Source organism: Conger conger, chromosome 5 (genome assembly GCF_963514075.1).
Source record: "Conger conger chromosome 5, fConCon1.1, whole genome shotgun sequence".
Classification (NCBI taxonomy): domain Eukaryota; kingdom Metazoa; phylum Chordata; class Actinopteri; order Anguilliformes; family Congridae; genus Conger; species Conger conger.
In genome coordinates, this window is record NC_083764.1 from 14369086 (window position 1) to 14618854 (window position 249769).

The 249769-nt window shown below is 40.6% G+C and overlaps 32 protein-coding genes across 34 annotated transcripts; 25 read left to right on the plus strand and 7 right to left on the minus strand.

The window, feature by feature from the left end:
* Positions 1-506: 506 nt before the first annotated feature.
* LOC133128261 (trace amine-associated receptor 1-like) lies at positions 507-1517 on the plus strand. The gene is made up of 2 exons (XM_061241643.1): positions 507-801; positions 874-1517. The coding sequence occupies exons 1-2, from the start codon at positions 507-509 to the stop codon at positions 1515-1517; spliced, it is 939 nt and encodes a 312-aa protein (XP_061097627.1).
* A 7682-nt stretch (positions 1518-9199) lies between these two features.
* LOC133128709 (trace amine-associated receptor 1-like) lies at positions 9200-10234 on the plus strand. Its single transcript, XM_061242428.1, has one exon. It carries the CDS (start codon positions 9200-9202, stop codon positions 10232-10234), a length of 1035 nt encoding a protein of 344 aa, XP_061098412.1.
* A 6796-nt stretch (positions 10235-17030) lies between these two features.
* On the plus strand, positions 17031-18065 carry LOC133129334 (trace amine-associated receptor 1-like). The gene has a single exon (XM_061243340.1). It carries the CDS (start codon positions 17031-17033, stop codon positions 18063-18065), a length of 1035 nt encoding a protein of 344 aa, XP_061099324.1.
* A 5022-nt stretch (positions 18066-23087) lies between these two features.
* On the plus strand, positions 23088-24122 carry LOC133129241 (trace amine-associated receptor 1-like). The gene has a single exon (XM_061243193.1). It carries the CDS (start codon positions 23088-23090, stop codon positions 24120-24122), a length of 1035 nt encoding a protein of 344 aa, XP_061099177.1.
* Positions 24123-32919: 8797 nt separating this feature from the next.
* LOC133128809 (trace amine-associated receptor 1-like) lies at positions 32920-33957 on the plus strand. The gene has a single exon (XM_061242618.1). It carries the CDS (start codon positions 32923-32925, stop codon positions 33955-33957), a length of 1035 nt encoding a protein of 344 aa, XP_061098602.1. The 5' UTR covers positions 32920-32922.
* A 9093-nt stretch (positions 33958-43050) lies between these two features.
* LOC133128262 (trace amine-associated receptor 1-like) lies at positions 43051-58114 on the minus strand. Its single transcript, XM_061241644.1, has 2 exons — positions 57292-58114; positions 43051-43262 (listed from the first exon to the last, which is right to left on the minus strand). Exons 1-2 carry the CDS (start codon positions 58112-58114, stop codon positions 43051-43053), a joined length of 1035 nt encoding a protein of 344 aa, XP_061097628.1.
* A 3899-nt stretch (positions 58115-62013) lies between these two features.
* Positions 62014-63048, plus strand: LOC133129400 (trace amine-associated receptor 1-like). Its single transcript, XM_061243464.1, has one exon. It carries the CDS (start codon positions 62014-62016, stop codon positions 63046-63048), a length of 1035 nt encoding a protein of 344 aa, XP_061099448.1.
* A 4658-nt stretch (positions 63049-67706) lies between these two features.
* Positions 67707-68747, plus strand: LOC133129434 (trace amine-associated receptor 1-like). Its single transcript, XM_061243528.1, has one exon. It carries the CDS (start codon positions 67713-67715, stop codon positions 68745-68747), a length of 1035 nt encoding a protein of 344 aa, XP_061099512.1. The 5' UTR covers positions 67707-67712.
* Positions 68748-71978: 3231 nt separating this feature from the next.
* LOC133128263 (trace amine-associated receptor 1-like) lies at positions 71979-73013 on the plus strand. The gene is made up of 2 exons (XM_061241645.1): positions 71979-72294; positions 72367-73013. The coding sequence occupies exons 1-2, from the start codon at positions 71979-71981 to the stop codon at positions 73011-73013; spliced, it is 963 nt and encodes a 320-aa protein (XP_061097629.1).
* A 3305-nt stretch (positions 73014-76318) lies between these two features.
* Positions 76319-77341, plus strand: LOC133129302 (trace amine-associated receptor 1-like). Its single transcript, XM_061243281.1, has one exon. It carries the CDS (start codon positions 76319-76321, stop codon positions 77339-77341), a length of 1023 nt encoding a protein of 340 aa, XP_061099265.1.
* A 2776-nt stretch (positions 77342-80117) lies between these two features.
* On the minus strand, positions 80118-81140 carry LOC133129287 (trace amine-associated receptor 1-like). The gene has a single exon (XM_061243255.1). The coding sequence runs from the start codon at positions 81138-81140 to the stop codon at positions 80118-80120; it is 1023 nt and encodes a 340-aa protein (XP_061099239.1).
* A 7174-nt stretch (positions 81141-88314) lies between these two features.
* LOC133129431 (trace amine-associated receptor 1-like) lies at positions 88315-89349 on the minus strand. The gene has a single exon (XM_061243525.1). It carries the CDS (start codon positions 89347-89349, stop codon positions 88315-88317), a length of 1035 nt encoding a protein of 344 aa, XP_061099509.1.
* A 4489-nt stretch (positions 89350-93838) lies between these two features.
* LOC133129416 (trace amine-associated receptor 1-like) lies at positions 93839-94873 on the minus strand. The gene has a single exon (XM_061243487.1). It carries the CDS (start codon positions 94871-94873, stop codon positions 93839-93841), a length of 1035 nt encoding a protein of 344 aa, XP_061099471.1.
* Positions 94874-97524: 2651 nt separating this feature from the next.
* LOC133129256 (trace amine-associated receptor 1-like) lies at positions 97525-105792 on the minus strand. The gene is made up of 3 exons (XM_061243217.1): positions 105401-105792; positions 100474-100584; positions 97525-98008 (listed from the first exon to the last, which is right to left on the minus strand). Exons 1-3 carry the CDS (start codon positions 105790-105792, stop codon positions 97525-97527), a joined length of 987 nt encoding a protein of 328 aa, XP_061099201.1.
* Positions 105793-112967: 7175 nt separating this feature from the next.
* LOC133129258 (trace amine-associated receptor 1-like) lies at positions 112968-114002 on the minus strand. Its single transcript, XM_061243219.1, has one exon. It carries the CDS (start codon positions 114000-114002, stop codon positions 112968-112970), a length of 1035 nt encoding a protein of 344 aa, XP_061099203.1.
* A 3161-nt stretch (positions 114003-117163) lies between these two features.
* On the minus strand, positions 117164-118186 carry LOC133129264 (trace amine-associated receptor 1-like). Its single transcript, XM_061243227.1, has one exon. It carries the CDS (start codon positions 118184-118186, stop codon positions 117164-117166), a length of 1023 nt encoding a protein of 340 aa, XP_061099211.1.
* A 3090-nt stretch (positions 118187-121276) lies between these two features.
* LOC133129279 (trace amine-associated receptor 1-like) lies at positions 121277-122299 on the plus strand. Its single transcript, XM_061243247.1, has one exon. The coding sequence runs from the start codon at positions 121277-121279 to the stop codon at positions 122297-122299; it is 1023 nt and encodes a 340-aa protein (XP_061099231.1).
* Positions 122300-130673: 8374 nt separating this feature from the next.
* On the plus strand, positions 130674-131696 carry LOC133128602 (trace amine-associated receptor 1-like). The gene has a single exon (XM_061242253.1). It carries the CDS (start codon positions 130674-130676, stop codon positions 131694-131696), a length of 1023 nt encoding a protein of 340 aa, XP_061098237.1.
* A 7335-nt stretch (positions 131697-139031) lies between these two features.
* LOC133128623 (trace amine-associated receptor 1-like) lies at positions 139032-140054 on the plus strand. The gene has a single exon (XM_061242298.1). It carries the CDS (start codon positions 139032-139034, stop codon positions 140052-140054), a length of 1023 nt encoding a protein of 340 aa, XP_061098282.1.
* An 11914-nt stretch (positions 140055-151968) lies between these two features.
* On the plus strand, positions 151969-152991 carry LOC133128239 (trace amine-associated receptor 1-like). Its single transcript, XM_061241617.1, has one exon. It carries the CDS (start codon positions 151969-151971, stop codon positions 152989-152991), a length of 1023 nt encoding a protein of 340 aa, XP_061097601.1.
* A 1673-nt stretch (positions 152992-154664) lies between these two features.
* Positions 154665-155687, plus strand: LOC133128238 (trace amine-associated receptor 1-like). Its single transcript, XM_061241616.1, has one exon. The coding sequence runs from the start codon at positions 154665-154667 to the stop codon at positions 155685-155687; it is 1023 nt and encodes a 340-aa protein (XP_061097600.1).
* A 12156-nt stretch (positions 155688-167843) lies between these two features.
* LOC133128264 (trace amine-associated receptor 1-like) lies at positions 167844-168743 on the plus strand. The gene is made up of 2 exons (XM_061241646.1): positions 167844-168240; positions 168280-168743. The coding sequence occupies exons 1-2, from the start codon at positions 167844-167846 to the stop codon at positions 168741-168743; spliced, it is 861 nt and encodes a 286-aa protein (XP_061097630.1).
* A 3838-nt stretch (positions 168744-172581) lies between these two features.
* On the plus strand, positions 172582-173628 carry LOC133129558 (trace amine-associated receptor 1-like). The gene has a single exon (XM_061243730.1). It carries the CDS (start codon positions 172582-172584, stop codon positions 173626-173628), a length of 1047 nt encoding a protein of 348 aa, XP_061099714.1.
* Positions 173629-178389: 4761 nt separating this feature from the next.
* Positions 178390-179421, plus strand: LOC133128265 (trace amine-associated receptor 4-like). Its single transcript, XM_061241647.1, has one exon. The coding sequence runs from the start codon at positions 178390-178392 to the stop codon at positions 179419-179421; it is 1032 nt and encodes a 343-aa protein (XP_061097631.1).
* Positions 179422-186857: 7436 nt separating this feature from the next.
* Positions 186858-187907, plus strand: LOC133128266 (trace amine-associated receptor 4-like). Its single transcript, XM_061241648.1, has one exon. It carries the CDS (start codon positions 186858-186860, stop codon positions 187905-187907), a length of 1050 nt encoding a protein of 349 aa, XP_061097632.1.
* A 3405-nt stretch (positions 187908-191312) lies between these two features.
* Positions 191313-192362, plus strand: LOC133128267 (trace amine-associated receptor 1-like). The gene has a single exon (XM_061241649.1). It carries the CDS (start codon positions 191313-191315, stop codon positions 192360-192362), a length of 1050 nt encoding a protein of 349 aa, XP_061097633.1.
* Positions 192363-203211: 10849 nt separating this feature from the next.
* LOC133129053 (trace amine-associated receptor 4-like) lies at positions 203212-204210 on the plus strand. Its single transcript, XM_061242873.1, has one exon. It carries the CDS (start codon positions 203278-203280, stop codon positions 204208-204210), a length of 933 nt encoding a protein of 310 aa, XP_061098857.1. The 5' UTR covers positions 203212-203277.
* A 2576-nt stretch (positions 204211-206786) lies between these two features.
* Positions 206787-207809, plus strand: LOC133129318 (trace amine-associated receptor 1-like). The gene has a single exon (XM_061243307.1). The coding sequence runs from the start codon at positions 206874-206876 to the stop codon at positions 207807-207809; it is 936 nt and encodes a 311-aa protein (XP_061099291.1). The 5' UTR covers positions 206787-206873.
* A 5142-nt stretch (positions 207810-212951) lies between these two features.
* On the plus strand, positions 212952-218488 carry LOC133129536 (trace amine-associated receptor 1-like). Of its 3 annotated transcripts, none has more exons than XM_061243698.1 (3): positions 212952-213085; positions 217169-217241; positions 217414-218488. In XM_061243698.1, exon 3 carries the CDS (start codon positions 217427-217429, stop codon positions 218486-218488), a length of 1062 nt encoding a protein of 353 aa, XP_061099682.1. In that variant the 5' UTR covers positions 212952-213085; positions 217169-217241; positions 217414-217426. The 3 variants fall into 3 exon arrangements, with proteins under 3 accessions (XP_061099682.1, XP_061099681.1, XP_061099683.1); XM_061243697.1 differs by lacking the exon at positions 212952-213085 and adding an exon at positions 213172-213200; XM_061243699.1 differs by lacking the exon at positions 212952-213085 and adding an exon at positions 213738-213814.
* A 7568-nt stretch (positions 218489-226056) lies between these two features.
* LOC133128268 (trace amine-associated receptor 2-like) lies at positions 226057-227043 on the plus strand. The gene has a single exon (XM_061241650.1). It carries the CDS (start codon positions 226120-226122, stop codon positions 227041-227043), a length of 924 nt encoding a protein of 307 aa, XP_061097634.1. The 5' UTR covers positions 226057-226119.
* A 4619-nt stretch (positions 227044-231662) lies between these two features.
* Positions 231663-232685, plus strand: LOC133129291 (trace amine-associated receptor 1-like). Its single transcript, XM_061243260.1, has one exon. It carries the CDS (start codon positions 231747-231749, stop codon positions 232683-232685), a length of 939 nt encoding a protein of 312 aa, XP_061099244.1. The 5' UTR covers positions 231663-231746.
* Positions 232686-244040: 11355 nt separating this feature from the next.
* Positions 244041-245033, plus strand: LOC133129459 (trace amine-associated receptor 1-like). The gene has a single exon (XM_061243575.1). The coding sequence runs from the start codon at positions 244104-244106 to the stop codon at positions 245031-245033; it is 930 nt and encodes a 309-aa protein (XP_061099559.1). The 5' UTR covers positions 244041-244103.
* The last annotated feature ends 4736 nt before the right edge of the window (positions 245034-249769 follow it).

Below are 249769 nucleotides of genomic sequence, written 5' to 3' on the forward strand. Positions count from 1 at the left end.
GCTTCACTTTGGGAGGCTTGTGGTTGGTGCATGGAGCTGGGGGTGTAAGAGCATGGTCACACAAAAGTTTTAGCAGACAGTATATATCAGATCCATCCCCACTGATGCTGCACATTGCAACAAGACATCAGACTGAGGGAAGTCTTGGGAAACCCTTAATATATTTCAGACAAGTGGCTCAATATTTAAATTTTATTCATTTTAATCAACATCAAACTGAAATTATTCAAATTGAAAAGAGAAATGTACTATTGACTTGGAATGCAGGGTCCTAATGGACACGCCATTATTATTATAATTGAATGGTGAGGTGTGAGGCGGAAATAATCATAATCAATACATTCATGAGGAGAAACCTGCGATGCCACTGACATTTGATTTTGCTGTAGCATTGGTCGATATCATGCATATGATGTGAATCGTGGCCTGCTCAAAGGTAGCTACATTTTTCTTTAGCAAACCATCATATTTGAAATGATAAAACAATGAATTTCAGTCAAACTGCAATGAGCGAAGATTTATACTTCTGTTATGAGTCTCTGAATAAGTCTTGCCCGAAGATCATCTATCCAACAGTGATACGGGTTCTGCTGCATATTTTCTATATGGTCGTTATTGTTATAACTTTGTGTGGAAACCTCCTTGTCATCATATCCATTGCTCACTTCAGACAGCTGCACACTCCAACCAACTACCTCATCCTCTCTCTGGCAGTGACTGACTTCCTTATGGGAGGCTTCATCATGCCTCCTTATATGGTACATATTATTGAATCATGCTGGTATTTTGGAGATGTGTTCTGTAAAATCCACATAAGTACTGATCTCATGCTGTGCACTGCATCAATTTTAAATCTTTCTTTCATTTCCATTGATCGATATTATGCAGTTTGTCAACCCCTCCACTACCAAACCAAGATCACCACTTGTGCCGCAGTGATCATGATCTTAGTCTGCTGGAGTGTTTCTGTCTGTGTTGGGTTTGGGATGATATTTCTTGAACTCAACATTTTGGGCATTGAAGATTTTTATTATGAAAATGTTGCTTGTGTAGGAGGCTGTATTCTATTCCAGTCTCAGGCATCAAGTTCAATATCTTCCATTCTCTCTTTTTACATCCCTGGGTTCATTATGATGGTCATATATCAGAAGATTTTCCATGTTGCACAGAAGCAAGCCCAGTCTATTCACATTGCCTGTAACAATGTGCACTCTGAAAACAGCACACCATCAAGCAACAAGGAGCGAAAGGCTACAAAGACCCTGGCAATTGTAATGGGGATATTCTTGTCATTCTATGCACCCTTTTTTATGTGTAACCTAATTAATCCATTCATTAATTATTCCATTCCAGTTGTGTTACTTGAAATACTTTTCTGTATTACCTATTTAAATTCAACATGTAATCCTGTTATTTATGGTTTCTACTATAGTTGGTTTAGGAAAGCATTCAAAATTATTATTTTTGGTAAAGTATTTCAAGCTGATTCCTCAAGTGCAAATTTGTCCACAGAGTAAAATTTCTGTATTTTGAAAGATTTCTTGTTTTGATCTCATCAAGACTGACAAAAAGTCATTTCAAATATAAAAATCATAAAGCTACAGTTTAGTCCGTCTACATTTTCTCAAAGAAAAGATATTGTTTTTGACTGGATACAAATGGGTGGCACGGATGGTGCAGTGGGTAGCACTGCCGCCTCACAGCAAGGAGGTCCTGGGTTCGAATCCCCGTCGGCCGGGGCCTCTCTGTGCGGAGTTTGCATGTTCTCCCCGTGTCTGCGTGGGTTTCCTCCGGGTACTCCGGTTTCCTCCCACAGTCCAAAGACATGCACGTTAGGCTGATTGGAGAGTCTAAATTGCCCGTAGGTATGAGTGTGTGAGTGAATGGTGTGTGTGCCCTGCGATGGACTGGCGACCTGTCCAGGGTGTATTCCTGCCTTTCGCCCAATGTATGCTGGGATAGGCTCCAGCCCCCCTGCGACCCTGATCAGGATAAGCGGGTTCAGATAATGGATGGATGGATGGATGGATACAAATGATTGTAGCCGTGGCTGGTGCGATTTGAAACATAATGGAGCCACGTCACAATACACAAATCCCCTTTAGAATTTGAGGACATCACCACAAATGAGCATTCTGCATTGTTTTTCTAATCTATATCTATGCTTTTTCCAAAGAGGACATTTGGAGACTCCAAAAGTGCACATGGAAACTAAATGATATCATGGATATAATGAAGTGTGAAATACTGCATTTTGCTTACTAAACTATACAACACATTTTATGCTGAAAAGAAGTGTTCCCCCACCTGTCCCCCTCCTGTACTTCTCTATCCTAAACTCCCTTTCCTTGCAGCTATCCTCTGACAGCAACAGGTTGAGAAGATCATAAAAAATAAATACAATAATCATAATGACACCATCTTTTATGCGAATACATTCATTACGGTCCATTTGCACAATGCTTTGTAAAACTGATTTGTAACCGGTTACAAAAAATTGATAACCGGTATTTTTTTTCTGAAGGTCAAATGGTAAGCTCTGTTTAAAATAAATGCATGTTCATCACTTGGCATATTATTGCGGTTCTAAATTATTCTAAACTGGCAATCGACCAAGCTTCAGTAGTTTGAGCAAGCAATCTGACCATTTCAGGGGGTTTAAAATGCAAACACCACAGGGAAATGAATGCTACAGTATTAGAGTTATCAAATAATTTCTGTAGCTGTTGGTTGATTTATGGCTTATTGTAACATTATGTCGTTTCTTAAGGTTTACAGAAGATCTGTGTTTATTCGTTGACACGCTAATTCAAACTACCCGCAAACTGAATGTAGCTGTCCACTATGCTGTATCTACAAATAAACAAAGCAATATATTATTGGACAAATGTTTCACTAAATATTACAATACGCTGTCCACAAGCAATCGGCGGCCATTTCAGAGGGTTAAGAATGCAAGCACCGCATGGAATTGAATGCTAGAGTACTATAGTTCGTTGACATTGGCTATTCAAACTAATGGCAAACTGAACTTTGCTTATCTACCTACGGGTATCTACATAAAAATAAAGCAATACATTATCATTAAGCTATTTATCCATCAGATATTGAAAGCAAAAATTCCTCACTTTCAACTAAAAATGGACACGTTAATCTCACCACCACGATTGTTCCACACCATATAAAATGAATTGGAAGTTTACCATTATGTTAAAAAAAAATCTAATTGTACAGAGACCTGTATTGGCAGAAAAGTAAAATCATTAGACCAGTCGCCTATGGTAAAATAGACCCAGAGTTATATTCTATCAGCCAAATAATGCATGACCACAGAATTTTGAGTGCACAAAGTTGTTCACAGCAGCATATTTACAGATTGCATGCCAATCAAGTCTATCAGACGGAAGCCATAGGGATGAAAACATGAAGAATTATCATTTTAACCGATGCATTTAAAAAAACGATTGACCAGTGGACGTAAACTACAGGGATTTCTGCAACTGTGAGGTTACACTGCACAATGTCAATGCAAATGTAAATATTCCTGAACAGGGTCTATCAGGAGCCTATCCCAGCTTACATTGGGTGAAAGGCAGGAATACACCCTGGACAGGTCGGCTGTCCATCGCAGGGCATACACACCATTCACTCACACACTCATACCTATGGGCAATTTAGACTCTCCAATCAGCCTAACCTGCATGTCTTTGGACTGTGGGAGGAAACCGGAGTACCCGGAGGAAACCCGCGCAAACACGGGGAGAACATGCAAACTGTGCATAGAGAGGCCCCGGCCGACCGGGATTCGAACCCAGGACCTTCTTGCTGTGAGGCGACAGTGCTAACCACTGCACCATCCGTGCCACCCAATGTAAATATTTACATAATAATAATTAATAATAATAATTTGGAAATTAGATGATGTCACATCCCTAGGTACAACATGCATTTAGGAGTGTGAAATAATGCACCTGCAGTGTCTGACAGGGGATGTACCCATGTCGTCTGAAAATGTTTGATTTACTTGATATGGTAAAAATTTAATTAAAAGTAAATATTTTAACTATTTGATGCACAACATATTCAAACCCTGTTAAATGCACAACGTCTCAAAAATGACTTGGCTTTTCACACAAGGTAACATCTAGGTTTTATGTACTTTTAAAGAATGTAACTAGCTAGTTAAGCTTCTTCGCTTTTTCGGAAACTGACAAGTAACATTAGGTGTATTCAGAACAGGCGGGGAAATCTGAAGGAAAGAAACACTAATGTCCTTGTGTGTGCAGAAATTTTCAGTAATGTAGGGATCATGTCAGTCATGTAGCCTACACAGTAATTATGTGGGCTGGTGGACTAGGTCCACAGTGTGGTGTGATGTGCCTAGTCGAGCCCGCCTGAGTAGCATAGTTGCATGCTTGCGTAGTGGTTTGCCTGTGTGCTTGCTTGCTTCTCGCTTCCAGATGCTGCTGCTGACCAGCTCAACTGAGTTGTGGAAAAGCAGAGTGTGTAAGTCTTTCCATGTCAGTACGTAGCCTCTCCACCACCCAGACTTCTGCTGTGCCTCCTTGTGGCAGCCCGTGGTGCCCATGTGCTTTGCAGCCTTAGGCCAAACAGCAGGGAGCTGCAGAGGACCCCAGAAGTAGGCAGCACAAGCCCACCTCAATCTGCTGCCCCAACGCCTAATGGGTGCACTCACATGCGCTATGGCTACGGCAGTAACCCCCCTAACGAAAACTCGGCAGAGAAAACCCGCATTAGGCAGTAGCCAACAGACCAGTGCTCTGGCAGTCTTCTGCAACTCCCCTCTACAGTTTTTTGTTGTGAAAAATATCCTACCCCACTCCCACCCCACCACAACCGCCACCTCTTTCCATCATGTTGGTACATGTTAATCCTCATTTCACCTGGGCGACATGGCTCAGGCAGTAAGAGCAGTCGTCTGGCAGTCGGAGGGTTGCCGGTTCGATTCCGCGCCCGGGCTGTGTCGAAGTGTCCCTGAGCATGACACCTAACCCCCAAATGCTCCTGACGAGCTGGTCGGTACCTTGCATGGCAGCCAATCGCCATTGGTGTGTGAGTGTGTGGGTGAATGAGAAGCATCAGTTGTACAGCGCTTTGGATAAAGGCGCTATATAAATGCCTACCATTTTACCATTTACCTGTTCATAAAAATTTGTTCAAGAGCTCTACATAGAGTTCAGAGTTCATTCTGCTTCTGCTGTCGGTAGTTACATTATCAAAGACAAGAGAGCCAGCACCAGAGACAGCCATACATACCAAAGCTATAACACAGCACCACCACCATATTCATGTTCCAATATAAGAACAAAAATATAGAATGCAGAAGTTGCATTAAGAAATACACACAGTTTGTTTTTTTCTGAGCTCACTTTTATTCCACTTCAGGTCGTCATATTTCCGGTTTGGCAAATATGTCGGAAAAATAAAAAATAATGATAGAAAAATAGAAAATGCATTGTAATAATCAAAAACACGTTTTTTGTAAAATCCATCAGGTTATATTCATCAGTGGTTTGTTTGGCCAAAGCAAATCCATGGATACTGCAGGTGCATCATGGGAGAGGCACAGCTGAGCTTTGTGGGACTCTGTAAACTGTATATAACAGAACCATCCCTATAGTGATGCTGTACAAGACACCTGTCGGAGGGATGTTCTGGGAGAACCTTAATCAAACCACCAGCACATAATATTTGTATGAATTTGTGAAAAAAACTTTTATCACTGAATTATAGAACGTGCAATGAAGATTTTTATTGAACAACAACTAACTTCTGAGGTGAGAGAAAGACTTTTAAAACTAAGAAATATGTTTCAGAAGTAAACTTCCGTTCTGGTAACCCTGGCATGAATGTAGTCGTGTACTCATCAACAAATATTTAAGCTAAGTCATTTTAACTTGCAATGCAGATATAATATCCTTGATACTGTATATCATAACATATTCTTTTTTTATAGTTTGCTTGCCTGCTCAGTGGTAATCTTTTTTATTTTTTACTGTAGCACTTTTTAATGAAATCAAACACAATTGAGATAATATACAAAAAATTATAATATAATATGATACTTGAGAAAATATTTTTTGCTCTTTGCTCCAGTACTTTATATTTGAAATGAAGCTGTGAGTATGTAGCTATGTCCAAAGGTGTGTCTCCCAAACAACGACAAAACTAACAATGTACCACTGCAGTTCTTATGAAAATAGCTTGAACAATGTCATTAATGATGCCGTTCAGCGTGTTAAAATTTCTCCCAAGACAAGGCAGAACATTCCTACATTCCTACCCGAAAGAAGATGAAAAATAAAATGGACTGTGAAGAGTCTTATATCCTACTAAAATACTATTTGTGAATTTAGGATAAGACGATTGTGAGTAGGCAGTTTGTTAAAGGGCAGTTTGGTGGCTCAGAATGCTGAGGTTCATGTCAGATACTTTTGCTACCTGTACTGTCACAGGTTCAAGTCGACTCAAGCATTTGATGCCCGTTATTCTCCACCGCATAATAAAGCAGCATTGAAAATAATAGTAGAATAATATAGTTATCTATCTATTCATGAAGGATACAGTTAGTTCTAACAACTTATTTGTTTTGAATTCTTCAAAACCTTGTTGGCACTTCAAGTCCAGAAAATAACTTACTTATAACTGCATTTCCAATCTGTTTCAGGGAGATTATAAAACAGGGGCTTTTTAATACAGTTTTTCTCAATCGCTTTGGCCCATTTTTTATGTTCTCATAACTGTAGGTGCATTTGCCAAAACATTGTATGCATACAGCACAGCATTATGGTTTGCCTTTAAAAGCACATAGCTCACTGAAAATCTTTAACTTTTTCAAAATCAAATAATTGTTCCAATGAATGGCATCAAAATGAAAAGTCTCTTTATGATTGTTTGAAATCAAGACAAAATGGTTAGGCATATTGACATTATGACAGTGCACCCTGGCGAAACATTTTTTACAGTAACTTCAAATCAGTCTCTTTCACACATTGCTCGTCAGGTGAATCTTAGATTTTACTTAGAAAGGGAAATTTTACAAATTATTGTAGGGAACAGAGGCAACACAATTGCAGTACTACACATTCTGAACATGGTGGAACATTCTTAAGCAAACAGAGGCGAGTGCCTGCTCATCCAAGAGGAAGAGGAGTAAGGATGCGTGGTGGTATGGTTAGGAGAAGACCACAAAACAGAGGAAGAGGCAATAGTCTTACAATGGAAGAGGCTAGTCAACCGAATGTGGAATGATCTACAATGTCATCAATCATACAAACATTCTGAAGGGGAAAACAGGTGGACAATTGTGCAGTATTGTAATTCTTCATGCTATTTCGGTTCACAATAAATGCATGTTCGAAGTTCATAGAGAATACATGAACTGTACTGTGATGTATTGGTTATTTTGTACTATATTGTAATATAGAAAGAGAGACTGATTTGAAGTTACTGTAACCAACATTCTTCCAGGTTTTGTCATAATGGCAATATGTCTGTCTTGATTTCAAACAATGATAAAAGGATTTTATTATGATGACACTGACTAACTCATTGAAACAATTATACAACTCAGATAAAAAGTTTTAAACATGGATTTAGGGGTGCAATTTCTGTCTCTTTCTCAGAATGAAGACAACCCTGTTGGAAAATCCAGCTATGACCAGTTTGAAATGATAAACTACCCTCTGTTTCAAAATATAGCTTTAGCTGTTGAGTATGGAGCTGGGGGTGTACTATGAAATGAGATTACAGAGCTAATCCTCGGTTTTCTATACTACGAAGCTCACTTTAAATTACTTTAAATTGTCGTAAATCGCCAGGGCAATGTTTGCTGCACAGGTAACCTGGTCCAGGGCAGTCACCTGGTTTATGTAGGCTTCAAATAGTTTCCAAAAAAGCCTGGTGGGCCACTGAATGCATGTATTTCTATTAGCAATGTCGATTTATGGTGATTGTATGCATTGATGTGCCATATAAACATTACGTACGTATATACAGGGAAACATTTGCTACAAGCTTAAATTCTCCCTATGTTTATCTACTGAGCATAACCGAATGTGAATGAGACTGAATGGAGCGCATCTCTGCTGTGTAGTTGTTTTTAACAATTTTGCAAATCAATACGTAAAACACCTGATTTTTTTTGTCATACTGTTGGTTACCTACTGTGCTACCATGTATAAATTCATAATAATTTCACTGAAAACAAGGTATTTCAGGCCTAGGCAAATTAAGTCCATCAGGCCGGCAAGGGTGGGCTCAAAACAGCTGTGGAGTAGAGTGCTCACATTTGCCACCTAGTGGTGGTTGTGTGAAAAGCAAACCCTAAACCACTATAAATTTTGGGAAATATTGCTACAAACAAGCCAAAATGCTGCTCCTACTGTCGGAACCACTCAAGTATTTTTTCCCAATGGACAAAATTCAAATTGCAAAAGAAAACCCCCAAAAGAAATTAACCCACTGTATTAAGTGATACATATAAATTACAGTGATACATATTTTATACATAGTCTCCCCATTTTGGTGGAGCAAGACTAATTATGGTGTCATTTTAACTTGGTTACGGAAAAACAGTAAAATTCAAATAGAAAGTAGAATACCTCCTTTGCATTTTAATTTTCAAAGTCAAAAGACCTGACCTTTATAGGGTATTTATTACTTTTTGGTCTTCTGCTGCTGTAGCCTATCCACTTAGAGGTTTTATCCGTTGTGTGTTCAGAGATGCTCTTCTGCATATCACTGTTTTAAAGTGTGGTTCTTTGCGTTACTGTCACCTTCCTGTCAGCTTCGATCAGTCTGCTCATTCACCTCTGACCTCGCTCATTAACAAGGCATTTTTACCTGCAGAACTACTCCTCACAGGATGTTTTTGTGTTTTTTGCACCATTCTCTGCAAACTCTAGAGATTGTTGTACCTGAAATCCAAGGAGATCAGCAGTTTCTGAGATTATTCCACAATCAAAGTCACTTAGATCACATTCCTTCCCCATTCTGACATTTGGTGTAAACAACAGATGAAACTCTTGACCATGTCTGCATGGTTTTATGCATTTATTTCCTCACTGAGTGTATATACCTGATGCTCAAAGGTGTATTTTTTATTTTGCTCCTTTTTTTTCTTCCAACAGGTGTAACCACAATAAGGATTTATATCTTGTCACTTGCCACTGAAATAATGAATTTCAGTCAATCTGGGATGATTGAACATTCATACTTCTGTTATGAGTCTGTGAATAGATCTTGCCCAAAGATCATCTACCCAACAGTGATACGGATTCCACTGTATATTTTCTTCATGACCATCATTGTTCTAACCATGTGTGGAAACCTCCTTGTCATCATTTCCATTACTCATTTCAAACAGCTACAGACTCCAACCAACTACCTCATCCTCTCTCTGGCAGTGACGGACTTTCTTCTGGCAATAGTCATCATGCCCCCTAGCATGGTGCGCACGATTGAGACATGCTGGTACTTGGGAGACACGCTCTGTAAAATCCATTCAAGCACAGATGTAATGCTATCCAAGGTTTCCATTTTAAATCTTACTTTCATTTCCATTGATCGCTATTACGCAGTTTGTCAGCCACTACATTACCGGACCAAGATCACCACTTGTACTGCATTGATCATGATCCTGATCAGTTGGAACCTGTTGTTCATCATTGGGTTTGGAGTGATATTTATGAAACTGAACATTTTGGGTATTGAAGATTTTTACTACAATAACTTTCATTGTTTTGGAGGCTGTTTTATTTTCCATAGCAAGACATCTGCTATTATAGGTTCAATCCTATCTTTTTACATACCAGGGTTCATTATGGTTACCATGTATCAGAAAATCTTACACATTGCACTGAAGCAAGCCCGCTCAATTCACAGCACTGCATGTCAGCACGTACAACCTGGAAACAGCACATCTTCAAGCAAAATGGAGCGAAAGGCGACAAAGACCCTGGCCATTGTTATGGGGGTTTTCCTGGCATGCTGGTTACCGTTTTTTGTGTGTAACATAATTGACCCACTGATCAATTATTCTATTCCACCTGTTTTGTTTGATACACTTGTCTGGATTGGCTATTTAAATTCAACAAGTAATCCTATTGTTTATGCTTTCTTTTACAGTTGGTTTAGAAAAGCTTTCAAAATGATCATTTTTGGCAAAATATTTCAAGCCCATTCCTCAAGAGCAAAACTGTCCACAGAATGAAAATGGAAAGCTCCGGCTTTGACATTAACTTAAATGTCTTGACATCTATAAAATTCATTAAACTAAAATGCAAAGAGTATGACATATTTTATAGATACATTAAAAATGAAAGCAAATGAGTACATAACAAATAAAACAACAAACATCATTATAAGCCAATGATTTAACTTTTGTCATTCCCACCACTGATTTGGCTGTGATGCTAATGACAGGGTGCGGTGGAAATGATTAGATCTATTATCTATGATATATCTAATATAATAGGTACATGTTCACTGCAAACCTCCACTAGCCTCTCATCACTGCTCCTTATCCTCTACACCAGGGGTGTCGAACCAGGAGTACAGCCTATTTACAGATCTTTACAGACCCCACACACATTCTCATTGCGGCCTTTGAAATGCTGCCTTCGGGTCGGCACTTACACTGCCTGCACTGCAGAATGAATAGGAGAAGGGCAGCCTTCATGCCAGAAGCCACCCTACTAAACTCCAGCCCTGCCTGTGTTCTGCCTTCCCACAATGGATCATTCAAGGCAGAAGCAGAATTAGCCATGGGTGCACCTATATGAGCTGCCATTTGGCTTAATTCATGAAACACATTGTTGAATTAATTGACAAGTAACATTATCTATTGTTTGCGTTAAAAAACAATATATCTCGAATCATTTATGTTAAATGTAGCCTTTTGTTGTTATGTTCCTGAGTTCTGTCAGTTAGTTTATATTGTTATTCCTTTATATTTATTATTTTTCATTATTCATGTCTGATCCTCAGTTTATTTTTCATATTTCATTGCATTCGTCTTCGCCTGTGATGTCTGTGTCTTTCTGACTATCTGGATTTTCACCTGGACTGAATAAACAATGTTTTCTGAATATCCCCTGGTCTGTGCTTGGGTCTTCTGAATGGTACCTAACAGTACGTTCTAACCAAGATGGACCCAGCGGACCGGAGATGAGCAGTTTCAGGGGGATGCTAGTGTGGGTGATGTTAGCCAATCTTTGGCCATTGAGTGAGTTGGCCACTAGCGGGCGTGGTATTACATCACCGTCAAGAACTGTTATCCTCTCCTTCTCATGGCCTCAGCTTTTGAACAATTGCAGGAGGCCAGTATATTCACCAAGCTGGACTTACCCAATGCTGTCAGGGTGGGAGGTAGTATCGGTCGTGACCACCAGGGGGCTTTATTATTTTCACCTGGTCCTCGTTAGTGGACCAGGTAATCGCATCTTGCAGGCAAGCCATTCACGACAGCCCCTTTTCCTCATTCACCAGGATCCCACCCTCCAGTTTATTGTGGAAGTGGATGCCTCGAACATTGGCAATAGGGAACTGCTAGCAGTCAAATTGGCCATCAAGGAATCGAGGCATTGGCTGGAGGGGGCACAAGTCCCTTCTCTGGTGTGGTTTCACCCTTCTTCCCTCCATTGGAATTACATGGTACTGCATTTGGTGAAACTTATGTAGGAATACATTTGAAATATGGCGGGTGGACTTTTTTTTATATATATGAAAAATTCTACAGGTCCAGGAGCACCTGTTCAGATAGTTGTGATCATGAACACCAATACATACCAAGATATTTAAATAACAAAACGATGTCACCCCCGCCTTGATTTGTTGTTATGCACTCTCATACATGTTGAATGTATTCTCAAAAGTGTACGAATATAAAATGTTGCACATTATGTGGCTTTCATTGCCTTAATGTAGACCTACTGTGTAATGACAAATCATACAGGCCACTGCAAAATGTAGAAAAATAGCTTAATGTGCAATGCCACAGCAAAATGTTGAGCCACCAAATTGGCTTGTCACACAAGGTAACATCTAGGTTTTATGTACTTTTAGAGAATGTAACTAGCTAGTTAACCAAGCTTCTTCGCTTTTTCGCTGAGGGAAACTGACAAGTAACATTAGGTGTATTCAGAACAAGTGGGGAAATCTGAGGGAAAGAAACACTAATGTCCTTGTGTGTGCAGAAACTTTCAGTGTTGTAGGGATCATGTCAGTCATGTAGCCTACACAGTAATTATGTGGGCTGGTGGACTAGGTCCACAGTGTGGTGTGATGTGCCTAGTGGAGCCCGCCTGAGTAGCATAGTTGCATGCTTGCGTAGTGGTATACCTGTCTGCTTGCTTGCTTCTCGCTTCCCGATGCTGCTGCTGACCAGCTCAACTGAGTTGTGGAAAAGCAGAGTGTGTAAGTCTTTCCATGTCAGTATGTAGCCTCTCCACCACCCAGACTTCTGCTGTGCCTCCTTGTGGCAGCCCGCGGTGACCATGTGCTTGAAGCCTTTGGCCAAACAGCAGGGAGCTGCAGAGGACCCCAGAAGTAGGCAGCACAAGCCCACCTCAATCTGCTGCCCCAATGCCTAATGGGTGCACTCACATGCGCTATGGCTACGGCAGTAACCCCCCTAACGAAAACTCGGCGGAGAAAACCCGCATTAGGCAGTAGCCAACAGACCAGTGCTCTGGCAGTCTTCTGCAACTCCCCTCTACAGTTTTTTGTTGTGAAAAATATCCTACCCCACTCCCACCCCACCCCAACCGCCACCTCTTTCCATCATGTTGGTACATGTTAATCCTCATTTCACCTGGGCGACATGGCTCAGGCAGTAAGAGCAGTCGTCTGGCAGTCGGAGGGTTGCCGGTTCGATTCCCTGCCCGGGCTGTGTCGAAGTGTCCCTGAGCAAGACACCTAACCCCCAAATGCTCCTGACGAGCTAGTCGATAAATTGCATTGGTGTGTGAGTGTGTGAGTGTGTGGGTGAATGAGAAGCATCAATTGTACAGAGCTTTGGATAAAGGCGCTATATAAATGCCTACCATTTTACCATTTACCTGTTCATAAGAATTTGTTCAAGAACTCTACATAGAGTTCAGAGTTCATTCTGCTTCTGCTGTCGGTAGTTACATTATCAAAGACAAGAGAGCCAGCACCAGAGACAGCCATACATACCAAAGCTATAACACAGCACCACCACCATATTCATGTTCCAATATAAGAACAAAAATATACAATTCAGAAGTTGCATGAAGAAATACACACAGTTTGTTTTTTTCTTAGCTCACTTTTATTCCACTTCAGGTCGTCATATTTCCGGTTTGGCAAATATGTCGGAAAAATAAAAAAATAATGATAGAAAAATAGAAAATGCATTGTAATAATCAAAAATAAGTTATTTGTAAAATCCATCAGGTTATATTCATCAGTGGTTTGTTGGGCCAAAGCAAATCCATGGATACTGCAGGTGCATCATGGGAGAGGCACAGCTGAGCTTTGTGGGACTCTGTAAACTGTATATAACAGAACTATCTCTATAGTGATGCTGTACAAGACACCTGTCAGAGGGATGTCCTGGGAGAACCTTAATCAAACCACCAGCACATAATATTTGTACGAATTTGTGAAAAAAACTTTTACCACTGAATTATAGAACGTGCAATGAAGATTTTTATTTAACAACAACTAACTTCTGAGGTGAGAGAAAGACTTTTAAAACTAAGAAATATGTTTCAGAAGTAAACTTCTGTTCTGGTAACCCTGGAATGAATGTAGTCATGTACTCATCAACACATATTTAAGCTAAGTCATTTTAACTTGCAATGCAGATATAATATCCTTGATACTATATATCATAACATATTCTTTTTTTATAGTTTGCTTGCCTGCTCAGTGGTAATCCTTTTTATTTTTTACTGTAGCACTTTTTAATGAAATCAAACACAATTGAGATAATATACAAAAAAATATAATATGATACTTGAGAAAATATTTTTTGCTCTTTGCTCCAGTACTTTATATTTGAAATGAAGCTCTGAATATGTAGCTATGTCCAAGGGTGTGTCTCCCAAACAACGGCCAAACTAACAATGTACCACTGCAGTTCTTATGAAAATAGCTTGAACAATGTCGTTAATGATGCCGTGCAGAGTGTTAAAATTTCTCCCAAGACAAGGCAGAACATTCCTACATTCCTACCCGAAAGAAGATGAAAATTAAAATGGACTGTGAAGAGTCTTATATCCTACTAAAATACTATTTGTAAATTTAGGATAAGATGATTGTGAGTAGGCAGTTTGTTAAAGGGCAGTTTGGTGGCTCAGAATGCTGAGGTTCATGTCAGATACTTCTGCTACCTGTACTGTCACAGGTTCAAGTCGACTCAAGCATTTGATGCCCGTTATTCTCCACCGCATAATAAAGCTGCATTGAAAATAATAGTAGAATAATATAGCTATCTATCTATTCATGAAGGATACAGTTATTTCTAACAACTTATTTGTTTTCAATTCTTCAAAACCTTGTTGGCACTTTAAGTCCAGAAAATAACTTACTTATAACTGCATTTCCAATCTGTTTCAGGGAGATTATAAAACAGGGGCTTTTTAATACAGTTTTTCTCAATCGGTTTGGCCCATTTTTTATGTTCTCTTAACTGTAGGTGCATTTGCCAAAACATTTTATGCATACAGCACAGCATTATGGTTTGCCTTTACAAGCACATAGCACACTGAAAATCTTTAACTTTTTCAAAATCAAATAATTGTTTCAATGAATGGCATCAAAATGAAAAGTCTCTTTATCATTGTTTGAAATCAAGACAAAATGGTTAGACATATTGACATTATGACAGTGCACCCTGGCAAAACATTTGTTACAGTAACTTCAGTCTCTTTCACACATTGCTCGTCAGGTGAATCTTAGATTTTACTTAGAAAGGGAAATTTTACAAATTATTGTAGGGAACAGAGGCAACACAATTACAGTACTACACTTTCTGAACATGGTGGAACCTTCTTAGGCAAACAGAGGTGAGTGCCTGCTCATCCAAGAGGAAGAGGAGTAAGGATGCGTGGTGGTATGGTTAGGAGAAGACCACAAAACAGAGGAAGAGGCAATAGTCTTACAATGGAAGAGGCTAGTCAACCGAATGTGGAATGATCTACAATGTCATCAATCATACAAACATTCTGAAGGGGAAAACAGGTGGACAATTGTGCAGTATTGTAATTCTTCATGCTATTTCGGTTCACAATAAATGCATGTTCGAAGTTCATAGAGAATACATGAACTGTACTGTGATGTATTGGTTATTTTGTACTATATTGTACTATAGAAAGAGAGACTGATTTGAAGTTACTGTAACCAACATTCTTCCAGGTTTTGTCATAATGGCAATATGTCTGTCTTGATTTCAAACAATGATAAAAGGATTTTATTATGATGACACTGACTAACTCATTGAAACAATTATACAACTCAGATAAAAAGTTTTAAACATGGATTTATGGGTGCAATTTCTGTATCTTTCTCAGAATGCAGACAACCCTGTTGGAAAATCCAGCTATGACCAGTTTGAAATGATGAACTACCCTCTGTTTCAAAATATAGCTTTAGCTGTTGAGTATGGAGCTGGGGGTGTACTATGAAATGAGATTACAGAGCTAACCCTGGGTTTTCTATACTACGAAGCTCAGTTACTTTAAATTGCCGTAAATCACCAGGGCAATGTTTGCTGCACAGCTAACCTGGTCCAGGGCAGTCACCTGGTTTATGTAGGCTTCAAATAGTTTCCAAAAAAGCCTGGTGGGCCACTGAATGCATGTATTCCTATTAGCAATGTCGATTTATGGTGATTGTATGCATTGATGTGCCATATAAACATTACGTACGTATATACAGGGAGACATTTGCTACATGCTTAAATTCTCCCTGTGTTTAACTACTGAGCATAACCGAATGTGAATGAGACTGAATGGAGCGCATCTCTGCTGTGTAGTTGTTTTTAACAATTTTGCAAATCAATACGTAAAACACATGATTTTTTTTGTCATACTGTTGGTTACCTACTGTGCTACCATGTATAAATTCATAATAATTTCACTGAAAACAAGGTATTTCAGGCCTAGGCAAATTAAGTCCATCAGGCTGGCAAGGGTGGGCTCAAAACAGCTGTGGAGTAGAGTGCTCACATTTGCCACCTAGTGGTGGTTGTGTGAAAAGCAAACCCTAAACCACTATGGATTTTGGGAAATCTTGCTACAAACGAGCCAAAATGCTGCTCCTACTGTCGGAACCACTCAAGTATTTTGGACAAAATTCAACCTGCAGAAGAAAACCCCCAAAAGAAATTAACCCACTGTATTAAATGAAATTACAGTGATACATATTTTATACATAGTCTCCCCATTTTGGTGGAGCAAGACTTATTATGGTGTCATTTTAACTTGGTTATGGAAAAACAGTAAAATTCAAATAGAAAGTAGAATACCTTCTTTGCATTTTAATTTTCAAAGTCAAAAGACCTGACCTTTATAAGGTATTTATTACTTATTTTTTGACTTTTTGGTCTTCTGCTGCTGTAGCCTATCCACTTAGAGGTTTTATCCGTTGTGTGTTCAGAGATGCTCTTCTGCATATCACTGTTTTAATGTGTGGTTCTGTCACGTTACTGTCACCTTCCTGTCAGCTTCGATCAGTCTGCTCATTCACCTTTGACCTCGCTCATTAACAAGGCATTTTTACCCGCAGAACTACTCCTCACAGGATGTTTTTGTGTTTTTTGCACCATTCTCTGCAAACTCTAGAGATTGTTGTGCCTGAAATCCAAGGAGATCAGCAGTTTCTGAGATTATTCCACAATCAAAGTCACTTAGATCACATTTCTTCCCCATTCTGACATGTCCATGTCTGCATGGTTTTATGAATTTATTTTGCTCCTTTTTTTTCTTCCAACAGGTGTAACCACTATAAGGATTTATATCTTGTCACTTGCCACTGAAATAATGAATTTCAGTCAATCTGGGATGATTGAACATTCAAACTTCTGTTATGAGTCTGTGAATAGATCTTGCCCAAAGATCACCTACCCAACAGTGATACGGATTCCACTGTATATTTTCTTCATGACCATCATTGTTCTAACCATGTGTGGAAACCTCCTTGTCGTCATTTCCATTACTCATTTCAAACAGCTACAGACTCCAACCAACTACCTCATCCTCTCTCTGGCAGTGACGGACTTTCTTCTGGCAATAGTCATCATGCCCCCTAGCATGGTGCGCACGATTGAGACATGCTGGTACTTGGGAGACACGCTGTGTAAAATCCATTCAAGCACAGATGTAATGCTATCCAAGGTTTCCATTTTAAATCTTACTTTCATTTCCATTGATCGCTATTATGCAGTTTGTCAGCCACTACATTACCGGACCAAGATCACCACTTGTACTGCATTGATCATGATCCTGATCAGTTGGAACCTATTTTTCATCATTGGGTTTGGAATGATATTTATGAAACTGAACATTTTGGGTATTGAAGATTTTTACGACAATAACTTTCATTGTTTTGGAGGCTGTTTTATTTTCCATAGCAAGACATCTGCTATTATAGGTTCAGTCCTATCTTTTTACATACCAGGGTTCATTATGGTTACCATATATCAGAAAATCTTACACATTGCACTGAAGCAAGCCCGATCAATTCACAGCACTGCATGTCAGCACGTACAACCTGGAAACAGCACATCTTCAAGCAAAATGGAGCGAAAGGCGACAAAGACCCTGGCCATTGTTATGGGGGTATTCCTGACATGCTGGTTACCGTTTTTTGTGTGTAACATAATCGACCCACTGATCAATTATTCTATTCCACCTGTTTTGTTTGATACACTTGTCTGGATTGGCTATTTAAATTCAACAAGTAATCCTATTGTTTATGCTTTCTTTTACAGTTGGTTTAGAAAAGCTTTCAAAATGATCATTTTTGGCAAAATATTTCAAGCCCATTCCTCAAGAGCAAAACTGTCCACAGAATGAAAATGGAAAGCTCCTGCTTTGACATTAACTTAAATGTCTTGACATCTATAAAATCATGGAACTAAAATGCAAAGAGTATGACACATTTTATAGATACATTAAAAATGAAAGCAAATGAGTACATAATAAATAAAACAACAAACATCATTATAAGCCAATGATTTAACTTTTGTCATTCCCACCACTGATTTGGCTGTGATGCTAATGAAAGGGTGTGGTGGAAATGATTAGATCTATTATCTATAGTATATCTAATATAATAGGTACATGTTCACTGCAAACCTCCACTAGCCTCTCACCACTGCTCCTTATCCTCTACACCAGGGGTGTCGAACCAGGAGTGCAGCCTATTTACAGATCCTTACAGACCCCACACACATTCTCATTGCGGCCTTTGAAATGCTGCCTTCGGGTCGGCACTTACACTGCCTGCACTGCAGAATGAATAGGAGAAGGGCAGCCTTCATGCCAGAAGCCACCCTACTAAACTCCAGCCCCGCCTGTGTTCTGCCTTCCCACAATGGATCATTCAAGGCAGAAGCAGAATTAGCCATGGGTGCACCTATATGAGCTGCCATTTGGCTTAATTCATGAAACACATTGTTGAATTAATTGACAAGTAACGTTATCTATTATTTGCATTAAAAAACAATATATCTTGAATCATTTACGTTGAAATGTAGCCTTTTGTTGTTATGTTCCTGAGTTCTGTCAGTTAGTTTATATTGGTATTCTTGTATATTTATTATTTTTCATTATTCATGTCTGACCCCCAAATGCTCCTGACGAGCTGGTCGGTAACTTGCATGGCAGCCAATTGCCATTGGTGTGTGAGTGTGTGGGTGAATGAGAAGCATCAATTGTACAGCGCTTTGGATAAAGGCGCTATATAAATGCCTACCATTTTACCATTTACCTGTTCATAAGAATTTGTTCCAGAACTCTACATATAGAGTTCAGAGTTCATTCTGCTTCTGCTGTTGGTAGTTACATTATCAAAGACAAGAGAGCCAGCACCAGAGACAGCCATACATACCAAAGCTATAACACAGCACCACCACCATATTCATGTTCCAATATAAGAACAAAAATATACAATTCAGAAGTTGCATGAAGAAATACACACAGTTTGTTTTTTTCTTAGCTCACTTTTATTCCACTTCAGGTCGTCATATTTCCGGTTTGGCAAATATGTCGGAAAAATAAATAATAATTATAGAAAAATAGAAAATGCATTGTTATGATCAAAAATAAGTTTTTTGTAAAATCCATCAGGTTATATTCATCAGTGGTTTGTTGGGCCAAAGCAAATCCATGGATACTGCAGGTGCATCATGGGAGAGGCACAGCTGAGCTTTGTGGGACTCTGTAAACTGTATATAACAGAACCATCCCTATAGTGATGCTGTACAAGACACCAGTCTGAGGGATGTCCTGGGAGAACCTTAATCAAACCACCAGCACATAATATTTGTATGAATTTGTGAAAAAAACTTTTATCACTGAATTATAGAACGTGCAATGAAGATTTCTATTGAGCAACAACTAACTTCTGAGGTGAGAGAAAGACTTTTAAAACTAAGAAATATGTTTCAGAAGTAAACTTCCGTTCTGGTAACCCTGGCATGAATGTAGTCGTGTACTCATCAACAAATATTTAAGCTAAGTCATTTTAACTTGCAATGCAGATAAAATATCCTTGATACTGTATATCATAACATATTCTTTTTTTATAGTTTGCTCTCCTGCTCAGTGGTAATCCTTTTTATTTTTTACTGTAGCACTTTTTAATGAAATCAAACACAATTGAGATAATGTACAAACAAATATAATATAATATGATACTTGAGAAAATATTTTTTCCTCTTTGCTCCAGTACTTTATATTTGAAAGAAGCTGTGATTATGTAGCTATGTCCAAGGGTGCGTCTCCCAAACAACGACGAAACTAACAATGTCGTCACTATTGTTACCCAAAACCATAATGACTAGGTCGCAAATCAGCACCACTGCAGTTCTTATGAAAATAGCTTGAACAATGTCGTTAATGATGCCGTGCAAAATTTCTCCCAAGACAAGGCAGAACATTCCTACATTCCTACCCGAAAGAAGATGAAAATTAAAATGGACTGTGAGGAGTCTTATATCCTACTAAAATACTATTTGTGAATTTAGGATAAGACGATTGTGAGTAGGCAGTTTGTTAAAGGGCAGTTTGGTGGCTCAGAATGCTGAGGTTCATGTCAGATACTTTTGCTATCTGTACTGTCACAGGTTCAAGTCGACTCAAGCATTTGATGCCTGTTATTCTCCCCTGCATAATAAAGCAGCATTGAAAATAATAGTAGAATAATATAGCTATCTATCTATTCATGAAGAATACAGTTATTTCTAACAACTTATTTGTTTTCAATTCTTCAAAACCTTGTTGGCACTTTAAGTCCAGAAAATAACTTACTTATAACTGCATTTCCAATCTTTTTCAGGGAGATTATAAAACAGGGGCTTTTTAATAGTTTTTCTCAATCGTTTTGGCCCATTTTTTATGTTCTCATAACTGTAGGTGCATTTGCAAGAACATTTTATGCATACAGCACAGCATTATGGTTCGCCTTTAAAAGCACAAAGCTCACTGAAACTCTTTAACTTTTTCAAAATCAAATAATTTTTTCAATGAATGGCATCAAAATGAAAAGTCTCTTTATCATTGTTTGAAATCAAGACAAAATGGTTAGACATATTGACATTATGACAGTGCACCCTGGCAAAACATTTGTTACAGTAACTCTCTCTTTCACACATTGCTCGTCAGGTGAATCTTAGATTTTACTTAGAAAGGGAAATTTTACAAATTATTGTAGGGCACAGAGGCAACACAATTACAGTACTACACTTTCTGAACATGGTGGAACCTTCTTAGGCAAACAGAGGTGAGTGCCTGCTCATCCAAGAGGAAGAGGAGTAAGGATGCGTGGTGGTATGGTTAGGAGAAGACCACAAAACAGAGGAAGAGGCAATAGTCTTACAATGGAAGAGGCTAGTCAACCGAATGTGGAATGATCTACAATGTCATCAATCATACACACATTCTGAAGGGGAAAACAGGTGGACAATTGTGCAGTATTCTAATTCTTCATGCTATTTCGGTTCACAATAAATGCATGTTCGAAGTTCATAAAGAATACATGATCTGTACTGTGATGTATTGGTTATTTCTACCTGTTTCCCCTGCATTGTTGTGTTTTCTTTTTACTGTATTGCACTGTGTCATAGTGTCAATAAAATTGATTCTCAACAAGTAAGAGTGTAGTCCTCTTGAAAGTGGTCTTTTTTCACAATACAATGTGAAATGTTGTACTATAGAACGAGAGACTGATTTGAAGTTACTGTAACCAACATTCTTCCAGGTTTTGTCATAATGGCAATATGTCTGTCTTGATTTCAAACAATGATAAAAGGATTTTATTATGATGACACTGACTAACTCATTGAAACAATTATACAACTCAGATAAAAAGTTTTAAACATGGATTTAGGGGTGCAATTTCTGTCTCTTTCTCAGAATGCAGACAACCCTGTTGGAAAATCCAGCTATGACCAGTTTGAAATGATAAACAACCCTCTGTTTCAAAATATAGCTTTAGCTGTTGAGTATGGAGCTGGGGGTGTACTATGAAATGAGATTACAGAGCTAACCCTGGGTTTTCTATACTACGAAACTCAGTTACTGTAAATTGCCGTAAATCGCCAGGGCAATGTTTGCTGCACAGCTAACCTGGTCCAGGGCAGTCACCTGGTTTATGTAGGCTTCAAATAGTTTCCAAAAAAGCCTGGTGGGCCACTGAATGCATGTATTCCTTTTAGCAATGTCGATTTATGGTGATTGTATGCATTGATGTGCCATAAAAACATTACGTACGTATATACAGGGAGACATTTCCGACAAGCTTAAATTCTCCCTATGTTTAACTACTGAGCATAACCGAATGTGAATGAGACTGAATGGAGCACATCTCTGCTGTGTAGTTGTTTTTAACAATTGTGCAAATCAATACGTAAAACACCTGATTTTGTTTGGTTACCTACTGTGCTACCATGTATAAATTCACAATAATTTAACTGAAAACAAGGTATTTCAGGCCTAGGCAAATGAAGTCCATCAGGCCGGCAAGGGTGGGCTCAAAACAGCTGTGGAGTAGAGTGCTCACATTTGCCACCTAGTGGTGGTTGTGTGAAAAGCAAACCCTAAACCACTATGGATTTTGGGAAATCTTGCGACAAACGAGCCAAAATGCTGCTCCTACTGTCGGAACCACTCAAGTATTTTGGACAAAATTCAAACTGCAGAAGAAAACCCCCAAAAGAAATTAACCCACTGTATTAAGTGATACATATAAATTACAGTGATACATATTTTATACATAGTCTCCCCATTTTGGTGGAGCAAGACTAATTCTGGTGTCATTTTAACTTGGTTATGGAAAAACAGTAAAATTCAAATAGAAAGTAGAATACCTCCTTTGCATTTTAATTTTCAAAGTCAAAAGACCTGACCTTTATAAGGTATTTATTACTTATTTTTTGACTTTTTGGTCTTCTGCTGCTGTAGCCTATCCACTTAGAGGTTTTATCCGTTGTGTGTTTAGAGATGCTCTTCTGCATATCACTGTTTTTATGTGTGGTTCTTTGCGTTACTGTCACCTTCCTGTCAGCTTCGATCAGTCTGCTCATTCACCTCTGACCTCGCTCATTAACAAGGCATTTTTACCTGCAGAACTACTCCTCACAGGATGTTTTTGTGTTTTTTGCACCATTCTCTGCAAACTCTAGAGATTTCTGAGATTATTCCACAATCAAAGTCACTTAGATCACATTTCTTCCCCATTCTGACATTTGGTGAAAACAACAGATGAAACTCTTGACCATGTCTGCATGGTTTTATGAATTTATTTTGCTCCTTTTTTTTCTTCCAACAGGTGTAACCACTATAAGGATTTATATCTTGTCACTTGCCACTGAAATAATGAATTTCAGTCAATCCGGGATGATTGAACATCCATACTTCTGTTATGAGTCTGTGAATAGATCTTGCCCAAAGATCACCTACCCAACAGTGATACAGATTCCACTGTATATTTTCTTCATGACCATCATTGTTCTAACCATGTGTGGAAACCTCCTTGTCATCATTTCCATTACTCATTTCAAACAGCTACAGACTCCAACCAACTACCTCATCCTCTCTCTGGCAGTGACGGACTTTCTTCTGGCAATAGTCATCATGCCCCCTAGCATGGTGCGCACGATTGAGACATGCTGGTACTTGGGAGACACGCTGTGTAAAATCCATTCAAGTACAGATGTAATGCTATCCAATGTTTCCATTTTAAATCTTTCTTTCATTTCCATTGATCGCTATTATGCAGTTTGTCAGCCACTACATTACCGGACCAAGATCACCACTTGTACTGCATTGATCATGATCCTGATCAGTTGGAACCTATCATTCATCATTGGGTTTGGAATGATATTTATGAAACTGAACATTTTGGGTATTGAAGATTTTTACGACAATAACTTTCATTGTTTTGGAGGCTGTTTTATTTTCCATAGCAAGACATCTGCTATTATAGGTTCAGTCCTATCTTTTTACATACCAGGGTTCATTATGGTTACCATATATCAGAAAATCTTACACATTGCACTGAAGCAAGCCCGATCAATTCACAGCACTGCATGTCAGCACGTACAACCTGGAAACAGCACATCTTCAAGCAAAATGGAGCGAAAGGCGACAAAGACCCTGGCCATTGTTATGGGGGTATTCCTGACATGCTGGTTACCGTTTTTTGTGTGTAACATAATCGACCCACTGATCAATTATTCTATTCCACCTGTTTTGTTTGATACACTTGTCTGGATTGGCTATTTAAATTCAACAAGTAATCCTATTGTTTATGCTTTCTTTTACAGTTGGTTTAGAAAAGCTTTCAAAATGATCATTTTTGGCAAAATATTTCAAGCCCATTCCTCAAGAGCAAAACTGTCCACAGAATGAAAATGGAAAGCTCCTGCTTTGACATTAACTTAAATGTCTTGACATCTATAAAAAATTTTAGATACATTAAAAATGAAAGCAAATGAGTACATAATAAATAAAACAACAAACATCATTATAAGCCAATGATTTAACTTTTGTCATTCTCACCACTGATTTGGCTGTGATGCTAATGACAGGGTGTGGTGGAAATGATTAGATATATTATCTATAGTATATCTAATATAATAGGTACATGTTCACTGCAAACCTCCACTAGCCTCTCACCACTGCTCCTTATCCTCTACACCAGGGGTGTCGAACCAGGAGTGCAGCCTATTTACAGATCCTTACAGACCCCACACACATTCTCATTGCGGCCTTTGAAATGCTGCCTTCGGGTCGGCACTTACACTGCCTGCACTGCAGAATGAATAGGAGAAGGGCAGCCTTCATGCCAGAAGCCACCCTACTAAACCCCAGCCCCGCCTGTGTTCTGCCTTCCCACAATGGATCATTCAAGGCAGAAGCAGAATTAGCCATGGGTGCACCTATATGAGCTGCCATTTGGCTTAATTCATGAAACACATTGTTGAATTAATTGACAAGTAACATTATCTATTGTTTGCATTAAAAAACAATATATCTTGAATCATTTATGTTAAATGTAGCCTTTTGTTGTTATGTTCCTGAGTTCTGTCAGTTTGTTTATATTGTTATTCCTGTATATTTATTATTTTTCATTGTCTGATCCTCAGTTTATTTTTCATATTTCATTGCATTCGTCTTCGCCTGTGATGTCTGTGTCTTTCTGACTATCTGGATTTTCACCTGGGCTGAATAAACAATGTTTTCTGAATATCCCCTGGTCTGTGTTTGGGTCTTCTGAATGGTACCTAACAGTACGTTCTGACCAAGATGGACCCAGCGGACCGGAGATGAGCAGTTTCAGGGGGATGCTAGTGTTGGTGATGTCAGCCAATCTTTGGCCATTGAGTGAGTTGGCCACTAGCAGGCGTGGTATTACATCACCGTCAAGAACTGTTATCCTCTTCTTCTCATGGCCTCAGCTTTTGAACAATTGCAGGAGGCCAGTATATTCACCAAGCTGGACTTACCCAAAGCCTACCATCTTGTGCGCATTCGAGAGGTGGATGAATGGAAGATGGCATTCAATACTCCTACTGGCCGCTGGGAATAGCCATCTTGCAGAACTTTGTCAATGACATTCTGGGGGATATGATTAATACATTTGTTTTTGTTTACCTGGACGACATATTGATACATTCTAGAACAAAGGAGGAACACATTACCCATGTCCGCAAGGTCCTCCATCGCCTTCTTGAGAACCGCCTATTTGTTAAAGCAGAGAAGTGCGAGTTCCACTGTTCCACTTCCTCATTCTTGGGGTATATTGTCTCTGCGGGCAGCATCTGCATGGACCCCAAGGAGATCACAGGAAGTGGAATGGTCTCCACCTGAGATCCGTAAGGACCTGCAGCGCTTCTTGAGATTTGCCATCTTTTACAGCAGATTAATTCGCAACTACAGCACCATCGCCGCTCCTCTAACTATCCTCACCTCCATCAAGAGGAAGTCAACCAGGTGTTCCTTGCCTGCATGATGCGATTCACGACAGCCCCTTTTCCTCATTCACCAGGATCCCACCCTCCAGTTTATTGTGGAAGTGGATGCCTCGAACATTGACAATAGGGAACTGCTGGCAGTCAAATTGGCCATCAAGGAAATTGGCATTGGCTGGAGGGGGCACAAGTCCCTTCTCTGGTGTGGTTTCACCCTTCTTCCCTCCATTGGAATTACATGGTACTGCATTTGGTGAAACTTATGTAGGAATAGATTTGAAATATGGCGGGTGGACTTTTTTTTATATATATATGAAATTATAGAAATGAAATTCTACAGGTCCAGGAGCACCTGTTCAGATAGTTGTGATCATGAACCCCAATATGTACCAAGATATTTTAATAACGAAACAATGCCACCCTCGCCTTGATTTGTTGTTATGCACTGAATGTATTCTCAAAAGTGCATGAATATAAAATGTTTCACATTATGTAGCTTTCATTGCCTTAATGTAGGCCTACTGTGTAATGACAAATCATACAGGCCACTGCAAAATGTAGAAAAATAGCTTAATGTGCAATGCCACAGCAAAATGTTGCGCCATCAAATTGGCTTGTCACACAAGGTTTTATGTACTTTTAGAGAATGTAACTAGCTAGTTAACCTAGCTTCTTTGCTTTTTCACTGAGGGACTGACAAGTAACATTAGGTGTATTCAGAACAAGCGGGGAAATAAACACTAATGTCCTTGTGTGTGCAGAAACTTTCAGTGATGTAGCCTACACAGTAATTATGTGGGCTGGTGGACTAGGTCCACAGTGTGGTGTGATGTGCCTAGTGGAGCCCGCCTGAGTAGCATAGTTGCATGCTTGCGTAGTGGTATACCTGTCTGCTTGCTTGCTTCTCGCTTCCCGATGCTGCTGCTGACCAGCTCAACTGAGTTGAGGAAAAGCAGAGTGTGTAAGTCTTTCCATGTCAGTACGTAGCCTCTCCACGACCCAGACTTCTGCTGTGCCTCCTTGTGGCAGCCCGCAGTGACCATGTGCTTTGCAGCCTTAGGCCAAACAGCAGCTCTGGCAGTCTTCGGCAACTCCCCTCTACAGTTTTTCCTTGTGAAAAATATCCTACCCCACTCTCACCCCACCCCAACCGCCACCTCTTTCCATCATGTTGGTACATGTTAATCCTCATCTCACTTGTTCATAAGAATTTGTTCCAGAACTCCAGAGTTCATTCTGCTTCTGCTGTCGGTAGTTACATTATCAAACACAAGAGAGCCAGCACCAGAGACAGCCATACATACCAAAGCTATAACACAGCACCACCACCATATTCATGTTCCAATATAAGAACAAAAATTATAATATATTATTATATTATTATATTATATTATTATAAAATATTCATTATAAATAATTCAGAAGTTTCATGAAGAAATACACACAGTTTGTTTTTTTCTTTATAGAAAAATAGAAAATTCATTGTAATAATCAAAAATAAGTTATTTGTAAAATCCATCATGTTATATTCATTAGTGGTTTGTTCGGCCAAAGTGAATCCATGGACACTGCAGGTGCATCATGGGAGAGGCACAGCTGAGCTTTGTGGGACTGTAAACTGTATATAACCGAACCATCCCTATAGTGATGCTGTACAAGACATCTGTCTGAGGGATGTCCTGGGAGAACCTTAATCAAAGATTGAAGATTGAAGATTGAAGATTTTTATTTAACAACAACTAACTTCTGAGGTGAGAGAGAGACTTTTAAAACTAAGAAATATCTAAGAAATATGTTTCAGAAGTAAACTTCCGTTCAGGTAACCCTGGCATGAATGTAGTCGTGTACTCATCAACACATATTTAAGCTAAGTCATTTTAACTTGCAATGCAGATATAATATCCTTGATACTGTATATCATAACATATTCTTTTTTTATAGTTTGCTTGCCTGCTCAGTGGTAATCCTTTTTATTTTTTACTGTAGCACTTTTTGATGAAATCAAGCACAATTGAGATAATATACAAACAAATATAATATGATACCTGAGAAAATATTTTTTGCTCCTTGCTCCAGTACTTTGTATTTGAAATGAAGCTGTGAATATGTAGCTATGTCCAAGGGTGCGTCTCCCAAACAACGACAAAACTAACAATGTAGTCACTACTGTCACCCAAAACCATAATGACTAGGTCGCAAATCAGCACCACTGCAGTTCTTATGAAAATAACTTGAACAATGTCGTTAATGATGCCATGCAGCGGGTGGAGTGTTAAAATTTATCCCAAGACAAGGCAGAACATTCCTACATTCCTACCCGAAAGAAGATGAAAATTAAAATGGACTGTGAAGAGTCTTATATCCTATTAAAATACTATTTGTGAATTTAGGATAAGACGATTGTGAGTAGGCAGTTTGTTAAAGGGCAGTTTGGTGGCTCAGAATGCTGAGGTTCATGTCAGATACTTTTGCTACCTGTACTGTCACAGGTTCAAGTCGACTCAAGCATTTGATGCCCGTTATTCTCCACCGCATAATAAAGCAGCGTTGAAAATAATAGCAGCATAATATAGCTATCTATTCATGAAGGATACAGTCAGTTCTAACAACATTTTTGTTTTTCTTCAAAACCTTGTTGGCTGTTTAAGTCCAGAAAATAACTTACCTTAAACTGCATTTCCAATCTGTTTCAGGGAGATTATAAAACAGGGGCTTTTTAATACAGTTTTTCTCAATCGCTTTGGCCAATTTTTAATGTTCTCATAACTGTAGGTGCATTTGTCAAAACATTTTATGCATACAGCACAGCATTATGGTTCGCCTTTAAAAGCACATAGCTCACTGAAAATCTTTAACTTTTTCAAAATCAAATAATTGTTTCAATGAATGGCATCAAAATGAAAAGTCTCTTTTCTTTGTTTGAAATCAAGACAACATGGTTAGACATATTGACATTATGACAGTGCACCCTGGCAAAACATTTGTTGCAGTAACTTCAAATCAGTCTCTCTTTCCGCAGTAAGTAAAAGACAACTTGAAAACGGAAAACAATGTTACTTTTTTGAGAATCAGTTCTGTAGATACAGCAAACAGAAAACACAACAACTGAACACAAAAGGTTACCTTGCAGTGTATAAATGAAATATGCCAATGCAACAAAATCAAAATGTTTGAACCAAGTAACTCTAAGGAAAAGGTAAACATACAGTGCTCTCATGTGGATTTACATTTAATCTACTTCACAGGATATTCTGCCATTCTTGTGCATCTAGCCATTGTCTACAATTGGCCCCATTATCAATTGCATAAGTCTTGCTGATCAGAATAGATTGTTTTCTGTTGAATAATTTTACTTACAAAGACATCTGTGCAACTACTCTTTGTGTATGTCATAATAGGCAAAATGGTAGATCTAATCTTCATAATATGTCAAGTAGATTTTAATTTTAGTGACATGGTATTGATGTAACGTCAGCTAAATTGACACATTGCTCATCAGGTGAATCTTAGATTTTACTTAGAAAGGGAAATTTCAATTATAATTCAAATTATTGTAGGGCACAGAGGCAACACAATTACAGTACTACACTTTCTGAACATGGTGGAACCTTCTTAGGCAAACAGAGGCGAGTGCCTGCTCATCCAAGAGCAAGAGGAGTAAGGATGCGTGGTGGTATGGTTAGGAGAAGACCGCAAAACAGAGGAAGAGGCAGAAGAGGACAAAGTCACATGGTTGACTCGGATGAAATGAGGGCCACCATTGTGGTCCTTGTAATCAACAATGGTCTTACAATGGAAGAGGCTTGTAAACAGAATGTGGAATGATCTACAATGTCATCAATCATACAAACATTCTGAAGGGGAAACAGGTGGACAAATGTGTAGTATTGTAATTTCTCATGCTATTTCAGTTCACAATAAATGCATGTTCGCAGTTCATAAAGAATATATTAACTATACTGTGATGTATTGGTTATTTCTACCTGTTTCCACTGCATTGTTATGTTTTCTTTTTACTGTATTGCACTGTGTCACAGTGTCAATAAAATTGATTCTCAACAAGTAAGAGTGTTGTCCATCTCTTGCAAGTGGTCTTTTATACAATACAATGTGAAATGTTGTACTATAGACTGATTTGAAGTTACTCTAACCAACATTCTCCCAGGTTTGTCTTGATTTCAAACAATGATAAAAGGACTTTATTTTAATGAGACTGACTAACTAATTGAAACAATTCTACAACTCAGATAAAAATGGGATTTATTTGTAAGGGGTCTCTTTTTCTCAATGCAGACAGCCCTGGTGGAAAATCCAGCTATGACCTGTTTGATGATAAACTACCCTCTGTTTCAAAATATAGCTTTAGCTGTTGAGTATGGAGTTTGGGGTGTACTATGAAGTGAGTTTACAGACTTTGCGAGCTAATCTAAGAGCTAACCCTGGGTAAAGCTCAGTTACTTTAAATTGCCATAAATCGCCAGGGCAATGTTAGCTGCACAGCTATGTCGGGAGCGGGAAAAGCACCAGCTCCCGCCCCCTCCACGGGTTCCTATTGTTCTTATGCAGAACCCACCCACCACAAGGAGCTCAGGACGAAGCAGGTAAAGTGCAAAAAGCTTTATTTTAAATATTTCAAAAAACACAGAGCACGCCACAACTCGCACCAACCCCACCCCCCTTCGACTTCCCCACTACTCCTACACCAACACTCCCCCCCCCTCCCGTACCCAGAGCCCGGCACAGGTAGAGCATAAACCAGTCACACAATACACAAAGGCAATCACGGCTAAACTCCCCAGTGACCAAACAGCACTCCAGTGTCCCCCACACAGGTCCCCCCTGCCACCCAGCCAACGCCCAGGAGGGGGGGGAAGAAACCCCACTCAAAGGGGAAGTCAACCAACACGGGCGGGGTCTCACACACGCACTCACACCTTTCACTTCCACACACACCAACAACACAACAAATAATCTTTAAAGAAGGGATGTAGTTGGCCCCCACCGCTGTGCTGGGCCTCCGCTGTCTTCCGCTGCGCATTAAAGTCTCTGGGCCGCTGGACTTGGCCCCGAACCACTCTGTCCACTACACGCTGGAACTGCCGCACTGTCCGCCCTCAGCGTCCTCGCTGTTCCTCCAATGGGGAGTGAGCTTGTGCTGGCTCTGGTCCTGGTCCGCCCGTTGCTTTTCCGCCGCGTGGAAGACTCACAGTTTCCTCCGCCCTCATCAGGGTGAGTGTAGTCCCACTGCGTCTTTCCTCCAAGTTGCGCTGTCTTTGCCGCGGCACCAGTCCGGCTCCACACCGCGCTGCTCCACCGGAATCGCCCAGCGCTGGTCCCACTTGCGAACAGTATCGCCTGTGTAGCGTCCACAATTTCCCGGGGCTGTCAGCCAGCTAACCACCGCCAATGCGGGAGACAGCCTCAACAAAAAAAGAAACCAAAACAGAAAACAGAAAAAGAAAAAGAAAACCAAACACAACAAACTGAAATGCACTCGATCAGTTAAAATTCTGTTCGCGGAACCCAACATTCAACCCCGGCGTCTCTCTCGTGTCTGCCCTTTACCTGCTTCTTTTAAACCTGACTAATTAGTCAAGCAGGAAACAGCTGCGTCACGCCCCCAAACCCGACAGCCGGCACGTCATATGCGTGGATCCATGTGCACACCGAGCCCCACCCAACTCTGGCAAATCCAGCCCAGCCACCAGGCTCCTGACAGCTAACCTGGTCCAGGGCAGTCAGCTGGTTTATGTAGGCTTCAAATAGTTCCCAACAAAGCTTGGCGGGCCACTGAATGCATGTATTCCTATTAGCAATAGCGATTTATGGTGACTAGTAAACAATATGTATGCATTGATGTGCCGTGTAAACATTATGTACATATATACAGGGAGACATTTGCTACAAGCTTAAATTCTCCCTATTGTTAAGTAATGAGCATAACCAAATGTGAATGAGACTGAATGGAGCCAATCTCTACTGTGTAGTTGTTTTTACAATTGCGCAAATCGATGCGTAAAACACATGATTAACACTTTTGTCATACTGTTGGTTAACTACTGTGCTGCCATGTATAAATTCACAATAATTTAACTGAAAACAAGGTATTTCAGGCCTAGGCAAATTAAGTCCATCAGGCCGGCAAGGGTGGGCTCAAAACAGCTGTGGAGTAGAGTGTTCACATTTTCCACCGTTTGTGTGAAAAGCAAACCCTAAACCACTATGGATTTTGGGAAATCTTGCTACAAACGACTTCTTCGCCTGTTACAGGCCGAAATGCTGCTCCTACTGTCGAAACCACTCTAGTATTTTTTCCCAGTGGACAAAATTCTAACTGCAGAAGAAAACCCCCAAAATAAATTAACCCACTGTATTTAGTGATACATGTATAAATGACAGCCCTTTTATACATAGTCTCCCCATTTTGGTCAGAAAATTACCAAAATCTGAAATACAGTTGGCATATTTGGTAATTGGTTGCAATTCCTTTGCTTTTAATGACTGTCTGTATTGAAGCATATTTCTGTGAGAATCATTTTTAAATGAATCTATGCACTTTATCTGACAATTTAAAAATGCAAAGTCATTTCACATTCATCAAAAAACACAAAAATGTAATGATAATTCAATTGGCCATTTATCAATTCATTTTTTTTTTTTGTGGCACGAGGGATACATGAATCAAAGTCAATAGCATTACCATTTATGTTATCATTTTGACTTGGTTACGGAAAAACACTGGCAAAATTCAAATTGGAAGTAGAATACCTCCTTTGCTTTTTCATTTTCAAAGTCAAAAGACCTGACCTCTATTCGGTATTTATTACTTATTTTAGGCGTATTAGTCTTTTGTCCACTTTTGGTTTGATGCCTTGTGTGTTCAGAAATGCTCTTATGCATACCACTGTTATAATGTGTAGTTCTTTGCGTTATCGTCACCTTCCTGACAGCTTCGACCACACTGACCACGCTCATTAACAAGGCATTTTTGCCCGCAGAACTACTGCTCAATGGATGTTTTTTGTTTTTCACACCATTCTCTGCAAACAATTTTTCCACAATCAAAGTCACTTAGATCACATTTGGTCTGAACAGCAGATGAAACTCTTGACCATGTTTGCTTGGTTTATGCATATATTTGCTCACTGAGTGTATATACCTTATTTTGCTCCTTTTTTTTCTTCCAACAGGTGTAACCACTATAAGGATTTATATCTTGTCACTTGCCACTTGAAATAATGAATTTCAGTCAATCTGGGATGATTGAACATTCATACTTCTGTTATGAGTCTGTGAATATATCTTGTCCAAAGATCACCTACCCAACAGCGATACGGATTCCACTATATATTTTCTTCATGACCGTCATTGTTCTCACCATGTGTGGAAACCTCCTTGTCATCATTTCCATTACTCATTTCAAACAGCTACAGACTCCAACCAACTACCTCATCCTCTCTCTGGCAGTGACAGACTTTCTTCTGGCAATAGTCATCATGCCCCCTAGCATGGTGCGCACGATTGAGACATGCTGGTACTTGGGAGACACACTCTGTAAAATCCATTCAAGTACAGATGTAATGCTATCCAATGTTTCCATTTTAAATCTTTCTTTCATTTCCATTGATCGATATTATGCAGTTTGTCAGCCACTACATTACCGGACCAAGATCACCACTTGTACTGCATTGATCATGATCCTGATTAGTTGGAACCTATCATTCATCATTGGGTTTGGAATGATATTTATGAAACTGAACATTTTGGGTATTGAAGATTTTTACTACAATAACTTTCATTGTTTTGGAGGCTGTTTCATTTTCCAGAGCAAGACATCTGCTATTATAGCTTCAGTCCTATCTTTTTACATACCAGGGTTCATTATGGTTACCATATATCAGAAAATCTTACACATTGCACTGAAGCAAGCCCGCTCAATTCACAGCACTGCATGTCAGCACGTAGAACCTGGAAACACCATGTCTTCAAGCAAAATGGAGCGAAAGGCTACAAAGACCCTGGCCATTGTTATGGGGGTATTCCTGTCATGCTGGTTACCGTTTTTTGTGTGTAACATAATCGACCCACTGATCAATTATTCTATTCCACCTGTTTTGTTTGATACACTTGTCTGGATTGGCTATTTAAATTCAACAAGTAATCCTATTGTTTATGCTTTCTTTTACAGTTGGTTTAGAAAAGCTTTCAAAATGATCATTTTTGGCAAAATATTTCAAGCCCATTCCTCAAGAGCAAAACTGTCCACAGAATGAAAATGGAAAGCGCTTTGACATTAACTTAAATGTCTTGACATCTTTGACATCTATAAAATTCACGAAACTGAAATGCAAAGATTATGACACATTAAAAATGAAAGCACATGAGTACAAATAAAACAAATATCATTATAAGCCAATGATTTTACTTTTGTAATTTCCTACTTCTGCCTACTGTGCAGAAGTCTTAGGCACCCTAGACTTATATATATATATATATATATATATATATATAAGTGTTTTTTGTTATATATGTGTGGTTTTTGTTATATATGTTATATATATGTGTGTTTTGTGTGGTGACCTGCTGGTTGAGAGAGAGTGAGAGTGAGAGTGAGAGTGAGAGTGAGAGTGAGAGTGAGAGTGAGAGAGAGAGAGAGAGAGAGAGAGAGAGTGAGAGTGAGAGTGAGAGTGAGAGTGAGAGAGAGAGAGAGAGAGAGAGAAAAATGGGTATTTTTATTTTCCGTAAGTGCCTTCAGGGCACATCTCAATTGTCCAGAGCAGAAAAGTGATTCCTAGAGTGGCCAAAAAATTAGGAACCCCAAAAAGGGAGAAAAAACAAAAAGAGCCGGAATTCACGCGGCCGCATTCATCCGTCTTTGTCCGTTGGGGGGCCGTCCAATCCTAGTGGTTCCCCGGCCTCGGAAGTCCTCCTTCCTAGCCTAGTCGCCTGTCTTGGGTGATCCCGTCTAGGGTTAGAGAGGGAGAGGTTAGCTGGCTTATAGCGGGAATGATATGTTCACGTGATTCCGGGATTTTTATGTTTCTTCCGCAAGCATGGGGCTCTCCCGTGGTCCTCCCCGAAATTGTTCCACGTCTTTCTCGAGTAGAGTTCAGTCATCGCTCGGTAGTGGCTTTCGTCCACACTGGCTCCGGGTATCTCCTCCTCCGTCATGAGCCCCGCTCTGCGCTCGAGTTCTGCCTTTTGTAGGGCGCCGCTCTCTTCCTCGAATTCGGCCCAGCTGCGCCTGTTTAATCAGAAATTGTTAGTGGAGTGTGGTCGCATTCCACACGCGCCTCGCCCCGGTGGTGCTGGCCTTGGTGCTGATTCTCCCCCCGGGCTCTCTCCAAGATGCCGCTCTATTAAATACGACATAGGGAAATATTCGTCGTAAATTAGTTTCCCCAGCTCCTGGCGCCGGCGCACTGGCCATTCCACTCCTGTGGTGTACTGATCCCAGATCGGCCCACCACATTTGTTGTATATGTTATATATATGTGTGTTTTGTCTTCCCACAACAGGAGCTTTTGACCTTAACCCTTCCATAACCTTATATTCATCCTTATTTTTATTCTAACAGTGAATTACTCATTTTTAAATGTATTCCGAATCACTGATTAATGATGCAGCATTTTATTCTTGTGCATGTCATGTCCCTGCTGTATATACACTCAGTGAGCACTACTAATATTATATATTTATAAGACTTATTTGTCTTCAGCTGCTGTAGCCTATCCACTTAGAGGTTTGACGCGTTGTGTGTTCAGAGATCCGAAAACATGGAACTGGACATGGGTCTGAAAAATGTTTGTGGCAGTTTGTGTGAGTAGTAGACTATTAGTAGTTATTGCTGGTCTATGTGCTTTGGAAGCCTTAAATGAACAGTGTACCAGAGTTCTGACATTGATGCATTAGGAAATGACCACTGTAGGGGTCCTCGCACGGGACTCCAAATTATGTAGGGTCCTCGCACGGGCCGCCAAATAACGCAGGGATTTTACTCTCTACGAAACCGGGGCGCCAGTTAAACGTTGTGTAGCAGTATAACTGCAAAAAGTAATCAGTCTCATAAAATTACTATTATCAGGAATATCTAACCACAAATTTAGTATTTTAATTAATAATTAAAATAACCAATACTAATGATTAAACATACCGATAACCTGAAGGTTGGAAGTTCTTCGAAAGACTGCTTTAACTCGGCTCTCATGTCTATGCGATTCCAAAACGGACACCGGGGTTTAATAAAATATATTTATTAAACAAACATACAAACACATAACAGATAAACTAACGGGAAGTTAGTAAGGAAATTTAGTTTGGTATGTGTGTGTGCGTGTGTGTGCGTGTGTGTGGCGCGCGCAAGCGCGCGTGTCGCTAGAGTTCTGGGTGTGGTAATGAGTTAGAGTTAGCTGTGAGAAGGGACTACTTGCGTAGTTTTACTCTATATATGCGCAAAAGACGGCGAATCAATTCACGTACATATATATGTAGCTAACCAAACACATTACAATGGTTGGATGGTAAATATTGAAACACAGATTCACAAAAACAGTTAAGACTAAACTAAACACTGGCTATGCCTGAATGTTTGTTTTCTTACTGAGTCCATACGCATTGCTGGATCCAAAAGACATGCTGTCCTTGTAGAAGCGGCGATGGTGCTGTGAATGGTGTCCGGGAGAGATGCGCAGGCTGGGGTGTTCCCGTCTTAGCAGCGCGTTGTCGTCTGATCCGCTGGTCCTTTTCCAGGTGTAAAAGTTCGTTGCTGTTTCGTTGTTGAGCTTTATTGGGGTAAACTGATGTAGCGTTCCGCGTACAACAATTTCCACTCACTATAGGCCACGTAGTTACCGCGAGGTAACTGGGTGTGTCCGTAGGCCTGGTAGTGCGCTGTGCAGCATTCAGCCTCTGTCCGAGTCTCGGAGCAGATGAGCTGAAGCGACTGGCCAAAAAGGGTGCGTCGAAGAGAAGAAGCAGAAGAAGAAGCAGAAGAGCCAGAAGAGAAGTCCCAAGAACGTGTCTTGCTCTTATACGGGACCGTTTATTGCTCCCGCCATTACGGGATTGGCTGAACCAAGTTAGACGTCATTCGTGGTGGACGTCGCAGAATTTTCCTGTGGGAATGTGGAAGTTGTAGTCCCTACATCCCCCCTGTGGTCTCAGGATGCGGCTGAAGCCAGTGTTCCTCGAGAGCACAAAAGTCAGTTCACAGTCCACAGGTCAAGTACATTGGGTCGGTAACACAGTTCACAATTGACTGACAAACATCCAGGCATTTATCAACAATTAACTAAACTGGTCTAAAACACATGATACAAACAATGTGAAACACTAAGGTCGAACAGTGAATACATTGTCACAAAACATGAGAAACCTTGGTGAAAGGGTTAGTCGTTTTGTTAGTTCAGGTGTTTTGTTAGTTATTGGATGGTGTCCAGCCAACCTTATGGCTGTGTAATCAGGAAGGAAATGGAGAGGTGGTCTCATTTCTAAATGATGTGGTAAGCTCACAAGTGGTCTTGTCTTGCTTGGGGAAGAGGTGGAGTAAGGCACACTGGGGTGTGGCAATATACTTGTAAAGATTACACTGTAGCTTCTACATGCAATACTTTACGATGGTGCAGTAGGTGTAGAATGAAGCAATGAACGTTTACGAGTTATAACAGGTGTCGGATTTAACTCTACAGTACCTACTTACGATCTGCGTTTGCTGCTGCTACATGCAAATCTAAGTGGCTGCTATAAACTACCAGTTTATTTTGCCACCCCCCTTTGGTAGGAAAGGTGTGCAAAAGAAAGTGGTCAAAGCTTCAGCTGGGAGTCTGCCTGTGAGTAGACCACGGCTATAGATCAGTCTTATTCAACGTCTTTTGATGGAGGTTGAACAAGACCAGATAGCTCTTTGGAGTGGTTACTCAAGGCATACACACTACTGAACAAAGGTCAGAGGCTTTAGTTGTCCTCAGAGGAACTGAAGAAGCTCTCTTCAGACAAGGTATCTTCCCTATCAGAGTCATGCTGGTGACTCTGAGGCTTGGGCCTACCGGGTCGGTCTTCTCTCCAATTCCGGCTGGAATCAGAGTGTGAGAAGCGACCACGGTGGCTCTTAACCGGGAACTTACTCACATGCCGTTGTTTTGAGCCATTAGATTTTAATGGGGCAACTTGGGAAGTGCCGGCGGGCTTGGTTGGAACAACGTGCTTAGCTGTTTCCAATACCTCGTTCCTGGGCACAATCCTTAAAGTGTCCCAGACCATTTGGGCTTCATTTCTTAATTCAAGGGCTGAGTGTTGGCCCCTTGAAAACATTGAAACATGAGTTCGGACGCAGGGGTGCAGGTTGTGCACAAAAAGGGATTTGAAGGCTTGATCTTCATCAAAGCCTGGTCCGTTTCTGCCCTGGAAAAATGCATGTTTAAGTCGTTGGTAAAAGTATTTTGGTCGTTCTGTACGGCTATGTTTAACCTCCACAGATTTGATCATGGCTGTGGCCTGATCAAACCATGGCAGGTACTCAGCTACCAACGCTTCACAAACCTTGGGATAGCTGGAACGAACCTGTGGTGGAAGTTGTTCCATAAATGTATGGATCTCTCTGGTAGAGGTTTTCCATACAAGTCGGACCTTTTCTCGATCGGTTGCCCTGGGCAGATCCGAGAGACAGTTGTCAACTTCTCTCAAGTAACTCTGAATGTTAAATTTGGAGTCCTTGGGGTCAAATGTGTGGACATACTTCGCCATGGCCTCTAGCTCCTCAAAGCGAAGACCCTGTGAAGTTGCACTCGTCTGCCTGTTTGGAGAAGGAGAGACTGAAATCACATTTGAATGTGAATGCGTTTCATGCGGAGCTCGACGTCCTCGGTTTGGTTTAGGGGGTGGAGCTACAAAACAGTCATTCTCACAATGGTTGGCAGAAGATGAATTGTCGCTGTCAGTGTACTGAACAGAGCTGTCACCTATCCTCTCAGTTATAAAGGGAAAGCTAGCGGGATTAGCGTTGCTTTTTGTGTGCCCAATTAATAACGTTAGATCTCCTCTACCGTGTCCACGGGAGGGTTCCCTGACCTCCTCACGAGAGGGGTGGGCATGGAAGGTGCAGTCCTGTACTTGCCTGACTGTTTCTCCCTTGCGGAGATGGACCACCGTTGGGATGGAGTCCCCCCTTTCCCTCTCCAGGGAAGAGGTGGGCAAACCATTACATGGGTGGTCAACAGCACTGCAATCTGAGGAGACTGACGAGTGTCCATCAGAGCAAGTTGTGGAACCGGGATCTGACAAACCCGAATCAATTTGTGACCCCCCTTCCCCTGCCTTGTGGTGTAAGGAGGAAGCAGGAGATGGGCAAGCCTGAGAAAGCAGGCTTACAGAAGAGAGTGGATGTGGTAGCTTGTGGCATCCACTCTTCAACTGAAATAATTCCTCTCTGTAGGAACAAAGATCTGATTCGGCTGAATGCAGATCACGCAAGTATTGTACTGCTTTCTTGCCAACAGTTTGAAGCTCAAGTAAAACACTGGTGTGTTGTCCTTTGAGGTATGCCATCTCTGATTCTAAGTTTTTGTTGCTCTGAAGAGCAAGACTAATCTGTCTGGCAAAATTCAAGACCAGACAACTTAGAATTGGGTCTTTTGACTGGGTGGGGGAGTGACCTTTCTCGTTGATTAAGGAGAACATTTCTTTCCTACAATCAGTGAGGTTCATCTGATTCAGGAAAGCTACGTAGCCAGGTGCTAAACCTTGGGCTAAAAAGGAAAGGTACTCATCAATAGATATGGGTTCCATATCTCACGCCAAATAAAGCTAAAAGCTGAATCAGTAACTTAAGAGGGTACTCTTGAAGTTAACTATTTCACAAGGGCCTTGAGCTCCTAAAAGTTGGCAATGAATTGTTCACCAAAATCACAATCCAACATACAAGTTGTGATGAAGGATAAAGAATTTAAAACGCTCTTTGAATATTCTCTAACTATAGTGCAAGGTAGCTATAGCATCACACAGGGACTCGAGTTGCACTAGCGGTACTGCAATGCAACAACAGCAAAATGACCGAACATATGGCGGATATTCAGACCGTAAAATAGGAACTGTGATGCTGATCACATTAATCCTAAATACCAGAATGTGATTGGTTGAAATTACAATTAAATTTGGATTTAAATGTAAAATTCAATTAATTATTAAAATTACTTTGACAAAGTAATTATAATTAATAATACAGTGCGGCTAATAATACTATTATTGATAATACGTATTATACCGGAAGGTAAATGCCAATCAACAAACTACCGTGTAAGATTACGGATGTAATGCCACAATGTTACACGAGGGGGCAGTATATTGAGAAAGCGGCTCATGCAGGCTTTCAAAAATGGTACAAGGGTGACATCTAGCGGTATTTTCAAAAAATTGCACTGGTGGCAATTTAGCTGAGAAAGAATGCCGAGAATTCGTTCTGGAGTCACGTGACATGAGCCAAAGCTCGTCTTTCTCACGCAGAGCTCCAAATTAGGAAGGGGAATTCGTTATGAAGTCACAAGACATGAAATTTGAGCCAAAGCTAGTCTTCCTCACACGGGGCGCCAAAATATGTAGGGGTCCTCGCACGGGACTCCAAATTATGTAGGGTCCTCGCACGGGCCGCCAAATAACGCAGGGATTTTACTCTCTACGAAACCGGGGCGCCAGTTAAACGTTGTGTAGCAGTATAACTGCAAAAAGTAATCAGTCTCATAAAATTACTATTATCAGGAATATCTAACCACAAATTTAGTATTTTAATTAATAATTAAAATAACCAATACTAATGATTAAACATACCGATAACCTGAAGGTTGGAAGTTCTTCGAAAGACTGCTTTAACTCGGCTCTCATGTCTATGCGACAAACATACAAACACATAACAGATAAACTAACGGGAAGTTAGTAAGGAAATTTAGTTTGGTATGTGTGTGTGCGTGTGTGTGCGTGTGTGTGGCGCGCGCAAGCGCGCGTGTCGCTAGAGTTCTGGGTGTGGTAATGAGTTAGAGTTAGCTGTGAGAAGGGACTACTTGCGTAGTTTTACTCTATATATGCGCAAAAGACGGCGAATCAATTCACGTACATATATATGTAGCTAACCAAACACATTACAATGGTTGGATGGTAAATATTGAAACACAGATTCACAAAAACAGTTAAGACTAAACTAAACACTGGCTATGCCTGAATGTTTGTTTTCTTACTGAGTCCATACGCATTGCTGGATCCAAAAGACATGCTGTCCTTGTAGAAGCGGCGATGGTGCTGTGAATGGTGTCCGGGAGAGATGCGCAGGCTGGGGTGTTCCCGTCTTAGCAGCGCGTTGTCGTCTGATCCGCTGGTCCTTTTCCAGGTGTAAAAGTTTGTTGCTGTTTCGTTGTTGAGCTTTATTGGGGTAAACTGATGTAGCGTTCCGCGTACAACAATTTCCACTCACTATAGGCCACGTAGTTACCGCGAGGTAACTGGGTGTGTCCGTAGGCCTGGTAGTGCGCTGTGCAGCATTCAGCCTCTGTCCGAGTCTCGGAGCAGATGAGCTGAAGCGACTGGCCAAAAAGGGTGCGTCGAAGAGAAGAAGCAGAAGAAGAAGCAGAAGAGCCAGAAGAGAAGTCCCAAGAACGTGTCTTGCTCTTATACGGGACCGTTTATTGCTCCCGCCATTACGGGATTGGCTGAACCAAGTTAGACGTCATTCGTGGTGGACGTCGCAGAATTTTCCTGTGGGAATGTGGAAGTTGTAGTCCCTACACCACACTATCTGAAGGAAAGGCAGCATTAAGATCATTTAGTTGTTATAGGCTACTCTTTTCTGCTTTTGATTTCTGCATTAGTGCGACATGGATCATTCTTGGCAGAAGCAGAATTAGCCGTGGGTGCATCTATATGTGCTGCCAATGGGCTTAATTCATGAAACACATTGTTGAATTAATTGACAAGTAATATTATCTATTTTTTGCATTAAATAATAATATATCATTTACGTTTAAATGTAGGCTATAGTTTTTGTTCTGTGGCCACCAAAAACATGCGTGAGACAAGTCTTGTTGTCTTGTTGTGTCTGCTCATTTCTGGCTATTTACCAAAACACTTTCTAAGTGGACACTTCCAATTCCAGAGTTCCACTGCAGACACTGAAATGCTGTTCAAATGTGGCTTATAACTGACAAGACAGAGCAGCCTCCTATCAGCCTAGGACCACTGATGCAACATGTTCAGGATTTATGTTGCAGTTTTTACAATGATAATTTTCCACTTGTTTTGGCACGTTTGAATTATGATGATTATTATTAAATGCGCCCTTTATTATGTCATTTGTCGACATGTGTAAATTGCCAGTATACTGTATGTTGTTACTGGTCAGCCCATGGTTTCTTGAAGAACATTCATCAAGTGATAGCTAAATACTGTATTGTTAGTGTACTGTAATGATAAATAAGTGACTTAGTTGCCTGCTGATAGCCTACTGCAAGTGATATATTTTATTATTATCAAAAGGAGAAGTCTCCTATTAGAACATGAGGTTTTCAGACCACGAGTGTTGTACAAGCAATTTGAATGCTTTGAATGGGTGTTATATTTTATGAAATAAATAATAATAATTTTGAAACTTTTGGTCAAATGTATTTTTTATTAAATGAATGTATGATTTTTGTTTTGTTGAAACATTAATAAAGTACCATATTTTTCACATATTTGCATTTTGAGTTTATCAATTATATAGTTTATTTTTGTGCATTGCCAGTCAAGAGTACCAAAAAAATCTGTCGCCCACTGAAGACTGCATGATGTATAAATGACATTTAAAAAAATGTAAATTAACTTGAACTGGAACGTGAACATGCTTTATAATTACTTATAATTAATCTTGTGAATTCAGCCAATAATGCACTCTTCATCCCCAAAACTTATTATCAATTCAATGTTATTTCGAAAGTCTGAACACAGCGCACTTGGGAAATTTACATGAAGCCCACAAACGTTCTGGACCTCCATATAACCAGTAGGTAATTACCTCATCTAGTATAACATTTATACATAGGTACAATCATATACATGGCAAAGTGGGATTCTATAAATATGTATTTAGTCACGGTCTTCTGTTTAATCCACTATTCAAGATACAATTTGATTGCAAGACAATTTCGTAAAATAGGCTGCTCTTGCAGAACTGTACTAGTATAAATGCACTTAGGCAACAACATATTTTTCACTGTTTAATGTTTCTGCATATTTGTAAAATGTAAGTGTTGTTCTTGTGTAAAATTATTATGTAAATTCTGCATCTCATTTAGTTTCTATAATTTCAGTTGTACAAATCATACTCAATTTAAAGTCAAAGCAGGAACTTTTCATTCCGTGTAGAGTTTTGTTCTTGAGGAATGAGCTTGAAATATTTTGCCAAAAATGATCATTTTGAAGGCTTTCCGAAACCAACCATAAAAGAAAGCATAAACAATAGGATTACTTGTAGAATTGAAATAGCCAATCCAGACAAATGCGTCAAACAAAACAGGTGGAACAGAGTAATTAATGATTGGATCAATTAAGTTACACAAAAAAATGATAACCAGCATGTCAGGAATACCCCCATAACAATGGCCAGGGTCTTTGTAGCCTTTCGCTCCATTTTGCTTGAAGACATTCTGTTTCCAGGTTGTACGTGCTGACATGCAGTGCTGTGAATTGAGCGGGCTTGCTTCAGTGCAATGTGTAATATTTTCTGATAGATGGTTTTTGCTGGTGTGTTTTGGATCATTGTCCTGCTGCAGAACCCAAGTTCGTTTCAGCTTCACAGGTCACGAACAGATGGCCGGACATTCTCCTTCAGGATTTTTTTGGTAGACAGCAGAATTCATGGTTCCATTTATCACAGCAAGTCTTCCAGGTCCTGAAGCAGAAACCAGCCCCAGACCATCACACTACCACCACCATATTTTACTGTTGGTATGATGTTCTTTTTCCGAAATCCGGTGTTACTTTTACGCCAGATGTAATGGGACACACACCTTCCAAAAAGTTCAACTTTTGTCTCGTCAGACCACAGAGTATTTTCCCAAAAGTCTTGGGGATCATCAAGATGTTTTCTGGCAAAGTTGAGATGAACCTTAATGTTCTTTTTGCTCAGCAGTGGTTTTCGTCTTGGAACTCTGCCATGCAGGCCATTTTTGCCCAGTCTCTTTCTTATGGTGGAGTCATGAACACTGACCTTAACTGAGGCAAGTGAGGCCTGCAGTTCTTTGGATGTTGTTGTGGGGTCTTTTGTGACCTCTTGGATGAGTCGTCGCTGCGCTCTTGGGGTAATTTTGGTCGGCCGGCCACTCCTGGGAAGGTTCACCACTGTTCCATGTTTCCGCCATTTGTGGATAATGGCTCTCACTGTGGTTCGCTGGAGTCCCAAAGCTTTAGAAATGGCTTTATAACCTTTTCCAGACTGATAGATCTCAATTACTTTCTTTCTTATTTGTTCCTGAATTTCTTTAGCTCTTGGCATGATGTCTAGCTTTTGAAGATCATTTGGTCTACTTCACTTTGTCAGGCAGGTCCTATTTAAGTGATTTCTTGATTGAGAACAGGTGTGGCAGTAATCAGGCCTGGGTGTGGCTAGAGAAATTGAACTCAGGTTTGATAAACCACAGTTATGTTTTAACAGGGGGGGCAATCACTTTTTCACACAGGGCCATGTAGGTTTGGATTTTTTTTCTCCCTTAATAATAAAAACCTTCATTTAAAAACTGCATTTTGTGTTTACTTGTGTTGTCTTTGACTAATATTTAAATTTGTTTGATGATCTGAAACATTTAAGTGTGACAAACATAAGAAATCAGGAAGGGGGCAAACAGTTTTTCACACCACTGTATAAATATATATATATATATATATATATATATATATATATATATATATATATATATATTGCTCAGCAGGAATCCCCATCTCATTTACATGGTAAGAAAATGATAATTACTTGATGGCAAGGTAGGGGCAAAGTCATCTAGGAAGCATAGGCAAATTAACCTCTGAGGTAAACCTTTCATTTAGTTTCAGAAAATGGCATGAATAACTGGAATTGAAGTACTTTATTCCTTGTGGGAGACAGAAAACTACTAATCATATCCTGGCAGTGGAGACGACACGGAAGAGCTGTGCCATTTCAAACAGAGAATTGATCCAGCTGAGATGATCAATTTCACACATTCATATTGGTAAATATGTAGTATGTGTACTGTAGTGCAACTTCTCTGTGTTTGAGGGAATATTCTGTAATGCGCGGGATCATAAATTCCAACACTCTTTTCTGAATTTAGAAACCAAAGCTACGATTCTAATGAAAGCCTGCCTTGTATTATTAGTAGGGAGAGACGTGTTCTGTGTTTGTACATATTGTAAATGTCACATTTCATAACAATTTTGTTTTCATTTACAGAGATGACCAAAAATTGTAGGCTGTACTGTATTTTCTACGATAGTATTGGTACATATTCCTGCTGGGTAATGCGATATCCATGATTCCTAAACTGTGGGTGTCCTCACACAATTGATATTAGCATAATGTAGGCTATGTGTGTTTCAAATAAAGCATAAAAATAACCACTGAACTCAATATACCTACTCCAAATTAAGGCATTAGTTGAGTTGGGATTTAGTTCAGCTAAAGTGGTTTCAGTATCATTGACCACTTGCAATATTTGTAAATATCTGGCTGGATGGACCATTCCTTGTGTTAGCTGTAGATAATAGTCTATAAATAAATTTTGATTTGATGTCACATTTCCGAATATTTTTGTTTTTTAAAAGTGCATCATTATTCTTTGGGATTTCTTTGTCTTCTCATTTTCAAATGATTTAAATCAGAAAAATCAAGAGCTTTAGCATTTAGAGTGGATTGTCAACAGTATCGTACGTTACCTGTTTCAAAACAATGGATTTTCATTTTTTTTATAACAACATGATGCTAGGGAACCAACAGAGAATGAGCATGACTACATATTATTTAATATCATGTCACATATTCCCGTCTCATTGTTGATTTGTGTGTACTCACCCTGTTCTCTGTATCTGCGTTGTCTAATGTTCTGTTTCATGTTTTCCTTTCACACTCTGTGCCCCTGTCTTAGTTCATTTCAGCACACAGTGACACGGTAATGGTGATCCACTGTAACATTGTGATGGGGAAGCTGTTGCTTACGAGAGACTACCAACCAAATAAAATAATTTGCTACACATCAGTATAGGCTGCTAAAAATAATGGTATATTTCAATAAACATAGGCTAATGTAGACTCACCGCCGTAGCCGTTGTACAGTTATTCATGGACAACAAGCTGACAATGCAATATTGCACAAAAGCGTCACGTAAAATCAACGTGTTCCGAACACTACTCATTGTGTTCTGAGCAGTGCAACTTTTGGTGAGTTTACGCTATGCTTATACAAATAACCCGCAGCACGGGTTCGACATGTGACTGCGGGGCTTCAGACAGTTGTGGGGCCTCAGACGGACTCAGGGCCTCAGACGGACGTGGGGCTTGAGACGACTGTGGAGCTTCAGATGGACGTGACACTGGTGCTGAAGACGGGTCCTGGAGTGGAGCAGGAATAGGAGCAGGATCCTGGGACAGGGTCAGTGCAGATGCTGAAGGCGAGACCAGGCACCAGGCCGGTGCGGTGGCTGGAGACAGGTCCTGGGACAGATCTGGAGACCGGGCCTGGAGCGACGCAGGAGCAGGGGCCTGGGACAGACCCAAAAACAGACCCTGGGATGGCATTGAGGTCAGAGCGACAGATGAGGACTGGGCCAGGTATGAAACTGTAGGCTGAGCCCGGGGAAGCATTGGAAATTGGACCTGGGGTGGCCCAGGGAAGAGAGTCCTATTAGGTGTGAGACAAGGAGCCTGGGGCAGAGCTGGACCTTGGATCTGGAGCACTACTGGAGGTGGAGCCTGCGGTGGTGCTGAAGAATGGGTTCTGATGTGAGCCCAGAAAGTGGAACTGGGGCGAAACCGCCAACTGGGCCCAAGGTGTCCAAGGAGGCGCTGGAGAAGGAACTTGGGGCAGAGCTGGACCTTGGGTCTGGGGTGGCACTGGAAGTGGAACCTGGGGAGGCACTGGAGCTGGGTCTCATTCTTGTCGTGTTTGTGTCCTCATGCTTTCCAGAATTTATTCCTGCCTGTTTCCCAAGTTCCTATCTCTGAGTCTTGTCATCCCGTCCTGCTCCAGTTCTCCGGCTGCCTTACCCATCTCCGTCCAAGCCCTGGTCCTGTACTCGTCTCCAGGCCTTCGGCCGTCCTTTTCTCCAACCAACCTTGATCTCCCGACTTCAGCCCCTGCCAGTCTTTGGACTTCACTCTGCCTTCTCCTAATTGCTCTGGTTGCTTGGACTTTGACCCCTTGCCTGGACTTTACCACCTTATTGTTTATCCTATATTGTCCTGTTTGCTGAACATTGACCTGCCTTCTGTGTACCTTGATTAAATCATGTTATGCATTACATCTCCGAACAGAAAGATCTGGCTGCAATGGAACCAGCAGACCCATGACAGGCTTCCAGGGCCCTTCAGTTCCAGGGCGTTCAGTTGGGACTGCACGACACTGAGCTGTGGTCGCTCCAACAGTCAATATAGACCATGTCTGAGTAGATGATTCCCCTGACTCTGCTAGCCTGAGACTTCACGACTGCAGCCTAAGCCACCAGCCTGCCATGCTCCAGGTCCAGTCCATGGCTGCTCCCCGACTGTTTCTGGTATCACGACTGCCTGCCCCCATCTGTATTCAGGGGAACCTGGTTCCTGCCATGCCTGGTTTTCAAGCTCCAACCCTCTTCATTCCCCTCTAAGTTCACCTACGTTATTACCCTGCTTGCTGGGAAGGTTTGTGCCTGGGGAATGTCCTTCTGTGAGTCAAGGGACCCCGCCACTGTCACCTTCTTGTTCTTCATTACCAAGATGAAGAAGGTTTTTGACCTCAGTTGGTCACTCAGCGGCATGATAACTCCTGTGCCTCCGTCAAGAACAGCACTCGGCCTCTGAGTTCTCCATCGAGTTCCAGACATTGATGTTTCCTGTTTCCTGTCCAAGTCCTTACTTACTTCCTTGATCCATCATTTGGGCATTCACACCTCCCGGATGAAGACACCTCTGAACACTCTTACTAGTACACTCCTAGCAGAGATCCAAGAGGTGACTCTAGGCTCCAGTGATTATTGCTTTTTTGTCTTGAAGTCTCCACTTGTTCCTATTGTGCTTGGAATCACCATGGCTCACCAAGCACAATCCACAGATAGACTCGAAATATAACAGGCTGGAGTCCTCAATGCCATGCCTCCTGCCTCATTTCCGCTGCCAGTCCCGTGAGTACCCAGCCACCTCAGAACGAGGAAGTGATCAATCTCACTAAGGTGCTGAGTGAATATCACGGCCTCCGCCAGATGTTCAGTCACTCCCGAACCTGCTCTCTTCCTCCCCACCATGCCTACGACTGCTGAATCATTGGCCTCCATAATCATTCGCCCACCCTCATCCCCAGCTGGGGCTGGATTCTTCTTTGTGGGCAAGAAGGACAGCGCAATAGCCCCCAGCACTGTGGTCTCAATGACATCACCATCAATAACCGCTAACCCCTACCGCTAACCACTAACCCCTAACATTGACGTTCCCCTGGTCCTAGTCCCAATTACATTGGTTCCACCTTGCCCACTGTTACATTGTCTACTGGGCTCGGACCTAACGGCATGCCCGTCTGCCTCGGCAGAAATCTTACACAAATCCATATTCAGCCGTTGATAGGATTTTAACAGTCTCATCTGTAGTGCTAACACCAGTAGCCTTTCAAACACATAAATGTGGATTGGGAATACTGTGTCTTAATGTTTAAAGTCTTTATCAAAAATAGATTTTATTTGGGCTTTGGTGCTACGAAGCAATCCTGACGTATTTCTTGCTACTGCATCTTGGTTAAATATTTCTGTGTCGGACAATTAAATAATAATGGATGGTTATTGTGTTTTTAGATGTGACAGGAAAAAGAGAGGAGGAGAGGGGTAGTGATGTTTGTTAAATCCACACTCACTGTAAATGTTTTTTTTTTATCCTCCTCTATTCCTGAACAGTTTCAGTGTCTAGTTATTAAAATAGACATGGGTTGTACAAGTATTACACTAGCAGGTGTGTATCGCCCACCGAGCGCTCCTTCCTCCTCTATAATCAATTTGTCCAATATCCTGTCCACTCATGCCCACACTGAATTAGTTGTCGCGGGCGATTTTAACATAGACTGGCTATCACCATACTCAAACAATTTTAAAGAGGTCTGCGATGGCTTATTTTTGACGCAACTTATATCAGAGCCTATGCTACCAAATTTTAAAGATTTAACTTGGTCGACTTTGATTGATCTAATTAACAAATAAACCACACAAGTACACTCTGAGTGGTCCCTTCAAGTCCCTGAATTCCAGTCCTTTGTCATCAATACCGCACTCTATCCACACGGATTCCGGACCTATTACTGATAGACACAAGATCTGTGATTTTTTTTTTAACCAACATTTCATAGCGGCTGGAAATCGTTTTGAAAATTTTGAAACTCCATCCTCTACAGGAGACACGACTGACCTCAGCTCTAGGTCTTTCAAAAATTCAAATTCAAAACCTAGAATATTGTTTACATTTAAGGAATTTACAGTGAAAGAGGTCCTATTAGAATTAAAATGCATAGATGTGAATAAATCTGCTGGAGAGGATAATTTAGTCCCAAATCTTTTGCGTTTCGCTGCCCCACTGATTGCACAATCGGTAACTAATATTTTTAATTTGTCATTATCAACCGGGACTATTCCCAGTGTATGTTCGTGTTCTTCCATTATTCAAGGGTGATGATGCCAGTTCAGTAAACAGCGGCCCATCTCAAAATTGTCTTGCCTGGCTAAGATCTTGGAATCAGTTGTTAAGCAACAACTATGTAGCTTTTTAACTTTCAACAATATTTTAAATCCACAGCAATCTGGCTTCAGGCCTGGTCATAGCACCATTATAGCAGCTTCATTGGTTATAAATGATATAGTAACAGCGTTGGATAATTAACAAAAATGTGCTTTTGATACTGTAGACAATACAATCTTAATAAAAAAGTTGTCCTTTCAAATAGAACTTAAAGTAAAGAAAGGAGTACCCCGTGATTCCATACTTGGACCAATTTTATTTACAGTCTATATAAATGATATTGCTAGCAAGATAGCACATTGTAAGGCTTATTTTTACACTGATGACACAGTGCTTTACTCCTCAGCACCAACGGGCACCCAGGCCCTTACTTATAATCAGCTTTTAATGCTATACAGCATGCTCTAGCTGGTCTTAAACATTTGAATACTGAAAAAAACTGAAAAAACTAAGTACATGATCTTTTCTACACAGAATACAACTACAGTGGGAGAAATAATTATTTGATCCCTTGCTGATTTTGTAGGTTTGCCCACTTACAAAGAATGGAACTGTGTAGAATTTTAATCATAGGTACATTTTGACATTGAGAGACAGAATATCACAAAATAATCCACAATAACAACATCATATACATTTTATAAAAATCATATGTTCACATGAAATAAGTATTTGATCCATAGAACAATAGGACTTAATACTTGGTGGAGAAACCTTTGTTGGCAAGCACAGAGGTCAGATGTTTGTTGTAGTTTTTCACCAGGTTTGCACAGACTTTGGTTCACTCCTCTTTGCAGATCCTCTCCAAATCCTTAAGGTTCCGAGGCTGTTGCTTGGCAACTCAAAGCTTCAGCTCCCTCCACAGATTTTCGATGGGATTTAGGTCTGGAGGTCTGGCTAGGCCACTCCAGGACCTTAATATGCTTCTTTCTGAGCCACTCCTTTGTTGCCTTGGCCGTATGTTTTGGGTCATTGTCATGTTGGAAGACCCATCCACGAGCCATTTTCAGTGCTCTCACTGAGGGAAGGAGGTTGTTGCCCCAAATTGGTACATGGCCCCATTCATCCTCCCCTCGATACGGTGAAGTCGTCCTGAACCCTTAGCTGAGAAACACCGCCTAAGCATAAGGTTTCCACCTCCATGCTTCACAGTGGGGATGGTCTTCTCAGCATTTCTCTTCCTCCAAACATGGCGAGTTGAGTTGATGCCAAATAGCTCTATTTCGGTCTCATCTGACCACATCACCTTCTCCCAAGCCTCCTCTGGATCATCCAGGTGTTCTTTGGCAAACTTCAGACGGGCCTGTACATGTGCCTTCTTCAGCAGAGGAACCTTAATCCTTCACGGTGTAGTGTCTTACTGATGGTTCTCTTCGTGACTGTGGTCCCAGCTACCTTAACAGGCATTGGCATTAACAAGCTCCTCCTGTGTAGTACTGGGCTGATCCCTGACCTTTCTCATGATCATTGATGTCCCACAAGGCGAGATCTTGCGTGGAGCCCCAGACCGAGGGAGATTGGCGGTGCTTGCTGCTTGCTTATTTTCTTGTAGCCCATCCTAGCCTTGTGCAGGTCTACAATTTTGTCCCTGATGTCCTTAGACAGCTCCTTTGTCTTGCCCATGGTGGAAACATTGGAATCTGATTGATTGTGTGGACAGGTGTCTTTTATACAGCTACATAATGATGTGACGAGTTGACACAGGTGTTTTGGGTAATGAGTTGAGATTAGCGGTGCTTCTTAATGGAAAACTAACTGGTCTGTGGGAGCCAGAATTATTGCTGATTGGTAGGGGATCAAATACTTATTTCATGCAAAAATACGATAATACATTTATAAAATTGATATGATGTTGTTATTGTGGATTATTTAGTGATATTCTGTCTCTCAATGTTAAAATGTACCGATGATTAAAATTCTACACAGTTCCATTCTTTGTAAGTGGGCAAACCTACAAAATCAGCAAGGGATCAAATAATTATTGCTCCCACTGTATGCCAAATATTGCCATTGTCCTCACTGACTGGTTCAGTACTACAAATATTTAGGTATCTCGCTGGATATGATTTCTCTTTTAAAATGTTTGTGGCCAACTTGTCCAAAAAAATTAAGACCAATCAGGTTTCTTTACAGAAATAGATCCTGTTCTTCATTGGACAACAGGAAGAAGATTGTGCAGGTTACAATCTTGCCCTTATTTGACTACGGAGATATCCTGTACAGGCATACCTCCTTCATTACAGGAGATTGTTTCCGAACACATCACTGTGCTTTATATAATTCAGTAGGATGGAAGCAAAATAGAATGCTATTTATTTGTGAACCCTTGCTCAGCAAACTTCCTCTTTGCCTGACCAGGCTTCTGTCCATCAAAATCGCAAGTCATCATATCATAGATTTTTTGATGTAGAGAAATGGTATCAAGTATTCTTAGAATCTGTCTTTTATTGTCTAAGTCTGTGGTGAGGTGAGGGTGTAAACCCTGAGTATGGCAAGGGGGAGGTCTGAGTTGTATTGCCTTGCTTTGCAAATAAGAGGCTGGTAGGCATCTTAACTGCTGAATCTGAGTAACAATATGGCATAACTGTTTTGCGGTTTTATTATGTCCCAGTTTCTTGTATGTATAAATATGAATGCAACAATAATTGAGGTATTCAACCACTACTCAACCACCAGGGTGCAAAGTGGATAGGGTTTAAGCCATCAGTGGTTTGAGTAGCCAAAATGATCCATGGAGAATCCAGGGATACTGCAGGTGCATCATGGGAGAGGCACAGCTGAGCTGGGGACTGTGTTAACTGTATATAACAGAAATATCCCTACTGTTCCTGAACATTGCCATAAGACATCCTACCAACTCACCAACCAACTCATAATATTTGTGCGCTTTCTTTCTTGGCACAACTGAGGTGAGAGGAAGAACTTAAATCTTTGAATCTAAATTAATACCTTTCAAAGAAAATGTTCAGGTGACATTAAATTTGGCATGAATGAAGCAATTTTTTTTTCATCAATAGATATTCATTAAGGCCCATTTTTCAGTGCAACATAGAAAACGTGAATTATTAATTTGTTTGTCTGCCTCGTAATTCTGCTTATTTTTTATTCTTTGCTCATCCAAGAAGTGCCATGCTATGAATACTTGCTACAAAGATGCTGTATTTTTTATGGAGCTAATTTTTTCATCCAATAGGTGTATCCGTAAAGAATCTGGCCACTTGAAATAATGAATTTCAGTCAATCTGGGACGATTGACCATTCAGACTTGTGTTACGAGTCTGTGAATAGATCTTGCCTGAAGATCACCTACCCAACAGCGATCCGGATTTCACTGTATATTTTCTGCATCACCATCATTGTTCTAACCATGTGTGGAAACCTCCTTGTCATCATTTCCATTACTCACTTCAAACAGCTGCAGACTCCAACCAACTACCTCATCCTCTCTCTGGCAGTGACTGACTTCCTTCTGGCAATAGCCATCATGCCTCCTAGCATGGTGCGCACAATTGAGACATGCTGGTATTTTGGAGAGGTAGTCTGTAAAATGCATTCAAGTATAGATGTAATGCTATGCAATGTTTCGATTTTAAATCTTTCTTTAATTTCCATTGATCGATATTATGCAGTTTGCCAGCCGCTCCACTACCAGACCAAGATCACCACTTGTACTGCAGTGATCATGATCATGATCAGTTGGAACCTGTCGTTTATCATTGGGTTTGGAATGATATTTATGGAACTGGACATTCCGGATGCCAAAGATTTTAACTCCAATAACCTTCTTTGTTTTGGAAACTGTGTTCTTATCCAGTCCAAGACATCTGCTATTATAGGTTCAGTTCTATCGTTTTACGTACCAGGGTTCATTATGGTTACCATCTATCAGAAAATCTTACACATTGCACTGAAGCAAGCCCGCTCAATTCACAGCACTGCATGTCAGCACGTACAAACTGGACACAGCACATCTTCAAGCAAAATGGAGCGAAAGGCTACAAAGACCCTGGCCATTGTTATGGGGGTATTTCTGACATGTTGGTTCCCATATTTTATGTGTAACATACTTGACCCAATGATCAATTATTCGGTTCCACCTGTTTTGTTTGAAACACTCGGCTGGATTGCCTATTTAAATTCAACAAGTAATCCAATTGTTTATGCTTTCTTTTACAGTTGGTTTAGAAAAGCTTTCAAAATGATCATTTTTGGCAAAATATTTCACACCCATTCCTCAAGAGCAAAACTGTCCACAGAATGAAAATGGAAAGCTCCTGCTCTGTCTTGACATCTATACAATCCATGAAACTAAAATGCTAAGAAAATCATAAAAGGGTAAGTGTAATCTTAGTGTCATAAAACATTTTTTTAAACGTATGGCACATTTTATAGAAATGTTATAAATTGCTTTGCTGAATTGCTTTAATGAGCACTACTTAGTGCCTCTGGCTCTATGTTCAATTATGTATCTCCCTCTCCTGAGCATCCTATAAGTTGGGTTGACAGACTGAATGTATATATGGGTGATTATGCAAATACAGGAACTTTTATATCCTTTGTGTATATTTCCCCCCAAAAAATTATTCTCCTTCATATGTTAACATTAAAATCATGTTAGAATCTTTTGAACAGCTTTCTACACTGAATTTTCTTTTTATTTAAATTTTGCCCTTTATTCTCAGTTTTGTTTTTGTCCAAATAATTAAAAATAAATAATCTATTTAAGTAGTTGGGGATACATTGCTTTGGAACCCCATCCCTTTGTGGCCCGGGGAGATCTGGTGATCCAGAGAATGGTGCGCCTTCTTCAAGCCGTATTGTCTCAGAACCCGTGACCGTGATTCCGAGGCACGGGGGGGCGGTTGTATGCGGCAATCCTACTAACCCCTGCCGAGGCCCTCCCTCGGAGTGGTGAACCAATTATGCCGCTCCACCTGAGTCGGCCAACCTCAGCTTGACACAAGCCCCGGTCCTCGGTGTGCAAGAAACTGATGCCAGATACTTCAGCCGTGCGCCACTGCAACATGATCAAAGCCTAGACATTATGACAAAGTGAATGCCGTATAATACTTGTGACCACATTGTAATCTTATGTTTTTCTTTTTGGGTAGGCGAAGGGGGGTCCTCTCATTATGCCTCGCACCCATATGTTTGATAGGCTAGCACCACCTTTGAGGGTTATGACAAAATCAGGCTAAAATTGTGCCTGTGTTTTGTAAGTTCCTTGTTCAGTTAAAGATCAATTCATTTATGACTTATGTCAATATTTGCATTACAGATATCGAGATTTGGCACTGAAATTTTTAATAGTTTTACGGGTAAAAATAAAATAAAATCAATAGTGATATTTTCTAAAAAGAACCTTTTTAGAGTGTTATAAAGTGTTTTTGTAATGAAATGCACTTTATTTAATTAGCAATTCAATTAGATGTTAAATGGTGTGATGGGAATGACATGCCATATTACTTCCAGTGAAAAATGGCAAAAATACAGTTAATAGTACAGTTAATAATCAGCCATTATTAGATTATGTATGCAGACAAATGTAGGATCATGAAACCAATAGACAGAAAATTTTATTTGCCAGTCATTTCAGGACCTCTATTAATGTGTACCCTGAATATGAACATCTCTCAGACAAACTTTTTATACTATGCCAATATATTGTTATTTCTAGTTCCACAATATAAATAGACTTGTTCCGATTACATCTCTTTAGATCCAGTTACATCTGGTTACTAATATATGCTATTAAACATAATACTTTAAATAATATTTTCAGTCTTTACATATTATGTTTAGCACATCAAATGTTAAAGTTCCTTAAGGCTGCTGCCATGTACATAAAAAATAAGTCACTTCAAATGATGGAAATCATTAATTAGCAAAAAAACAAAAAAACACCAAACGTGATGTCATGTGGGGTTAATTCCTTCTTTCATTTCCATTGACTGGTATTATTGCCAGCCCCTCCACTACAGGACAAAGATTACCATTTCTACTGCAGTGATTAGGGGTAAACCGAATACTCTGTGCAAATGAATGTAATGAATTTCAGAGCACATGTGTTGTCCAAGCAATTTGATCAATATCCTTGACAATCAAAGAATGTTGTTAAAATATTATGTTTTTATGAACACAATTTACTGGACAGAAAATCGTCATTGCTCACTATTCACTATTATTACTATTCACTATATATACTATTAACATCATTCACTAGCTACTATCACATCATTATAAGTTGGGCTAGTCCTCATACTAGGGATGCTCTTGTATTATCACAGAACTGTATCAGAACAGTTCTCTGGGTCTTATAATTTTTTTGTTGCTATTGAATTGTGTTATAACACTGTTGATATTTGAAGGGGCACATGGGATTTGCAGGGTACAATTCCACTGTAATTCCCACTTACCAATGCAAATGAACCAAAAAAAGTGTAGCAAGAAGTGAAGTTTTTGGTTCATATTTACCATGACTTGTCGGTTTTCACCTACAACTTCCACCCTTTAATTTTGTTCTATTACATGTTCTTCACAGACTAAAAAAATAATGTTGAATATAATTTCCTTTTAGTAAAGATTTAAAACTGATATGAGGGTTAACCCAAAACCCACATGAGGGTTAACCTTGTCAGCCATCATAGGAAAATACTCTATGCTGTTATCCTTGCCAGAAGTGGATGTACTAAACCGGCATGCCAATAATGATCAAACCATAATTTTGGTCAAATGTATTTTTTATTAAATTAATGTATCGTTTTCATTGGTTCCACTGAAACATTAATAAAGTACCGTATTTTTCACATTCACATTTTTCACACATGTATTTCAGTTTATCTCAAGAATTATATTGTTTCTTTTTGTTATTACCAGTCAGGAGTGCCAAACATTCTGGAGCCTACTGTAGACTGTATGATGTATAAGTCTGAAATGAACTTGAACTGGAACGTGAACATGCTTCGTAATTATCCCGTCCAGCCAATAATGCACTTCATACCTAGAACTGATTATAAATGGTATTTTTAAAGAGTGAACAGAGCATTCTTGGGGAATTCAAATGCAGCCCACAAACATGCAGGACCTCCATATAACCAGTAGGTAATTAACTCATCTTGTATAAAATTCATGTATAGGTACGATCATATGCATGGCAAAGAGGGATTCTAGTACTTAGTCATGGTCTTCTGTTTAAGCCACTATTCAAGATACAATTAGATTGTGAGACAATTTCATAAAATACGCTGCTACAAATGCAGTTAGGCTATACATTTTTTTTCTACTCATGAAGTAATTTTACTGTTTGATGTTTTGGCATATAAAATATTAGTGTTCTTTTGTCAAATGAATATGTAAATTCTGCATGTTATTCAGTTTGTATAATTACATTTACATTTCAATTGTGCAAATTATACTGAAGTTAAAGTCAAAGCAGGAACTTTTCATTCTGTGGAGAGTTTTGTTCTGGAGGAATGAGCTTGAAATATTTTGCCTAAAATCATCATTTTGAAGGCTTTCCGAAACCAACCATAAAAGAAAGCATAAACAATAGGATTGCTCGCTGAATTGAAATAGCCAATCCAAGAACCTACATCAAAAAAAACTGATGGAACAGAATAATTAATGATTGGATCAATTAGATGACACAAAAAAAAGGGTAACCAGCATGACAGGAATACCCCCATAACAATGGCCAGGGTCTTTGTAGCCTTTCGCTCCATGTTGCTCGAGGATGTGCTATTTCTTGATTGCACATGATGCCATGCAGTACTATGAATTGAGCGGGCTTGCTTCAGTGCAATGTGTAAGATTTTCTGATAGATGGTAACCATAATGAACCCTGGTACGTAAAACGATAGAACTGAACCTATAATAGCAGATGTCTTGGACTGGATAAGAACACAGTTTCCAAAACAAAGAAGGTTATTGGAGTTAAAATCTTTGGCATCCGGAATGTCCAGTTCCATAAATATCATTCCAAACCCAATGATAAACGACAGGTTCCAACTGATCAGGATCATGATAACTATAGTACAAGTGGTAATCTTGGTCCGGTAGTGTAGGGGCTGACAAACTGCATAATATCGATCAACGGAAATAAGAGAAAGAGTTAAAATGGACACATTTGATAGCATTATATCTATACTTGAATGTATTTTACAGACCACATCTCCCAAATACCAGCATGTTTCAATTGTGCGCACCATGCTAGGAGGCATGATGGCTATTGCCAGAAGGAAATCAGTCACTGCCAGAGACAGGATGAGGTAGTTGGTTGGAGTCTGCAGCTGTTTGAAGTGAGCAATGGAGATGATGACAATGAGGTTTCCACACATGGTTAGAACAATGATGGTGATGAAGAAAATATACAGTGAAATCCGCATCGCTGTTGGGTAGGTGATCTTTGGGCAAGATCTATTCACAGACTCATAACAGAAGTCTGAACGTTCAATCATTCCATGTTGAGTAAAATTCATTGTATTATGGGGAGAGGTATAATGGTTCTCAACTGGTACACCTGTTGGAAGAACAAAGAAACATTTACCATACCAAGCATTTATTGCAGAAACATGATATACAGATAAGCATCATACTTACATACTTATCGCCTTACCAGCAATAGTCTTTAAAATGTATTTTATACAGTTACAATTCTGTGTCTCAAGAAATTAATCGTGGTATAAACAAAATAAAATATATATATTTATAAACTGAAATACATTTATTTGAATGCAGATAAATATACATTCAATAAAAACTCTGAGCCACTAAAATCAATGAAGGCTTTCTCAAGACGCAAGAAGAACAAAACATTTACCATACATTGCATTCATTACAGAAACATGATATTCAAGTATGCATCATACTTACAGTAACGTTGCCTGACCAGCATTCAATAAATATTCTGAGCCACTGAAGTAAATTAAGCCCTTCTCAAGTCCTGTGGTAATGTGTAGCATCATTAGAGGTGCTTCTATTATATATTTTTTTCTCACATTCCCACAGAGCTTTAAGGTGACTCACTCAATGTGCTGTTATCCCCTAAGCACCAACAGCAGCCACCTTGTTTCTGATTGGCTGGAGGGGTGTGCTTTATTTCCCAGTAAATGTATAATGTACAGTGGTGTGAAAAAGTGTTTGCCCCCTTCCTGATTTCTTATTTTTTTGCATGTTTGTCACACTTAAATGTTTCAGATCAAACAAATTTAAATATTAGTCAAAGACAACACAAGTAAACACAAAATGCAGTTTTTAAATGAAGGTTTTTATTATTAAGGGAGAAAAGAAATCCAAACCTACATGGCCCTGTGTGAAAAAGTGATTGTCCCCTAAACTGGTTGGGCCACCCTTAGCAGCAACAACTGCAATCAAGCGTTTGCGATAACTTGCAATGAGTCTGATTTCTTGATTGAGAACAGGAGTGGCAGTAATCAGGCCTGGGTGTGGCTAGAGAAATTGAACTCAGATTTGATAAACCACAGTTAAGTTATGTTTTAACAGGGGGGGCTGAAGAAAAACTAAATGAAGACTTTGGAGTGGCCTAGTCAAAATTCCTGACCTGAATCCTATTGAGATGCTGTGGCATGACCATAAAAAGGCGGTTCATGCTCGAAAACCCTCCAATGTGGCTGAATTACAACAATTCTGCAAAGATGAGTGGGCCAAAATTCCTCCGCAGCACTGTAAGAGACTCATTGCAAGTTATCGCAAATGCTTGATTGCAGTTGTTGCTGCTAAGGGTGGCCCAACCAGTTATTAGGTTTAGGGGGCAATCACTTTTTCACACAGGGCCATGTAGGTTTGGATTTTTTTTTCTCCCTTAATAATAAAAACCTTCATTTAAAAACTGCATTTTGTGTTTACTTGTGTTGTCTTTGACTAATATTTAAATTTGTTTGATCTGAAACATTTAAGTGTGACAAACATGCAAAAAAATAAGAAATCAGGAAGGGGGCAAACACTTTTTCACACCACTGTATATGTGGGTGTAATCTGGTCACAAGTATACTAAGAATGAACCATGCAGAGCAAAGTTTGGAAGTATCAAAATATAATTTATTATATTTTGCTCCTGGTCCAAGCGATGGTTCTGTCCCGCCTGGACTACTGCAATTCCCTCTTGGCTGGCCTCCCAGCGTCCGCCATCAGACCCCTCCAACTTATCCAGAATGCAGCAGCTCGTCTGGTCTTCAACCTTCCCAAATACTCACACGTCACCCCCCTGCTTACTTCCTTCCACTGGCTGCCTGTCACGGCTCGCATCACATTCAAAACATTGGTGCTAGCCTTCCAAGCAGTTAAGGGGTCTTCCCCAGCTTACCTACAAAAAATCATCAGACCCTACACCCCTGCCAGGTTTCCATGTATTTACACAGCACACGTTCAATGAATGAATGAAAGCGGCTGGGTGGAAATCCCGACACTTTCAACTACATAAAACTTAACAGTGAACCATCAAATACCCCACAGATTTCAGTGCCCATCAGTCCAAACATTTAGCAATAGAATCAAACAGTCCAAAAGTCAATTAAATCCTAAACCAAAGCGAAAATCTTTTGATAGTATGCTGCTCCAAACGAAACGCATGTCTCACAATAAAACGCACTTTCGGGAAAAAAAAGATCCTTAACTTGCTGTTATCTACGCTAATTTGTTATTGTTCATGAAGGCGTATCTGGCAAGTAGTTATTTTATGGATTCTGGACTTGCATGTGATTTATTGTGTTTGAGAATATTTGCAATAAACTAATCTGTTAAGACTGACACTATGACTTACCAAATGGTGTTTCCTGATTAGCCTACACTAATTGATTTCTGAACGGTTACAGGAAGTGTTGAACAGTGTTGGCCCGCTTTAAGTGTAGCCTTTTACTTTATTTCTAAGAATAAAATTCTACACCAGAAGCCTAATAAGAAATAAAGGCCTGCCTCGAATACAAGCCTGCCCCAAATAAAGGCCTGTGCTTTGTGCAGCCTAAGTAAATAAAAGACCCCGGACACAATTTGAGGATTTACGGTATATATATATATATATATATATATATATATATATATATATATATGCCAATGAGCGCATTTGAAAGTCACGATTATAAGGTTTGTCAATAGATTTGCTGAGTCTGTATGATGATATGGTGTGTCTGGATTTTGTGGAGGATGGAAGTTTACTGCCCTGACACCGAGGCAGTAACGCTTCACTTGGTGTTGGTAGATGTGCTGGGCTTGACAGTGGAGGCAGCATGCACTGGGGTTGAGGGTGATTGTTTTTAATGAACCACCTATCCATGCTGAATGATTTACTGAGCTAGCTAAATAAAACAAAGTGTGTTAGCCTTCTGTAAAAAAAAATATATTTTACCCAACAAGCCAACTTCAGTGACTAGCAACAAATCAGCTATAGCTAGCCTGGACCTGGCTAGCTAGGTGGCTAATTACTAAACTAATGGCCACCAAATGAGCTGGTAACTTGCAAACTCAACTGTGAACCTATACAAGACTACTAGTGTAACTCATAAGAACCTGAGAAAAGAATGAAGAATCATAGGTACTAACAGTTTTAACTGGATTCCTGAGAGCAACTATCTACAAACAGGTTTTGCAGTTCACTTAACCGCATGTGTGAAGAAGCGTTGTGGTATGACGATAATGTAAAGGAGGAGCACTGACTAAGCACACCCACACCTTCAAAAAGTGTGTTTTTTGACAACCAAAGACAAAATTACATAAGACTATGAAAGCTCAAAAAAGAGTTATAACGGTGACCTTTTCAGAGTTTTCATTGAATGGACAGATGATTTCTTTGGGTGGGCTTCACATCATTAAATTCAGACATTTTCGACATGTTTTTTCTGAACATTCTAATGAGGACGCATTTAAGCAATCAGTGGTTTGACTCGTAAAAAGAATTGGGAAAATCCATGCTGTTGGTGCTTAGGGGATAGCAGCATATTGAGTGAGTCACTTTAAAGCTCTGTGGGAATGTGAGACAAATATACAAAACAGAACCACCTCCAATTATGCCACACATTGCCTCAGGACATCTGCCAGAGGTCTTGAGTCTTGAGAAGGCCTTCATTTATTTCAGTGGCTCAGAGTATTTATTGAATGTATATTTATCTACATTCAAATAAGTGTATTTTAGTTTACAAATATATATTTTTTATTTTATTTATACCACAACTAATTTCTTGAGACACAGACTTGTAACTGTATAAAATACATTTTAAAGACTACTGCTGGTCAGGCGACGTTACTGTAAGTGTGACGCATACCTGTATATCATGTTTCTGCAATTCATGCTATGTTAATGTGTAAATGTTTTTTGTTCTTCCAACAGGTGTACCATTTGTGAACTTATACCTCTCCACAAAATACAATGAATTTTAGTCAACCTGGAATGTTTGAACATTCTGACTTCTGTTATGAATCTGTGAATAGATCTTGCCCAAAGATCACCTACCCAACAGCGATGCGAATTTCACTGTATATTTTCTTCATCACCATCATTGTTCTAACCATGTGTGGAAACCTCTTTGTCATCATTTCCATCGCTCACTTCAAACAGCTGCAGACTCCAACCAACTACCTCATCCTCTCTCTGGCAGTGACTGACTTCCTCCTGGCAGTAGTCATCATGCCTCCTAGCATGGTGCGCACGATTGAAACATGCTGGTATTTGGGAGAGGTAGTCTGTAAAATCCATTCAAGTACTGATGTAATGCTATCAAATGTGTCAATTTTAAGTCTTTCTCTTATTTCCATTGATCGATATTATGCAGTTTGTCAGCCCCTCCACTACCGGACCAAGATTACCACTTGTACTATAGTTATCATGATCCTGATCAGTTGGAACCTGTCGTTTATCATTGGGTTTGGAATGATATTTCTGAAACTGAACATTTGGGGTTTCGAAGATTTTTACTACAATAACTTTCATTGTTTTGGAGGCTGTTTCCTTTTCCTGAGCAAAACAGCTGCTATTATAGGTTCAGTCCTATCATTTTACATACCAGGATTCATTATGGTTACCATCTATCAGAAAATCTTACACATTGCACTGAAGCAAGCCCGCACAATTCACAGTACTGCATGTCATCATGTGCAATCTGGGAACAGCACATCGTTAAGCAAAATGGAGAGAAAGGCTACAAAGACCCTGGCCATTGTTATGGGGGTATTCCTGTCATGCTGGTTACCGTTTTCTGTGTGTACTGTAATTGATCCAATCATTAATTATTCTGTTCCACCTGTTTTGTTTGACACATGTGTCTGGATTGGCTATTTCAATTCAACGAGTAATCCTATTGTTTATGCTTTCTTTTACGGTTGGTTTCGGAAAGCCTTCAAAATGATCATTTTTGGTAAAATATTTCAAGCTCATTCCTCAAGAACAAAACTCTCCACAGAATGAGAAGTTCCTGCTTTCACTTTAACTGGAGTATAATTTGTACAACTGAAATATAAATGAAATTATACAAACTGTATGAGATGCCGAATTTACATAATCATTTTGTAAACAAACAACAATTACATTTTATATGCAAAAACATTAAACAGTGAAAAATTAGGTCATGAGTAGAAATGAAAAAAGACCAGCAGCCTATTTTATGAAATTGTCTCACAATCTAATTGTATCTTGAATAGTGGCTTAAACAGAAGGCTGTGACTCAGTACTTATTTATAGAATCCCACTTTGCCATGTATATGATTTTACCTATACATAAATGTTATACTAGATGAGGTCAATACCTACTGGTTATATGGAGGTCCAGAACGTTTGTGGGCTTCATGTGAATTCCCCAAGTGCGCTGTGTTCACACTTTCAAAATAACATTTCATTGATTATCACTTTTAGGCATGAAGAGTGCATTATTGGCTGAATTCACAAGACGGGGTAATTATAAAACATGTTCACATTCCAGTTTAATTTTATTTGAGACTTATTTAGACTTCTACTGCTGTAGCCTATCCACTTAGAATTATGACGCCTTGTGTGTTCAGAGATGCTCTTCTGCATACCACTGTAATGTGTTGTTATTTGCGTTACTGTCACCTTCCTGTCAGCCTTGACCAGTCTGGCCATTCTTCTCTGACGTCTCTCATTAACAAGGCATTTCTGTCTGCACAACTGCTGCTCACTGGATTTTTTTTGTGTTTTTCACCATTATTTACTAACACTAGAGTGCGTGAAAATACCAGGAGATCAACCGTTTCTGAGATACACAAACCACCCTCCTGCCACCAACAATCATTCCATGGTCAAAGTCACTTAGATATTTTTTTCCCCCAATTCTGATGGTTGATGTGAACATTAGGTGTAATAAACTAAAAATGTTCCTAATACAGTCCTCAGTGAGTGTACATCATACAGTACACAGTGGGCTACAGAATGTTTGGCACTCCAGACTGGCAATGACAAAAATAAACAATATAATTATTGAGATTAACTCAAAATGCCAATATGTGAAAAATACTTTGTGAATGGTACTTTCTTAATGTTTCAATGGAATCAACCAAAATTATATATTCATTTAATAAAAAATACATTTGACAAAATTGTGGTTTGACAATTATTGGCTTGCTGATTTAGTACTTGGTGTATCTGGCATGGATAACAGTATTTTCCTGTGATGCTTGACAAGGTTAACCCTCATGTGGGTTTTGGGTTAACCCTAATATCAGTTTTAAATCTTTACTAAAAGAAAATTATATTCAAGATTATTTATTTAGTCTGTGAAGAACATGTAATGGAACAAAATGAAAGGGTGGACATTTTAGGTGAAAACCGACAGGTCATGGTAAATATGATAATAATTTGCTCTCACATCTCAGCACACACATGTATGCTTATAAAATCAGATATTATAAAATGCTGCATATTTCATGGAATGGACACACAGATCTCTCCACCCTCTTTTAGACATATTGTCAATTTGACTTGGCGAACAGTACCAGTATATAAACTTGATAGCTGCACAGAATTTGTAAAGATTTTTTTGTTGTGTGGGATGATTACTACAAGTGATTCAAATTAAAGTAGAACCTGCACACCTGATGAAGTATGGGTTGAAAGGTTATTTGATTCTAATAAAGAATTATGTTGAGTTTCGGTGTGAAGGTACTACATTAACCTTAATGGGTACGACGCTATATTGCCTTGCACCCTGGTTGATGTGTGTATCTCTGTACTATTTTAATTTTAATGATTACTACACATAATCTCGGTATCTGTAATGCAAATATTGACACAAGTCATCATTTAATTAATCTTTAACTGAGCAGTAAGGAACTTACAAAACACTGGCACAATTGTAGCTGGCACATAATTGGTTCACCACTCCAAGGGAGGGCCTCGGCAGGGGTTAGTAGGACCGCCTCATACAGCAGCGCCCGCCCCCCCCGTTGCCTTGGAATCACATTCATGGGCTCTGAGATGATACGGCTTGAAGAAGGCATGTCGTTCTCTGGATCACCAGATCTCTCCGGTTCGCCGAGGGATGGGGTCATAAGTGGTGTATCCCAAGCTACTTAAATAGATGACCTGTTTTTTCTTAGTTGGACAACAACAAAACTGAGAATAAATGGCTAAATGTGTTATGTTCCAGTGTTCTGTCCTGTGTTAGTTTATCATTGTTTACTATCATATTCTTATAATTTATTATTTTTCATATTTCATGTCTGGTGTTCTGTTTATATTCATTAATCCTTACACTCGTCTTCCCCTGTGATGTCTGAGTCTGAATGTTTACTAGCCCAGTCACTCCCCTGTCTGCGTGCCCCACTATTCGGGTGTTTACGGTAGTTCCGGGGTTCAACCTTCCTTCCAATCTTGCATTCCTTACTTCCTGCTTTCTCTCCATTTCATGTTTGTACATAACACTAATATACTAATCCCAACTAACATAGAAGTTACTACAGTAATAATTATACTGACACACTAATATGTTTGTCAAACTAACAAACTAACATTCACTAGTTTTGGGTATTTGTAATTTAAATCACTTAACTAACTTACTAACGCATCTCAAGTTTCAATTCTGTTCTGTAACTCCGCCTCCCTATACCTGTCTCTCCATATCTCTGCATCTTCTGATTCTCTTTAATTGTCTACTCCCTAGTCTGGAGCCGTTTGTATTACATGTGTGTCTTTGTGAATCCAGTCCGCGTTTTCGTTTCCCCCTCGTTATTGTGCTATTACCCATTCATGTGTCTGACCTGATGTTTATTTGTTAGACCGCCCTCACTCCCATGCCTCGCCTAGTTTGTCTCATTCCCCTGTGTATTTCTACCTGTCCTTTTCAGTTGCACCCTGCTAGTTCATCTTGTCCTGTTTTCTAAGTCTCAAGCCCTTTATTCCTTCCCCCAGTTCTAGCCTCCTTGTTTCCTTGCCCTTGCCCTTGCCCTTGCCCTTGTTCCTGAGTCCTTGCCCTTATATATCTGGATTTCCTGTTTTGACCACTGCCTGCTTCCCTGGATATCTGTACCTCTGCCTTGTTGGACTGACCCCCTGGTTTTTGACCTTGGCCTTTTGGTTCCTCTGTTCCCCCCAGCATAACAAAATAAGAATAAATAGGATAGAAAATTCAGTATAGAAAGCTGTTCGAAAGATTCAAACATGATTTTAATGTTAACATACGAGGGAGAATTAAATTTAACTTTTCTTGGGAAATCTACATGTATTTACATAATCACCAATATATACAGCTGCATCTCCAAAAATGTGAATATCATGGAAAAGTTCATTTTTTTCTTAATTTCATTCCAAAAGTGAAACTTTCATATATTCTCGATTCATTACACATAAAGTGAAATATTTCAAGCCTTTTTTGTTTGAAACCGAGGCGGTACCGTTTGACACCAAGGCAGTAACACTTTGCTTGGTGTTAGTAGATGTGCTGGGCTCAACAGCAGAGACCGCATGCACTAGGGTTGCGGGTGCCTGTTTTTAATGAGCCACCTATCCACACTGAAACATTTACCTAGCTAGCTATATAAAACTAATTGTGTTAGGCTTCTGTAAAATAATTTTTACCCAGCAAGCCAACTCCAGTGACTAGCAACAAATCAGCTTTAGCTAGCCTGGAGCTGGCTAGCTAGCTGGCTTATCACCAAGTGAGCTGGTTACTTAAAAGAAACAAACAAAATGTGGAAACTCAACTGTGAAACTATACACGACTACTAAAATAACTTATAAGACCCAGGGAAAATAATGAAGAAGAATCAAAGATATTAATAGTTTTAATTGGATTCCTGAGAGCAACTAGCTACAAACAGGTTTTGCAGTTCACTTAACCATGTCTGTACTGCATGTGTGAAGGACTGTCGTGGTTTGGTAATAATGTAAAGGAGGAGCACTGACTAAGCACTCCCACACTTTCAAAATGGGTGATAGGAAAGCAGTGCATTTCTTGAGAAACAAAGGCAAAATTACAGAAAACTATGTGCGCTAAAAAAAATAGCATTTTCTTTGGTTGGGTAGATGATTTTTGGGTAGATGATTCTCTGCCCCCCCACAGACACTCCCTTGCTTTATATCATGTAGTACACACAGTCTGCATTTTGATATGAACAATCAAATGCTGAAGCATTTAGGCAATCAGTGGTTTGACAACTAAAAACAATAGGGAAAATCCATGCTGTTGGGGTTTAGGGGATTGCAGCACATTGAGTGAGTCATTTTAAAGCTCTGTGGGAATGTGAGAAAAATATATATAACAGAACCACCTCCAATGATGCTACACATTGCCACAGGACATCTGCCAGAGGTCTTGAGAAGGCCTTCAGTGGCTCAGAGTATTTATTGAATGTATATTTATCTACATTGAAATACACGTATTTCAGTTTATTAATATATATTTTTTATTTTGTTAATTTCTTGAGACACAGAATTTTAACTGTATAAAATACATTTTAAAGACTACTGCTGGCCAGGCGACGTTACTGTAAGTATGATGCATACCTGTATATCATGTTTCTGCAATGAATGCTCAGTATGGTAAAAATCTTTTATTTTGGTTCTTTGTTCTTTCAACAGGTGTACTGGTTGGGAACCATCATACCTCTCTACATAATACAATGAATTTTAGTCAAACTGGAATGATTGAACATTCAGACTTCTGTTATGAGTCTGTGAATAGATCTTGCCCAAAGATCACCTACCCGATAGCTATGCGGATTTCACTGTATATTTTCTTCATCATCATCATTGTTCTAACCATGTGTGGAAACCTCCTTGTCATTATTTCCATCGCTCACTTCAAACAGTTACACACTCCAACCAACTACCTCATCCTCTCTCTGGCAGTGACTGACTTCCTTCTGGCAATAGTCATCATGCCGCCTACCATGGTGCGCACAATTGAAACATGCTGGTATTTTGGTGATGTGGTCTGTAAAATCCATATAAGTACAGATATAATGCTATCAAATGTGTCCATTTTAACTCTTTCTCTTATTTCCGTTGATCGATATTATGCAGTTTGCCAGCCACTCCACTACCGGACCAAGATCACCACTTGCACTGCAGTGATCATGATCCTGATCAGTTGGAACCTGTCGTTTATCATTGGGTTTGGAATGATATTTCTGAAACTAAACATTTGGGGTATTGAAGATTTTTACTACAATAACTTTCATTGTTTTGGAGGCTGTTTCCTTTTCATGAGCAAAACAGCTGCTATTATAGGTTCAGTCCTATCATTTTACATACCAGGATTCATTATGGTTACCATCTATCAGAAAATCTTACACATTGCACTGAAGCAAGCCCGCTCAATTCACAGCACTGCATGTCAGCACATACAAACTGGACACAGCACATCTTCAAGCAAAATGGAGCAAAAGGCTACAAAGACTCTGGCCATCGTAATGGGGGTATTCTTGACATGCTGGTTACCCATTTTTGTGTGTAACATAATTGATCCAATCATTAATTATTCTGTACCACCTGTTTTGTATGATGTATTCTTCTGGATTGGCTATTTCAATTCTACAAGTAATCCTATGGTTTATGCTTTCTTTTACAGTCGGTTTAGGAAAGCCTTCAAAATTATCATTTCTGGCAGAATATTCCAAGCTCATTCCTCAAGATCAAAACTATCCACAGAATGAAAAGCTGCTGCTTTGATTTCAACTTGAATATTTTGACTTCTTGTAATTCGACTTCTGTCATATTAATTAAACTAAAATGCTAATTAAATCATGGAAGCTGAAGGAGATGATCGTGATTAAATGACCATTAAAATGATAAATTTAAAAAAGTATAGCATGTTATACATATTAACCCTCTATGGTACACATCATGAAATAAAATAAATGTTAAAAATAAAATGAATTATTGTGTTTTTTGTAGTTCTATTTGACCTTAAAATCTATTCTAGAATGCATTTCTTCAAGTTTAACCTTTTTATTAGGTAATTGTCATTTATAAAAGGAAAGTGAATGCATTTAATTGTCTATTAACCCTCAAACAACCAACATATTGTGCACACACTAATGGCCAACTGGGGTCAGATATGAAAAAGAAGGCCCAATCAACAAAAAAGCAATTTTTTAAAATTTATTAAATGTCATCAAACATGTAAAAGATCTTTTATTTGCCATTTTCTGGCAAAGTTACTCTGATGAAGGCCTAGTGCCGAAACGTCAGCAAGTCTGCCAATAAAGTGGTGACTCTGTAAAGTAGCAGTGTTGCGCTTTTTCCTTACTTTTTCAAAAATTTTCATAGAAAACAAAAGTATATCTACTGTATATTATTGCAATTGCAGTACATTTAGTAATCATTAAAGGAGTAATACGGTGTTTGAATGTGAAATTTCCTAGTTGTCTTTAGGCAACAACAAAACAAATGTGCAACAAGGTTTTAAAATTGTGAAAGAAAAAATATCATGAAAAGCTGTAATATCGACTTATAGAATCGTGATACTTCCAGAATCGCATCGAATCCGCACCTCACCCTGTATTCACACTATGAGCGATTTGGTCGACTAGTTGCCGGAAGTGCTTTCATTTTCTATGAAACGGCCAATAACATGAGCCACTGGGCAACTGAACGACTAAGTTGCCCATGGCTTAACTTTCCGCAGGTAACACCCATCAACAACCAATCATAATCTTGGGTTTCATATTTGTCCAACCAATATGATACCATATTGTAGATAATTGTTCCACCTAGATTCTGTGCCAAAAAATTGAGGAACAAGGTGAAGGTACAATCCAAAAATTCTTTTTAAAACACCTTAAAAATGCTTGTTATGCAATGACTGTTGCCAAGTTCAATATCTTGTTATTAATTGCCCATAGGTTGAAAAAATATCAACATTGCTGAGTGCTTACAGCTATTAATATCTTGAAGTAACATTATTGAACTTCACCAAACCATTTTACAATTTTTAAATGCAAGTCACTTTATTGGCATGACAAAGTCGTGGTCAATACAAATATATTTTAATTCATATCACACTGATGGCTTTGGCTCTCAAAGTTGCAGCAAGTTGCAGGCAGCGTATGAATTTAGAACGGTGATCAGGCTTGATCAGTACTACCTGCCAAATGTTAAAATGATTATATGAACTGAATCACCACCTAGCATCCAATAGAAAATAGATGGGCTTAAGCACAAACCTGCAAAAACATAGGTTTAAGGTTAGGTTAGGAGGATAACATGTACATAGCATATATAAACCACCTGGTGAATATATCACAATCCAAGAACTTTTAATGTTATCTTTATGATCACCTCTGATTTAGTCGTGAGGGAATCATTTATCTCCAGCGAATAATACAATAAACTCTATTTGTTCTCTCGCTTCATAAATAAATGCAGCATAGGCTACAGTGCATAATCACAAACAAATAAATATTTCCATAGCATACCCAAATGTCCTGTGAAGCTAAACACTTGCCCATTACAGCGTGCAAGTAAATGGTACGAATTTACTATTTTATTCATAAGTATACTTTGATTTACTTGCTTTTTCGATACTAGCATTATTAGAAAGCAAGTAATCCAAGTATTGTAATGAATCCATTTATCTCTCAAAAAAAACTGTCCTGACAGTTTCTCTCTCATTTTGGCCGCTTAGGCTATGTTTGATTTGCCAGTAAGAGACAACATAGGTTAAACTATGAGAATTTAAAATACATTGCTTCATATTGAGCCCCCAAAGTAAAAACAAAATTGAGCAGTAATCCAAAATTATTCAGGAACTACCTAAACAAGTTCACTTGATAAAAAAAATTTTGGAACACTTTGATAGAAAATCCTAAAAAGATGTGCATATAATTTAGAGTGAGACACAAGACTGTTGCCGTTTTAAGCACTCAAGGGTGGTTTATTCACAAAACAGAGGCCTTATCCATTCAGAAAAGTGCTCTCTTTTTGGCCACTCTGAGTTGTATGTTGTATATTGGGTGGTTTTTTGTTGGTTTTTGGGGGGGTTTTTTTGCTGCTGGTTGCTTGTCTGATTTTGTTCTCTCGTCCTCCTCGTCCATCTCTCCCCCCATTTTAGAAAACCGACAAAATACAAAATAAAACAGAAGTATTAGGCGATTACCTCTAGGCTAGTAGCTAGCTGAACTTTCCGACGATGGGGTTGTTGAAGTGAATGCACGCGCCAGACTGACAGCCCTTGCAGCAGTTGCTAGGTGATAAGGTAAACTTTCATTTCTGCTACCAGTTAAAAAGAAGTATAGGCATATGGTCAATAGTCGCTGTCTTTTACTCATTTTTACCTGTTTACAGACACGGGATTGGATGTCTAAACATAAAGAGGAAAAAACAGAATAGCAGTAGAAGAATCCGGTTTATTTGGAACTACAAAAAACCGGGACAATTTGTGTCCCGGGAAAGGATAGTAATTTTCTGAGACAGTCGCTCAAAAAAGATAACAATCCCAGGAAAACCAGAACGTGTGGCAACACTAGCTTAGTCTAATCAACTGTACGTCACTCTGGATAAGAGTCTCCGCCAAACGGCATTAATGTAATGTAATGTACACAAATGTTCGGCTTTTTAAATTAAGCTTCTAATCATGGAGAAATTAAGCAATTGGTGATTCGAGTTATAAAAACTGTGGAAATCCCATGGCTACAGTCAGTGCTCAGGGGATAACAGCACCTTCAGTGAGTAACCTGAAAGCTCTGTATGACTGTGAGCAAACTGTATTTAACAGAACCATCTCCACTGATGCTACACATGCCACAGGACATCTTCCAGAGTTCTGGAGAAACCACATGTCATGTTTCTGCTATGATAGCTTGGTATGGTAAATGTTTTTTGTATGCTTCTTTGTCCTTCCAACAGGAGTACCAGTGCCCTATTATAGCTGACAACATAGTACAATGAATTTCAGCCAACCTGGAATGATTGAACATTCAGACTTCTGTCACGAGTCTGTGAATAGATCTTGCCCAAAGATCACATACCCAACAGCGATACGGATTTCACTGTATATTTTCTGCATCACCATCATTGTTCTAACCATGTGTGGAAACCTCCTTGTCATCATTTCCATCACTCATTTCAAACAGCTCCACACTCCAACCAACTACCTCATCCTCTCTCTGGCAGTGACTGACTTTCTTCTGGCAATAGCCATCATGCCTGCTGGCATGGTGCGTATGATTGAGACATGCTGGTACTTTGGAGACATGCTCTGTAAAATCCATTCAAGTACAGATGTAATGCTATGCAATGTGTCCATTTTAAATCTTTCTTTCATTTCCATTGATCGATATTATGCAGTTTGCCAGCCACTCCACTACCGGACCAAGATCACCACTTGTACTGCAGTGACCATGATCCTGATCAGTTGGAACCTATCGTTCATAATTGGGTTTGGAATGATATTTATGAAACTAAACATTTGGGGTATTGAAGATTTTTACTACAATAATTTTCACTGTTTTGGAGGCTGTTTTATTTTCATGAGCAAGACAGCTGCTATTATAGGGTCACTTCTCTCTTTTTACATACCAGGGTTCATTATGGTTACCATCTATCAGAAAATCTTACACATTGCACTGAAGCAAGCCCGCTCAATTCACAGCACTGCATGTCAGCACATACAAACTGGACACAGCACATCTTCAAGCAAAATGGAGCAAAAGGCTACAAAGACTCTGGCCATCGTAATGGGGGTATTCTTGACATGCTGGTTACCCATTTTTGTGTGTAACATAATTGATCCAATTATTAATTATTCTGTTCCACCTGTTTTGTATGATGTATTCTTCTGGATTGGCTATTTCAATTCTACAAGTAATCCTATGGTTTATGCTTTCTTTTACAGTCGGTTTAGGAAAGCCTTCAAAATGATAATTTCTGGCAAAATATTCCAAGCTCATTCCTCAAGATCAAAACTATCCACAGAATGAAAAGCTTTGATTTCAACTTGAATATTTTGACTTCTTGTAATTTGACTTCTATTGTATTAATTGATATAAAATGCTAATTAAATCATGGAAGCTGAAGGAGATGATCATGATTAAATGACCATTCAAATGATAAATAAATAAAGTATGGCATGTTATACATATTAACCCTCTATGGTACACATTATGAAATAAAATAAATGTAAAAAATTAAATGAATTATTCCATTTTTTTAGTTCTATTTGACCATAACATCAATTCTAGAATGCATTATTTCAAGTTTAACCTTTTTTTAAGCAATTATAAATAACTTTGTCCCAACAGGGCTAACTTTTTTCCCCAAAAAAGCCCCAATACATAAGGAAAGTGAATGCATTTAATCGCCTCAAACCCTCAAACAACCAACATATTTTGTACACACGAATGACCAACTGGGGTCAACTTAAAATCATGAAAAAGAAATGTCATTAAACATGTTAAATATATTTTCTTTTCATAGAAAACAAATGTATATATCTACTGTATATTATGGCAATTGCAGTACATTTAGTAATCATTAAAGGAGTAATATGGTGGTTGAATGTGATATTTGCTAGTTGGCAACAACAAAAGAAATGTGTAAAATGAGTACCCCTTCCATGCCAAATTGACCAAGCGGTGTATACCAGTGACGAGTGTTGCTGCTGAACGTGTGTTCTCAACTACAGGGAATATAATTACTACCGAGAGCAATCTTACACCATGTTGGCTAGCTGTAGTTTTTGCAGAAAATCTTATCCATACCTGAACCCAAGCTTGATGTACTATGCCATGGCAGCAGCAAATGTAGCTTTTTTGTTCACTTCTAATTTCAAGTTCAATTGTATACTGTTGTATTTGAAGCAATATTTTCTATTGCGTAAGCGCTGCATTTAGTTTTTGAGGAAAAAAAAGACGTTCAGCATCATCAGAATCTCGGGTTTCATACCAATATGATACCATGTCATATATAATTGTTCTGCCAAGTTCTGCTGCAGAAATCTTTTTTAAGAGTAAAGGGCAAGCACCTTAAAAATGTTTGTTATGCAATGACTGTTGCCAAGTTCAATATCTTGTTATTATTTGCCCATAGGTTGAAAAATATCAACATTGCCAGGTAAAATCGGCTTAGCAGGACTAACATTAGCTCGTATAATTGCACATACATGATAATCACATATTGTCAGTGTCGTAACCCAAGGGTTGGGTATGGCAAATATACAGGTGCATCACAAAGAATTAGAATTTTGTGGAAACTTTCATATGTTCTAGATTCATTAGACATAAAGTGAAATATTTCAAGCCTTTTTTTGTTTTAATCTTGATGATTACAGCTTACAGCTCATGAAAAATATTAGAATATTACATGAGACCAATCAGAAAAAGCATTTTTTTTGTTATATTATGTTATATTCTATAACAAAGCAACCGAGAAAAATATATCGCTAACTAGCGAAAGCAAAAAGTCTCATTGCGCAACCACTGTTATATTGTGTATTGCCGTTTTTCACTTCAACAGAAAATGTGTGGCTGCACGAGGAAACAAGGCCCTCCCTGAGCCTAGTACACTTGAGCGACCCATCAACAAAGCCACTCATAATGTGAACACGGGGTAGGTATTGTGATAATATCGTATTGGGTGGTCCCTGGTGATTCCCATCCCTAACCAGAAATAAAAACTTTTTTTTTCTCAGAGCTATTTACGTTATATTTCTCCCTGGCTCCATAAAAATATAAATGTTGAAGACAATATAGCCTTCTGTAACTGTTCAGAGGACCAGCAAAAAGGGTGCTTGTATCCAGTACAATGCCAGTGAGTCTTTCCACACACAGCAAGCTCTCACATGGTGTAAATTCACCCTTAGTCCAATGACTATCGATACAGAAAGCAGTATTAACCCCACCCACTTTGCCCCATTTTGATTGAGTCATCAACGTCTTTTGTTGCATTCATATTTATATCATACAAAAATTGCAACCTAATAAAAACGCAGAACAGCAGTTCTGATACTTATCAGCCTCTTATTTGCAAAGCAGGGCCCCCCCCCCCCCCCCCCCGACTGCATCAGGGTTCACTTCACTTCTCCACAGACCTAGATAACTTTTATTCCAAGTCCCGCCGACATATTTCCACTTTGGTAGAAATATAAGTAAGAAATAATCCACGATTATTGTTACACAGATAATACTACCTTGGGGTGGAAAATTCTGCTTAAACCATGATCTTTTACCGAAGATAAAAATATAAGCAGGGGTCGTCAATATCTAACGATAGCAAACTAGCAAAAGAATAGATGCTTACAGCTATTCATATCTGGAAGTAACATTACGGTTCTTCACAAAACCATTTTATAATGTTTAAATGCAAGTTACTTTATAAAAACTTACTCTCATATATGTGAATAAAACACATGTGAAGGTTAATTTTATAACCTACTAATACATAAATAAAATAAATAATCAAAGCAAATAATCATTTTCCCAGCGCATGGGAAGTCATGAAAATTTTTATATTTCATTATGCTGGCATTATTAGAAAGCAAGTAATCCAAGTATTATTATGAATTTAATTTATCAAATACTGTCCTCTCATTTTGGCCGCTGAGGCTATGTTTTATTTGCCAGTAAGAGACAACATAGGTTAAACTATGAGAAATGATTTAATGCTAGATTCACTAAATACCTAATCGAGTTCACTCGATACTACATTTTTAGGAACATTTTGATAGAAAATTGTTTGTCCATTTGGTCTGTTATGCAGTCCACTTCTTGCATGGGGTTAAATTCAGCATGATCCAACCCATTTGCCCCCAACGCTGCTCACTTTGCGCTTCTCGCCTCTTGTCTGGAAAATGACAACATTCAGGAGGCACGGCCCATGCAAGTAACTGTGCCAATTTGCCATGCAAGGTTGATTACAGAAGATAGGGCCCTCTATATCATCTAGTACAGAAATGTTCACCTTTTTAAATTGAGCTTCTAATAAGGGAGAATTTAAGCAATTGGTGATTTGAGTTGTAAAACTATGGAAATCCCATGCCTGCAGTCAGTGCTCAGGGGATAACAGCACCTTCAGTGAGTAAACTGAAAGCTCTGTATGACTGTGAGCAAACTGTATTTAACAGAACCATCTCCACTGATGCTACACATTGCCACAGGACATCTTCCAGAGTTCTGGAGAAACCATATGTCATGTTTCTGCTATGATTGCTTGGTAAATGTTTTTTGTATGCTTCTTTGTCCTTCCAACAGGAGTACCAGTGCCCTATTTTGGCTGACAACATAGTACAATGAATTTCAGCCAACCTGGAACAATTAAACATTCAGACTTCTGTTACGAGTCTGTGAATAGATCTTGCCAAAAGATCACCTACCCAACAGCGATGCGGATTTCACTGTATATTTTTTTCATCACCATCATTGTTCTAACCATGTGTGGAAACCTCCTTATCATAATTTCTATCGCTCACTTCAAACAGCTGCACACTCCAAGCAACTACCTCATCCTCTCTCTGGCAGTGACTGACTTTCTTCTGGCAATAGTCATCATGCCTCCTAGCATGGTGTGCACGATTGAAACATGCTGGTATTTTGGAGATGTGTTTTGCAAAATCCATTCAAGTAGTAATGTCATGCTGTGCACTTCATCAATTTTAAATCTTTCTTTCATTTCCATTGATCGATATTATGCAGTTTGTCAGCCCCTACACTACCAGACCAAGATCACCAATTGTGGAACAGTGATCATGATAATGGTCAGCTGGAGTGTTTCTGCCTGTGTTGGGTTTGCAGTGATATTTCTGGAACTGAACATTTTGGGCATTGAAGATTTTTATTATAATAATGTTGCTTGTGTAGGACTCTGTATTGTGTTCCAGACTAAGGCATCAAGTTTGCTATCTTCCATTCTCTCATTTTACTTCCCTGGGATCATTATGCTGGTCATATATCAGAAAATCTTCCATGTTGCACAGAAGCAAGCCCGGTCTATTCACAGCATTGCCTGTAACAATATGCACTCTGAAAACAGCAAAAACGAGCGAAAGGCTACAAAGACCCTGACCATTGTTATGGGTGTATTTCTGTCATGCTGGACACCATTTTTTCTGTGTAACGTAATTGATCCAATCATTAATTATTCAATTTCACCTGCTTTATTTCAGGTGTTTATCTGGATTGGCTATTGCAATTCAACTTTTAATCCTTTTGTTTATTCTTTCTTTTACAGTTGGTTTAGGAAAGCTGTCAAAATGATAATTTGTGGTAATATATTTCAAGCGCATTCCTCAATAACAAAATTGTCCACAGAATGAAATACTCCAGTTTTGACTGTACTCCAAATAAAATGCATGCATTGAAATGCAAATTAAATAATAAAAACTGAATTCACAGCATCATTTTTATAAATTAGAGCAAATTTTAAAACTATGCAAAAAGAAATTACTCATGAGTACAAATAGAATTTAAAATCTAAATTAGTGTTCAAATATTACATTTTATTACAGGGAATTTACTCTTTGGGCAATAAACCAGTGGTTTGACAGTAATTCACACCCTCCCTGGAAACAGATGCTAAAATACTCTATATTTTCAGGCATCCCATACAAAAATAATGCAACTAAATGCATAGAAGCATACACACATGGTCAAGAGGTTCAGCTGTTTTTCAGACCAAATGTCAGAATTGGGAAGAAATGTGATCCAGTGAGCAACAGGTCTGTGGGGAAAAACACCTTGTATTTTATTAATTTTTTGGCTTAGATTTGGCTTTTTAGCTTTATTTTTTCTGCATTCGAAAAACATAACCTTAACCCTCGAATGGGGTCAAATTGAGCCCACCAGTTTAAATAAACACAAAATTATTGTAATAGAAACATTTTGACACGTTGTGTGTCGCCTCTTCATTGTCTCCCAAATGACGAGCCTTTTATCCATGAATGAAAATCTGAGAATCATCTAATGGTACATGAGCCTATGGTACAGTAATTGAAAGTTTGGCACCTGTAAAGGAATGTGCCGCCAGAATCATTCACAAAGAAATCTGAGATAAAAATAAAAATGGTTGTATATTTTCTTTTTACAGTTCCAGAGGGTCAACATAATCCCACACAATGCATGTATAGGCCAAGTTGGTACAGGATTTAGCATAGTATGATGTTTATTGCATGTTTAACGACCAAATTAGAAAATAAGAAAAATCATACAGTATAATTATGATAAAAGCTTAACTGGTTTTTAAGATATGTCAAACACTGAATGGGGTCAAATTGACCCAAACCTAATACAAAGGTTAAATGGGACCATGATTTAACCATCCTGTTGTGTTCCGGTCAAATTTGACCAATTTACAACTTTTCTGTATCGCAATTGTGGTTTCCTTCATCCAACGGTCACAAGGATTCATAGATTTAACAATACCAAGCAAAAGTAAGCAAAGTATCCCTGAGCAAGTCACCTAACCCCCAAATGCTCCCAGCATGGCAGCCAATCGCTGTTGGTGTATGAATGGGTGAATGAGAGGCATCAATTGTGCGCTATCATTATATAGCGCCTTGGATAAAGGCGCTACATAAATGCCAACCATTTACCATATGAAAGTAATGATTAAGTTTTACACATACAAAGACACATGCATGAACACACACATATCCATAACCATGTCTTCCTATAATCTGCTTTGAGATTTAATTTGTTTACATAAATGTGACCCAACTTTGGCTTGAGATACATGTCTCACACTCCACCATTTCACAGGAGAGGCAAGAAACATTGCAAAATCACAAAGACTGATAAAGCATGAGCTCCATCGTTAGACCATACAGATTACAAATGCACTTGAACATGGGACTCCAGGATTACAGTGATTCTAATGCCTGATGCACACCACAGGATAATTGGGCCTACTGAGCACTTTATTAGGTATTTATTAGACTTATTTGTTTTACTTCTACTGCTGTAGCCTATCCACTTAGAGTTATGATGCATTGTGTGTTCTGACATGCTCTTCTGTATACCACTGTTGTATGTGTGGTTATTTGCGTTACTGTCACCTTCCTGTCGGCTTTGACCAGTCTGGCCCTTCTCCCTTGACCTCTCTCATTAACTACGCATTTCTGCCCACAGAACTGCTGCTCACTAAATCTTTTTTGTTTTTCACAACATTCTTTGAGTGAAATGAGTGAAAATCCCAGGAGATCAGCAGTTTCTGAGATGCTCAAACCACCCTGTCTGGCACCAACACTCATTCCTTGGTCAAAATCACTTTGATCACATTTTTCCCCATTATGATGGTTGATATGAACATTAACTTACGCTCCTGACCCATATCTACATGATAGGCTGATTAGGTAATTGCATGAATAAACAGGTGTACAGGTGTTCCTAATAAAGTACTCAGTGAGTGTATGTTGTCTTTTGTGCAACCGTGAATTCATTTTTTGCCAAGTTTTTCCTAAAATGACACTCCTGTTGTACAATAACATATCTAATTAAGTACAGTACTCCTAAAACGATAATTATGGTACTGATACAGAGTATTTAAGCACTGTATTGGCAGAGTAACAATACCTGGAGTTATCTGCGCACCCTTATTTTCAGCTGCAACTTTTTCACATTTTATTTATTTCTTCTGTATGACAGCAGAAGAATTAGAGGGACGTTTTGTAGATAACAGCACCTAAGCAGATCAGGAATCTGGATCTGATGTTTCTGTCCTGTCCGTGGAGTCAGATTCTTCAGAAAGTGCTGGAGAAGACGAAGAAAACCGGTCCGCCAATATCAACCTTGTGAGTGTTCAGCTATTTCTCCAGAATTGCGGCCCACTGATATCATCCCACAAAACAGCAGTGCTGGTGATATCTTTGGATTTTCTCATCCAAAGCCAAAAAACCTTGCCATTTGGGTGAAGCCACTTCAGACTGGGCCTGAGACTGAAAGGGTTCATTTTAATACTTAGCATATTTATAAAATGTAAGTGTTGTTCATTTGAAAAATTATTCTATAAATTCCTCATCTCATTAATTTTGTATAATTCAATTTACACTCTAGTTGTTCAAATGATATACAAGTTGAAGTCAAAGCATGAGCTTTTCAGTCTGAGGACAGTTTTGTTCTTGAGGAATGAGCTTGAAATATTTTGCCAAAAATTATAATTTTGAAGGCTTTCCGAAACCAATTGTAAAACAAAGCATAAACAATAGGGTTACTCGTTGAATTGAAATAGCCAAGCCAGAAAAATGTGTCAAACAAAACAGGTGGAACAGAATAACTGATCATTGGATCTATTATGTTACAGATAAAAAAAGGTAACCAGCATGACAGGAAAACCCCCATAACAATGGCCAGGGTCTTTGTAGCCTTTCGCTCCATTTTTCTGTTTTCAGATTGCACATTGTTACAGGCAATGCTGTGAATAGAACGGGCTTGCTTCTGTGCAACATGGAAGATTTTCTGATATATGACCAGCATAATGAACCCAGGGATGTAAAAAGAGAGAATGGAAGATATTGCACTTGATGCCTGGGTCTGAAACAGAACACAGCCTCCTACACAAGCAACATTATTGTAATAAAACTCTTCAGTGCCCAAAATGTTCAGTTCCAGAAACACCATCCCAAAGCCAACACAGGCAGAAACACTCCAGCTGACCATTATCATGATCACTGTGGCACAAGTAGTGATCTTGGTCTGGTAGTGTAGGGGCTGACAAACTGCATAATATCGATCAATGGAAATGAAAGAAAGATTTAAAATGGATACAGTGCAGAGCATTACCTCTGTACTTGAATGGATCTTACAGAACATGTCACCAAAGTACCAGCATGTCTCAATTGTGCGCACCATGCTAGGAGGCATGTTGACTACTGCCAGGAGGAAGTCGGTCACTGCCAGAGAGAGGATGAGGTAGTTGGTTGGAGTTTGCAGCTGTTTGAAGTGAGTGATGGAGATTATGACAAGGATGTTGCCACAGATAGTTAAAACAATGATTGTGATGAGGAAAATATACAGTGAAATCCGTATCACTATTGGGTAGGTGATCTTCAGGCAAGATCTATTCACAGCCTCGTAACAGAAGTCTGAATGTTCAATCATTCCAGGTTGACTGAAATTCATTGTATTATATTGCCACATTTAACGGTTAGCAACTGGTATACCTGTTTGAAAAACAAAGAAACAAAAATACATTTACCATACCGAACATTCATAGCAAAAACATACGTGCTGTCGGTAAGTATTTGGACAGCGGGAAATTTTCTGTTCTTTTGACTTGAAATAGCACATTTGAAATAATAAGTAATAATGAATTTGAGTTGAAAGTCGAAGGGTATTTACATCCATATAGGGTGATCCATGTATGAAGCTATAGAAATTGCATCCCTTTCAAAACATAGTCCCCCCAAAAGTAATTGGACCGTTGGTTTCTCAGCTGGTATATTCAGAGTTCAGGAAAAAGATCTTGTGGACAGATGACACCAAGATTGACTTGTATCAGAGTGATGGCAAGGGCAAATCTAGAGTCGAAAAGGAACTGCCCAATAATCAAAGCACTCCCTCTTACCAGTGAAACATGGTGGTGAGGGTGTTATAGTTCGGGAATTCATAGCTGCCACAGATGGTGGCCTCCTCCATGACCTTTGGACGGTGCTTCATCCCACAGCAGGGCAATGATCCCAGACATATCCCTCTATTTCTTCTTAATGATGTTCCAGTTTGTTTCTGTAAACCTACTTTTTGGCCAATGTCTCTGACTGCTTTTTTCCCCCCATTGCTCAGCCTCATAACAGATTCCTTGACTTTCATTGGCACAATGCTGGTCCTCATGTTAACAAATACCGATAACAGACTCCAAAGGCAATCAAAAGCATTGAATCAAGACTATATACTGTAAGCTTTTGTATACCTGCACTTAAGAAGCGATTGAATGTACCAGACTAATCCGAAACAGATGAGTAGCCAAGTGTCCAATTAGTTTTGATCCCCAAAAATGTATGTATATTTATGTATAAATAGGGATGTAATTCTTGCATGGATCACCCAATATAGATGTCGATACCCTGAAATTTAAGCTAACAATCTGCACTTTAACCCATATTCATTGTTTCATTTCAAATTCAATGTGTTGGAGTATAGAGGCAAAATAAATGGTACTACTGTCCAAATTCTTGCGGACTGCATTGTATGCATCGCACTTAACATCTCCTGAATAGCACTATTAATTGAAATGTATTTTATACAGTTACACATTTACAATTCTCACTCTCACCTCAGAAGTCACTTGTGGTATTAAAAAAAACTAAAATATGTATTTCTTTTTATGTTGATAAATATGCATTCAATAAGTATTCTGAGTAACTGAAATAAAGGCTTTCTCAAGACTCAAGATCCGCAGGTCGTGTGGAAAGGTGTAGCATCAGTACAGATGGCTCTGTTATATGCAGTTTTCTCAGTCTCACAGAACTTAAGGGTGACTCACTTAGAGTGTTGTTATTCCCTAAGCACTGACAGCAACCATGAATTTTCCCTATTGATTTTGCTACTCAAACCACTGTTTGCTTAAATGATTCCTCATTAGGCAGAAATTGTGTGTTCTTGATATAAAGACTCAACTTTCATGACAAATCTACATAGATAAAATGTTGAACTCTCTTCAGACCATCCTACTACATGGTAAAGAATTAATCACTCTTCTGTGACATTGCCAACTATTATGGTATTTTTTTATTCAGTGTTAAACTGACTTCTAGTAGCAGCACGGTCCTGTAAGAACTGCATTCATAAATTCCATTCATGATTTTAAAATTTTTAAAATTTTATCTTCATTTAACCAGCTTAGTCCTTTTGAGATCTGAAAATCTTATTTGCAAGGGAAACCTGGCCAAGAAGACAGAAGCATACATATGGTGTATTTGTATAGTCTTTCTTCTGAGCATTACAATACAATGACAAACAAAATATACAAGCAAACAAAAACAACAAAATAAATGAAAACAAAAAAACAGAAAAAGAAGACCAGGCGAGTCTGATTTAGCCAGACCCTGAAGTAGCCAGGGAGGGAGTATGTGTGCTGGAAACTATATGGGATGACAAACACCTGTTAGCGTAGAAGTGTAACTCTCTCACTTTGTTGGTTGGTTGCAGACATACTTGCTGCATTGGACCATTTCCATCTCAATAGGCTACTTGCACACTGCTCAAAAAAATTAAGGGAACACTTAATCACCACAGTGTAACACCAAGTCAGTTAAACTTAAGGGATATCAATCTGTCCATTTAGGAAGCACAAGTGATTGTGGATCAATTTCACCTGCTTTGGTGCAAATGAAAGTGACAACAGGTGCAATGGAGATGCAAAAGCAAGACAACCCCAAAAAAGTTAATGGTTTTGCATGTGGTGGCCACAGACAATTGCTCTCTCCTTATCCTTCCTGACTGATTCTTCTCTAGTTTTGTGTTCTGCTAGTGTCCTTCTCACTACTGGTAGCATGAGGCGGTACCTGCAGCCCAATCAGGTTGCACTTGTAGTCCAGCTCCTACAGGATGGTACATCCATGCGTGTGGTCGCAAGAGGGTTTGCTGTGTCTCCCAGCACAGTCTCAAAAGCATGGAGGAGATACCAGGAGACTGGCTGTTACACAAGGAGAGCTGGACAGGGCCATAGAAGGGCATCAACCCAGCAGCAGGACCGGTATCGGCTCCTTTGTGCAAGAAGGAACAGGAGGAGCAATGCCAAAATTACCTCCAGCAGGCTACTGGTGTGCATATTTCGGACAAAACTCTCAGAAACAGACTCCATGAGGGTGGCATGAGGGCCTGGCGTCCTCTAGTGGGACCAGTGCTCACAGCCCAGCACCGTGCAGCTCGATTGCCATTCGCGAGAGACCACCAGAGTTGGTAGGTCCACTATTGGCACCCTGTTCTCTTCACAGATGAGAGCAGGTTCACACTGAGCACATGTGACAGGCGTGAAAGAGTCTGGAGATGCCGTGGTGAATGTTATGCTGCCTGTAACATCATCCAGCATGACCGGTTTGGCAGTGGGTCAGTGTGATGGTCTGGGGAGGCATATCCTTGGAGGGTCGCACAGACCTCCATGTCATAGCCAACGGTACCCTGAATGCTGCTAGGTACCAGGATGAAATCCTCAGACCGATTGTCAGACCTTACGCTGGTGCAGTGGGCCCTGGGTTCCTCCTGGTGCAGGACAATGCCCGGCCTATCTACCGTCCTCCAGGGCCCCTGGGAAACTTCCTTGATGAGCTAGACACCCTTCTCAGCTCCTTCCCTGAGGATGGCACCCCACTGATTCTCCTTGGAGACTTCAACATCCACCTAGAAGATTCCCAGGCTGCGGCCTTCCTACCGCCAATCCACTCCTTCGGCCTCTCCCTCCAACACTCTCCTCCAACCCACAAGGCGGGCAATGGGGGCGACATGGCTCAGGCAGTAAGAGCAGTCGTCTGGCAGTCGGAGGGTTGCCGGTTCGATCCCCCGCCCGGGCTGTGTCGAAGTGTCCCTGAGCAAGACACCTAACCCCCAAATGCTCCTGACGAGCTGGTCGGGGCCTTGCATGGCAGCCAATCGCCGTCGGTGTGTGAGTGTGTGTATGAATGGGTGAATGGAGAAGCATCAATTGTACAGCGCTTTGGATAAAGGCGCTATATAAATGCCTGCCATTTACCATTTTACCATTTACCTTGTCTTTGTGAGGAACTGCTCATGCTCCGATTTCACGGTTACCCATCTGCATACATCTGATCACCACTTCATCTCATTCTCCCTCCCTCTTCCTCCCCATCCTCCTCCCCCTCCTCCCACCCACCTTTGCCTGCCGTAACCTCCACTCCCTCTCACCCTCTTCCTTTGCCAGCACCGTCATCGCCTCACTCCCCCCTCTTGAATCCTTCTTCAAACTCCCCACTAACTCTGCATCTGCCACCCTCCATTCATCTCTCTCCTCCGCCTTTGACTCTCTCTGTCCGCCTGTCTCAAAGCCACCTCGCACATCCCCTCCCAGTCCTTGGATATCTGACACCCTCCGTACCTCCAGGGCCAGCCTCCGCACAGCGGAGAGGAAGTGGGGGAAATCCAGAGACGCTTCAGACCTCACGACTTACCAGTCTCTCCTGGCGGCATTCTCTTCCGCTGTCACTGCCGCCAAAGCAAAATACTTTCAAACACAAATTCAGAACTCCGGTTCTAACCCCCGGAAACTTTTCTCTATTTTCTCCTCTCTCCTCAATGCACCACCTCCTCCTCCTCAGTCCTCCTTTGCTGCTGATGACTTTGCTGATTTCTTCGATGAGAAGGTCACAGTCATCCGTAGATCCTTTACAACCACCGCCCCCATCACTGTGCCCTTCCCCCCCTCTAGGCCTATCCCTTCCTTTTCCACTTTCTCCCCCCTTACAGACTCTGATGTTTCTCAACTCTTGCTCTGCCACCGCCCTACAACCTGTGCCCTTGACCCTATCCCCTCTTCTCTTCTCCAAACTATCACACCTGACATTCTCCCATTTGTCACCTCCCTTGTCAACTCCTCCCTGTCATCCGGCTGTTTTCCGGCATCCTCCAAGAGGGCCCACATCACTCCGCTGCTAAAAAAGCCTACTCTGGATCCCTCCATCATCCAGAACTACCGCCCGGTATCTCTTCTTCCTTTCCTTTCTAAAACTATTGAACGAGCCACTTCTACTCAACTTTCTTCTTTCTTTTCTAGCAACAACCTGCTAGACCCCCATCAGTCTGGCTTCAGATCGGGCCACTCGACAGAGACTGCGCTCCTCTCCGTCAGTGAGTCACTCCATGCCGCACGAGCAGCCTCCCTCTCCTCTGTCCTCATTCTTCTAGATCTCTCTGCTGCCTTTGACACTGTGGATCACTCCATCCTCCTGTCTGCCCTGTCAGCAACGGGCATCTGTGGCACAGCCCTGGATTGGATTGAGTCCTACCTCTCTGGTCGCTCCTTCCAGGTTGCCTGGGCTGGTTTGGTATCGACACCTCGGCCCCTCGCCACAGGAGTTCCCCAGGGCTCAGTCCTAGGCCCGCTTCTTTTTTCTCTTTACACTCGCTCCCTTAGCCCTGTGATCACTGCACATGAGATATCCTACCACTGCTACGCGGACGATACCCAACTCTTCGTCCCGTTCCCGCAGGTCTGATACGCAGGTTTCAGCCCATATCGCTGCTTGCCTGAGGGACATCCAGAGCTGGATGGACAACCACCATCTAAAGCTCAACCCAGGCAAGACTGAAATGATATTCATCCCTGCTAAAGCCTCTCCCCATCCGGATCTCTCCATTTCCCTCAGGGATACCACACTCACGCCGTCACCCAGTGCAAGGAACCTCGGCGTGGTGATGGACTGCAGACTGTCCCTCTCCGAGAACATTGCGGCGGTGACCCGGTCATGCAGGTTCTTCCTATACAACATACGGAGAATCCGCCCCTTTCTCAACCCCTACTCGACCCAGCTCCTGGTCCAAGCGATGGTTCTGTCCCGCCTGGACTACTGCAATTCCCTTTTGGCTGGCCTCCCAGCGTCCGCCATCAGACCCCTCCAACTCATCCAGAATGCAGCAGCTCGTCTGGTCTTCAACCTTCCCAAATACTCACACGTCACCCCCCTGCTTACTTCCCTCCACTGGCTGCCTGTCATGGCTCGCATCAAATTCAAAACATTGGTGCTAGCCTTCCAAGCAGTTAAAGGGTCTTCCCCAGCTTATCTACAAAAAATCATCAGACCCTACACCCCTGCCAGACCTCTTCGTTCAGCCTCCACAGGCCGCTTGGCACCTCCCCCTCTCCGAACCTCCACCTCACGCTCACGACTACTGTCTGTTCTGGCTCCACGGTGGTGGAACGAACTCCCCGTTGAGGTCAGAACTGTAGAATCTCTCCCCACCTTCAAGCGCAAGCTGAAGACACACCTCTTCAAGCAGCACCTCTCCCCATCCCTCCCTACCTCCCTGTGAACCTTAATTGTTGTCTCTGTGACTTGCTCTGTGTATCGGTATTTTTAGTTGGCTAGGTAAGCAGTGTTTGGATAGTTAACTTTGGTCACTTTTGCTCTATTTGTTTGTTTCTTTGTTCTCTTATTATTCACTATGCTTATGAATAAGGAATCAGCCTGTTTTTGGATGTGAAATTAAGGAATGTGTTTAACTTGTTGATGGGGTTTGGGTATTTGACAAAAACTCAATGAGTATATTAGTATAAAAGATGGTATGTATTATTGCGATTCTTGCACTTATTTTCTTATTTTCTCAACCTGCTTTTGAAAAATAAATAGGATGTGAAATTATGGAATGTGTTTGACTTGTTTATGGGGTTTGGGTATTTGACAAAAACTTCAATCAGTGGAACTCAATGAGTATATTAGTATACAAGATGGTATTATTGCGATTCTTGTACCTATTTTCTTATTTTCTCGACCTGTTGCTATCTGATGATAGCTGCAAGGAGAGGGAGTTTGGGACTTTTTTAGTTTAGTAAGCAAAATGCAGTATTTTAGATCTCATAAGACCCATAATATCATGTAGTTTCCATGTGTCCTTTTGGAGTCTCCAAACGTCCTTTTTGGAAAGCATTGATTGCCTAGATGTTGCCGAGACATTGAGCAGATGCTAATTTTTTGTGAAAATGTCCTCAAATTTGAAATGGCTTTTCCAAGACATGGCTCCATAGTGATTCTAAGCGCACCAGCCAGAGCTATAACAATTCAGTGAGATAAAAAGCTTCCTCAGCTTTATTTGAGTTTATCTGGAGTAATTCTGAAAACAAACCCCAAAGGGTTACCTTTCATAGGACCAGGAGTATGCCTGTAGTCAAAACGCGTGAAGACCTACCCTGGTTAAATAAAGGTTTTGAAAAGAAAGGACACTTTAGCTCTCAGAGCAAAAAGGGCACGGGTGGCCCTGAAGGCATAGCCAAATTGTAATCACACACCACAACTGCCAATGATTCTGGAGCCCACTGTAGTTATGGTTGTCTGTGCAAGCCAGTACTATTTCATTGAGAGACCATTTTATAAATGAGGCTGCTGGTCTCTTGCAGAACTCTACTTTTGCAAATGCAGTTGGCTGCAAAATTTTCAAGTGAAACTTTTATACATTTTATTTCTTCTCATGACTCAATTTTTATTCAAATTTTTTGCATATTTATAAAATGTAAGGTTTGTCTGATTTGTAAAATGATTCTGGAAATTCTGCATCTCAGTCAGTTTGTATAATTTCACTTCCACTTCACTTATACAAATGACATGTGAGTTGAAGCCAAAGCAGGAGCTTTTCAGTCTGTGGACAATTTTATTCTTGAAGAATGGACTTGAAATATTTTAGCAAAAATGATCATTTTGAAGGCTTTCCGAAACCAACTGTAAAAGAAAGCATAAACAATAGGATTACTTGTTGAATTGAAATAGGCAAACCAGAAAAATGTGTCAAACAAAACAGGTGGAATAGAATAATTGATCATTGGATCAATTAGGTTACAGATAAAAAATGGTAACCAGCATGTCAGGAATACCCCCATAACAACTGCCAGAGTCTTTGTAGCCTTTCGCTCCATGTTGCTTGAAGATGGGCTGTTTCCAGGTTGTACGTGCTGACATGCAGTGCTGTGAATTGAGCGGGCTTGCTTCAGTGCAATGTGGAAGATTTTTTGATATATGGTAACCATAATGAACCCTGGAATGTAAAAAGATAGAAGTGACCCTATAATAGCAGATGTCTTGGTCTGGATAAGAAAACAGCCTCCAAAACAATACAAATTATTGTAGTAAAAATCTTCGATACCACGAATGTTCAGTTTCAGAAATATTGCTCCAAACGCAATGATGAACGATAGGTTCCAACTGATCAGGATCATGATCACTGCAGTACAAGTGGTGAACTTGGTCTGGTAGTGGAGCGGCCGGCAAACTGCATAATATCGATCAATGGAAATAAAAGAAAGATTTAAAATGGATACAGTGCACAGCATTAACTCTGTACTTGAATGGATTTTACAGAACATGTCACCAAAGTACCAGCATGTCTCAATTGTGCGCACCATGCTAGGAGGCATGTTGACTACTGCCAGGAGGAAGTCAGTCACTGCCAGAGAGAGGATGAGGTAGTTGGTTGGAGTCTGCAGCTGTTTGAAGTGAGTGATTGAAATTATGACAAGGAGGTTTCCACACATGGTGAAAACAATAATGGTAATGAAGAAAATATACAGTGTAATCCGTATCGCTGTTGGGTAGGTGATCTTTGGGCAAGATCTATTCACAGACTTATAACAGAAGTCTGAATATTCAATCATTCCAGGTTGACTGAAATTCATTGTATTATGTTGTCAGCTATAACGATTTACAACTAAACAAAGAAGCAAAAGAAAAGCATTTACCACACCAAGCATTAATTGCAGAAACAAATTTCTCACAGTTAACATCTCCTGAACAGCAGTATAATTTAAAATCCAGTTACAATTCTAACTCTCACCTCAGAATTCAGTTGTGGCATGAAACTAATTTAAATACATTCATTTTTATGTTGATGAAAAAGCATTCAATAAATATTCTGAGTCACTGAAGTAAATTATGTCTTCCTCAAGACTCAAGACCTCTGGCAGATGTCCTGTGACAATGTCTAACACCATTGGAGATGGTTCTGTTATATACATACAGTTTGCTCACAGTCCCACAGCTTAAAAGTTACTCACGTGGGGAGCTGTTAACCCTCAGCACTGACAGCAACCATGTATTTTCCCTATTGTTATTGCAACTCAAACCACGGTTTGCTTAAATGCTTCCACATTAGAAGTTTCATGAAAAGGCAGAACATTTGTGTTCCAGATATAAGGACTGAACTTCCATGACAAACCTACACATATAAAATGTTGAACACCCTTCAGACTGCCCTACTACACGTTAAAGAAATTTATTCAGGGTCATTGCCAACTATTATGGTTTTTTCTTATTCAGTGTTAAACCTACTTATAGTAGCACCACGGTCCTGTAAGAAGTGCATTCATAAATTACATTAATGTTTTTCAAATTGTATTTATTTTACCTTATTAGATTAGACAATCGAATTTGCAAGGGAGACCTGGCCAAGAAGACAGAAGCATACATATGGATTCAATTCAATCCAAATGTATTTCTATAGTCTTTTTTTCTGAGCAATACAATGCAATGACGTGAACAATACAGACACAATACAGTACAAGGTATGCAGCAGTGCACATTGCACCTCAATTTGTGTTAGGTTTCGTGTTTTTCATGTTCTGTATTCTGCCTATGTTGTTCGCGTTTTCGTGTTTTTGTTACCTCCGTGCACACTGTAGTCTCCCTTTCACTTCATTCATTCGTTTCACTTCCTGATTGTTTCCCCACCTGATTCCCATTCCCTCTCGTCACCTGTGTATAAAGACCCCTCTGTTTGTGCAGTTAGTTGCCAGATTGTTATGTGTCTATTCCATATTCTTGTTTTCGTATTGATACCTGTTTTGACCTGTTTCGTCCCCGACCAAGAACTTTAATTGTGGTCTCGCTATTGCATCCCCCGTTCTGAGTGCCTGATAATTGGTCACACATACAGGCTAGTTATATAAAAATACATATACAAGCAAACAAAAACACCAAAACAAATTGAAATAAACGAAGACCAGGCAAGCCTGGTTTAGCCAGACCCTGATGTGGCCAGGGAGGGAGTATGTGTGGTGGAAACTATATGGGATGACAAATTCCTGTTAGCGTAGAAGTGGAACTCTCTCACTTTGTTGGCTGGTTGTAGACATACTTCCGGCATTGAACCATTTCCATCTATTACTATTACTTGTATTAATATAGAAGGTGTAGGAACGTGTCACACCCATGCCTAGCGTGAGGATCCATATGCCCCAATTCTAAATATTCAACAGATGGCACAGCCTCAGGGTAGCACTTCAGTACAATGATGCTTAGTGTGATTACCCACGGGAAACAGACAACCAAACTTACATGTAACAAAACTAACAGATACAAAGTAGATTGGTGCAGACACACCACCACCTACTCCATGGCTCTCTTGAATCCACTCTCTCTAATTTGAAGCAAGGAACTTGTGCAAATTAGTTCTCATGTGTACAAGTTAGTATTTTGTGGGCACAAGATACTTTATGTTTTTTGTTTTTTTCAATGTCCCTTTGGGGGCTCTGTAAAATAGAGGACTTCCTTTGGAGGATTTCCACGGAATCTCTTGTCTTGAGTAAATATTTCTGAGGAAGACAGTAGAAACACTGTTGACAACACAGTAGAGGGTATTTTCAGTGACGTGACCTCATTTAATATCTGTGAGTATCTAAATACATACTCAAAATATTTTATTATTATTCATTATGCTTATAAATAAGGAATCAGCCTGCTTTTGGATGTGAAATTATGGAATGTGTTTGACTTGTTGATGGGGTTTGGGTATTTGACAAAAACTCAATGAGTATATTAGTATACAAGATGGTATTATTGCGATTATTGCATTTATTTTCTTATTTTCTCAAGCTGTTGCTGTCTGAGGATAGCTGCACGGAAAGGGAGATTGGGACAGAGAGGTAGGGGAGGGTGACAGGTGGGGGGAAGTGGAAACACTTTTTGAAATAAAAGCTATAGTTTAGTAAGCAAGATGCAGTATTTTAGATCTCATAAGACCCATAATATCATGTCGTTTCCATGTGTCCTTCTGGAGTCTCCAAATGTCCTTTTTGGAAAACATTGATTGCCTAGATGTTGTCTAGACATTGAGTCAAAATCACTATACAGAATGCTCATTTCTGGTGATATTGTCCTCAAATTTGAAAGGGTTTTTCCCAGACTTGGTCCATTGTGTTTCTAAGTGCACCAGCCACAGCTACAATAATCTGTATCCAGTCAAAAACAGAAAATCTTTTCAGTGAGAAAAAAAGCTTCTGCAACTTTATTTGAGTAATATTTGGAGTAATTCTGAAAACAAACTCCAAAGGGTTACCTTTCATTGGACCAGGAGTATGCCTGTAGTCAAAACACCTCAAGAATAGCAGCCATTATATTTTGGGGATGCCATTTTCAAGCTTGTATCAGGAAATGTGTTGATATTTAAGGGGTTAAACCTACATATCGAAGCAGCACTGGTCCTGGAAAGTTTAATTTAAAGTTACTGAGACAGGTCAGAGGAGAATGGTCAGACTTGTCAAAGCTGACAGGAAGCTAATGTAAATATTCACACATTACAACAGTGCTATGCAGAAGAGCATCTCTAAACACACCACATCAAACCTCTAAGTGGATCGGATACAGGAGCAGAAGACTGAATAAGTTTAAAAAAATGAGTCTAATAAATACCTAACAAAGTGTTCACTGATTGTACATTCACCGAGCACTATACTAGGAACATTTTTACTTTATTACACCTACTTATTAATGTGATTATCTAATTAGCCAAGTGTGTGGCAGCAGTGGAATGCATGGAATCATGTAGATACGGGTCAGGAACTTCAGTTAATGTTCACATCAACCATCAGAATGGGGAAAAAATTGGATCTAAGTGACTTTGACCGTGGAATGATTAGTGGTGGCAGACAGGGTGGTTTGAGTATCTCAGAAACTGCTGATCTCCTGGGATTTGTATGCACACTAGTCTCTAGAGATTGCAAAGACTGGTGAACAAAAAAAGAATGCAGTGAGCAGCAGTTCTGCAGACAGAAACGCCTTGTTAAGGATAGATGTCAGAGGAGAATGGCCAGACTGGTCAAAGCTAACAGGAAGGTGACAGTAACGCAAATAACCACACATTTCAACAGTGGTATGCAGAAGAGCATCTCTGAACACACAACACATCATAACTCTTAAGTGGATAGGCTACAGCAGTAGAAGTCTCAAGAATGAGTCTAATAAATGTCTAATAAAGTGCTCGGTGAGTTTATATGACATGACAAATGCCTGCTGGCAAAGAATTTTAACTCTCTCACTTTGTTTTTTGGTTGCTGAGTACTTCCTTTATTGAAGCATTTCTATCGTGAGAAAACAGTTTTTGCACCAAGTTCCTAGTGACTATAATGTAGAATCTAAGCAGAAGAGACACAGGGGAATTCGAATAGGACATTTACATGTTTAATTTTTGCCCTATAAAGTGCCAGAAGTGTCCCTCTGGTGCCCCTATGATAGAGAAAACACAGTTTCATGTGACCTTAGCACAAAAATAAAGCTAGGAGATGTCCTATTAGGATGCCCCTTTGGATAGAAAACTGAAGGTCCCATGCTACAAGGGTGCCCGGAATTGAAGCATGATTAATTTTTACCCCTAGGACACACTAGAAGGTTTTGTCAGCAGCTGAAATGCCCTCTGGTGTGACATTATGGCAAAAAAGTCACAAGCTGGGGATGAATTGGCTCAGAGCCAGGCATGGAATGAGGGCAGAAATGAAGGTTCCTTATTGGCACAGACCTACCCTGGATAAATAAAGGTTTAGAAAAGAAAGGGCACTTTGGCTCTCAGAGCAAAAAGGGCACAGGTGGCCCTGAGGCCATAGCCAAATTGTATAGTAACCTGTAGGCTGTTGTCTGTGAAAGCAAATACTACTTGATTGGGAGACCATTTTATAAATGAGGCTGCGGGTCTCTTGCAGAACTCTACTTTTGCAAATGCAGTAGGCTACAAAATTTCCAAGTGCAAATTTTTATTCAAATGTTTTGCATATTTATAGAATGTAAGGTTTGTCTGATTTGTCAAATTATTCTGTAAATTCTGCATCTCAGTCAGTTTGTATGATTTCAGTTCCACTAGATAAATGACATGCATGTTGAAGCCAAAGCAGGAGCTTTTCAGTCTGTGGAGAATTTTATTCTTGAAGAATGGGCTTGAAATATTTTACCAAAAATGATCATTTTGAAGGCTTTCCGAAACCAACTGTAAAAGAAAGCATAAACAATAGGATTAGTTGTTGAATTGAAATAGGCAATCCAGCCGAGTGTTTCAAACAAAACAGGTGGAACCGAATAATTGATCATTGGGTCAAGTATGTGACACATAAAATATGGGAACCAACATGTCAGAAATACGCCCATAACAATGGCCAGGGTCTTTGTAGCCTTTCGCTCCATTTTGCTTGAAGATGTGCTGTTTCCAGTTTGTACGTGCTGACATGCAGTGCTGTGAATTGAGCGGGCTTGCTTCAGTGCAATGTGTAAGATTTTCTGATAGATGGTAACCATAATGAATCCTGGTATGTAAAATGATAGGACTGAACCTATAATAGCAGCTGTTTTGCTCAGGAAAAGGAAACAGCCTCCAAAACAATGAAAGTTATTGTAGTAAAAATCTTCCATACCACGAATGTTCAGTTTCAGAAATATTGCTCCAAACGCAATGATGAAGGACAAGTTCCAACTGATCAGTATCATGATCACTGCTGTACAAGTGGTGATCTTGGTCCGGTAGCGGAGTGGCTGGCAAACTGCATAATATCGATCAATGGAAATAAAAGAAAGATTTAAAATGGACACATTGCATAGCATTACATCTGTACTTGAATGGATTTTACAGAGCATGTCTCCAAAGTACCAGCATGTCTCAATTGTGTGCACCATGCTAGGAGGCATGTTGACTACTGCCAGGAGGAAGTCAGTCACTGCCAGAGAAAGGATGAGGTAGTTGGTTGGAGTCTGCAGCTGTTTGAAGTGAGTGATTGAAATGATGACAAGGAGGTTTCCACATATGGTTAGAACCATAATGGTAATGAAGAAAATATAGAGTGTAATCCGTATCGCTGTTGGGTAGGTGATCTTTGGGCAAGATCTATTCACAGACTTGTAACAGAAGTCTGAATATTCAGTCATTCCAGGTTGACTGGAATTCATTGTATTATGTTGTCAGCTATAATGGTTTACAACTGAACAAAGAAGCAAAAGAAAAGCATTTACCACACCAAGCATTCATTGTAGAAACATATACATCACACTTAACATCTCCTGAACAGCAGTATTATTTGAAATGCAGTTACAATTCTAACTCTCACTTCAGTTGCGGCATGAAACCAATTTAAATACATTCATTGTTCTGTTGATAAATAAGCATTCAATAAATATTCTAAGTCACTGAAGTAAATTATGTCTTTCTCAAGACTCAAGATCTCCGGCAGATGTCCTGTGACAATGTGTAGCATCAGTGGAGATGGTTCTGTTATATACAGTTTTCTCACATTCCCACAGCTTAAAAGTTACTCACGTGAGGTGCTGGTATCCCCTAAGCACTGACAGCAACCATGTATTTCCCCTGTTATTGCTAGTCAAACCACTGTTTGCTTAAATGCTTCCTCATTAGAAGTTTCATGAAAAAGCAGAACATTTGTGTTCGTGATATAAAGACTCAACTTCCATGACAAATCTACACACATAAAATGCTGTTCCAATGAATTATTTTGAAGTGTTATCTACAGATTTATTTCCCTTCCATTGCATTGCAGTATGACAAACTGAGTTTAAGCAAAATACATAAGTAGTGAGTGACAGCAGCAAATTTAAATGTATTTCTTAATTCATTACAAGTAGATTTAATTCCTCCTTTTTCTGGCCAAATGTCTTTGGCGGAAAGTAGCGTTCGATCACTTATTATAGGACAGGTTCCTTCAACAACAACAAAACGTAAACATATTTTCAGCTGTATATAGAAATATTGGCAAAAATATGTACCTACTTAAGTAGAAAAAACATGATTATTATCTTCTGGTAGTTATTTTTTTAATTTCCTGTGCTGGCAAATGGCAGTGTCCATTGATAGCATTAGCCGCTAAGGGGACATATTATCGGACACCCTGGGGCATGTACTAGACACCAGTAGTGGTCTTTTTTTCTGTAATTTTTCTGTAAGTGGAGCTACCCTAAGCCGTAAAGCTAGCATGCATTCAACCATTGAACTGTAATATTACAGTTCAATGCAATCAACTGTATGGTATTTCATCTTCCCAATGAGATTTGAATTCCAATTTAAATATTGTCCCTCCTTTCAAATTTTAATTGCCCATTCATGTCACAGAAGACGTTAATAAAATAGCTTGAATTGCTACCTGCAAGTTTCACATTTAATTGAAGGGAAAACTGGCACTAAAGCTGGTTAGCTTGATCTGATCGATATGAACAGCAGCGTTGCTATGCTGTCACAAATCGCCACAAGTCTGAGGTTAAACAGAAGGATACCAGCAAAAAAGCTGGCTGGCTGACCTGTTCTGATCAATAGGCTTTGAATGGTAACATGTTGCTACACTGCACCAGTCACCACATGCTTCTGAAAAAAATCAATACAAACAATAATAAAAACAATGCTATGTGATGTCCTTATAATTATCAAAAACTAAGAGAGAATGGACGTAGTTAATATAAAAATGGCAAAGCCTCTTTCGATGAAAAACTGAAGGACTCATGCTACTAGGATGCCCCTATGAAATAAAAAAATTACACTTTCATTTTTACACCAAGGTCACACCAGATGGGTATTTGAGCTGCTGATGCTGACATTAGGGCAACAAATGTCACAAACTGGGGATAAATTGGGTTGAGCCAGCCATGACATGAGGGGAAAAATAAAGTGTTCCTTATTGGCACAGACATTGTCTGGTTTACCCCTCAAGTATCACTGGCCCAGAGCTGGCCTGGTGAGGGGTTTTTTGCATTCATTATTTTTCCAGGATGCAATTTTCAATCACTATGGTAAAAGGATATACCATTTGAAAGCATTAACTCACGTTTCTATCTGTATAAACTATTTTAAGATGCCATTGTTTTAGTGTAAACAGTTCCTTATTTTGTAACATGTGGGTGGTGTGGGAGGAACTCACATTCTCTAAATTTTGGAAATCCACATACAGCAATAAATAAGTTGTTGTATAGTTTAGTACGCAAAATGCAGTATTTTACACCTTATAAATACCCATAATATCATTTAGTGTCCTTTTAGAGTCTAGACATTGATTAGAAAAAACAATGCAGAATGCACATTTTTGGGGATATTGTCCTCAAATTTGAAAGGGGATTTATACAGAGTTGTGACTTGGCTCCAATGTGTTGCTAAGCACACCAGCCACAGCTACAATAATCTGTATCCAGTCAAATACAGAAAATATTTTCAGTGAGAAAAAAAGCTTCCACTTTCATTGTGTTTGACCTTCTGTAACTTTGTAATATTTTGAGTAATTCTGACTCTTAGAAAACACAACAGGGTTACCTTTCAGAACAGACCAGAATTATGTCTGTAGTCAAAAGTGTTCAAGAATAAAAAAGGGCACTTTGGCTCTCAGAGCAAAAAGGGCAGGGGTAGCCTTTTTTACATTCTATTTCTATTAATTTTGAACTTTATTTGCAAAATATTTGAAGTGTTGTTCATTTGTAAAATGATTTCTAAAATTCTGCATCTCATTCAGTTTGTATGATTTAATTTACAGTTGTACACATGGCATGCGAGTTGAAGCTTTTCAGTCTGTGGACAGTTTTGTTCTTGAAGAATGAGCTTCAAATATTTAGCCTGAAATGATCATTTTGAAGGCTTTCTGAAACCAACTGTAATAGAAAGCATAAACAATAGGATTACTTGTTGAATTGAAATAGCCAAGCCAGAAAAATATCTCAAACAAAACAGGTGGAACAGAATAATTGATTATTGGATCTATTAGGTTGCACATGAAAAATGGTAACCAGCATGACAGGAATACCCCCATAACAATTGCCAGAGTCTTTGTAGCCTTTCGCTCCATGCTGCTTGAGGATGTGCTGTTTCCAGGTTGTACATGCTGACATGCAGTGCTTTGAATTGAGCAGGCTTGCTTCAATGCAATGTGGAAGATTTTCTGATAGATGGTAATCATAATGAGCCCTGGTATGTAAAAAGCTAAGACTGAAGATATAATAGCAGATGTCTTGCTATGGAAAATATAACAGCCTCCAAAACAAAAGTTCTTGTTGTAAAAGTCTTCGATACCACGAATGTTCAGTTTCAGAAATATTTACATTTTACATTTTACATTTTAGTCATTTGGCAGACGCTTTTAATCCAAAGCGACTTACAAGTGCATAGGTTCTACCACAAGTCAAAGCATCCCATCCAGAACTAGAAAAATACACCTGGACTGCTGTTCTAAACATATAGTCGTCATCATAAGTGCAATTTTTTTTTTTTTTTTTTTTTTTTTTTTTTTGGGGGGGGGGGGGGGGGTTAGACAGGGATAGGGGTATCAGAAGGGGGGGGCGGGGTAAATCAGGAGGGGGGGCTAAGGTAGAGTTTGAAGAGGTGTGTTTTGAGTCTGCGTCGAAATAGGGGGAGGGATTCTGCTGTCCTGACAGTGGTAGGCAAGTCATTCCACCACTGAGGAACCAGAACGGAAAACAGGCGTGAACGTGCAGCTCGACCGCCAGGTGCCCGTAGAGAGGGAATCGTAAGGCGACCAGAGCTGGCAGACCGGAGTGGTCTAGCTGGGGAGTAGGGAGTGATCAGGGATTGTATGTAATGTGGGGCAGTCCCCTTAGCAGCCTGAAATGCCAACACTAGGGCCTTGAATCGGATGCGTGCGGCAATAGGAAGCCAGTGGAGGCCAATGAGAAGCGGGGTGACATGAGCCGACCTGGGCTGACTGGTGATCAAGCGGGCTGCAGCATTCTGGACCAGCTGGAGGGGCTTGATGGCGCACGCAGGGAGACCGGCTAGGAGGGAGTTGCAGTAATCCAGGCGGGAAATGACGAGCGCCTGGACTAGGAGCTGGGTGGCTTTCTCCGTCAGGAGATGACGGATGCGGCGTATATTAAACAGAGAGAACCTGCAGGTTCTGGCAGTGGAGGATACTTGTGGAGCCAGGGAGAGGCAGTTATCAAGAGTCACCCCAAGATTCTTTGCCGTACGGGAGGAGGAAACTACAAAGTCCTCCACAGTCAGTGAGAGGTCGATTGACGGAGAGGACTTAGCAGGGATGTAGAGAAGCTCAGTTTTGGCAAGGTTGAGCTTCAGGTGATGGGAAGTCATCCATGCAGAGATATCAGCCAAGCAGGCAGAGATCTGTGTGGTGATTTGGGTGTCAGGGGGGAAGGAAATGAAGAGTTGGGTGTCATCAGCGTAGGAGTGATAAGAGAAGCCGTGGGAAGAGATAACAGAACCAAGAGACATGGTGTATAGCGAGAAGAGGAGAGGCCCAAGAACCGAGCCCTGCGGGACTCCAGTTCGTAGGGGTTGAGGGTCGGAGAGTGCGCCCCTCCAAGTCACCTGGTAGGAGCGACCAGAGAGGTAGGAGGAAAACCAAGCGAGTGCAGAACCTGTGACACCCATCCCAGACAGCGATGAGAGCAGAATCTCATGGTTGACTGTATCGAAGGCGGCCGACAGGTCGAGGAAGATGAGGACAGAGGAGAGGGATTTTGCTTTAGCAGAGTGGAGTGCCTCAGTGACCGCGAGCAGGGCGGTTTCAGTGGAGTGGCCACTCTTGAAGCCAGACTGGTTGGGGTCATGGAGATTGTTGTGGAGAAGATAAGTGGACAGTTGGGAGCAGACCGCCCGTTCCAGGGTTTTAGCAAAAAAGGGAAGAAGAGAGACAGGCCGGTAGTTGTTCAGGGCAGAGGGATCGAGAGTAGGTTTTTTGAGGAGGGGAGTGACTCTGGCCCTCTTCAGGGAAGAGGGCATGGTGCCGGAAGAGAGGGAGGTGTTGATTAGAGAGGAGAGAAAAGGGAGAATGTCCTCAGATATAGATTGTAGGAGGGGAGAGGGGATGGGGTCAAGAGGACAGGTGGTTGGGCGGTGGGAAGTAAGGAGTTTCAGCGTGTCGGCGTCAGCGAGGGGAGAAAAGGAGGTTAGGGAGTTGGGGAGGGTAGGAGGGTCAGCAGGGGTGGAGGGTTGGGAGAAGGAATTGCGAATAGCATCGACCTTCTTTTCAAAGAAGGAGACAAAGTCATCAGGTGTGAGTGATGAGGGGGGTGGGGGGGGAGGGGGGGCCAGAAGAGAGGAGAAAGTTGAAAACAGTTTGCGGGGATTAGAGGCGGCCGCGTTAATTTTCGAGTGAAAGAAGGAAGATTTAGTTAGAGAGACAGAGGAATGGAAAGATGATAAGAGGGCATGGAAGGAAGCTATATCACTGGGGAGACAGGACCTTTTCCATTTTCTCTCCGCCGCCCGCAGTTCGGTTCGGACAGCTCGTAGAGCATCAGAAAGCCAGGGACTGGGGGGGGAGGCCCGAGCTAGTTTGGTGGTGAGGGGACACAGAGAGTCAAAGGAAGATGAGAGGGAGGACATGAGAGTTGTAGCCGCATCATCGGTAGACAGTCGAGAGAAAGACTCCGCAGATGGTAGGGAGGAGAGGATTGTAGATGAGAGGGTGGAGGAAGACAGGTGGCGTAGGTTCCGTCGACAGGTGACAGTGGATGGTGGGAGAGATGGATGGGTGTTAGAGGAGAGTGGAAGAGAGAAAGAGATGAAGGAGTGGTCAAATATAATTCCGAAACCAATGATGAAGGACAAGTTCCAACTGATCAGGATCATGATAACTATAGTAGAAGAGGTGATTTTGGTCTGATAGTGGAGAGGCTGGCAAACTGCATAATATTACATTATTGGCATTTGGCAGACGCTCTTATCCAGAGCGACGTACAACAAAGTGCATACCCATAACCAGGGATAAGTTCGCTGAAAGACCCTAGAGGTAAGTACAATTTCAACTGCTACCTGTACAAGAAAGATAAGGACAAGGGCCAATTTTTTTTTTTTTTTTTTTTTTTTTTTTTTTTGAACAAACAAACAAACAAACAGAGCAAAAGTCACCAAAGTTAACTATCCAAACACTGCTTACCTAGCCAACTAAAATACTGATACACAAGTCACAGAGACAACAATTAAGGTTCACAGGGAGGTAGGGAGGGATGGGGAGAGGTGCTGTTTGAAGAGGTGTGTCTTCAGCTTGCGCTTGAAGGTGGGGAGGGATTCTATAGTTCTGACCTCAACGGGGAGTTCGTTCCACCACCGTGGAGCCAGAACAGACAGTAGTCGTGAGCGTGAGGTGGAGGTTCTGAGAGGGGGAGGTGCCAAGCGGCCTGTGGAGGCTGAACGAAGAGGTCTGGCAGGGGTGTAGGGTCTGATGATTTTTTGCAGATAAGCTGGGGAAGACCCTTTAACTGCTTGGAAGGCTAGCACCAATGTTTTGAATTTGATGCGAGCCATGACAGGCAGCCAGTGGAGGGAAGTAAGCAGGGGGGTGACGTGTGAGTATTTGGGAAGGTTGAAGACCAGACGAGCTGCTGCATTCTGGATGAGTTGGAGGGGTCTGATGGCAGACGCTGGGAGGCCAGCCAAGAGGGAATTGCAGTAATCCAGGCGGGACAGAACCATCGCTTGGACCAGGAGCTGGGTCGAGTAGGGGGTGAGAAAGGGGCGGATTCTCCGTATGTTGTATAGGAAGAACCTGCAAGACCGGGTCACCGCCGCAATGATCTCGGAAAGGGACAGTCTGCTGTCCATCACCACGCCGAGGTTCCTTGCACTGGGTGACGGCGTGAGTGTGGTATCCCCGAGGGAAATGGAGAGATCCAGATGGGGAGAGGTATTAGCAGGGATGAATATCATTTCAGTTTTACCTGGGTTGAGCTTTAGATGGTGGTTGTCCATCCAGCTCTGGATGTCCCTCAGGCAAGCAGAGATACGGGCTGAAACCTGCGTATCAGACGGCGGGAACGAGACGAAGAGTTGGGTATCGTCCGCATAGCAGTGGTAGGATAGCCCATGTGCAGTGATCACAGGGCCAAGGGAGCGAGTGTAGAGAGAAAAAAGAAGCGGGCCAAGGACTGAGCCCTGGGGAACTCCTGTGGCGAGGGGCCGAGGTGTCGATACCGAACCAGCCCAGGCAACCTGGAAGGAGCGACCAGAGAGGTAGGACTCAATCCAGTCCAGGGCTGTGCCACAGATGCCCGTTGCTGACAGGGCAGACAGGAGGATGGAGTGATCCACAGTGTCGAAGGCAGCAGAGAGATCTAGAAGAATGAGGACAGAGGAGAGGGAGGCTGCTCGTGCGGCATGAAGTGACTCACTGACGGAGAGGAGCGCAGTCTCTGTCGAGTGGCCCGATCTGAAGCCAGACTGATGGGGGTCTAGCAGGTTGTTGTTAGAAAAGAAGGAAGAAAGTTGAGTAGAAGCGGCTCGTTCTATAGTTTTAGAAAGGAAAGGAAGAAGAGATACCGGGCGGTAGTTCTGGATGATGGAGGGATCCAGGGTAGGCTTTTTTAGCAGCGGAGTGATGTGGGCCCTCTTGGAGGATGCCGGAAAACAGCCGGAAGACAGGGAGGAGTTGACAAGGGAGGTGACAAATGGGAGAATGTCAGGTGTGATAGTTTGGAGAAGAGAAGAGGGGATAGGGTCAAGGGCACAGGTTGTAGGGCGGTGGCAGAGCAGGAGTTGAGAAACATCAGAGTCTGTAAGGGGGGAGAAAGTGGAAAAGGAAGGGATGGGCCTAGAGGGGGGGGAAGGGCACAGTGAGGGGGGCGGCGGTTGTAAAGGATCTGCGGATGACTGCAACCTTCTCATCGAAGAAATCAGCAAAGTCATCAGCAGCGAAGGAGGACTGAGGAGGAGGAGGCGGTGCGTTGAGGAGAGAGGAGAAAATGGAGAAAAGTTTCCGGGGGTTAGAAGCAGAGTTCTGAATTTGCGTTTGATAGTATTTTGCTTTGGCGGCAGTGACATCGGAAGAGAATGCCGCCAGGAGAGACTGGTAAGTCATGAGGTCGGAAGCGTCTCTGGATTTCCCCCACTTCCTCTCCGCTGCGCGGAGGCTGGCCCTGGAGGTACGGAGGGTGTCAGATATCCAAGGACTGGGAGGGGATGTGCGAGGTGGCTTTGAGACAGGGGGACAGAGAAAGTCAAAGGCGGAGGAGAGAGATGAAAGGAGGGTGGCAGATGCAGAGTCAGCGGGGAGTTTGGAGAAGGATTCGAGAGGGGGGAGTGAGGCGGTGACGGTGCTGGCAAAGGAAGAGGGTGAGAGGGAGCGGAGGTTACGGCGGGCTGAGGAAGTGTGGGAGGGAGGAGGGGGAGGAGGATGGGGAGGAAGAGGGAGGGAGAATGAGATGAAGTGGTGATCAGATGTATGCAGAGGGGTAACCGTGAAATTGGAGCATGAGCAGTTCCTTACAAAGACAAGGTCTAGGACATTGCCCGCCTTGTGGGTTGGAGGAGAGTGTTGCAGGGAGAGGCCGAAGGAGTGGATTAGCGGTAGGAAGGCAGCAGACTGGGAGGCTTCTAGGTGGATGTTGAAGTCTCCAAGGAGAATCAGTGGGGTGCCATCCTCAGGGAAGGAGCTGAGAAGGGTGTCTAGCTCATCAAGGAAGTTTCCCAGGGGCCCTGGAGGACGGTAGATAACTGCAATGAAAAGGTTAGTAGGGTAGGATACTGCAACAGAATGGAATTCAAAAGTGGATATGGACAGGTCAGAGAGGGGGAGAACAGAGAATTTCCACGAGGGGGAAATTAAAAGACCAGTACCACCGCCACGGCCAGAAGGCCGGGGAGTGTGCGAGAAGGAGAAAAAGGATGAGAGGGCAGCGGGAGTGGCGGTGTTGTCAGGTGTGATCCAGGTCTCAGTTAGGGCAAGGAATTGTAGGGACTGGAGGGAGGCATACGCAGGGATGAAGTCAGCCTTCCGAGTGGCAGACTGGCAGTTCCATAGTCCCCCTGTGACAGCAAAGTCCTCACAGGGGGTCAGCGGGGGATAGCTGAGGTTTGAGGGGTTCCGACGCCGTGGAGGCCCACGTCGCAGGGGGGGGTCTTCGAGGGAGAGAGCAGACTGGGATGGGGAGAAACACGCCTATTTAAATGGCCTACAATTGCTCACAAGCAATACCAAATCAAAGCTAATCTACTGATAAATTCCACAGCTATTTAAGTTACTTAAGACAAATGTTCAATCACTCTACAGGTATGCAACCAGTAGAAGTGATTAACAGGTAATAGACAAACAACCTGGCTCAAGCCCTAACCCTTGCTGTTCAAATGAGCAATTTAAAAAAATCTACGTTACCGCGTCAAGAGGAAAACCCGCAGCGATACTAAACACCTGGTCAGAATGATGCACTTACTGACTAAGGACAACTTTCGCCAGTCTAATATACGCTAGCGTCGCTCTGACACGCCTATTTAAATGGCCTACAATTGCTCACAAGCAATACCAAATCAAAGCTAATCTACTGATAAATTCCACAGCTATTTAAGTTACTTAAGACAAATGTTCAATCACTCTACAGGTATGCAACCAGTAGAAGTGATTAACAGGTAATAGACAAACAACCTGGCTCAAGCCCTAACCCTTGCTGTTCAAATGAGCAATTTAAAAAAATCTACCTTACCGCGTCAAGAGGAAAACCCGCAGCGATACTAAACACCTGGTCAGAATGATGCACTTACTGACTAAGGACAACTTTCGCCAGTCTAATATACGCTAGCGTCGCTCTGACACGCCTATTTAAATGGCCTACAATTGCTCACAAGCAATACCAAATCAAAGCTAATCTACTGATAAATTCCACAGCTATTTAAGTTACTTAAGACAAATGTTCAATCACTCTACAGGTATGCAACCAGTAGAAGTGATTAACAGGTAATAGACAAACAACCTGGCTCAAGCCCTAACCCTTGCTGTTCAAATGAGCAATTTAAAAAAATCTACGTTACCGCGTCAAGAGGAAAACCCGCAGCGATACTAAACACCTGGTCAGAATGATGCACTTACTGACTAAGGACAACTTTCGCCAGTCTAATATACGCTAGCGTCGCTCTGACACGCCTATTTAAATGGCCTACAATTGCTCACAAGCAATACCAAATCAAAGCTAATCTACTGATAAATTCCACAGCTATTTAAGTTACTTAAGACAAATGTTCAATCACTCTACAGGTATGCAACCAGTAGAAGTGATTAACAGGTAATAGACAAACAACCTGGCTCAAGCCCTAACCCTTGCTGTTCAAATGAGCAATTTAAAAAAATCTACGTTACCGCGTCAAGAGGAAAACCCGCAGCGATACTAAACACCTGGTCAGAATGATGCACTTACTGACTAAGGACAACTTTCGCCAGTCTAATATACGCTAGCGTCGCTCTGACACGCCTATTTAAATGGCCTACAATTGCTCACAAGCAATACCAAATCAAAGCTAATCTACTGATAAATTCCACAGCTATTTAAGTTACTTAAGACAAATGTTCAATCACTCTACAGGTATGCAACCAGTAGAAGTGATTAACAGGTAATAGACAAACAACCTGGCTCAAGCCCTAACCCTTGCTGTTCAAATGAGCAATTTAAAAAAATCTACGTTACCGCGTCAAGAGGAAAACCCGCAGCGATACTAAACACCTGGTCAGAATGATGCACTTACTGCATCGATCAATGGAAATGAAAGAAAGATTTAAAATGGATACAGTGCACAGCATTACTTCTGTACTTGTATGGATTTTACAGAACATGTCTCCAAAGTACCAGCATGTCTCAATCGTACGCACCATGCTAGGAGGCATGTTGATTACTGCCAGAAGAAAGTCAGTCACTGCCAGAGAAAGGATGAGGTAGTTGGTTGGAGTCTGCAGCTGTTTGAAGTGAGCGATAGAAATAATGACAAGTAGGTTTCCACATATGGTTAGAACAATGATGATGATGAAAAAAATATAGAGTGGAATCCGTATCGCTGTTGGGTAGGTGATCTTTGGGCAAGATCTATTCACAGACTCGTAACAGAAGTCTGAATGTTCACTCACTCCAGGTTTTGTGAAAATCATTTTGTCAGGTATAAAGGTTCACACCTCAAGTTAAGTTAGTTAGTTTTCGTATAAGAAAATTAAAATATATATTTTGAAAATAAATACATTTAATTGAATGGAGATGAATATGCATTAATTCAATCTTCACTGAATAGTCACTACAAGGTTTTCTCAAGACTCAAGACCTCTGGCAGAGGTCCTGTGGAAATGTGTTGCATTACTGGAGACGGCTCTATTATATACAGTTTGCTCACAGTCCCAAAGCTTTAAGGCGGCTCACTTAAGGTGTTTTCCCTATTGTTATTGCAACTCAAACCACTGTTTGCTTAAATGCTTCCACATCAGAAGTTTCATGAAAAGGCAGTACATTTTTGTTCCAGACGTAAGGACTCAACTTCCATGACAAACCTACACACATAAAATGTTGAACACTCTTCACTCCTCCTACTACATGTTAAAGAAATAGTCACTCTTCAGGGTCATTGCCAACTATTATGGTCTTTTCTTATTAAGTGTTAAACCTACTTATAGTAGCCCAACGGTCCTGTAAGAAGTGCATTCATAAATTACATTAATGTTTTTCAAATTGTATTTATTTTACCTTCATTTAACCAGGTTAGTCCTTTTGAGATTAGAAAATCGAATTTGCAAGGGAGACCTGGCCAAGAAGACAGAAGCATACATATGGAGCAGTGGAGGCTGGTGACTTCCAGAATTGAGGAGGCCATTTTTTTCCGCTTGCTCACTTCACTCGTGATGGAATGTTCCCTGTTCTCTTATCTGTCTTTGTGCTGGCCAAAGGCATACTATTTGGAGTGTAAGCTACAGTCAGAAAGTTCTGGCTGATGAAATTCATTGTGCAGAGCTTAGCCTTGTGCCTTCCTGAAGAAATTACATTGCTGTAAGTCTATGAGCCTGCCTGATCATTAAGCTGAGAAATGACATTTGGATGTAATATAAATGCCAAGTGAACATGTGTAAAAGGCAGGAATTTTAATTATGTAGTGTGGTGGCCCGATCAGGAATCGGTACACCACTGGAGTGGAACGGCCCGTGCGCCGGCGCCAAGCACTGGGAAAGGTCTTTAACCACGTGTATTTCCCCTGTTCATATCTAGCAGAGCCGCACCGAGGAGAGAGAGCCGGCGGGGAGAATCAGCACCATGGCCAGCGACACGGAGAAAAGACGCGTGAGAAATGCGAGCTAGGAATGAATTAACATTTCTAATTGGACAGGCGCAGCCGGACTGACTCCAAGGAGGAACCAGAGGCCGTACAAAAGACGGGGCGCAACCACAGAGCGGGGCTGAGTACGGAGGGAGACGGAGGCGAAGCCCAGTGAGTTGGAAAACAGCAATTAGAAACAAGCAACGACACCACGGTGGAACCGCGGGTCTGCGGAGGCCCTACAGAAAGGCGAAAGCGGAACGGACCACCCACAGTCACCGACGGACCGGTGTACCTAATTTTTTGGCCGGTTATTTTTTTTCCCCGTTTTTTGAGAAAACTGTTTTGTTGGAACTTTGTGAAAGTGCCCTGAAGGCACGTGGGAAATAATTAAAATATTATTTTTGATCTACTCTTGCTCTCTCGGTCTCTCTCTCCCCACGGGGTGCCACAGTAGTTAAAAACAATTTTGTTTAGCTTACATTTTTCATTCTTCTACAGCTTCAACATGTAATCACCAATTTAATCAAGTTTAGCATATAAAAAAGATAAGATAACACTTTCTTTATCATATGTAGTTTAAATAAATAAATAAATAATAATAATAAATAAATAAATAAAATAAATACATTTTGCCTGGCTAATCTAGGCTTACTCGAACACACACAGCTAACTGGATGGAAAACAATGAGCTAAACTTCAACTGTAAAAATGTCCAAACTACAGATATTCAGAGATAAATGTCAACGAGCGATTAGCAGCAGCAGCTTTTGCTTTCGAAATCTGTCTCAGAGATGTTGTCAACTCAAGGAGAAATGCCTAGAGTGAAGGGTTTAACGTTAACGTTATCCACTAGAGGGCAGCACTCTATTCGTATTTAGAGTGAATTTCCTCACAGAGCAACAATTCAGTAATTTGATATGGAAGATTATTAAATTGACTTGTAATAAAACGAAATGGACTACATTAAAAATAAAACTGTTCAATAAATCCCAAATGGTGTCTAACATGACCTATTGAATGTCATTCTCACTCCCTAGTATCTGGAATCTGCATATCTCCAGCCCAAGATCTCAAATTGCGCCAGAATCTCGCCGACTTCCGAGGTCGTTTTAAGCAAAAATTTGGCCAAATGAGCTATAAACTTCAGGATGATAGCCAGGGGTGTTCTCTAAATTTCCTGAAAAGCACAAGTTGATAGGACACTCGTAGCCACTATGGCGAGTGTTTGTTTGACTGAAGTGACTGGCGAATTCTCAAAATGGCTTCTGTGTTGAATAGGAAAGGAAAGGATAGTTGATTCCAAATGAACCAGTAGCATGTGATTGGACGAACAAAATGTCAATCTTTCAGCCCTGGACACAATGCATGGTGAGGCCAGGCCTCCGTTGCCCACCCATTTTCAGTGATCTGGCCAATCACATATTGGCATGAAAAAAAATGCATTACATTGACTTCTATGAGAAGCTAATTTCCTAGGGGAGGCCTGGCCTCCCTTAATACAAACTGATAGGGAAATCTGGCCTGTTGCTTTACAATTGCAATATTGGGTTTTAGCCATGGGAAAATTTAGATTTATGAACAAAACTAAAATAATATGAATATAAAAAATAAAAAATATGTTTTTTGTTAAAATAAATAAATAAAATAAATATATTTATTGTTTTTTTTAAATCTCTCTCTTCTCTCAAATTATTGGGGAGGCCAGGCCTCCTCCACCTCTATGGAGGAGCCTCCACTGATATGGAGGCAATTCAGTCCTAATGTATTTGTATAGTCTTTTTTTCTGAGCAATACAATGCAATGACGTGAACAATACAGACACAATACAGTACAAGGTATGCAGCAGTGCACATTGCAGCTCAATTGGACTGAACCGGAGGGGTCACACAGACAGGCTAATTACAGTCTATACTAGCAAACAAAAACAACAAAACAAATGAAAACAAAAGAAGACCAGGCGAGCCTGGTTTAGCCAGACCCTGATGTGGCCAGGGAGGGAGTATGTGTGGTGGAAACTATATGGGATGACAAACGCTTGTTAGCGTAGAAGTGGAACTCTCTCACTTTGTTGGTTGGTTGCAGAAATACTTCCTGCATTGAGCCATTTCCATCTATTACTATTACTTGAATTACTAGAGAAGATGTTAGGTTTCGTGTTTCTCATGTTCTGTGTTCTGCCTATGTTGTTTGCGTTTTCGTGTTTTTGTTACCTCCGTGCACACTGTAGTCTCCCTTTCACTTCATTCATTCGTTTCACCTGTTTCACTTCCTGATCGTTTCCCCACCTGATTCCCATTCCCTCATGTCACCTGTGTATAAAAACCCCTCTGTTTGTGCAGTTAGTTGCCAGATTGTTATGTGTCTATTCCATATTCTCGTTTTCCTATTGATACCTGTTTTGACCTGTTTCGTCCCCGACCATCGAGTTCAGCTTATTCCTTCTGTCTTGTTCTGACCCGTACTTTTTCGACCTGTTTCTGTTAATCGACTTTCATTTCTGGATTGTGTTTCAAAACAAATGAAAATAAAAGAAGACCAGGCAAGCCTGGTTTAGCCAGACCCTGATGTGGCCAGGGCGGGAGTATGTGTGGTGGAAACTATATGGGATGACAAATGCCTGTTAGCATAGAAGTGGAACTCTCTCACTTTGTTGGCTGGTTGTAGACATACTTCCGACATTGAACCATTTCCATCTATTACTATTATTGTATTACTATAGAAGATGTAGGAACGTGTCACACCCATGCCTAGCATGAGGATCCGTAGGCCCCAATTCTAAATATTAAACAGATGGCGCAGCCTCAGGGTAGCACTTCAGTACAATGATGCTTAGTGTGATTACCCACGGGAAACAGACAACAAAACTTACATGTAACAAAACTAACAGATACAAAGTAGATTGGTGCAGGCACACCACCACCTACTCCATGGGTCTGTCGAATCCACTCTCTCTAATTTGGAAAACCTAAGCTCCTCTTGAGTTGTTAGTTCCACCCCCAAAAGGCAAAGCTAATTTCACATCCTGTAACCTTTTTGCCGTTATGTCCACATATTAGCAGCTGAAATGCCCCTCTGGTTCATATTCTTTGCAACAAGTTCCTATAAGCAAGGAACTTGTACAAATTAGTTCTCGTACGTACAAGTTAGTATATTGTGGGCACGGGTTAGTATCTTGTGGGCACAAGATACTTAACGTTCCGCCGTCTCTTTTTTGTAATGCAATGTAATGTAAATGTAAATGTATTGTCCCTTTAGGGGCTCCATAAAATAGAGGACTTTGGAGGATTTCCACAGAATCTCTCATCTGATTAAATATTTCTGAGGAAGACAGTGGAAACACTGTTGACAACACAGTAGAGGGTATTTTCAGTGACGTGACCTCATTTAATATCCGTGAGCATCTATATACATACTCAAAATATTTTATTGCTATTCACTATACTTATCAGTGGAGGCTCCTCCATAGAGGTGGAGGAGGCCTGGCCTCCCCAATAATTTGAGAGAAGAGAGAGATTTAAAAAAAACAATAAATATATTTATTTTATTTATTTATTTTAACAAAAAACATATTTTTTATTTTTTATATTCATATTATTTTAGTTTTGTTCATAAATCTAAATTTTCCCATGGCTAAAACCCAATATTGCAATTGTAAAGCAACAGGCCAGATTTCCCTATCAGTTTGTATTAAGGGAGGCCTGGCCTCACCATGCATTGTGTCCAGGGCAAAGATTGACATTTTGTTCGTCCAATCACATGCTACTGGTTCATTTGGAATCAACTATCCTTTCCTTTCTATTCAACACAGAAGCCATTTTGAGAATTCGCTAGTCACTTCAGTCAAACAAACACTCGCCATAGTGGCTACGAGTGTCCTATCAACTTGTGCTTTTCAGGAAATTTAGAGAACACCCCTGGCTATCATCCCTGGAGTTTATAGCTCATTTGGCCAAACACTTTTGCTTAAAACTACCTCGGAAGTCGGCGAGATTCTAGCGCAATTTGAGATCTTGGGCTGGAGATATGCAGATTCCAGATACTAGGGAGTGAGAATGACATTCAATAGGTCATGTTAGACACCATTTGGGATTTATTGAACAGTTTTATTTTTAATGTAGTCCATTTCGTTTTATTACAAGTCAATTTAATAATCTTCCATATCAAATTACCGAATTGTTGCTCTGTGAGGAAATTCACTCTAAATACGAATAGAGTGCTGCCCTCTAGTGGATAACGTTAACGTTAGATAAAGCCAACTGGAACCATATTTTTACATATTTTATATTAAATATATTGAATAAAACTACATATGATAAAGAAAGTGTTATCTTATCTTTTTTATATGCTAAACTTGATTAAATTGGTGATTACATGTTGAAGCTGTAGAAGAATGAAAAATGTAAGCTAAACAAAATTGTTTTTAACTACATAATTAAAATTCCTGCCTTTTACACATGTTCACTTGGCATTTATATTACATCCAAATGTCATTTCTCAGCTTAATTATCAGGCAGGCTCATAGACTTACAGCAATGTCATTTCTTCAGGAAGTTACAAGGCTAAGCTCTGCACAATGAATTTCATCAGCCAGAACTTTCTGACTGTAGCTTACACTCCAAATAGTATGCCTTTGGCCAGCACAAAGACAGATAAGAGAACAGGGAACATTCCATCGCGAGTGAAGTGAGCAAGCGGAAAAAAATGGCCTCCTCAATTCTGGAAGTCACCAGCCTCCACTGATACTTATAAATAAGGAATCAGCCTGCTTTTGAAAAATAAATATAGAATGTGTTTGACTTGTTGATGGGGTTTGGGAATTTGACAAAAACTTCAATCAATGGAACTCAATGAGTATATTAGTATACAAGATGGTATTATTGCGATTCTTGCACTTATTTTCTTATTTTCTCAACCTGTTGCTGTCTGAGGATAGCTGAGGTAGGGGAGGGTGACAGGCGGGGGAGAAGTACAAACATTTAAAAAATAAAATAAAAGCTGTTGGATAGTTTAGTAAGCAAAATGCAGTATTTTAGATCTCATGAGACCCATAATATCATGTCGTTTCCATGTGTCATTTTGGAGTCTCCAAATGTCTTTTTTGGACAACATTGATTGCCTAGACAGAGAATGCTCATTTTTGGTGATATTGTGCTCAAATTTGAAAGGGTTTTTCCCAGACTTGAATCGACTGTTTCGAAGTGAACCAGCCACAGCTCCAATAATCTGTATTTCGTCAAAAACTGAAAATCTTTTCAGTGAGAAAAAAAGGTTCTGCAACTTTATTTGAGTAACATTTGGAGTAATTCTGAAAACAAACCCCAAACAGTTACCTTTCATAGGACCAGGAGTATGCCTGTAGTCAAAATGTCTCAAGAATAGTAGCCATTATATTTCGGGTATGTCATTTTCAAGCTTGTGTCAGGAAACGTGTTGATATTTAAGGGGTTAAACCTACATATCGAAGCAGTACTGGTCCTGGAAAATTTAATTTAAAGTTACAGATCAGAGGAGAATGCTCAGAATGGTCAAAGCTGACAGGAAGCTAATGCAAATAACCACACATTACAACAGTGCTATGCAGAAGAACACACAACGCATCATATCTCTTAAGTGGATAGGCGACAGCAGTAGAAGTCTTAAGAATAAGTCTAATAAATGCCTGATAAAGTGCACGGTGAGTGTATATGGCATGACAATATCACACACCACTTCTCTGAGTGATTCTGGAGCCCACTGTAGTTATGGTTTTCTGTGAAACTAATACAATTTTATTGTGAAACCATTTTATGAATGAGGATGGTAGTATCTTGCTGAACTCTGCTTGGCTACAAAATTTTCAAGTGTAACTTTTTTTTGTTCTCATGACTTCATTTTCAACTTAAATTTTTTGCATATTTATAAAATGTAAGGTTTTCTGATTTGTAAAACGATTCTGCAAATTCTGCATCTCAGTTAGTTTGTATTATTTCAGTTACACTTCAGTTATACAAATGACATGCAAGTTGAAGCCAAAGCAGGAGCTTTTCAGTCTGTGGACAATTTTATTCTTGAAGAATGGGCTTGAAATATTTTACCAAAAATTATCATTTTGAAGGCTTTCCGAAACCAACTGTAAAAGAAAGCATAAACAATAGGATTACTTGTTGAATTGAAATACCCAAGCCAGAAAAATGCATCATACAGAACAGGTGGAATAGAATAATTGATCATTGGATCAATTAGGTTACACATAAAAAATGGTAACCAGCATGACAAGAATACCCCCATAACAATGGCCAGAGTCTTTGTCGCCTTTCGTTCCATGTTGCTTGAAGATGTGCTGTTTCCAGGTTGTACGTGCTGACATGCAGTGCTTTGAATTGAGCGAGCTTGCTTCAGTGCAATGTGTAAGATTTTCTGATATATGGTAACCATAATGAACCCTGGTATGTAAAAAGATAGAAGTGACCCTATAATAGCAGATGTCTTGGTCTGGAAAAGAGAACAGCTTCCAAAACAATAAAAGTTATTGTAGTAAAAATCTTCGACACCAAGAATGTTCAGTTTAAGAAATATTGTTCCAAACCCAATGATGAAGGACAAGTTCCAACTGATCAGGATCATGATCACTGCAGTACAAGTGGTGATCTTGGTCTGGTAGCGGAGCGGCTGGCAAACTGCATAATATCGATCAATGGAAATGAAAGAAAGATTTAAAATGGATACAGTGCACAGCATTACCTCTGTACTTGAATGGATTTTACAGAACATGTCTCCAAAGTACCAGCATGTCTCAATTGTGCGCACCATGCTAGGGGGCATGTTGACTACTGCCAGGAGGAAGTCAGTCACTGCCAGAGAGAGGATGAGGCAGTTGGTTGGAGTTTGCAGCTGTTTGAAGTGAGTGATGGAAATTATGACAAGGAGGTTTCCACACATGGTTAGAACAATGATGGCCATGAAGAAAATATATAGTGTAATCCGTATCGCCGTTGGGTAGGTGATCTTTGGGCAAGATCTATTCACAGACTTATAACAGAAGTCTGAATATTCAATCATTCCAGGTTGACTGAAATTCATTGTATTATGTTGTCAGATATAACAGTTTACAACTTTAAAAGAAACCAAAGAAAAACATTTACCATACCAAGCATTCATAGCAGAAACACACGCATCACACTTAACATCAGTATTATTTGATTTGAAATGCTTTTTATACAGTTACAATTCTAATTCTCACCTCAGAAGTCAAATGTGGCATGAAACTAATTTAAATACATTTATTTTTATGTTGATTAATCAGCATTCAATACACTGAAGTCACTGAAGTAAAAGACTCAAGACCTCTGGCAGATGTCTTATGGCAATGTGTAGCATCTGTGGAGATGGTTCTGTTATATACAGTTTTCTCACAGTCCCACAGCTTAAAGGTGACTCACATAGGGTGCTGGTATCCCCTAAGCACTGACAGCAACCATGTATTTTCCCTGTTATTGCTAGTCAAATCACTGTTTGCTTAAATGCTTCCTCATTAGAAGTTTCATGAAAAGGCAGAACATTTGTTTTCGTGATATAAAGACTCAACTTCCATGACAAATCTACACACATAAAATGCTGTTCCAATGAATTATTTTGAAGTGTTATCTACAGATTTATTTCCCTTCCATTGCAGTGCAGTATGAGAAACTGAGTTTAAGCAAAAGACATAAGTAGTGAGTGACAGCAGCAAATTTAAATGTATTTGTTAATTCATTACAAGTAGATTTAATTCCTCCTTTTTCTGGTCAAATGTCTTTGGCGGAAAGTAGCGTTCGATCACCTATTATACAACAACAACAAAACATAAACATATTTTCAGCTGTATATAGAAATATTGGTAAAAATATGTACCTAGTTAAGTAGAAAAAACATGATTATTATCTTCTGGTAGTTATTTTTTTAATTTCCTGTGCTGGCAAATGGCAGTGTCCGTTGATAGCATTAGCCGCTAAGGGGACATATTATCGGACACCCCGGGGCATGTACTAGACACCAGTAGTGGTCTTTCTTTTTCTGTAATTTTTCTGTAAGTGGAGCTATCCTAAGCCATAAAGCTAGCATGCATTCAACCATTGAACTGTAATATTACATTTCAATGCAATCAACTGTATGGTATTTCATCTTCCCAATGAGATTTGAATTCCAATTTAAACATTGTCCCTCCTTTCAAATTTTAGTTCCCCATTCATGTCACAGAAGACGTTAATAAAATAGCTTGAATTGCTACCTGCAAGTTTCACATTTCATTTAAGGGAAAACTGGCACTAAAGCTGGTTAGCTTGATCTGATCGATATGAACAGCAGCGTTGCTATGCTGTCACAAATCGCCACAAGTCTGAGGTTAAACAGAAGGATACCAGCAAAAAAGCTGGCTGGCCGGCTGACCTGTTCTGATCAATAGGCTTTGAACAGTAACATGTTGCTAACTGCACCAGTCACCACGTGCTTCTGAAAAAAATCAATACAGACAATAATAAAAACAATGCTATGTGATGTCCTTATAATGATCAAAAACTAAGAGAGAATGGAACGTAGTTGATATAAAAATGGCAAAGCCTCTTTCAATGAAAAACTGAAGGACTCATGCTACTAGGATGCCCCTATGGAATAAAAAAAATTACACTTTCATTTTTACACCAAGGTCACACCAGAGGGGTATTTGAGCTGCTGATGCTGACATTAGGGCAACAAATGTCACAAACTGGGGATAAATTGGGTTGAGCCAGCCATGACATGAGGGGAAAAATAAAGTGTTCCTTATTGGCACAGACATTGTCTGGTTTACCCCTCAAGTATCACTGGCCCAGAGCTAGCCTGGTGAGGGGTTTTTTGCATTCATTATTTTTCCAGGATGCAATTTTCAATCACTATGGTAAAAGGATATATCATTTGAAAACATTAACTCAAGTTTGTATCTGTATAACATATTTTAAGATGCCATTGTTTTAGTGTAAACAGTTCCTTATTTTGTAACATGTGGGTGGTAAAACAAGTGTGGGAGGAACTCACATTCTCTGGATTTTGGAAATCCACATACTGCAATAAATAAGTTTACATCAGTGTAGTTTTCATGACAAGTTTACAGTGGACCAAATGTATAATAGTTTCTCATTATAAAAATGGGCTAACGTCAACTGTTTACTTAGAATTTCTCTGGAGGAATTATCATTGTTGTCAATTTCCCTGTTTTCTACAAAAGTACTTTTACATACAGATGCTATTATCAACATTTTGTATAGGTTCTCTCGAAAAACAATGAACATTTAGCAAATTAAATGACATTTCCAAAGGTGTACAATTTGTTAGGCTTGCATAAAACAACACTGCATTTTTTTCACCTACATAACCGTCACAGTTTCAATATGCACTCAGAGTCTGGCAAAATAGTTATTCAGATTTCATGCCAAAAAAGGTTGACGATTTTCAACATTTTTATTTCTTTTTTTTCCGATGCCTACTTCTTAATATAGGACTTCCTTTGGAGGATTTCCAAGGAATTTCTCGTCTGAGTAAATATTTTTGAGGAGTGGAAACACTGTTGAACAGAGACTAAGGAACAGAGAGTTAGGGGAGGGTGACAGGAGGGGGGAAGTGCAAACACTTTTTTTCAGGATAAGAGGTGTTGTATAGTTTAGTAAGCAAAATGCTGTATTTTGCACCTTATAAATACCCATAATATCATTTTGTGTCCTTTTAGAGTCTAGACATTGATTAGAAAAAACAATGCAGAATGCACATTTTTGGGGATATTGTCCTCAAATTTGAAAGGGGATTTATACAGAGTTGTGACTTGGCTCCAATGTGTTGCTAAGCACACCAGCCACAGCTACAATAATCTGTATCCAGTCAAATACAGAAAATATTTTCAGTGAGAAAAAAAGCTTCCAATTTCATTGTGTTTGATCTTCTGTAACTTTGTAATATTTGGAGTAATTCTGACTCTTAGAAAACACAACAGGGTTACCTTTCAGAACAGACCAGAATTATGTCTGGAGTCAAAAGTGTTCAAGAATAAAAAAGGGCACTTTGGCTCTCGGAGCAAAAAGGGCAGGGGCAGCATTTTTTACATTCTATTTCGATTAATTTTGAACTTTATTCCCAAAATATTTGAAGTGTTGTTAATTTGTGAAATGATTTCTAAAATTCCGCATCTTCAGTTTGTATAATTACAGTTGTACACATGGCATGCGAGTTGAAGCTTTTCAGTCTGTGGACAGTTTTGTTCTTGAAGAATGAGCTTCAAATATTTTGCCTGAAATGATCATTTTGAAGGCTTTCCGAAACCAACTGTAAAAGAAAGCATAAACAATAGGATTACTTGTTGAATTGAAATAGCCGAGCCAGAAAAATATCTCAAACAAAACAGGTGGAACAGAATAATTGATTATTGGATCTATTAGGTTGCACATGAAAAATGGTAACCAGCATGACAGGAATACCCCCATAACAATTGCCAGAGTCTTTGTAGCCTTTCGCTCCATGTTGCTTGAAGATGTGCTGTTTCCAGGTTGTACGTGCTGACATGCAGTGCTTTGAATTGAGCGGGCTTGCTTCAGTGCAATGTGGAAGATTTTCTGATAGATGGTAATCATAATGAGCCCTGGTATGTAAAAAGCTAAGACTGAAGATATAATAGCAGATGCCTTGCTATGGAAAATATAACAGCCTCCAAAACAAAAGTTATTGTTGTAAAAGTCTTCGATACCACGAATGTTCAGTTTCAGAAATATCATTCCAAAACCAATGATGAAGGACAACTTCCAACTGATCAGGATCATGATAACTATAGTAGAAGAGGTGATTTTGGTCTGATAGTGGAGAGGCTGGCAAACTGCATAATATCGATCAATGGAAATGAAAGAAAGATTTAAAATGGATACAGTGCACAGCATTACTTCTGTACTTGTATGGATTTTACAGAACATGTCTCCAAAGTACCAGCATGTCTCAATCGTACGCACCATGCTAGGAGGCATGTTGATTACTGCCAGAAGGAAGTCAGTCACTGCCAGAGAAAGGATGAGGTAGTTGGTTGGAGTCTGCAGCTGTTTGAAGTGAGCGATAGAAATAATGACAAGGAGGTTTCCACACATGGTTAGAACAATGATGATGATGAAAAAAATATAGAGTGGAATCCGTATCGCTGTTGGGTAGGTGATCTTCGGGCAAGATCTATTCACAGACTCGTAACAGAAGTCTGAATGTTCAGGTTTTGTGAAATTCATTGTATAATCTTGTCAGGTATAAAGGTCCACACCTCACGTTAAGTTAGTCAGTTTTCGTATAAGAAAATTAAAATATATATTTTCAAATTAAATTCATTTAGTTGAATGGAGACAAATGCATTAATTCAATCTTCAGTGAATAGTCACCTCTGGCAGAGGTCCTGTGGAAATTACTGGAGACGGCTCTATTATATACAGTTTGCTCACAGTCCCAAAGCTTTAAGGCGGCTTAAAGGTGCTGTTATCCCCTAAGCACCAACAGCAGCCATGGATTTTTCCAATCGTTTTGGCTACTCAAACCATTGTGTGCTATGGCAAACCATTATGTTCAGGCCAATGGCTCCCCTTCTACACTTTGTGGGTATTGAGAGAATTACAGCATATTAAGGATAATATTCTCAAAGAACTATTCTAAAGAGTATTGAGAGAATAAATCCAATACATTTCTATTAGCCCTGATGGTCTGAATAAAGACTTTAGTTGAGTTTTTTATCGTGGATTTTTGCATATCAAGGTTGGGTTTTCTTATTGATGATGGCTGATCCCCTTGATATTTTCTATACTATTCGCCATTCAATATCTGAATATATTTTCTGATAATATTTTTAGCAATTCATTGATTTACTGACAGGCGCTTATTGAACAGGTAGGACTACTGCAGCTGCACACAGTGTGTTGTATAATCAATATATAAACTTTGATCAGGCCTTATCAGAGATGGGGACTTGAGTCAGCGACTTGGACTCGACTCGGGCTTGTCCAAAAATAACTTGAGACTCGTGTCATATACAAAATATGTCTTTGACACTTCTGGTTTCTATATCTTCAATTAGGCTAGGAATCGTGATTAATTTCTATAGCCAAACTGTTTTTTAGGCTGGAGACTTGTGACTTGACTTGGACTCTAACTCAGAGACTTGAGACTTGATTTTGACTCTAGCTCAGATACTTGAGACTTGACTTGACAAGGTTTGCTTGTTTCAGCCGAAACGTGTTAGCATTTTGATAGGTGTGGGCCGACAATAAATGGTGAAATAGTGATCTGTCTGATTTTTATTTCTGGATGTGTGATCTTCTCTTTCTTGAGATAATTGTACAGTAGAATATTTACTTTTTGTATTAGCACTTTGTCAGGATGTTGTTGATGGCAGGTTGGTTTTCTCAAGAATGTCATGTGTTAACAAAGCCTGTTCTGACTGTTTTAAAATTGGCTTGAAAATAGATACTTTTAATGGGAGCTCGATAGCTACATTACACCATACAAGTTATCCACCATTGTTCTCTCCTCCTCGCACATGTAATATGCACAATGCAGGGTTCTTATATCATTAGGTAACATGCAATTATACGTCAACGTGACCATTATATTTTACTTATATCAACCAGTCACATGCAATACACCTCATCATGCTCGTCACAGTGCGTTTATTTACAATCATACCAGAAACCAATTACTCCCAACTGCATTGGGAGTAATCAAAGCACAACGGGATTACACAGGTAATTCCACATATGGTCAAAGACACGTTCCGTGCCTGCCGTCCATACACATTATACAATACAGGGTATACTATCAAAAACGATTTTCCTCCACTGTACTGATCCACCTGTTACTCTTGCCTAAATTAGCACTGCCAACAAATTATGTATCAATAAAGATCACAGTTAATTGGTCATGCATATAATGAAAGCAATTTTTGGGAGATTTGAGGGAGAATTCTGCCCCGCTCGCTGGCACTAGGGAGCAGGTACAGAATTATGGGAATTCCGGGAGAGGTGAGATGTCTGACATTATCAATCTGTCCTATATTGTCCCACAAAATCATACTGCTTGTCCTGCATTTGGACTGTTTGCATGTGGTCACCCAACCTACACCCCCAAGATGAAGCTTAGCCACTAATAAAACAACAAGATATTTTATTCTGGCTAGCTTTCAGTAGCTTTGTAACTACTGAAACGTACACGTTGCTTTCAAAAATACAGCTCCCTTGTGTTAGATAAGCAGGTATACTCACAAACACTGTTCAATGTCTATTGCAGCAAATGTCTAAATCACTGCTTAGGTAATGTAGCTAGTAGTGATGCGGGGGTCGACCTGAAACCGACGGGTACCTGAAAAGAAAATTCTCAGGCGAGTCAGGTCGATTTATGTGACAAAAGTCCAAGTGAAAGAACGGCAAAGCCTGTTTTAGGAAGCTAATGAAATCCATTAATGAATTTAGAAGCTTAAAGAATTTAGTGCTTTAATGAAGTTGCACACAATTTGTTAGATGGTAGCTACAAAATTTTACATTCCACCACGACCACTCAAGTCTCAAGTCTCATACAGTCCACTTGCCTGCTCCACACCTGGTGTACTTCTGTATGTGTAATGTGGATGTTTGTGCTTAATCGTGGGATTATAAGAGTTGCTGCAATTACGTTTTTCTGAATGTACATTTCTGGCTCTTTGAGGACATGGAAGGTTATGGAACCGTTATGGAACCGTTTGGTCTATTTTACCACAGTGAACTAGAGCAAATATTTAGAAAACATATTTAAGAAAAACTATCTGGATGAACAAATGCTACTCTGGTAAGTGGAAACATTTTGGGTGACACCCCCTTTAGGCAATCAGTTGTTTGAGTTGCAAAAACAATAGGGAAAACCCAAGGCTGCTGTCAGTGCTTAGGGGATAACAGCACCTTCAGTGAGTAACCTTAATGTTCTGGGAGACTGTGCAAACTGCATATAACAGAGCCATCTCCACTGATGCTACACATTGCCACAGGACATCTGTCAGAAGTCTAAAGTCTTGAGAAAGACAGACATAATTTACTTCAGTGATTATTGAAGGTATTGTCTACATTCAAATGGATTAATTTAATTTAATTTATTTTATTTTTTACACTAAATCTGATTTGGGGGAGATAGAATTGTAATTCTATAAAATAAATTACAAAGAATAGTGATATTCAGTTGATGTTAAGTGTGATGCATATATCATGTTTCTGCAGTGACTGGTTGGTAAAGTAAATGGTTTTCTTATGCTACTTTGTTCTTCCAACAGGTGTACCAGTTTGAACCATTATACCTGACAACATAATATAATGAATTTCAGTCAACCTGGAATGATTGAACATTCAGCCTTCTGTTATGAGTCTGTGAATAGATCATGCCCGAAGAGCACCTATCCAACAGCGATACGGATTTCACTGTATATTTTATTCATCACCATCATTGTTCTAACCATGTGTGGAAACCTCCTTGTTATAATTTCCATCACTCACTTCAAACAGTTACACACTCCAACCAACTACCTCATCCTCTCTCTGGCAGTAACTGACTTTCTTCTGGCAATAGTCATCATGCCTCCTAACATGGTGCTCACAATTGAAACATGCTGGTATTTTGGAGAGGTGGTCTGTAAAATCCATTTAAGTAATGATATCATGCTGTGTACTGCATCCGTTTTACATCTTTCTTTCATTTCCATTGATCGATATTATGCTGTTTGCCAGCCCCTCCACTACCAGACCAAGATTACCGCTTATACCACGGTGATCATGATAATGGTCAGCTGGAGTGTTTCTGCCTGTGTTGGGTTTGGGATGGTATTTCTGGAACTGAACATTTTGGGCATTGACGATTTTTATTATAATAATGTTGCTTGTGTAGGAGGCTGCATTCTGTTCCAGACTCAGGCGTCAAGTTCAATATCTTCCCTTTTCTCGTTTTACATCCCTGGGTTCATTATGCTGGTCATATATCAGAAAATCTTCCATGTTGCACAGAAGCAAGCCCGTTCTATTCACAGCATTGCCTGTAACAATATACACTCTGAAAACAGCAAAAACGAGCGAAAGGCTACAAAGACCCTGGCCATTGTTATGGGGGTTTTCCTGTCATGCTGGACACCCTTTTTTGTGTGTAACATAATCGATCCAATCATTAATTATTCCATTCCACCTGCTATATTTGAAATGCTTGTCTGGATTTGCTATTTAAATTCAACATTGAATCCTTTTGTCTATGCTTTCTTTTACAGTTGGTTTAGGAAAGCCTTCACAATGATCATTTGTGGCAACATATTTCAAGCGCATTCCTCAATAACAAAATTGTCCACAGAATGAAAAGCTCCTGCTTTGACTCTGACTTCGACTTCAACAAGCAAATGGGTAAACATGTTGTCTCCCTCCAATGATGAAGTGTCAGCACCTCCAAATTAATTGGCTGTGGGACCATTACTTAAGGCCTGACATTCATTTCTATTTTAAATATGTGCAGATCATGTTCTCTGTCTTGACCCTCTGCATTTTTACCCTTTTTTATATTTTAGAATGAGAAATGAGAGGGAGGGAAATAAAAAGCAAACATACAAATGGAACATTTGGCGAAGAAATATGACAGATAGGGTGGGTTGAGTATCTCATAATCTGCTGCTCTCCTGGGATTTTCATGCCCAACAGTCTCTAGAGTTTGCAGAGAATGATGCTAAAAACAAAAAACATCCAGTAAGTAGCGGTTCTGCAGGCAAAAACGTTGTTGTTAATGAGAGCAGTCAGAGGAGAAGGGCCAGACTGGTCAAAGCTGACAGCAAGGTGACAGTTACGCAAATAACTACACATTAGAACAGTGGTATGCAGCAGAGCATCTCTGAACACACTACGCATCATAACTTTAAGTGGATAGGCTACAGACTCTGAAGACCAGTAAGTCTAAATCCAAGTGAAATGAATACATAATAACATGCTCACTGAGTGAATAAGCATATTAGAGTAAATGTTTTTCACCTACAAACAAGATACATGTATTTGCTATGATTATAGACCATCTGTACAGTTCTAGGGCATTCCTGGCAATTGCCTTTAAACCAAAATTGGGGAAGTACACTTGTTATGACTTGCCCTGACTGTTATAATATTGAACATAATAATATAACGCTCTGATGAAGTCTTGTTTCAGCCAAAATTCATTAGCGTTTTAATAGGTGTCGACCTACAAAAAATGGTGAAATAGTGATAGTCTGACATTTTATTATTGGATTCTTTACATTTTATTTATTATTCTCTTAATTGGAGATAATTTAATACTTGATATTAATAATATGAATTGGCATGCAAAATAATTGTGTATACATGACAAAAAATATTGGGTCTGCACAAATGGGAAATGGTAAGGCTCAGGGACACTTCAACACACCCAGGGTAGGATCGAACTGGCAACTCTCTGACTGCTAGACGACTGCTCTCACCTCCTGAGCCAGTGTTGCCCCAAAACTAAATATTACCATTTACGGTACAGTGTAAGGCAATTTTGAATGCCATCATGAGCTTCAAGGGAATGTTACCTTTAACACTATTAACATCTTAATTTTTCACTGTGCAACCATGAATTATTGACACCCTTAATAAAAATGGAAAAAAAGGCTGCATATAATAAACAACATGGATAATGATCTATATTTTATGTTCAAACATACAGGAAAACGATATACTTTTATTTCAATACATTTACTCTCATGTTCCAATGTTTTTATTTTTTTTAACCACAGGTGCCAAAATGATTGGCACTCCGAGCAATTATTGCAGATAAACTTAAACAAAGTCAAATTGGCAATACAATTTTACTTTAATCTAGTTAATCTCAGTCTAAATTATCAATATTGTGTTATTCCATCATGTCCTGTTTCACTAGAGCAGGGATCTTCAAATCACAGTCCTCGAGGTCAGAGAATTGCTGGTTTTCCACCTTCCCTTTACCTGGTCTGAAGACAGTCTGCCCAATCAGTAGCAGTAATTGCTCAGCTAATTGCCTGGGAGAAAAGAAAACCAGGGCCATATTTAGATTCGAGGTCCGGATTTGATGATCGCAGCAAGAGTATAAAAAATGAGGTAACAAGCATGCAAAATCCCTTTGTCAACCATCATGATGGGAGAAGCCAAATAACTGTCAATTCAGAATACACAGATGTTAATTGAACATGACAAGTTGGGCAATGTCTCACAAACACTTTGTGAGATTTTTCCATACAGATGCAACAAACATATTGATAGAAACTTAGAATCTTGACTTCACAATGCACCTATTGACAAATAATATTAATAGTTTAAAATGTTTTAAATTAGATGAATAAAACCACTGCGATTTCTTAATCTTTACTTAACATGTGAGTGTCGCTCAGCGCAAATTCCAGCCCATCTCAATCAAGGTTGTAGGCTTGAAACAAGGTTATATAATAATTATTCTCTGGCAGGGGAGGGGCGATGCCATGTGCAAGAGCGGCAACTGTAAAGCACGATACAATGACATACAGAGGCATATGCTATTCACTTTTTTTCATCACGGAGCACGTTTAATTATGGAAAATGGCACGGATGACTGGACGTCATGAGTAGGTGTATTTCTTCTGCGTGTATTGCAACTTCTCCAGCTTCGTTTTATTATTCAGCAATATCCATGTTTGTAAATTCCTAACCATTGCATCTCAAAATAATACATATGTGATGTGTAGTGGCGTAGCCAGGATTCCAGGATTCTCAAACTGGGTGTCCTCACACAATCGATATTAGCATGCTGTATCTACGTTTGAGGAAAAAGCTGAAATAACTTAGCTAAATAGAACAACTCCAAGAGCAAGTGTATATCATACAGGTAAATCATATAGTTAAATACGTGTGCTGTATTGCAACTAGGGTTGCCACCTCAGTCCTGTAAAAATCCTGGACACATACGAAGCTGGCAAACTGAGTAAGCTACCTTGTGCTTGGTGCTGTCACAACAAATTCTATCCCCCTTACAAAACTTATCCCCTCCAGGGTCACATTCCCAGTTTCCGGTTATGTTCCCCTCATGCAGATGTTAACGTTATGAGTTAGCGTCATGAGTTAGTCAAGTGGACAGTGTGGTTCCCAAGCTTTATCTGTTGGTTGCTATGATGCCATCTATAAGATACATTCCCCTGATGCGTACGGTAGCGTCAACTGGCTAGTGTAAGTTAGCGAAACCAATTTCCCTACAGTTTAAGATAGTGATAGAGATAGCTAATGCTCATCTCTCGGTGGACTAATATCTAGCTAGTTAGTGAAACGGATAGCAAACCATTCGGCAATAAATATATGTAGAGAAGTAGATAAGCATGACATAGGTAGATATAGGTAGATATATTTAAGATATAAAAAAGAAATATCTAGCTCAGACGGATAGATTGCTCACTAACTAGGAAGATAAGCCATAGCTGTTTTTCATTCCTAGCTAGCTAGGGATCTTTCTATCTATCTCGCTAGATGTAGCCTATATTGTGGTTCAATGTATATAAATAATCGAGATATTACATATGAAGCACTACACATTCACAAAAGCATTGCTAGCTTGCCAATGCAGAGTCTATTACACACAGCAGTAACCAATATGATTGCGTCATTGCAGAGACGGAACTGGAAACATGACCCTGGAGGAGATAAGTTTTGTAAGGGGGATAGAATTTGTTGTGACAGTGCCAACTCCTATTTCCTTACAAAAATAAAGAGTGTAATTCGTGAAGGTTAATAACGTCTCTGCACCATTTGTTACATTTCATTTAGGAACGAACACTGGACACGCGGTCTACATTTCATTAAGCAATGCTAATGTATGCAACACTCGAAAATACTTTTCTGGGAGATTTTGTTTCATTATTATTTGTTTCACAACAAAAATCCGGGACAGTCCCGGAGAGGTTACCACTCTGTTCTGAATTTATGAATGATTCTAACCATTACATCTCCAAGTAATACCTCTGCATTTTTGCAAGACATGCATGCTCTGCAAGATGGACATTGGGGAAAAAACAGAACACTCTGGAATTGCGAAGAGTGTGATGTCCCCTTGTGTTTACAGCTAAACAGGAACTGTTTTGAAAAATGGCATGCAAAACTTTGAGGTGTTTGTGAATGGCATCTTCATTGTATGTAGTTTGTGTGGTGATTTCAATAAATTCCTGAATCAAAAAATGTTTTTGTTTCTGTTTTCTAAATGGCTCAGTGAGTATTCCCAAACACAAATTCACAACTCCACTTCAAAACCCCGGAAATGGTTCTCTATTTTTTCCTTTGTCGTCAGCATGCCGCCTTCTTCACCTCAGTCCTCCTTCGCTGCTGATGACTTTGCAGATTTTTTTGATGAGAAGATCACAGACATCCGCAGATCCTTTGCAACCACCACCCACCTCTCTATGCCCCCCCCCCCTCTCTAGGCTCATTCCCTTCCTTTTCCACTTTCTCTCCCCTTACACATGGATGTTTCTGAACTCCTGCTCTCCCACCACCCTACAACCTGTGCAATTGACTCTATCCCCTCTTCTCTCCTCCAGACTACCACACCTGACATTCTCCAATTTGTCACCTCCCTTGTCAATTCATCCCTGTCTTCTGGCTGTTTTCCATTGTAGGGTCCTCACATGGGCCGCCAAATAACGTAGGGATTTTACTCTCTACGAAACCGGGCCGCCAATTAATGTAGTATAGCAGTATACCTGCAAAAAGTAATCAGTCTCATAAAATTACTGTTATCAGAAATATCTATCCACAAATTTAGTATTTTAATTAATAATCAAAATAACCAATATCAATGATTAAACATACCGATAACCTGAAGGTTGGAAGTTCTTTGAAAGACTGCTTTAACAGGGCTCTCGTCTATGTGACGCCAAAACAGACACCGGGTTTAATAAAATATATTTATTAAACAAACGCAGAACAGAATAACGAATGGGAAGTTAGAAGGGTAAGTTCATAGGGTAGGGTAGTATTATGTGTTTGTGTGCATGCGGGCAAGCGTGATTTTCCTTGGACAAAGGAAAAGTGGGAGTAGCTAGCTTGGGTAAGCTAGAGTTCTGAGTGTGTTAAAGAGTATTAGTGTTAGTTGTGAGAAGAGTGACTTGCATAGTTTACTCTATACATGCATCAAAGATGGCGAATCAATTCACTCACATATACATATACGGCATTCAATGGTAACACAAAGACAATGGAAAAATACAGATTCACACAATACACAAGATTAGTTAAGACTAAACTAAACACTGGCTATGCCTGAATGTTTGTTGTCTTACTGAGTCTATACGCATTGCTGGATCCAAAAGACGCGCTGTCCTTGTAGAAGCCGCGATGGTGTTCTGGTCCTTTTTCTGGGTGGAAAATTTGCGGTGCTTTACAGCGGTAAACTGATGTAGCGTTCCGCGTACACCAGTTTCCACTCGCTATAGGCCACTAAGTTACCGCAAGGTAAACTAGGTGTGTCCGTAAGCCTGGTGGTGCGCTGTAGAGAATTCAGCCTCTGTCCGAGTATTGGAGCAGATGAGGTGAAGAAAAGAGCATCGAAAAAGAAGGTGAGAAGAAGGGGCAATCCCGAGAGCATGCCTTGCTCTTATACGGGGAAAGTTTATTGCTCCCGCCATTACGGGATTGGCTGAACCGAGCTAGACATCATGCGGGGTGGACGTCGCAGAATTGTCCTGTGGGATTGTGGGAAATGTGGTCCCTACACCATCATCCTCCAAGAGGGCCCACATCACCCCGCCGCTGAAAAAGCCCACCTTGGATCCCTCCATCATTCAGAACTACCACTATCTCTTCTTCCTTTTTTATCTAAAACAATCAAATGAGCTGCTTCTAATCAACTTTCTTATTTCTTTTCTAAGAACAACTCGCTAGTCCCCCATCAGTCTGGTTTCAGACCTGGCTACTCGACGGAGACCGCACTGTCCTCATTCTTCTAGATCTCTCTGCTGCCTTTGACACTGTGGATCACTCCATCCTCCTTTCCTCCCTGTCAGCAACAGGGATCTGTGGCACAGCCCTGAACTCCTACTTCTCTGAGTCCTACTTCTCTGGTCACTCCTGGGCTGGTACAGTATCAACACCTCGGGCCCTTGCCACAGGAGTTCCCCAGGGCTCAGTCCTAGGCCGCCTTCTTTTCTCTCTTTACACTCGTTCCCTTGGCCCTGTTATCACTGCTCATGGTCTATCCTACCACTGCTATGCGGACAATACTCAACTCTTCATCTCATTCCCACCATCTAAAACTCAACCCAGGTAAGACTGAAATGATATTCATTTCTGCTATTACCTCTCCCCATATGGATCTCTCCATTTCCCTCGGGGATACCTCCCTGACGCCATCACCCTGTGCAAGGAACCTCGGTGTGGTGATGGACAGCAGACTGTCTCTCTCTGAGAACATTGCGGCGGTGACCTGGTCATGCAGGTTCTTCCTATACAACATCCGGAGAATCCGCCCCTTTCTCACCCCCTACTCAACCCAGCTCCTGGTCTAAGCGATGGTTTAATTCTGCCTGGACTACTGCAACTCTCTTGGCTGTCCTCCCAGCATCCGCCATTAGACCTGCTCCAACTTATCCAGAATGCAGCAGCTAGTCTGGTCTTCAACCTTCCCAAACAGTTGCATGTCACCCCCCTGCTTACTTCCCTCCACTGACTGCCTGTCATGGCTCACGTCAAATTCAAAACATTGGTGCTAGCCTTCCAAGCAGTTAAGGGGTCAGCCCCAGCTTACCTCCAAAAAATCATCAGACCCTGCACGCCTGCCAGACCTCTTTGTTCGGCCACCACAGGCCACCTGGCGCCTCCAAAGCAGCAGAATCTCTTGCCATCTTCAAGCACAGACTGAAGATGCATCTCTTCAAGCTGCAGCTCTCCCTGTCCCTCCCTACCTCCCTGTAAACCTAAATTGTTGCCTTTACCTGTGATATTTACTCGTGTATTAGGATGTTTTGTTTGGCTAGGTAAGCAGTGTTTGGCTAAGTAAGCGGCTTGTTCATGCATTTGCGTGTTGCTTTCAAAATGATGTTGCATAAGCAGGTATCCTCACAAACGTATCTATTCATTGTCGCTTTTATTTGCAATGATTTTTTGGAGATTTACATAGTCTAGCTGCATGTCTATTGCAGAAAATGTCTAAACCACTGCTTAGGTAATGTAGCTAGTATTGATTCGGGGGTCGACCCGAAACCCACGGGTACCTGAAAAGAAAATTCTCGGGTCAGGCGAGTTCAGGTCGATTTATGTGACAAAGGGATTTATGTGACAAAACTTTCCAAGGGAAAGAACGGCAAAGCCTCCTATGTTTTAGGAAGCTTTGCCATTAAGGGTTTCAAATAAAAAGCACATTTGTGCCAAAGTAACAGACTCTCCTGATACTACATGGTGTAGTTCATGTCATTGAAATTACATCCATTAATGGATTTAGAAGCTGCTAAGTGCTTTAATGAAATTGCACACTCCACCACGACCCCTCACCACCACTCAAGTCTCGAGTCTCATACAGTGCGCTTGCCTGCTCCACACCTGGTGTACTTCAGTATGTGTCCTGTGGATGTTTGTGCTTAATCATGGGATTATAAGAGATGTTGCAATTACATTTCTTGCCTCTTTGAGGCCACACGGTGAAGGATCATTTTGGTCCATTTTACCACAGAGAGCTACAGCAAATTTAGAAAATATATTTCAGCAAAACTATCGAGATGAACAGATGCTACTCTGGAAAGTGGAAAGGGTGACAGCCCCTTTGGGCAATCAGTGCTTTGAGTGGCAAAAACAGTAGGGAAAATCCATTGGCTGCTGTCAGTGCTTGGGGATAAAAGAGTAACCTTCTGGGAGACTATAGTAAAGTTCTGGGAGACTATGCAAACCACATATAACAGAGACATCTCCACTGATGCTACACATTGCCACAGGACTTCTGTCAGAAATTCTTGTCTTGAGAAAGACAGACATAATTTACTTCAGTGATAATTGAAGGTATTATCTACATTCAAATGATAATACCTTGTGAGCGATTGATTTGATACTGCTTGTGAGCGATTTGTAGGTGCTTTAAATAGGCGTCTTCAGAGCGACGCCAGAGTATATTAGTCTCGCGGAAGTAGTTCTTCATCATTAGTGCATCATTGTAATGTCTGTGGTATCACTGCGGACCGTCCACTCGATGCGGTAAAGTGTAATTTTATAATTGCTAATTTGAACAATCTGAGGTTAGGGCTTGAGCCAGTCTGTTTGTTGTATTTCTGTTAAACGCTCATACTGGTTGCATACCTGTAGAGTGATTGAACATTTGTGTGAAATTGCTGAGTTTGTCAGGAGTTTGTCAGGAGATTAGCGCTGATTTGATACTGCTTGTGAGCGATTTGTAGGTGCTTTAAATAGGCGTCTTCAGAGCGACGCCAGCGTATATTAATCTCGCGGAAGTAGTTCTTCGTCATTAGTGCATCATTGTAACCAGGTGTGTGGTATCGCTGCGGACCGTCTACACCAAAGCCGACGAGTGTGAGAGAATTGTAATCCTACAAAACAAATGACAAAGAATAGTGATATTCAGTTCATGTTAAGTGTGATGCATATATCATGTTTCTGCAGTGACTGGTTGGTAAAGTAAATGGTTTTCTTATGCTACTGTGTTCTTCCAACAGGTGTACCAGTTGTGAACCATTATACCTGACAACATAATATAATGAATTTCAGTCAACCTGGAATGATTGCACATTCAGATTTCTGTTATGAGTCTGTGAATAGATCATGCCCGAAGAGCACCTACCCAACTGTGATACGGATTACACTGTATATTTTATTCATCACCATCATTGTTCTAACCATGTGTGGAAACCTCCTTGTTATAATTTCCATCAGTCATTTCAAACAGCTGCACACTCCAACCAACTACCTCATCCTCTCTCTGGCAGTAACTGACTTTCTTCTGGCAATAGTCATCATGCCTCCTAACATGGTGCTCACAATTGAAACATGCTGGTATTTTGGAGAGGTGGTCTGTAAAATACATTTAAGTAATGATATCATGCTGTGTACTGCATCCATTTTACATCTTTCATTCATTTCTATTGATCGATATTATGCTGTTTGCCAGCCCCTCCACTACCAGACCAAGATCACCACTTATACCATAGTGGTCATGATAATGGTCAGCTGGAGTGTTTCTGCCTGTGTTGGGTTTGGGATGGTATTTCTGGAACTGAACATTTTGGGCATTGACGATTTCTATTATAATAATGTTGCTTGTGTAGGAGGCTGCATTCTGTTCCAGACTCAAGCATCAAGTTCAATATCTTCCCTTTTCTCGTTTTACATCCCTGGGTTCATTATGCTGGTCATATATCAGAAAATCTTCCATGTTGCACAGAAGCAAGCCCGTTCTATTCACAGCATTGCCTGTAACAATATACACTCTGAGAACAGCAAAATGGAGCGAAAGGCTACAAAGACCCTGGCCATTGTTATGGGGGTATTTCTGTCATGCTGGACACCCTTTTTTGTGTGTAACATAATCGATCCAATCATTAATTATTCCATTCCACCAGCTATATTTGAAATGCTTGTCTGGATTTACTATTTAAATTCAACATTGAATCCTTTTATCTATGCTTTCTTTTATAGTTGGTTTAGGAAAGCCTTCGCATTGATCATTTGTGGCAACATATTTCAAGCGCATTCCTCAATAACAAAATTGTCCACAGAATGAAAAGCTCCTGCTTTGACTCTGACTTCGACTTCAACAAGCAAATGGTAAACATGTTGTCTCCCTCCAATGATGAAGTGTCAGCACCTCCAAATTCATTGGCTGTGGGACCATTACTTAAGGCCTGACATTAATTTCTATTTTAAATATGTGCAGATCATGTTGTTTGTCTTGACCCCCTTTATATTTTAGAATGCGAAAAGAGAGGGAGCGAAGTAAAAAGCAAACATACATACATATACACCAAAAAAAAACAGACACACACACACACACACACACACACACACACACAAAATAAAAAGTCTTATGTAGGGGAGACTGGGGCACAAACTCTAATTTTTTGGTTTTCGCTTAATTAAAAAATATACACTCAGTGACAACTTAGGTAGACCTGTACACCAGCTTGTTAATGCAAATATTTTATTAGCCAATCATGTGGCAGCAACTAAATGCATACAAGCATGCAGACATAGTCAGGGTGCCAAACTACAATAAATGGTGAAATAGTGATAGTCTGATATTTTATTATTGGATTTTTTACATTGTATTTATTCTATTCTGAAGATGATTGAGTACTATAATGACTTTTTGGATTGGCACTCCTTGTGGAATTCCCCTTACCGATCTTTTCAATTAATAATATTAATTGGCATGCAAAATAATTGGGTATACATGAGAAAAAAATATTGGGTCTGCACAAATGCTAAATGTGTGCATTTATATAGGGCCTTCATCCAAAGCACTCTACACACACCAACAGCGATTGGCTGCCATATAAGGTGCCAACCAGCACATCAGGAGCATTTGGGGATTGCTTAGCGACACTTCAACACACCGAGGGCGGGATAGAACCAGCAAAACCTCCAACTGCTCTCACCTCCTGAGCCAGTGTTGCCCCAAAATGAAATATTACCATTTACTGTACAGTGTAAGGCCATTTCTAATGCCATCATGAGCTTCTAGCGAATGATACTTTACACTATTAACATCTTATCAACATTGTACAGTGGGCTCAGAATTATTGACACCCTTAATAAAGATGGAGAAAAAATTGCTGCATCTAATAAACATGGGTAATGATCTACATTTTATGTTTAAACATATAGGAAAACGATATACTTTGATTTCAATACATTTACTCTCATGTTTCAATGTTTTTATTTAGTAATTTAATTTTTTTTCAACCACAGGTACTAAAATGATTGGCACTCCTAACAATTATTGTAGATAAACTTAAGGTCAAATTGGCAATACAAATATGAATAGGATAATTTGTTTTCCGATTGAATGGTTAGATGAGGCATTTTTATTCCAATCGGCCTGTTAATCCAAGTAAACATGGAATAAAAGGCTCCATGTAAACAGGGATAATGATTCTGAAAAGTTCTGCATGGAGGAGTGGTCAAAGCAAGTTGAGTGAAAAGCAGCATAGATCAAGCAGCTGACACCGGGTGTCAGATTCAAGGGTTAAATAGACCAGCATGGGCAAACTACGGCCCGTGGCCCTCCATTAATTTAATCTGGCCCGCAATCTTAACCTTATCTACGCAGCCTCCTTTTGGGTCAACGTACCAAATTATTTTTCCGTTCATATTTGTAAGATAATACAAACTGTGATATAATAAAACTGCAAGATGACAACAATTGGTCTGTTTCTAGAGCAATTTACAATCAACATATGATTCTGACCTACATTCTGTTGCCATAGTATTGTAGCCGAGTCTGTGCTGAAAACTGAGACGGGTGCGTAGGGGGTTGGACCCAAAATGCACGACTCCGAAACAGTGGTGTAATAAAGTCCCGTTAGGGCTTTATTTTGGGAATATCCAGAGAGCAAAAAATCCAGGCAAAAAAACAAAGCGCAGTACCGAGGGAGAAGGCAGTCTCGTAATCAGTACACCATGCAAGAAGTCCGGTAGCCAGGAAAGCCGTCAGCTGGGCAGAAGTACAGGCGGGCGGTAGGCAGGCTCAGGGTCGATGATGCTGCAAGAGTGAAGACCGAAGTCTGCTCCGCGGGGCAAAAGTACAAAAACAGCAGCCAAAGTCGTGGTACAGGCAGGCAATGGTCAACAAAACAGAAGTCAATAATCTTTGGTCAATAAACAGGCTTGGATCGTAATGGGTAGACAAAAGGTGTACTGATGAACAGGGGTAGCCAAAAGGTGCACTGATGAACAGAAATTTCGTAAAGACATTACATGAAACTGAGCTTTATATGCAGGTGTAGACAGGTGTAGACAATTAGTTTGAGAGCAGCATGAGAATGGAAATCAGGTGTGGAGGATTGACAAGTTAACAAGGTAATTAGTAATCGTTAGTAATAAACCTATCCTGCCCTCGCGCTACTATTATTAGTAAATGACATGCACAAGAAACGTAAGGTAACAAACACATGATTAGAATGTTAGTATTACCCAATCCTGATCTATCATTAGTAGATTAGTAAGTACATTACATTAAATTATTGGCATTTGGCAGACGCTCTTATCCAGACGTACAACAAAGTGCATACCCATAACCAGGGATAAGTTCGCTGAAAGACCCTAGAGGGTGTAGGGTCTGATGATTTTTTGTAGATAAGCTGGGGAAAGTAGAAATTGAAACAATTAGGGTGTGAGTGACAGAAAGGGAGAGAGAGAAAGCAGGAATACAAGATTTGCAGAAAGACATGAAAAAGTGTATGCTAATCAATGACCAGTGCAACGTAACATGAAACATAAATTGTGACATAACAAGTTTGCGAAATATGACAAACTAAATAACATGACATGGCAAGACTAACAATTAAATCGTAACAACAACTAAACATGAAACATAACATAACATGAAACATAAAAATGTGGTGATACTAGACTAACATAATATGTGACATGACAATAACATAACCAAGACAATAACTAAACATAAAACATGACATAACAAACATGAAACGTGACAGGACCCCCCCCTTAACAACCGACTCCTGGTGGTCCTTTGAGTTTGTCAGGGTGGTCACAATGGAAGTCTGTGATCAATGACTTGTCCAGAATGAGACTGGGGGCGACCCAGGAACGCTCTTCAGGGCCATAACCTTCCCAGTCAACCACACCACGGCCCCTCTTACGAATGTTCAATAGTTTTTTCACAGAGTGGTTATCAATGATGCGGGGGGAGGGGGTGGGGGATCAGGGGGACATAGGGGGTTAGAAGATTACAGGCTTAATACATGAAACATGGAATGTGGGGTGAATCTTAAGTGAAGCGGGGAATGATAACTTGACAGAGGATGGGTTCATAATGCTGTGGATATTAAAGGGGCCAATGAAACGTGGTTGGAGTTTGTGAGAGGTGGCTTGGAGGGGAATGTCCTTAGTGGACAGCCAGACGGAGTCACCTGGTTTGTAGGCTGGGGCTGGTGTGCGGTGGCGATCGGCGAAGCACCGATTACGGTCTGCCGTGCATAAAAGCGCGGCCTTGGCGTCCCACCACATGTTGGCACAGCGTTTCATGTGGGTGGCGAGGGAGGGAACAGCGATCTCGGTTTCCTGGTCAGGAAACAGTGGAGGTTGGTAGCCTAGAGAGATCTCAAAGGGAGACTTTCCGGTGGCGGCGCAGGGCAGCGTGTTGTGCGCATACTCAACCCAGGTGAGCATCTTGCTCCATGAAGCCGGATTCTTGGCAGACACACAACGTAAGGCAGCTCCTAAATCCTGGTTGGCCCTCTCGGTTTGCCCATTGGACTGGGGGTGGTAGCCGGATGAAAGGCTAGCCGTGGCACCGAGGGCTAGGCAGAAAGCTTTCCATATTTGGGAAAGTCAGGCGATAAGTCAGAGTGAAATTGAATCTTCCGAAGAACAGCGCCCATCTAGCTTGGCGTGAGTTCAGTCTTTTGGTCGTTTGGAAGTATGCCAAGTTCTTATGACTCGGTCCAGACAATGAAAGGTTTCTCGGATCCCTCCAGCCAGTACCTCCACTCCTCCAGAGCCAGTTTGACCGCAAGGAGTTCTCGGTTCCCCACATCGTAATTCCTCTCCGCTGGTGAGAGCTTCTTGGAGAGGAAGGCGCAAGGGTGCAGCCGATTGTCGGAGGAAGAGACTTGTGAAAGCACGGCTCCCACCCCAGTGTCGGACGCATCAGTCTCCACAACAAACTGGCGAGTGGGATCGGGGTGCACCAGGATAGGGGCAGTGGAGAAGAGTCTCTTAATTTTGACAAACACCCCCTCCGCCCCTCCGCTTCTGGACCCCAACGGAATGGTATGGCAGTAGATGTGAGCTTGGTGAGGGGGGAGACAACTTGGCTGGAATATCTGATGAATCTGCAGTAAAAGTTGGCGAATCCCAAGAAGCGGTGGAGTTGTTTCCGAGTAGAAGGCGTAGGCCAGTCAGTGACTGCCTGAATCTTCTTTGGATCCGCCCTGATCTGTCCCTTCTCCAGAATAAAACCAAGGAACTTGACAGTGTCTGTGTGGAAGACACTTCTCTGCCTTGACAAACAATTTGTTCTCCAAAAGTCTCTGAATAACTTGTCTGACATGCTTCTTGACATTGGTGGAGTAGATCAGGATGTCGTCAAGGTAGACAAATACGTTGCGGCCCACTAGGTCCCGAAGAACATCATTACGCCTGGAACACAGCGGGTGCATTAGTTAGGCCGAATGGCATGACTAGGTAATCGAAGTGTCCAAGAGAGGTATTAAAGGCAGTCTTCCACTCGTCACCCTCTCGAATACGAACCAGGTGGTAGGCGTTCCATAGGTTTAACTTGGTGAAGATAGTGGCATGGTGTAGAGGATGAAAAGCGGAGTCCATCAATGGTAGAGGGTATTTGTTCTTGACAGTGATGTTGTTAAGCTCCCTGAAGTCGATACAGGGGCGCAATGAGCCATCCTTCTTCTGCACAAAGAAGAATCCAGCGTCCATGGGTGAGGAGGATGGGCGAATCAGTCCATTGGCTAAGCAGTCCCGGATGTATTTCTCCATGGCAGCTCGATGGCGCAGTCGTAAGGTCGATGAGGGGGAAGCGTCTGTGCCAGTGTCTTGGAGAAGACCATGCCTAGGTCATGGTAAGGGGTGGGCACCTTCTCTAGGGAGGGCTTGGGGGCTTGTGGTGGGTTGGGTGCACCCTCTGCTGGTGCAGGAGTGGATCACAGGCAGGATTGGTGACACTCACGACTCCAGGCTTGAATCTGGCTTGAACTCCAGACTTTGCGGATCTGTTCAGCAAAGGTCGGGTACCGGGGAGGGAATGAACCCCCGGACCACACAGCTGTAGCCCAGTCCAAAGCTCTCCCCTTGAGTAGCCCCATCACATAGCTGATCTGGCGGTCATCACTGTTGTAGGTCTGTGGTTGCTGCCAGAACACAAAGTCACACTGGAGCAGGAACGCCTTGCATTCTCCGGTTCTCCGCCGAACCTCTCCGGGGGGGGTTGTTGTGGCTCCCGGAATTGCCAGGTTCCCATGGGGTTGGTAGGTGGAGGTGCAGGCGGGTTGGCAGGCTGTTCCAGTGGGTGTGGCTGAACCGTGATGGCGAGTCTCCTCATCTCAGCACACAGCTCTCGAATCTCCAGATGAACTTCGGAGATTCCTTGAGAGTGCTGCTGGACGATGGCACCTTGTTCCTGGAGGGCGTAGAACATGTCAGCAGGGTCCATGTTGGCGAAATTGTTCTGAGACGGGTGCGTAGGGGGTTGGACCCAAAATGCATGACTCAGAAACAATGGTGTAATAAAGTCCCGTCAGGGCTTTATTTGGGGAATATCCAGAAAAACAAAGATATGAAACACTTTGTCACGTTTCAGGTCTGTCTTGCCATGTTTTATGTTTATTCATTTTTGTCTTAGTCTCGTATTGTCTTATCATGTATTATGTTAGTCTAGGTTTGTCATGCCGTTTAGTTTATTTCTTGTTACGATTTATTTTTTCGTCATGTCTAGTTATGTTTTGTTACGATTATATTACCTTGTTATGTTGAGTGGTTATTGTCTTAGTTTCGTTTTGTGTTATGTTTTTGATTTATGTTTATTGTTACGTAGACTGGTTACTGTTTAAACATACACTTTTACATGTCTTTCCGCAAACCTTGCGTTCCGCCTTTTCTCTCTCTCTCTTTCTGTCATTCACACCCTAATTGTTTCCATTTGTCTATTTACTAAAACTACTAACGCTAGATCAGGATTGGGTAGAACTAACAAACTAATCATGTGTTCATGTTACCTTATGTTTCTCGTGCATGTCATTTACTAATTTACTAATGCTAGGGCAGGATAGGTTTATTACTAACGATTACTAATTACCTTGTTAGAATTGTCATCCATCGCACCTATTTTCTATTTCCTTGCTGCGCTCAAACTAATTGTCTACACCTGTCTACACCTGAATTTATATCTCAGTCGTTTGTTGCGAAATTGTCTGCCTCTTGTTTTCTGATTGATTCACGTTAAGATCCAAGCCTGTTTTACCGACCATTGTCTATTGATTTCTGTTTCGTTGACCATCGTTTGTTTTTTGACCACGTCTTCGCCGACCGTTTTTGTACCTTTGCCTCGCTGATTGTTTCATGGTTTCGACTTCCGCATCGCCCTCGACTATGACCCTTGCCTGCCGTCTGCCTGTACTTTCTGCCCCGCTGACAGCTCTCTTGCTACCGGACCTTCCTGCACGTCTACCCACTACGAGTTTGCCTCTTCCCTCGGCACCGTGCTTTTTGTTTGTTTATTGTTTGTTTGGCTGGATCTACGTGTATGGACTTTGCTTGTGTTGACTACGCTCCTGGGATTCGTCCCGAATAAAGCCCTGACGGGACTTTCTTATCATTGTTTCTGAGTCGTGCATTTTGGGTCCAACCCCCACGCACCCGTCTCACACTTTGGAATCACTGTATATAAATATTAAAATGACACAAATGTCAGAGCATGTCACAGTCACCAGTTTTCCTCATTTTGCCCTCCGACCCCAGAGGGTTAAAACGTGGCAATCTTCTTGTACGGGGTTTCCTACCCTTTCCTACAAGGTATTATGTGTCACATTCAGGTGACAGGCAGTTTAAGAATATTGCTGTGTTCACATAGCAGAATGAATATTCAGATGTGCATAAAACATAGATACACCCATAATTTTACTGGCTAACAAGGCTCTGTTTAAACTCCCTGGGACTATGATCAAATTGTATATAACAGAATCATCTTCACTGATGCTACACATCGCCGTCTCTCTGCCAGAACATCTGCCAGAAGTATCAAGACCTAATTTACTTCAGAGAGTATTTATTGAAGCTAAATGTAAATGTTTTTCTTATGCTACTTTGTTCTAGCAACAGGTGTACCAGTTTGAACCATTATATCTGACAACATAATACAATGAATTTCAGCCAACCTGGAATTATTGAACATTCAGACTTTTGTTACACGTCTGTGAATAGATCTTGCCCAAAGATCACCTACCCAACAGCGATACGGATTACACTGTATATTTTCTTCATCACCATCATTGTTCTAACCATGTGTGGAAACCTCATCGTCATCATTTCCATTGCTCACTTCAAACAGCTGCACACTCCAACCAACTACCTCACCCTCTCTCTCGCAGTGACTGACTTCCTTCTGGCAACAGTCATCATGCCTCCTAGCATGGTGCGCACAATTGAGACATGTTGGTATTTGGGAGATGTGGTCTGTAAAATCCATTCAAGTACTGATATCATGCTGTGTACCTCATCAATAGTAAATCTTTCTTTCATTTCCATTGATCGATATTATGCTGTTTGCCAGCCCCTCCACTACCAGACCAAGATCACTACTTATACCATAGTGATCATGATAATGGTCAGCTGGAGTGTTTCTGCCTGTGTTGGGTTTGGCATGGTATTTCTGGAACTGAACATTTTGGGCACCGAAGATTTTTATTATAATAATGTTGCTTGTGTAGGAGGCTGTGTGTTGTTTCAGACTCAGGCATCAAGTTCAGTAACTTCCATTCTCTGTTTTTACATCCCTGGGTTCATTATGTTGGTCATATATAAAAAAATCTTCCATGTTGCACAGAAGCAAGCCCGTTCTATTCACAGCATTGCCTGTAACAATGTACACTCTGAAAACAGCAAAATGGAGCGAAAGGCTACAAAGACCCTGGCCATTGTTATGGGGGTATTTCTGTCATGCTGGACACCCTATTTTCTGTGTTACATGATTGATCCAATTATTAATTATTCCATTCCACCAGCAATATTTGAAATGCTGGTCTGGATTTGCTATTGTAATTCAACGTTTAATCCTTTTGTTTATTCTTTTTTTTACAGTTGGTTTAGGAAAGCCTTCAAAATGATCATTTTTGGCAATATATTTCAAGCGCATTCCTCAAGTACAAAATTGTCCATGGACTGAAAAGCTCCTGACACTATGCTTATGAAAAGATAATAATTCCCAATGATGCAGAAGTGGGTTTCCTGGGTCAAAATAGTTGATTTGTTGTAAGATATATGATTGTTTCCTGATTTACATCATTGCACAATTCAGTAATTTTGGATTGATTTTGAGACAGCAGGGTATACTGCTTACAATTTTCTTCATAGATCATTATTTGTAGTAAGTTTTCAGACAGATCAGAAAGACTCTTCAGGAACGAGGCATGGCACGAGTGACTGCTGTCCACAGAAGACAGCACTACAGTGGTTACACTGCAAGATACAAACCACAAGCTTGCTGCAAATACAGGATGGCCAGGTTACATTCGGCAAAAAGTAATACATAAAATAGCCTACAAAGTTCCTGAAAAGGTCTTGCGGACAGATGAGACCAAGATTGACTTGTATCAGAGTGATGGCAAGAACAGTGTAGAGGCTAAAAGGAACATCCCAAGAACCCAAGCACCCTCATCTGTGAAACGTGGTGGGGGTGTTATAGTTAGGGAATGTTTGTTTGCCTTAGGTGCTGGCTCACTTGCCTTCATTGATCATGTAACTGCTTGTAGCAGCAGCAGAATTAATTCTAAATTCTGCTAGAATAATAATAATAATAATAATAATAATAATAATAATAATAAACTTTATTTATAAAGCACATTTAAAACAACCATGGTTGACCAAAGTGCTGTACAAAACCAGGCAATAAAATTAAAGAAAAAATGAAATAAAATGAGATGAATTGAAATGAAATGAAATTAAATGAAATTAAATAAAATGAAATACATGTACATTATCTGGATTCCCCATTTATGTCTGACATAAAGGCCTCACTAAAAAGGTGGGTTTTTAACAAGGATTTAAAAACATCTATGTTTTGGGCAGATTTAATATGTGGCGGTAGGCTGTTCCACAACTTGGGGCCAGCTACCTCAAAGGCCCGGTCACCCCTCCTAGCTCTCCTCGACATAGGGACATCTAAAAGTTGCTGATTGCATGATCTAAGTGATCTAGCTGGGGTATACATATTGACGAGTTCAGACAAGTACGTAGGTGCTAGACCATTCAATGCCTTAAAAACAAATAATAAAATTTTTAAATTTATTCTGTAACGGACAGGAAGCCAATGTAGGGATGACAGTGCTGGTGTAATATGTTCCCGTTTCTTTTTGCCAGTCAGAAGGCGGGCAGCAGCGTTCTGCACTAGCTGCAGACGGCAGAGAGAGGACTGGTCTAAGCCTATATACAGAGAATTGCAGTAGTCCAGCCGAGATGTTATAAAAGCATGGACCACTCTTTCCAAATCTTTTTGAGAAAGATAGGCCTTGACCTTGGCTATTTGTCTTAACTGAAAAAAGGCAGCTTTCACAACAGCACTAATTTGCTTCTCAAGTTTAAAGGCACTGTCAAAGGTGAAACCAAGGCTTTTTGCAGCAGGAACATTTTTGGGGGCCAGGGGGCCCAAAGCACCAACAATGTCCTCCAATTGATGTCCAAACATAATGACCTCTGTCTTATTTTCATTTAAATGCAGGAAGTTAGCATCCATCCAGTTTTTTAAGTCTTTAAGACATGCAAGTAAAGGCTGCAGTGATTTCTTGCATTGAGATTTTACAGGTAAGTAAATCTGTACATCATCAGCATAGCAATGGATATGCTTCCTGAAAATTGACCCCAGGGGCAGCATATATAAAGAAAATAATATAGGACCTAGAATAGAGCCCTGGGGGACCAAACTTGTGGAGTGCATTACCCCACAACAAGGTAATGGGCCTTATGCAAGAACATTTTCGTATTTTCATCACAAATTTCTCTTACTTTTTTTGTGCAAAGGGCTCCTACAAGTGTTCAACAGACGCTCCTAACCTAAAGGTGCCCTAAATTAAGATGTCCATTATAATACAATATATACAGAGCTGTAGGTGGGTTCCGTCAGATGGATGGCCAATGGGACAACAATACCTGATTGGGTAGATTTTTTGGCAAACAAAAGTTTGTTTTGGTAAGTACTGCATATTGTTTGGACTATGTTTTTCATATTTATTTTTCAGTCTCACAAGCAATTTTTGGCAACATATTTCAAGCGCATTCCTCAATAACAAAATTGTCCACAGAATGAAAAGCTCCTGCTGTGACAAGCAAACGGTAAACATGTTGTCTCCCTCCAATGATGAAGTGTCACCACCTCCAAATTCATTGGCTGGCGGATCATTACTTAAGGCCCGATATTAATTTATATTTTAAATATGTGCAGATCATGTTGTCTGTCTTGACCCTCTGCACTTATACCCTTTTTTATATTTTAGGATGACAAAAGAGAGGGAGGGAAGTAAAACGCAAACATACATATCCAACATATGCATCAAAACACAAACACACACCCACGCAAACACACACACAAAAAAATCTTATGTTGGGGAGACCGGGGCACAAACTCACATGTTTTGGTTTTCGCTTAATTAAAAAATATACACTCAGTGACCACTTATTAGATAGACCTGTACACCAGCTGGTTAATGCAAATATTTTATCAGCCAATCATGTGGCAGCAACTAAATGCATACAAGCATGTAGACATTGTCAAGAGGTTCAGCTCTTTTATAATGGGGAAGAAATATGACAGATAGGGTGGGTTGAGTATCTCAGAAACTGCTGGTCTCCTGGGATTTTCATGCCCAACAGTCTCTAGAGTTTGCAGAGAATGATGCTAAAAACAAAAAACATCCAGTAAGTAGCGGTTCTGCAGGCAAAAACGTTGTTGTTAATGAGAGCAGTCAGAGGAGAAGGGCCAGACTGGTCAAAGCTGACAGCAAGGTGACAGTTATTATAACTTTAAGTGGATAGGCTACAGACTCTGAAGACTAGTAAGTCTAAATCCTAAGTCAAATGAATACATAATAAAGTGCTCACTGAGTGAATAAGCATATTCGAGTAAATATTTTTCACCTACAAACAAGATACATGTCTTTGCTATGATTATATACCATCTGTACAATTCTAGGGCATTCCTGGCAATTGCCTTTAAACCAAAATTGGGGAAGTACTCTTGTTACGACTTGCCCTGACTGTTATAATATTGAAGATAATAATATGACGCTCTGATGAAGTCTTGTTTCAGTTGTTAGATTTCGGTGTTTTCAAGATGTAACTGAGTTAAAAAGTTGACACGCAAGTTCTGCTCCCATTCAAATGCATATCCCCACAATCACCCTGTTTTCCCACACTCTTATTTACATTTACTTTCCTGGCGTTGATTGAGGTCTAGGTGCCGACAACCATTTGTCTGTGGCCTAACCAGGAAACCTGTCAATAGACAGGTAATTATCATATCTAAAGGAGTGTTTTGTCACAATCAAGAAATAAAAATTAAATGTACATTCATGTGACACAATACGTAATGTATGCTGACCATGAAATGGAATGTAATAATAATAATAAAGTTGACTGAGCACACATGCTCTTTTGTAGCAAAGTGAAATGGTCTAACCTGTATGTTTTAAGATTGTGGGAGGAAACTGGAGTACCCGGAGGAAACCCACGCGGACACGCGGGGAACATGCAAACTCCATAATTCACCGTGCCGCCCAAATAAAATGCAGAAAGAATGGCCTGTTTCTGACTGCCGTTCAAGCTTGCAAAACGTTTATCTAAATCCTCACCCTCTGCATAATTACGCGTGGAGGGGGCATCATTTCTGTGTCGCTTTGGTGCCCTGCACTGTCTCCAAAAATGTCCAGGTTTCCCACAATTACGACAGTTACTGTTGCGTCTACCATCTGTGTGATTATGTCCATAACTATTCAAAGCACGGATCTTACATTCCGTATCCAATTCTACCCTCCTAGCTGCCGATAGTAGCTGATCAAATGTAATGGTTTCATCTTGCCAGTCGGGTTTGCTAAGCTTGGTGGCGGATCTTATTTCTGGCAATAATGCTTGCATAAAAGTCGTTTTCAGAGGACCATTTTTACTGGAGGAAAAATCATCAACTGCCTTGCCAGTCTTTTGAATACAGACGGCCACTTTTCCCCAATTCGTAGATGCATTTGTAGCTTTCTGTATAAATTGCTCAATTACCTCCCATCCCTTAGCAAGATTTTGACCATTACCTTCCAACGCAATAGTAACAGACAAATTCAGTGTGTTGACCTCTGTGGGGGTTATCACCGTGGCCATCAGCTGTACACCGTCATACGGATGTAGACAATAAATTGTTTTCAAACGATTAATTTTCGCCCAGGTGTCCATGCCGGCCACACGCAGGTGTTTTAAATCCTGCGACCACTTGTCAATATCTTGGGGCTTGGTTGGTTTATGGGTAAAATTAATTTCACCCTCTACCCGTCTTTGTATTACTGCCCTTAATTGAGGTGCCATGTCATCATCCGATTTACTACCACTGCTCGTCCATTCATCGTCCCGAGCTAAAACAACCGGCTTCCTTTCCTGATAATGTGGGGCAGAAGGTTGAACTGATCGTGCCAACGCGTCACTCCCAGGGGCCAATAATTGTATTTTCCGCAAATGTTTAATTTGTTCTTTTAATGCTATTATTTCTGCATCCCTTTTAGTCCTCTTTGCTTTGACACTTTCCAATTCGTCGGCTAGATTTTTTACTTTTTCTCTTTCAATGTCAAGGAGTCGGTTGGTTTCAACCTTGGCATTCATTTCATTCCGCCTTCGCATATGACTAACAATAAGCACAGCGAGGGGAAGTTTACGTTTATCCGACATGCGTAGTAATTTCCCGTATGCTTTCTTTATATTATCCAAACTTCACACCTTATCTTCGTCAACTTGAAAACCATACTTATTTTCAATATACCTTTCCATGTCCTCCAACTTCAAATGTGAATATATAAAACTTTTTGTATCATTGATAAGGGAGTCACTGGTAACGTCAGGTACGGCCTTTCCGCCTTTCTCAGAAATGGGAACCTGACTCTTATCACGTTTCCCAAACATGATTTCAGTTACAAAATTAAAATGACTGACAACTCAAACTTCAACTTCTCAAAGGCTATTCATGTGTCACTCACAGAATCACACACAGATGACCGTTTTTTTTAAAGATATTTTTTAGGCCTTTTTCAGCTTTATTGGACAGTATATAGTATAGAGAGACAGGAAGAATGGGAGCGGAGGGGAAGACATGCGACAAATGTCAGACGGACGGATTCGAACCGCTGACGTCGCGGCAATGAGCTTGCGGTCAGTGCTCTACAGGCTGCGCCACCGAGACACCCCAGATGACCATTTTTTAAGCTAGGATGCACAATTGGCACGACTTAATGTTAGCACTCCTTTGTATTAATTAGGACTCTGAAACTAAACAACACAAGTTAATGCCAAAAAAATGCATAAGCTACTTTTAACAAAACGGTATACCAGACACAAGTACGAAACAGTTATACATTAAACGTTAAACAACAATCGCGATACTGACAACGGATAATTTCTCATACACACATCAGGGGTAGAGCAAGTTTTATACACCAGCGTTAAAATCACGAACACTGCCACAGACAGCTCTTGTAATGAGGAATCCTCTGAAAATCCCTTTTTACTCACCGGAGGTTTCACTAAATTTACTTCTTTAAATTAGTGAATTGTGCCCTGCTTTTCCCATCTACATGGAATCCCCTCTAATAGTAAGGCCGAACAAGCGCGCACCAACGTTAAATCACAAACTTCGAGGGTGTAAGACAAGTTTCAGCTCTTTATTCGTGGTTCCAGGTAGTGTGTACGTTCTCCTGAGCTTTCACCAATCTTACACAATCCTTACTGGGAATTACACAGTTTATAGCAGTATCTGAAAGGAAGTGCTTCATCCATTGTGACAAAACACTCCATTAGATATGATATAAATTGTGTCATTGTGCTGTATTGCAACTAGGGTTGCCACCTCAGTCCTGTAAAAATCCTGGACACATACGAAGCTGGCAAACTGAGTAATCCGGACTGTCAATCGCTCTCGAGGGTGTGTGAGCCTGAAGGAATGTGGTGTGCAACTACCTTGTGCTTGGTACTGTCACAACAAATTCTATCCCCCTTACAAAACTTATCCCCTCCGGGGTCACATTTCCGGTTTCTGGTTATGTTCCCCTCATGCGTAAGTTAACGTCATGAGTTAGCGTCAAGTGGACAGTGTGGTTGCCAAGCTTTATCTGTTGGTTGCTATGATGCGATCTATAAGATACATTCCCCTGATGCGTATGGTAGCATCAACTGGCTAGTGTAAGTTAGCGAAACATATATAAATTGCCAATTTCCCGACAGTTTAAGATAGCGATAGAGATAGCTAGTGCTCATCTCTCAGTGGACTAATATCAGTAACGCTAGCTAGTTAGTGAAACAGATAGCAAACCATTCGGCAATAAATATATGTAGAGAAGTAGATAAGCATGACATAGGTAGATATATTTAAGTTAGCTCTCAAAAAAGAAATATCTAGCTAGTGAGACAGCCAGACGGATAGATTGCTCACTAACTAGAAAGATAAGCCAAAGCTGTTTTTCATTCCTAGCTAGCTAGGGATCTTTCTTTTCTTTTTAAATTTTTCCCCGATTTTTCCCTTTTTCTCCCAATTTGGTAGCCAATTGTACCTCGTCTGATTCAATTGGAGGTAGTCGTATTAGATGTACCGCCCGTACCCCGTCCCTCGGCGGCCCGAATGAGAGCGACACGCCTTCTTCAAGCCGTCTCGTCTCGTGCCCATTGCCGTGATTCCGAGGCGCCTGAGGGGCTTATTGTGCGACGATCTAATAACCCTGCCAAGTCCCTCCCTCTGGAGCAGCGAGCCAATTATTGCTGCCCCACGTGAGCCAGCCAAACTTGGCTTTTGGCAGGACCGAGAATTGAACCCCGGTCCCCGGTGTGCAACTGCAGCAAACTGCAACCGCAAGTCTGCTGCGTCTTAGCCTGTTGCGCCACCGCAGCTCCTAGCTAGGGATCTTTCTATCTATCTCGCTAGATGTAGCCTATATTGTGGTTCAATGTATATAAATAATCGAGATATTACATATGAAGCACTACATATTCACAAAAGCATCGCTAGCTTGCCAATGCAGAGCCTATTACACACAGCAGTAACCAAATATGATTGACATCATTGCAGAGACGGAACCAGAAACATGACCCTGGAGGAGATAAGTTTTGTAAGGGGGATAGAATTTGTTGTTTGTGCATTTTTGCGAGACATGCATGCTCTGCAAGATGGACATTGGGGAAAAAACTGAACACTCAAAAGAGTGTGATGTCCCCCTGTGCTTACAGCTAAACAGGAACTGTTTTGAAAAATGGCATGCAAAACTTTGAGGTGTTTGTGAATGGCATCTTCATTGTATGTAGTTTGTGTGGTGATTTCAATAAATTCCTGAATCAAAAAATGTTTTTGTTTCTGTTTTCTAAATGGCTCAGTGAGTATTCCCAAACACAAATTCACAACTCCACTTCAAACCCCCGGAAATTGTTCTCTATTTTTTTCATTCTCCTCAGCATGCCGCCTTCTCCACCTCAGTCCTCCTTCGCTGCTGATGACTTTGCAGATTTTTTTGATGAGAAGATCACAGACATCCGCAGATCCTTTGCAACCACCACCCACCTCTCTATGCGCCCCCTCTCTAGACTCATCCCTTCCTTTTCCACATTCTCTCCCCTTACACATGGATGTTTCTCAACTTCTGCTCTCCCACCACCCTACAACCTGTTTAATCAATGATTAAACATACCGATAGCCTGAAGGTTGGAAGTTCTTTGAAAGACTGCTTTAACTGGGCTCTCATGTCTATGTGACGCCAAAACAGACACCGGGTTTAATAAAAGATATTTATTAAACAAACGCAGAACAGATGAACTAATGGGAAGTTAGTAGTGTGGTGTATTTGTGTTAAGAGCCAATGAGGATATGGTATACTGTTTGATTATTGAGTTTCTAGGAAGGTTGTATTATTCCCTCTTGTGATTGGTTGACTGGAGTGTGATGTAAACTTAATGTCAGTGGTGATATGGCTGCCGGATGAGAGACATGTGAATGGTAATAAAGTAGTTACAATAAAGTAAAGTTGAGTAATAAGTAAACTTGGTTTGGAGTCATCGGATATATTGAAGCTGCAAAACAACAGACAGTACAAGTAGGGTAAGTTAGTAGGGTAGGGTAGTATGATGTGTGTGTGTGTGTGTGTGTGCATGCGGGCAAGCGTGCGTTTTCCTTGGACAAAGTGGGAGTAGCTAGCTTGGGTAAGCTAGAGTTCTGGGTGTGTTAAAGAGTATTAGTGTTAGTTGTGAGAAGAGTGACTTGCGCAGTTTACTCTATATATGCGCGAAAGATGGCAAATCAATTCACGTACATATACGGCTAACAGAATGCATTCAACGGTAACACAAAGACAATGGAAAAAATACAGATTCACAATATTAGTTAAGATTAAACTAAACACTGGCTATGTCTGAATGTTTGTTGTCTTACTGAGTCTATACGCATTGCATTTTTTACATTTACATTTTTGTCATTTGGCAGACGCTTTTAATCCAAAGCGACTTACAAGTGCATAGGTTCTACCACAAGTCAAAGCATCACATCCAGAACTAGGAAAATACACAGGGAATGCTGTTCTAAACATATAGTCGTCATCATAAGTGCAATTTTTTTTTTTTGGGGGGGGGGGGGGGTTAGACAAGGATAGGGGTATCAGAAAGGGGGGGGGGGTGGGGGAAATCAGGAGGGAGGACTAAGGTAGAGTTTGAAAAGGTGTGTTTTGAGTCTGCGTCGAAATAGGGGGAGGGATTCTGCTGTCCTGACAGTGGTAGGCAAGTCATTCCACCACTGAGGAACCAGAACGGAAAACAGACGTGAACGTGCAGCTCGACCACCAGGTGCACGTAGAGAGGGAATCATAAGGCGACCAGAGCTGGCAGACCGGAGTGGTCTAGCTGGGGAGGAGGGAGTGATCAGGGATTGTATGTAAGGTGGGGCAGTCCCCTTAGCAGCCTGAAATGCCAACACTAGGGCCTTGAATCGGATGCGTGCGGCAATAGGAAGCCAGTGGAGGCCATTGCTGGATCCAAAAGACGTGTGGTCCTTGTAGAAGCCGCGATGGTGTTCGGGTCCTTTTTCCGGGTGGAAAAGTTTGCGGTGCTTTGCAGAGGTAGCGTTCCGAGTACACCAGTTTCCACTCGTATTGGCCACTAAGTTACCGCGAGGTAAACTTGGTGTGTCCGTAAGCCTGGTGGTGCGCTGTAGAGAATTCAGCCTCTGTCCGAGTATTGGAGCAGATGAGGTGAAGAAAAGAGCATCGAAAAAGAAGGTGAGAAGGAGGGGCAATCCCGAGAGCATGCCTTGCTCTTATACGGGGAAAATGTATTGCTCCTTCCATTACGGGATTGGCTGAACCGAGCTAGACGTCATGTGGGGTGGACGTCTTGTCCTGTGGGATTGTGGGAAATGTGGTCCCTACACCATCATCCTCCAAGAGGGCCCACATCACCCCGCTGCTGAAAAAGCCCACCTTGGATCCCTCCATCATTCAGAACTACCACTATCTCTTCTTCCTTTTTTATCTAAAACAATCGAATGAGCTGCTTCTAATCAACTTTCTTATTTCTTTTCTAAGAACAACTCGCTAGACCCCCATCAGTCTGGCTTCAGACCTGGCTACTCGACGGAGACCGCCCTGTCCTCATTCTTTGACACTGTGGATCACTCCATCCTCCTTTCCTCCCTGTCAGCAACAGGGATCTGAACAGCACAGCCCTGAACTGGATTGAGTCCTACTTCTCTGGTCACTCCTTCCAGGCTGCCTGGGCTGGTACAGTATCAACACCTCGGGCCCTTGCCACAGGAGTTCCCAGGGCTCAGTCCTAGGCCGCCTTCTTTTCTCTCTTTACACTCGTTCCCTTGGCCCTGTTATCACTGCTCATGGTCTATCCTACCACTGCTATGCGGACAATACTCAACTCTTCATCTCATTCCCACCATCTAAAACTCAACCCAGGTAAGACTGAAATGATATTCATTCCTGCTATTACCTCTCCCCATATGGATCTCTCCATTTCCCTCGGGGATACTTCCCTGACGCCATCACCCTGTGCAAGGAACCTCGGTGTGGTGATGGACAGCAGACAGTCTCTCTCTGAGAACATTGCGGCGGTGACCTGGTCATGCAGGTTCTTCCTATACAACATCCGGAGAATCCGCCCATTTCTCACCCCCTACTCAACACAGCTCCTGGTCTAAGCGATGGTTTAATCCTGCCTGGACTACTGCAACTCTCTTGGCTGTCCTCCCAGCATCCGCCATTAGACCTGCTCCAACTTATCCAGAATGCAGCAGCTCGTCTGGTCTTCAACCTTCCCAAACAGTTGCATGTCACCCCCCTGCTTACTTCCCTCCACTGACTGCCTGTCATGGCTCACGTCAAATTCAAAACATTGGTGCTAGCCTTCCAAGCAGTTAAGGGGTCAGCCCCAGCTTACCTCCAAAAAATCATCAGACCCTACACGCCTGCCAGACCTCTTTGTTCGGCCACCACAGGCTGCCTGGCGCCTCCCCTTCTCCAAACTTCCACCTCCTGCTCACAACTACTGTCTGTTCTGGCTCCATGGTGGTGGAACAAACTCCCCATGGAGGTCAGAGCAGCAGAATCTCTTGCCATCTTCAAGCACAGACTGCAGCTCTCCCTGTCCCTCCCTACCTCCCTGTAAACCTAAATTGTTGCCTTTACCTGTGATATTTACTCGTGTATTAGGATGTTTTTTTTGGCTAGGTAAGCAGTGTTTGGCTAAGTAAGCGGCTTGTTCATGCATTTGCGTGTTGCTTTCAAAATGATGTTGCATAAGCAGGTATCCTCACAAACGCATCGATTCATTGTCGCTTTTATTTGCAATGATGTTTTGGAGATTTACATAGTCTAGCTGCATGTCTATTGCAGAAAATGTCTAAACCACTGCTTAGGTAATGTAGCTAGTAGTGATTCGGGGGTCGACCCGAAACCCACGGGTACCTGAAAAGAAAATTCTCGGGTCAGGCGAGTTCAGGTCGATTTATGTGACAAAGGGATTTATGTGACAAAACTTTCCAAGGGAAAGAACGGCAAAGCCTCCTATGTTTTAGGAAGCTCTGCCATTAAGGGTTTCAAATAAAAAGCACATTTGTGCCAAAATAACAGACTCTCCTGATCCTACATGGTGTAGTTCATGTCATTGAAATGACATCCATTAATGGATTTAGAAGCTGCTAAGTGCTTTAATGAAATTGCACACTCCACCACGACCCCTCACCACCACTCAAGTCTCAAGTCTCATACAGTGCGCTTGCCTGCTCCACACCAAATTTAGAAAATATATTTCAGCAAAACTATCGAGATGAACAGATGCTACTCTGGAAAGTGGAAAGGGTGACAGCCCCTTTGGGCAATCAGAGGTTTGAGTGGCAAAAACAGTAGGGAAAATCCATTGGCTGCTGTCAGTGCTTGGGGATAACAGCACCTTCAGTGAGTAACCTTCTGGGAGACTATAGTAAAGTTCTGGGAGACTATGCAAATCGCATATAACAGAGCCATCTCCACTGATGCTACACATTGCCACAGGACTTCTGTCAGAAATTCTTGTCTTGAGAAAGACAGACATAATTTACTTCAGTGACAATTGAAGGTATTATCTACATTCAAAGGAATTAATTTAATTTATTTTCGTTTTTACACCAAATCCGACTAGTGAGAGAGAATTGTAATCCTATAAAACAAATGACAAAGAATAGTGATATTCAGTTCATGTTAAGTGTGATGCATATATCATGTTCCTGCAGTGACTGGTTGGTAAAGTAAATGGTTTTCTTATGCTACTGTGTTCTTCCAACAGGTGTACCAGTTGTGAACCATTATACCTGACAACATAATATAATGAATTTCAGTCCACCTGGAATGATTGCACATTCAGACTTCTGTTATGAGTCTGTGAATAGATCATGCCTGAAGAGCACCTACCCAACTGTGATACGGATTACACTGTATATTTTATTCATCACCATCATTGTTCTAACCATGTGTGGAAACCTCCTTGTTATAATTTCCATCACTCATTTCAAACAGCTGCACACTCCAACCAACTACCTCATCCTCTCTCTGGCAGTGACTGACTTCCTCCTGGCAGTAGTCAACATGCCTCCTAACATGGTGCTCACAATTGAAACATGCTGGTATTTTGGAGAGGTGGTCTGTAAAATACATTTAAGTAATGATATCATGCTTTGTACCGCATCCATTTTACATCTTTCTTTCATTTCCATTGATCGATATTATGCTGTTTGCCAGCCCCTCCACTACCAGGCCAAGATCACCACTTATACCATAGTGATCATGATAATGGTCAGCTGGAGTGTTTCTGCCTGTGTTGGGTTTGGGATGGTATTTCTGGAACTGAACATTTTGGGCATTGACGATTTGTATTATAACAATGTTGTTTGTGTAGGAGGCTGCATTCTGTTCCAGACTCCGGCTTCAAGTTCAATATCTTCGCTTTTCTCATTTTACATCCCTGGGTTCATTATGCTGGTCATATATCAGAAAATCTTCCATGTTGCACAGAAGCAAGCCCGTTCTATTCACAGCATTGCCTGTAACAATGTGCAATCTGAAAACAGCAAAATGGAGCGAAAGGCTACAAAGACCCTGGCCATTGTTATGGGGGTATTTCTGTCATGCTGGACACCCTTTTTTGTGTGGAACATAATCGATCCAATCATTAATTATTCCATTCCACCTGCTATATTTGAAATGCTTGTCTGGATTTACTATTTAAATTCAACATTGAATCCTTTTATCTATGCTTTCTTTTATAGTTGGTTTAGGAAAGCCTTCGCATTGATCATTTGTGGCAACATATTTCAAGCGCATTCCTCAATAACAAAATTGTCCACAGAATGAAAAGCTCCTGCTTTGACTCTGACTTCGACTTCAACAAGCAAATGGTAAACATGTTGTCTCCCTCCAATGATGAAGTGTCAGCACCTCCAAATTCATTGGCTGTGGGACCATTACTTAAGGCCTGACATTCATTTTGACACCCTTAACAAAGATGGAGAAAAAATTGCTGCATATAATAAACAACATGGATAATAATCAATATTTTATGTTTAAACATGTAGGAAAACTATATACTTTTATTTCTATACATTTACTCTCATGTTTCAATGTTTTTATTTAGTAATTTAATTTTTTTCAACCACAGGTCCTAAAATTCGAGTAAAAGTTGAGTGAAAAGCAGCATAGATAATTTCCAAGAAAATGAAGCAGGATTGAGTTTAGCCAGTACAGTTATCCAGGGAACTCAGGAATCTTGTTTTGTGAACAGTGCCTGGAAGATTATCTGCTGGATTTATTTTTCAGTGTATGTGGCCCACGCTGTATTAGTCTGCAAGAAAGCAGGAATTAAATATTTCTGACATCTGAATTTTGCTTGTTGGTGGTCACCTAGCTATTGCAGTTGGCCATTTCGCTACAGTATTTATGTGTTTTGCCGGCATCGCCAAATTCCTGTAGGATATGCAGCATTCTTGTTGCACAGCCTAGAACTGAAGCAGATCGTAGTTTATCAAGTACAGATAGTTAAGTTTGTCGTTGCACACCAGTTACTTTAGGAAGGCACTGATAATCATGCTGAGTACATGCATTACCATCTATGGCAATGTGCAAGATTATTTTTCTCAACACTTAAAAGCGTAAAAGACTTAAGGTTCAGCATCACAGAAAAACATATTTGATGCAGTCGCATTAGACTCAACTGAGTGAGGTTAGTCAAGCAGTTTGTCAGATTCAAGGGTTAAATAGACCAGGCACGGGCAAACTACAGCCCTTGGCCCTCCATGAATTTAATCTGGCCCGCAATCTTAACCTTATCTACGCTGCCTCCTTTTGGGTCAACGTCCCAAATGATTTTTCCGTTCATATTTGTAAGATAATACAAACTGTGATATAATAAAACTGCAAGATGACAACAATTTGTCTGTTTCTAGAGCAATTTACAATCAACATATGATTCGGACCTACATACTGTTGCCATATTATAGTAGCTGAGTCTGTGCTGTAAACAAAGATATGAAACACTTTGGAATCGCTGTATATAAAGTTGATTAAAATGATACAAATGTCAGAGCATGGCACAGTCACCAGTTTTTCTCATTTTTCCCTCTGACCCCAGAGGGTTAAAACGTGGCGATGTTCTTGTACGCGGTTTCCTACCCTTTCCAACAAGGTATTATGTGTCACATTCAGGTGACAGGCAGTTTAAGAATATTGCTGTGTTCACATCGCAGAATGAATATTCAGATGTGCATAAAACATAGATAAACCCATAATTTTATTGGCTAACAAGGCTCTGGTTAAGCTCCCTGGGACTGATCAAATTGTATATAACAGAATCATCTCCACTGATGCTACACATTGCCACAGGACATCTGTCAGAAGTCTCAAGTGTTCAGAAAGACATAATTTACTTCAGAGAGTATTTATTGAAGGTAAATGTAAATCTTTTTCTTATGCTACTTTGTTCTAACAACAGGTGTACCAGTTTGAACCATTATACCTGACAACATGATATAATGAATTTCAGCCAACCTGGAATGATTGAACATTCAGACTTTTGTTACACGTCTGTGAATAGATCTTGCCCAAAGAGCACCTACCCAACAGCGATACGGATTACACTGTATATTTTCTTCATCACCATCATTGTTCTAACCATGTGTGGAAACCTCATTGTCATCATTTCCATTGCTCACTTCAAACAGCTGCAGACTCCAACCAACTACCTCATCCTCTCTCTGGCAGTGACTGACTTTCTTCTGGCAACAGTCATCATGCCTCCTAGCATGGTGCGCACAATTGAGACATGCTGGTATTTGGGAGATGTGGTCTGTAAAATCCATTCAAGTACTGATATCATGCTGTGTTCCGCATCAATAGTAAATCTTTCTTTCATTTCCATTGATCGATATTATGCTGTTTGCCAGCCCCTCCACTACCAGGCCAAGATCACCACTTATACCATAGTGATCATGATAATTGTCATCTGGAGTGTTTCTGCCTGTGTAGGATTTGGGATGGTATTTCTGCAACCGAACATTTTGGGCACTGAAGATTTTAATTATAATAATGTTGCTTGTGTAGGAGGCTGTGTGTTGTTTCAGACACAGGCATCAAGTTCAGCAACTTCCATTCTCTCTTTTTTCATCCCTGGGTTAATTATGCTGGTCATATATCAGAAAATCTTCCATGTTGCACAGAAGCAAGCCCGTTCTATTCACAGCATTGCCTGTAACAATGTGCAATTTGAAAACAGCAAAATGGAGCGAAAGGCTACAAAGACTCTGGCCATTGTTATGGGGGTTTTCCTGTCATGCTGGACACCCTATTTTCTGTGTAACATAATTGATCCAATTATTAATTATTCCGTTCCACCAGCAATATTTGAAATGCTTATTTGGATTTGCTATTGTAATTCAACGTTTAATCCTTTTGTTTATTCTTTTTTTTACAGTTGGTTTAGGAAAGCCTTCAAAATGATCATTTTTGGCAATATATTTCAAGCGCATTCCTCAAGTATAAAATTGTCCATAGACTGAAAAGCTCCTGATTTGATACTATGCTTATGAAAAGATAATAATTCCCAATGATGCAGAAGTTGGTTTCCTGGGTCAATATAGTTGATTTGTTATAAAATATATGATTATTTTCTGATTTACAGCAATGCACAATTCAGCAATTTTGGATTGATTTTAAGACAGCAGGGTATACTGCTTACAATTTGCTTCATAGATTATTATTTGTTCTGCATATAAGCTGTGGTCACAGAGTTTTTGATTCCAAATTTTATTTATCACTTAGCTGTTCGTGACTCTCAGTATTCATTTGCAAAACAACTTCATTTTTTCAGACATTATTTTTAATTTGTTGCACTTTATTTATACCTAAATTATTAAAATAAACTAAATGAATATAAATGCTACAAGTGTCTTCCTTCATTGAAGCCATTTTTTAGATTTCAGTGATGCTCCCCTGTGGAGTTTTAAAACCTCAAAGTAGAGCAGAAGTTAATAGTGTTACTAAAATGTAGTAAGTTTTCAGACAGATCAGAAAGACTCTTCAGGAACGAGGCATGGCACGAGTGACTGCTGTCCAAGCTTGCTGCAAATACAGGATGGCCAGGTTACATTCGGCAAAAAGTAATACATAAAATAGCCTACAAAGTTCCTGAAAAGGTCTTGTATCAGAGTGATGGCAAGAGCAGTGTGGAGGCTAAAAGGAACATCCCAAGAACCCAAGCACCCTCATCTGTGAAACATGGTGGTGGGGGTGTTATAGTTAGGGAATGTTTGTTTGCCACAGGTGCTGGCTCACTTGCCTTCATTGATCATGTAACTGCTTATAGCAGCAGCAGAATTCATTCTAAATTCTGCTAGAATGCTGCTATAAGCATCTTATCTGCTCAAGTTCAATGCCAAATGCCTCCAAACTTGTGGAGTGCATTACCCCACAACAAGGTAATGGGCCTTGTGCAAGAACATAATTCGTATTTTCATCACAAATTTCTCTTACTTTTTTTATGCAAAGGGTTCCTACAAGTGTTCATCACACGCTCCTAACTTAACAAAGGTGCATTCATTAAGACGTCCATTATAATACAATATATACAGAGCTGTAGGTGGGTTCCGTCAGATGGATGGCCAATGGGACAACAATACCTGATTGGGTAGATTTTTTGGCAAACAAAAGTTTGTTTTAGTTTATGTTTTTCATATTTATTTTTCATTCTCACAAGCAGTTTTTGGCAACATATTTCAAGCGCATTCCTTAATAACAAAATTGTCCACAGAATGAAAAGCTCCTGCTTTGACTCTGACTTTAACTTCAACAAGCAAACAAGCATGCAGACATAGTCAAGGTGCCAAACTACAGTAAATGGTGAAGTGAAGTAGTGATAGTCTGATATTTTATTATTGTATTTTTTTACATTTTATTTATTCTCTTTTTTGTTGATAATTGAGTACTATAATAACTTTTTGGATTGGCACTCCTTGTGGAATTCCCCTTGCTGAAGCCCAATTTTCCTCAATCTTTTCAATTAATAATATTAATTGTCATGTAAAATAATTGGGTATACATGAGAAAAAAATATTGGGTCTGCACAAATGCTAAATGTCTGCATTTATATAGTGCCTTTATCTAAAGCAGGGCTGCCCAACCCTGTTCCTGGAGATCTACCGTCCTGTAGGGTTTCACTCGAACCCTAACAAAGCACACCTCACTCAACAGTTACAGATCTCATTGAGCTACTTAGTTGGTATTAGTAGTAGTATCAGGTGTGCCAAATTAAACCTACAGGACGGTAGATCTCCAGAAACAGGTTTGGGCAGCCCTGATCTAAAGCACTCCACACACACCAACAGCGATTGGCTGTCATGCAAGGTGCCAACCAGCTCATCTGGAGCATTCGGGGGTTGCTCAGCGACACTTCAACACACCCAGGGCGGGATGGAACCGGCAAAACCTCCAACTGCTCTCACCTCCTGAGCCAATGTTGCCCCAAAACAAAATATTGCCATTTACTGTACAGTGTAAGGCCATTTCTAATGCCATCATGAGCTTCGAGGGAATGTTACTTCTACACTATTAACATCTTAACAACCATGTACAATGGGCTCAGAATTATTGACACCCTTAATAAAAATTTAGAAACAATTACTGCAAATAATAATGCATAATGATCTATGTTTTATGTTCAAACATACAGAAAAAACGATATACTTATATTTCAATACATTTACTCTCATGTTTCAATGTTTTTATTTGGTAATTACATTTTTTTCAACCACAGGTGCTAAAATGATTGGTACACCACCAATTATTGTAGATAAACTATTGGCAATACAAAGTGGAATATGATAATTTGTTCCGATTGAGTGGTTACATGAGGCATTTTTATTCCAATCAGCGTGTTAATCTAAGTAAACATGGAATAAAAGGCTCCATGTAAACAGGGATAATGATTCTGAAAAGTTCTGCATGGAGGAGTGGTCAAAGGAAGTTGAGTGAAAAGCAGCATAGATAATTTCCAAGAAAATGAAGCAAGATTGAGTTTAGCCAGTGCAGGGAACTCAGCAATCTTGTTTCATGAACAGTGCCTGGAAGATTATCTCCTGTATTTATTTTTCAATGTATGTGACCCGCGCTGTGTTAGTCTGCAAAAAAGCAGGAATTAAATATTTCTGACATCTGAATTTTGCTTGTTGGTGGTCACCTAGCTATTGCAGTTGGCCATTTCGCGACAGTATTTATGCATTTTGCCGGCATAGCCAAATTCCTGTAGGCTATGCAGCATTCTTGTCACACAGCCTACAACTGAAGCAGATCATAGCTTTATCAAATACAGATAGCTAAATTCGTTGTTGCACACCAGTTACTTTAGGAAGGCATTGATAACCATGCTGAGTACATGCATTACCATCTATGGCAATGTGCAAGATTATTTTTCTCAACACTTAAAAGCGTAAAAGACTTAAGGTTCAGCATCACAGAAAAACATGTTTGATGCAGTCACATTCGACTCAACTGAGTGAGGTTAGTCAAGCAGCTGACACCGGGTTTGTCAGGTTCAAGGGTTAAATAGACCAGGCATGGGCAAACTACGGCCCATGGCCCTCCATGAATTTAATCTGGCCTGCAGTCTTAACCTGATCTATGCTGCCCCCTTTTGGGTCAACGTCCCAAATTATTTTTCCGTTCATATTTGTAAGATAATACAAACTGTGACATAATAAACCTGCAAGATGACTACAATTTGTGTGATTCTAGAGCAATTTACAATCAACATATGAATCTGAACTACATACTGTTGTACTACATATTATTGTAGCTGAGTCTGTGCTGAAAACAAAGATATGAAACACTTTGGAATCACCGTATATAAAGTTGATTTTTCCCTCCGACCCCAGAGGGTTAAAACGTGGCGATCTTCTTGTACGGGGTTTCCTACCCTTTTCAACAAGGTATTATGTGTCACATTCAGGTGACAGCCAGTTTAAGAATATTGCTGTGTTCACAAAGCAGAATGAATATTCACATGTGCATAAAACATAGATACACCCATAATTGTACTGGCTAACAAGGCTCTGTTTAAACTCCCTGGGACTGTGATCAAATTGTATATAACAGAATCATCTTCACTCATGCTACACATTGCCACAGGACATCTGCCAGAAGTCTCAAGTCTTCAGAAAGACATAATTTACTTCAGAGTATTTATTGAAGGTAAATGTAAATGTTTTTCTTATGCTACTTTGTTCTAACAACAGGTGTACGAGTTTGAACCATTATACCTGACAACATAATACAATGAATTTCAGCCAACCTGGAATGATTGAACATTCAGAATTTTGTTACACGTCTGTGAATAGATCTTGCCCAAAGAGCAAGGATGGTATTTCTGCAACTGAACATTTTGGGCACTGACGATTTTTATTATAATAATGTTGCTTGTGTAGGAGGCTGCATTCTGTTCCAGACTCAGGCGTCAAGTTCAATATCTTCCATTCTCTCTTTTTTCATCCCTGGGTTCATTATGCTGGTCATATATCAGAAAATCTTCCATGTTGCACAGAAGCAAGCCCGTTCTATTAACAGCATTGCCTGTAACAATGTGTACTCTGAAAATAGCAAAAACGAGCGAAAGGCTACAAAGACCCTGGCCATTGTTATGGGGGTGTTTCTGTCATGCTGGACACCCTATTTTCTGTGTAACGTAATTGATCCAATTATTAATTATTCCATTCCACCAGCAATATTTGAAATGCTTGTCTGGATTTGCTATTGTAATTCAACGTTTAATCCTTTTGTTTATTCTTTTTTTTACAGTTGGTTTAGGAAAGCCTTCAAAATGATCATTTTTGGCAATATATTTCAAGCGCATTCCTCAAGTACAAAATTGTCCATAGACTGAAAAGCTCCTGATTTGACACTATGCTAAGGAAAAAATAATAATTCCCAATGATGCAGAAGTGGGTTTGCTGGGTGAAAATAGTTGATTTGTGGAAATATTTGCACTGATTTACAGCAATGCACAATTCAGCAATTTTAGATTGATTTTGAGACAGCAGGATATACTGCTTACAATTTGGTACATAGATCATTATTTGTTCTGCATATAACTTAATATAGTTTTTGCTTAAAAATTATGTTTATGACTTACCTGTTCGTGACTTTCAGTATTTATTTGCGCAAAACAACTTTATTTTTAAATTATTATCATCTGTGAAACATGGTGGTGGGGGTGTTATAGTTAGGGAATGTTTGGTTGTGAATTCTAAATTAATTCTGCTGCTGCTATAAGCATATTATCTGCCCAAGTTCAATGCCAAATGCCTCCAAACTTGTGCTTTATCCCACAACAAGGCAATGGGCCTCATGCAAGAACATTTTCGTATTTTTATCATACATTTCTCTTACTTTTTTCATGCAAAGGGCTCCTACAAGTGTGCCTTGTGTTCTAGGTGGGTTTTTGGCAAAACAAAAGTTTTTCAGTAAGTACTGTATATTGTTTGGACTATGTTTTTATCTTTATTTTTCAGTCTCACAAGCATTTTTTGGTCCCCCGGATTGTCGACATTGTACTGTATTTTATCAACTCATTTAACATGAAAAATTCAAGTTACATAAAAGCATATGCTTTGCTCACAAATTCAGTGTACGTATATCATTTCAAAATGGACCATATTGACCCGTGTTTACAAACATTATTGCAAATTACTCCTACCCCATATTTTTTAGATGCATACAGTGCTCAGGGAAGCAGGCAAAAATTATTTATTGATCAAAGCATGATGTAAGAAAGATGGCCTTTCAACTGCCCATTGCTTTGGCACAGGCACTTCATATGAATAAAATTACATACTGATGTTTTGTTCTTAATGTTGGTGTTTCTGCATGTATTGCCTCTTCATTATTATTCCCAAAATTCTCCATAAATTATTTAATACTAGGGTACCCAGATCAATCATGCAAGAGGTATTGTTTGAAGTATGAACAGTTTGCTTGACACATTGGGACTCCCACCGTGCCTTATTATGGCAAAGAGAGCAAGTCTTTGTTTTCCAAGACTTCAGCTTAGAACTCGTATATGAGCTTAGAGGCTTAGAGGCTCAGTATGATTAGTCGCTGAGGTGAGGTGTGGTTTAGTCAGTCATACAGGGATCATGGAACCCTGTTGGCACCAGTATGTTAATTATGGTCTAACCCTCAAGCATCCTGCTAATTAAATGTGTCAACACACAGAATCAGGCTAAATGATGTAATCTATTGCTGTGTAACTGTATGCCCTTTTGGAAAGAGGAATACCTCAAAGAGTCTGTCCAAGAGCTAGATCCATATCAAAAGTTCCGTTTCCAAAAGTTATGTTTACACTGGACTTGGACAGCATGCAGCAGTATTCATTATGAATGAGTGACATAAATGATAAAAAAACATCCATTATCTTAACCCGCTTATCCTGAACAGGGTCGCAGGGGGGCTGGAGCCTATCCCAGCAAACATTGGGCGAAAGGCAGGAATACACCCTGGACAGGTCGCCAGTCCATCACAGGGCGCACACACCATTCACTCACACACTCATACCTACGGGCAATTTAGACTCTCCAATCAGCCTAACCTTTGGACTGTGGGAAGAAACCGGAGTACCTGGAGGAAACCCACGAGACACGGGGAGAACATGCAAACTCCACACAGAGAGGCCCCGGCCGACCAGGATTCGAACCCAGGACCTCCTTGCTGTGAGGCGGCAGTGCTACCCACTGCACCATCCATGCTGCCTTCAATGACCATGATTATACACACTTTTAAAAAGAATATATTGAGTAAAATTTATATAATTTATAAAAAACTACTGTGAATTGCCATATACTGTAAATAACAACGTTTAATCTGTGTGATCCGGAATTGAGATCTAAAAAGGTTCTATGAGGTACTTCAGAGTCCATGACTACAACATGTGCATGAATATTCTGCAACACACATATTCTGTTCTACTCCATTCTTCACTTATGCAGTATCAGACGAGAGCTGGCCAGAAAAGTCTGGGTCTGGGTGTCTGCTGCTGTGGCAAATCCAATTAAGCATATGCAATGGTATTCAACATTAGAAAAGCAGTGTGCATAATATATAATCAGAACAGAAAAAATTTAGAATAATTACTTTAGCTTACATGGGCATTGAGTATCAATCCCTCAGATTACTCAGTGAAGTGTGCCATCAAAAATTGAATGACATGCAGTGTCAGGTCACAAGCCAGCTCCAAGGGACGAAGGACAGGCACATCGGTCAGTATCTTCCGGGTACAGCGGTACCCATTGTTCTATGAGTTATCAGTGAGCTTTAAGCTCTATGGGAATTGGATATTATCCAATCTCGAGACTGAAAAATGATCTATGCAACGCCATCTTGATGGCCAATCAGGGCAAAGATGCGCTTTAGCAAACAAATTTGCATACGGTGGCTATATATGCGACATCGCAGGCTGTCGTTCTTTCTTCGAGACAAATTTTCAGCGAAGGAAAGAGACAGGGCCTGTGAAGCTTAAAGCTCGCTAATAACTCATGGAACAATGGGTACCGCTGTACCCGGAAGTTCTATTTCCTTATTAGCTTCACTTTAAGCTCTATGGGAACCATATAGCCCACGCCCTATCGTCAACATCAGCCCCCTGATGCAGAACAACAGGCGATGGCAGTGATAGCCAATCAAGAGGGGGCTCCCCTCAATAGCCAGCCCTTTTTCATGTATGAAAAAAAGGGAGGGCTGTATAAACCGAGGAGCCATCCCCAGCACTCGGTTCATGTAAACCAACTTCCGAATACCCAAGCCAGGAGATGGTCAATATAAACATGCACGCTTCTAGCCACTGCATAGAGGCGTTGCACATAATGTGTTTGAGCAGCAGCTACGTCCGTTTGGACGCTGAGCTCAGGACTGCATATGCAACCGACGGTGTCGATGCATCTGGCAGATAGAAACGTACAAAGGCGCATGGCGAACTCCATGACGCCACTGTACAAATGTCCTGCACACTGACCCCTTGAAAAAGTGCCCGAGAAGCTGCTATGCCTCGAGTAGAGTGGGCGTGAACCTCCGGCAGAGGGGGCAAACCCATACACTCGTACGCCCAGTTGATTGCGTCAGTAAGCCAATGGGAAAATCTCTGTGCCGTAAGGTAGGTTTTTCTGTAGGTTTTCCTCTAGCAGCAGCGCCATAACAGACAAACAGCTGATCTGATTGTTGAATAGGCTGCGAACGTCATGTGTATATCGACAGAGCACGCACTGGGCAAAGTTTATGAAGCATAGCATCCTCCTCATCATCATGAGGAGGGGGCTTAAAAGCCATCGGGTCCAATACCCGTGAGCGAAAGGACGTGGTGATAACCTTTGGGGTAAACGCAGGGTTCGGTCTCAGCACGGTCTCAGATCCTGAAAAGGAGAGACAGTCCAGGTGCACAGACAAGGCGCATAAATCGCTTACTCGCTTAGCAGAAACTAGCGTAGTAAGCAGCGCCACCTTAAGGGACAAAGCTCTCCACTCAACGCTCTCCAGCGGTTCGAAAGGAGGGCTACACAAGGCTTTTAGTACCACCGTTAAGTCCTGTAATGATACGTCTGCACACCATGTAACTCATTCAAAGAAAAGCATGGTTTAATGTTAGATAGTCCACCTTGTACAGTCCAACTCAAACCTCTGATCAGAGACTTAACACTCCTGACCTCTACTGGTTGGGAATGATACACACTGGGTATAATATCAATACAAGTCCCACTGCGGAACACGGGGTCAGGCCACGGGTTTCAGACGCCGGACGCCCTGGATAAAACGCTTTACCAGGGGGTGGGCAGCCACCGTAGAGCCACCATAGCCAGTATGGCATGCAGAAATTGCGAGGACATACCCCTTTAACGTGGACAAAGATAACCCCTTATCAAGTAGGCTCTGCACAAAGTTGAGCACTACGGATACAGGGCACACTAGGGGGTCCTGAGAGCGTTCAATACACTAAGTCTCAAAGGCCTCCCATCTGCCTTTGTAAGCCATTGTAGTTGAGAGCGCGAGAATGCTGTATAGTATTTACAGCTGCCTCGCTCAATCCCATGTTCACGAGCCTGCACCTAACAGGGGCCAGGCCGTGAGGCGCAGCCTGCTTGGGTGGGGATGAAAAATTGTCCCCGCCTCCTGTGACAGGAGGTCCCGGCGCTGGGGAAGTCGCCACGGGACGCCGGTCAGCAGCAGGGCTATATCGGCCATCCACTGTTTGTGCGGCCAATCTGGCGCGATCAAAATCAGGGGTTTCTTCTCCTCTCTCGCTTAGGCTAGTACCTGTGGTATCAGACCAAAGGGAGGGAAGGCATCGAGGAGGCCCTTGGGCCAGCAATGAGCTAGCGCGTCCACTCCCAGTGGGGGGCGTGTATACACAGGGACATGAGTGGAGATAGCGCCCATTGGCACACCGACACTCAGCATTCGCCCATTTCGGCAGTGCGAGAGTGCACTCACAACCGACTGCGGAATGCTAAACAGCTTTGCGCGGTCTCTCATTGGGTCAAAATGGATTCGCTTGAGCCAGAATTGCACCGGTCTCATGCGTAGCAATCCCAATGGAACTACGGCGATTGCTGCTGCCAATAAACCCAACAGGCGCCTAATCGTGATTCCACTGATGCAGCGACCTGGGAGAAATCGGCAAGCGTAGTCTCTCAGTGAAGCAATTCTCTCCTGAGAGAGGCGCGCTGTCATTGACGATAAGTTCAGCCGGAGCCCTAGGTACTGAACACACTGGCTCAGGGTAAAAACGCTCTTGTCGCGATTGATGGTGAAACCCAATCCTTCGATGTGGGTTATCAGCATCTCGTTGTGTTTTACAGCCAACTCCCTGGAAGGGGCTAACACAAGCCAGTCGTCCAGATACGTTAAAACACACGTCCAGATACGTAAAAAACGGGGCGATAGCAGCCTGCCCCACCATGTCGAAGGTACAGGGTGCTAGGGACAGACCGAATGGGAGTTTGGTAAATTTGTACGCTCTTCCCAGAAAAGCGAAATGAAGGTACTGCCAATGGCGCTGTACAATGTTCAAATGGAAGTAAGCATCTTTTAAATCTACGAGCGTGAACCAGTCCCCTTGGCTGATTGAGCTCATTACACGCTTGTGTGTTAGCATCTGGGGTTGGTTGTACACCGTGCTTCGATGTGTCACGCCTGTACACTGGAGCCACCAGCTGGTTTACAGGCGCTGCAGGAGGAGGGGGCCAGGGGAGCTCCGCTCTGGTCTCCGCCGCTTTCATCACGACCGGAAAGTCTTTCAACAGGAAGGGGTGGTGCTCTAACTCACCTGTCGCTGTTGGAATAGCGACAGAGCCAGAAGGCTCCAAATTGTCTTCTGGAAGGATCTCCTGATCGCTAGAGTGGAGAAGGAGGTTGTCATCCTCATCCCCAGAGCTGTTCGCGAGGGTTAGGAGTGCCTCTTCCAGATGGGCCGTGTCAGACGGAACCCTGCCTTTGCAACGGTTCGGTCTGTCCTCCTGGGAGTGCATGGCAAAAGGTTCTGGGAAGTCAGCCCAACTGGCGTCTTTGCGGTGCATGCTTGCCCCCTCGCAGTAACTCTTGCGCCCCGAGAGCAGAGCAGGCGGTGCAGGACACCTTAGTTAAGGCCGCGAGAGCATGGGTCTCGCCGAGACACATAACGCAAGAAGTGTGAGGGTCCGTACCCTCCACGGCTGCGTCGCACCCTTGGCACTGCTTCATGGCAAAATCTTCAAGCTCGACGTCGTCTAGCGAGGGCCTTTGAGTTGGGAAAAAAAGCTCCTTCCTCACAGCGGCGTGTTTCTGCTCGCAGACGAACTTTGGCGTGGTAGAAACGTAAGTCTCCAGCTAGGTTGCTAACCTTGCGCTGAAAATTTGAGAAGAAAGAACGACGGTCTGCGATGTCGCTTATATAGCCACTGTAGGCAAATTTTGTCCCTAAAGCGCATCTTTGCCCTGATTGGCCATCAAGATGGCGTTGCGTAGATCGTTTTTCAGTCTCGAGATTGGATAAAATCCAATTCCCATAGAGCTTAAAGTGAAGCTAATAAGGAAATAGAACTGAAAATACAAGCGGTACAAATCAAACTCTCACTTGACTAACATTTTTTTATTCTTTATCAAAATCTAAATCTAAATTAGAGGCAGGAAACTGGCTGCATATTGTATCAAGAACAAAAAAAACTTTACCTTTCAGTTTGGATTCACTGACTGAAATTGGTCTTTACTCACATGCATGGCTGAAACAAAGTAAAATACCAGCAGTTACTTTAATAGGCAACAATCAAAGAAAAAAAAAAACACCCTCACTACTGCAGCAAAATACACTTTTCATTAAAATTGTTAATATTATGCTTATCAATTATAAATCACAAATTTGGGAACCAGATTTACAAATGTAATTTTAATTTCTCTGGATGATGTTACTGACCTTTTTGTTGATTTCAAGAAAGGAGGATGAAAGATAATTGAACATTGATTGTTGCATGTGGCTCTCTGCTCTACTACTGCAAAAAATAAAATATTGCATTGTACCATCAAATTTTACATTAGCCTGCTGTTAACGGTCAATTTTGTTTTTGGCGCCAAAAAAGCATCAGACTTTACAGTATTTTACCATATTTTGGAAAAACAGTACGTTACTGTTAGAATTTGGCTGTATTTTTTTCAGTGTAGCTGCTGATTAATGGGAAGTTGGATCAAACTTCCTACTACTTCCTAATGCTACTATGTATACTTACGGATTTGGGGATATTGGGTATGAATATTTGGCATAGGCAAAATTGGAGGATGATTTAGCAACCTAAATATTGCACATTGCAATTATACCCTTGGTGTAGGATATGTAAGAAGTATGCGCAATTTGTAGGCTAGGCTAGGACTAATAATTTTGCACGTTCAAGCTACAGGGGGCCCCTTGAGGGAGTACTGCTACCATTGATTCAGCAATGACCATGCACAACCAGAACATTTTCCAAGACGGTTAGATCATTATACTTTGATCACAGTACAGGCTACATTATGGCAGTTTGGCTGTTAGGTACCTAGCTGGCGAATGTATTGAAGTCTATCTAGCTTGCGATTTATGGGTGGGGCCCTGGTGCCATCTCACCCCCGGCACGCCCCCAACCTCCACTTATGGCATCACAGACCATGAGCAAACTGTATAAAACAGAACCATCTACACTGATGCAACACATTGCCACAATACATCTAACTGAGAGAAGTCTTGGGAAAGCCTTAAATAATTTAAGAAGAAGCGGTCAAATTATTTTCATCATCACTAATACTGAGGTGAGAGGCGGAATTATAATCATAAGAAATACATTTCTGAGGAGAATCCTTCTATGCAGGTGACATTTGATTTCAGCACCAGTGATGACAGATATTTGTTTACATTCTTCCTTTGAATGATATATGCAGATACAATGTATGTGATATGATTGCTTTCCTGCTCAGTGGATCTTTTTACCTTCTTTTTCCTCCAATAGGTATATCTATGGTAAACCATTATACGTGAAAACAAAATAATGAATTTCAGTCAACCTGGAATGACAGAAGATTCATACTTCTGCTTTGAGTATGTGAATGGGTCTTGCCCAAAGATGATCTATCCAACAGCAATACGGATTCCACTATATATTCTTTTCACAATCATCATCATTATGACATTGTGTGGAAATCTTCTTGTCATCATTTCCATCACTCACTTCAGACATCTGCACACTCCAACCAACTACCTCATCCTCTCTCTGGCAGTGACCGACTTCCTTCTGGGAGGCTGTGTCTTGCCTCCTTACATGGTGCGAATAATTGAAACATGCTGGTATTTTGGGGAGGTATTCTGTAAAGTCCACATGAGCACAGATCTCATGTTGTACATTACATCAATGTTAACTCTTTCTTTCATTTCCATTGACCGATATTATGCAGTTTGCCACCCCCTCCACTATAGAAACAAGATGACCTCTTATGCCACAGTTATCATGATCTTGATCAGTTGGAGTGTGTCTGCCTCTGTTGGGTTTAGTATGGTATTTCTAGAGCTGAATATTTTGGGTAGTGAAGATTATTATTATGAAAATGAAAATGCTTGTGTAGGAAGCTGTGTTCTATTTCAGGCAGAAAGAGCATGTTCAGTATCTTCCATTCTCTCTTTTTATATTCCTGGGTTCATTATGTTGATCATGTATCAGAAGATTTTCCATGTTGCACAGAAGCAAGCCCGGTCTATTCACAGCATTGCCTGTAACAATGTGCAATCTGAAAACAGCACATCAAGCAAAATGGAGCGTAAGGCTACAAAGACCCTGGCAATTGTTATGGGGGTATTCCTGTCATTCTCTGCACCGTTTTTTCTGTGTAACATAATTAATCCATTAATTAATTATTCTATTCCACCTATGTTAATTGAAACACTTTTCTGCATTACCTATTTAAATTCAACATGTAATCCTATTATTTATGCTTTCTACTACAGTTGGTTTAGGAAAGCATTCAAAATGATTCTTTTTGGTAAAATATTTCAAGCTCATTCCTCAACAGCAAAATTGTCCATTGACTGAACGTTGATTTAACTTCAATTCAGATAGAAGGATAAATCATTCAGGTTGATGATGAATCAACTTAATTAATTTCTGATTGTTTTTTTTGTTTTGTGACATCCTCAATTTGGAGATTGATAAAAAGGGGTTTCAAATATTTTAAATACATTCCTCTTTATGATGAAGAATATTTTTCACTGGAAAGAGACATGAAGCCATATTCTCATCTGCATATATTTAATGAAAATGTGAACATATTAATGATGGAAATTCAACAGCAGAATACATATGATGTGAAAAATGTCCAGAATTTGAAAAGAATTGCATTTCTGTTCAGATGGACCTTTATTCAACAGCCAGGATATTAATGCATTAAGATGTGTTTAATGTGTAGAATGCATTTATGAAGAAAAACAAACAAAATAAACACCTAGTTTCAAACAAGTGTCCAATTATTATTTTCTGATTTAAATATTAAAACTACCTGAACATCAGGCAAGATTCTTAAGATTTAACAGTGAGGCCATTACGATGAGAACATTCCACAAAGTGCCTTAGAACTTTTTAGTGAAATATGGCAAAAATATTAGGGCAGTGAGGAATTAGGTGGGGAGTCTGGGGTCTTACGCCAATTCTTAGCAATCATGTACCAAGTTTTCCAATACTTCTTGTCATTTTAACTAGCAGGAACCGTTGAAGAATGACTGCTTATGAGTGTCATATGAGTAAAAACCGGACCTCCCCACATAATCATCTATGTTTGTCATCTGCATAATTAAGATTTGCATAATTATTATTTGATATATTTATTATTTGTATAATTATTTAATTTATTGTAAAAAGCATGATACAAATAAAATTGAATTGAATTAAATTATTTAATGACTACATTTTACTAAATTTGAATTAGACCTCACAAAACATGGTGAGCTTGCTAGTTAGCTCTAGCTACACAGAAAAAATGTCAGCGACAGTGTTAGCTAACTAAGCAATAACTCACAACAGGTAGTGGTATATAGAAATTTTATCACAGTTATTGCTTTTATAAAATGGTTACCAAATTTAATAATATAGATCTTATAGACACAATCCAAATACCTTATTAACAATTTCATTATAAGAATAATTTACAAGAAAGTAGTTCCTTCATGCTAATAAGTAGTGCCAGGCATTAACGTTCAGTAATCTTTAATGTTGTACTGACAAACTCACAAATAGAGTTATAATAACTAATTGAAAGGATAGAATAAATATCACTTTTATATAACCTTGTTCTTTTCTCAGATATAGACACAATATAATCCCTGAGAATGAGATATTTGCTTCTTAATGCATGGTTAACACAGATATACATATTTAGACCTATTCCATATACACAAAATATACATATTCCATATTCCTAAAGAAATTAACTTTGCTGTACTTTAAGCCTCATTAGATGTTAAATGTGATTTCCGAGCATGCAATACTCCATAGCTCGTTATCTGTATTTTTTAGTTTCCTTCTTTGTTCATTTTTGTCAAGGTGTGAATAATACTGGAGGGCACTGCATGTGCAAGCTCCAGCCCTTTCAAGGCAGACTAAGCAAAACAAACTGACGTGGTGAAATACAATAGGTGCATGTAACCAGAAAGGATCGTCTTTCACTCATAAATCAAAGGTCAACAAATTGTATTGAACACCAGTTGTATAATATCTGCTTTTTGCATAATTGTTTTTCCTGTACCATTGGCTCTTTTTAAAAACCATAGAAGATTTTACTGTTTGAACAGTAAGCACGTATTTAGGCAGGCGATAATATTGTCCATTGTTGTCCAGTGTTCACCATGGAGGGGCAGAAATAAGCTGACTGTATTTTTCCAATGTAAATACAGTACCTGTGAGTACAGGGTGAAGATGAAGTCGCATTAGTATCATTCCATTTTGCCTTAGCATGCATAGCAGTGCCAGTGAATGAGAGGTAAGTAGATATTTCTTTCACCTGAATTATATTTTTATATTATGAACATGGTACTTTCCCATGAAGATACTGTATTTTATAATCCTTGAACCTTTCATAATCCTTGCAACTTGATAAATACAGATACGATTGATATCAGAAAAATAAAAAACTTCTTTATTAAATAACTTATTTAGAAATTGAATAAACAGAATTCTTTAAAGGTTAGTGTACATGAAATGAGGGAAAAGGATGTTGACCTTGATAAATCAGACAATGCCTATAAAAATAGTTTAACACTTTTGAATACATTGCAAAAACAAAACAAAAGTAATCTTAAGCTTTTCAGTCTTATATCATATTTCTATTACTTTTTTGTTAAATAAGACACTAAGTACAAACTAATATTTTCTACCTGACAGAAAAAAATGGTTTTAAGTCTCGATACAGGACTAAAACACCGTGGGTTTGTCATTAAAAGAGGGATGGTGATGCAGAAAGAATGTAATTCCAACTGTGAAATGTGAAAGGTGGGTAGCTATGTGATTTTGTGGGGCTGGTTTGCTTCCAATGACTTCTCCAGCATAAGAGTCCATCACAGAGTCGACAAATGTCTGGCACTGAACTAGCACGGCACAAGCTACCATTAAACATGTTGATAGTGGTAGCTCAATCCACATTTTAAAAAACTGAAGTAACTAACCCAGTTATTCTTTGGAAAAGAATATATTTGGCTAACATTAGGTAGTGTAACCTTATCGAACGCACTGGAATATCTTCAGCATATATTTATCAACATATATTGTCATGACACCAGTCGCCGTGAAGACAACATGGCAATCAAGCTGGAGATGGTGATAAGTTTTGCTTAATATATACAGTAGTATATAGCTAGCTAATAGCTAAACGCATCTGTGTATCAATGAGTGTCAAAATCTGGATGGATGGATGGATCCAAGACTTGGGTGTCAAAGGATGACAGAGAACATGCTGCCACTTTTCACAACATAAAAGAGGGCTGCTAGGTAGCTCACATTGTAGAAGCACTGCATGAGTGAGCCCAAACGTCTTGGATCAAATCTGACCCATACCATATTGGCTTTGTTCAGGAATATGGGATAATGTTACTGGCCATCAGGGCACTTGTGGGTTGCTCTGTGAGCATGCATTTGAATGGGTTTCCTCAGGCCTTTTTCTGTGTCTGTTCGTCGGAGGACCGCAAACTGTCTCCACTCTCCTGAGGACACTCCTAGGGTGGCCTGTAGCGTAGTGGTTAAGATACATGACTGGGACCTGCAAGGTCGGTGGTTCGATCCCCGGTGTAGCCACAATAAGATCCGCACAGCCGTTGGGGCCCTTGAGCAAGGTCCTTAACCCTGCATTGCTCCAGGGGAAGAATGTCTCCTGCTTAGTCTAATCAACTGTAAGTTGCTTTGGATAAAAGCATCAATCAAATGACATGTAATGTAATGTAATGACATTCCAATTAAAATTTTAAAAAGCATCACAACAGATAGTTAGTTGAGGTTGTCATACATACTTTCAAGCAACTGCAGAGGTAGGGCCCAACTGTGGCTCAAGCCCTCTGCCAATTTACCCTGACAGTGAAAGGTGCCCTTTTGAATGGAATTAGAAAATATATTTTGAAACTCACCCCGATTTCTGCTTGCTCGCTATACTCCCAGCAAAAACCCAATATGCTATCAATATCAACCGTAATCACGATCTCCACTATCCAGAGAAATGTGGTCCTGCATACATCTAGTCACAGTAGTCATCCTGGCAGATGTACTACTGCTTCACAGAACATGTAGAGGCAACTTTCATTTTCAATAAGTTCCTACTGTATATGTGTTGATTTTAATCATATGTCTACAAAACTTAATTACATTTTCTCTTCATTTTTCCTAGGCCCTGAACATGGGATTCTCAAATGACTCAAGCTATAACATTGGATTGACAGAAACCTTTTGTTATGAGTCTGTAAGTGGATCATGTAAGAAATTTGCTCGACCCTTCAGTCTGCAGTTTTTCATGTTTTTTCTTCTGGGGTTGATCATAGTGCTTACGATGTCCGGGAACCTTCTGGTCATTACCTCAATAGCACACTTTAAGCAGCTGCACACCTCCACAAACTACCTCATCCTCTCACTGGCGATGTGTGACTTCCTGCTGGGGGCATTTGTGATGCCCTGCAGCGCCGTACGGTCTGTCACAGGTTGTTGGTACATGGGTGACTTCCTGTGTAAACTCCACACCAGCACAGACATCATGCTGAGCACCTCCTCTATTTTCCATCTTTCATTCATCTCAGTCGACCGATACTTTGCTGTCTGTGACCCACTAATGTACAGGACCCTCATCAACTCTGCTGCGGTCCTAATCATGCTCACCATCAGTTGGCTGGTCCCAGCTATCTTTGCTTATGGGCTGATCTTCTCTGGGCTCAATGTAAAAGGCAGTGAGGACTTCTTTGAAGCACATGTGCAGTGTTTTGGAGGCTGCCCAGTGTTTTTTAGCCGTGCTGCAGCTGTAGTCTCATCCACATTCTCCTTTTTCATTCCCAGCCTGATCATACTTAGTATCTATCTAAAAATCTATGTGGTTGCCAGACATCAGGCGAGGTCTATTAAAGATATGACACAGAAGTTTCAGATGCCAAAGGAAAACAAGGTATCCAGTGTATCTAGGCAACAAGAAAGAAGAGGTGCAAAAACCCTTGCCATTGTGGTCGGAGTCTTCCTCATCTGCTGGGCCCCCTTTTTCCTGTCCAACATAATTGGCCCCTTCATTGGTTATTCTATTCCCAAAATGTTGACTGATGCCACGGTTTGGTTTGGTTATCTGAATTCAGCTTTTAACCCAATGGTTTATGCTTTCCTATACACCTGGTTTAGAAAAGCTTTGAGAATAATCATCTGTGGTGAAATATTTCACAGGAATTCATGTCGGTTGCAGCTTCACTAAGAATGAAGTTCCTAGTAATATAATACAATTAGCACATGCTGTCACCCAGTGCAACTTAAATCTGATATCATATTTTACAGCTTTATGTTTTGCTGATGATATTTAAATAAAACTCAAGGTTAAAGCAGATGTGCAGAAACACAAGCAAGGGACACTTCTTATCACTGTTTACAAGGAGAGTACTTGTGTCACATCTGTACACTGGTAGCCAGATTCTCTATTAATGAATTTGTGTCATCTTCAAACAAATTTCTTTGATCTTGGAAGATGTTATTGTTATCATTTTTTCTGATATGGTTTGTGCACATGATTTGAATAAATATTGAATATCTTTATGACTAAATGAAACCCAGAGTGCTGCATCTTTTAGATTAAGTGAACTAAAACCAACTTTTAAGTGGCAAGTTATGTTTGTTCTGTGTGTAAGCAGCCTAAATGTTTGTATACTTCTGTTTCATGACACATGCAGATCTGCAAATACCCAAAGATTATGCCCCTCTGAGGAAGATTTAATGGAAAACAGTGTCATTCACATATTAACAGAGCTAATGTTCTCAGGCAGGTGCTGGGAATAAATTCACAAATCCTGGCATGGCCCTACTTCATGTTCTTTTCATCAGTTTAAGTAACAGCAACAACACATTCCAGTAATCTCATTTTTTGAATGACAATGGAACCACAATTAAGCTTATGAGACATACAAGCTTTCTAAAGAAAGTGCTCACAAGCAGGGTAGCAGCAGGCTCATTGCAGATCCTTGGGCTTCATAGGGCCTGACAGCCTGACAGCCTCCATGGCTGATGTTGTGTATGGCGCATTCACCAATATTCTCTAATTAAGATTTTAGGAACAACATTTACGAGTTGTCACGACCAGTCGTTCGAAACATGCAAGAGCCTTGCAGTGCATGTCAGTGCAGGTCGCTTAGCACACAGAACTCGGATCCAACTTTAAAGCTAGGCATTGCAGATGAATCAAGATTCAGTAATTACATTATTTCTTATCTTATTTCTCACCTCAAATGTTTTCAGAAATGTTAAAAAGTGGATTCTTTAGGACAGCCTTCCAAGCAGTTAAAGGGTTAGCCCCAGCTTACCTCCAAAAGATCATCAGACCCTACACGCCAGACCTCTTCAGTCAGCCACCGCAGGATACCTGGCGCCTCCCCCACTTCCACCTCCCGGTCACGACTACTGTCTGTGCTGTCTCCATGGTGGTGGAACGACTTCCACATAGAGGTTAGAACAGCAGAGACTCAAGCGCAGACACACCTCTTCAAACTGCACCTCTCTCCCCTGTTACGGCCGGCATTCAAGCAGTCACAACAAAACATGGAGACCAGACAAGGAAAATATATTTAAAGAGTTTGATTTTTCAATACTTGTGTTTCTGTCTGAATGCGTGTCAGAGTGAATCAGTTTAGGGGTGTTTGAGTGTGAATGCAGCACTTGAAACCTCACCTGCGACACAGTCAAGTTGCGACTCCACAATACACACATATACGGCTTTTGAGTCTCCAAAGACCAAAGCTATTCCCGTTTTCCCACACAATATACCTGAGCCCCCCCCCCCCCCCGTGGTTTGAGGCGGGACTTTTGACCCACAAGCTCGATAGTGACCAAAACAGGCCAGTGGATAGCCTGCCAGGAGTACCACGATTAGGGCACCCAAGCAATGCTTCAACCGACCCCACGAAACAAAACAAACACACTGTCGCTATCCTAATAGGGAATATTTTAAGCAAAACACACAAAAAGCCAATGTTTGTATATTGCGAGGTACCACTTACCGTGAGCAGGCTGGTTGTGCAGGGGTTGATGACAATAGGAAGCCTTCCTATTGAAGATAACTGAACGATTTTCCTGACGGTCTCCCAGCACCTCAACAGGGCGTAAAACACGAAGATCCTTTGTGGATATCACCAATAGGAATGATCAGACAAATAGTTGTCTATTAAACCCATCCCTCCGCTGCCACCATTTTGTTACGACCGGCATTCAAGCAGTCACAACAAAACATGGAGACCAGACAAGGAAAATATATTTAAAGAGTTTTATTATTCAATACTTGTGTTTCTGTCTGAATGCGTGTCAGAGTGAATCAGTTTAGGGGTGTTTGAGTGTGAGTGCAGGTGGAGTGTGGAAATCCAAAATAACAAAGGAAGACCCAGTCAACAGTCAACAGCTCAGCACAGAGTGATAAATCACCTTCTCCCCGAGCCTCTGGGTGAAGCCATTTATCAGGCTCCTTTCAGGTGCAAACACTCAGGAAAATTGGTAACTCAATAAGCAATTATCCAATCAACGATGAGACCATTCCAAGGGAGGGAAAGCACGCAGCACTGCCACCTGCTGGATGACAGCAACAACCTCAGCTGGGGAAGACCAGGCATGGTCGTCACACCCACAATACCTCCCTGTAATCTGTAATTGATTGGTAGTTGTTTTTCTGAATAGTGTGAAATTTGCTAGGATGTTATTTTTGCTACTTTTGTTTAGTTATGTAAGCTGTTTATTGTTCCTAGGTAAGTGTAAATCATTCTTTCACGTTTGCGGTATAAAAACAGTTTTCAATATATTCCATTATAAGATCAATCAAATCGGCCCAAGTCCTTATCTTTGTTGTAGCCTTAGCACTTGAAATTGTACTTCCTTCTAGGGTCTTTCAGCAGACTAGGGGCGACAATGGCTCAGGTGGTAAGAGCAGTCGTCTGGCAGTCGGAGGGTTGCCGGTTGAAATCCCACCCTGGGTGTGTTGAAGTGTTCTTGAGCAAGACACCTAACCCCCAAATGCTCCTGATGAGCTGGTTGGTACCTTGCATGGCAGCCAATCGCCGTTGGTGTGTGAGTGTGTGTATGAATGGGTGAATGAGAAGCATCAATTGTACAGCGCTTTGGATAAAGGCGCTATATAAATGCCAACCATTTACCTTTGCCTTTTTACCTTTGCCTTCTCCCTGGTTATGGGTATGCACTTTGCATTTTGTTGTACGTCACTCTGAACAAGAGCGTCTGCCAAATGCCAATATTGTAATGTAATGAGAAAAAGTATAAAACAGTCCGCCATATTATTATGTTTTGTCAAAATAACCAATGAACTGCAGTCTACCCAATCGGGCTCATTTCACAAAAGAGATTTGCGAGGATTTCCACTAGCGGATCGCAATACCTAATCAAAACGCGTTTCGCGAAACTTTTTCACTTGCAAATCAGAAATAAACCTGCAACGACTACATACCTCTCGCAAAACCAATTTTTTCCCTCACAAATATGCAATTTCCTCTGATAGTGCAGATAGGCTGCATAGACAAGCTCCAGAAAGAATACAAATTATTCTAAGATCTGTATCCTAAAGTGGTAGGCTATACTTTCATTATTTTTAAACTATTTACTTTTGTAAAGTACAAAGAAAGTGCATTTTAAACTGCCTCTACTCTCTGGGATTTTGTTCAGAAACAATACTTTAAGCATATTTTATGCACATTCCGTCCAGATACCTCCACAAAGCGCCAACGTGTAAAAATGTAATTCAGTTATCCAAGTCCAACACAGTAGTCAAGTAGTCAAATTTCCTTTGTGCAATTGGTAGTTTACATCAATGCACTGACTTAGGCTAGGCTACCACTCGGTAACAATCGCTATTACAAAAGTCGTAGCCTATGTGATGCCACTTACAGCGTATGCTATTAGATGGTGCGGTTATTAAAAACTGGGAGCACACACAACTGTTACATTTGAAACAACTGCGATTTGGGTGATCACAAAAATCACAAGATCAAGTTGGGGTGTTTTAGAACACGAAATGGGCTTTTTAATTCTTCTTAAATAGGTATTTGTCCACCCACTAGGTGGCTGTCTATGCACCCATTGCATTATGCAGAATACCCAAAGTATTTCCCCTCCTTAAAATCTGGCAAAAACAAAGTATAATATCACATGTTATTATTTGATGTATTCATAGATTACATGAGTTAAAAGGATATACGATATTCTTGGAGTTGGTAACATAATTTAGAGAAAATTAAGATGAAAAAAACACCTACTGCTTAAATGGTTATACAAAAGTCTTTCCATCCAATCTACTGTCATCAGGCTGATAAACATTTCAGCAATTTAACCTGTAAAGGTAAAATGCATGGAATGCCCCTTCCCAGCTCAGTCCCAAATGTATTCAAACCTTGGTGATAGATATCAGCAGGGGATGATAATGTATCCTGTGCAGAGATTGATAACTGAAAGCTGGCACCTTGCACAGGACAGTCATGGGCTTGCGTCATTCTTGTAATTCGGATGGGTGTTACCGTTTGCTGATTAGCTATATACTTGATCTGAAACTTCACTGCTGATCAAAGGCTTGTGGACACATCAGATGAAATGATACCTTTTCAAGGAACACGTGATGTTAACCTGACTGACCGAGAAATATCTGTTTTACTGCACACTTCAATACCATTGGCTGAGCAATAATACTTATCAGGTAAGCATTAAATCATGAAAATGAACATATAAAGTAGACTGAATAATACTGAATAATATACTATGCATAATACTGATTATGACTTTGACATTACATTATTATGGTAATTTCATTAAAACGTTTACCAATGACTGAAACAGAAGTATAAACATCTTATGAATATTTTGTAATGTAATTGTATATTGATAATGAAATGGTGAAGCTTATGATTACCTGTTAAAAAAGATGAAAGTAATCATAGAAATATTTGTTTGTTATAGATACAAACTGTCTCCAGAAATGGAAATGCTTAACTTGACAGGAGATCCTGCAGTAATGCAATACTGTTTCCCTCAACTGAAAGGATCCTGCCCACGAAGTCAAACAATGGTCCTCATCAAAGTTGCCATATATATATTCCTGGCTTTCATCATTCTGATGACTGTTTGTGGAAACCTACTGGTCATCATCTCCATCTCTCATTTCAGACAACTCCATTCTCCAACAAACCTCCTCATCCTCTCTTTAGCATTCACTGACTGGTTCTTGGGGGTTTCGGTTATGCCATATAGCATGATTAGATCTGTGGAAAACTGTTGGTATTTTGGAGAATTATTTTGTAAGATACACTCCAGTTTTGACATTGTGATGTCCACTGCATCTGTCTTGCACCTGGGTCTCATTTCTGTTGACAGATATTTGGCCATCTGTAAGCCTCTTCAGTATAGGACCTCAGTAACCATACACAAAGTAGCAGTCCTTATTGGAATCACCTGGTTGCTTTCCATTGCATTTGGGTTTGGGGTGGTTTTCTCGAAAGTTAATGTAGTTGGTGTGGAGGAGTTGTTCATAAACCCTTGCACAGGCACCTGTATTGTATTTTTTAATAAGCAAGAAGGGCTACTTGGTGCTTTTCTTGGTTTCTTCATTCCATACACAGTGATGATGGCCCTCTATATAAAGATTTTCTATATTGCAAAAGTACAAGCCAAAATGATCAACTGCAGCTTGCAAATGACTGGTGCCAAACGAGATAAAAAAAACAGCACATCTGAACAAAGAGAGAAAAAAGCTGCAAAGACACTTGGCATTGTACTGGGGGTCTTTCTGTTGTGCTGGCTTCCATTTGACATGGTGCTTATTGTGGATCCATTTTTCAATACTTCCCCTGTCATATTTGATGCTCTTGTTTGGTTGGCATACTTTAATTCTTCCTGTAACCCTCTAATTTATGGATACTTCTATCCCTGGTTCAGGAGGGTGTTTAAAATTATAATAACAGGAAACATTTTAAAGAATGGCTCTTCTTTGCTCAACATTTATGCAGAGAACAAATGATAACAAAAGTAAATTTCTCATATAGTTATAAAAATGATCACATTTTAATGTAATTGCAGTAGAGTTCTCATAACTTGACGTAAACCTTATGAATTATCATATTTTGAGTATCTGAGGATTGACAATATTCAATCGGTAGTAATATTTGGTAGTAATATTTAAAAGAATAAACAAAACACTAATGATAAGAGACCATGAATTGCATCATTCTTACTTGTAGTTATGCTTCAGACTGTAAATTAGTGAACATAAATATACGCATAAATATAAATATATATATGAGGCCTAACCGGCAATAATAATAATAATAACAATAATAAAAAAAAGTATTGGCACCCCTGCAATTATGTCAGATAATGCTCAGTTTCTCCCAGTAAATTGTTGCAATTACAAATGTTTTGGTTTTAATATCTTTATTTGTTTGGCTTGCAATGAAAAAACACAAAAAAGAATCAACAAAAATCCAAATCAGATATAATTTTACACCTAAATCAAAAAATGGCCAGACAAAACTTAATATTTGGTAGCACAGCCTTAAATAACTGAAAACAATCGCTTCCTGTAACCATCAATGAGTTTCCTACACCTCTCTACTGGAATTTTGGACCACTCTTCTTTTGCCAACTGCTCCAGGTCACTCAGATTTGAAGGGTGCCTTCTCCAAACTGCTTTTTTGAGATCTCTCCACAGATGGGATTCAGATCTGGACTAATTGCTGGCCACTTCAGAACTCTCCAGCGCTTTCCCTCAAACCATTTCTGAGTGCTTTGAAGTGTGCTAGGAAACTCATTGATGGTTACAGGAAGCGATTGTTTTCAGTTATTTTTTCTAAAGGCTGTGCTATCAAATATTAAGTTGAGGGTGCCAATACTTTTGTCCGGCCCTTTTTTGATTTAGGTGTAAAATTATATCTGATTTGGATTTTTGTCTATTCTTTTTTGTGTTTTTTTCATTGCAAGCCAAACAAACCAAAACCAAAATATTTGTAATTGCAACAATTTTCTGGGAGAAACTGAGCATTATCTATCATTACAGAATTGCAGGGGTGCCAATACTTTTGTCTATGACTGTATATATATATATATAGATAGATAGATAGATCGATAAATATAAATGTAGATATATATATATATATTTATTTTATTATGGCACAGGCTAGAGGGACAATATAATCTGATATACTTTCGATAATTTGCTCATTACATTACATTACATTATTGGCATTTGGCAGACGCTCTTATCCAGAGCGACGTACAACAAAGTGCATACCCATAACCAGGGATAAGTTCGCTGAAAGACCCTAGAGGTAAGTACAATTTCAACTGCTACCTGTACAACAAAGATAAGGACAAGGGCCATTTTTTTTTATTTTTTTTTTATTTTTATTTTTTTTTTTTGAACAAACAAACAAACAAACAGAGCAAAAGTTACCAAAGTTAACTATCCAAACACTGCTTACCTAGCCAACTAAAAATACCGATACACAAAGCAAGTCACAGAGACAACAATTAAGGTTCACAGGGAGGTAGGGAGGGATGGGGAGAGGTGCTGCTTGAAGAGGTGTGTCTTCAGCTTGCGCTTGAAGGTGGGGAGAGATTCTATAGTTCTGACCTCAACGGGGAGTTCGTTCCACCACCGTGGAGCCAGAACAGACAGTAGTCGTGAGCGTGAGGTGGAGGTTCTGAGAGGGGGAGGTGCCAAGCGGCCTGTGGAGGCTGAACGAAGAGGTCTGGCAGGGGTGTAGGGTCTGATGATTTTTTGCAGATAAGCTGGGGAAGACCCTTTAACTGCTTGGAAGGCTAGCACCAATGTTTTGAATTTGATGCGAGCCATGACAGGCAGCCAGTGGAGGGAAGTAAGCAGGGGGGTGACGTGTGAGTATTTGGGAAGGTTGAAGACCAGACGAGCTGCTGCATTCTGGATGAGTTGGAGGGGTCTGATGGCGGACGCTGGGAGGCCAGCCAAGAGGGAATTGCAGTAGTCCAGGCGGGACAGAACCATCGCTTGGACCAGGAGCTGGGTCGAGTAGGGGGTGAGAAAGGGGCGGATTCTCCGTATGTTGTATAGGAAGAACCTGCAAGACCGGGTCACCGCCGCAATGTTCTCGGAAAGGGACAGTCTGCTGTCCATCACCACGCCGAGGTTCCTTGCACTGGGTGACGGCGTGAGTGTGGTATCCCCGAGGGAAATGGAGAGATCCAGATGGGGAGAGGTATTAGCAGGGATGAATATCATTTCAGTTTTACCTGGGTTGAGCTTTAGATGGTGGTTGTCCATCCAGCTCTGGATGTCCCTCAGGCAAGCAGAGATACGGGCTGAAACCTGCGTATCAGACGGCGGGAACGAGACGAAGAGTTGGGTGTCGTCCGCATAGCAGTGGTAGGATAGCCCATGTGCAGTGATCACAGGGCCAAGGGAGCGAGTGTAGAGAGAAAAAAGAAGCGGGCCAAGGACTGAGCCCTGGGGAACTCCTGTGGCGAGGGGCCGAGGTGTCGATACCGAACCAGCCCAGGCAACCTGGAAGGAGCGACCAGAGAGGTAGGACTCAATCCAGTCCAGGGCTGTGCCACAGATGCCCGTTGCTGACAGGGCAGACAGGAGGATGGAGTGATCCACAGTGTCGAAGGCAGCAGAGAGATCTAGAAGAATGAGGACAGAGGAGAGGGAGGCTGCTCGAGCGGCATGAAGTGACTCACTGACGGAGAGGAGCGCAGTCTCTGTCGAGTGGCCCGATCTGAAGCCAGACTGATGGGGGTCTAGCAGGTTGTTGTTAGAAAAGAAGGAAGAAAGTTGAGTAGAAGCGGCTCGTTCTATAGTTTTAGAAAGGAAAGGAAGAAGAGATACCGGGCGGTAGTTCTGGATGATGGAGGGATCCAGGGTAGGCTTTTTTAGCAGCGGAGTGATGTGGGCCCTCTTGGAGGATGCCGGAAAACAGCCGGAAGACAGGGAGGAGTTGACAAGGGAGGTGACAAATGGGAGAATGTCAGGTGTGATAGTTTGGAGACGAGAAGAGGGGATAGGGTCAAGGGCACAGGTTGTAGGGCGGTGGCAGAGCAGGAGTTGAGAAACATCAGAGTCTGTAAGGGGGGAGAAAGTGGAAAAGGAAGGGATGGGCCTAGAGGGGGGGAAGGGTCCATGCAGTATTACAATGTTAAATTATTGACCTGATAGTGAGACTGTTGCCTGGTTCTCTCTCCGCGCTCCCCAGATCCAAGGAACTCTACAGGCAATTAGAAGCGACACCTTTATAAATATATACAAATCTAGGGGTTTCTGATGTCTCCTGTTCAGCAAGAAACAACAAATAATTGTCAGACTCCAGGCTGTTCTGCCCTAATCTGTGTTATTCCTCTCGTTCAAGTAGGTGTCAATATCCTTGCCGTTTTAGTGTTTTTTGTCCCTTGTTGCTTTTTGTATTCTGCCAGTCATTCATTAGTTTCAGCTTTGTCATTGTCATTAATTCACCTGTGTATTTATACCCCTCTATTTCCTTTGTTTCATTGCTAGATTGTTATGTATGTACCTCAGACTCTACAGTGTTTATTTGACCCTTTTCGTGGACCCCGACTTGTTTTCTGATTATTGATTTTGTCTCTGTTTGTATATTTTGTTTTCGACTTTGGAGTGCATTCTGTTTTTACGATTACTGGATCTCCTTTTTTACCTCTGCCTGGTTGGACTGCCTGCTGATGAACAAACTTTTGCTTGTGACTTCGACACCTTCCTGGATTACCCTTATCACAATTTAATTCTGTATACTTCTGGGTCGCTATTGTTCTGCCTCGAATTCCGACAGAAAATAAAGCTATTTGTAATACCAGGCCCCTGCATGGTGACGGTATAACATAGGGACATTATTGCCTTTTGAATTTAAAGTTTGAATGCCCAACCTGTGACATTCAATTTAAAAAATCAATTGAAAGTCTTAATTTTGATGTATTGTACATGGCAGCTGTTGAGGACTGCGAACAGAGAGCAGATGTCAGCATTCTATGACTAGGGTTGTCATGTGGCAGCAATATTGTCCAACAGCCCGATGTCATACGTCACACCAAGCATCACAACTGACATCAGAGATGGCACAACATGTTATGACATAACATGCTAGTAATATCTGTCGCAATAAATATCAAATTCATCTTTACTATCATTGTACAAGTAGAACGGAAAATGTGTATGCAGCTAATTTGTCACTACAAATTTGAATTAGAATCCTAAAGCAATTGCCTTTTATTTCTGTGCATAACAATATGTGCTTCCAGACTGCTTTCTGTGGGGGAGGCAGTATGGCATGGTATGAACCTGCCTGTTTTGTAGACTTGAAAAAGATCCACTGCGATCAAAACCTTGTCTGTAATAAAGGTGTGGAAGTAGCATATCAATGTGCCGGTTTCCTTCATTTCATGGTATGGAACCAACCCACATTATGTATTGAGTGACATAGTGTAAAATATACTATAAGTGGTCCCACAAGCCAGCATCTTGGTTCAGTCCATATATATACTCACTGAGCACTGTATTTGGATACTTTTTACTTCATTACACCTACTTATTCATGCGATTATCTAATGAGCCAATTGTGTGGCAACAGTGCAATGCATACAATCATGTAGATACAGGTCAGGAGCTTCACATCAACCATCTCCTGGGATTTCCATGCACACTAGTCTCTAGAGTTTGCAAAGAATGATGCGAAAAAAAAATCCAGTGAGCAGCAGTTCTGCAGACAGATATTGCCTTGTTAATGAGAGACATCAGAGAATGGCTAGACTGGTCAAAGCTAAGAGGAAGGTGACTGTAAGGAAAGTGATGCAAATAACCACACATTACATTACAATGGTATGCAGAAGAGCATTTCTGAACACACAATGCATCATAACTCGAAGTGGATAGGCAACAGCAGTAGAAGCCTAAAAATAAGTCCAAAATACCTTATAAAGTGCTCACTGAGGGTACAGTGCAATGTGCACGTATTTGGACAGAGGTACAATTTCTGTTCTTTTGGCTCTGTACAAACTGGATTTGAAATGTAATGATGAATATGATAATAGGGACTGTTGCCTTTAATTTGAGGGTACATTTACATCCATTTCATGTGATCTGTGTAGGAATTACATCAATTTTTATACATATAAATGATTTTATTTTAGAGGTCCAAAGGAAATTGAACAGTTGGATTTTCAGCTGTTTCTGATTAGTCAGGTGTATTCAATCGCGTCCTTGGTGCAGGTATGAAAAAGCTTTCCGTCTCTAGTCGATTCTAGGCTTTTGATTACCGTTGGATTCTGTTTTTGGGATTCGTCAGCATGAGGACCAGAGTTGTGCCAATGACAGTCAAGAAAGCCAGAACCACTCCTCGGGTTTTCACACACAACAGCCTTGAGTTTACAGTGAAGGGTGCAATAACCAAAAAAAAAATGAGTTGAGCAGACGTTTTGAGGACGAAAATGCCTTCTTAATGAGAGAGGTCAGAGGAGAATGGCCAGACTGGTTCAAGCTTTCTTATTGATAATTTTGACTTGATCCCTACAGGAATCCTGTACTGAGATTTACTCTCCGAACAGTCCTCTGCGGGTACCGCCGCATGTCACATCGCACGTTATGAGCACGTCTCACGAACTGACTAGCTATCTGTAGTCATCACAGAGGTCACAGGAATAGCTACTCTTAGGTATATCTGTTTACAGCCTAGGGACCCAAGCAGACCAACCTAGCTACGGCTGTGCTCGACATGAATGAACTACCACGCGGAGGCGAGGGATTTACCATCATAGGTCTATGGGTGCTATACGCCGTGATACATTAAGCGTAAATATTCATCCTCCCTAGACCAGTTCGAGGGGGTAAACCAAGCATTCCCTGTATAACTTTGAGTGTCAGTAAGCGAAACCACACAGATCAAGTTTTAACAATTTATTTTACCAGGCAGGTTACATACGTAATTACATACTAGTTCCAAATCAAAAAACATTACAACGGAAACCAAATTACGGAGTCTTAAAAGTCATACCTGGTAATGAAAGCTACATACGGGAGTCTGGCTACAGACACCCTGTACGTAGAAATTACGTGCACTGTGTGCACGGGAGGCTGATTGCATTCTCCCAGATTGCTTAGTTTACTAAATCCAAATCTAAATCCAAAATCTGGCCTTTGATGTTAACCCTAAAAATGGGTCACCCATCTGTAATTTGGAGCCACGCCTCCCCAGGAAGCACAGGGGGGTTGAGGCACATGGCTTTCACTGGGGCAGAGCTCCACACAGTTTCTCCCTGGTTGGTTATGATGTCCAGGGTTTGCTGTTGCAGAAATAAAACCATTGCACCAGTCACACTGAAACAATCAGAATAATACCAAACATGAATATTATCTAAACTGACTTTTTCATGAAACATCCAATGCTGTACACATCATTTAGTGACTGAGTAAAGAGGGAGAGAGCAATAAAGGGGGGTTCGAAGGGAATAATGCGCCCAACAGGCCGTGCCCTCTGAAACCTTCCCGTGCCGTAAAGGATGTTGCCCCGTCGTAACGAGTTTTACGGCTGGAGGCCTGAGCCTCCCCCCACAGGCTCCTGCCCGTATGGGTGCGGAGATAATGGGGGTTAATGGTGCATGCTCCTGGGTTAAATGACTTTACAGCCACATTTTGCCACAATACCAGAGGAAGCCAGCAAGCTGACCAGCCCTGAGTGATAATGCCAGATATAATAATAATATATAATAATATAATAATTTCCGTCTTACAAGAGCATCTCTGAACACCTCAAACATCAAAGTTGATGGGATACGGCAGCAGAAGACCAATATGTCAAAAAAATACATAATAAAGTGGTCGCTGAATATACATTATTGCAGGAGGAAGGCAGTAGGAAAAGAAAACATTTTGACTGTTGCCTTCATCAGTCAAAATGCCATGGCTACAGTTCCACTACTTCTCTCATACGTCATTCTTCCCATTCAGATGGGTGTTACCTTTTGCTGCTTTGGTATATAATTGGGCTGAACAATTAGGACAGATCATCGGCTTATAGATATCAAAAGAAATGAAATATTTTCAAGGAACTCAGGATGTTTATATGATTGACCAGGAAATATCTTCTTCATCTGTTTTACTGTACACAGGAGTTCACATAGTATGTTTGTCTTCAATACAATTGGCTAAGCAATAAACATACTGTACTTATCAGGTAAGCATTAAATCATTAAAATGAACACATTAAGTCCTAGTGAATAATACATTTTAATGGTACAGTACAGTGATTTTATTTAAAGATTCATAAATGACTGAAACAAAATTTTTAATGAATTATTTAATTCTAGAATGACATTGTGATAGTTATACTCAGAGAAGCATATATGCATCTCTAAAAAAAATGAAAATTATATCTGAAAGAATGCTTTTTTTATAGATACTAACTGGAAGTGTCTCCGAGGATGGAAATTCTTGGTCTTAACTTGACCGGAGATTCTGCAGAGGGGCAATACTGTTTCCCTCAACTGAATGGATCCTGCCCACGAAGTCAAACACTGGTCCTCATTAAAGTGGCCATGTATATATTCTTGGCTTTAATCATTCTGATGACTGTGTTTGGGAACATGCTGGTCATCATCTCCATCTGCCATTTCAGACAACTCCATTCTCCAACAAACCTCCTAATCCTTTCTTTAGCATTAACCGACTGGTTCTTGGGGGCTTTTGCTATGCCATGTAGCATGGTCAGATCTGTGGAAAACTGTTGGTATTTTGGAGAAACATTTTGTAAGATACACTCCAGTATTGACATTATGATGTCCATTGCATCCATCTTGCACCTGGGTCTCATTTCTGTTGACAGATATCTGGCCATCTGTAAGCCTCTTCAGTACAGGACCTCAGTAACCATACACAAGGTAGGAGCCCTTATTGGAATCACCTGGCTGTTTTCCTTTGCATTTGGGTTTGGGGTGATTCTCTCTAAAATTAATTTAGCTGGCGTGGAGGAGTTGTTCATAAATGCTTGTACAGGAACCTGTTTTTTATTTTTCAATAAGCAAGGAGGGCTGATGGCTGCTTTTCTGGGCTTCATCTTGCCATGCACAGTGATGATGGCCCTCTATCTGAAGATTTTTTATGTCGCCAAAATACAAGCCAGAAAGATCCATTGCAGCATGGGAATGACTGCAGCGCAGCAGGACAGAAGTAACTGCACATCTGAACAAAGAGAGAAAAAGGCTGCAAAGACGCTTGGCATTGTACTGGGAGTCTTTCTCCTGTGCTGGCTGCCATTTGTTATGATGCTTATTGTTGATCCATTATTTCATTTTTCTACTCCTGCTGTTGTATTTGATGCTCTTGTTTGGTTGGCATACTTTAATTCTACCTGCAACCCTCTCATTTATGGATTTTTCTATCCCTGGTTCCAGAGGGTCTTTCAAATTATTATATCAGGGCAAATTTTTCAGAATGGCTCTTCATTATTAAATATTTATGCAGAGAGGAACTGACAACAAAATAATCATATATTTATATGGCATTTTATGCAGTTAAGCACTCGTTCAAATAAATCACATGCAACATCTCGTACTCTGATTTTTTGTTACATGTAGTTAAGCTTTGGACTAATTAATGTGGTAAATCTCATGATATTGTAGATATAATGCGATCAGTGGCGGCTGGTATAAATGGGCTAAGCCCTCCCTATCTTTTGAAGAAAGAAATCGGGAAAATACTTTTTTTTTAAGGGTAATTAAAAAATTAGGTCTCGTTTGTTGTCTTATTTCATGTCAATAAAAAATGTAAGCGATTTCGTTTGAATTATGGGGAAAACAAGAAGAACAGCATCATCTATCTACTAGTCATAAGAAAAACATAGACTATGACTATCTAGCTACTTTTTCTCAGCTCCCGTTCAGCATAATACAATGTTAAGTGTGTCATGTGCTAGGCAAATAGTGAAACGCCCCCTCAATTTGTTATCCCTTTGGGCTAAATGTATTCAACCCATTACAGACTGTGTGTGACACACTCTCAATTTGTTATCCAGTGATAACGAGAGTAGTGGAAAATTAATGAAATGGCGGGCACAGATGGTGGAGAAAATATTTTGTAAGATACACTCCAGCATTGACATCATGATGACCATTGCATCCCTCTTGCACCTGGGTCTCATTTCTATTGACAGATATGTATCTCTAAGCCTTTTCAGTACAGTACAGGACCTCAATAACTATGCACAAGGTAACAGCCCTTATTGGAATTACCTGGTTATTTTCCTTTGCGTTTTGGGTTTGCGGTGATTCTCTCTAAAATTAATTTAGCTGATGTGGAGGAGCTGTTCATAAATGCTTGTTCAGGAACCAGTTTATTTTTCACCAAGGAAGAAGGGATGATGGCTGCTTTTGTGTTGCTAAAGTGCAAGCCAGAAAGATCAACTGCAGCCTGGCAATGACAGGAGAAAAACTACATAGAAAGAGCTTCACATCTGAACAAAGAGAGAAAAAGGCTACAAAGACCCTTGACATTGTACTGGGGGTCTTTCTGTTGTGCTGAACACTGTGCAGTTGCCCGTGTTTAAAATGATAATATCAGGAAAGGTTTTTCAGAATGGCTCTTCATTACTGAACATTCATGCAGAGAACAAGTGATAACAAAAGACCCTTAACAGTTTCTCATATACAGATTTAAAAAAACGATAATATTTCTTCATTTGATAATAGTTAAGCTATCAGATTTTTACCATTTGAAAGGCAACCAAGCACCAAAATAACGTATAAATGACATTATTTCCTGTACGGAAAACATTTTTTTCCAATGTAATTTATAGATATAGTAGCTAACAAATTTTACTTGATGCTTCTTGACCAAAATAGCTGGGTTATTACAGAGGGTTTTATTACATTACAAAATTTATTTTCTAATTTCATTTTATGGAGTATTTTATGAGGAAAAATATAAAAAATTTATAGCAAAAAAATCTTCTGGAATATACATTGGGTTTTTTAAAATAATTCGACAAAAAACTAAAATTTAAAAAACTTTTCTAATTCCCCAGCTGTTGAGTCATTCATCACGTTGAAAAAGAAAAATGTACTTTCCACTGAGACAAAAAAAAGGTTAAATGCGAATTTATGTTTTATTAAATATTCATGAACTAATTTCTAAGAAAATAATAAGTCATAATGCAAAAAATCTTGCATTTACATCTACATTCAAAATATAAAATGTCTAAACTTTTTCCACAGAAAACTTCACAATCAGATTTATAGAGGCAAGATGCAAACCACAACTGGCAAAAACCGGACAGCCAGGTTACATTACATTAATGGCATTTGGCAGACACTCTTATCCAGAGCGACGTACAGTTGATTAGACTAAGCAGGAGACAATCCTCCCCTGGAGCAATGCAAGGGCCCAACAGCTGTGTGGATTGTATTGTGGCTACACCGGAATTAGAACCACCAACCTTGCGTGTCCCAGTCATGTACATTAACCACTACGCTACAGGCCGTTACAGTACTAAAAAGAGCCTGCAAAGTTCTGGAAAAAGGTATTGTGATGAGACCAAGTTTGACATGTATCAGAGTGATGGCAAGAGCAAAGTGTGGAGGTTAAGGGGAACTGCTCAAGAACCAAAGCAATGTAGTTGGTCCGCAAATCTTTCTTGTTTTCTCCATTTTGAATGTTTAACCTACAGGCTACATGGATAGGACAAGCCACATTTGAATGATACTTCAGGCTACCTAAAGTAAAGATAACTGATGCATGTAGTGTGCATGAAGCTATTAGATTAACTAGTTACATAATTAAAATTAAACGATTGTTGAAGTTCAAAGTTGGGTGAAGGAAAAATAACATAATACAGCACCCGGGGACTAAACTGCAGTATAAGAACAGCCATAAACAAGAAACAAATAAATGCAGGAGATATAAAAGAAAAGACAAGGAATGATAAATTCAAAGTACTGTATTTGTCCTGCTTGGGGGTTCATATCAAAGTGAAATTGGACAGCATATGACCCAAGAAATTGGTTGCCTGGCTTTTAAATATGTAATGATACTGTGTCTATTTAGCAACTGGCCATACCTTGGGTTGTGATTTGTGAAAATGGCAGATTATGCTGATATGGAAATTGCAATCCGCTGCACCATAATTGCAGTGCACTGCTTGATCTTTAGTGACACACCCCATCGCGTCTCTCCTCTCACGTTGGTGCACATTGAGTCACCAAATTACCAAACTGGCTCTGGTGCATGAAAATCCATCCACAACTTGCCATGCACCGGCCGGAAAATAGTTTGTCTGAATGCCTGTGGGGTTTTGGAGGTTTTTTAAATACAAATTGAAAATTAAACTGAATAAGATTTAGATCATACCATTACATTTTTGTGATAGGTATTGATGGCACAATTTCATGCTGAACTTAATTTATGCCAATCTAGCTCTTCGTAGTATCCCATAGCTACAAACAAGAGTTCCATTGCTCCTCTCATACGTCATTCTTGTCAGTCATATGGGCATTGCCTTTTGCTGTTTGGGTATATAATTGGTCTCAAAAATCAGGACAGATCATAGGCTTATAGTTTTTAATGAAGGAGTATGTTTTAAGTTAATCTGTTTTATCTGTTTATTTAAGTTTATCTGTTTTACACATCAGGTAAGCATGGAATCGTGAAAATTAACACATAATATCAGGTAAGTGAATAAAAACTGCAGTTATCAAGTTCACACAGTTCATTGTGAATGACTGAAATAACAGAATCATGAACATCTTTCATTTATAATAAATACAATTGTATAATGATACTGTTTATTTATTAAAGTAATAAAAGGGTTTATTAATGCTAAAAAAGAGAAAAAAAATCATTCAAATATATTTTGTTAAAGCCACCAACTGTGAATGTCTCCAGAGATGAAGAGTGTGGCATTCAACTTGACAGGAGATTCAGCAGAAACACAATACTGTTTCCCACACCTGGAAGGATCCTGTCCACAAAGTCAAACACTGATCCTTATCAAAGTGGCCATGTATGTGTCCATGGCTTTCATCATTCTGATGACTGTCTGTGGAAACCTGCTGGTCATCATCTCCATCTCTCATTTCAGACAGCTCCATTCTCCCACAAACCTCCTCATCCTCTCTTTAGCATGCATCGACTGGTTCCTGGGGGCTTTTGTTATGCCGTATAGCATGATCAGATCTGTGGAAAACTGCTGGTATTTTGGAGAATCATTTTGTAAGATACACTCCAGCCTTGACATCATGATGTCCATTGCATCCCTTCTGCATCTGGGTCTCATTTCTGTTGACAGATATCTGGCCATCTGTAAGCCTCTTCAGTACAGAACATCAGTAACTATGCATAAGGTAGCAGCCCTTATTGGAATCACCTGGTTGTTTTCCTTTGCATTTGGGTTTGGGGTGATTCTCTCTAAAATTAATTTAGTCGGTATGGAGGAGTTGTTCATAAATGCTTGCACAGGTACCTGTATTTTGTTTTTTAATAAAGAAGGGGGGTTGATGGCTGCTTTGGTGGGCGTCTTCACTCCATGCACAGTGATGATAGCCCTCTATATGAAGATTTTCTTTGTTGCAAGAGTGCAAGCCAGAAAAATCAACTGTAGCATGGCAATGACAAGAGTACGACTTGATAAAAAGAACTGCACATCTGAACAAAGAGAGAAAAAGGCTGCAAAGACGCTTGGCATTGTACTAGGAGTCTTTCTGTTGTGCTGGCTGCCATATGGCATGATGCTTATTGTTGATCCTTTCTTTCATTTTTCTACTCCTGCTGTTGTAGTTCAGGCCCTTGGTTGGTTAGGGTACTTTAATTCTGCATGCAACCCTCTCATTTATGGATTTTTCTTTCCCTGGTTCCAGAGGGTGTTTAAAATTATAATCTCAGGAAAGGTTTTTCAGAATAGCTCTTCATTACTAAACATTTATTCAGAGAACAAGTGATAACTAAAGACCCTTAACAGTTTCTCATATACAGTTAAAAAATAAGATTATAGACATCGAACAAAAAGTTCGGAAATTTGTGTTTATTTCTCTGTTGTAACGATGCTTCTTGGCAATACATTTTATACTGTTGGAAAGCCTGTTTATTTTCCTTTTAAATGGTGCCCCATTTGTAAGGAACATGCAGTTGTGGGATGAGAAGCACAGCTGAGTATGTGGGTTGCGCTCATGAAAAATTTGCCAATAAATAAACAGGCTTTCCAACGGTATAAAATGTATTGCCAAGAAGCATTGTTACAACAGAGAAATAATCTACCAAACACAAACGTTTAATTCTCTATTTGACAATAGTTAAGCACTCAGAAGTTTAACACTAGAAAGGCCAGAGCCGACGCTATTAGGTGTTTCGACTTTGGTAAGTACTTGACTTGAAGTAAGCAGTGGGTGAGCTGAAAATTGGGGAATGCCAAACCTGGAATAATTTTTAGATGTTACTAGACCAGCCGTATCCAGTAAACCAAGCACCAAAAAAATGTTCATTGCATTTTCTAAATGACATCATTTCCTGTACAAAACAACATTTTTTGGATAAGAGATTTTACTTGGAGCTTCTTGGTCAAAACAGCTGGGTTATTTATTACATTACATTTTTTTATATTACAAAATATATTTCTATTTTATGGGGCATTTCATGTGGGAAAATCTAAAGAATAAAAATAGCAAAGAAACTGAATTTTCTGGCATATACATAGGTTTTTTTTTTTTTAAAGAATTAAATAACAAAAATTTGTAAAAAAAAAAAAAAAAGCTGTTGAGTCATTCATCACAATGAAAGAGAAAAATGAACTTAATTCACTTAGTAAAAACGGGTTTTTACTAATATGAAAATGTTAGCTTTTTGTGTTATTCATGGGCTAATGTGCATATGCTCCTAAGAAAGGAAAGAAAGAGAAGTCATAATGAAAAAAAAAATTTGCATTTCTGTCCTCATTCAAAATCCATCCATCCATCCATTATCTTAACACGCTTATCCTGAACAGGGTCCCAGGCGGGCTGGAGCCTATCCCAGCAAACATTGAGCCAGTCCATCGCAGGGCACACACACCATTCACTCACACACTCATATCCACAGGCAATTTCAACTCTCCAATCAGCCTAACCTGCATGTCTTTGGACTGTGGGAGGAAACCCACGCGAACACAGGGGGGACATGCAAACTCCACACAGAGAGGCCCACTGCACCATCCGTACCGCCCCACATTCAAAATATTAAATGTAATTTTGATTGAAGGAAATAATTTTCAACTCACAGGTGAGCAGAACATTGGGGAAGCCCAATGCTTTCCTTTAAACTGATAATTGATTTCAACCTTTCCCGCAGAAGACATATTTACAGTGGCCAGGTTACGGCTTGCCAAGAAGTGCTAAAAGATCCTGAAAAGTTTGGGAAAAAGGCCTTGTGATGAGACCACGATTGACTTTGAAGTATCAGAGTGATGGCAAGAGCAAAGTGTGGAGGTTAAAGGGAACTGGCCAAGATCCAACCCCCCCAATCATTGGCACGACTCTGGGCCTCATGTTGACAAATGTCAGTCAGAGACTCCAAAGGCAATGAAAACCTAGAGTCAAGACAATATACTGAAAGCTTTTGGTCCCCTAAAATGGGGGGACCATATATAAAAAGGGACGTGGCTCCTACACGCATCACCTGATATGGATGTAAATACCCTCAAATGAAAGGCCTCTGCAGCTTAACTTCATCTGCACTTTGTTTCATTTCAAATACAATGTGCTGATCTACAGACCAAAAATAACAGAAATTATACCAACTGTCCAAATACATACAAACTGCACTGTAGGTAGCCCAGTGATTAGGTCATGGGTTACAGCTATGGCTATTGCAATCACCTTCTGATGGGCAGCATCTTACTATTCCGATCCTGGTGCCACATAATTAATTGTATTATTATTATTATTATTATTATTATTATTATTATTATTATTATTAAGCTCTATTTTAAGTGTTAGGCATTTGGATGAAATCATTACAGTAATATTTAGTCAGTATATGTTTGCGTTGGTTGGCACTTCCATTCAAAACAGCTAAATTTTAACTTCAATAACTCACCTGTTTCACAACAAATCTCAACGCCACTTTGCAGGTCTAATACAATGACAACAGGCTCGCCAACGACTGATGTTAGTATTGCTACAGATAGCCGTGAAAAATTATCATGCAAAAATAACTCAATTTAAATCCCGACGCAAGATGATTTCTTATTTCCGTAATTCGGAATCATGCATGCTTTTTCATGACTGTACATTTTATTACATTTGAATAGAACTTCAAAATAAAAAAATTGACCCATGGACTTAAAGAATTTTGAAAAAAAGTTCTAAACATTATGTTAAGATGAGACCGTTACATTCAGCAAGTGCAGGTTGCCGCTAGATGACACAGATTGGCTAACAGCAGCCAGTATCACTGTCTATCCAAAGTGGAAAGCAAGCACCCAATTTGTGAAAATGTTTTGGATACAGTAAAGCAAGGGCGGCCAGCTTGGTCGGCGTACATAATAAGAAAACCTAGAGCTTAATTGGCAGTTATTTTACCTAGCTAGTTCATTAGGCTAGTCATAAACACCAACAAAGTGAGTTCCCTCGGCTAGCCAGCTAGCTGTAGCTGCGTGGACAAATGGCAGTGACAATGTTAATGCCAGAAAGTTAACTAGCTAGCTAGCCTATAATTAGGCTTTTAGTTATACCTTATCAGCTAGCCGACTGGCTGATATGGAATATTTCTCATTACACCTTACAGAACATGCAATCTCGCAGGCAAAATGGAACTTGCAAATACCGTGTTGACGGCATACAGTTGGCGTCTCCTTAAGATTTGACTGAAGCAATGAGTTTCTGACAGTGGAATTATCGTTGAAATGGAAAAGAATGATGCATCATTATTATACTTTTAAATCATGCATCATTATACATGCTAGCTAGAAAAACAAAACCTTTGGTTAATTTCAATGTATGGCAAATACTACTTTTTGCCATAAGAGGACAATTGCGTTTAAGAATTGAGATGGAAAGGCTTGCAAGAGAAGATTTTGTTTACAGTTTTTCACAATCACTTTGGCCAATTTTATGAATACTGCCCAACTTCATGGTTCACCTCTAAAAGTGCCTACCTCACTCAAAATCTTTAACTCATGTTTAAAAATGTAATTTCAATGAATTAGTCAGTGTCATCAAAATGAAAAGTCCCCTTATCATTGATTGAAATCAGTACAGTAAAAATTAGGACAGTGCACCGTGGAAGAACGTTTGTTGCAGTATCTCCATATCAGTCTCCTGCAAAATTGTTGAGTATCAATTTTATTGATACTGTGACACAGTTCAATACAGTCCACACAAAACACAACAATACAGGCCAATCAGTTGGAAATCACCAACACATCACAGTGTAGTTTTTGTATTCTTTATTAACTTCAAACATGTATTTACTGTAAACTTAAATAGCATGAAATGCAGTCACAACACTACCCAGCGCTTACTGCAATATGATTCAAAGACAGACTTAGCCATCTCGATGCAGCCAAGCAGTTTCTGATTTAAAAATGCTCTGCGTATCAACTACCAACTCCGTTTCTCTGTTTACAACTTCGCTACGTACCGCTACAAGAGAGCTGGTACTGGTTATGAGTTCCAGTGATATTTATGTTAGCTCATCAGTACAATCATTAACTTAACATTCAGTAAACAAATGTTAGCTATCTGACGTTAGCTGTTGATATTCACTTCTAAAGTCAGACCGAGAATTAATGTTCAAGCAATATATTATAAAGTTTGCTTTCTTCATGTAGTAAGGGTAAAATGGAGCTTTAGAATGTAGACTGCTTTGTGTGCAATTGAACTCAATACATTTCTCAATACATAGTTTCTTGGTTTCTTCATAGTTATTTTTTACTTCAGAGCAGTGGTGATAAAACTTACAAGAAGTAAGTGCTTGTGTTGTTGGCCTTTACCGGCCCCCATATTAGGTTAGTAGCTAGCATAAGCCAATAGCACTAACCCATACAATTTGCTTTTTAACAGTACTTGGTAAGTAGAATGATAACAATGAAAGCATTCGATTTTGGTCAATGCCACTGAAAGTTTGTCGTACCATCCATAAACAGACCCACTATAGGATCAATGAAAATCTTCAAAAGTTACATACGAGATGCCAGAGCTAACAAGGTTATGTGATGCAGTGGAAGGTTTACACTATACCCTCACACTTGGCACCTGGTGGTGGTTGTGTGAAAAGCAAATTCTAAACCACTATGGATTATGGGCAATCTTGCTGCCTGTTACAGTCCGAAATGCAATGCCATTGCCCTGACTGTCAGAACCTCGCATTTATTTTTCCCAGCCGGCAAACTGCCAAATTAAACTTCTTCTGAGTGTAACAGCACATGTAGATCATCTTTGATCTTTCTGGAGCTCATGAATAGCTGAATCTTTGCCATTCTGACTATTCTTCGATCCATTTGAACAGTAGTTGCTCATTTTCTTCCATGTGTTTTGGGTTTTTTAAAGCATTTGAGATCATTTGAGCATGTCACAAAAATTCCGGGGTATCTACTTGACATATTATGATGGATGGATGGACCATTTTGCATATGCTGACATACACAAAGTGAGAGTAGTCGCACAGATGTGTATGAGCGTATAACAATTCAACATAAAGCTATTCTGATCAGCAAGACTTATGCAATTGCCAATTGTAGACACTTGGTGTTCTACTGTGAACAAGCGATGTTATGGTGTGGAGGTTTTCACATTGTTTGGAGAATGTTAATTTTCTCAAAGGAATGGATTCTTTAACCACAGATTTTATTTTGAATGCATATTTACACTCACAAGCACTTTATTAGGTATTTATTAGACTTATCTTTTAGACTTCTACTGCTGTAGCCTCTGTGAGTTATGATACACTGTGTGTTCAGAGATGCTCTTCTCCTTATGTTGTAATGTGTGGTTATTTGCCTTACTGTCACCTTCCTGTCAGCTTTGACCAGTCTGGCCATTCTCCTCTGACGTCTCTCATTAAAAAGGCGTTTCGGTCTGTATAAGTTCTGCTCACATTCTGTGCATGAAAATCACAGGAGATCAGCAATTTCTGAGATATTCAAACCACCCTGTCTGCTACCAACAATCATTTCACAGTCAAAGTCACTTGGATCACATTTTTCCCCATTCTGATGGTTGATGTGAACATTAACTGAAACTCCTGACGCGTATCTACATGATTGTATGCATTGCACTGCTAGATAATCACATGAATAAGTAGGTGTAATAAAGTAAAAATGTTCCTAATTAAGTGCTCAGTGAGTGTGCAATGACCTATCAAGTGTACTCATTGAACCTCTTGGTGTAAAAACTACATAAATTACGCACATAGCAAGTGTTTTAAGTGAAATGTTTGCATTTACTGAAAGCCTCAAAAGACAATTTAATTGATCAGCTCTAATGCTCAAGCTAACATCAGCCTGCTCTCTATCAAGGTATCAGCGCAGATCTTTGCCAACATGCTACAGCCGTGTAGTTTATAGGGAGGTAAAGCCGAAGTCCCGCTGAAAAGCATTTCCGGTACATTGCTATGTTAGTAAATTTCATCATAGATGGTGTTATGTTCCACGTATGTATGTCTGTCTGTTTCCCCCCCTTAAACTCTACAGATGAAGCCATCAACCATTTCCATTCGCTGTCCCTGCTGTCCATCATCATTGCCCTGGTCCCGCCTCCACCAATCACATCCCTCTGCTTATATAAACTGTGTTGGCTGCCCTATAGGCGGCGATGCTTGACTTGGCTATTCATTCACTTGATAACCCTGTTGTGTGTATGTGTGTTCCTCCGTTCTCCTACTCCTGTGAATGTGGTTGTCCGTGTGTAGGCCCTGGGGCAGGTAAGACAGAGGCCTCTATACACTGTTGCTGCACGTAGGGTGTATTATGTTGCTGTATGTTGAAGAGGAAATGCCCCTGAAATGGGTGTTTCAACAGGACAATGACCTCAAACACACGAGTAAGCAAGCAACATCTTGGTTCCTGATAAAAAGGATTCAGGTAATGGAGTGGCCAGCTCAATCCCCTGACCTCAGCCCCATTGAAAACTTGTGGGGTGACATTAAAAATGCAGTTTCTGAATCAAAATCCATAAATTCACAGGAACTGTGGAATGTACCTAAGTGCCAGAAGTTGGTTTACTCAATGCAACACAGATGTGCAGCATTTATCAAAAACAATGGTTATGCAACTAAATATTATTTCAGTAATTTAAAGTGAAGTTAAATTTAGAAAAGTACAGTAAGTATTTGAGTTTGAAGAGAAAAATGTTGACACTGCCATTTTTTTTAACAGATTAATATTCCTTTTCTTTGCTTCCTGTAAAAGAATAACGCATACTTGCTAAAATTTGTTAAGGCTTTGATTTGGAATTGAATGTGTAATGTGCCGCCTCACAGCAAGGAGGTCCTGGGTTGGAATCCCGGTCAGCCTCTGTGTGGAATTTGCATCTTCTTCCCGTGTTTGAGTGGGTTTCCTCCCACAGTCCAAAGGCATGCAGGTTAGGCCGATTGGAGAGTCTAAATTGCCCGTGGGTATGAGTATGTGAGTGAATGGTGTGAGTGCCCTGTGATGAACTGGCGACCTGTCCAGGGTGTAGCCTTTCGCCTAATGTATGCTGGGATAAGCTCCAGCCTCCCTGCGACCCTGTTCAGGAAAACGGGTTAAGATAATGGATGGATGTTTCCACTACATTTAAAATAGCGAACTAAAAGCTATTAAAAAATATTAGCACTTTTTTTAACGCACTGCTATTTATTTGAACACAACTGTAATGTGGGCTAGTCCACAGTGTCATCAATCATAAACATTACAAAGGTGTGCAATTGCAATATTAAGAACACATGAACCACTGTATTGCACTGTGTCACAGTATCAATAAAATTGATTCTCAACAATTTTACAGGAGACCTATTTGGAGATTGATTTGAAGTTACTGTAACAAACAGACCACCCATTTTTTAGGTGAACAAAAGTATTAGAGAGTATTTAAGTAAATGAAAGTAAATAACACTTAATATTTGGTAGCATATCAGTTGCTTGCAATAACTGCATTAAATCTGCAACCCATTGACATAACCAAACTGTTGCATTCATCTTCTATGATGCTTTTCCAGGCTTTTACTGTAGCCTCTTTCAGTTGTTGATTGTTTCAGGGGGTTTTACCCTTTAATTTCCTCTTCAGGAGGTGAAATGCATGCTCACTTGTGTTAAGGTCTGGTGATTGACTTGGCCAGTCTAAAACCATCCACTTTTTCTCCCTAATGAAGTCCTTTGTTGTGTTGGCAGTGTGTTTTGGGTCATTGTCTTGCTGCATGATGAAGTTCCTCCCAATTAATTTGGATGTATTTCTCTGTACGTTGGCAGGCAGAATGTTTTTGTAGACTTCTGAATTCATCCTTACATTACATCATCAATAAAGATTAGTGAGCCCACTCCAGAAGCAGCCATGCAAACCCAAGCCATGACACATCCTCCACCATGCTTCAAACCCAAGCCATGACACATCCTCCACCATGTTTCACAGATGAGCTCATATGTTCTGGATCATGAGCATATCCCTTCTTTCTCCACACTTTGGCCTTTCCATCACTTTGCTAGAGGTTAATCTTGGTCTCATCAGTCCATAAAACTTTGTTCCAGAACTTTTGTGGCTCATCTCTGTACGTCTTTGCAAATTGTAATCTTGCCTTCCAATTCTTACTACTGATGAGTGATTTGCATCTCGTGGTATAGCCTCTATATTGCCGCTCTCTAAGTCTTCTTAGAACAGTTCATTGAGATACCTTCACCCCTGCCCTGTGGAGCTTGTTTCTGATTTCACAAACTGATATTTTGAGGTTTTTCTGTCATCAACTGCTGTTGCTTTCCTTGATCGACCTGTTTGATGTCTGTTCTTTCTTCTTCAGCTGCCCTCAATGCTTGTGCAATAGCTCTGATCAATTTCACCCCTTTTCCAAACTTCAAAATGCCTTGCTTTTCTCCCAAAGACAGCTCTGTGGTCTTCATGTTGGTTCATCTTCTCTTCACAGACAAAACCCAAGGCTAAAACCAAGAGTCGACATTCAGATCTATTTATATCTACCAAACAATCTGACAGGACACATCAGGGCACTAAGAAACACCTGTCAGTCACATGTTCCAAGACTTTTGCTTACCTAAAAAATGGGTGGACTGATACAAATGGTGATATGTTCTAAGTTGTTTAAATCTAGATAAATAAAAGCTGAAATTCGGAACTGTCATGTTATGTACATATTGTGACCTCAAACTCATATGTCTTCAGTGTATAGCAAAAACAAAGGAATTGATCTTGCTGTTCCAATACTATTGGAGGGGACTGTAAATTCCATAAAACACATAAATGATGTTTGCTATAAGTGTATAGTAGTCATACCTTGGTGCATTCACATCACATAGAAGAAAGAGGAACTATGGGAGGATTTTCCATTGGTCATGTTCATGCCTTGAACATGGGTTGAGGTGGATTTGATTGGGTCCTAAAACAGTTGCGTGTCAGCATCAACACGGACACACAAAGGGGAAATAATTCATAATCAAGATATGCTTCATCCGATATCTAGCCTAAATTATTGATATTGATTAAACATGTAGCCTATCTGTTGCAGTTTGTCAGCTATTGACGGTAGCTCGCTCCCTCTATTTGTAGTAGCCCTAGTAATTCATCATAAATATTGTGCGGAGGTGAACTTATAACATATTATGAAACAATATTATGATTTTCTTAAATTTAATGGTTGCTAACTTGGTCGTGGAAACCATTTCTCTTTCTGGATTCATGTGATTTACAGGTTTTACCGACATGTCTCAGATATCGGAGCCATCACAATCTTCCCATAAATTCCCACTTCGAATTACAACTTGGAGATGAACTGCTTTCCCAGTCGGAAGGTGGTGATTTAGGGCAGTCCGATACAACATGAATGCAGCATTAGGCTTCGTTGCTATGGCTGACCTCTTTTTACATTACATTTACTGCTTTATTTGATTTGGCGCATGACTTTGGCGTGTGAATGGCAGACTACACTGACTCCAAAATTACAATGTGCTGCTTGATCTTCACTGACATCACTGTATCTCTCCTCCCACATTGGTGCATGGCGAGTACCAAATGACCAAACATTTTGTCAATGGAATTAGACGCGTAATGTTGTTTTGTGTATTCTAGCCTTGGGATGGGTGTCCTGCTTTGTTTGTTGAAGTAGAGCGTTGTTTTTTGTGTGTATGTTAGGATGAGGGTTAGTATTCCTGCTTCGTCAGTGGAATTAGAAACGGGTCGTCTTGTTTGCCTTTCATTCTCACTGTGCTTACTGATCCTACGTGGGCTATAATGCAGTTGGGAGCCTGCATAGTGTTCTCCGTTGCGTTGTGGGCGTTCCCACATCCTACTCGTCTTACGTCCACCGTAATAAGTGGGACGTGAGGTTGAGTTCCCTGCTGGCTTTTATTTCCTTGCTTGATTGAGATGAGACTTCTTGACCATTTTGATTGGTCGTTCTATTGGTTGGCTAAGTGCCAGTTATGTATTCCGTTGATTGTTTTTTCCTTCCTCTGGGGTGTATCCCTTGTCTGTAGGTTAGTGGTTCTCTCACATCTTGTGGGTAACTTTTAGAACGCAACTCGGATTTGGTCCTCTGACCCCGCCCCCTCACAGCATTTCTACATTCCTGAATATAGATTTAAACCATACCCTCACATTTTTATTATTGGGTATTGGTAGCAGGATATAATGCTGTTGAAGCCTAGTTGAACAATGCAAATTAATTGAAATTTCTGTAACACTTGTGTTACGTAATGTTAAAACCACTGAGGCATTGTAAAGCGTGTCCACCCACAAAGCAGGATTACTGTGTTAGCCGGATAACTGCACAAAGCTTTTACTTCAGTCCATGTTCCAGATTCGGTCAGGGTCTGGGTTTTACAGCAGTTATCCAGTTAACTCCATAATCCTGGCTTTGTGGAACATGCACCTGGACTTTGTATGACTTATAACAAACATACAAGTAAACATACCTTTATCCTCTAAGATAATGCATTATTACATTATTCAGACATATTTTAGGAGGAGGAAGGCAGGAGGAAAAAAGAAATAAGAGGGGAAAAAAGTGTGTCATCTGTGATCACTCTTCCCGGAATCCCATAGCTACAAATAGTTCCATTGATTCTCACATACGTCATTCTTGTAATGCTGATGGGTGTTGCCTTTTGCAGTTTATTAACAGTATATATTTGGTCTGAAAAATCAGTACAGATCATAGGCTTAGAGACTGATAGATCAAATGAAATTAAACCTTTTTAAAGGAAAGAGGATGTTAGCATGACTGAATGATTTAATTAAATATATGCTTTGCTTTTTTATATCTGTTTTACTGCACACAGGAGTTCACATATGTTCATCTTCAATACTCCTGGATGAGCAAAAATACATACTTATCAGGTAAGCATGGAAGCATGATGAACACATTGAAGTGAATACAAAATTTCAATGATCAAATCCACATAAATGAAAGACTTGTGATTGACTGGAAAAACATCTAAAATTATTCAACTGTTTAAAGATATTGTTATAGTAAATCAGTAAAAAAAAAGAAAGAAAAAGAAAGAAAAAAAGAATTGAATTGCATCGAAATATGTTTTGTTGAAAGCACCTATTGGGATTGTCTCCAGAGATGGAGAGCCTGGGATTCAACTTGACAGGAGATTCGGCAGGAACACAGTACTGTTTCCCACACCTGAAAGAATCCTGCCTACGAAGTCAAACATCGATCATCATCAAAGTAGCTATGTACATATCCATGGCTTGCATAATTTTTATGACTGTCTGTGGGAACCTGCTGGTCATCATCTCCATCTCTCATTTCAAACAGCTCCATTCTCCAACAAACCTTCTCATCCTCTCTTTAGCATTCACAGACTGGTCCTTGGGGGCTTTCATTATGCCATGTAGCATGATCAGATCTGTAGAAAACTGTTGGTATTTTGGAGAAACATTTTGTAAGATTCACTCCAGTGTTGACATTATGATGTCCATTGCATCCCTCTTGCATCTAGGTCTCATTTCTGTTGACAGATATTTGGCCATCTGTAAGCCTCTTCAATACAAAGCTTCAGTAACTATGCACAAGGTAGCAGTCCTTATTGGAATGGCCTGGTTGTCTGCTTTTGCATTTGGGTTTGGGGTAATTCTCTCTAAAATTAACATAGTCGGTATGGAGGACTTCATAAACTCTTGCACAGGAACCTGTTTTTTAATTTTCAATAAACAAGGAGGGTTATTGACTGCTTTTCTGGGCATCATCTTGCCATGCATAGTGATGGTGGCCCTCTATCTGAAGATTTTCTATGTTGCGAAAGTGCAGGCCAGAAAGATCAACTGCAGCCTGGCAATAACAAGAGCAAAACAAAATAAAAAAAACTGCACCTCTGAACAACGAGAGAAAAAGGCTGCAAAGACGCTTGGCATTGTACTGGGGGTCTTTCTGTTGTGCTGGCTGCCAGTTGCCATGGTACTTATTGTTGATCCATTCTTTAATTTTTCAACTCCTGCTGTTGTATTTGATGGTCTAATGTGGTTGGCATACTTCAATTCTTCCTGTAACCCTCTAATTTATGGATACTTCTATCCTTGGTTCCAGAAGGTGTTCAAAATTATAATAACAGGAAAGGTTTTTCAGAATGGCTCTTCATTAATAAACATTTATGCAGAGAACAAGTAATAACTAAAGCCCCTTAACAGTTTCTCATATACAGTTAAAAAATATATAATATTTCTCCATTTGATAATAGTTATCAGATGTTTACCACTTGAAAGGCCAGAGCCGACACAATCAGGTAGTGATGTAGTAATGTAAGTACCCCCAGCAGTGGTGGGTGAGCTGAGGTGAGTAGTTCATTTAGATGTTTTATACCAGCCGTGTCCAGCCAACCAAGCACCAAAATAATGGCTAAATGACATTATTTCCTGTATGGAAAACATTTTTTATCCAAGTAAACTTATATAGTATCTAACAAATTTTACTTGGAGTTTCTTGACCAAAATAGCTGGGTTATTACAGAGGGTTTTATTACATTACGAAATCCATCCATCCATCCATTATCTGAACCCGCTTATCCTAAACAGGGTGGCAGGGGGGCTGGAGCCTATCCCAGCATACATTGGGGCGAAAGGCAGGAATACACCCTGGACAGGTCGCCAGTCCATCACAGGGCACACACACCATTCACTCACACACTCATACCTATGGGCAATTTAGACTCTCCAATCAGGCTAACCTGCATGTCTTTGGACTGTGGGAGGAAACTGGAGTACCCGGAGGAAACCCACGCAGACACGGGGAGAACATGCAAACTCCGCACAGAGAGGCCCCGGCCGATGGGGATTCGAACCCAGGACCTCCTTGCTGTGAGGCGGCAGTGCTACCCACTGCACCATCCGTGCCGCCGCACATTACGAAATATATTTTATAATTTCATTGTATGGGGTATTTTATGAGGAAAATAGCAAAATAATGGAATATACTTAGGGTTTTTGAAATAATTCAGCAAAAAACGAAAATTTGAAAAACCCCTCTAATTCCCCAGCTGTTGAGTCATTCATCACATTGAAAGAGAAAAATGAGACGAACAAAAATTATATGTGAATTAGTTTTTTTAAATATTCATGAACTAATTTGCATATGTCCCTAAGAAAATAATTAAAAGGCATAATGCAAAAAATATTTGGATTTCTACATTCAAAACATAAAATGTCTCAGCTTTTTCCACAGAAAACTTCACAATCAGATTTATAGAGGCAAGACGCAAACCACTACTGGCAAAAACAGGACGGCCAGGTTACAGTACTAAAAAGAGCCTGCAAAGTTCTGGAAAAAGGTATTGTGATGAGACCAAGTTTGACATGTATCAGAGTGATGGCAAGAGCAAAGTGTGGAGGTTAAGGGGAACTGCCCAAGAACCAAAGCAATGTAGTTGGTCCGCAAATTTTTCTTGTTTTCTCCATTTTGAATGTTTAACCTACAGGCTACATGGATAGGACAAGCCACATTTGAATGATACTTCAGGCTACCTAAAGTAAAGATAACTGATGCATGTAGTGTGCGTGAAGCTATTAGATTAACTAGTTACATAATTAAAATTAAACGATTGTTGAAGTTCAAAGTTGGGTGAAGGAAAAATAACATAATACAGCACCCGGGGACTAAACTGCAGTATAAGAACAGCCATAAACAATAAGAAACAAATAAATGCAGGAGATATAAAAGAAAAGACAAGGAAGGATAAATTCAAAATACTGTATTTGTCCTGCTTGGGGGTTCATATCAAAGTGAAATTGGACAGCATATGACCCAAGAAATTGGTTGTCTGGCTTTTAAATATGTAATGATACTGTGTCTATTTAGCAACTGGCCATACGTTGGGTTGTGATTTGTGAAAATGGCAGATTATGCTGATATGGAAATTGCAATCCGCTGCACCATAATTGCAGTGCACTGCTTGATCTTTAGTGACACACCCCCATCGCGTCTCCCCTCTCACGTTGGTGCACATTGAGTCACCAAATTACCAAACTGGCTCTGGTGCATGAAAATCCATCCACAACTTTGCCATGCACCGGCCGGAAAATAGTTTGTCTGAATGCCTGTGGGGTTTTGGAGGTTTTTTAAATACAAATTGAAAATTAAACTGAATAAGATTTAGATCATACCATTACATTTTTGTGATAGGTATTGATGGCACGATTTCATGCTGAACTTAATTTATGCCAATCTAGCTCTTCGTAGTATCCCATAGCTACAAACAAGAGTTCCATTGCTCCTCTCATACGTCATTCTTGTCAGTCATACGGGCATTGCCTTTTGCTGTTTGGGTATATAACTGGTCTAAAAATTCAGGACAGGTCATAGGCTTATAGTTTGATTGATCAAATGAAATTAAAAATTTTCAATGAAGGTGTATGTTTTATCTTATTTTATCGTCTATTTAAGTTGTAAACTTTATCTGTTTTACATATCAGGTAAGCATGGAATCATGAGAATTAACACATAATATCAAGTGAATAAAAACTGCAATTATCAAGTTCACACAGTTCATTGTGAATGACTGAAATACCAGAATCATAAACATCTTTCATTTATAATAAATACAATTGTATAATGATACTGTTTATTTATTAAATCAATAAAATGTGTTTATTGATGTTAAAAAAGAGAAAAACTATCATTCAAATATATTTCGTTAAAGGCGCCAACGGTGAATGTCTCCAGAGATGAAGAGCCTGGCATTCAACTTGACAGGAGATTCAGCAGAAACACAATACTGTTTCCCACACCTGAAAGGATCCTGTCCACGAAGTCAAACACTGAGCCTTATCAAAGTGGCCATGTATGTGTCCATGGCTTTAGTCATTTTGCTGACTGTCTGCGGAAACCTGCTGGTCATCATCTCTATATCTCATTTCAAACAGCTCCATTCTCCAACAAACCTCCTCATCCTCTCTTTAGCATTAACCGACTGGTTCCTGGGGGCTTTTGTTATGCCATATAGCATGATCAGATCTGTGGAAAACTGCTGGTATTTTGGAGAAACTACATGCAAAATGCACTCTAGTTTTGACATGATGATGACCATTACATCCATTTTGCATCTCTGTCTAATTTCTGTTGACAGATATTGGGCCATCTGTAAGCCTCTTCAGTACAAAACCTTGGTATCCATGCAAAAGGTGGCAGCCCTTATTGGAATCACGTGGTTGTTTTCCTTTGGATTTGGGTTTGGGGTGATTCTCTCTAAAATGAATATAGTTGGCATGGAGGAGTTGTTCATAAATGCTTGCACAGGTACCTGTATTGTATTTTTTAATAAAGAAGGGGGGCTGATGGCTGCTTTTGTGGGCTTCTTTATTCCATACACAGTGATGATAGCCCTCTATATGAAGATTTTCTTTGTTGCAAAAGTGCAAGCCAGAAAAATCAACTGTAGCATGGCAATGACAAGAGTACGACTTGTTAAAAAGAACTGCACATCTGAACAAAGAGAGAAAAAGGCTGCAAAGACGCTTGGCATTGTACTGGGAGTCTTTCTGTTGTGCTGGCTGCCATATGGCATGATGCTTATTGTTGATCCATTCTTTCATTTTTCTACTCCTGCTGTTATATTTGATGCTCTTGGTTGGTTAGGGCACTTTAATTCTGCATGCAACCCTCTTGTTTATGCATTTTTCTTTCCCTGGTTCCAGAGGGTGTTTAAAATTATAATATCAGGAAAGGTTTTTCAGAATGGCTCTTCATTACTAAACATTTATGCAGAGAACAAATGATAACAAAAGCCACTTAACAGATTCAGAAGTTTCACACTAGGAAGGCCAGAGCCAACGCCATCAAGTGTTTGGACTTTGGTAAGAACTTGGTAGGTAAGCAGTCAGTGAGCTAAAAATTCGGGTAGCCCAAACCTGGAACAACTTTAAGATGTTAATTTAAATGTTTTTAGACCAGCCGTATCCAAACACCGAGAAAAAAAGAAGTTATTTTCATTTACTCGGAGCTTCTTGACCAAAACAGCTGGGCCATTTATAAAATGTTATTATATTACAAAATATATTGTCCAATTTCTATTTTATGGGGTATTTTATGTAGAGAAATATTACAAATAAAAATAGAAAAAGAATCTTCATTTTCCAGCATATACAGTGGTGTGAAAAAGTGTTTGCCCCTTCCTGATTTCTTATTTTTTTGCATGTTTGTCACACTTAAATGTTTCAGATCATCAAACAAATTTAAATATTAGTCAAAGACAACACAAGTAAACACAAAATGCAGTTTTTAAATGAAGGTTTTTATTAAGGGAGAAAAAAAAATCCAAACCTACATGGCCCTGTGTGAAAAAGTGATTGCCCCCTAAACCTAATAACCGGTTGGGCCACCCTTAGCAGCAACAACTGCAATCAAGCGTTTGCGATAACTTGCAATGAGTCTCTTGCAGCGCTGTGGAGGAATTCTGGCCCACACATCTTTGCAGAATTGTTGTAATTCAGCCACATTGGAGGGTTTGAGCATGAACCGCCTTTTTAAGGTCATGCCACAGCATCTCAATAGGATTCAGGTCAGGACTTTTACATTACATTATTGGCATTTGGCAGACACTCTTATCCAGAGTGACGTACAACAAAGTGCATACCCATAACCAGGGATAAGTTCGCTGAAAGACCCTAGAGGGAAGTACAATTTCAACTGCTACCTGTACAACAAAGATAAGGACGAGGGCCTTTTTTTTCTTTTTTTTTTTTTTGAGAACAAATAAACAAACAGAGCAAAAGTGACCAAAGTGAACTATCCAAACACTGCTTACCTAGCCAACTAAAAATACCGATACACATCACAGAGACAACAATTAAGGTTCACAGGGAGGTAGGGAGGGACGGGGAGAGGTGCTGCTTGAAGAGGTGTGTCTTCAGCTTGTGCTTGAAGGTGGGGAGAGATTCTACAGTTCTGACCTCAACGGGGAGTTCGTTCCACCACCGTGGAGCCAGAACAGACAGTAGTCGTGAGCGTGAGGTGGAGGTGCCAAGCGGCCTGTGGAGGCTGAACGAAGAGGTTTGGCAGGGGTGTAGGGTCTGATGATTTTTTGTAGATAAGCTGGGGACTTTTACTAGGCCACTCCAAAGTCTTCATTTTGTTTTTCTTCAGCCATTCAGAGATGGACTTGCTGGTGTGTTTTGGATCATTGTCCTGCTGCAGAACCCAAGTTTGTTTCAGCTTGAGGTCACAAACAGATGGCCGGACATTCTCCTTCAGGATTTTTTGGCAGACAGCAGAATTCATGGTTCCATTTATCACAGCAAGTCTTCCAGGTCCTGAAGCAGCAAAACAGCCCCAGACCATCACACTACCACCACCATATTTTACTGTTGGTATGATGTTCTTTTTCTGAAATGCGGTGTTACTTTTACGCCAGATGTAATGGGACACACACCTTCCAAAAAGTTCAACTTTTGTCTCGTCAGACCACAGAGTATTTTCCCAAAAGTCTTGGGGATCATCAAGATGTTTTCTGGCAAAGTTGAGATGAACCTTAATGTTCTTTTTGCTCAGCAGTGGTTTTCGTCTTGGAACTCTGCCATGCAGGCCATTTTTGCCCTGTCTCTTTCTTATGGTGGAGTCATGAACACTGACCTTAACTGAGGCAAGTGAGGCCTGCAGTTCTTTGGATGTTGTTGTGGGGTCTTTTGTGACCTCTTGGATGAGTCGTCGCTGCGCTCTTGGGGTAATTTTGGTCGGCCGGCCACTCCTGGGAAGGTTCACCACTGTTCCATGTTTTCGCCATTTGTGGACAATGGCTCTCACTGTGGTTTGCTGGAGTCCCAAAGCTTTAGAAATGGCTTTATAACCTTTTCCAGACTGATGGATCTCAATTACTTTCTTTCTCATTTGTTCCTGAATTTCTTTAGATCGCGGCATGATGTCTAGCTTTTGAGGATCATTTGGTCTACTTCACTTTGTCAGGCAGGTCCTATTTAAGTGATTTCTTGATTGAGAACAGGTGTGGCAGTAATCAGGCCTGGGTGTGGCTAGAGAAATTGAACTCAGGTTTGATAAACCACAGTTATGTTTTAACAGGGCCATGTAGGTTTGGATTTTTTTTCTCCCTTAATAATAAAAACCTTCATTTAAAAACTGCATTTTGTGTTTACTTGTGTTGTCTTTGAATAATATTTAAATTTGTTTGATGATCTGAAACATTTAAGTGTGACAAACATGCAAAAAAATAAGAAATCAGGAAGGGGGCAAACACTTTTTCACACCACTGTACACGGAAATTTTAAATCATTCCTAAAACTAAAATGTATAAAACCCCTCTGTAATTGCCCAGCTGTTGAGTCATTCATCACATTGAAAGAAAAAAAATTAGCTTAATCCACTGAGACAAAAACGTGTTTTACCTAATATTCAGATTTGTACTTTTTTTTAATATATCATTTATGAACTTGTGCATATGTTCCTAAGAAAGTAATGAAAAGTCATAATACAAAAAAAGTGAATTTTTGTCCACAATAAAAATTGATACTGCGCGTAATTAGCAACTCACCATATGGTGGGTTGTGATTTGTGCAAATGGCAGACGATGCTGATATGAAAATTGCAATGCACTGCTTGATTTTCAGTGACACACCCCCACCACATCTCTCTTCTCACTTTGGTGCACATCGAGTGACCAAATTTCCAAACGGGCTCTGGTGCATCAAAATCCATCCACAACTTTGCCCTGCACTGGCCGGAAAATAGTTTTCCTGAATGCCTGTGGGGTTTTGGAGGTTTTTTTTAAATACAAATTGAAACTTAAAGGTACAATAGGTAAGATTTCTGTTTTAAAACATTGTTACAAGACCATTGTAAATTCCTTCCGATCATTGAAAAAGGCTCACTGACATGTTGACTCACCCTCTGCCTGTGTTTATAGTCCATAGATTTGGGTTTAAAAGTGTACATTTGTCGGTCCATCACTCTGTATCAAAACATTATACAGCTGTACGACAATTCAAGCTCATTGGTTGATAATTGGTTCTAACTGCCACAGCCAGTTGGTGGGGGCTTATTCTGATTGTTCCTGTAGCAGCCCAAATTGCACTCCAGACAAGCGATCACTGAAACTCTGTATACTATTGCTTATTATCAAGCAAAGACTACATAACTAGTTATAAAACAACTCAATACCAGTTTGTTATCGGTAGCAACAAGCAAATTAGCTGTAGTTGGCTTGACAAATTTACAATATCCACTTACAATAAAATATAGGCAATACCGATATTTGTAAATTCGGAAAGCTAACTAGTAATAGCTCATTTGCTTGTTACTAATAACGAATTGGTCTTGTTTTCTAACTAGATAAGCAATAGTATAATGAGTTTAAGTGATCGCTTGTCTGGAGTGCAATTTGGGCAGCTACGTGTTACATTTATCTCTTTACGTGTTCAATCATGCTAAACCTTTATTTTTCTCAAACTGTATGTTGCAGTTGCATAATTTGTGGTACACTATCATATCTTTGTTATAAATCCAGTTAGTTCCATAGCCAAATAAGTTGCATGCTCATAATGTAGTTTGTTAGATAAAGTGCAAACTTCAAAAAGACAAAACGTATAAAGTGAACATTTCATAAATTCACCTGTTCTGCTAACATTTTCTTATGAGAAAACTACGAAAAGATGGCAGACTCTGTCGCATTTGTCACTGTTAACTTTCCAAAACAGTACTTGTATTTTGAGGGTGTTCGTTGCTGCAGTTCCTCTCTTGACCGTTAGGAGTCTGAAATTACCTATTGTACCTTTAAATTGAATAAGATTTAGATCATACCATTCCATTTTTGTCATTGGGTATTGATGGCAGGATTTCATGCTGGAGTTGATTTACGCCAAGATGAAAGTTTTGCATGTAAATTCATACAAAATTCTGCAACACTGCCGTGAAAACGGCAGTTGCATTTCAAAAAATGACCTGGATAAATAGGTTTGTCGGAACTCTGAACTTAAACTATTGACAAATTAAAACAAACATTTATCCTCTTTTGCGATGCATTATTAAATTATTTTAAACATATGATATTGCTGGAAGAAAGCAGGGGGGGGGAGAGGAAAAAAGTGTTGCCTTCATCTTTGATAGCTCTTCACAGTATCCCATAGCTACAAACAACAGTTCCATTGGTCCTCTCATACGTCATTCTTGTCATTCATATGGGCATTGCCTTTTGCTGTTTGGGTATATAATTGGTCTCAAAAATCAGGACAGATCATAGGCTTATAGTTTGACTGATCATTTTTAATGAAGGAGTATGTTTTTTAAGTTAATCTGTTTTATCTGTTTATTTAAGTTTATCTGTTTTACATATCAGGTAAGCATGGAATCATGAAAATTAACACATAATATCAGGTAAGTGAATAAAAACTGCAATTATCAAGTTCACACAGTTCATTGTGAATGACTGAAATAACAGAATCATAAACATCTTTCATTTATAATAAATACAATTGTATAATGATACTGTTTATTTATTAAAGTAATAAAAAGGTTTATTAATGCTAAAAAAGAGAAAAACAATCATTCAAATATATTTCGTTAAAGGCACCAACTGTGAATGTGTCCAGAGATGAAGAGCGTGGCATTCAACTTGACAGGAGATTCAGCAGAAACACAATACTGTTTCCCACACCTGAAAGGATCCTGTCCACAAAGTCAAACACTGATCCTTATCAAAGTGGCCATGTATGTGTCCATGGCTTTCATCATTCTGATGACTGTCTGTGGAAACCTGCTGGTCATCATCTCCATCTCTCATTTCAGACAGCTCCATTCTCCCACAAACCTCCTCATCCTCTCTTTAGCATGCATCGACTGGTTCTTGGGGACTTTTGTTATGCCATATGGCATGATCAGATCTGTGGAAAACTGCTGGTATTTTGGAGAATCATTTTGTAAGATACACTCCAGCCTTGATATCATGATGTGCATTGCATCACTTCTGCACCTAGGTCTAATTTCTGCTGACAGATATCTGGCCATCTGTAAGCCTCTTCAGTACAGGACCTCAGTAACTATGCACAAGGTAACAGCCCTTATTGGAATCACCTGGTTGTTTTCCTTTGCATTTGGGTTTGGGGTGATTCTCTCTAAAATTAATTTAGTCGGTATGGAGGAGTTGTTCATAAATGCTTGCACAGGTACCTGTATTTTATTTTTTAATCAAGAAGGGGGGGTGATGGCTGCTTTTGTGGGCTTCTTCATTCCATGCACAGTGATGATAGCCCTCTATATGAAGATTTTCTTTGTTGCTAGAGTGCAGGCCAGAAAAATCAACTGTAGCATGGCAATGACAAGAGTACGACTTGATAAAAAGAACTGCACATCTGAACAAAGAGAGAAAAAGGCTGCAAAGACGCTTGGCATTGTACTAGGAGTCTTTCTGTTGTGCTGGCTGCCATATGGCATGATGCTTATTGTTGATCCTTTCTTTCATTTTTCTACTCCTGCTGTTGTAGTTCAGGCTCTTGGTTGGTTAGGGTACTTTAATTCTGCATGTAACCCTCTCATTTATGGATTTTTCTTTCCCTGGTTCCAGAGGGTGTTTAAAATTATAATATCAGGAAAGGTTTTTCAGAATGGCTCTTCATTACTAAACATTTATGCAGAGAACAAGTGATGACCAACAACCCATAACAGATTCTCATATACAGTTAAAAAATAAGATTATATTTCTCTATTTGACAATAGTTAAGCACTCAGAAGTTTAACACTAGAAAGGCCAGAGCCAACGCCATCAGGTGTTTGGAGTTTGGTAAGTACTTGATTATACTACACACCTGATTATTAGTACACACCTGATTATACTAATGAACTAATCGTGGTCTTTAATCAAGACCTTGATGAGTAGAACCAGCTGTCTTAGTCCTGTGCTAAAACAACAACCTGCACACACACCGGCCCTTTCTGGATAAGATTGGACACCCCTGGCTTAGTGATTTGTGATATGCCCAGCTCTGAGAATGCCCAGTACTAGCAAGTGTTCTAGGGTGCTGGCTGGTTTTGCATGTGTTTTTATTACTGTGATGAAAAGTGTGTTATGCTTTGGTAAATGTGGTATGATGTATTGGAATTGTTATGTGTACACAAGTCTAGATAGCCACAAGCCAAAACACAATAAATGTCCAACTGCAGAGCACTCAAAAAGTAGACAATAACATTCTTGAAAAAATCACTTGAAAAAAGAAACAAAAATAATTTTACAAATAAGAATCTCTTAGAGAAGCGGAAGACATACATCATTGCAAATACAGGCGCTCAGCAGCAAACCCTCACAGAAGAAAAGTTGGGGGAAAAACTGGTGAAAACAGGGCAGCTTAAAAGTCACAGGTGAACTTGATCAAGTCTATTAGGCAGTAGAATTGGGGAGAAGTTGCTGACCCTTGTCTGGCTCCATCTGGTGGACAATCTGGCATGCGACAGTGTGGTATTAGTTTACTTTTGTGTTGTCATGCCTTGGTCAGGCGGCACGGATGGTGCAGTGGGCAGCACTGCCGCCTCACAGCAAGGAGGTCCTGGGTTTAAATCCCGGTTGGCCGGGGCCTCTCTGTGTGGAGTTTGCATGTTCTCCCCATGTTTACGTGGGTTTCCTCCGGATTCTCTGGTTTCCTCCCACAGTCCAAAGACATGCAGGTTAGGCTGACTGGAGAGTCTAAATCGCCCGTGGGTATGAGTGTGTGAGTTAATGGTGTGTGTGCCCTGTGATGAGCTGGCGACCTGTCCAGGGTGTATTCCTGCCTTTCACCCAATGTATGCTGGGATAGGCTCCAGCCTCCCTGTGACTCTGTTCAGGATCAGCAGGTTAAGATAATGGATGGATGGATGGAAACAAACTGCCAAATTAAACATGAAACCACTGTATATGCAATTCATTTTGCATCTGTTGCACTTATCAAAACAATAATAGGTGTAAATGACAAAGTCTGCACACACTGAATATAGGGAGGTAAAGTGGATGTATCAGGAAGAATACTTCCATATTAAATACTGCTCCCTCTTAAATAGAGTGGCGAAAGCTCTATTTCATTAATAAGCAAACTACCAAATATTGAAGTCTGGACTCAAGATTTGTTTTTCATGGTTTAATTACATAGCTATATACTGAATACGGTGGGACTGCAGTATGTAAAAAGTAATGTTCTGCGGTTTAAGATCCCCGAGATAGGCTAAGACTCAGTCTGCCAATGCTTTCTCTTTTATAGTAACAAAATTTCCACAATTTGACTATCCTAACGCCACCGACAGTGTGTCTGTATTTGCTTATTGTCCCGACCTGTGCGATTTAAATTGGCATCATTCTTCTCCATTTTAACAATAATTCCGCTGTCTGAAATGCATTTATTCAGTCAAATCTTAAGGAGACACACACACATTTGCGTCAGCCAGTTGGCTAGCTAGCTACCAAGGTATAACTACTTTTAAAAGCCTAACTATAGGCTAGCTAGCTAGTTAACTCGCTGGCATTAACACTGTGACTGCCATTTTTCTGTGTAGAGCTAGCTGGCTAACCTAGTGAACTCATTTTTGTATTTGTTTTTATCAGTAGCCTAATAAACTAGCTAAAATATCTGTCGATTTAGCTGTGAGTTTTCTGTTTATGTATGCAGACCAAGCTGGTCTTTTTGGCCACCCTTAGCTTCCTTTCCACTTTGGACTGACAGTGAGACTGGCTACTGTGTGTTATCTAGCCATGATCTGCACGCGATACCGTTGCTGGACAGAACATTCAATTACCATCATTCATGTCAGCTTTGTGTTTTGTCATGCTAAGTCTATGGACAATTCATCGTCAACATTTTGAATGTTGAGGTCCAATTCAAATGGAATAAAATGTACAGTCATGAAATGACAAAAGCATGTACATTACCTACAGAATAAGTGGTCTTTTGTCAGGATCTGTTGGATTTAAATTGAGTTTTTTTGCGTAAAAAAAGGCTTAATGTTTTATGCTAATTGCTTAAAGGGTATCCATAACACAGAAATGGTGCAACATAGCAATACAATTTTTTCATATATTTTATTTATTTGTGACTATATTTGTTTCCTATTTAAGTTCAAATGTTCATCCTGTTGAGTACCTTTTCTCACCGAGACATAAGTGTCTAGAGCCATAGGAAGGAAAAAAGTGTTGGTTGAACAGCATTATAATATGTGAAAAGTCATTGATCTCACCAGAAAGGAACCACTGGCTAGATCAATGAATGTAAAGTAGGAAGGTAAATACCCCTTTGTCTGAGGTAGGAGTGAATTATCATATTCAAGAAACCCTTCATCCTAGCTAGCCCAATGGCAGATAAATAGTATTTAAACTGTGACATTCTCAATAATGATTTGTGTTAGACTGAAGATGCTCATAAAGACAGAGCATTTATAATTAATAAATAAAGATCTGAACCTTGCCTTTCACCATCGAATTTGACAAGATCCTTTCCTGAAACACAACTGGAATCTACAGCAACTAACTCCTCTCACTTTGGTGCACATCAAGTGACCAAATTACCAAACAGGCTCAGGTGCAGCCTGAGTGCCTGAGGGGTTTTCAGGTATTTTTTAAATACCTGAACTGAGTAAGACTTAAATCATACCTTTCCATTTTTGTCATTGGGTATTGGTGGCAGGATTTCAGAAGTTGACTTACACCAAGATTAAAGATTTGCATGTAAATTCATATTGAATTCTGCAACACTGCCGTGAAAATGGATGTTGCATTTCAGAGGATCACCTGGATAAATGAGTTTGTCGGACTTGTAAAATAAGACAAAACACACTTTTATCCTCTGTTGCGGTGCATTATTAAATTACTTTAAACATATGATATTGCAGGAGGAAAGCAGGGGGGAGAGGAAAAAAGTGTTTCATCAGTGATAGCTCTTTGCAGTATCCCATAGCTACAAATAATAGTTCCATTGCTTCTCTCATACGTCATTCTTGTCAGTCAGATGGGTGTTGCCTTTTGCTGTTTCGGTATATAATGGGTCTGAAATATTAGGACAGATCATAGACTTATAGACTGATTGATCAAATTACATTAAATGTTTTCAAGGAAAGAGTATGTTGGCATGATTGAATTAGTGAAGAAAATAATTATTATTTGTATCTGCTTTTTCAGTTTTACTGCACACAGGAGTTCACATATATTTATCTTCAATACTCTTGGATGAGCAAGACTATATACATATCAGGTAAGCATGGAAACATGAAAATGAGCATATAATATCAATTAAGTGAATGAAAAAACTGCAATGATCAAATTCACAGTTATTTCATTATGAATGCAACAAGTAACAGAATCATGCAATTGTATAATCATGTTAGAAAAGAGGAAAATAATGATTAAAATATATTTTGTTAAAGGCACCAACTGTGAATGTCTCCAGAGATGGAGAGTCTGGGATTCAACTTGACAGGAGATTCAGCAGAAACACAGTACTGTTTCCCACACCTGAAAGGATCCTGCCCAAGAGGTCAAACACTGATCCCTATAAAAGTAGCCATGTACATGTTCATGGTGTTCACCATTCTGATGACTGTGTGTGGAAACCTGCTGGTCATCATCTCCATCTCTCATTTCAGACAGCTCCATTCTCCCACAAACCTCCTCATCCTCTCTTTAGCATGCACCGACTGGTTCTTGGGGGCTTTTGTTATGCCATATAGCATGATCAGATCTGTGGAAAACTGCTGGTATTTTGGAGAATCATTTTGTAAGATACACTCCAGCCTTGACATCATGATGTCCATTGCATCCCTTCTGCACCTAGGTCTCATTTCTGTTGACAGATATCTGGCCATCTGTAAGCCTCTTCAGTACAGGACATCAGTAACTATGCATAAGGTGGCAGCCCTTATTGGAATCACCTGGTTGTTTTCCTTTGCATTTGGGTTTGGGGTGATTCTCTCTAAAATTAATTTAGTCGGTATGGAGGAGTTGTTCATAAATGCTTGCACAGGTACCTGTATTATATTCTTTAATCAAGAAGGGGGGTTGATGGCTGCTTTTGTGGGCTTCTTCATTCCATGCACAGTGATGATAGCCCTCTATATGAAGATTTTCTTTGTTGCAAGAGTGCAGGCCAGAAAAATCAACTGTAGCATGGCAATGACAAGAGTACGACTTAATAAAAAGAACTGCACATCTGAACAAAGAGAGAAAAAGGCTGCAAAGACGCTTGGCATTGTACTGGGAGTCTTTCTGTTGTGCTGGCTGCCATTTGTCATGGTGCTTATTGTTGATCCATTCTTTCATTTTTCTACTCCTGCTCTTGTATTTGATGCTCTTGTTTGGTTGGGGTACTTTAATTCTACATGCAATCCTCTCATTTATGGATTTTTCTATCCATGGTTCCAGAGGGTGTTTAAAATGATTATATCAGGGAAAGTTTTTCAGCATGGCTCTTCATTATTAAATATTTATGCGGATAATTCCTGATACCAAAAAACACTCACAGTATCCCTTACTCATAGTTTTTCAATGATATGCTGACAGCAATTGGTGCTAGTATGGCTGGGTTTTTTTCATGGTGTTACATATTGTGTTTTTTGCTGTTTTCATTCACTTCATTACTTTACATTACTTTACTTTCCATTGTGGATAGATCACAATTAAAATCAGAAGCCTATCAATCCATTATACCCATATTTTGCATATAAACTGCGCACTGCATTTTTTAACCTCAGGCTTGACTGTCGCTATGGTTGCACTTCTTATTTCTATCATGCTGCACATGAGATCTGTTTTATCTGAGATTATAATTCATTCTTACTTACTATTGTTTATTTCATTAAGTCATTTCATGAATAATTATTTTTTATGATTTTCAACAACATTGGCATGACTACTATATTTTTTGTTAGGTTTCTATCCAAAAACAAAGTCAGTGTGTGAATCAGTGTGGGTTTCCGCCAAGTACAGTTTTTCAAATATTCTGAAGCGGGCACAACATGGCTACATAATCAAAAGAGTACCAGCCCGCCTTTTGATTATGGAAGCATGTTCCTTACAGTGCAGTCCGTGTGTATTTGCTTAAGATAGTGGTACAATTGCTGTACTTTTGCCTCAGTTCTCCAGCTGATTGCTGACTGTCACATTTAATTTGAGGGCATCTACATCCATCTTGGGTGATTTGTGTAGGATATAAGAATGCTTTCTCATACTTACACCATGGAAGCGACTGCATACACCTGACTAGTCATAAACAGCTGAGAAGCAAATGTCCAATAACTTTTGCAGCGGTGGTTGCTCAATAGGGGCACATTGGGCGCCACCCCACGCCCAATCTGTCAGTGGGAAAACCAGATCTGTCAGTGAGGAAAAAATAATCCTAATATTTTAATATAAATGTTTTAATAAAAATGTTCGTAATATCTGACGTTGGCTTTTTTTGTCTGCTAAATCACTGATTTACCTGACAGAAAATCAAGTACATAAATGCATAATATTTAAAGGCAGTTTTCTTGCATCTAAGGCATATATAAGAGGGAAAATTATTGCCCACTCTTCAAAAGTGAAAAAAGAAAATGCAAAGAAAGAACAAACATTAGAAAAAGAGATAAGTGATTTAGAGAAGGATTTAGGAGGACACTATTCGGATAATTTATACCAAACAATTTGTCATTTGAAGTATCAGTTGCATGACATATATAACAAAAAAGCTGAGTATGCATTATTTAGACTTAAAACCAAGTTTTATGAAGGGGGTGAAAATGGCAGATTATTAGCTAGACAGTTGAAACAACAGGATAACTCTAACAACATTCCAATGATTAAGAGGGGTAATGGGGTAGTAACTTCAACAAAATAAATTAATGGGGTTTTTGAAAAGTTTTATGAGGATCTTTACACATCTGCCTGTATGCCTAGCCCAGAGGTAGTGGAGGCATTTTTTTCAGGTCTTCAACTGCCCACTATTTCTAATGAGCAAAAGGGGAAGCTGGATGCTTCTATAACAGAAGAAGAGATTAGAGCTACTATTTTATCCATGAAAACAGGGAAGTCACCAGGCTTGGATGGCTTCCCGGTTGAATATTATAAGAAATATGTTGATATCCTGGCTCCCATTTTACACGAGGTGTATTTGGAAGCGTTTGAGACAGGCTCCTTGTCTGGCAGATTTAATGATGCTTTAATTTCTCTTATCCCTAAAAAGGACAGAGATACTTCAGATCCATCTAATTATAGACCCGTAAGTCTTATTGGGGTAGATTGTAAGATCTTGACAAAGACGCTGGCGTCACGGTTAGAGAGAGTGCTACCAGACATCATAAATGGGGATCAAGTAGGTTTTATTAAGAACAAGTCCTCAGTGGATAACATGAGAAGGCTTCTTACATATATGAATCGCTCTAGTCCGGTACCGGTGGCAGCCTTCTCACTAGATGCCGAGAAGGCGTTTGACCGGGTGGAATGGGGTTTCCTTATGGTTGCTCTTTCAAAATTTGGGTTTGGGCCTGGTTTTTGTAACTGGGTGAAAATACCCTATTCCAACCTAAGAGCAGCTGTTCTCACAAATGGGCTGACTTCGAATTTTTTTTGCCTTTCTAGGGGGACTAGGCAAGGTTGCGCTCTCTCTCCATTGCTCTTTACGATAGCTCTAGAACCACTGGCTTCAGCAATCAGAGCTGATGTAAGAATTAAGGGTGTGCATGCAGGGGGTAGGGAGCATAAGCTATTTATGTATGCTGACGATATTTTAGCAGTGTTAACAGATCCTGCCTGCTCTTTACCGGTGTTACTTGAATGTATTGACTCATATTCTAGATTGTCAGGTTATAAGATAAATTGGCACAAGTCGGAAGGTATGCCTATTTCGAATACATGTCACTCTAGTGATATTACATCATATAATTTCAAATGGATATCTTCAGGTATGAAGTACTTGGGTATTCAATTAAACTCTAATTTGGAAAAAATAATGCCTTCAAATATGGAACCACTCCTCCAGAAGATTAAAATGAACCTGGATAAATGGGGGAAATTAAAGCTTACTCTATGGGGGAAAGTTAATGTGATTAAAATGGTGGTTACCCCACAATTCAATTATGTTTCCATGATGTTGCCTGTTAGTATATCACCACAGTTGTTTAAGCGATATTATGAAAGATTTTCTATGGGACAAGAAGAGACCAAGGATCAACATAAAGAAAATGTGCTCACCAAGGGACATGGGAGGTATGGCATTACCCAATGTGAGGCTATACAACATGTCATTTGAAATGTCTAGATTGATAAAGCACTGGAAGGGAACAGATCCAGAGCTGAGCTGGATCAAAATTGAACAGGAACTAGTAAATCCTTTCAAACCTTTGGATGTTCTTTCACATGGTTCAAAGACTAATGGATATGATTACTCTTCAAATCCAGTACTATCTCATTCTAAAGCAGTCTGGAGAGAAGTGCACAAGATGTGTGGTGTGTCACATTTAAGACAATCATATGCCTCTATATGGCACAATCCTGCCATACGTATTGGTAAAAAGACTGTTTATTGGAATCAATGGCTTATAAAAGGGATATACAGGATGAGTGGCCTGTATGTGGATGGAGTGTTTATATCATTTTCTGAACTTGTGCAAAAATATGATTTGGAAAGCAAAGGTAATTTCTGGAAATACTTACAAATTAGAGACTGTATCAATAAGGACCAAATAATTCTGGGCAATAATCCAGTGATGGAATTTTTGGAACTACCCTGTATAACACACAGGGCCGCTACATTCTACAAAACCTTTAACAGGTTACAAAAAGATATGTGTAAAAATCTGAGGATCATTTGGCAGAAGGACTTAAGGTGTGATCTGAGTGATGAGGAGTGGTCAAAAATATTATCAGATACCGGGAGATATATAAAAGAGGCTAGGGGGAAATTTACTTAGTACAAGGTAATACATAGGTTTTATTTTACTCCTTCTAGGCTCCACAGGATGGGCCTGCTGACCAATAATTTATGTTGGAAATGTCAGACAGAAACAGGAACATTCTTTCATGCTATTTGGGAGTGTGAACTTGTTTACCCATTTTGGAAGAAAGTGCTAAAATGCATAGGGGAGTGGCTGGGTACGACGATGTGTCACCAAGAATATGCCTACTGGGAGACCAAGCAGAATTGTCCAATATTTCAAGGGATGACCTGGTAATGATAAATGTAGGGGTGGTCACAGCTGCCCGAATGATCCTTGGATTATGGAAAAGTACATCCTCTCCAGGCATAAAAAAATGGATGGAAGCTATGTTAGAAATAGTATCATATGAACATATGTTGGCTAGAGTCAATAATGAAGGTGGGAAATTTGAGAGGTCATGGGATCGATTTTTCGCTCACAGCGCAGCTGGGACACTGTGTTGATCTGGATGTACTGCTGTTGATAAATGTTTATTTTGGTTGCTTTTCGTGTATATATTTCACAGAGGCCTTTAAATGTTGTATAACTAAAAGTAATAATACTGTCTGTTTGTGTATAATTGACTAAATAAAAACTTTAATAACAAAGGCAGTTTTCTTCATTTTATCTCTCAGATCTGTCAGTTTTGGCTGGGCATGCCTCATGCTTCTGGCCGTGGGGTGTGCCCACATGGGGGTAATGTATTTTTACCACTGTAACTGGCTGCTGCCAGAAACGTGGCAGGGCACATTTTTTTGCACCCCTGGGCCATAGATATTCTGCTATTCACAGAAGCCCAGAATGCCTTTGCTAAAATTGAGTCTGCCAGTCATTGGTTTACAGTGGGTGTTTGACTGCAATTCTAATGTCATTTATTTATTTCATGTTTAAATATATATTTATTTAATTTAGCCTAATTTAGCCGTCTGAAATGGCTGGACTTTGCCTGCCTTCATCGCTAGCTTATAGAGCATAATGTTTGTAGATACAGCCGCTTGCTAACTAACCATCTAATTTTACGTTGTATAGGCTATTCATTAAATAGCTAGCTAGCTACCATACTTCTGTCTTGAATACACTGCTTTATAAATGCAAGAATCCAGAGACTGCATGCTGTCAAGATTTAAGCAGTTTAAGCAGAGATTTAAGCAGAATTTGTAAATTAAAGGTTCTGTTCCTGAATTATAATTAGATTGCTAGCTAGCTAGTTTTAAAGCAGGGGTATCCAATCTTATCCAGAAAGGGCCAGTGTGTGTGCAGGTTGTTGTTTTAGCACAGTACTAAGACAGCTGATTCTACTCATCAAGGTCTTGATTAAAGACCACGATTAGTTCATTAGTATAATCAGGTGTGTTACTGCTGGGTTAAAACAAAAACCTGCACCCACGCCGGCCCTTTTAGGATAAGATTGGGCACCTCTGTTTTAAAGAAAACATTGGGGTGTTGTTCTTGCTATGTCAGGAGGTGAGCTTGACAAGCTGCCGGCTTGGTAAGAGCACTTCAGCATTGGTAATTGGCAGCACACATGTATGTGGACCAGGGTAATTGGCCTCCTCCTCTCAGACACAGGGAAGGAAATAAAAGAGTGGGGTTTGCAACAGTGTGGTTTCAGGCAGCCAGAAAGGAACAGGCTCAGATCCCAATTTTTAAATAAGTGTTTTGGAATTTTGGTTTTGTTTTATTTCTGTTATTTTAGTTTTTCTGGCTTTGAGAGAAATCCCAGGGTGTGTGTCCGCGTCGGAGGCCAAATGAGGAGAGGGACATTGGTGACGGCTGCGGTAACTGCGGTAACAAATTTTCAATTATAATCAAGTCTGGGGACTGCGGTGGCCATTCCAAAACCGTCATCCGTCTTTCCTGGAGGTACTTCATGGTTGATTTTGAGGTATACTTAGGAATATTGTCTTGCTGGAATACTCAACCTCTCTTCAACTTCAATGTCTGGACTGATCTTTGAAAATTTGACTCTAAAATTTCTTGATATTTGGTGGAATCCATTCTTCCTTCTACTCTAACAATATTTCCTGTGCCCCAGCTGCCACACAACACCAAAGCATAATGGATCCACCTCCATGCTTCACGGTTGGCATGGTGTTCTCTTCTCTACAAAGGCTTCACCCTTTTTTCTCCAAACATACCTTCTTTGGTGGTGTGCAGTGATGATTATACACTGAACACAATGAAGATAAATCAGAAACCAAGTATTTATTTCATGTAATATTGGTTCATGTAGATGAAAATAAGTAAAGAGATAACAATATATTGTGAAAACAAAAATAATAGTCTCTTTTGGAGAAAAAAGTCAATATTTAGTGTGGCCACCCTTTGCTTTGCATTGCAGTTCACATTTTTTTTTAAATTTCTTCACTTGTTAAACCATTCCATATGGTTTGAAGTTCATTCTAAAGAGATTCTTTTGATGTTACAACAGATTTATGTATCTTGGTATCCAGCAAATCCCAGATTTGCTCAATCGGATTAAGGTCTGGACTTTGAGAGGGCCAAGTCATAACTTTTATGTCACCAGATGATTCTTTTCATCAAGTGACCAACCGGCATCATGTAAGGCTACAATGCGGCTACGAACAATCTCAGAGAGCTCCTTCAGTCATGCCATCGTGTTTAACACTGTGACACTGCTCAAAGTTCATGTTACCTTAAATACTGGAACAAATGGTAAATGGTTGGCATTTATATAGCGCCTTTATCCAAAGCGCTGTACAATTGATGCTTCTCATTCACCCATTCATACACACACTCACACACCGACGGCAATTGGCTGCCATGCAAGGCGCCGACCAGCTCGTCAGGAGCATTTAGGGGATAGGTGTCTTGCTCAGGGACACTTCGACACAGCCCTGACGGGGGAATGAACCGGCAACCCTCCGACTGCCAGACGATTGCTCTTACTGCCTGAGCATGTCGGCCCCATGGCTCAGGCAATAACAACTGACCATCAGAACTAATTTTGCAGACTAATTGCTTCAAACCAGTTTGAACAAATTGTTTAGCATCAACAATCATGGAATAGCACCTTCAAACATGCATTCATGCTATGTAAAAGTAAAAAAAATAGAAATGTCAATTTTTCTAAAAAAATGATGTTTTTAGTGTTTCTGTTTGTTCAGCCCTGGAATTATACTCACCTGACTCATTGAAGCTCTAACAAGTAAATCACCTGCTTATTAATTATATTTTTTTAAAGTAAAAGTAAGTTCCCAAACTTTTGCACAGGGACCTTTTACTTTTTTTTCTAATTCATAATCAGTAAAAATCTTGCTTAAAAATTTGCAGAAAGATCTTAATGCCTAACTACCATTTAGAGTTCAGGTTTGTTTTTGATCATGTACAGATTCATTGGAACAGACATTTAAACCAGGGGTGCCCATATTTTTGTATAATAATCAGTGAACCTTGTCTCTTGATGAAAAGATGAAAACAATCATAAAAATATTTTATTATAGATAGTACTTAAACAGTCTCTTCCTGTTAATTACATTTATGTTGCTGGTAAAATATTTCTCAATGGCATCTACCCCTACAGTGGCATCACCTTAATTTATATTTGCATCACCAAGCTACTCATAACTTTATGACCTCATTAAATTGCCATTTTATTTGTAATTAGATGGAATTCACACATCTGAATTCTAAGATTCAGATGACTGCAGATGCCATTGCTTCTCTCATACGTCATTTTTGTCACTCAGAGGGGTGTTGTCATTGGCTATTTAGGTATATAACCGGTCTGAAAATTCACTGCTGATAGACTGATAGATCAAATGAAATGAACTATTTTCAAGGAACACAGGCTGTTCATGTTAAAATGACTGAAAAGATTTGCTTCATCCCTTTTACTGCACACAGGAGTTCACATAGGTTTATCTTCAATACCATTTGCAGAGTAAAAATACACAGGTAAGCATCTTATGCAAAATTGTTTAATGTAATTGTATGATGAAATTGAGACTGCTAATCCGTGAAGCTTATCTTTATCTGTTAAATAAGATTACAATAATCATGCAAATATTTCTTTGATATAGCTGTTAATTGGAAGTGTCTCCAAACATGGACATTCTGGGTCATAACTTGACGGGAGATTCTGCAGAAACGGAATACTGTTTTGCGTACCTGAAAGGATCCTGCCCACGAAGTCAAACACTGATCCTCATCAAAGTAGCCATGTATGTGTCCATGGCTTTCATCATTCTGATGACTGTCTGTGGGAACCTGCTGGTCATCATCTCCATCTCTCATTTCAGACAGCTCCATTCTCCAACCAACCTTCTCGTTCTGTCTTTAGCATTCACCGACTGGTTCTTGGGGGTTTTAGTTCTGCCATATAGCATGATCAGATCTGTGGAAAACTGTTGGTATTTTGGAGAGACATTTTGTAAGATACACTCCAGCCTTGACATCATGCTGGGCCATGCATCTCTTTTGCACCTGGGTCTCATTTCTGTTGACAGATATTTGGCCATCTGTAAGCCTCTTCAGTACAGAACCTTGGTATCTATGCACAAGGTAGCAGCCCTTATTGGAATCAGCTGGCTGATTTCCCTTGCATTTGGGTTTGGGGTGATTCTCTCTAAAATGTATTTAGTCAATGTGGAGGAGTTAACCTCTTGCACAGGCACCTGTTTTCATGTTTTCAACAAACAAGGGGGGGTGATGGCTTCTTTGGTGTCCTTCTTCATTCCAGGCGCATTGATGACAGGCCTTTATATGAAGATTTTTCATGTTGCAAAAGTGCAAGCCAGAAAGATTAACTGCAGTTTGGGAAGAGCACAACATAATAAAAATAACTGCACATCTGAACAAAGAGAGAAGAAAGCTGCAAAGACCCTTGGCATTGTACTGGGAGTCTTTCTCTTGTGCTGGTTGCCATTTTTCCTGATTGTTCTTGCTGATCCTTTCCTTGATTTCTCCACCCCTGCTATTGCATTTGATGCTCTATCATGGTTGGCGTACTTTAATTCTACCTGCAACCCTCTCATTTATGGATTTTTCTATCCCTGTTTCCAAAGGGTGTTTAAAATTATTATGTCAGGACAAGTTTTTCAGAATGGCTCTTCATTATTAAATATTTATGCAGAGTGCAACTGATTTCAAATGACCCTTAACAGTTTCTCATCTACACTTATGAATACATCTTATTTTTCTATTTGGCATTTTATCCAGTCAAGCTCTCAAACGTTTAAATAAATTGCATGCAATATCGCTGATATTTCTTTCATTGCTAAAATGAAATGTTTTTAATAATTTTAAGAAAAATAGTTTTTAAACGAGCAAATGGTAAACATGTTGTCCCCCACCCCCATGCACTGTCTCTGATTTCATGGGATAATTGCTTGATGCCTGAAGTTGGTAGTAGCCATGAATGTTCGTTCCTCTGGGAATGTTTTGCCTTAACACAATCTGTTAAAATCGCAATTCAGGAAATTGGAATTTAAAAGCACATGTTTACATTGGAGGCTGATTCAGCACTGAGAGAGAAGCTATCACGCTAATCTGTTTTCATCCTCTTGTTGCCCCCCTCAAAAAATCATAAAGCATTGCCTGTGAGTGAAAAATGTAAAATAATTAGTTAAATTTTAGCATTTTGTCTTGCAATTAACTTCTGATTAAAACTTGCTCGCTACAGCGGTCTCAGATACATAGGCTACAGTTAAAGCATTTAGCATGCCTATTGATTTATGTTATATGGTACACAGTGTATATCTTTAATGTTTCTTGGTGAATCTGAATGCTAGATTGATCTGTATAATTATATAGATTTATCTGTATAATGGGACCATTTTATAATTGCATAGTATTTTTATTTTTATTTTTAGTTTCAATCCTATTCATGGCCCCATGCACCAATGAGTCAACAATAAACCCAGAAGCTAGAAGGCTACATCCGGACTCTCATGTTGTTTTTGAATGGAGTTTGGCTTACTGTTTACTTTTGAATACAACACCATGAGGAGAAAAGTACAGTGAAAAGGCAGAAGTCCAACTGGTTGTGGGCCAACTGAAACAGATTAAAGCACTGAATTGGAATAGTAGGACGGACGAACACAGAACATCAGATTTCTGTTGCAAGCAGTAAGAATAGCCACTCATCTTCATCGTCAGCCAGTGAGGGCAAGGGCTTGTGCTAGGCCAGAGGCAGTATGTATATGAGCGTAATTCGCCAAAGAGGATGCAAAACTAAAAACAGAAGGTTTTGTTTAAAAATTTAGTTTTAGGTTTAAATTTAGGTTAAAATTTGAACAGGCACAAAAGGAAAAGGCTAAACTGGCAGCTTTAGCCCAGACGGAGGCTCAGGAAGCAGCTGTAGGACAGCAAGGGGAAGCATCTTATAGGACATCTAGCATTTCTGTGTCAAAAAAGGACATCACCGAGTGCGCAAACCAGTATGTTGAGACAATGTAAATTATACAGCTTTCCACCTCACAGTAGGGTCCCAACACCCTCACCACCTCCTCTAGATGAAAATGTAATTACTTGGGAAGTTCAAAATTACATTAGCCCATCCCCTTTCATTGTAATAAGCCACCAGACAAACTAACGTTTTTACTCCTTTTCACCATTACCAAAGCGAGAGGCTGCTAAATCGCCCCTCGAAGACAGGCAGTGCCGCCTAGATATTGCTGATCAGACCCAACAAACCTCAGCTCAGCTACACACTGCCCAGCACATCCATGCCTCAGCAGATATAAACCCTGCTCCAGCCATGGACAACTTTGCCTGTTACTTTGCACGTCAGGAATGAGTAAGTACAAGCCTATATTTTTTAATGATATACCAGAGAGCTACAGGGCATGGCAATCATCATTTACCTTGCTATCCAGGGCCTAGGTCTCACAGCTAGTGAGGAATTAGATCTGTTAACAAAAAGGCTTGGTAAAGAGTCAGGTGAACACATCAGGAGGATATGCTTAGGTCAAGTTCAAAATCCTAATGCAGTTCCCTGAAAAGCCTGGAACAGACTCAATTATTTTTATGCTTCATCTGAAATAATTGAGAGCACCATCTAGAGGCAACAGATGATGGAGCAGTTTGTCACATTCATGAGAAAGATCTTTGAGAATAACCATGCCAAGCCAGGACCTCAGTTGGAAGAGGATGAGGAGTGCTGGTATCTTCTCACCTTTTCCCATCTTGGCCTCTCTAAGGATATCATGGACTACAAGATTTTATTTAAGTAAAAGTGTTGTAATGCACCCAGTATCACTTCTTTGGTGCTCAGTATTTTGCGACTGTAGACCAATTTTTAGCAAAGTTTTATGCATGGTTGTTTTTGTATAAATACGTTTAAATATAACCATACATAAAGCCTTTGCTCATGCATTTTTTGTAATACTCAGTCTATTTACGACACATTTAACTTCTGTTTATACAGTTTGTGTGTATAGAGCTAAATATAATATGTATTCTTATCCATCCATCCATCCATTCATCATCTTAACCCGCTTATCCTGAACAGGGTCGCAATGGGGCTGGAGCCTATCCCAGCATACATTGGGGCGAAAGGCAGGAATACACCCTGGACAGGTCGCCAGTCCATCGCAGGGCACATACACCATTCACTCACACACTCATACCCAGGGGCAATTTAAACTCTCCAATCAGCCTAACCTGCATGTCTTTGGACTGTGGGAGGAAACCGGAGTACCCGCAGGAAACCCACGCAAACACAGGGAGAACATGCAAACTCCACACAGAGAGGCCCCGGCTGACGGGGATTCAAACCCAGGACCTCCTTGCTGTGAGGCGGCAGTGCTATCCACTGCACCATCCATGCTGCCCCATGTATTCCTTAATCAAAATGAAATAAAGCAGGCATCCCACCCAAAAATGTATTATGGCACATGAGGAACTATATCATTTGATATGGTTAACTTGTTTGTGGTCCATGCAGTATTAAAATGTTAAAAAGTTACCTGCTCTAGTTGAACTGAATTTTCCGTATTGTTTGGCCTTGGCCTGTCTCTGACTGCTTTTCGTATTTCTCAGCCCATTAATGGCTTCCTTGAGTGTCAGTTGGCACAACTCAGGTCCTCATCTGACAATAACAGTCAATAACAAAGGCAATCAAAAGCTTAGAATCAAGACTATGCTGAAAGCTTTCTTATACCTGTACTAAGGAAGTGATTGAATACACCTGACTATTCAGAAACAGCTGCGAAGCCAACTGTCCAATTAGTTTTGGTCCTCTAACATGGGGGACAATGTGTGGGAAGGGATGTAATTGCTACACGGATCACCCGATATGGATATAAATACCCTCAAATTAAAGCTGTCAGTCTGCAACATCATATTTATTGTTTCATTTCAAAACCAATATGCTGCTCGAGTACAAAGCCAAAAGAACAGACAATGTACCACTGTTCAAAACCCTAGGGACTGCACTGTAGATATACAGTGGTTTTATGTTTAATTAGGAGCCCCTGCCTCCAGGCAGTGGCAAATTAGCATTTTTTTTTTTTTTCTTATTCCGCAGTGCTTGTACCACTCAGAAATTTGAGACAGAACACAAAGTGTACATTAAAAACAAAAATACAAAAGAGATTTCACCTGCTGGTTTATATAGGCTACTTACATGTTAATATCCTAACTTAACTTTTAACTTATCTTAACCTGGTTTTTGCAAGTTTGTGCTTAAGACACTGTTGTCCCAGCAACAAGCCCATCTAAATTGGGAAATCCCTTTATGAAACCGAATGTCCTGACTTTGTCCCAAAACATCAACAATCTAATCGGGCTAACCAAATTAGTGACCTAGAGCCCAGGAAACCCAGGTTTAGTGCTTAGGTTAGCTCACCAACCCCGTAATCTCGCTTCGTAGTACACCCCCCAGCTCCATACACAACATGGTTTGTTTTTTTACCATGTTCTAGCCTGATGGCAGCATAGTCTGAACTCCCATGCCCTTGGCCACCAATTACAGTATAACCTTTTTCAATTCTGCAGGACCTGAAGTATGTTAACCTTATATTTTATTATTTTATCAAAATCAAATTATGATTCCCAAATTCACAGTCAACAACAGTTCCCAGTTGACCAAATTATGCCAGTGATGTGGGTGTTACCTTTCACAGACAACTCAGAGATAAGGTGAAGTTAGTAGGTCCTTTATACACATTATAGTTAACCTGAAATAATGGCATTTCATGCATTTCAAGTTATATAAGGTGATAGTGTGATTGGCAATAAAACAATTCTGTAGTGAACATATAAGTTACATATCTTATTTCATATATCATATTTCTACTCGCTGTGCCAGCTTATCAGGTTTGTATTAAATCATAGCATTAAAGGTAGTATCTGGTGAATAGGTTTATCAAGTCTTTGTGCATGGAAATTCTTGCAATTGTGACCAGTGATATTACATGATACTGAAAAAATAGTAATTTGCTGTTAAACATGAAATCAAATGCCATTCAAAAAGTGCACCAGTCTCTGTTGGTAACTAAATCTGCTTTGTGATGTATAGTCTTGTTCTTTTCAAGTACTAAAACTGAAAGTAAGATGACATTATAAATATTGACAAAAGTGATAAAAGTGAGTTCAGGCAGGTGCTGCCACTTTTGAAATGTAATTGAGGGTGTCTTAAATATGGTGTGAAATTCAATTAATCTGTCTTCGTGTGAAATGTTTGGAAATGTTGACAATAAATGTTTATTTATTTATCTCCCTTGTTTTTCCTTCAGCCGTTGAGGATGAGTTTCTCAAACATCTCCAGCAACAGCATTGTTTCCACAGAAGCACATTTTTGCTATGAGTCCCTGAGTGGATCTTGTGGCAGGATAGTTCTACCCATGAGTCTCCAGTGTCTCATGGTCCTGTTCATGGGCTTGACCATAGTAGTAACAATGAGTGGGAACCTTCTGGTCATTAGCTCAATAGCACACTTTGAGCAGCTGCACACCTCCACAAACTACCTCATCCTCTCACTAGCAATGTGTGACTTCCTGCTGGGGGCATTTGTGATGCCCTGCAGTGCTGTACGGTCTGTCACAGGTTGTTGGTACATGGGTGACTTCCTGTGTAAACTCCACACCAGCACAGACATCATGCTGAGCACCTCCTCTATTTTCCATCTTTCATTCATCTCAGTCGACCGATACTTTGCCGTCTGTGACCCACTAATGTACAGGACCCTCATCAACTCTGCTGCGGTCCTAATCATGCTCACCATCAGTTGGCTGGTCCCAGCTATGTTTGCTTACGGGCTGATCTTCTCTGGGCTCAATGTAAAAGGCAGTGAGGACTTCTTTGAAGCACATGTGCACTGTTTTGGAGGCTGTCCAGTGTTTTTTAGCCGCGCTTCAGCAGTAGTCGCCTCTACATTCTCCTTTTTCATTCCCGGCCTGATCATACTTAGTATCTACTTGAAAATCTACGTGGTTGCCAGACATCAGGCAAGGTCTATTAAAGATATGACACGGAAGTTTCAGGCGGAGGGGGAAAATGCATCTAGGCAACGAGAAAGAAAAGGAGCAAAAACCCTTGCCATAGTGGTTGGAGTCTTCCTCATCTGCTGGGCCCCCTTTTTCCTGTGCAACATCATTGACCCCTTCATCGGTTATTCTATCCCCCCAGTGTTGGTTGATGCCCTGGTCTGGTTCGGTTACTTGAATTCAACTTTTAATCCTGTGGTTTATGCTTTCTTTTACACCTGGTTCAGAAAAGCTCTTAAAATAATCATTTTTGGGAGATCAAAACGTAATACTCGGCAGATGCAGCTGTACTCTTAAGAGTCATTATTGTTTTGCAATCACCTTAATCTAAGAACATTAGTGTAGCCTACATTTTAAATATAATAAACCCCAAATATCATTGACCATCAAAACTTAAAAAGCATCAAATAACCACCATGAATATTTCAACATAATCATTTCAACATATGTTTAACTTGTCTTGGTAGAGTGTGAAAGCAACATTACACAGATATAAGGGCACTACCACACATGTTTATCAACAAGTGCCTATATTACAGCAGATGAGCTTAGGCTGTGTTCAGACACATAGTTACATTCCAACTGGAATCTTCTAGAATTCAGAAGCTGGCCCAGTAGGCATCTACGCTTATTTTACGTATTTCATATCACACAAAATGTGGTATTTAAGTCAAGTTAAATACCTATTTTCTCAAGGTTTAACAATAAAAACTCAGTTTTTTGTGAGTGAAACATTTATTATGAATACATATTAAGTATGAAGTATGTATTGTGTATATCAGCAGTGTATGTACATGTACTATATATGTACAATAAATATAACAGTATGGGGTTTTTGCACAATTAGTAACCCACCCTGTTTGTTTGGCTTGATAATCTCAGTGATGTTTTACTCAACTGGAAAGCGTATTCAGCAGGGAGATTATTGGTGAAAAGAATGTTGTAAGCAGAGGCAGGAAACATTGACAGAATATAACTGTCAACTATCCGCAAACCTTGTACATATTGCTGCAGCATGTCAGGGTTAGGTCTGCAGAAGGTATTAGCATCTCCACACTCCTCAGTTTGACCTAAGGCACTAGTTCAGCATGCCACATTATAAAGAGAAAAACAAGCTAGGAAACTCCATATCCATGTTACTAGGCAGCAAGAGATTTAGCTTCTTAGGTATAAATTGATTTCATAGTTAACTAACAGCAAGTTGAAGTTGAAAGTTGATTTCTTTGTCACTCTCGTTGAAGTAAAGCATATGGAAACTTGAACCTGCTAATCTAGGTTTAAAGTATTCAGTTCCTCCTGCCACACAGAAGGGGTGATAAAAGCTTAAAACCTGCTTGACTGGGGTCAAGGACATTTTCTAGGGCCTGCAGTACCAACTAGAAAATCTTATAATGAAGACAAGTCTGAGAAGCCTGAGTAGCCTTACAGTCTGATGCAGCTGACTTGTTATAACTTTTGACCATGGCATCTAATGGCAAAAAGACCATTACATTTCACAGATTAATTTTAACTTGTTGATAAATGTGGACAACTCTTTGTTCTTTCTGCCGGTACTCAAAGTACATTCATTAGTTCTGCACATCGTAAGAAAGCAAGGACACAAAAACACACATATAAAATAATATAAAGACTTAAAGATGAACCCTCAATCACTCCCCTCAAGGGAAGACATTTGCAGGAGAGCAAATTATTGCATCACTTAATGGGACTGACGCCTTAGATTAGCGGGATGCCATTGAGAGTAAAATCATCATTAAAAGGCTAACCTCACATAGAGGTGATAACAGAGTCCCATGGTTCCTCCATTTTATGCAGGAAACATATTTGCCAAAATAGCACCTTAATTTGGCCGTCTGTGGTGCTGTCTCAGCAGATAAATAAAAATAGGTCTCATTGACATAATGAAGTAAATTGGTCTAGGAAAACATGCTGTTGTTTTTCGTTGAGGGACATGCTGGGAACTATTAATGGTCCTGCAGTGTAAGGTGTTAATGATCTTAAAGCAAACTGTCTGCCTCCTGCATTCATATTGGCTTGCCCTTGCATTAAATATGATCACACTGAAATTGTTGACATTAAGAAAATACAGACACTGTAATTGTGCCATCATCCTAAAATTAATCAACGATCAATAACCATATAGATTGTTGCATCATGCCTTGAGCTTTGCAAGGATGATGCAAAACCTTTTACTTTTAAAGCAAATGTATAAGGAATGAAGAGTGTTTTGGTGATTTTTGGATTTTGGATTTTCATTCGGTAGCTCTGCTAGATTGTTTCCCCTCTGAGTACGAATAACAGATTTTGCCTCGTTATGTAGGACTCCTTTAAAACAGATACACTTGACTGAGTATGCCATTGTTTACAATATTCGCTTCTGAACATTAGTCGATGTGCAGGTTAACGCTTCTTGAATGATTTTACACACTCATTTTTGGCAGTTGGCTCAAACTGTCAGAATTCCAAATGATAGTTAGGTCACTAGACAAGAAAACAGGGGAGGGGTCGGGTACATGTAAGTGTGATAGGTACGGAGGGGTGGGTGGTTGAGTGTATGTGGACCCTCATTGCCACAGTTGATACATGATATAAGTTGCACGTTGTCTTTAGTTTTACTGTAGTGGCCTGCAGTTATAATACACTTGGAGTGTAGGCCCTTCCCATGCAGTGCTCCTTCTGTGTACAGTACATGACAAAATACACATATATAATTCTAATGATTATTGACACAAGTTAACTATGTGTGGCCCTCTGAGTGAGAACGTAATGTTTAAATGGAGAAATTACCACCAAATGGATGATAATATGGGAATTACAACAGGACAAAGCTTATACTGAAATGCAGAGGGGAGGCTGCTTTCTGTTTTTATGCACCACACTTATGGAACTTCTTATCACAGTATATAGGCCTAATACCTAACTGTTGATCATGGTATTTAGTTAATTGTATAGTTGTTCAATAATGTGTTAGATTGCTTTTCATCAGTCATGTTTAAAATACAGCATTTAACGGTATATTTTATATTCTTTGTTTCTCTTTTTTATGTTTTAATATTTTACAGTATTGTATTGTATATATGTTGATTAAACTGATAGTTCATAGTTATGTTGTTTACTCTTATATTCTGTGAAGCACTTTGTGATGCATCCAATGTATAAAAGGTGCTATATACGTAAAGTTATTATTATGATTATACATATTATTATTAATTGCGACCATCAAAAAATATATTTATTTTCCAAACACATGGAGAGGGAGGAATGTAAACATACGATACGATACGATACGATACACTTTATTAAAGCCCCTTAGGGAAATTTGTCTTGGACTGATGGCTACATACAGCTTATCAATGGCTCTACAAAGAAGATAACAGACAACACATTACAAAAAGAACACATACAATCACAAACAACAGTCACGTTATATGCAGTCAGTATAACAGTCAGTGCATATTCACGTTAATCATATTGCACCATCCCATATATTGCACCATCCATCCCATATACTGTATTGCACCAACCCTTATATTGCACCATCCCTTATATTGCACCATCCATCCCATACACTGTATTGCACCAACCCTTATATTGCACCATCCCATATATTGCACCATCTCTTGAATACACATGACACTATCTAACAAACACGCATGACACTATCGAACAAACTATACAGTATTTAAAATTCTGATGGAAGTAGGCACAAACGAATATCTAAACCGGTTAAGCTTCCATCTAGGTACCTTATACCGTCTGCCTGAGGGCAAGAGCTCATATTCACTATGGAGGACATGGGATGGGTCAGACAGTATTCTCTGCGTCTGACTAGAGACAGACTGTTCATAGATGGACTGGAGGGACTGCTGTTCCTTCCTCCCCTTGACCTTCATGGCAGTCTGTACTAGACGCATCAGCTTAGATTTTAATTTTACTGTCAGGTTGCCATACCATGCTGACATCCCATACCTGACCATGCTCTCTAGCACAGCTTGATAAAAAATAAACATAATCCTGTTGTCTACGTCATGTACTCTAAGTCTACGAAGAAAGTAGAGTCTCTGCTGGAGACGTGAGCACAGACTCTCCAAATGTGTATTCCAGCTGAATGTGTTGTCTAAATGAACACCCAGTGTGGTACCCCGCTGGTAGAGAGAGAGAGAGAGAGAGAGAGTAAAATGGTGGAAAAAATTAATTTATTATAATTTTTTCTTTTCCTTTTTTTTTCTCTTTTTTTTTTCCCAGTGCCGGTGCCTTCAGGGCACTTTAGTGTCCAGGACAAACGAAAACCATTCCCTTCTCATACACGGGAATCTGAGCACAAAAACGGTAAAAAAAAGGAAACTAGAAAATAAGTCCGTGCTCAAAAAATTAGGGAATTTCAAAAAACGGTAACCGGTGAATTAGGGCGGACTTCAGGCGGCGGGGTTCACTCGCTCGTCTCCGCTGTGGGGCCGTGATCTCTCCGGGGTGTCCCGGCCTCGGGAGTCCGCTTCCCGCCTAGGCGTCTAGGAATCAAATGCACAGGTTAGTTGGCTTCTAGCCGGATTGACGTGCTCACGTGGCGTTCGCTCGGTTGCACTGGCTCCGCGGGTCTCCTCTCGTTCGCCCGTCAGCCCCGCTCTGCGACCGAGTTCGCCCTTTTGTAGGGTGTTGCTCTCCCCTCCAACTCGGTGCAGCTGTGCCGGGTTAATTGCGAGAGGTTAGTGGCGTGCATTCCGCACGCGTTTCGGTGGTGCTAACCTTGGTGCTGATTCCTTTTCCGGCGCGGCTCTCTCCAAGGTGCCGGTCCCTCAAATACGTCCACGGGAAATATTCCCCGCGAATTACTTTCCCCAGCTCCTGGCGCCGTTGCACAGCCCGCCCCTCTTCAGTGGTGTACTGATCCGTGATCGGGCCACCACATTTCCTCCCCCTCAGCTCCCAGCCCTCGGTGGGAGCGTTACTATAGAGGCCCTCGTTCATCCTGGACAGGGCATCCGCGTTCCCCTGGAGTCTCCCGGCTCGGTGCTCGACCGTGAACTTAAAGCCCTGCAATTCTAGGAACCACCGGGTCACCCGGGCGTTAGTGTCTTTGCATCGATACATCCACTTCAGGGGGGCGTGGTCAGTTATCAAGAGGAATTCCCTTCCGAGCAGGTAATATTTTAGCTTACCCACCGCCCACCTGATGGCCAGGCACTCCTTTTCCACCGTGCTGTAACTCCTCTCGTGCTTCAGGAGCTTCCTGCTAATGTAGGTGACGGGGTGTTCGGTGTCATCATGGACTTGGGACAGGACTGCTCCCAGGCCGGTCTCCGAAGCATCAGTCTGCAACACGAATGGCTTGGTAAAGTTAGGAGTGGTCAACACCGGTGCCTGACCCAGGGCCGCTCTCAGGTCTAGGAAGGCGCGCTCGGTGTCTTCCGACCACTTCACAGTGTGCGGGTGGTCTTTCTTGGTGACCTCGTGAAGGGGGGCTGCTCGCGTGGCAAAGTCGGGGATAAACTGCCGGTAGTACCCCACCAACCCCAGGAAGGTACGGACTTGCCTTTTGGTGTTGGGTCGAGGCCAGTGCGTGATCCCGTCTACCTTCTGGCTCTGGGGTCGAACGCACCCCCGTCCGACGGTGTGTCCTAAGTAATCGGCCTCCTCCAGGCCCAGGCGGCATTTAGCGGGGTTAGCCGTGAGCCCGGCCTCCCGGAGTGCCCCCAGCACAGCCTCCAGCCTCTTCAGGTGGCTCTCCCAGTCAGCACTGTGGATCACAATGTCATCTAAATAGGCGGCGGCATACTCCCTGTGGGGCCTCAGTATTTTGTCCATGAGGCGTTGGAAGGTGGCAGGGGCTCCATGGACTCCAAATGGGAGGACCCGATACTGGAAGAGGCCGTCCGGGGTGGAAAAGGCCGTCTTCTCCCTCGCCTGTGGTGTCAGGGGTACCTGCCAGTATCCGCGGGTGAGGTCCAGGGTGCTGATGTAGCGGGCTGGGCCCAGCCGCTCAATCAGCTCATCTATACGGGGCATGGGGTAAGCATCGTACCTGGATATTTCGTTCAGGCGCCGAAAGTCATTGCAAAACCGCCAACTTCCGTCGGGTTTTGGCACGAGCACCACCGGGCTGGACCAGGCGCTTTGTGATTCCTCAATCACCCCCAGCTCCAGCATCCTCGTCACCTCCTCCCGGATGGCCTGTCTTCTAGCCTCCGGGATCCGGTAGGGTCGCAGCCTCACCTTCTGCCCCGGCTCGGTGATGATGTCGTGCTGGATGAGCGTGGTCCGGCCTGGGAGAGGGGAAAACACGTCCCGATGTCGACTTACCCCCTCCCGGAGATCTTGGCGCTGTCGGTCCGTTAAGTTTTCCCCGGTGGTCACCTCCGGTGTTCCGGTGGCGCCCCCTGCTGTTAGACATAGGGGAGCAGAGTCGGGCACGGGTTCATGCCATTTTTTTAATAGGTTGACATGGTAGGTCTGGAGGGTATGTCTCCGCCCTACCTGCCTTAGGGTGTAATTGACCGGCCCGACTTTGGCGACCACTTCGTATGGGCCATGCCACTTAGCCAGGAATTTACACTCACTCGTGGGGACGAGTACCATTACCTTCTCTCCGGGTTGGAACTCGCGCACCTGGGCATTTCTGTTGTAGAGCCGGGCTTGCTCTGCCTGGGCCTTACTCATGTGCTCCCTCACCATCGGCCAGATTTTCGCCATTCTTTGGTCCATGTTCGCCACATGTTCCACCAGGGAGCGCTGTCGGGACGGCTGTTGTTCCCAGGCTTCTTTGGCCAGGTCCAGCAGGCCCCGGGGCTGCCGCCCGTAGAGTAACTCGAAGGGAGCGTATCCTGTAGACGCCTGCGGAACCTCACGGATGGAGAACAGCAAGTACGGCAGTAAATGATCCCAGTCCTTACCGTCGGTGGCCACCATCTTCCTCAACATGGACTTCAGGGTCTTATTGAAGCGCTCCACCAGGCCGTCAGTCTGGGGGTGGTAGACCGACGTCCGCAGTTGTTTCACTCGCAGCAGCCGACACATTTCTTTCATCACCCCGGACATAAAGCAGGACCCCTGGTCAGTTAGTACCTCCTCAGCAATCCCAACCCTGCTGAACAGTAAAAACAGTTCTTTTGCCACATTTTTCCCTGTCGCGGCCCGCAATGGTACGGCCTCAGGGTAGCGGGTGGCATAATCTAAGATTACCAGAATATAGCGGTGACCCCTGCTAGACTTGGGTAGGGGCCCCACGATGTCCAGGGCTATCCTGCGGAAAGGTACATCGATGATGGGTAGCGGGATTAGCGGGTTACGGTACGTTACCTTTGGGCTATGTAGTTGGCAAACCGAGCAATGCTGGCAATAGTCCTCCACAGCTTTTTTTATGCCCGGCCAGTAAAACCGGGTTAAAATCCGCTCCATCGTCTTCTCGCGCCCCAGGTGCGCCCCCAACAGGTGGGTGTGGGCGAGGTACAGGACTTTGGAAGTGTGGGTCTGGGGGACAAGTAGCTGTTCCACTTCGTCCTCCTTAACCCTACTCACACGATACAGTAAGCCATTTTGTATTTTAAAATAGGGTATGGTCAGCCTACTCACCCCGCCTTGGGGAACGCCCTCGATAGAGGCTGCAGTTTTCCAGGCGTGGGCGAGGAGGGGGTCTTGCAGCTGGGCGGAGCCGAACTCTGTTGGCGCCCCCGGGGTCTCTCGTGGGAACCCCGAAAATTCCCCTGTGCTGCTGTGTTCGGCCCCCAGGGGTTGCTGTGGGGTCGATCCCTCCGGGGCAGTATCAGTGGTCCCGGTAGGGGGTTGGGATGTGGGTCCTCTCCCGGCGGGGGTCGGGGCCTCCTCACTGTCACTCTCTGCGGACGGGGCTGCCCAGACCGGGTGGGGCCCCCGGGGTCCTCGGCGGCGGGGTCTTGGGGTGGCAGCCGGTCTCCCGGGGGTGGGTCTCTCCTCCCAGTAAGTGAGGAACAGTGGACAGTCCCGGCCCAACAGCACCTCCACTGGCAAGTTTTCCACTACGCCCACCTTCCCAGTGAATTGCCCCCGCGGGGTGGTGATGGTTACCTGGGTGGTGGGGTAGTGTCTCACGTCGCCATGGATGCAGGTGACCGCGATTGTGTCACCTCGCCCCTCTCCTGCTAGGCCAGGCCTCACCAGGGTAATTGCACTTCCAGAGTCCAGCAGGGCCTCTGCGTCGTGGCCCCCAATCCGGACGGGCAGCCGGGGGGCAGCCGTGCCCTTGTGAGCCCAGCACGTGGTGAGGTAGTGGCAGGGTCCGCCCATCGCCCCCAATCCGGACGGGCAGCCGGGGGGCAGACGTGCCCTTGTGAGCCCAGCACGTGGTGAGGTAGTGGCAGGGTCCGCCCATCTCAGGGGCAGTGGCCATGGATTCTTCCCTCCCCGGGCAGTCCCGGCTCAGATGGCCCTCCCGGCCACAGGCGAAGCAGCGTCTCGTCTCCCTCTTTCGGGCCGCCTCGACCCTGTCCTGCTCCGTCCACTTAGGTCTGGTCCGGGGCTCTGGTCGGGCCGCAGCAGGGGGTCTTCGGGGGCTATCGGGTCGCGTCGTTCGGGTCATCTCCTGCGCCACCTGGTGGTTCTCCAGGAGATTGACCAGGGCGTCGATGGTCCGGGGCCCTTGTTGGGCCACGTACTTCCTTACGTCCAGGGCCAGGCCCCGGACACAGCGGTCCAACACCACCCGGTCAAGGAGGGGCGGTTCGTCGCCCTCCACCAGCCAGCTCCGGGTCAGCCGCCCAAGGTCCATCACTTGGGCTCGCGCGGGGAGGGTGGGGTCATACGTCCACCGGTGGAACCGCTGGGCCCGGGCCGGCAGGCTGTAGCTGTACTGTGCGAGGATGGTGGCCTTCAGGGTTGGGTAGTCATGGGCTTCAGCTGGGGGCAGGCTCCGGTACGCTTTCTGGGCCTCCCCGCTGAGGAAGGGGGCGAGTATGGAACCCCAGGCATCGTGGGGCCATTTCTCCAAATGTGCCGTCCGCTCAAACGTTTCCAGGTACGCCTCGACCTCATCGTCCGGTGTCTGCTTGAGTAATAGTTCCTTGGGCGCTCGGGGGGGTGCCGCCGGTCCACTCTTCTGGCAAAGTTCCGCCACTGCCTTCTGCAGGGCGCCTTGGGAGCGCAGTAGCGCGTTTATGGCTTCCTCCATGTTAGGGGGCGAGGCTGAATCTGATCCTGGGTCTCTCACTCACGGTAGCTGGGTCCACGTCCAAAGCATCTCCACCATATGTGGTACCCCGCTGGTAGAGAGAGAGAGAGAGAGAGTAAAATGGTGGAAAAAATTTATTTATTATAATTTTTTCTTTTCCTTTTTTTTCCTCTTTTTTTTTTCCCAGTGCCGGTGCCTTCAGGGCACTTTAGTGTCCAGGACAAACGGAAACCATTCCCTTCTCATACACGGGAATCTGAGCACAAAAACGGTAAAAAAAAGGAAACTAGAAAATAAGTCCGTGCTCAAAAAATTAGGGAATTTCAAAAAACGGTAACCGGTGAATTAGGGCGGACTTCAGGCGGCGGGGTTCACTCGCTCGTCTCCGCTGTGGGGCCGTGATCTCTCCGGGGTGTCCCGGCCTCGGGAGTCCGCTTCCCGCCTAGGCGTCTAGGAATCAAATGCACAGGTTAGTTGGCTTCTAGCCGGATTGACGTGCTCACGTGGCGTTCGCTCGGTTGCACTGGCTCCGCGGGTCTCCTCTCGTTCGCCCGTCAGCCCCGCTCTGCGACCGAGTTCGCCCTTTTGTAGGGTGTTGCTCTCCCCTCCAACTCGGTGCAGCTGTGCCGGGTTAATTGCGAGAGGTTAGTGGCGTGCATTCCGCACGCGTTTCGGTGGTGCTAACCTTGGTGCTGATTCCTTTTCCGGCGCGGCTCTCTCCAAGGTGCCGGTCCCTCAAATACGTCCACGGGAAATATTCCCCGCGAATTACTTTCCCCAGCTCCTGGCGCCGTCGCACAGCCCGCCCCTCTTCAGTGGTGTACTGATCCGTGATCGGGCCACCACACCAGATACTTGTATGAGCAGACCTGAGTAATTGGTTCATCATGAATCACTACAGACCTATGCTCCCCCACTAGCTTGGGGTCTAAGATCATCTCCTGAGTCTTCCTCACATTAAGGATGAGGTGATTAGTGTCACACCAATGTACAAACTTCTCTATCTCATCAAAGTAAGCTGTGGGACGTGTGTCCTTGTGCAGCAGGCTAAGGATAGCAGTATCGTCTGAGAATTTAAAAATAAGATTACTGGGGCAGCTGTTCCTGCACTAATTTGTGTATAATGTGAAAAGAACCGGTGAACTGACACAGCCCTGAAGGGCACCTGTACTCATCGATCTAGCTCCCGAAAGGGGGTTGTTGACTCTGACTTGCTGAATTTGATTGGTTAAGAAAGAAAAATACCATTTAATTACAAAGGGGTTAACACTCATATGTTTCAGTTTCGTGACCAGTAGATGTGTCTGCATCGTGTTAAAGGCGGAGCTGAAGTCAACCAATAGTAAACGTGAATATGACTTGGGGTCTTCTAAGTGTTTAATAACAAAGTGGGTGATGCTGTTAATGGCATCGTCTGTGCCCCGCCCCTGCCGATAGGCAAACTGGAATGGGTCTAGTTGATTTTTCACCTCCTCCTTCAACACAGATACCATATACCTTTCAAAGCATTTCATAACAATACTAGTTAAAGCCACAGGTCTATAGTCATTATTTTCAGTTGGGCAAGGTTTCTTTGGGACTGGAACAATTATAGATCTCTTCCAGAGTGCAGGGACAATATGTGAGTCCACTGACCTCTGGAAGATGGGACACCATGCTGGAGTGAGTTCTTCTGCACAGTTTTTCAGAAGAAAGGCAGAGATGCCGTCTGGGCCTGAGGATTTCTTTATGCATAATCGTTTAAATAATGACTGGATCTTAAAGGGGTCAACTAACACCCCAAGACACCCCTACAGTGGCATCACCTTAATTTATATTTGCATCACCAAGCTACTCATAACTTTATGACCTCATTAAATTGCGCTATTTTATTTGTAATTAGATTGAATTCACACATCTGTTTCTAAGTAGGGAGGGCAAAGTGGAGCTTTAGAATGTAGACTGAAGTGCTAGCGTGTTCTAAGCCTTTATGTTTATGTTTATGTTTATTTATTTAGCACAAATTTTAGTACAAATCTGTGCAAGGTGGGAGCGAAGCCCTAACAGGCTTGTACAGAGCTCCACACCTAACCAACACTTACTACTTACTAAGATGATATAAGAAAGAAGAAACCGACAACATAGAGTGATGATTAAACATAAGATGATATAAGGAAGAAGAAACAGACAACAAAGAATGATGATTAAACATAAAATGAAATAAGAAAGAAGAAACAGACAACATAGGATGATGATTAAACATAAAATGATATAAGAAAGAAAAAACAGACAACATAGGATGATGATTGAATATAGGATGATACGAAAACGAAGAAACAGACATAGGATGATGATTGAACATAGGATGATATGAGAAAAAAAAAGACAACATAGGATGATGACTAAACATGGGATGATACAAGAAGAAGAGAAACAAATAACTGAGATGAATATTTAGTAGCTGTTAATTGGAAGTGTCTCCAAACATGGATATTCTGGGTCATAACTTCACGGGAGATTCTACAGAAACAGAATACTGTTTTGCGTCCCTGAAAGGATCCTGCCCACGAAGTCAAACACTGATCCTCATCAAAGTAGCCATGTATGTGACCATGGCTTTCATCATTCTGATGACTGTCTGTGGGAACCTGCTGGTCATCATCTCCATCTCTCATTTCAGACAGCTCCATTCTCCAACCAACCTTCTTGTTCTGTCTTTAGCATTCACCGACTGGTTCTTGGGGGTTTTAGTTCTGCCATATAGCATGATCAGATCTGTGGAAAACTGTTGGTATTTTGGAGAGACATTTTGTAAGATACACTCCAGCCTTGACATCATGCTGGGCCATGCATCTCTTTTGCACCTGGGTCTCATTTCTGTTGACAGATATTTGGCCATCTGTAAGCCTCTTCAGTACAGAACCTTGGTATCTATGCATAAGGTAGCAGCCCTTATTGGAATCAGCTGGCTGATTTCCTTTGCATTTGGGTTTGGGGTGATTCTCTCTAAAATGTATTTAGTCAATGTGGAGGAGTTAACCTCTTGCACAGGCACCTGTTTTCATGTTTTCAACAAACAAGGGGGGGTGATGGCTTCTTTGGTGTCCTTCTTCATTCCAGGCGCATTGATGACAGGCCTTTATATGAAGATTTTCCATGTTGCAAAAGTGCAAGCCAGAAAGATTAACTGCAGTTTGGGAATGACAAGAGCACAACTTAATAAAAATAACTGCACATCTGAACAAAGGGAGAAGAAAGCTGCAAAGACCCTTGGCATTGTACTGGGATTCTTTCTCTTGTGCTGGTTGCCATTTTTCCTGATTATTATTGCTGATCCTTTCCTTGATTTCTCCACCCCTGCTATTGCATTAGATGCTCTATCATGGTTGACGTACTTTAATTCTACCTGCAACCCTCTCATTTATGGATTTTTCTATCCCTGTTTCCAAAGGGTGTTTAAAATGATTATGTCAGGACAAGTTTTTCAGAATGGCTCTTCATTATTAAATATTTATGCAGAGAGCAACTGATTTCAAATGACCCTTAACAGTTTCTCATCTACACTTATGCATACATCTTGTTTTTCTATTTGGCATTTTATCCAGTCAAGCTCTCAAACGTTTAAATAAATTGTACGCAATATCTCTGATATTTCTTTCATTGCTAAAATGAAATGTTCAAATTTTTATTAATGGATAACCCCTAGAGATGAGCCATCTCGTTTTCGAGGGGGTCCAACACAGAACATACAATACAATACAATACAATAGTACAGTACAACAAACACAGTCACGTACACCATACATACACAGAGGCTCTCATTTACCGATCCAGCCCGCACATCGTTCCCATAAACCCGCAATACCACACGAAATAAGTAGGAGGTAGGTACAACAGAATGTGTCGATGACAATGATAGTAGTAGTAATAATAATAATAATGGTAATAATGATGATAATAATAATAGTAACAAAATAACCAACAAGCAAATACAGTGATGCAATGGTAAAGGAGCAGGAAGACAGAAGCATTAAAAGCAGCAACATGACGTTTTAAGAAAGGGTAATAATGAGTTCTTAAATATACTTAGTGAGATAATTGTTCTGATGTTGACGGGTAGATTGTTCCAGTCGGAGGGAGCTTTGAATTTGAAGGCGCGTCTGCCAATTTCTTTCTTGGTTTTGGGAACAGAGAAGAAAGGTTGCTGTATATGTCTAAGAGAGTATGAGGATATGTGTGGTACTAGATAATGCTTTAGGTAAGAGGGATAGTTAAAGTGGATGCATTTGAAAATGCATTGAAGCCAATGGTAATGTCTTCGAGCATTGAGGGGTAACCAGTTCAGAGTTTCATACATAGAGCAATGATGAGTTTGATAGGGACACCTTAGAATAAATCGACAGAGACTATTGTAAATAACATTGAGGGGTTGAAGATGTGTTTCGAAGGTGTTCTGATAAACAATGTCAGCATAATCCAATATTGCTAATAATGTTTTTAATAATTTTAAGAAAAATAGTTTTTAAACGAGCAAATGGTAAACATGTTGTCCCCCACCCCCATGCACTGTCTCTGATTTCATGGGATAATTGCTTGGTAGTAGTTGGTAGTAGCCATGAATGTTCATTCCTCTGGGATTGTTTTGCCTTAACACAATCTGTTAAAATAGCACTTCATTTGTAGACAGGAAATAGGAATTTAAAAGCACATGTTTACATTGGAGGCTGATTCAGCACTGAGAGAGAAGCTATCACGCTAATCTGTTTTCATCCTCTTGTTGCCCCAGCAAAAAAGCATAAAGCATTGCCTGTGAGTGAAAAATGTAAAATAATTAGTTACATTTTAGCATTTTGTCTTGCAATTAACTTCTGATTAAAACTTGCTCGCTACAGCGGTCTCAGATACATAGGCTACAGTTAAAGCATTTAGCATGCCTATTGATTTATGTTATATGGTACACAGTGTATATAATGTTTCTTGGTGAATCTGAATGCTAGATATGTATAATTATATAGATTTATCTGTATCATGGGACCATTTTATAATTGCATAGTATTTTTATTTTTATTTTTAGTTACAATCCTATTCATGGCCCCATGCACCAATGAGTCAACAATAAACCCAGAAGCTAGAAGGCTACATCCGGACTCTCATGTTGTTTTTGAATGGAGTTTGGCTTACTGTTTACTTTTGAATACAACACCATAAGGAGAAAAGTACAGTGAAAAGGCAGAAGCACTGAATTGTAATAGTAGGATGGACGAACACAGAACATCAGATTTCTGTTGCAAGCAGTAAGAATAGCCACTCATCTTCATCGTCAGCCTGTGAGGGCAAGGGCTTGTGCTAGGCCAGAGGCAGCATGTATATGAGCGTAATTCGCCGAAGAGGAGGCAAAACTAAAAACAGAACATGCTAGGTTAAAATTTGAACAGGCACAAAAGGAAAAGGAAATGGCTAAACTGGATTCCCAGTTACAGAGTTAAGTCTGCAGAGAGAATCAGTGGCAGCTTTAGCCCAGGCGGAGGCTCAGGAAGCAGCTGTAGGACAGCAAGGTGAAGCATCTTCTAGGACATCTAGCATTTCTGTGTCAAAAAAGGACATCACCGAGTGAGCAAACCAGTATGTTGAGACAATGTAAATTATACAGCTTTCCACCTCACAGTAGGGTCCCAACACCCTCACCACCTCCTCTAGATGAAAATGTAATTACTTGGGAAGTTCAAAATTACATTAGCCCACCCCCTTTCGTTGTAATAAGCCACCAGACAAACTAACTTTTTTACTCCTTTTCACCATTACCAAAGCGAGAGGCTGCTAAATCGCCCCTCGAAGACAGGCAGTGCCGCCTAGATATTGCTGATCAGACCCAACAAACCTCAGCTCAGCTACACACTGCCCAGCACATCCATGCCTCAGCAGATATAAACCCTGCTCCAGCCATGGACAACTTTGCCCGTTACTTTGCACGTCAGGAATTAGTAAGTACAAGCCTATATTTTTTAATGATATACCAGAGAGCTACAGGGCATTGCAATCGTCATTTACCTTGCTATCCAGGGCCTAGGTCTCACAGCTAGTGAGGAATTAGATCTGTTAACAAAAAGGCTTGGTAAAGAGTCAGGTGAACACATCAGGAGGATATGCTTAGGTCAAGTTAAAAATCCTAATGCAGTTCCCTGAAAAGCCTCGAACGGACTCAATTATTTTTATGCTTCATCTGAAATAATTGAGAGCACCATCTAGAGGCAACAGATGATGGAGCAGTTTGTCACATTCATGGGAAAGATCTTTGAGAATAACCATGCCAAGCCAGGACCTCAGTTGGAAGAGGATGAGGAGTGCTGGTATCTTCTCACCTTTTCCCATCTTGGCCTCTCTAAGGATATCATGGACTACAAGATTTTATTTAAGTAAAAGTGTTGTAATGCACCCAGTATCACTTCTTTGGTGCTCAGTATTTTGCGACTGTAGACCAATTTTTAGCAACGTTTTATGCATGGTTGTTTTTGTATAAATACGTTTAAATATAACCGTACATAAAGCCTTTTCTCATGCATTTTTTGTAATACTCGCTCTATTTACGACACATTTAACTTCTGTTTATACAGTTTGTGTGTATAGAGCTAAATATCATATGTATTCTTATCCATCCATCCATCCATTCATCATCTTAACCCGCTTATCCTGAACAGGGTCGCAGTGGGGCTGGAGCCTATCCCAGCATACATTGGCGAAAGGCAGGAATACACCCTGGACAGGTCGCCAGTCCATCGCAGGGCACATACACCCATTCACTCACACACTCATACCCATGGGCAATTTAGACTCTCCAATCAGCCTAACCTGCATGTCTTTGGACTGTGGGAGGAAACCGGAGTACCCATAGGAAACCCACGCAAACACGGGGAGAACATGCAAACTCCACACAGGAGGAGGCCCCGGCCAACGGGGATTCAAACCCAGGACCTCCTTGCTGTGAGGCGGCAGTGCTACCCACTGCACCATCCGTGCTGCCCCATGTATTCCTTAATCAAAATGAAATAAAGCAGGCATCCCACCCAAAAATGTATTATGGCACATGAGGAACTATATCATTTGATATGGTTAACTTGTTTGTGGTCCATGCAGTATTAAAATGTTAAAAAGTTACCTGCTCTAGTGGAACTGAATTTTCCGTATTGTTTGGCCTTGGCCTGTCTCTGACTGCTTTTCGTATTTCTCAGCCTCATAATGGCTTCCTTGAGTGTCAGTTGGCACAACTCAAGGCCTCATCTGACAATAACAGTCAATAACAAAGGCAATCAAAAGCTTAGAATCAAGACTATGCTGAAAGCTTTCTTATACCTGTACTAAGGAAGTGATTGAATACACCTGACTATTCAGAAACAGCTGCGAAGCCAACTGTCCAATTAGTTTTGGTCCTCTAACATGGGGGACAATGTGTGGGAAGGGATGTAATTGCTACACGGATCACCCGATATGGATATAAATACCCTCAAATTAAAGCTGTCAGTCTGCAACATCATATTTATTGTTTCATTTCAAAACCAATATGCTGCTTGAGTACAAAGCCAAAAGAACAGACAATGTACCACTGTTCAAAACCCTGCACTGTAGATATACAGTGGTTTTATGTTTAATTGGGTGCCCCTGCCTCCAGGCAGTGGCAAATTAGCATTTTTTTTTTGTTTTTGTTATTCCGCAGTGACTACTTTTTCCGACAGTAGAGGGCAGCAGAGTGTCAATATCTCAAAAAGTATTTACTGCGCACACATTGTTGAAGACTTAAATGAAAGAAGAGGCTTGTACCATTCAGAAATTTGAGACAGAACACAAAGTGTACATTAAAAACAAAAATACAAAAGAGATTTCACCTGGTGGTATATATAGGCTACTTACATGTTATCATCCTAACTTAACTTTTAACTTATCTTAACCTGGTTTTTGCAAGTTTGTGCTTAAGACACTGTTGTCCCAGCAACAAGCCCATCTAAATTGGGAAATCCCTTCATGAATGTCCTGACTTTGTCCCAAAACATCAACAATCTAATCGGGCTAACCGAATTAGTGACCTAGAGCCCAGGAAACCCAGGTTTAGCACTTAGGCTAGCTCACCAACCCCGTAATCTCGCTTCGTAGTACACCCCCCAGCTCCATACACAACATGGTTTGTTTTTTACCATGTTTTAGCCTGATGGCAGCATAGTCTGAACTCCCATGCCCTTGCCCACCAATTACAGTATAACCTTGTTCAATTCGGCAG

Bases quoted from the DNA above. Each gene is read 5' to 3' on its own strand.
- LOC133128261 (XM_061241643.1), top strand. From the start codon at position 507: ATGAGCGAAGATTTATACTTCTGTTATGAGTCTCTGAATAAGTCTTGC. The intron at 802-873 runs GTAAAATCCACA...TCATTTCCATTG, and splicing joins GTATTTTGGAGATGTGTTCT to ATCGATATTATGCAGTTTGT.
- LOC133128709 (XM_061242428.1), top strand. From the start codon at position 9,200: ATGAATTTCAGTCAATCTGGGATGATTGAACATTCATACTTCTGTTAT.
- LOC133129334 (XM_061243340.1), top strand. From the start codon at position 17,031: ATGAATTTCAGTCAATCTGGGATGATTGAACATTCAAACTTCTGTTAT.
- LOC133129241 (XM_061243193.1), top strand. From the start codon at position 23,088: ATGAATTTCAGTCAATCCGGGATGATTGAACATCCATACTTCTGTTAT.
- LOC133128809 (XM_061242618.1), top strand. From the start codon at position 32,923: ATGAATTTCAGTCAATCTGGGATGATTGAACATTCATACTTCTGTTAT.
- LOC133128262 (XM_061241644.1), bottom strand. From the start codon at position 58,114: ATGAATTTTACTCAACATGGAATGATTGAACGTTCAGACTTCTGTTAT. The intron at 43,263-57,291 runs TTTTTTTGTGTC...TGCTGGTTATCA, and splicing joins CCTGTCATGCTGGTTACCCT to TTTTTTTGTGTAACTTAATT.
- LOC133129400 (XM_061243464.1), top strand. From the start codon at position 62,014: ATGAATTTTAGTCAACCTGGAATGTTTGAACATTCTGACTTCTGTTAT.
- LOC133129434 (XM_061243528.1), top strand. From the start codon at position 67,713: ATGAATTTTAGTCAAACTGGAATGATTGAACATTCAGACTTCTGTTAT.
- LOC133128263 (XM_061241645.1), top strand. From the start codon at position 71,979: ATGAATTTCAGCCAACCTGGAATGATTGAACATTCAGACTTCTGTCAC. The intron at 72,295-72,366 runs GTAAAATCCATT...TCATTTCCATTG, and splicing joins GTACTTTGGAGACATGCTCT to ATCGATATTATGCAGTTTGC.
- LOC133129302 (XM_061243281.1), top strand. From the start codon at position 76,319: ATGAATTTCAGCCAACCTGGAACAATTAAACATTCAGACTTCTGTTAC.
- LOC133129287 (XM_061243255.1), bottom strand. From the start codon at position 81,140: ATGAATTTCAGTCAACCTGGAATGATTGAACATTCAGACTTCTGTTAC.
- LOC133129431 (XM_061243525.1), bottom strand. From the start codon at position 89,349: ATGAATTTCAGTCAACCTGGAATGATTGAATATTCAGACTTCTGTTAT.
- LOC133129416 (XM_061243487.1), bottom strand. From the start codon at position 94,873: ATGAATTCCAGTCAACCTGGAATGACTGAATATTCAGACTTCTGTTAC.
- LOC133129256 (XM_061243217.1), bottom strand. From the start codon at position 105,792: ATGATTTTCACAAAACCTGGAGTGAGTGAACATTCAGACTTCTGTTAC. The intron at 100,585-105,400 runs ATGCAGTAAGTG...GCCAATAATGTA, and splicing joins TCTTTCATTTCCATTGATCG to ATATTATGCAGTTTGCCAGC. The intron at 98,009-100,473 runs TATATTTGACCA...ATGTAAAATGTA, and splicing joins TTCATCATTGGTTTCGGAAT to AATATTTCTGAAACTGAACA.
- LOC133129258 (XM_061243219.1), bottom strand. From the start codon at position 114,002: ATGAATTTCAGTCAACCTGGAATGATTGAATATTCAGACTTCTGTTAT.
- LOC133129264 (XM_061243227.1), bottom strand. From the start codon at position 118,186: ATGAATTTCACAAAACCTGAACATTCAGACTTCTGTTACGAGTCTGTG.
- LOC133129279 (XM_061243247.1), top strand. From the start codon at position 121,277: ATGAATTTCAGTCAACCTGGAATGATTGAACATTCAGCCTTCTGTTAT.
- LOC133128602 (XM_061242253.1), top strand. From the start codon at position 130,674: ATGAATTTCAGTCAACCTGGAATGATTGCACATTCAGATTTCTGTTAT.
- LOC133128623 (XM_061242298.1), top strand. From the start codon at position 139,032: ATGAATTTCAGCCAACCTGGAATTATTGAACATTCAGACTTTTGTTAC.
- LOC133128239 (XM_061241617.1), top strand. From the start codon at position 151,969: ATGAATTTCAGTCCACCTGGAATGATTGCACATTCAGACTTCTGTTAT.
- LOC133128238 (XM_061241616.1), top strand. From the start codon at position 154,665: ATGAATTTCAGCCAACCTGGAATGATTGAACATTCAGACTTTTGTTAC.
- LOC133128264 (XM_061241646.1), top strand. From the start codon at position 167,844: ATGACATTGTGTGGAAATCTTCTTGTCATCATTTCCATCACTCACTTC. The intron at 168,241-168,279 runs GTGAAGATTATT...ATGCTTGTGTAG, and splicing joins AGAGCTGAATATTTTGGGTA to GAAGCTGTGTTCTATTTCAG.
- LOC133129558 (XM_061243730.1), top strand. From the start codon at position 172,582: ATGGGATTCTCAAATGACTCAAGCTATAACATTGGATTGACAGAAACC.
- LOC133128265 (XM_061241647.1), top strand. From the start codon at position 178,390: ATGCTTAACTTGACAGGAGATCCTGCAGTAATGCAATACTGTTTCCCT.
- LOC133128266 (XM_061241648.1), top strand. From the start codon at position 186,858: ATGGAAATTCTTGGTCTTAACTTGACCGGAGATTCTGCAGAGGGGCAA.
- LOC133128267 (XM_061241649.1), top strand. From the start codon at position 191,313: ATGAAGAGTGTGGCATTCAACTTGACAGGAGATTCAGCAGAAACACAA.
- LOC133129053 (XM_061242873.1), top strand. From the start codon at position 203,278: ATGTACATATCCATGGCTTGCATAATTTTTATGACTGTCTGTGGGAAC.
- LOC133129318 (XM_061243307.1), top strand. From the start codon at position 206,874: ATGTATGTGTCCATGGCTTTAGTCATTTTGCTGACTGTCTGCGGAAAC.
- LOC133129536 (XM_061243698.1), top strand. From the start codon at position 217,427: ATGTCTCCAGAGATGGAGAGTCTGGGATTCAACTTGACAGGAGATTCA.
- LOC133128268 (XM_061241650.1), top strand. From the start codon at position 226,120: ATGTATGTGTCCATGGCTTTCATCATTCTGATGACTGTCTGTGGGAAC.
- LOC133129291 (XM_061243260.1), top strand. From the start codon at position 231,747: ATGAGTCTCCAGTGTCTCATGGTCCTGTTCATGGGCTTGACCATAGTA.
- LOC133129459 (XM_061243575.1), top strand. From the start codon at position 244,104: ATGTATGTGACCATGGCTTTCATCATTCTGATGACTGTCTGTGGGAAC.